General features: G+C 39.9%; 3 protein-coding genes and 5 non-coding genes across 11 annotated transcripts; 4 read left to right on the top strand and 4 right to left on the bottom strand.

The window, feature by feature from the left end:
• Nucleotides 1-3,888: 3,888 nt before the first annotated feature.
• PRKDC (protein kinase, DNA-activated, catalytic subunit) lies at nucleotides 3,889-85,808 on the bottom strand. Of its 3 annotated transcripts, XM_040070746.2 has the most exons (86): nucleotides 85,652-85,808; nucleotides 85,130-85,206; nucleotides 84,943-85,035; nucleotides 84,231-84,305; nucleotides 82,821-82,929; nucleotides 81,573-81,685; nucleotides 80,807-80,906; nucleotides 80,214-80,269; nucleotides 80,093-80,123; nucleotides 78,928-79,085; nucleotides 78,575-78,721; nucleotides 76,127-76,291; nucleotides 75,132-75,300; nucleotides 74,042-74,091; nucleotides 72,733-72,870; nucleotides 72,281-72,430; nucleotides 71,724-71,839; nucleotides 70,882-71,041; nucleotides 69,698-69,784; nucleotides 69,222-69,341; nucleotides 68,693-68,852; nucleotides 68,172-68,278; nucleotides 66,266-66,356; nucleotides 64,859-65,022; nucleotides 64,061-64,213; nucleotides 62,734-62,841; nucleotides 61,762-61,988; nucleotides 61,262-61,356; nucleotides 60,213-60,312; nucleotides 59,165-59,298; nucleotides 58,408-58,662; nucleotides 57,193-57,416; nucleotides 56,324-56,532; nucleotides 56,069-56,201; nucleotides 54,869-55,027; nucleotides 54,509-54,712; nucleotides 52,920-53,105; nucleotides 51,857-51,961; nucleotides 50,706-50,873; nucleotides 50,291-50,418; nucleotides 49,119-49,326; nucleotides 47,933-48,111; nucleotides 46,709-46,877; nucleotides 46,122-46,187; nucleotides 45,613-45,685; nucleotides 45,256-45,404; nucleotides 43,958-44,095; nucleotides 43,644-43,763; nucleotides 42,612-42,755; nucleotides 42,234-42,385; nucleotides 41,549-41,680; nucleotides 41,009-41,120; nucleotides 39,520-39,644; nucleotides 39,272-39,421; nucleotides 38,702-38,875; nucleotides 37,763-37,861; nucleotides 36,869-37,079; nucleotides 36,098-36,287; nucleotides 35,532-35,747; nucleotides 34,139-34,251; nucleotides 32,978-33,109; nucleotides 31,630-31,809; nucleotides 28,126-28,334; nucleotides 27,527-27,665; nucleotides 26,906-27,094; nucleotides 26,140-26,364; nucleotides 25,413-25,521; nucleotides 24,614-24,725; nucleotides 22,881-23,070; nucleotides 21,612-21,786; nucleotides 21,338-21,528; nucleotides 18,748-18,928; nucleotides 18,069-18,229; nucleotides 16,475-16,686; nucleotides 15,368-15,455; nucleotides 14,559-14,702; nucleotides 11,690-11,894; nucleotides 11,038-11,105; nucleotides 10,541-10,761; nucleotides 10,144-10,236; nucleotides 8,198-8,287; nucleotides 6,895-6,966; nucleotides 6,611-6,812; nucleotides 5,987-6,175; nucleotides 5,263-5,402; nucleotides 3,889-4,254 (listed from the first exon to the last, which is right to left on the bottom strand). In XM_040070746.2, exons 1-86 carry the CDS (start codon nucleotides 85,791-85,793, stop codon nucleotides 4,050-4,052), a joined length of 12,408 nt encoding a protein of 4,135 aa, XP_039926680.1. In that variant the 5' UTR covers nucleotides 85,794-85,808; the 3' UTR covers nucleotides 3,889-4,049. The 3 variants fall into 3 exon arrangements, with proteins under 3 accessions (XP_039926680.1, XP_058277703.1, XP_058277701.1); XM_058421720.1 differs by lacking the exons at nucleotides 81,573-81,685; nucleotides 84,943-85,035; nucleotides 85,130-85,206; nucleotides 85,652-85,808; XM_058421718.1 differs by lacking the exons at nucleotides 81,573-81,685; nucleotides 82,821-82,929; nucleotides 84,231-84,305; ... (1 more) ...; nucleotides 85,130-85,206; nucleotides 85,652-85,808 and adding an exon at nucleotides 81,207-81,309.
• A 1,061-nt stretch (nucleotides 85,809-86,869) lies between these two features.
• Nucleotides 86,870-97,118, top strand: MCM4 (minichromosome maintenance complex component 4). The gene is made up of 17 exons (XM_040084153.2): nucleotides 86,870-86,916; nucleotides 87,044-87,144; nucleotides 87,266-87,424; nucleotides 88,134-88,297; nucleotides 88,383-88,481; nucleotides 88,618-88,713; nucleotides 88,802-88,897; nucleotides 89,313-89,451; nucleotides 89,886-90,106; nucleotides 90,622-90,742; nucleotides 92,130-92,389; nucleotides 93,316-93,681; nucleotides 93,856-93,983; nucleotides 94,993-95,200; nucleotides 95,710-95,938; nucleotides 96,057-96,190; nucleotides 96,556-97,118. The coding sequence occupies exons 2-17, from the start codon at nucleotides 87,075-87,077 to the stop codon at nucleotides 96,646-96,648; spliced, it is 2,583 nt and encodes an 860-aa protein (XP_039940087.1). The 5' UTR covers nucleotides 86,870-86,916; nucleotides 87,044-87,074; the 3' UTR covers nucleotides 96,649-97,118.
• A 2,384-nt stretch (nucleotides 97,119-99,502) lies between these two features.
• TRNAA-AGC (transfer RNA alanine (anticodon AGC)) lies at nucleotides 99,503-99,575 on the bottom strand. Its single transcript has one exon. It is a non-coding gene; the product is annotated as a tRNA-Ala (tRNA).
• A 2,681-nt stretch (nucleotides 99,576-102,256) lies between these two features.
• Nucleotides 102,257-102,329, top strand: TRNAA-AGC (transfer RNA alanine (anticodon AGC)). The gene has a single exon. It is a non-coding gene; the product is annotated as a tRNA-Ala (tRNA).
• Nucleotides 102,330-103,039: 710 nt separating this feature from the next.
• On the bottom strand, nucleotides 103,040-103,112 carry TRNAA-AGC (transfer RNA alanine (anticodon AGC)). Its single transcript has one exon. It is a non-coding gene; the product is annotated as a tRNA-Ala (tRNA).
• A 9,018-nt stretch (nucleotides 103,113-112,130) lies between these two features.
• TRNAA-AGC (transfer RNA alanine (anticodon AGC)) lies at nucleotides 112,131-112,203 on the top strand. The gene has a single exon. It is a non-coding gene; the product is annotated as a tRNA-Ala (tRNA).
• Nucleotides 112,204-117,307: 5,104 nt separating this feature from the next.
• On the top strand, nucleotides 117,308-144,851 carry UBE2V2 (ubiquitin conjugating enzyme E2 V2). 2 transcript variants are annotated; one of them, XM_040059689.2, is made up of 4 exons: nucleotides 117,308-117,425; nucleotides 133,577-133,722; nucleotides 137,077-137,202; nucleotides 142,748-144,851. In XM_040059689.2, the coding sequence occupies exons 1-4, from the start codon at nucleotides 117,410-117,412 to the stop codon at nucleotides 142,892-142,894; spliced, it is 435 nt and encodes a 144-aa protein (XP_039915623.1). In that variant the 5' UTR covers nucleotides 117,308-117,409; the 3' UTR covers nucleotides 142,895-144,851. The 2 variants fall into 2 exon arrangements, with proteins under 2 accessions (XP_039915623.1, XP_058275950.1); XM_058419967.1 differs by lacking the exon at nucleotides 137,077-137,202.
• A 32,375-nt stretch (nucleotides 144,852-177,226) lies between these two features.
• TRNAA-AGC (transfer RNA alanine (anticodon AGC)) lies at nucleotides 177,227-177,299 on the bottom strand. The gene has a single exon. It is a non-coding gene; the product is annotated as a tRNA-Ala (tRNA).
• Between the last annotated feature and the right edge of the window lie 66,494 nt (nucleotides 177,300-243,793).

Genomic DNA, 243,793 nt, shown 5'->3' with positions numbered 1-243,793 from the left:
TCCCCAGAACCTTCTCTTCCCAGGCTGAACAACCTCTCAGCCTTCCTTCACTGGAGAACTGCTTCAGCACTCTGATCATTTCTGTGGGCCAAAAAACTTCCCAACCCTTCTGCAACAAGAAAATACCCCTCTAAACACTCTATTCCAGACACATCCTCGTTTGACATAAGGTGTGGTGGCTCTTTGGTAGTTACGTTCCAAGACCAGTGGCACCATTTGGTGCTGTGGGTGTCTGCCAGGGTGTGAGCTTTCTGTGTAGGTGCCATTTCTTACAGGCAGCTTAACTTAAAAATGAAATTTTTAAAGCCCATGTAATTTCCAAATGAGGCACAGTATTAATAAAGTGACTCGGCAGATCCTCAGCCTTGGGGATAAAAAAGCTTTAAAGCAGAGGTAATAAATCCTTATCCTTGATTTTGAAAAAGATTAATTTTGGTGAGACGTGTCCCTATGTATAGATGCTTAACTTTTGGAAGCGGCTGGCCAAACCCCTAAGTGTGCAACCAGAAGAGCTGTAGGAAATTCCTTGTTCCATGTCTGAATACGAGCCAAATTCATTGTTTTTGTGGAAAGCTCATAGGCTCCTTCCTGTGCCCAAATGTGTGCTGGTGCTGTATCACCTCTCAACCACAGAGACCTCAAGATAACATTTAAACTGGGGGGCAGTGGTGGGGACGAAGGGGGAAAATCCTGAGCACAAGAAGCAGCCTGCAGGAACCTCTCTATCAGCTGGGAAAGGAGACAGCAGGCGGCAGTTCCAGAGTCTTCCTCTGGATTCAGCAGTACTGTTATTCTTAGCTAGAGGGGGAAATTATAAGATTGGCAGGGATGGTAAGGATTAGTTTAAACACCACATCATTCTATACTCTAAGAAAAACCTAGTGAGAATATATGCTAATGTTTTACATAACGTTTTAGATACAGCTAATGGATTTCTAGATATAGTGCCCATCCATCAGGTTATTTAATCTGAGAAGGAAATACTCTGCTGTACTTGTGAATACTTCCCAAGTTTCGCTTTGCATCATGAGACCGGATGCAGCCTCTGACTCTGATCTTCACATCATCTTAACTCTTTTCTGGGATCCAAATCATCCCACCCTGTAAAGCACCGAGCACAGCCATGTGAGGTTTGCATTGTGTCAGTACTTTTCCCTGCTGCCTCCCAGGCTGGCTGCAGCCTTTCCCTTTAGCTGCTGCATCTCAGTGAGAGCAGCAGGGCCTGGGGACAGCAGCTGCCATTTACACGTGGTGGGTTATTTCCAGGACCATTCAGCCTCGTGGTGAAAGCTCCCTAAAGAAAGTTAGGGGAAACCCACTCGCTCTGCACAAGACGTGTCTCTGCGTCGAAGACCCAGCAGCCTCGTGCCTTGTGCCTCAGCCGACACATGAGCTCGGCAAACACATGACTAGTAAGGGCTGACGTAGCTGAGGCTTCCCACTACTGCGCCTGTTCTAGGGCCAAAATGGAGCTTTTAACCACTGGAATTGTCATGAACACGTTCTCGGCCCGTGTCACGTTTGCCTGTCTCACAGGCTCTCCCCCCCAGCCAGGGCCGCTCGCCACGGGCCTCAGGGAGCAGAGAGCACCGAGGGGTGACCAGCAGCCGCCTCCCCCAGGAAGGGCCGGGCTGCACTCCAACTCCCCTTCCCAGGGGCCAGGGAGGGAGGCCTGCTGTGCACAAACATCTGCTGTTGCTGAGGGTATCACAAGCCCTACCAGAAGAGCCTCGTTAAAGTATAAACCTAAACTTTGTCCTCTGCAGCGCAGGTCAAAGTACTCAATAACTATCTGAGGTATGTGCCAGAAGTGCCATTAAACACCTCGTACGGCCAGCCACTTAATTTCTAAATGTCCCCTGCCTTTTCATGTTGCCTTTTTTATTGTGCTTTAAACTTTCTTATATTTGCAGAGTGACAGCATGGAAGCCAGGGTACCTCACCTGACCAAGTTTTAGTCATAAGATCGAAGTCCTAATTGTTAGCAGAGATCAAAAGAACAAAACACCGTGACATCTTACTCAAGTGTATACAAAAACAGACTGTATGCAACGCTTTTATTAGAGAAACCCCACCTTACCGTCCAGTGTCATCTCAATAAATGGGTTAATGTGGAAGCTTTTTGTGATTAAAGTGCACTAAATTAACTTTTGAAATGAAGTATACAGCTGAAAGTTTATTTTTATTTTTAAATGTTTCCTCTACAAAAATAAACCCGAACAATATTTTTAATTAATAAAGTGATAAAAATGTTTGGAATTTCTTGATTCATAACACTATCGACACAAACCATTGAGTATGTTCATTAAAAAGAAAGGTAACAAATAATAATTGTTGCTGGGAAGTATTTGAAACAGAAAAGCTCCCTCCCCGTTCTTTAGGCCTCAGCAATCTTCCTCATCGTGAGTATTTCATGGAGTTGTATCCAGAAGGCAGATTTCTCTACTCTCCAGCTGACATTCATTTGAGACTGGTGCCAGCAGCAGACGTGGCCCTCAGCGAGACCAGAACTGCCCCAATTACCGCAGAGGCAGGAGAGAAATCTTGTAGGCAGCGAAAGGACAAAGATTATGTTTTATTACACCCTTTATGATAATTATTAAAGGCCTCAGTGAAATCTGTATCTTACAGTAAATCTGGCTAATGAGCAACAGTAGCGTTTGAGAGAACTCCTGCCCTCACTGCAGTTCAACCTCAGCGGGGAGCTCAGCCCCACAGAGCTGCTCCTCGATCCCCCCGAGAGAACTGGAAAGTCAGAAGGCTCCGGGGCTGAGATCAGGACAGGTAACAGGTTAAAGCAAAAGCTGCACACACAAGCGAAGCAGAACAAGGAATTCATTCACTGCTTCCCATGGGCAGGCTGGTGGTCAGCCCCCCAGGAAAGCTGGATGACAAATACCATGGCTCTGAGCATCTGCCCCTCCTTGTCCCTCTTCCCCCAGCTCTCCATGCTGAGCATGACAGCCTATGGTGAGCGAGAGCCCTTGGGTCAGCTGGAGTCAGCTGTCCTGGCTGGGCACGCCTGGACTCCTCACACTGAAGCAGAAGAGGCCTTGTCTCTGTGCAAGCCCTGCACAGCAATAATGGAACATCCCTGTGTTATCACCAGTTTCCAGCACAAATCACAAACCACAGCCCCATTCCAGCTGCCCTGAAGAAAACGAACTCAATCCCAGCCAAAGCCAGCACACCTGAGAACTGCCTGCTGGAGATGAAGAGTCACATCTGGCACAGCCTCCACAGTTTGGCATAAGCAAATTCCAAAGTGCAGTACACATTCCTGTGCTGTGCTGCAGTTATGGCAAGAACCTTACTGTGCTCAGCTCTGTGGGCAGTGACTACTGGCTTGGGCCAAACTATAATTTGGAAATAACACTGTGAGCAGTGCAGACTTCCAAAGGACAAAGATAACAGTGTATAACCTCTAATTGCTAAAAACAGTCTCTTCATTACTGTCCCATTATCCAGTAATGAAAAAGCTGTTCAGATACTTTAGGTGTTATCTGGAGCTAAGAGCTGTTTTCTGTTTAATTTCACCATGTGGTCCACTGATACTACCGACACGAAAATCTTCAAGTTTTAGCTACAAATAATATGTGGCTGCAGTTAGTTTCAAGTTGACTATCATCAAGGTCTCTGCAAAAGAAAAGCACAGACTCACTACATCACTACCCTCATGCCCACAAAGTTTGTGGGCTATGAATTTGTGCTTTCCACTGAGGGATCTCAGTGCTTTTCAAATAAATCTTTAAGCTCTACAGCCTCTCCAGTTGTTTCTACATTGATTTTACACAAAGACAATAAAGCTGCTTTGTTACAGAACCACACACAAGAAAAATAATTAAAAAAAAAAAACAACAACAAAAAAAAACAAAACAGTTTGTATACAGCTTTAATACAAACAGTTTATTTTCTCTATTGGTCAAGTTAACCGGTGATAAAAATAGTTAAGAGTTTTTTTTCCTTTTTGGCCTTAAACTTCTGATCTGGTTGCAGCTGTGTTTCAGGGTAAAGGTCCCCTGGCAGACAGGGTTGCAGAAGGCAGTTCCTCACATCCAGGGCTCCCATCCTTCCCAGACTCTGCCAAGAATATTGGGGTCTGTCGCTTGATCGATGAGACATCTCACTTGGGTCTCCTCTGAAAGTCCATCCTCTGGCTCTTTGGCTCTGATATCGTGATTAGAGTTACCACGAGCCACAGCTGCAAAATCTTTATAAGCAGGCGACTTCTCATGGCCCAGGCGCAGCTCATCGCTGAAATTGAGAACACCAAAATAAGCTCTTACTAAAAGAAATAAGCAAAAAAATCTGAGGTGGATTTTTAAATACAGAACAGCACTTGAAAAATAAAGCTTGAATTGAGATCAAGATGTGGAGGCTGCTCAAGAGCTGCAGAAGGCTTGGCCAGTGAAGACTGGCAGTTTCAGGGGTCCTTTAACTGGTGGGTATTTACCTTGTCAAAGGTCTCTAGCTGAAAGAAGGATGCAGCAGTTCACATCCAAGCTGTTGATCTCTTTACCTGCTCTCCTGATTTGTGCCTATAACAAGTATTTTGCTGCCTTTTCCAGTTCAGCCTTGACCGCAGAAGGGACTCCTCCCAAGTCCTGCACTTTTCAAAATTTGTATGGTTTTAAAACAGGCTTGCTTTCTTTGCTTTTCTGTCTTTCCCCTGATTAATCCAAAATGCCTTTTTAAGAGAGGATGGAAGGGATTAATTGTACTTTTAACTGAACTTAAAAGACATTCTGGCTTGAGCCAGACTTGACTATACTGACATAAATAACCTGAGAATGCCACCAGATTTGAATCTGATGTTTCTCTTACACAGCTTTCCTCCATGCCTCCTCTACAGCTGGTACATTTCAAGTAATTCCCCATCAGGAGCACATATTAATTTAAATATTATCCCTACCCTAAAAGCAGTGGAGACAAACATAAAGAACAGTAGGACAGAGGAGCATGAGATTAAGCAGCCTGACAGGGAGGGGAGGCATGTGCTGCCAGGAGCAGTAAAACTGCTCAGAAGGCCTGAGCTGGAGCAGGAAAACTCACAGGGAGATATCTGGTGTTTTGGCTGGCAGGGTGATTCACAGAGCTTGTACGTGGACCAAAATGATTCTGACAGAAGGTTTGCTGAAATTTTGCCCTGTCTGTCTCTTCTCTTTTCCTAGCAGCCATTCTATCCAAAGGGAGGAAAATCTGACACAGGAGCTTTCCAAAGCCCTTAGTGGAGCAGTTAAAAGCAAAAGAAGAGCATCTTACCAAGTGATTATTGCTGGATTGGCACCTGTAAGCTTTCTTCTGACATAGCTGACCCTTTGCAAAGGGTACCAGTTTACTTCAGATGTGTCTATTTCCTTAATCCATGTGCCTCCTTTTTTTAACTGTCTTTGTTCAAAGTTCTAAGGAGAAAACGTATTTGTCTTATTTAATCATAAATCACACACTTGTAAAGGGCTTCTAAGCCACAGACCATAGCAAGTCAAGCCAGTATCTTAACTGCAGATGCAGAGGAGGACAAAACAGTGAGATAATATCTAACTTGCCTATGACTTTAATTTACAACTGAAGTTACTGAAGTGCAACTAGTTTCAGATTTTTTTTCTTTGTAACTCTTAGTATGATAAATACAGTGCTGTTATGCAAATCTAAGAGGTTGACTGCAAAAAGTTGAAAATATTTGTGCTGGTGCCATAAGTGGCATAACGTGATCAAGAGTTATCCACGTCTTTAGGATTATCATGAAAGATAAAGAACAGGACACTGATAACACAGACATATGCTACTATATTTTGTGCATCAATATAGAATTCTGTCATTTTAAATACTTTTAAGTTCAGTTTCTCTGAGAACTTAATAAAACAAAGAAGAATAAATGGAGTACTGAGAGTGAGCCTCAAGGAATACTTCCTTTTTCATCAGTTTTATTCTTATTACACTTTAAGAATTTTCACATGAAGAAAAATCAAAGAGGACAAACCCCCACCTTCCAGTCCAAAGAAGGCTCTTTTACAAACACATCCATGGTGCTGATGAGGAGGTCTGGATCTGAACGATAAGCCCTCAGGGCATGCACCATCACGCTGTAAATGAGTCCCCATTCTTTTACTGGCATCATCAGATTAACGAACTGGCGAGTCAGCCGAAAGGGCATCAGCTCCGGCACACTCAAAAACTAGCCAAAGGGGAAGGACAGTCAAAAGAAAACAAGAAGTAAGAAGTCTTGGAACCGAGTGATTAGATGGGAATATTTTATTCTTTTTAAGCCTTGAAACCCTCTTTGTCACTCCAGTGAAAATAACGTGCAGAAGTAGAACTGTACCAAGTTGTGACATCAAAGCTCTAGTCATGAGTATTCAGTGAAAGTGGCTGAAACCACGGCTGATCTATGTAAAACACCATCACACTGACTCTGTGGAGTTCTATAGCTCACTGCTTGTCTGAGAATATCTGGACTCATATTTTATTCGACTGACCAGAAATAACTGGTAAAGATTATTTTGCACCAGAACAATGGCAACTGAGGAGCATCAAATCTAGTACTGAGAGCACACACGTAATCGTGCATAACAAATGCGAAAGCTGTGACAAATTAACTGAAAACAAATACCTGTGTGGCTGCACCAAAAGCGTATCCAAAATCTATTCCCACCATGCCACCTGTCTCCTTGTTAATCATGAAGTTGGACAGATGCCGGTCTCCGATCCCAAGTATCCAGTGGCTGATGCACATCAGCGCGTGTGAGCTGGCAAAATGGGAGCGCAGGGCCAGGAAGGCCTCGGGAGATGTGCTCATTTTCACAAAGGCTCGCCTTAACAAAACAGAATTCGCTTGTTGAGTGCAAAGAAACACCAACATTTGTTTCTCAGTGTGCAGCCATCAGCAGCACTCACCGCAGCAGGTCCTCTGGAACGCTGCTCTCCCTGCTTTTGAAGGATGTGACTGCTTCTGTACGGCTGGCATTTCTGCAAAGCAGGAAGAGAAATAAAGGTGGCTGCTGAAATAACAGCCTGATGGATGCTGAAAGTCAAGATCCGCTCATGACCGCAGCAGAGTGTGGGGCTTACTCCAGTGAACAGTACAGCAAGCCACAAAGGATTCATCCCCCAAATTTATTCTGATATTAGAAGTGCGCCATCCTCCCTCTTTCTCCCAACAGTTATTTCCAAGGAACTGACATTCCTAAATACAAAAGAGTATGTGGCTTTGTGTATTTTACTCCAAATTTAAGTCGATGGCTAAGTTTTAATAAAGCAATACAATCATGTTCTTTCTGGCTGGACAGTCTCTTCCAAGCAGAGGAATTAAGGCCTCAGTTCCGTCTCTCAGCAGCAGGCTGAGGCTATACTGACACTAGAAAGTAGTGCAGCAGAGGGGATGCAACAGAACTAAAGAACTGGGGCTGAGGGCACTCATGCCATGCAGATTTGGGGAAGAAGGCTTTGTCCTAGCCCATATCCAGCTCCGAATACTTGTGAGAGCTGAAATGTGCCAGGTGCTTTCCTTCCAGCCTACTTCCCTCTGAGAGGAGCAGAGTTGAGAAGTAGAGGACAGCCCTTTGATACAGCAGACTGAAGATGAGTGGGGGTGATTGGGAATTACTTCAAAAGCACATTCTGGATCTGAATACAAGTATTAATTCAGTTAAACGAGTCAAAGTGTTCCTTTAAAAAGCAAGACACTTGCTAATGCAGGTTATGAGCTTATAAGAAATGCTCTGGAAACTTCACTTCTCACCACCCACAGTGCTAGATCTAGGTAGGTGTGGAAATTCCTCTGAGAGGATGCTCAGGTCAGGACCTAAACCATCAAATATTCTTAAATTCTCAGTGAATCATGGTGATTTTCTCTGTCCAACTCCAGCAGATGCTTGGGCTCTGAGGCAGCCTACCTAACTGCATAATCAGGAACAAGACGCCTAGAAAATAAAGTTGAAGAGCAGCATCTGCTTCTAGACACTTTCTAAAGGAAGTGAGCAAGCTTCTGGAAGCATTCCTGTATTCTGGTAGGATTTTTGGCAAGAGGAATTTTGCAGAGCATCCCCAGGAAGACAAAGCAGTAAAATGAGCAAAAATCAGATCTAGTCATCATACTGTAATGCAGATCATACTTTTTTTTTCCTGGAATTTCTACATCTCTGTGTGTTTGCACGCTCTAGCTTCTATATGTCACATGCAATTCTCTTCTGAAACCTACCTGTACATAGCAAGGTATCGAGAGATGCCCTGTTCTTTCCCACCCATCCTGGACAGCCACTCAGAATAGGTAGCACGAGGTCCTCTTGGGCTAGGGACAAAAATGGAAGAAAAGCACTGATGATTTCCCTGTATGATCTGACTGCTCTCTGTTTGATTATCCACAGGCTGTGTGCTGCTCTGACCCATGAGATTTGTATGCAAAGGAAAAGTCAGGAAGCTACAGCCTAAATTAATTCTAGCCCTGCTATGGAAATGAAATTTATGCAGAGCATAGGCTGATCCATTCATCTCCTTCGCCCCAGCTTTGAACACACTTCAGTCATATCTGACAGAAGATTACACATCTCAAAGGTGTTAATTTGTCAATAGGTACTGTGAGTATCTCCAGAAGAAGGGTCCAAAATAATTTCTGTGGGGAGGCAAAGGTACTTCTGACAGTCTTGTAGCCTTTAAGAAGCATTATGTTGTTCACCACAGCACATGCTGCCCTTTGTCGTTCCAAATGGGCAGGGAATGCAGGGAGGCAGTTTGGTATCTCCTCAGTGTGCACAAGAAAGGAGGAATGGGTGCTTGAACTTGAGATATTCATCCATAAGAAGCCAGTATTCATCAGTCACACTGCTTATGAAATAATTTGATATTTTTCTGCCATCTTAACTAAATACATCAGATGTTAAACTTCTATTTCAGAGAGGCAGCAACTTCGCAGAACAGCCACCTTCTCTCTTCCTTCCAAAGCATGTTCTGAGATAGAGAATGCCATTTCCACTTAAGAAGCATTTATCAGTTATAGACTGTAGCCCATCACTTTGGGATAAAGAAAAAGGATTTCAAAAATCCAGAAAGTTGTTCCACCCCAACCCAAATTTTCCTTTGCGAGTGCTGTCACTTAACCATAGTTCAACATAAAATATCTTAATTGTCTTGATTGAATAACATATGGGAAAGGGCTTTTTTAAAAATAAATTATGATCTGCTTTTAGAAAGATGCTGATCTTCTACACTGAGCATATTATAAATTTCCTCCCCTCACAAGATGGTTCCATGTGAGTCTTCCTTCACTTTCCCACTCAGTGATTGAGATCAACATAATACCACTGCTGTTCACAACAGTGAATCAGACAGCAGTAATGCAGGAACTCCAGCAGTTCCTAAACTGCTCACAAATCAAATAACCTTAGAAATAAAGACTCTTTGGAGTCCAACCTGCACCATAAATGTTAACTAGTAAAAATAAATTATGACAACAACACTCAGACAAACCCAAACAGAGATTATGTAACTAAGAACCACATTTGTAAATTAAACCACATTTCTAAATTCCAGGACAGAACTAGGCTGAAATGCCAGAATAAAATCAATTTTACAAATATTCAACCTCCAATTACAATCACGAGAAAGCAGTATAATTTATTCAAACCCAGCATTTGTATCAAGTCAGAGGGAGTGCTCTGTTACAGTTGTGTTCTGTGCATCTGCTGCCAATTTCCATCCCCCATCACTGACTCACTGCTGAACCCAGGTTCTGAAAGCTCCGTCTCTACTCCCTTCCCCTGCCCCCCACTGACCTAAGTCCATTTCCTGCCTGATCAAATCAAGAGATCAAAATCCTCTGCTTGTAAAATCAATCTGCTGATAAGGAAATGGTGATGATAATGACGTCACACGTGATTATAATTATAAGCTTCTTGTTTAAACAAGCTGGGTGGAGGATATTCTAGCTACAATGGCACTCATTAAACAAACGGTTGCCAATTACTAATTTGGGTCAGGAAGCACAAACTGCCTCCTTGCTTATAAGTGCTTTTTTTTTATTCTTTAATTAAAAAAAAAAAAAAAAAAAAAAAAAAAAGGAAAAAGAAAATCCTGCCACAAGACTGTCAGTTATCCAAAAACCGGTTAGTAGTGGTCTCTGCTAAAGCAGAGAGCTAAACTAAGCATCACCTGTAATAGCTGGTATCTTCCTCTTCAGACATGCTATTTTTAAGGAATTCTTTTAAGGTACACGTATTTTCCAGCCACTTGATGAGTCCCAGTCTAGAACAAAGTAAGTCAGAGATAACGAGTAGCTCAGAGCTGAACTTTACAGGAACAGCAGAAATGGGAAGCATTTCTAGTGTCTGTTAAAAGAAGGTTAAAAGCTACCAATTTAAATATACTCTGAAAAACAGTTTCCAGACAAAGCAACTTCAATGTTTAAAAGCAAAAGGAAAAAAATAAATTAAGCCAAGGCACAAAACACTCTCAATCTGAATCTGGCACACAAAATTCTCACTTTCCAACATCCCAAAAGTACTACACGTTAACATAAGGATTTCCATCCCTTCAAGATAACGCCTACCTTGTTGTCATGGGGATGACCTGGTAAGTTTTTAACTGCATATTTCTTTGGCTACAAGTAGCATCTTGGGAAAGGATAATGTTCATTACATCAAACAGCTGCTCAATGCGTTGGTCTTGTCGCAGGTCTTCACCACCTTTGACAAGAAAAGGATACTCCCGCTCATCGCTGCCTTGGATTGTTATACGTTTTGGCTTCCTCAAGGATTCCATCACACTTATCTTGGAAAAAGACAGGAAAAAGGAAAAAACATTTGTGACAGAAGACTTGGTCTTACAGAATCATCACTGAAATTAAGCATACGTGTCATTCCTAGATGACATAATCAAGTTATTCAATTATAACAGAAAAAAAAAAAAAAGCCCATTTGCAGCCCTTCCTTTGTATGCTGCAAGACGTGTAAACAAGCAATGATCCTGCTACTACCAAACTCTTTAAATGGTACATGGACACAGATTTATACCACACAGGATTTTGACTCAATCTTGAAAACATACCCGTTCATCAAATCCAGAGATTTTTGCGTGGTACTCTGGTAGCGGTTTCCCTTTTCCGTCATACTGACCTGAAGTGGTAGCAGAAAAAAAAATATTAGTACATAGCCTGGTGTTATTTTAAAGTGTGTTTAACACCACAACACATATCCAAATGTTTTGTCAAATTGGTAGAATGACAACTATGAAGAAAATACTTTTAAATGTGTAAAAAAGATCCAACGTACACATAGTATGATTTTATCTGTGAATTACTGATACCCTTTCCTTGTTTAGCTGTTAGAATCGAGCTCTTGATGGTTTCAGAAGACACAACTTTTTTTGAACTAGATTTAAACAGGCATTAGATTTATATATCAGATTTCCTGCAGTCAGACCTTTAGAAAATTACAGATCAGATTTCCTAGAGTCAGGCCTTTAGAAAAATACTAAATTCTTAGGTAAGAGATACAAGCTTAGATACAATTTTAAAAAAACAGGACTACAGCTCAAGAACGGATTTAACAGATAATGGGTGAACAGAAATATTTCAAGTAAGGCCAGATAAGGCCTAAGGCCAGAAAGAAGGCCGTAATATATAGCCAATACAAGAAATAAATCGAGAGCAACTTTCTTGTAAGGGACAATTCACTATCGACATTGAAGGGGAACTTACCAGGAACCTCCAGTTCGTTCCTCAAGAACTCAGCTTTGAATTCACTCATCCATGGTGAACATTCTTTGAGGTTCCCAGGTTCTTTATGTGTTTTGCTCATTTTTGTGTGGAGAGAAGTTGCAATCACATTGAAGTCGCTAATCTTCATATCCAACAGTTCTGAACCACCTCTGCCAAAATGATGATCCAGCTCCTTCCCAAAAGCCTAACAATCATTTATAGAAAGGAATCCTGTTTACACAGTGCTAGAAAATACCCAAGAGCACCAAAAGGGTTCCTTCCTATCTATACACACGGTTTGTTTAGATATTAGGAAGAAATTCTTAATATAGACCAGAACAGGTTGCCCAGAGAAGCTGTGGATGCCCCATCCCTGGGGCCAGGCTGGACGGGGCCCGGAGCAGCCTGGTCTAGTTGGAGGTGTCGTCCCTGCCCATGGCAGGGTGTTGGAACCAGATGATCTTTAAGGTCCCTTCCAACCCAAATCATTCTGTGACTCCATGAAATGTTTTACATGTTTTATTTACTACTGGATTTATTATTCATGGATTTATTACTGCCTAGCAATAATTTTAGACATAAAATGTATAAACCCATATTTTAAAGTATTTTAAATATCCTGATAGATAAAGAAAAATAGCAAATTTTGGATTTGGATCCATTGAATGAAGGAAGTTAACTATCTATAAATAGTTAACTGAATTGACTTCCTGTGTTCGTAATTCAAGGTTTTAGAAAAACCAAATGTTCCTTCTTAGACTAGGTATTATAGGCTTTTAAAGATTTTTTTTTTTTTTTTTAATGCCTGACCATTTTTCTACCAATCTGTGAATATGAAACTATTTCACTGTAGTAAATGAAAATACAAAAAAAATTATCCTTTTGAGGAGACTGCTACAGTCAACAACATCTTTATCACTAAATCTATTTCCAGATTATGAGCTTGAAGTACTCCACATAGTAAAGCAATTTTGTGTGTCAGTCAAGAGAGACAACTTGTCCTTCAGCAAGGACACTAGAAATGATACAGTTATTCTCACAGCACACTTTGTTTCTTCATAATAATGCATCATGAAAGCAAAGAATTCAGTCTTCAGAGGGGAACAACCCTGATATCCCTCTCCAGCATCTCCCCTGTTCTTCTCTGTACCTCTAATACTGCACGTTTCAGTGTTTTAAAGAGCCATGGATTTTTCTTGTGTGTGTGGGCACACAAATAATCCAAACAACGTTTGTGCTTATGCCTGCTGTGTCCCTTGATGTGCACGTACCCTGTATAGCTGCTCCCCTCTCCCTACCCCCACCCCTGACACCGGCACATCCTGCACATTCTTATCCCCCACTCTTGAGTTTAAAGTCATTATCATCAAAGACCCATCTTATCTCACAGCAACACATTCACAAGGCTAGTGTGCCCCTAAACTCCCAATTACCCTTTCTGCTTCATTATCACCTCACCTCCTCCCGACTCCACCTTCCTCTCATCCTCCACCTTTCCACTCATGGGGAAGGAATCTCCCTACAGACACCCAGGTTAGTTTATCTAATGCTAATGTGACACAAGGACGGCCACAATGGGAGAGAGCTGGATGCACCCCGCCCTGGCCACGGGGCTATGCACATACAGTACAAGCACACAGTCAGGACAGCTCCTTCAACCAGGAGTATCACTTTCCTGGCCTCAGCAATTTGCAGCTCCGGGATTCCTGGACCCGAGCACGAATTTGTATGTAAAAGCTCCCAAAGCATTGCCCCCTCGCTGTGCTGTTGCCTGCTTGCTACTTGAACCCATGAAAGCACCTAATACCCTGCAGCAGGAGTTCAGCACCTAAGTGTGCACTGAATGAGGAAAAGCTTCGCACTTGTTTGAACCTGCCACTTCCACGGAGCATTTACTCCACGTTTGGCACTCCTGATAGAACCATAGAATTGCTAGGGTTGGAAAAGACCTTGAAGTTCACCAAGTCCATTCGTGCCATGCCTGCTATGCTAAGAGCTTTATTGTATCCGGCATCACTGCATCTTTTCCAACTGGAGGAGCGCTGAAGTTGCTTGTGCAGTGGTTACTCTGTACCTCTGATTATTCTTACCACTTTGAACCTCATCCAATTTTACTATGCTGAGAATCCTGCAGACGAGGACTATAATGCTCAAGAAGCAAGAGTCAGAGAAGGCTTCTATACCAATGTACAAATCCATGTTTAGTTCTCTATTCTTAATAACGATGAACATTCACTTTTCTTTCCTGACTGACCTTGAGTTTTCACAGCTGCTGCTTTCAAAGAACGATCACAAATCAAGATTTTGTTCTTGAACTGCAACAGTCAGCTAAAAATACGCAGAATTCCTATATGATACTAGGGTAATTACATTTTCTTGCCACGCGGCATTTCATTTTCTACGCTGATTTTCACCACTTTGGAATTCAATCAGTTTTGTAAAGCGTTTTCCTTAATTCTTCATAGTTGTAACTTTTGTATGAGTAACTTCGTATCGGCAGCAAATTTAAGCAGTATAATACAGCAAAACTCCCTAAGGTGCTCATAAATTCTAGGCAGTAGGGAACAGAAAACAAGGCCAGATTCCCACAGAAGATTAGAGGCTCAGGTCCTAAGAACCTGGCAACATGCAGGACAGGAGAGGTAGAAGCTGTGTAAGACAGAACATTTATCCCTGCAGGGCAGCTAGAAGTGGAAGGTGAACTATATTAAGTCCATGGCTTCTAGCAAAGAAATCCCAGTCCTGTACTCCTGACTAGATCAAGTCTCATCAAGTCCTGAAGCACCTGTAACAGCTGTTTCCCTCTTTTGACTTTCTACTGCCTTCTAGAAAAGCCAGGATGCCAACACTACTCAGTAACCATATATACCTGAATAAACTTTTTCCTCATCAATCCAAGGCCAGGAGCCTCCAAATTCCCCAACTTCTTGTACATTTCTTCATACATTTCCTTAAGCTTCTTTTTGTTTCTCTGAGGTTTTGACAATTCGTTTCTGACATCCTCAGCCCAATCCTGCAAAGAGAAGAAAACACATGAGTACTGAGAAAAGATTTATTGACCCTTGCTCTTCAAATTGCACCGGGATCACTGCATTTACTAACAGTCAAACTATTACGTGTCTTTTGACAAAAAAAAAGAGAACGGAAAAGACGACAGAAATATTTTCCTTTCATTCTGTGTCTTGATAAAATGTTTCTACTTTATTATGATGATTATGTTTAGTACCATAGTGTTTAGTGCTAAGAAAGCCTCTCTGGGGCCAGGAGTGGTGCCAAACACGGGACAAGAATCCTTTGGACAAACAAGGGATGCCCAGCAGGGAAAGAGCATAAGAACATGTAGTTGAACACAAGTAGTCCAAAATTATAAAGATGGCCACAAATGATAATTCTATAAGGGTTTCAGAATGATTAAGGAAGACAGAGCATGGGGCATGGCACAGATCTGGAAGGGGAAAGCTGAAAAGGGCGGGAGCAGAACATCCAGCTGGCACAAGGGAGGGAGTCCATCACTAGTGAAAGCTGCTGACAGCATCCCGACATCATCATCATCATGAGTTGGTGCTGGGTTGAACCACTTCCGGTGGCTGTGGTGTCAACTGAACTGTGTCAGGCTCCACCCAGCACTTGCTCAGAGGGAGAGGAATGAAGGGGAAGGGGGATAAAAATACACTTTACCTTGAAAATCATTACAGGATTAGAGAGCTGCTCCAGGGAGTGAACAAAATCTTGAACTATTCCTCCTCTACCCAACTTGTTCTTGATCCTTTAAAAGAAGAGAAAAATGCATCACTATGCAACAGGAACTACCATCACCACCTCGCCTGCAGACAGGCAATGATCTAGACTGTCTGCTATATACAAGAATCTGGTAAAATAATTCAGGTGTAAGTAGGCAAGACTCCCTTGGAATTCCCTCTCAGGCTGCATGACTGGCATATATGTTGACTAAACACGCCACACAACTCCCATTTTTTAAATTATATGTCCCACTATGAAAATGGGAACTTGGTGTGTGTGTGGAAAGCATGATTGAAACAGACACAGGCACTGACCAGACCATGCGCCCTGTCATGACAGTTACTGAAGGGTGATACTGTCTGCGATTGTGTTTTTTATTTTATGCAAAAATTTATACAGCAAACATATCAAATTTGAGAAAAAGGCAAAAAGACACCCAAAATTTTAAGAGCGGTTCTACAGCACTGTGTGATAGAAACTGGTTTTTGCTTGGGGATTAACTCAAGTGTTACTGCATGCCAAAAGGGACAAGGGAAGGCTTGTAAGAGAAGCAGCACGTTGCACACTGAAGAAGCAGAGAACACCATAGCCAAGAGCTGTCATTCCCAAGATAACATGCATCCATTTCACTGCCCTCTCTGAAGTCTGGTATGAGCATCTATGCTACTTAAACATAGCTGCTTCCTCTTGGCATTAGAAAGATGATAAATGTTCAATACCACAGAATTACAAAGAAAAAGGGGTTGCCCCTCTGTGGTCTTTTTATTTTATCTTGGGAAAACTTCTAACTTGCACCAGCCTGGGGACTATATGTACCCAACACTTCATAAAGTTTCATGCCACCAACTGACATGACAGAGTGTGTCTGACACTGACAGAGCTGATGTATTGCATTTCTCTGTGCCTTTAAACAAAAAGTCAAGACCAGCCTCTACTATTTCTCACGCTCACTAAAGAAAAGGGTTTGTATAGGAAAAATAAATGGATCTGTCCACTCCTGAATAAAAAAAACATACAAAAGAGCTACTACAATTGCAAATTCACCTTTCTACAAACTCCTTGTTCTTGCAGCCAGCTGCAGTATCTTTGAAGCAGTAACTTTCACTGCTGATCATGAAAGGGTAGATGAGTGCCTGGGGATAGGTATTTGCAATCTCTTCAACAGTATGTTGTACAGCTACTGCTTCATCCTTGTCCAGTAGTGCCATCATCTGGCTAATCCAACCAATGAACTGCCAACAGGGAACCGAAGAAAGCTGCAAAAAACCAGACACTGGTTTAATCTTTGGTCCTCTTCAAAAATACCAAACAAAAAAAGCAAAAAACCAAAACTGCTCCGTGGTGCAGCCTGACAGAGAAACATGAAAAGGAAACAGAGAATGTCAACTAGGTGTGCAAAACATCCCCCAGTGAAGCACAGATTTAATTATTATTATCACTTCTACTACCACCACCACTGCTGCTTAATAGCTTTTCCATTATAAAGATTTGCAGCCTGTTGATCAATATGAGGCTTTAGACTCAAACTTGCGGCTTTTGTCTCTGGATGAAGTACAATAATTTTTGATCACCACATACAAACAACTCGAAAATCTGAATGAATTCAGTTCCAACACCATTGGGATGAAGTCTTGATTTGCGTAAAAAATGCCAGGAAGGAGAAAACTGAAACTTCTACCACAGTTTTGTCCTTTGTTCATCTTTAAGCGTTTCTAATAGAATTTAAGATCAGATTGTCAGCATTTATTTCACAGAAAGACAGAGGATTGGTGAACACAGAGCCCTGGTGAACTCCATTTCTGGGTGAGATCTGTCAGCTGGTGTCAGGTTCTGTTTGAACTACTGGTGTTTCTCCGCAGCCACGCCTTGTGCACCTCAGCCATTTCTGCTATTTTCTCAATTCCTTGGGATAGCTAACCCGAGTTGCTGCCTCACTTGAGTTCCTTCTCTGAAAGGGTCTGTTGCTCTGGGAGCAGCAGCACAATGACATGGGGTTGAAAAGGCAGGCGGGCCAAGGCAGGAACAGGCATGAGTCACAGAGAAGGTCTCAGCTTATCTGTCCCATGGCAGCAGGGAAGGCTCCTGGTATCCTGCCATGCAACGGCAATGGAAAGACAGGTTGTAAAAGGAAGGAAGGAAGGAAGTGGGAAATACAAAGGAATACAAAGCTGTTGTAACCTCTGAAGTGAAGGACAGGGAAAGGTGGGAGACATGGAATGAGTCTGGAAAAGCTGCTGGCTTCCTGCATACAGGAAACTCAGTTTACAGTAATAAGGTGCATTCCTCACCCTAATACTAACCACCTTTGTCAGCCCATTTAGATTGTTCCGAAGGAAAAAAAAAAAAAAAAAAAAAAAAAGACAAAGCATACCACAGTTGTTCTCCAGCAGCTCTCAAACAAACATTTGGAATCAGAATAATGATAAAAAGTTAAATTTCTAAGGAAAAAAAAATTGTCCACATGAATTAGATCCAGTAAGTTACAGAAAAGACAAGGAACAATGATGGGATAAAATTTATCTGATTTCCCTGAAGCAAAACTTACCAGTCTAACCTCTCAATGCATCCAACCTCCACCCCCACCTATAAAATTTGATTTACAGCAACATTTGCTGCCAGAAAAATTGAAGCAACTAACCTCTCGTGTCACTAGACCCAATGTCTCTGCTGGATATCTTTCAATTATTTGGAGCAGTCTAGGAAATCTCAGCCTGGCCTCTCTGGAATTCAGTTTTAAAGCTTTTATCATTTTCTCCACCACAATAGCTGGGAACTGCTGCAGATCCACAGTGTTAATTTCTGCCAAGAGACATTAAACAAGAATTATCAGAAACACCATCACTTGTTCCATGTCTTTGATCATCTGAAACATTCATCTTTACAATTTGGTACTCTTTTATTTCAAGTGTAGTTTGTATTTTTACTTTGTTCTCCTTCCCATCTGTTTGAACTGCACACATCTGCAACACATGTACTTGGGGACTGTAAGGATTAGCTTTATCAGGAAGCTGCATCACTGCTGGTATCTTGCCTGTTTTAAATACAAGGCTGCTGTGGTCTGGGAAGGAACAAGGGAAGCATCTGCTGGATATGATATATTCCTCACAAGTAAGAGTGAGACTACAAGTGATCTACTAGTACCAAAGCTTGCAGCAACACTGGAGGTGAAAAAAGGCGTACAAGTAATGCTGAACTGGAGGTCAAACCACTCCATTTAAATTCAAGCTGCGCTGCCCATGGACATCTCCTGGGTACAGCAAAAGCTCACGGGTCACAGATTAATACACCTCACAAGCTTAGGAGAAATCCTGACTAACCAAGAGAGCCTTCCTCTTCCCTGCGCAGATACTGGTCACAGAAGCTGATCAAAGTCATATATGCATCGACTACTCCCACCATGTCCACATGGTCCATGGAGTAGGACTGCACCTCCTCTTCAGACTTCCTCACAGCACAGCTGAAACACTGAAAAGCCTTCTTGTTCAGACCTGCCAGCACCTGAAATTCAACCACAAGAGGAAAAAAACCCCACGCATTAGCAAGTAGCATTGAACAATCCTGTCTGAAACTGGAGCTTTGTAGCAAGTCTTGAGTAGATAAAACTTTAACTCTTTTAAGATGCTCTGAGCAGCTGATATAAAGGAAAAAAACTGGGATGTTATTTCTCACAGTGATTTCCAGAACTTTATTTCCCACAATTTTCAATGGAAATACATAAACTTAAATTAGTCTTTGGACATGTTAAGTGGAATTTTCATCACTGCAAAAAATTTAACGTTACTGGAGCTTTTGGAAAAGTTAACAGAAAATATAATAAAACTTTCAGGGTTTTTTCCTATTAAGACATATCTACAACATCTGCTTAATTTACACTGATGCCTTTTTCCCTATTATAAATATAGTAATATTCATCATTCATTTCTAATGTAGCTCATGCAAAGGGTGACTTGACAGGATTCTTTACAGAATCACAGAAGCATGAAGATTGAAAGAGACCTTCAAGATCATCTGTCCAATTGCCAACCCAGCACCACCACAATTACCCCTAAAACACATCCAAAAGTGCCACATCCAGATGCCTCCTGAACACTTCCAGAGATGGTGACTCCACCACTGCCCTGGACAACTTATTCCCATGGCTGACCACTCTTTCATTAAAAAACAAAAATAAATTCTAATATCCAATGTGAACCTAACTGGCACAACTTAAGGCCATTTCATCTCACCCTCTCACTGGGGACATGGCAGAAGAGACCAACCCTCACCTCACCACAATCTCCTCTCAGGGGGTTGTAGAGAGCAGTAAGGTTTTCCCTGAGCCTCCTTTTCTCCAGGCTAAAAAAATCCCAGTTCCCTCAGCTGCTCCTTACAAGACTTGTGCTCCACACCCTTCCCCAACTGTACACGGCCCTTCTCTGAACATGCTCCAGCCTCTCAATGTTTTTCTTGTAGTGAAGGGCCCAGAACTGAACACAGGATTCGAGGTGCAGCCTCACCACTGCCAAGCACAGCAGGACAATCACTTCCCTGGCCCTTCTGGCCATACTAAATGCTGTAATTGAAGTTAAATAGTCAGGCAGGTAGAAGGAGACAACCAGGGTCAGAGTGCTGCTTACTACTAAGCTAAAGTAAGGCTAAGCTTCCTAATCTTACAGAAATCCCTGGTATGGCAATCTTACTCATCTGACACAGAAGAACTTTTATGCTCACCCTTTAGATTGCCCAAAGAAGAATGCTCTTAAGAATTAGCTAATAAATGAAGCTCAAGCTTTTGCTTAAGTTTCTACACACCTGAAAATCTGAAACCTTTTTTTTCAGGAATTTCTTCTTGTTCTGCTTTACTTTTGACAACCATAAAACACAAACTAAGGACATTTTTTTAATACTAATGTGTTTCATATTCCCTGAAGCGGTCCTGCAAGAAAGATGGAAGGGGACTTTTTACAAGAGCGTGTAGTGACAGGACAAGGAGCAATTGCTTCAAACTGAAAGAGAGTAGGTTTAGATTGGCTACCAGGGGAAAGCTCTTCGCTGTGAAGGTGGTGAGCCACTGGAACAGGTTGCCCAGAGAAGCTGTGAACACCCCATTCCCTGGATGTGCTCAAGGCCAGGCTGGATGGAGCTCTGAGCAACCTGGTCTAGTGGATGGAGCCCTTGCCAATGGCAAGGGGATTGAAACTAGATGATCTTTAAGGTCCTTTTCAACCCAAACCATTCTATGATTCCATACGTAAGGGTCTTCATGGTGTCTTTAGAAATCAGTAGAAATAAGCCAGCAGTGGTACTTCAAATTCTTAATCCATTTGACAGACAAGAAATCAAAGCCACAGCATGCGGGACAACCGACAGCAAATATAATTTTAGCTGCAGCACAGTCTAGTACTGTGTTCTTCAAATGCACACCTACCCAAAATAGGCAAAGACGACCTGTACGTGCTCTGCCTTAAAAATCCTTCTTTATCACATTAAAAATCACTTACACAAAGTAAGTGTATCTCTTTATCAAAGAGAATAGTCTGGGAGCATGAAGTGGGTCACAAATGCCCAGCTGAAATCAAGGATTTCAGGATCCCAAGCCTTGTCTGGCTACTGTGCATGCAGATGCTGTGACTATGTCTTCCCCCTCCTCTCAAAATGTATGTACAGAGAAACACAAGAACATTCTCCTATTTAGAAAGGTTAGAGTGATGCAGAACTCCAGGAGAGCAGAACCTGGAAGAAACAGCAACCACAGCCTTTTTTTCTCCCCCTTTCTTTCTCCAGCTGGCATTGCTAGACAAATCACTGCTAATAGCAGACAGGTTTCACACGCTCTGGATCTATCCGTAGCCATCACTACCTACTGATGTAGTAATTTGTAGTAATAATCACAGTGAAATTACTAAAAGATCTTCCCCTCTCATTTACCTTTTTAGGGTTCTCAAGGCTTTCTCCCGATATTAGTGATATCTTTCCAGCCTTTTCTTTCTCAATTTGCTCAAGACATCTTGGATCCTGACTAAGAGCATTGGCCATGATGTGATACGTAGTACCCAAAAGAAGATTCTGGTTTCGGAAGGCCATTACATTCTTGCTGAGATAGTCAGATTTGGTATCTTCTGTTGGAATTCAAAAACAAAAGCTAGTAACTGGACAACAAAGCAACTTTGTAAAATAAAGAAGGCGAAGCAAAGGCTGTTACCAAGCAGGGAGATGGTTTTCAACACCGAGAGCATGCGTTCAGGACAGCTCAGGTTGCGGCTGCTACTGTGAGTGAAGCGGCAGTAGGCGTAATTCCACCTCACCAGCCAGTCCTCCCTCGTTCTGGCTTCTTTGCGCAAGTCTTTCAGGAGCTTCTTGGCCACCGCAAAGCTGCTCTGTATTCAGATGGAGAGAATTTTCAGACCATGTATCTGAAGAGGAACTAAAACCTGCCCACAACCAAATTAGGTGTGAGAAGATATAAGTAACCCAGGTAAAGTTACAGTAAGGCAAAGAGGTGTTCGCTGCTTGCCAGGTCTCATATTCAGAACCATATTTGTGCTAATGGAGAAGTCTGAATAGCAAAAGAGAAGAACAGGGGTTTAAACACCGAGAAAATAATTCCAGCTGCATGAAGCATTTAACTGCTCTGTAGTACAAACACATAAGGGAAACACAACTTGATTTAAGATATCATTAAGAACATCTCTTACGTTTGTGTTTCGATGAGAAGTTTCATGGAAGTAACATTAAAGGAAATCTTATTTTTCACTTACTCCTTCAAGAGTGTATAGTCTACAAAGCAGTAAGGTTATATTTGCTTATCAGATTGCTTAAAATAAACTCTTGTTAATGCCTGCAGATTTCTGCAGCATCTCAGAAGATGAGAGACCTTGTAATTATTCATCTTGTCTCAAGCTTGAAGCACCAAAGGCCCATCATCAAAAAGGCTGTTTCAGTCATTTCAACATCCAGATTCAACCCAAAATTTCTAAGTCACTTAACTTGAGTTGTTAGTGTTAACTAACAACAGTAATGAAAACTGTGAATGAAAAGAAATTCAGCATTGTTGATTGAAATAAATTATACTAACTCAATCAGAATTCATTTTTTTCTTGTACAGAACAGATTATTTGTAAATAAGAAGCATAATGCTTGATTGTAAGAATCCCTTCCATTAAAGACTGAAACATTTCAGATACTTTATCTGCCCTTTAGAGTGTCCAAAACCATGTGCGGATCAAAGGGGACTTCAGGCACATTTCCAGTAATGACAAATTAGCAACAACTTTGTAATTAACATTTATCCTTTTGTTTTCTTTCATTGTGGAATTGACTTTCTTGAGCTTTCAAAAATATCCTGAACAGCAGGGTCAAAAAGAGACAAGGTTTGCCCTGGCAAAAGGGTACCAAAGACCACCTAAAAGGCATTTTACTTTTTTTTTTCCTATGTATTTTCTCAGCAGAAGCTATCAGACGGTATATTCACCTGTTTCCTGGCACTTTCTATCATCTTCATTTTCATATTAAATTTGCAGCTTTTAATCATTGAGTGAATGTTTTCACTCTGTTGATCCACCTCCATTTGGTCACCAGCACTGTATTCTCCATCCACCTCCATACTGTCATTGGCCTGATCAGAGGGAAGCTTCTCCTGCAGTTTGTCAAGGAAGAAACACCTGCACAACAACAACAGGGGTAGAGATCATCTGGTATACATTGCAGGAAATGAATGTTCAAAAGTGTTGATCTGCCTAACAGTAAACACAGCTAAAAAAATGTGAAACTACAGCTATCACCTTTTGCCAGGCTAAACACAGGCCTCAGAGCCTGGACACTCCCAACTGGGGTCAGGCTGACCCTGAGAGCATGCAGGATCTTGAACTGACCAGATTAGTATTAGAAAATGTTCATTATAGAGTGGGATTTTTTGTTAGTTAGTTCCTTTGTGCAAGCTCCAGTCCCTAAATTCACCAAGCCATAACTTGCATTCCAGCTTCACAAACAGGAGCCTCAATTACTTAGTGTGAGTGCCAGGCTGTATTTTAGGTCAACCTGCTATTCAAATGTTTATCACATCAACACATGCCAACATCAAAATCTGTGTTGCAGAATAGATCAGCAAGCACACTCACCTTTTGAAAGGGAATTGCCATGAAGTGCTAAATCCTGTCACTCCACAACTAGTGCGATCTAATTTAATAGCACATCTCATTATGTAGGCTGTTACTCAAAGCAGAGGACAGCACTACACTCTGAAGTGGTACTTGGCACATCCTTTGTTACTAATTTAAGATGAGACAAAGGTTTTCTAAAAACACGTGAAGTGTTTAAAACCCTGACAACCCTTCAAGCCATAAATGTTTTGAGACGTTTTTCAAAAGTAAGCCATGCCATGTGTTCTGCCTAATATTGAACTGCAATAAGGTCTTCGTTTTCCTGACACCAAGAGATAACAAAATAAATCACAGAGCACAGTATGCGTCAGCAGAGCTACTGAAGAATTTATCACACAGTAACAGAGGACTAACCAAGATTTTCACTGCAACAATGAATTGGGATGAAGACTGACACCATGGCAAGGACAGACAACTTTCAAATTTCAAAAAGCATTGCAGTTCCTTCAGAGCTAATCCAAAGGAGTCTCCAGAGAGCCTTTGTTCTTTCTAGCAACAGTTGCACAACACAAGTCTCCAATTAAAGCAGTGGTCATTACCTTTCCCATAAACAGGTGAAGCACTGAGAGTGACAGGGCTGGGTTTGATTTGTATGCTACCTCATTTTGGAACTGCCTACAAAGCAGGCAAGTATTTTTATTTGTAATTGATTGGCCTTTTGGGTGGTGTTTCATTGAGCTAAACGCAGCTAATCTACTCAATTACAAGCGAATATGTTGAAGGACTGCTGAAATGGGCCAGCTTACAACAGTGCATATAGTCACTGATGCAAGAAAACGCCTAAACTAACATCTATGTTTCCCTATCAAAATACAATTTATTCCCTGGCCATTTCTCAGCCTCCTTTTGCTCCTCACCACAAATTAGTCACACAAACTCCCCAGTTACGTTAAGAAAGCTACTACCAGAGTTAAAAAAGAATGGAAAAAGAAGTCATACATTGGATCAAGCCCTTCCCATACAAAAACAAGCACCATTTCAAAAAGCTCTTCCTGGAACTCAACGGGCAGACAAAACTTAAGCTAACCCAAGAATGCAATTTTACCGATTTGTGATGATATCATCCCAGATGTTCATAGGATCCATTTTAGCATCTGGATATCTGCTTGTCCAAGTTCTGAGAAGTCTCTTAAGGGAAGCTTCTGAAGCTAAGTTACCTAGAAATCAATTAAGAGCTTTTTAAATGCATCTGAAGCCAAACAGCATGAAAAGAGGCTAAACAAAATATAGTCTAACTAACATTCAAACCAGAAAACCGCAATTAAGCAACCCACTTGCACTTCTGGGCTTGCACTAAAAACCCTGCTCAGTGATCATATTACTTTTGTTTATTGCTGAAGCACAGGGGATTCCATAAGGACATCTGTGTCAACTGCCACTGGGGATCACCACCAGGTAGTTTCCTTTCCATATATGAATGTGCTGGAATATAGTGGAACTGTTAACTAAATTTAATATCCGATTTGGTTTATGCACATAATGTGCACTTCAGGCCTACATCAGTAGGCGCAACTTATATACCACATCCATTTTTTCATCTCTGCTAATTGCTATTTGCTACCCAAAGTTACTCCAGCAAAAAAGCTTAGTTTAAAACTTTAACTGACACTTTCGAAAGAGATGCTTAACTCCTATCACAACAGTTATGCTAACTGAACTTTGCAATAGAACACCAAGTTATGTTCAATCCTATCTTACAAAACTGTAATAGGTCTTACTGTCAAGAAGACAGTAAGAAGTAATTGGGGACTTAGGCTTCTTCAAACAGCAGTTTAGAAATTCAAAGTTCAGGAAACCATAATTACTGAATACAGAAGGAAAATTGCTTGAGAAAAAAAAATTACTTCTTTTGGTCATGAAATTGATGAAATCCTGTATTTCTGTCAAAGCTTGTACAGACTGCAGTTTGGTCATTCGACTTTGATACAACAAGGAATCAATACTGGAGTAGCTCTGAAAAGAAAGGGAGAGAATCAAAGACAGAATTTAAAGCATGGTTCTGTTCGGTGCTCTACAAATTATGGATCTAATGCTGCTGTATATTATGCTTTAGAACCCAACCTCTTACAAGTAATTTAATAGCTGATAATCAAAGAGCATCTCTGCTTTGGACAAGCACAGAGGCATATTCTAGCTGCAATTCCTATCCTAGGTTTTAGCAAAGTCCTACAGTCTAATCAAAACTTGATAACAGATGGAATTTGTAACTTCTCAATGCAATACTCATTGCAAGCTTGTTCTGGGGACAGGAGGCGCCTGAAGAGATGAACAAAATAAAATTTTTATTGTCTGCACAAACAATTACTCTGAAAAATGTGTAAAAGATTAAACCAGTAAAACAAAACAAACTAAAACAGGAGGATGCACTCTACTGGCTCACTTACTTTTCATCATTGCAAGCAGTGAATTTAAAAGAAGTTTTGTCACGTGACATGGAAGGCACCTAAATTTAATTACATTTGAGTGAGTGTTTCTCTTGAGAGTATAATCTAGCAGCAGTAATAGCAACAGCAGTTTCATTGTTCCAGTTTACACAAAAAAACCGTAACAGAGATTAGAAGACATTATTACCTGCATGAAGATCTGCATGCCATTGCTAATGTAATATTTGGCTCTGTCAAAATCATCTTGCAGGATGTACAGGAGACTAAGTTCTTGGCTGTAGTGCATTTCTATAATGGCTTTCTTCTGTTCTGTCTTCATTGCCTCATCAATAAAGGTTAGCAAACTCTGGTCATTCTCCCCGCTGAGCAGTAACTTCAATTTACTGCGTATTATATAGGGCAGATACGTCTCCTACAAAGTGAGAACATAGTTTTTATTTCTAGGAATGGAATATTAGATGATTAAAATTTTGGTTATCAGTGGCAAATCAAATAAATATAAAAACATTTTGATTTTTTTTAAGAGGTATTTTTCCTTTAGACAAGTTCCTATTTTGTAACAAATCACAGCAGCCTTTTCCTATAGCTCAAGAAGTTGTTAGTAAATTCTATCAGTTTCAAAATCCATGGTTTGGTGACTCTTAAAATAGGAAACAAATACAAGTGAGAAAAGCAACAAAAAAAGACTTGTAAAAGGAAGGAGGAGATGGTAAAGCTGGTCCTATGGGATCTGCCATAGATTTGAGGTAAAAATTAAACATCAAAAAGAATAAGCAGAAGTAATAGTTTAATTTTTTTTTTTTTTAATATCAGACTCTCCACTAATTTCCATAATAAAGTAACCCAAACAATGTATTTAATTTTCACCCATAACCTCAATACTGTAGAATAACCCTGCAGATGTAACTGCCTCTGTGCCTCTGTGCAGTATCAATGAAATAATTTCTAAAAACCTGAAAAAATGGATCATTCCACGTTTTGCTTAGGTCTGGAGGCTTTCCACTATCAATATTAACAGTAGCACAATACTCCAGAGACTTCCACATTGTGAAGTGGTCATAGCATTCCAGAGATGCAAGTTCCCAGAAGTCCTTCTCTGCCTCTGTTGGCTCTCCATCTTGCCAGTCTTCTTGGGAAAGTGCCTAGGGAATGAATTTGGAGGGGAGAATAGTGCCAGATTCCAGCCAAGAACCTGTTTCAATTCTAAGTCACCAGCAGCTTAACTGTAATTCATTGTCTCATAAAAATATCTATCCATTTACCAGAGTGTGACAGCAACATTAAATGCAGAAAATTCAAGCTTGGCAGTGTTAATACATAAATTAATTTCAGGTAGCTGTCTTCAGTAAACCTGCATATTTGAAGAGTGAAAGTTTTAAAAGAAGGTTAGAGATCTGTCTGCATTTTTACCCACTGCAACTCATGCCATGAACACATGCAGTTTGCTTGCTTGGGGTTGCAGTGTGCCCATGAGTTTTTACTTGTCTGCCTAGATAATTTCACTTTTTTTCTAATTTGATTAGTTTTAAGTCATGAGAGATTTATGAAACAAAAATATCTTGCTGCAATTTTACCTTATCATAATACTGAGCTGCTTCAGCATAATCGTTCCTTGCTTCTGCCAACAAAGCTTTCTGTGTAATTTCCTTAGTCCCAATCTTACCACTGAAAATTCCACGAAGGGCATCATAATCCCCAAGGGATCTGTAGAGCCTAGTAAAATTGAAAAGAGAAATCTTTTAAATAGCTCAGTGATGAGTATCAATGCAAACAGAAGCTATCAAAAAAAAAAAAAAAAAAAAAATCATCAATGAGCAATAATACTACCAGTTTGAAATAGTAAATGTTCAGAAAGCATTTCTTATGTAAGATCAGAAATAAATACTTAACTACATAAACTTCAACTTGTAGGGCAATAGCTGAACTATGGAAAAGCTGCAATTGAAAAGCTAAGAACAAGATGTTTTTCAGCAGTCTGACAGCATCATAACAGCGCACAGTTTTAAAGCCTAACTGCTCTCACTGACATTATTAAATGAGAAGAAATCAAAAACATATCTGATTCTAAAAGACAGAAGGACTAAAAAAAAAAAAAAATCCCACAAGCCATAAAAGCAGAGCTCTTCACCAGGCAAACCTAAGTGGGAGTAAATTGTCTCAAACAAGAATTTACTTAGCAAGTTCAATCCATCTGATCACATCTGGGGGCAGCTCTGTCCTCCCACGCATCCTTTTGGACGGGGGCTCCTCCGCAGGGGTCAGAGCCATCAGGGCACGCTCCAGGAGGAGGATGCCCACAGGCTGCTGCAAGCTTGCAAGGCAGCTCATGCTCACATTAGCTGAGTCCAGTTCCAGTAGTTCCCTGTGTTGGTAACTCATTTCCTGTAAAATAAAACAAGTGTCTACTTGGTGTAAAACTACACAGATCACTTATTTGGTATCCTTTTTCTTATAGTCCAAGCTTTGGAAATAAGCCATTAGACCTCCAGAAGTTCCCAACTTGGAGAAATCTGGAATCTTTTCCTTCTATGCTGTTGCTCTTTGGACAGAGAACAGTACAGAGTAGCCCCATATACTTTGGCTCCAGGATGTGGGACAACACTCTGGACAGAATCACAAGGGAAGTGGGCGAGAGGCAGATGGACACATTGACAGCCTGAACTTTTCCTTCTGTTTTTTTGGCAGGATTTTGCCTGCTACACAGCAGCTGTGCTTCACTTAGCCTATTCAGTGGTGCATTCCTGCCATAAGCCAAAGGCACAATTTACCATGAAGTCTTCTCTGAGCTGGAGGCTTTCTATCCACACACTCAGCTAGTTTTAGCACATCACAGCTTCCTGTTAGATTCCTCCAGTACTGCACTCATCTACTCCTGCCTGATTTAAAGACATGACAATATTTCTCTTTATCATATTTAACATTAGTCCAACGACAGAATAATCCCTTCTTCAGGATCAAACATTCTTGTTTAGTTGATTTTTTTTCTAAATACTTAAATCACTATTCTACATACAGGTAAATAAATTGAGAAAGCAGCATGTTTATTAAATCCAGCGTTAGGTTTTTCCTTTGTTTTCTTTTCCATTAAGGAAAAATCGCAATAGTATTTTAAATAAACAGGAGAAAAAATTCACAGCATGGAAGAGATGCAGTATAGCTTTCATTACAAGAAAAAGCACCATGTTTTAGAACAAAAATTAAAATTAGATTTTTGCAACACAGCATGTTCAAGAATATTACGTGGAAAGAAACCACTGTTTGGAAATTGCAGCAGGAGACTGAGAACAAGTAACACTTCTTTGATAAATGACAGTCAGCACAAAAACTACAGAAGAGGCACCTGGCATAAGCAAACTCATGACACACTTTGTAGAGTTAGGACTCTCACACTAATACATTTGTGCTTAATAAAGAAAGAGAAAAAAATCCAAAGCCTCTTGTAGCTCCCTGAGTTATAGACCAGGTAGATCCCTACAGACCAGGTAGATCCCAGTGAGGGGTTAGCATATATATTTCAACTACTATTAAGGCAATTTCAATTAGCTGCACACATGCCCCAGGACACATTCCTTGACTGCCAGCTTTTAGGGGTTACATCAGGAACACAGTGACAACTGCACAATCTAAAACCTTAAGAACAACTTTGCTAAAGTCAGACCAAAAGCCCTTTCTCAATAAGAAGTGCAAGAACTGTGCATATGTAAGGGTATGTGCCAAGAATGAATATCCTCCCAAACTTAAAATTTACAGACATCATCTCACATCAAAGGAGGTATCTTTCTATTTGGTGCATTTTGGTGACTATGTGATCACTTATCTTCTCAAAGCAGAGGGAACGTTCCCTGCTCCATATGCAACAAGCACTGTCTACTTGCACCGTATGTTCAAAGATTAGGGAGAATGGCATCCAAGCTGGCCTGGCAGCTGAAATATTTCTAAGGCAATTATATGTTCTTCAGAGGCCAAACATCTATTTGGAGGCTATGTAAATTCTGTCATGGAGTTAACCTCTTTTAGTATTTCAGCTGGTTCCTAATCTGCCCCGAAAGTGAATCCCAGAGCTTCATAGTCAATTTTGACATTATATGCATAGACAAAACCAGCTCTTGTAACCCACCAAGTTACTCTCCTGACAGGACGTGAACCTGTGGAAGATTAAAAAGTCAAACAACCAGAAGGAAACAGCAGTAAAGTAGGAACCCTTTCTGAAATCAGCTAGTATTTATTATGCTGTAAGTAGACAGGAAAGAAAAGCTGCACTTCCAAATGGCCAAGCCACTAGGACATTCTTTGTGAGCCAAATGAAAGCTTTGACACTGCTGTGCTCTTGCTCACACTCTCCCAGCCTGCTCTCTTGATCAATGTGAAGTCAATTCCCTACTAGGAAAAAACTTCCCCTCACTGCTTGCAGGCTGTTTGGACTTCAAGATACTGTACTTCTGTTACTGATCAGGATGGCAAGGAAATGCTCTTATTACAGAGTCTGTATTTTTGATGAAATTGAACTCACCTACTTCTCAAGTCTTCCTTTTATGTCTATTCAGGAAAAAAAAAGTAGCCTAATGCAACAGTGTTATTAGCAGGGTCTAGACAGCATAATTCAACACAAATAATACCATCAAGACAGTGAACCAACAAACGCAGTGTCAAGAGGGAATATTAACAGATAGCTATTGTGAGAGGCTGGCTCAAAAAATATGAAGACAGCCCAGAAAAAAATCCCCATAGTATTTGACCTTTCATGCAGCTGCACAGAAAAAAGTAAACAAGAAGCTACATTTTCTCAGATGCGTAATTACAAATACTAAGAAGCAAAAGTTTCTATGTGTTTACAAAGCTAGTCCAAACTAGATGGTTCTCCCGTATTTGGAATGACACCTACTGTCACAGAGTATTTAAATTTCCATAAAAAAAAATAAACCATTAGCTGCCACTGAAAAAAGGTTCTTTTGAGAGCTAGGAATCAGACACAACATCAATACCGTTGATAAGAATCATTAAATACAGTGACAATGGGTATGTAACAGGTGCTGGGACAAGGGTTTTTTTATCTCCCTGAAAACTGGGTTAAAAGATGAAATTCACAATCTGTTCCAGGTCAGTATATTATCACAACAGAAAGGCTCATGTTTCCTTTCCGGGAAACAACTGTGGTTCACCCACTCATCCTCTGGTGAGCTCTTCCTTCATGACTGAAAATCCCCAGACAACTAGTTCAGGCGACTAATTTGAAATAAATAAACAAGAGAGGCTAACAACAAATGGTCTGACAGCTACTGATATCCTCAAGACATCAAAGAATTCCTCAGTAAGCACTTCCCAGAAACAGGAAGATAAGCACAACACCCACATAACCCTTTCAATTGTTCTCAATTCCCACTTCAATTGAAACATCTTTCATTTGTAATCAAATCCCTTCTTGTTACTGATGCAATTAAAACATTAAAAGGTGACTCAAACTCTAGAGATCAGAAATCTTAGAAACCTTGAAAAATCAATTCAGAGGTATGAACTACCTTGTTTACCTTAAGCACCACTTGAAATACCCATTTGGTTAACAATTATCCTTCCTCTGTCTAAATTTCAGTGACAGCATTCGACCTTCATTACCACTGGGTTTATCACACACTCAGACAGAGACATTATATCCAGTTTCATGCCATATATCAGGATTTACCTGGATGCATGCAATGAACGGTGGAAAGTATGACAGGCTCATACTGAGGAAATTATTGAAGTCATTCAGCAGTTTCTGGACAATGGAGTTTTTCTCAGAAGGGTTTTTAGATTTTTTTACCTCATGAAAAATTCCACTAAACAAACTGCTGAAAAGTTGCTTGGCAAATGTTGGATCTTTCTGTAAATTACAACAAAAACAGTAAGGTCACTGAATTTTATTGTGACACAATAGATTAGTAAATAAAACTAAAAGATATGACCCACCCTGTACCTAACTCCTAGACACACTTTGGGAGTGGACAATTCAGTCTGACATGCATCTCACCTGTGGAGGGAATTACTGTATTACCCATTCAAATCCCATTTTAATTCTTCTACTTAAAGAAACTCCAAGGCAATGCAAGTTTTCAGGCCAGAGCGTTAGTGGAGAAGGTGGAATTTGCAATTTTCACATACTCACAACTCCCATTACAGGAACCAGACACCCCATATCATGTGAAGGACACCACAGTCCATGAAGTGAGTTTCAGAAAAAAAGAAGACATCAATGTGTGAGGAGACCTGGTCCTAAAAATTGAGGCAGCTAACAGAGAGACAGATTGTCTGTACAGACAGACATTTTCATCTGAGATTTAAAGGCATTTTTTCAATCCAGAAAGACATTTGTGTGTGTAACATAATGCTATGCATCTTGGTCAATCATGGGTCTGGAATTCAGTCTAAACTCTTTGTCTAATGCTACTGTGAATATGCTACTTGCGTCCTTTACAGAGAGATAAGGGACAATCAAAAGTAATGAAATACAAAGGTAATCAGGAAGACTGTGACTTCCCAAAGACTGTAAAATGGGATTCAGTCTACTGTTCAGTTCAGTCTACAGTTTCTACCGCTGTCATGTAGGAAAAGGAATATTAGATCAGCTTTACTGAGCAGTCTGAGTCCAGTCTGAGTCACAGTAAGTTAATTTGTATTTTAACAAGTCTATTACAGACATGTAACAGAAGAGAAATGGCTGTTTTGTTACTGAACAGTGCGATGCCCTTTGCAATAATGTCTGCAGAGACCACCATCTGTTTCCCAAGCAAAGGAACCTGCAGGAAATGGACAACAGTTGATGTATCCAGTCCTCAACTGCTCAGGTGAGGCAAGCAACAAAGCCTCTTCTCTGAACACTGCACCACCACAGGGGTAGGAGAAACACTCCCTTGAAACAGCGTCTTTAAATGTGTATCACAGCGGTTGACTGCAAAACCACAAATCAATTTTCAAAGTGGTTGCCCAGCTACATGACACTTTCCCTGCAGGACCCGAAAACTTCACAAACGACCTTTGAAAAGCAGACAGACCTGGGCAAGGCCCTGCAGAGGAGCAATGAGACTGCAGTATTCAATCTGGATGTCAGGAAGGTCTCCCACTCGGTAACTTCTGTACAAAGTGACCTGGGCATCATACTTCATCTTCAGGTCAGATTTTATCTCCTGAAATGCATTAATCATGTTAAAAAATAGTTAGGGGATGGCCTCAAGATATGCCAGGAGAGGTTTAAATTAGATATGACGAAAAATTTTTCACTGAGTAAGTAAGTGGTCAGGCATTGGAACCAAGCCTCCCACAGAAGTGGAGGAAGCACCATCACTGGAGGTGTTTAAAAGACTGGGCATTTTGTTGGTTGTATTTTGGACTGCCATACAGAATGTATTTACAGGTTCTCTCTCGTAGGGTGGGAGGAAATGGTAGTTTTAGCCTGCAAGTAAACATATAAATGGGCTAAAATAGGTGTTTGTGTGGCTCTTCTAGACATAAGTTCTGTTTACACAATTGTCTGCATCTGCAGAGTATTACAGGAGTGTCTCAAACTGGTAGCTCTCGGTCTTGGGTTCCTTCACTCTTGGAACTAAATGCTATCATTTTTTGACGATAATGTATGTTATTTTTAGTAACAGGAACTTGTGAAAAACTGCTACAGAGCTTAAAACCACTTAGATTTATTGTAAGTGCATAACACAACCAGGAAACCCACAAAGTAGTAAGTTTCTGGCCTTGATAAACACTCAGCAAATGATTATTACTGACATTCCTTCAGGTTAAAAGTTCAAACCAGTTCTGGTTAGTCCATCAGCTGCACCACATTTTGAGTTCACCTTCAGACACTGGATAATGCTCTCTAACTACTTCTGCAGTGTATTGCAGCTCTAAGGCTCCTAGTTTCCAGAATGACAACTGTAAAGGGCTTCCCAATAGCTGTTAGGGATTCCCATCACATAAAATCACTCCATGCACTTGAAGCTGATTGGGAGTTTTATCATCCAGCTCTTTCCTTGCCCATGCTAAGTAACATCATTTAGCTTCAAGGCCTTAAATTTCCAAATTAAACCTTCTAAAGCTCTTAAAGTAGCAACCAGTACCTCACATCTATCTTTTCTTCACAAAGGTACTACAAGAGATGAAGTACAAGACTTCAAACGGCATTGAGACTAAAAGATTGAAATCCATTTGGATTGACAAACCTTTTCTCTTTTCTGTTCAGCCAGACTTTTTCTGGCATAAATCAGACTGAGTTTGTCTTGGTCCTTCAAGAAACGTCTCCGCAGTCTTAGAATCTCTGCTCGTTCTTCCATACCTAGGGAACACATGATCATGTCCACAGCTTTTCCTTTCAGATTTAAGGCCAAAGCATCATATTAAAACAAACATCATACTTCTATTTACTAGTTTACCAGCTAGTCTCCTAAATTTCCTAACAAGCAACTCAATGCAACGCCTTTCAACAAGCTAGCCACTGAAAACAAATTAAATTGCTCTTAGGAGAAGAGGTAATAAGCATTTATATAGAGACTTCAAGTGCATAGATGAGGTATAAAGATCAAACCATTGCACAGGGAAAGACACTAAAACTCATGAACAAATATGCCCCATATGCCAGATTTATTTTAAGCTCTCAAAGACATGTATGGCATTTGCACTATATTCCAGAAAGTATATAACTCTCTAAATAAAAGAGGTGCTAAAAGATATTCAAATATCGTGGAGTAAGAATATTGTACTGTATTTTTCAAGGTATGATTACAGAATTGCCACTGGATCAACTCCTGCTCAGGATAGCCACAAGGAAAGGCCACTTAACTGACTGTCAGTTCAGTCCATTTCCTGGAAAAGGAGAGGGAGCAAGCAAAAACATACCACTCCAGCAAGTATTATCCTGGGTAGAAGACCAGGGACTAATTAAAAGGTAGACTGAACTATTTCTGTAGTTACTGCGTGAACTACAGTCCATTATTCACAACTGCCCTGAAACACCTCTCAGGTATTGAAAAGGCTCAGCTCTATGCATGAACTCCTAACGTCATCCTTTTGGTCAAAATTTTAATGACAAAATAGACAAGGGTTAAAAAAGAAGAATCCTAGGTCACTTCAGTGCAGTACTGATATTTTTCAGTTATTGACTGGGTGGAAGAAGGGACACTCTCAGAAAAAAGCAAGGATTTCTAATGACAGATTGCAAAATGTTGGAGATCATGTCAGCACAGCTGAAATGCTTTAAAAAATATGTTTAAAGAGATCTCTTCTTTAAAGAGTTACATTTAAAACAGAAGGGTCAGAACCGTCTGATATTTATGCCGTGATTCTCTTAGGGAGAGGCAGGAATGCAGAGATTACACTGACTGGTTTCTCAACCAGTCACTTCTTTCAGTGAGCAACATATAATTTTACAATTCCTAGCACAATCCTAGCTTTTTGGCACATGTTATGTATCATCACACACTCCTGGAAACAAAATCTCCCAAGGTGAACTTGAGTTGCACTGTCTCAGAGACAATGGACTGCCAGCCAAGTACCTGGCAAGGATGGTTTATAGAAGTGCACTAATCACATAGAAATTGCACAGTAGAGCTTCCAGACCTTTAGTTTTGCTGTCCACTTCATCTCCAGGCAAACCCAACCGTTTTTTCCCAAAATCCGGCCCCACTGATTTAAAGGTTGCTTGTTTAAATTTCTCACTCCGTTTGCTAACCAACAGCATGGATGAAGACAAGGATTCAGAGGATGAAGGAACTGCATACTCTGCCAACGTGTCAATGCTACTTCCAGTTAGCCAATTAAAAGAACTTCTACCACCTGTAACAAGAAATCGCCAAAAAGCTGTACCATACTCAGATATAAGTAAAGTGAAAACATCTATGAGGCAGGTATTTTTTCTCTCCCAAAAATATAATTTCCTAGTATTTAAGAGCAGAACAGATTTCAAGCTGCTAGGTAAGACAGTATTTCTTTTTCATTAAGCAAAACATAATATATGTAGGAAACAAATAAAAATGTGATTTTTTTTTCCTCATACCACACACAAAAAAAAAGCCCTTGAAAACAAAATACCAAACATATTTACACTTTTACATTAAAAAAAAATCATATGCAACAGAAATGACATCATTCCTACAGCAAAAAAGAACATTTCAGAATGGACTTACCGCCATGCTGTGTAGGTGTAAATTCATATTGCCTTTGGGTAGCCCTCACTCGCCCACCGACTGACCCAGAAGGAGAAAGGGACCTTTCCTGTGACAAATTCCTGTGGATACTTGGAGAAGCCTGAGTCTCCACAAACATTGGTGTGAGCACAGTACTTCGGTAACGCCAGCTGGAATCAACTACGAAGTCCTGTGAATAAAGAAAGATTTTAATTAGAACAATAAAGATGGAGGCTTTCTGCATTTCTTCCTTGGGCAGGACAGCAGAAATTACAGTTCAGAAATCGAAACACCCTCCCAGGTATAGGGGCAGAACTTGACTATATATAAAAAAGCCCCCAACAAACTATAAGCATGTAGAAGTTCTCCACAGCTCAGTAAAAAAAGATCACTAATTTAAGACTGGTCAGCTGAGGAATGATTTACAACTCTTGCACTAGTACTCCTGTTTCTTGACAGTATTTCTCCAGTTGATGGTGCTTCTCTCCGCTACCCTCTTTTTTAGTATTTCAGTACTCTACAAATCAGCTATATCTGGTATATTATTTTAATTAAATATATATTTTTTAAAAGAAAGTACAATTACTGTCCCCACAAAACCACCAAACTTCTGATACTGTGCACAACTCGTAACTGCTGCACCTGTTAACTCTGGGGCACAAAACACTTAGAAAAAATTCCTTCATTATGCCATTCCTTTCTAAGTTGTAACTACATTAAGGAACAGAATTTGTCACACAGTTGCACACAGCACAACGCAGTACAATTCACCTGAAATTTGCATTCAGACAGTGGATGCTCAAATATTTTTCTGGAATAATCTGGGCTCTTGCTAGTCATTTCAAGCAGGAAATTTGTGATTAGACTCAAGTACTGTGTTTCGATCTTGGTGGAATATAAAGAACTTAACAATGACAGCATGCGGTCAAGAGTATTTGTGGGCAACCTTGTCTCATGACTCCAAAAATTCCTAACAATTAATCTGTAAAGGCAAAGAATAAAGTTATTCTTGGTTATTTTCAAACAGAACATACTTCCCCCCATCCCCTCCTAAAAAAGCCAAGTTAAAAAGGGAAAAAAACCCACCAGCATAAATCTCCAAACCAATAAGCTGTTAAGGCTTTAAACTAACACTTTCATGCCATTAATCTTCCATTAAATTACACCAAATTCCTCATTCATCCACCATGTTCTGTGCTTCATATAAAAGGTTTACTCTGAAAAAATTATTTCTGTCAAGTTTTTTCCTCTTGAGAAGTGCTATGGATGGAGAAGCACCAAGATCTCCTCTTTTATCTTTTGCTTCACCAAAAGCAATTGTAAAAATCCAACATTAATCTACTGTAGTGTGTTTGTGTATAGCAGGGTCCTCCTTGTTCAACAACTCCAGAACATTAACACAGAATTAGCTTTAACATCAGGAAACAACCTCCCCACAGCTTAGAAGCTCTGTTTAGGTGCTTCACTTACACTTGGTGTAACACCATGGGACATGATTTTATAAATTAACTTACTGGAAGAAAAGGAAATGGTATTATCTCTGTGTTACCCTTTTATATTGAAATAATTAAAAAAACTCGAAGGATCAACTCTTTTTCTGTAAACAAAGTAAGAGAAATGGAGGTATTTTTATTTTAGATAGTTATCACAATATGCTTTACTCACTGCAGTTCAGCATTCTCATCAATCAGTCCTTGAAGAAGCATTTCTTTCGTCACTTGGAGTATCTCCTGAGAATCATCATCTGCTTGACTTTCTGGATCACTGATGGTAGGAGAAAAATATCTCTTAATGACTATCTCAATCAATCCATAGCAAAATAAGAGGATGAGGATGGTGGGACAAAAAGGAGGAGTATGCCCTCTGATAAAAATATCAGCTTGGCATGACAACATAACATGAGGTATTCCTCGCCAAAAAAATGGCTTGTATCTCCACTACTTATGAGAGAAAATATCTAATATGCTAATTAATATGTTAAGTATTTATTATGAAGTTTGCAAGGTTGAATCTGAAAAAACCGGCAAAGAATACTTTTCACAAGTGATGCTGCAGTAAAAATTGACTGTATTTTTCTTCGCAGTAACTGTCCATTCAGAATTATCTTGGGAAAAAGCACATAAAATCCAACTAAGTTGGATAATTCAACAGCAATCCACTTGTCAAACTGAGTGTGTGCCAATTCCCTATTCGAAGGGGTCAAAAAGAAAGACCATCTTTATACTACCAGATTGAAGAAATCCAAATTATGCCCATGTGCCCTAATGTATCTTCCACCTAAAAGCAAATGTCTTTATTGTATAATTTACACTAATTACAAATTCCAGCGACAAGTAAAAAAGCTGAAGCATCAAAGTTAAGACTTCTTATGCCATCCTACTGTGGCGATGCAACATTGTAGTTCTGGTCCAAGTATCTATCCCTTACTGGAAATGATAAAATCGTCACCAATGGCCAGAGCCAGTTAGGTAAATCACAAACTCTATTCTTCTGACAACTGGAAAAATCCCTGACCGAGGGACATGAAGTTGGAAGCCTCTTATGAACACTTTCATTCTGCCTGTGACAAACCACTGAAAGACAACATCTGCAGTGAACACACACCTGTAATTATCATAAATCCACATCAGGATATCATACATGCGCTGTCGGCATATCACAGAAGGGTGAGAAATGAACCCGGTCACTGCAGGCAGAAGTTCTTTAAGTTCTAGCGGTTTTAATTTAGACAGCATCTTGTACACTATATCCAAACAAACCCTTTGTCTTTCATCATCCCTAAAAGAAGAAAAAAAGGTTACATGGCTTTTCTCATCACTGCTACACACAGAACCAAAAGATCAGTTTCCGTTTTAGCAACAATACTTGGTTTTGCATAGAGGGCTTTAGGTAAATACTTACCTAAAGCGGTCTAAGACTAATCTAAACTAATACAAACTACAGAAATTGACATCCCACTGGTGTTTCACCCAAAGGCTATTTTAGGGGTTTTTGTTCATTTTTCAAAATGAATTAACCATCTTAACTCCCAGATTACATTAGCTCAAATTAGAGGAAAAATGACCAAAAAGTGAAGGTCAATTATAAATGCTTCTGAATATAAAATGCTGTGGGCAGCAAAGAAAAAGTTATCAAGAAACTTGAACTATCCATCATAATTACCGAACTACTTACCTATGATTCATGATCTGGATAAAGTCTTTGCTCTTTAACTGCAAGTGAAGATCAGGAACTTCTTCAGCCCGGCACATTACTACTTCCAGACAAAAGGTTTTCATCACACCATGAAGTTTGGGTATCAGAAAGAATACTGCATTCATAAACCTTAATATAACCAGAAGCCCACCAAAATAAAAAGAAGCAAAGTTATTCTCTTATTCCTCCAGATTTACAGTCAACATACCACATAAATCATGACATACCTGTCAGCAAGAGGTGGAAAATTTTTAACAACTTTATTCAAGCACTGAATAAACTTATCGTGTTGCGTGTTCTGATGATGCTTTAATTGTTTTATAACACAATCATAAACTGGATCTTCAAGTATCTGAAAATGAGAACGACAGTAAGACAAGGATACCCACAAAAGTCATAACCACCTTAATGAAACATGGTTTTGCTGCTATACTGTTTGATTTTTGTGCATTTCACTAGGCAAGATCCAGTCAACTCATCTTAACCTTTATGGTGCTTCATGGGTCCTGTACTGCTCTGCCTGGCTAAAACACATGACTGCTGCTTAAAAAATATATATTTGTGAGTTTCCTTTGATTGATTTGGAACCAGCACCTTAATTTTGTAGTACAAGTTGCTTAGCGTGCTTATATAAATAAGGAGCAGCTTCTCATCCAGTATGGAAGATTTCCAACCAATGAATGCAAAAAATTAGACATTTTTAGTAAAAAGGTGAAAAACAGCCACCAAACTGTAACTCACATCAAAGGAATAAGCATTGTTCAGGGTAAAATTTACACCATCTTTGCTCATTTATTCAAAATACTGCTCATAATGGAACTTGAAAGACTTAACGAAGATTTATGAAATCAGCTCTACAAACTATGAAAGAATAACCAGAATGCAATTAAGTCAGGAAAGAAGCAAGGATAAGAAGGAGAGAAGGAAGAATAACTCACAAGGTCAGGCTAATACTCCACTTAGCCAACAACGTGGTATTTTTGTCTCGAATAGCAGTTACAGAATTATATTTTGGGGGAACACATGATCCTGGCTGCATTTTGTCCTCTTTTTCTCTTGTACAACCCAACATACATTTGCCATTAGATTAAGGATCTTTGAGTGTACATTGCTGTCTTATTTAGAGGCTGTCCATGACATTATTTGCTCATGAATTCACCTAACTTCCATTTGAACCTGCTGATCTGCTTACCCCTAGAACCTCTTCTGGTACCAAACTCCAGAAGTTCCCAAACTATTGTGTAAAGAATCACTTCTATCATGTCTCAAACTCACTTCTGTGATCATCAAGCACAATCCCTCAGTTCTAGCACTCTAGGATTTGGTGAGTAACAGTTTTGCATTCACATTATCCACTACCTATAAAATAACTGGATTCAGATACAGTTATTCAAAAGGTAGTTCCAAACTTCCCAGCTTGCTTTTCTTTTCCTCTTAAAACCCCCCCAACTTTAAAACATATAGTGCTAGTTTTGCTGGCTGGAAAAAGCTGAACAAAGCCTCAGACAGAGATCATTCACTGTCAGCTCCACAACAGCAAGGCAAAAATTCTGCACTTAGTCAGCCCTCAAATTCTTTTCCTGTTGAGTCAGTAGTTTAAATCTTTGATTATCGATCTGTTAGGTAAAGACTGCTGAGTTTTAAATACATTCATTTTTGGATCTGAATTGAGTAGTCATATAAAAGATGAATATAAAATTAAGACAGTTCACTTACATTTTCTCTCTCGGCAATGTATTGAAGAGCAAGTCCCAAAACTTCTGCTGCAGCTGCATAAACTTCTCTATACTTTAGTAAGCTCATGTTACTGGTCAAAGCTTGAAAATACCTAGCACAAAAGATAGAACTGCTGCAAGACACAACTCCAGCACACAAATTTAAACTGAAGCAAAAAATTTATCTGAGTAATAGCATAATAGTGAGTGCTTTCAGAAGAGCTGAATACAGTACATGCATTCTCCATTTGCAGTGTCTCAAATCTCTGCTTTAGCAATTCCTGACTCTATGAATTTCCACAAAACTGTAACCCTGGGACCCACTGTAAAAAAGCATGCAACCTTCTAGATATTTTCCAAAATAAATGTGGTCTGCAATTTGTAGCTAGAAAAGTATTACATCTGACAGATGATAGCAAAGGGATGATGGGACAAAAGATTCCAAAGAACAAATTCCTATACTTCCTGCTGACAAAATAAGCTTGCTCTCTTTGGCTTAAGATTTTTTTGAAGACCATTCACAAAAAACTGCATTTCTCACCTGACACGATCTATTTCACACTTTGGGTCAAAGGGTGGCAAACTGTTAGCAAGAACAATTCCCAGGAGCTGAATTCCCACTGAATTATCCTTTGTTTCAGGGTCTCCACTAGAAAACTTTTCAAATATTAAACTGTCGGATAAAAACACAGAAGCAATGATATGCATGAAAACCCCAAAACAGACGCACCGTAAATCTCTCACTGTCCTTGTACACAGGGATGCATACACACATGTACAACACATCAAAGGGATATTGTCAGAAAGCAGTAGATATTTAGCTTCAGTGAAGAAGTCTGCAAAGAAACCCACACCAAAACAACTGAAAAGAGATTGTAAGCCCACACAAATGCTTGACATGTTCACAAGCATGGCAGATAGCACAGGTCTTAATGAGAGTGTACCAATTATTCAGTGATAATATTCAAAACTCCAAATAAGAAATGTCTTTGCAGAGAATACTCCTGCTTTTGTTGCTGTGGCTAACATGTTTTCTCATCTCTCTCTCCTTGTTGTTTTTCAAATTAATTTACAATCTTTGGGGAGATTGGTTCTGAAGTCCTAGTGTTCACTGTAGGGACAAAAAGTTTACTATTGCAGCTGAATTTACCTTCCTATGTCCTTTGATACCTTTCACTTACAGTTTTGAAATATTGATAAAAAAAAGCAATTGTCCAAATGTCTACCTGTAAGGTATGGAGAGACAGTTTTTCCAGCACTCTATAACTGTCTTTATGATTTCCAGATTGTGTCTGAACACAGCTCTTTTTGGGTGAAATGCATTCTTCATCAAGAATTCAAGCAATCTGTTAGCCAAAATCTCATCCTTAATATTCCCCTACAAAAACCAGGACCAAAAATAAATATGATGACTCCAAGAAGACATATATTATTTTATGAAAACAAGTAAGTAAACAAGTTATGTTTGAAGTTAATATGTAAAAGAATTGTAAAATGTAAAAGTGGACTGATGTATAAAATTATTTAAGAGCACAAAAAACCCCTCAGTTATTCTTCACCAAACAGTCACAATAACAATAAAAATGAATTTCATATTTCCTTACTTTGGGAGTGGCTACACTTGTCCAGGAAAGGATTGTAACTACTATTTCCACTACCATGTAATGAATCCCTTCACCTCCATTATTTCCAGAAACAACAAGTTGCAGCAGTGGACCAAGCCAGTGCTTCGCATAAGGCCGGAATACCTATGGAGAATCAATGATAGACTACAAATTACCCAACTATTTAGCAACCTGTTGTTCAATAAGCATTACTGGCAAGACTGCTAAACCAACTTCTTCAGCACTTTGTTAAACCCCTGAGGGAACAACCATAAAAATTTTAAAAGAAAAAGTATCCATAACTACATTTCTCACTTTTGTTTAGAACCCTTTAGCCACAGAAAGTGAATTATTTCACTAGAGCTCAGAAAGTATGGCTCTCACATAGAAAATCTGTCTGTAAAGGACTGGAAAGCATATGCCACTCACCTTTCCATTTCAGACAGCTTTACTAAGAAAGTAGCATTAAATGGATATAAAGGTTCTTGAATTAATTCCGAAATTCGGCATTTTTGGATTTGAAATATTTCAGGCATAACCATTATACCTTAAAATCATTGTATGAAGTAGGTTGAGAATGTTTTACCCAAGAATGAGAGTTAGAAAACGTTGCTTCTCAAGCAAACGCCCGTTATGCAATCTTAGTATCTTTCTGCAACAAGAACACCATTTAGCTCCGAGTGTTCCTATGACTCATCTGTGTCCACTAATGACACATTGTGTATTTGCTCCTGTGAAGATGGAAAGCACAACCAGCCCCACCTCTTGCTTAGCATCAATGAGTACGTTACTTGTGGTTTCAGAAGATACGTGCTGTGGACACCCTCTACTTAGAGAAGTGGAATATGGGAGAAAAAGTATTAATAATGCATTCAAAATACTTGCACTATCTGGAATTTTGGGCCATAAATGCACTCCCTTTTATTGCAGTGAACTACTCAATATGAATGCCCCAAAGAGCTAAGCTGACAAAATATTTTTCCCTGTAACTTTAAGTTACACATTTGATACTATGAATAAAGAATTACTCACATCCTCAGTATTAACAATAAGTTTTGCTATGAAGAGGCGAATATTTAATGGTACTGATGGGTTTCCTAATTTGCCATGAAGAAATTTCATCCAAAGAGGAAGATCTACTGGAACTGTCCCCTGAAATTTAGAAGAGATGAACAAAAATCAAATCACTTTTTGCACCCACCAGGCTTACCAAGCCAAAAAGCTCAAACCACACAGGTTTCACTATAATATAGCAAAGAAAATTAATAAGTGAAGGGATTCAATCATGACTCTCTTTTCTTGGTCACATTAATGGAAAAATGCCAAACATTTTAGTTAATACTGGCCTCCTCCACTTTGGGTGTGATCTGGTTCCTCTGCATATGTTTAATCAGAGTGGTCATAGAAGCCATACATTCGTGTTGGTTGAATTCATCCATTTCCAGCTCCATCTCATCATTTAAAACCTTGTATTCTGTGGGCTCCTAAAAAATAAAAAAAAGCATTACTAAGGTTAATAACAACACTATTTTCTTTTAAATCCCAATCATGCCATGAGTCATTCTGATCTTATCAGTGCTTAGATTTGACTACACACTCAGTGTGTGCATACATCAAATGTGTTGTTCAAAGAGATGACTCCCAAATGCATGCACCAGATCTGCACATTCTTTTCTTTTTGTGCCAACAGATGCCAACTTTATGTTACTCTGACTTTAGTATCTGACAGGACAGGTGTGGCAAATGCTGAAAGCAGGAAAAGCTAAGCTGAACCTCAAAGAAATTATCTCATTTCATAGCTCAAACAATTCATTAATGCCTCTATTTTTTGTTTCACACTGAGCAGCATCTGCAGCAGCTCTCTTTTGCTGCACAGAGCAAATCACAAAAGAAAATTGTTTAGTCAGAAATTACATTACTAGGCAAACTAGAAGTGTACTTTCTATCTTGCTTAACTTCCTTGCAGCTAAAACAGCTCCCTGCTCCAACACACAGAAACAGTTTATCTTCACCAATGTTAACAGTTATTTTGACAGATTGTGTCTTCGGTGTCTATGATACTTTTATGAGCTTTCTGTTTCATAGCAGGTATCTATTCTATCAGCATTAGGGCTGGTGAGACACCTTTTGACTGCAGAAGGAACACAACTTCAAGTTTCTGCTGAAAGAACAGCATTTAATATCTCCCAAGAGCAACAGTTAAATACAAGGTGCCACAACAGGAAAAACAAAAATAATTATTTATTCTATCCAATTGATATAGCCAGTTCTGTCACAGACCAAAAGAAGAGGGAAATGAGGAAACCAGGTGCCTAACAGCAAAACATAACCATCAGAGGATGTGCCTGAGTGCAGTCACAAGACATCTTTTTACAACTCAGGCTGGACTTCACTCACACTACTCACTTTTAGAAACCCAAGAGGGCATTGTTTTTCTTCAACTGTAGATAGGGGAGAGAGGAAAAAAGAAAAGTGACAGAAACAAGCTCAAGTCCCCTCCCTCATCTTCTGGAGGAACCCATTCTCAGTCAGGTAGAACAGATATAGAAGACTAGAAATTTCTCTTTCCCAACCCCAATAAATGTATGCAATCCTCAAAAGCATAAAACTTTTCTTTCCCACAGCACGTAAGTCATGAAATTACCTTTCTCCTGAAACGAGTGATGCTAGCTGTGACATCTTGGGAGCTATAAGAAAAACCTTGGACTCCAGTAGAAAAATCAAACTGACTCATTTCCTCACTCAAACTGCTATCCGTCATGTATGATGAAGAAGCTAAATACTTGGGTTCATCTAGACAGGAAAGAACAGTCCATTAATCAAGGTAATCACAAGAAACAAGCCTTTATTGCCCACTAAAACTTGAGGGTAGGTGGGAATTGATTGTTAGATTAAATATATTGAAGGCTTTTATTTGTTCCTATTACTGTAGAAGCTAGTGAAGAACACATCAAGAAACACTGTATCGCATTTTTTTCATCACCATAAATGACTTTCATACCCTGGCTGCTATTCCCTGCATCCCTGGCCTCCTTCCTAATCGCAATGTATCGCTTCTTCCTTTCCAGAGGCACCTAAATGGTAAGAAATACAGTTCTAATTACTAAATTTTTAAAAAATAGTTAATAAATTTTTAAAAAATCACAGATTATTCACACTTATTTATTCACATAGATACTAAACAAATTATTAAAACCATTTGACATGAATGGAAATCTCATGTTGTAAATGATTCTTATTAATGCTACAGAAAAACAACTGAATTTTTTATTCCTACAGCTGTTCACTATCTAAGTAAGTACACTAAAAAGTTTGTTAAAAATTACGTGCATTACAGATCTGTTCTAAATTTCACGTCTGTATTTCTCTCAGAAAAATGTATTTTAAATCATTAGAGGAATACTCAATTTTTTGTATCCTCTTTCTCCATTTGTGAGAATTTATCTGGTCTTCAGTAACTACACTGTTCAAGTCATACCCTTTTTTTACTTAGAAACAAATTTCACTCACCTCAATTTCAATAGGAAATGTGTACTGACGCTTCAGGTCTATCAGATTTTCAAAAATCAGCAAGTTCTGCAAACCAAAGCATGTTTGGAAATAGAAAAAATACAATGCTATGTACAGTACCAATTGCTTTGAATGTATTTTATTTCTTCTTTAAAAAAATTTAACAGATCAATGTACAACATAGAAAGTGTGGCACATTTTCTCTTCTGCATCAGTACTCTGAAAAGAACTTTGATACTTAACTACATAAGAATTCACAGCACAGAATGTGCTCTGTAAAAAGGTCTCTCTTATTCAAGTATATTCCAATCACTTGACAAGCTAAACAATAGGGGCTATTTCCTCCTATTTTAGAAAATTGACTGGGAGTGGAAGGATAACAGTATCACGGCTTCACCCACTCCCAAGCAGTTAGTAAAACTTTCATCAGCTACCACTCCTTCTATTGCCTCACTGGCTAGTTTGATAGTATAATTGCATGTCATTCAGGTTTCATTCTTTGATTTATTGCCATCAGGTAAAATCACTGTGTCTCATGCTCTAACAGCAAGAGTCTCAGGCTTCTAGCAGCAATAAAAGCTTCTCACCTTTTCTGATTTTTCTGAAAAAAGAAAGCCTTGATAAAATTTACTTTCAGTGAAGACACAGCTGATGACAGCAATAGCACAATTATATGCTGCACAGTGATACTGTCTCCTCTTCTCCAGCAGCTGACTCTCTCCTGCCATGTTTTCTGTAAATGCATCATAGCATGACCTTAAATACAAACAGGCAAGAAAACACCATCAAAAGTCTTTTATTAAGCAGTACTAGAAGGGTTCCAATCAGAGACCAGTGAATCAACAGAATTTCAAGGAAGCAGTATCAGATTAAACCACCTCAGACTCGTTCAAGTGTCCTGCAGGTAAATGGAGCCAAAATGGAACCACTCAGCAATGACAAAGAAAACTTCTCCAAATATTTACACAAGAGTCCTTAATGTCAGAAATGTGATGACAGGTAATGTTCAGATAAGATGAATATTTGTTTTGATGCTTACATAAATTTCTCTCATGGTCCTTTGCCAATAAATTATGAATGGACATGCATGCTAAGGTATTTTACGGATTAGCTGAAGAAAATAGTTTAGATGTGATTTTTAAAGGTCTTTGGCACAAAGCCAATTATAGATCTGCAAATTATAGGCAAGAAATTCCTTGAAGCCTTCACAGGACATAGTATTGCAAAGCAAAAATCAAAACAAAACAAACTGCAATTCAGGCATCTTATTATTTTCTCTGAATATTAAACAAACCAAACAATACTAATTAACACATATATTCAGTATTTCTCTTTTGTCCCCCTTTGCAGTGATGATCAAGCCAACTACTCCTACTGGGTGTGCTTCTGTATTATGAAATGTAAATGAAAATCCATCCCATCTTCTCATCAATCATATAAATACCAATTTTGCAATACAGAGATTCCACATAGAAGTGTGAGTATGCTGAAACTGAAGTTGTGAAAACACAAATTAAAGGCCAAGAAACATACTGAAAAGGTAAAATAAATGTACAAGCTTAACAAATTTTAAAAAAAAGTTCAAAAGCAGGAGGCAAAGGTTATCCTAACACAGAACTGTAGTTTACACTACAGATAATTCAATCAATGCAAACTCAATATTGTGTGTTTTTTTTTAAATCAAAAGCCATGGAAGAGATTATATTTACCTTTGAACAAACCCATCTTTTCATATGGTCTACTTAAAAAAAGCATATCTGGTCAAAACCTAATGAGAAATATAAAGTAAATGAAATAAACAATGATCTTACTTTACTAGTGTCTTGGTAAGTTCATTTCCTTCAACACTCATGGAGCCACGGTAAGCTTGGTTAATTTTAGAGTCCTTGGAGTAAACATCCTCTTTTGGAAGACGCACATACATCACCTCTAGCAGCTTGTAATACCCCATTTTCTTGGTGACTTGTGTATCAAAAGTATATTCCTGGGACTAGAAACAAATAAGCAGAATCTCAGAAAGAAAATTTCCTGACTCTTGTCCTTTCTAAATAGTTCCACAGTTACTTGAAATATCTTAAGACAGCCTTCAGCTTACTTCTACCTTCTAAAACAGAGAAAAGAGTTGACGATAATAAAAGACAGACAGATTCTGAGTTCCTGTGTAGTACAGTTATTAAAACTGTGTCAACCCATGCTCGTCTGGTCAGCTCTCTTAACTACAACTGACCTATATCATGATAAGGATACTGGAGGAAAATAGGCAGAGTACCAGCTGTTACCACCAAGTGATAGCTCAGCCTCATGACACATGAAAGCAAAACACACACCTGTCATCATCCTTGGTGTCATTCATGAGTTTCTTCATGCACCTCATTTTGGTGCCAACACTTAAAGCAACAGGAACATGGTGTGGGTAACTCTACACAGATCTTTGTTTTAGCATTTTGTTTCTATAACTATTACTAAACTTTGGTGATTTCAGCATTTTGTTTGTCCTGCTGCCTGTGAACACCTGCACCAGCAAAACCATGGGACTGAAGAACTACAGCAGGAGCAGAGAACTCCACTGGCAACAAGATCTTGTAACTATGCTCTTGAATTGGAAGACAGGCTGTAAACAGAGAAAGGAAGATCTGTGCTTCAAATCCCTTGCTGAAGAACCTTTGCAGTACTTACAGGTCTATTTCTTTCTCTAGAAGTAATGTACCTAATTTCAGAGCTCCCATTCCAACTTCAATTTTTATACACAGCAGATATGCAAGCATGCATTAACTCCAAAGGAACAGTGTGTTGGGGACTAAGGAAAAGTTTACCTGTAATAATCACATTATATAACTGGCACACACTTCTGTTCCAGGATATACAAAACTAGAAATCAAACTGTTTTTATCAGTGTTTCATTCAAAGTTAAGCAAAATGTACACACCAATATCAACGTTTTCTTAGGCCTTCCCTAAACCTAAATTAAATAAAGAAAAAAAAGAAGCAAATTCATACCTTTGTAAACCTGGAATTAAGTGTATCCATAGCCTCTACTATAATCTTTCCAAAGAATACTCTCAGTGCATCCAAGCTGCAGTGCCACAAGAGAGTGAGGAGGGACCGATCCACAAAAGCTTGGCGAGCAGTATTGGAAAGAAGTTCTTCACTTCGGAACATTTTGTGAACAGTGTCCAACAGTATCACCTGTTTGTCAGTGGTGCTCCTAAACAAGATGAAAACTTTTACCAGACTTATGTCTCACATCCTTCGGACATTTAAATTTTTAATTGACTGCATTCATGCCCTCTTGGGTTAGCCTACAAGGCATGCAAGATCTGGGCTGAACTTGGCTGAAAGTATTATGCAGCTCCCAAAAAAGCCCACCTCACCTTCTTAGTTTGCAAGAGATGGCAAACTTGTTTGTGTATTTTTAATAATTTAATCCTAAAGCAAACATTAACTTTCTCAGTTCCTTTTTACTGAACCTAAAAAGAAATTATCTGGTGTATGGGAGAGATGTAGGCAAACCAAAAAAGAGCTTTGGCTATCAAGTGTTCCACTACTAGATGATCTCCTACTCTGAATAATTTCATAAAAGCTAAAATTTCAAAAATGGGATATGGTCATAAGGTAAATTACTTTGTCCACGAAATTACATGCTGCACAATATTCACTACTCAACAGCCCATCAAAAATTGGAATGTTGGTTTTGGAAGAGATACTGAATACCTCTTCTGTGGACAGAGCATGTTTGAGCCTACAATTTACCACCCTGGAATTATTCAATTAAATAAGGGCATTGTTGTATTTTCAAAGGGGTTGAGCAAATTAATTCACTGCCAATTTAAGTACTATCAACTTAAGTGATCATGTGGTTATACAGGGATAGCAAATATATAACACACAAGTACTATTGTCAACTGGATTCTCTCAGAACAAGCTTATTTACAGAAGGCTTTCCAAATTTGCACAGGCACTAGAAGTATAATCTGGAAACAGATATCACTTGTTCACATTTTGAAAATACTTTGAAAATGTAAAGACAGCCAAAATCTGAATAAAAACTATTACATAAAACTTTATAGTGCAAATAATCACTGTTATAAGGACAATAAAATGCAAAAAGCACATTTGGTTCAGCAAAAATTCAGTAAGAACAAGCAAAAAATCCAGTGAACTAAACCCACCTTCTGGAAATTCTTTTGAAGCTGGCTTGAAATAAGTCCTCCATTAAATGTCTGTGATCCCTACAGAGGATTTCTGTCATCAGTTGCAACAACATTGGACTCTGAGACAATTCTAATGCATCTAAAAACTGAAGAAGAAACAACACATAACAGGAAAAGCCACACTGGATCAAATCACTTCAATCTAATGATGTAATTACTTTTTAATACTGATCAGAAGCAGATGCACAGAAGTGTGTGCTTATTTAATGTGCTTCTGTAGATAAAATTTCTGGATAAAGATATAACCCAGAAACACAAAAGCTGATCTCATGTGAATGAAGAATCCCTCCCTTTAATTCCAGATCCCGTGAAACACTGTTTCCAGACAGAGTTCACTTTGGCTTCTAATTATGTATTCATTAAAAATACTGACCTTCTTAGTGCAGTCTACGTAGTTATTGTGCTTCAAGGTTCCTTTGGGAAACTCATCAGACCTCATGGGAAAATTGAAAGCTACAAATTTATCCAGAGCATTCTTAAGGTCATTAAGCTTTTCTCCTGTCAAATTAGTGAAGAACGGGAGAATTATCACTGTTTGGCCCTGAAGAAAAAAACACAAACAAACATAAAAAATAAACAGAGTTTCACACTAAAAAAATAAGTTATTCCCTAACTATGAAGCCAGCTGAATAGGACCACAAAACTGCAGCAGTGGCTGTTCTTACTGATTCAATGGCTCAGTGTACTAATAAAAATATGTTATGTAGCTGCTCTTCCTTCCAGCTGCTTGATCAGAAAACAGCTTTTAACACTCATGTCACTGCTGAGTGAGAGTTAAAGCTAATTAATATCTCATGGCTGACATAGCTATGAATAATATCTCACTGTTCTTTTAAGCAAGCATTCATTCTCACACAAGTCACTGATTTAATGGATCACCTCGTAGCTAAAGCAAAATCCCAAACTTTATTTTGAACACATAGCAAAGTACAATGCTCTGCCTAATTAAAGGCGGGCTGGCTGAGACGCAGCTACACAGAACTTTCATAAGTACAAATTTTTTTATTATTCTAGTCCAACCAGCATCTCCTTTAACTCCCATTTTCAGTCTGCAGTACTTTATCTCCCTCTCCTGACCAAGCTGCATATAGCAGATACTCCATTAGTACCGGTCTCACTCTTGCAGTCATGGATGCTAAAATCATGACAAATATTCATAACTGGACCGGTAGGAAATGCCACTTTGTGTTAAAAGCCTGATGAGCTGTCATTTCTCAAATGAACACTTGGGAGTTCAAGACAACTTGCAGCTGATGCTATTTTTTTTTCCTAACAATTACACTCCTTTCTTCTGAGCATGGAAAAAAAAAAAAAAAAGAGCACCTTAAACCAAATCATGGCATCTGTGATAATACCTTCTGTCTGAAGAACGAAAAGGACAATTTAAAAGTTTTAGGATGTTGAACAGAAGAATAAAATCCCAGAAGTCCGTTATAAAAATTATGACAAACAACAGAGAATTCCATGAACAACTAACATTCTAATCTGGGGAGAGTAGGGTAGCTGTTGAAGTGAGCAATTTACCTTAAGATTTAAGCCTAAATTCTGATCAGTAAGTAGACTGGTGTAGGTATTAAAAACAGCTGTAAATGCTTCATGATTTGTATTGAAGGAAACTGAGGAGTCTATCTGGAAAGACAGAAGAAATTTAAAAAAAATAGTTAGAGTTTTTTTTAAACTAGTTAAAGAGATTTATATTAAAGAATAATAAAAGGTCTTTGAGCTATAGCATTATTTATTTGAAAAAAATATAATGAATCAACAGAAAACACATACAGAGTGATCTTGGTTTTAAAAGAAGAACAATAAAAGCACCTACACAGTACAAACAAAATCATAATGTTGGGTATTTTTCAATTCAAAAAAGTATTAATCTCCTTTGGAAAGCCAAATTTCCTACTGGCCATTTCAGTGCCAGCTAATACAGTTCACATTCTGTGTCCTAAGACATACTTTTTAAACAATTCAAGTTTAAAATAATTAATTATAAAGAATAAAAATTATGCTCAACAGTTGATCTTTAAGTATATTTGTGTACAACTACTTTTTACAAGTTCCTACAAAAGTCCCAAAAGGATAAGTAAATAATTATGTTTTCAAACTAGAGGAAAAAAAAACCCAAAACAACAGACCAAAATCTCAATGTCACAAAAATGAAGTGTTTAAAGTAAAGACAATTCTGCAGTTTGTTGGCATGGATAGAACTCCTCCACTGTGACTTTCTGGATGCCAGCATGACAAAGAATGTTACCAGAGGCTACTCAGAGGTCACCCTCTGTACTTGTACCAGTTCTCCAAAAGGAAAACAGGCAGGTAAAACAGAGAACAACCAAAAAAAAAAAAAAAAAGAAAAAGAAAAAAAAAAAAAGAGGTAGGAGGAGGAAGAGCAATATGTAATAATTTCCACCTGCCTCAAATTCTTCTGTACTTTGCTAATAAAAACACCCGGATTCAAACACTGTCCAACTTTTTCCTTTTTTTTTTCCCCAGATATAAAACATTTTGACTTGAACAGCATTTCTTGAAAACACAATGTAGCTCCTACAGAACTAGAAAGGTCACCTGAATTTTATAAAGCACTGCATACCTGCAGAACCTTTGTCAGCAGGGTCAAGACTGTCATTTTGCTCTCAGCAGATGAGCCTTTGGCCCACCAGCCGTCCAGTTTCTCCCAGTTCCTCAGTACAGCTGTCACCAGTTTTGCTCCTTGCTGCTTGCGCACGGCACGGTCCCTAAAGCTCTGATCTAACATGCCATTCAAAATGCTCCCAACCTGGAAGGAAGAGCGACAGGTAAGATTCTTGCACCCCAAATGAAAGGATGAAAGGATCACTTCAGTGGTATGGGGCAGTCATAAACACAAAGCAATGCTGGATTTGAATTTCAAAGGGATGCAGAAGAAAGGTCTCTGCAGGCAATTAAAAACACGCCCTTCTCAAAAAAAAAAAAAAAAAGACATCTCTCCAATTTACTTGTCTTTCAGAGTACAATGCAGCACTTAGTTCCAATGCCTTCTGTGTATATATGGCAAATAAATGATAATCCAGAACAAAGATCAATACTTGAGAATTTTAGTTAGTGTGAAGTTGAAAAATTGCACACATGCTAACTTATTCACATCCATTTTGAAAAGAAAAAGAATTCTTGCATAGCAGGTATGAACTAAGTATGCTTGAATTCTCTTCTGTTCAAAAATGAGTAGTCACTATCATCTATCAGATACACTTAAAAGGATTAATGTATTGCAGCGTGCTTGGCACAGGAAACACTAGATAATCATCATCAGATTCCTCTATAGTCCATATATTCCATACACATTCCTCTATAGTCTAATTAATTAAACTATTTTTGGTATCACTAAAAATGATGCTGCAAGTCTTTTAAAATACTACTTGGATGCAGCATATCTAAGCATAACATTCTGGATTATAAAAGAGCCAATTATTTTTAAAGGATGAGTCTATTTTGTTGAGCATCTTTTTATTCAAAAGGAATAAATTGTCAGAAGCACTGAAGGAAGACTTCTCAGTTCTAAGTTTCCTTCATGGCACTGAGTTCTTTAAGTGCTGTAGACAAACAGAAAGAAGTCTGCTGAGCCAAACAAGCAGTCCTGAGACTGAGTACATGACAAAGCATCCTGTACTTATTTCAGCTCAGGAGGGATGTGCCTGTGTATGTTTCTCTTTTTAGTACTGTGATCTAGCTCTACCCTAGTCCTGTGGACTAAATGCCCATTAGAAGTTGGAGTTTGTTTTTCAGTTTAGTTTTATCCAAAGCAAATCCAAAGCACATGCTCTGGGACCATTCTGCAATGAAAAGAAAAGCATAGTAAATGGGTCCCTTCTTGGAAAGGACGTTTTTGATCTGAAGTACTATGCAAAGACATGCTGAAATACATAGATTTCAGGATAGCTAATAGGTAAGCACTTTCCACTCAGTTTGATCTGAGATCACAAAGTAATGTCAGGCTGCCAGAGATCAAGACGGTAGCACCAGTAGCTCAAGACAAAAAAAACCCCTGAAACTCAAACAAAAAACTATCAATGCACTGCTGTCTGAAATTCAACCCAACGCACTTTTTACCCTACTATATAATCCACCTCTAAAAACAATGCTAAAATTGTTACTTCAAATATTCCATTTTGACTCTGTCCTTTTCAAGACGAAGTCCAATACCATTTGAGGGTTGCTGACAGATGATTCCATAAGACGGACTACAATCACATCCATGTTTTTCAGTAGCTGTTGATTGATGGTTTCTGAGAACAGGCTGTAGAAATACTGTCCATGAAAGAAATTAACCAGGTGGTTCTGGGATTCTCCTGACAGTGGCACAGATAACACTACTGTGTTCAACAGCAGACTTACTAGCTCCTCACACTGAAAATCAAGGTATAAAGACAAGAGTTATTTCAAGGACATCACATTTTACTTAGAAATTTCTTAGAAAAGCACGATTCTTTTTTTTCAAGCTCCCATCCTGAACTTTTTTCTTTTGTTTATTTTAAGGATTGTAACTGGAAAACCACCTCCTACCTGCTCATCAATAGCAAAGGCCAGCTGCAGAAGACTATCAGCTAATCGCTTACTGCTGATGTCTAAGGATGGAAGAGAGATCCTTTCACCCCCAGGTGCAATGCCTTTATAAACAACTGAAAGAAGCTTGGAGCCAATTGTGAAATGAGACCCTTCATCCTATGGAAACCAACAAAGAAGTGACAGTCAATAAAAGGTGAAAAAAGGCTTCCAATCCATCCGTACAATTAATTAGAACTCTTGAACTCCAGATAATCTCCTTAAAAAGCAATGCAAATATACCATGACAAAACACCTTTCTAACTCATGGATGTGATTTTAAATAAGACAACCCTATTGTGTACAAAGTTCAGAACAAACTAAAAGTAACTTGAAAATGTTCCAAATATTCTGATCCTCCTCCACCTTTTTCAGTTTACTTGACTGCAGAAGTAAAATGAACCGCTAACTCAGGATGAGTGGGACAGAAAAGGTATATCCTGCAGCTCCTTGATTATCAATTAACTGCAACCACAGGTCTAGATTTTGTTGATATAGAGAATGGATAGCACATAGAAAATAAGTATTTTCTTACTTGTTAGCTTTGCTCAGCCTTATTACAGCCTTAATCACAAATTATCAGTCTTTGTGGCTGTTGCATAACCTGTACCTTTAACTGCCCAAAGTAGAGATTTACTACAATCAGAAACTTAGTGGAAGGAATTTGAGTAATATAGTCTACATCCTCATACTTCAGAGGTCTCTATCCTGTTTACCTGCAACTCAGACCCACTATATTGCTTCTGATCAGCCAGGAAATATTCCTTTTCTAATTTTCCTCATCACTTTGAATGGTCTCTGTGCAAAAGTTGTTAAAAAATGCCTCTTTTATAGGATAGTTAATCATGATTTTTTGAACTTTCAGTCCTGCACAGCTCACTTAAAGGAAGTTAGAGAATCTATATTCTGATTTCCAGTGTCTGCAGCCAACCAGAGGAAGATTAACATAATTACAAAGGTTGCTCAAGCCTCAGTATTGTGCTACTCAGATTTGTAGAATAACATTTATTTTTGATCCCATTCAACACTAGCTCTTCACTCTTGATCTCATTTTAAACAACTTCATCTGATCTCGTCTCTGTTTTTATCTGAGTGTTTCACACAGGAAAAGCTCTTTACAATGCACAAATGTTCACTATTATTTTCTGTATTAACAATTACCTGATCATGAAGAACAGAATGAAGTAGGCCAGATTTCTGGAGCTGTTTGCAGGCAGAAAGGACGGCATTAAACCTAACTTGATCCAAACGTGCCTCTGAATTAAACAGATCAGCAGAACAAAGGTCCTCAAGGCTAGAGAGGAAAGAGAAGCAATATCGTTACATTAGTGCATCCATAGGCAACATTATATACGCTCCATTTCTCATGGTGAGGGTTTGTTCTGGACTCATGCTTACCAGAAAGCCTCTACTTACCTCTGCAGCGTGATTCTTTTTTTTATGCACAGTTTCAAAGATTCCTGATAGGGAGATTTCATCAGAGCTTTCATGAGTCTTACTGAGATATCTGGGAGGTTTTTCATGACTTGCACATCAGCTGTGTTAAAGCCTACATGTGATGGATCACACACCATCATCACCACAAGCTCTATAAAGCTTGCATTTAGCAGCTCCTTCTCAAGCAGCTAGAAAGAAAAAAAGTAAACATAAAAACTTGAAAAATTCATTCAGATTTCTCTATTTAATTCTTCATAACTTTCCATTAATCCTATCTCAGATGAAACCAAAACATGAAACCATAACTATTCTTGCTAATTTTCTCTACTGAAATGTCTGACTTTCAATCATTTATGCTAATGCACAGAAATCAGGCATCTATAAACACAGACATAGGATATATGCTATCCCAGCAAACTGCAAGTTGGATCTTCTAAAGCACATAAGCCTGTTTCAGTCTTGATTACACACCTGTAAATCCTAATGTACATCTCTGTACACACTAACAGAGATTTGCTGATGAGACAGAGTAAATTAAACTTGGCAGTGTAAATTTCCTAAGAGACTCATAAGTATTGTAGTTTATATAGTTAAATATGGCTTATATTGACCAATAGAGAAACAAAGACAGAAAGGCAAACAGAGAAATCTGAATAACTATACTGAATTCAAGAAAGGCAGATTGTGTCAATCCTTTCTGCCTTTTAAGCAGCTACCGCCTCCACACATTTAACGCTATCAGGAATCACACAGGAAATACTCACTACAAGTACTCCATATACAGAACACGTATATTTAACTACATATAAAATTTGTGTCTTTTATCCACTGCAGATTTCAGAGCCTACCTTCCAGAAATCCTGCTGGCACATTTCCAGGATGACGGTGACAAACTCCATGATCCGGACTATAATGGTACACTTGCTGTAGTTGTACATGTCCCTTTCCTGAGGGCTGAACATGCTGCCTTTTGAACTGCAATCAAAGCACTGCTCTGCTGCGTGGACATCATGCAAAGCAATAGTGCCAAGGAAGAACTGCACAGCTTCCAAGAAGGAACTTTCATTTACACCTAAAAAGAATTACACTGAGTTGAAATGATACAGCAGCTCTCAAAAAAATATTATGTTTCATGCTTGGAAGAAAACAGTCGAACTGAGATGACAAACAGAAAGAGGCACACCTCACACCAATGTTTCCTGAAAGCTCTATGCCAGTTCCAAATATTGCCATTCTGGGCAACAGACTAGCAGGACAGCATTGCACTTGGTGATCACTCCAGAAACTGACCACTACAAGCACCTATTAACAATGATGATGATTTACACTTATGTAGTAAAATGCATAAAAATTATAAATCCCTAGTTTTGAATGACTTAGCCCTATGCTAGCTGCATCAAACAAAGATCTTACAGTATTGCTCTAAACCAAGACAGATGTAACACTGACACATAGATCACTTGTACAAGACTATGAAACTGTACAATTGCAAAACAAAAGCATTTTGTTTAGGTTTGCAAAAACCTTTCGGGAGACCCAGTGGCTACACAAGGTGTTATTATTTTACCTGACCAAAATTCAAACACAGCTTTTGGATCCCATGCAGTTGATGCATTAGGAACTGAAGAAAGGTAACATGCACTGGTCTTGAAGTGAAAAGATGCCTCCTTTCATTGTTTTCTGACTGCTTCCTCCAGACATTAATAAAGAGCAGGTAAAAAGCTTCAGAAGGATTTCAACAAAAATATGAAAAAAAACCCTACTGCTTTTCTGTGCAGTGGGAAATGGGCTGTACAGAATAATTTCTGAAGATGAGAAAGTAAAAGAAGTTGCTGATAAGTGGATGACTCAGAAATGCAAAGATTTCTAGGGCTAAAAGAAAACATTCTAAGATACACAGTACTTCACAAAAAAACCCCCATCCCATTACAACTGTCATTGGAAAACTTTGGGAGAGTTTTTAAGATCATCTATTCTACATTAAATTCCAAGTTAAGAACTCATCTTGGGTGGGCTTTGTGTAACACACATGAATGAACCTAATGCAACAGTTAATCACTCACCCAGTACTTCATAAGGTTTGATCACCTGCAGCTCAAAGAACGTATTGTAGCAATCCAGCGCTGCTAAGAACATGTCCATCCACTGCATGACAGCCTGTAAACTGAAGGGTTCCTGCATGCCACGGAGAGTTGGCTGAGACAAGATCCCAGATGGAGTTTTGGCATCAGTGCCACCTCCTTCAAATTTGTTAATGAGGAAAGAAACATCTTTGTTTTTTAGTGTATCAGCCAGCCAAGAAGATGGAGACTTGTTTCCTGACAGAAATAGAAACAGAAATATAAATTTTCTAGGAAAAGCACATCTCAAACTAGCAAGGAACTAAAGGCAAATGAACTAACAACTCTGTGATTTAAACCGAGTCCTCTAGCAGAGAGGGTATTGGTTCTGGTTTAGCTTTGGTCACATTCCTAAAATTCCCAAATTTCTCTTCCTTCCATAAGGAAGAGGCCAATTTTCAAGACATTCACAGATCCTCACCAACAAATTCACTTTTTTTTAACTGGATACACAACAGCAGTTTTGGGCCTGGAAGTAAGTCTGCAATAAAAGCCTCTTCTATGCCCAAAAACATCACTCAAACCCTGAGGTTCTCACAGTACCCAACTTGCAACGTAAGCAACACAACTCAGTTTCTATTTAACAACATTGAAGGAACAGATATTTACTTGTAATTACTATCCTGCATAGAAAACACAGAGGGAAGGCATGCACAGAATAAAGAAAGCAAAGATAATAGTGCACTGTGACTTAAAATACCTGGCAATAAAGGAACAAATTCATAGAAGAGTTCCATGGCTTTATGTCGGCACTCTGTCTGAGGTCGCCCACACTGCACTAAGAGCCACATGACAACGTCCTGAAGACACACGGATTTAGCAGCTGGGAATCCCCTGCACAAAAAACATTAGGGATTAACAGTCATCTTGACATCTACCAAGAAGCAATAGTTTTTCAGTTGAAAAAAAAATCAAAATGTTCCATGAACACTATGAATGCCTTTTATCTATCTAACTACAACCCATCTGCACTACAAGAAAGAGCTCTTCCCTTCTTCAGTTCTTCACTGCTTTCCCTTCTCATTCTACTTAGGATCTCCAAGGCACAGTCCTTGTGGAAAACAATTTTAAATGCAGAAGCAGGTATTTTCCCTTCTCTTTGTAAACTTGAAAAGAAAAATGGAGATTAAAGTGTAAATAAGCCTGCAAAGTTTTTCTCCATCCTCATAACTATCCAGTCTCATAACTTATCAAATGCCACACCAGTGACCCAAATCTAAACTCCACTTGCCGTTTTCTTTAAGATCACATGATAATTTGGGTAAAAAGGGGAACTAAGGTCCAACTTCCTTATCAAATCAGGGTCAGCTAGGTGACTCAGAGCTTCATCCATCCTGATACTGAATACATTTTTGCTTCTTTTACATTTTTCCTTCCCTTCTTTAATTGCTGATCATCCTGTTGCAGCTTGTCCCGCTTCTGGTGACATTTAACAACAGTAAGAAAGGCTTTGGAGGCGTTTCCTCCGAGTGTTTTGTAGCACCAATGCTGATGTTATTATACACACTGTTGTGAAGGAAACATGCTCTTCTCTTCTGGTTAATCAAGTTCACCACGCTGGAATAAAGAATCATGTTCCTCTCATATTATGTCCAGTGTTTTCCCACCCGTGGTTCAACAGACACATCAGGAAGCCTGTACCAGCCATTGTCATTGGATGAACTCCTTATTCAGAATCCCAAGCACTCAATGGAGCTACTGATCATGTTTATTGAAATGCAATATGGAAATAAATGCAAATAGCTGACCGTGGTACCCGCCGCTTTGCTTCCTTGTTCAGAGAAGGTGCTTTATGCTTGATTATGCGCTTCAGGTGATCAACAGCATCACAGCACTGCTGGGCAGTACCTGTTGGAGAGAGAGAAGTGACAGCTCTACAAAAATGCCTGCAATTTGATTGAGATAGCCCTGTAGACATGGAGCAAGAGACTTACACAGATGATAATGCCTACCAGCTCCACTACTCTGTGCTTCTGCAGCAAATTTTTCAAAGGTGCAGAACAAAATTGCAAAACACCAGACAGGCCAGCTTGGCCTGAGCCAAGCCTGAGGCTTTGGTATAAAACTGTGCATTCTACTTTCTGTGATCATGATTAAGAGAAACTGTAAAATTTTCCCATGTGAGTAATTCTTCTGGGGACACTTCTATCAGATCCTGAACTTTTCCCCTGAAAGAAATTAAGTTTTGTTACGCCAATGTTTGGCTTTATGTTCTAATTACTATTAATCGATGAAAGAGCATGGAAAAAAAGAAGAGGGAAAAAGTAGGTTTACTGAAGAATCATTAGCACTGTGAAAGAGGTCACAGATTCTTCACATAACTACATACTGTTGTAAAGAATGACAGGACAATGATGAAAAGCTATCACAAAATAGTGGAACTATTCCATAGAATATATCAAAATTACAATTTTTGGAGCATTCACTTGTTATAAAGGAATAGATTGATTCTCATCAAGCTACATTTTTTTGTACCAGCTAACTGCAAAACCACAACTCAAATCTGAAGCACCACTAGCCTTTTTAATGTTATTATGAATCTGTAAATCATGAAAACATGAAAAGGTTCTTTCTCCTGGACTCAAAATATTCCACCTTTATACACTGCAAGGAGTTGATTCAAAGAGTTCTTAACTAGATATCAAATGACCTCTCTACTGATAATGAAAAATAACTCTTCCTTTGTTGCAAAAGTAAGCAAATGTACTTTTCTTACAGTTACAGGTTTTCTTTTTTAACCCAAAATTCAACAAAGTAATTTTTTTCTTCATTCCACAGTTAATTAACTATAGCTCACCTAATGACTTCTCATCTGTATGGGCTAAAGCCAGGCTTTCCAGGAAAACAATTAGTGCTTCAAATACGAATTGCTCCACCAGAGAATTTTCTTCCCTTTAAAAAAAGAGGAAAAAAAAATCTCATGAGAAACATGAGTAGGAGAAGCACTAAATGTAAAATCCTAATTAAACCCCACCAAATTAAATATTATAGAGATAGACTACAAAAAAATGTTTGCACAAAAAAAGGACATTTATACCAGTTAAAAAAACACCAGTGAAATATGCTAAGCATCCTGAAAAGGCATAAACTTGTGATGAAAAATTATTTTTACATATTTTACACAGACAGAAAGCCCAAACAACACAATTATTATTAAAAATATGCTGAGTAACTGAATTTTACAGCTATCATATACATTAATAGAATGAGTGACAGTGGATGACTATTTCAGCTGTACAATTAACTCATTGAACCTCTAGGCCAAGTTACTTACTGTTCCCTGCTCTGCTTGCTCACCTAAATTCCCTGTAGATACTGTTAAAAGCAAGGGCTGCACCCAGCCTCTTGAAAGCACTGGGGTGAAGAGCAAGACTGTACAACCGTTTAAAAAGAGACTTGGTGTTTGCTGGGCTTTCCTCCTGCTGCCTCGGTGTTGTCTGCTTGATAGACCATTTCAAAAATTCTCGTATGCACTGACCACAGAAATCTCTCAAAGTGCTGTCAACTGGATCCACTATGCCACTCTGAAATTACAAGAATAAGAAAAACCCCCACCATTTCCCCCGTGCAGTATTACAGCAGCTTATCTGCACTGCATTATTTACAAATTAAAAAAACCGTACTCCCAGTTTACCAGAAATAAACAAAGTTGCTACCGTCCAAGGGAAGGGCAAAACTTTCAGACAGTGCTGAATTACAGCTCAAAGACCTGGATTTCTACTCCTGTCTCAGCTATCTTGTCTAGGTTGCTTCATTTTCTGATGGGTGTGTTTCCACTGTGTAAGAAGTGGTGTGACAACACTGACTTTCATTTTAAAAAAGTGTACTCCAATCCTCTGGACCTACCTTGCCTCCAACCACTTCTGTTCAGGGCAAAAGCTAGTTTTAAATACAAAAGTTTGGACCTGGTGAAGGCAAAGATACTGAGAGAAAAATTAAGCAAACAACAAAGGCACTCAAGGGGGATGAATGGTGAATGTGCCTCAGTTGCTCCTAGCTCATACTGATGATAAGGAGTGTTTTGTTTATCTCAAGATGATATATTTTGAGAATGCCAAAGTAAAAGAAATCCATCATCAAAATCTCAGTTAATAAATATGAAATGGTTATTAGAAAATAAATTAAAAAACCCAACCATTTTCTTTCTTTCAAATAATTAAGGGGCCATTCGATCTGTTCATGTTCCTGGTTGCTTCAGCAGTAAAATGATGCTAGTTAAAAATAAACTCATATGCCATAGAGAAAAGAGACGAAAGACTTATGACTTACCAGGATAGCTTCCAGGAATGCCACTGTATCTTGACTCTCAAATTTTTTGTTGCTGGTAAACCAGTGAATGAGTTGCATGACTAAAGGCTCATACAACTGTCTTGCTACCTGAAAACAGCAAAGACTAACTATGTTTCTAGGATTAATATATTCCTATGCTACTTCACTATTAATAGGTAAGAATAGAAACCAGTACTCTGAAAAAGAGTCTACAAAATGAATAACCAATTTCGCACTACATTCCAATATCAAGGATCAAAACCCCCAGACAATTAAAATGGGTTAGATACTTCCTATTCAGCTCATCTCAGTGACCTCCAAGCTTACTTTCAGTAATGTCCTTTGAGACAAAGAACATTGCATGCCACAGACTGATCTGCCAGTACACAGTAAGGGAAACAGGGATGTTTGTTTCTTAATCCATATTTAGATCTAAAAATCTATCTTTACCATTAACCTAACTTCCTGGATTTCAACAATTCTACCTGTAAATAACCTGATTGAATACTGTCATACTATAGCATGAAGGGAAAAAACACTAAATACACTTATTGATGCATATACACATACTTCAAATTCAGTGCCTGTGGCTTGGACCAATCCAGACGTCGCTTACCTATGGTTTATGTTCAGCCACATGCCAGCAAAAGAGGTTTCACCTAAACTGGTAACACAGCTTCCTGTCTATTTTAACAGAACATAAAATCCCTTTGATCTAAAAATAGATATGGATGCCAGGGTCCAAAGAGCAGTCCCAAAAGGCACAAAACCCTGTAATTTCAATGAACCTATGTGTCTGTTCTGTTTTGTGCAAAGGAGAAACATCAAGTTCGAATGTTTGAATGAAATATATCATCTGTAAGTATCAAAGAGGCAGTTATAAATTCTCTTCCAAACATTTTTCCTATGATTGCAGCTTTGCACACAGTCAGTATCAAAATAATCAACCTCACCTCCCATTAACTTCTTACTGAAAGACTACAGAAGTTAAATATGGTGATAAAGAGGGTTACTGCCACAACCTCCCTGAGTGAATCATGAAACTTGAATCTCTTGTATACTCTTCTGAGGTACTCTGAACTACACTGCATTATACAAGTATTTGAAACCAGTATTTGAAAAGGTTTTGACCCCACTCCCAAAATCCACGTGATCCGTCCCTAGAATAGAATTTCAGCCTACAAAATACTCTCCATTTGGGAAAAAAAACAAAAAAAAACCCAAACAAACTGACATGTTAGGAAAACTTCTAAATAAAACTATTCATTAATTCCCACACTTAAAGGTATCTGAACCAGCTAAAATTCGTATAAATAAATCAGCTTACCTGGTCTATGTCACAAGCAAGACGAAGCAGTACTGGAAATATTCGCTTATATAAATGGTACATAGGGGGGGGACCCTGACGTCCTTCTGGCATCTGAGAGGCCTTCCCCAACATGTATGTGACTATGCCATGCAGCAGCTCACATGCTGCAACCTGAAATTTAGAATTCCCTTTCGTTATGCATCTACTACTTTCACAGAGAAGGCGAAACTGTGGGCAGGAGAGAATGAGTCACATGAAAGGGTGTACTTGAGAAATCACACCTATGCTAAATCACCGTTCCAGGAACAGATCATGGCCATGGAAATAATTTACACACATTCTAACTGGCCTTTTTCCTAATGTTTTAGTCTCTGTCATGGGCAGTCAGCTGGAGAAAGTTCATCAACAGATTAAGTCACCCATAGTGTTTTCAAGGATACTTCCAGTCTGGACTCTCTTTGGGTATCAACATCCCAATCCAGCACAGCACCAAAATATTTGCTCATGTGTTCTGCTGGACTGAGCCCACAGGTTCAGAGGCTGGGCATGAGAAGAAGGCCAAACAATACTAGTTTAAAAAGATCCATTAGTTTAAAATATTCATTTTTATGTTATATCAAGCAGAATACTGTCTGACAGAGCCTACAGCAACTTCTGCTCTTTAGCTTCTTAACACTCAGAATAGTGTAAAGGGCACCAAAGAAGCACATTGCTACCTATGAATTAATTAAAACAGGTCTGTAGTAATAAGGAAGACATTTTATGCAATTTTATCAGCTAGTCTAAAACAAGATATAGAAAAAAAAAAATCAATACTTTTGTTTGCCTGTCACTTGCAGAAAGAGCCAGTTCAGTCACATGAGGCAAAAATAAGTCCAAGTAGATGACAGGCTTCATATCAGCAAATGGTACTGCAAAGCTCAGGCGCTTCTCAGTATCCCAGGATACACATTTCTTCATCATCTCTTCTGCAGAGGTAGCTGATGCATTTGGAAGATGAAAACAAGATTAATACAATATACATAGAGCAAGTATTTACTTAGTGCAGTCAAAAAAATCTGTACCCTTCCAACTTCAGTTAGACTGCTATGCAATGTAAATGCTTGTAAATTACTGAAAAAATAGTAGCCAAGGTTTCAGGGTGAGCGTTGCAGCAGTCTCCAGTTTCAATACAGGTTAGGTTTGGAGACAAATAAATCCAGAAGACATTGAATCACATTTGATTTAAAATACTTCTGTATGACATCCAATACAATGCATTTGTCTTCTAATGTTACAGACGATTCTTGAAGGTCAATCAGACAACAAGATCCAACATACTGACTCCTGCAATTGCACAGAAAATGACTACATTTACAGCCATTTATAGCTATCTCCTCCATGGAAAAATGGCATACTTACTCCTTTCTCTCCCTTTATTCCTGTATTTGTAAATTTGTTTAACAAAATCTGACCACACTTTGTATTTAATTTCCAGAGAATAAGGCTACTTCCCCCCAGTATTTTTGAGTAAATAACTGAGAAGTACTTGGCAGAAAGTATTGATTGTAAAGGTAGGTAAAACAAACATAAGCATGCAAAGAAAGGGAAAAAATGCATAATACTACATTAATTTTTAGATTAACTGAATTTTGTGCTGAATTTATCCCTTGAATTTCATGGTCAGGTACTTACACTGTTGTTTTCCGTTTTTATTAGACTGTATGATATGTAATATTTAAATGATAAAGCTTGTTCACAGACTGAACAGAGAAAGGCAGAATATGTTGCCTTTTTTTTTGAAGAGCACTCAAATGGAACTCTACTACCCACACATACTAAAGGCATGATGCACCTTAAACTCACAAGTGAAAAAGTAAGCTTGCTGAGATTTGCAGGACTCATGACTGCAGTTCTTAGTACTGAGAACTGTAGTAGAAGTACTACGGAGCAACTGGGGCAAAGTTTTAAAATGCCTCTGCAGCCAGAGGGTGAAGGGTGGAATAAATAAAACCATATACTCATATGCATAGTTTTTTGCTTTCAACTGTAGTTTCCTAAACACTTTCCCTAGTCCATATTGGTGAATACTTTTGCTCTACTAAACTCCAGAACTGAATAAAAGTACTTTTGTTTAAAGAGAACAATAAAAAACAGGTATATGAAAGTGATGTTGAGAATTTATGAAATCTACTTTCAAGAGGGGCAGCAGAGGCACATAAGTATTTTCAACAGGACACTCACCTGTAACTAAATTATGGTTAATCTGCCCTCCCAAAGATCCAAGAAGCCGTGCCACTCTAGTCCTTACTGCTTCCAAGGAGGGACTATTATCCTAAATAATTCAACAGATCAATATTAGTGAAAGAACAGTTACTTCTATATAGAAGCAATTTGGTTTACAGAATAAATGAAGTTCTTATGGCTCTTATTAAATACAGATGAAGAAGGCAAAATGAAACCACGAGGAGAAGAATTGCATCAAACAAGAGAAGAGCTTTGGTTTACTAAACAAAAGAGAGCAAGATTGGAAAGCATTTTCATTGCATTTTGTTAGCTTTCAATTACCATTTCTCAAGTAAAATTTTATCATCACAGATAACACATATCTACAAAATGACAGAACAGTGTAAAAACCAGAAACAAATCTGAAGAAAAATTGCTCTTTTCATTTAATTGCAGAATTTCAACTTTAAACCCTGTACCTATACAGAATCACAGTATCATTTAGATGAGAGAAGACCTCTAAAGTCATCAAGTTCAACCACTAACCCAGCGCTGCCACGCTCATCACTAAACCACGCCCTCAAGTGCCCCACCCACACATTTTTGAACACTTCAGGGATGGTGATTCTACCTGTGTAGCCTGTTCCAATGCTTGACAACCTTTTTCATGACGATATTTTTCCAAATATCCAATCTAAACCGCCTCTGGCACAACCTGAGGCCACCTGCTCTTGTCCTGCCACTTGTTACCTGGGAGACTGACCCTCACCTGGCTACAACTGCCTTTCAGATAGTTGTAAAGAGCAGTAAGGTCTCCCCTGAGCCTCCTTTCTCCAGATTAAACAGCGCTTCTCTCAGGAAACTGATTTTCAGAAGCAGCCTGTATGGGACATAAAATTAACTCACTTTGTTTCACAGAATCACAAAATGATCAAGGGTGGAAGGGGCTGCTGGTGGTCATCTGGTCCAATGTCCCTACTCAAGCAGGGTCATCCCAGAGCACAGGCACAGGATTGCATCCAGACAGTTCTGGAATATCTCCAGTGAGGGAGACTCCATAACTTCCCTGAGAAATCCGTCCCAGTGCTCAGTCACTGCACAGTAAGGAAGTTCTTCCTCATATTAGATGGAACTTCCTGAGCATCAGTTTCTGCCCATCTTGTCCTATTGCTTGGCACCACCAAGAAGAGCCTGGCCCCATCCTCTTGCCACCCTCCCTTCAGATACTGATAGATATTGATGAGGTCTCCTTTCAGTCTTCACTTCTCCAGGTTAAGCAGGCTGAGAACCCTTAGCCTTTCTTCATATGAGATGCTCCAGTCCTCTAATCATCTTTGTAGCTCTCCACTGGACTCACTCCAGGAGCATCATGTTTAAAGACAAACAGGTTGGAAAGTGCTATATATAGGAGTAACTAATAATGTCACACTTAAAAGGAGGTTTATTCCAAGTTAGTTTGTGTACTGGAATATACAAATAGAGCTATACTTACATTTGAGAGGCCACTGGACAAAGTAATGCATACGTTGGCCTCTACAGACTGTAAGCCTATCCACAAGACAATTAAAAATGCCTCAAACATTGACAAAACTGTATTGCATACTGCAAAGCTGCTAAGCTGGGACCTGATTTTGGGTGTTGGGGTTAAATTTTTGTTGCCATAATGTATCAATCTAGCAGTGATACTGACAGGATTTCTTCAGTCCCCCTTCCCTGCTTAATTCCCATCCTCACCCTCGAATATGACAGCTTTCCATGTAACAGCTTCTTGAGCCACACTGTAGAATGGAATTCATTAAACTCATCTAAGGTAGAACTAGCCCTCATTAAAAAAAAAAAAAAAAAAGTATGCATGCAAGAAAGGAAAAGAAACAGTGGGAAGAAAGGATTAACATTTAACTCTAAAAAGAAAGAGGGTTCTTACCCCTGAAAATGTCTTTGCTTTTCTTATACGCTGTATCACAACTTTATTACGTCCTTTCTGGGCTGCTTGAGAAAGTTTCCTTACTTCCCAGTTATTCTGGGATTCAACTGATGAACAAAAAAACCACAGTATATCAACACCAGTTTATTGTACCATCATCTCGTGCAACTACTCATAGTTTCATTTAAAAAAACCCACTTGTTTTGCCTATTTTTATTTTAAAAATGTGTCAATTATTCTTTCATTTAATATCTTTATTAAGGAAAATAAATCTCTTTGTAAAACTAAGCTAATTTAAGCAAAAAAAAAGGCGCTATCCCACAGAAGCAATAAATAAAATGGCAACAATTACTGATTGTTCAGCAGAAGCAAGCAAATCCTAGTTTAAGGAAAAAGTGCAAAGGAAGGTATGTTATTCCAAACACAGAAAGTGCACAATATAAATAAAAGGTATGGCATGTCCACATCTTTATAAGAAAATTATTTTCCTCCTCCTTAAGCAATTTTTTGCTCATATGTACCTGTAGATGTAGAGCTTTTCAAATACCCATCAAGAAGAGGCAGGACATCCTTGTAATAGGGTTGCATCATATGTCTGGGGATGTGAGCTGACCAGTCTTCCAAAGCATCCAGGCCCAGATCAGCCATTGGGGTACAGCTAAGGCCCAGCTTAAATGTATTCTAAGTGTCAAAGACAAAACTGTCAGCCTTTCACATTTATTAACTAGTGTTACTTAATGGTAAAGGAGACAAATGTAAAAGCATGTGGTGTACATCTCCCTTTGCAATAACTTTTCTCTCTTTAGCATCTCACTCAAGATCAGCACAGGAGATATGTTTATATGGTAACACAGGCACTAAGAAAGTCTACTTGGTGCAAAAGCAAATTCCAACAATTTACTTTTTATCCAAAGAGTCAAGTCATTTGTATTCTATCTTCCTGAAGACAGTAGAGAGCTTAATAGTTACCTTAAAACTGACTTTGCTATAGAATGTTCATACATGTCTTAGGGAAATAAAACCTGTTAGCTGCACATCACTTTGACTCACCTGCAGTGCAGGAATATATGCTTTGATATCAAGCATGATGATGTCATGTGGTAAAGAGAGCAAAAAAATCAGACAAGATGCCAACAACTCATCTTTATACTGCTTCATTTTTGCTGCAACCTAAAATTCAGATAAATAAATCGAGAACATAAACCTTTTGAAATCTTGACTTAACTGTACCAATATCCATGTAAAATAAACAAGCCAAAACTAACACTGGAATTTCATTTACCTGCAGACATTTACCAGAAGTATTTATACTGTTATTTCTCAGTTGTATATCAACTGGTGAACAATATATCTCTTCTGACATTAAGTAAAAAACAGACAAAAAAAGATCTTAAAACTCCACTACGTTGCACAGCTCAAAAAGCAAGAATACTTCTATTGCACATGTAAGATTCCTCAGAAGATAAAATTTTGATTGAATTACTTATGTTTATATACAGACTAAGCTAGTGAGCAAAATTCCTTACCTCTTTTCCAAACTTTACAAACAGTGCAAAGCAAGAGCTTCTTTCTGGGTCTTCAGGACATCTTCTGAGGCTCCTTGGACTGATACCCTACCAAACAGAAACCACAATTCAGTGCTATTAAAAAGCACATAGAACATATATGAACCACAAGTTCAACTCAGAATACATACATCATACTGTCCAATACGAAACTGGGGTCAGTGAAAACTTGAAATGTATATTTGATCTTTCAAAGGTTAGAAATCAACATAAATATGGTTCACTGAGGGTCAACTTTTTGGAATATATTAAATATTGTGCAAATAAACAAGAGATATGTGACTGCAAAGTAACTTTTCAATAGTTTAGTTTTCTCTGCCCATGCAACAAACCATAAAAACCCAAACTTCCCTAACAGCAGATGTCCAGGTGACAAGAATGCTGGTGTAATAAAACAATTTACAACAGTGTTTACAGTAGAAGCATCTACACCAATGAGTTTCCAAATGTGCTTCACTTGGTGCCATCAGCAGCAGTGGCAGGGACAGCTCTGGGCTCTGTGTTGGGCTACACACCCACGTGTTTTAGCCCATACCACATACCACAAACAGTGCATCCACAAATAGGGCATTATAATCCCTGTGGAAATCACCAAGTGGAATAAGAGTATACTCCAGAAGTGGAGTAATTAACCCATACATGACCCTGCTCTTATGGCTAGATTGTTTCTATATAAAATATCTTTTATATCACCTGCACTGCATGGGTACCTCCCATCTCTCTGTTCACCCAGCTGAGGATTTTGGAAAGAGAACTGGAACAGGCTGCCCAAGGGAGGCCATGAACTCTCCCTCCCTGAAGGCATTCCAAACCCACCTCGATGAGTTCCTGTGTCACCTCCTCTAGGTGACACTACCCTGGCAGAGGGGTTGGACTGGATGATTTCCAGAGGTCCCTTCCACCCCTAATAATTTGGAGATTCTGTGATTACACATGGATGGTGTCTCTTCAGAAACTGGGCTTGTAGTATAAATTTTGACTTTTAATGTGATTCTAATTACGGAGCTGTAGGAAGCTATGAACATTTGAAACAACGCAGTAACAGTTTCAACAAACTGTTTTTCATAGGGAATAAAATACTGTACATAAAGAATGGCACAGCCATCAATATAACATGCTACCCTCCATTGGGTAAAAGATCTCACCTCAAAGTATTTTATCCTCTTGGCAATTTTCATTGTAACTGAGAGCAGCTTGTAGAATCCACTAATAAGAGGCAATCTCGTTGAATGTGTAACAAGCTCATACCCAAAGGAATATACCCAAGGGTGAAAGTACTCCACATGTTTCTCTGGAAGTATCTCTCTAAAACCAGCGCACAGAAAACATAGGAGGAAAAGAAAAGGAAAAAAAGTAATCAAATACAATATTTTATTTCTTAAAACCTTTAATCTCAGTACAAGACAGAAATATTGCTGTAACAGAGCAGCTCCAAGGACAGATGGAGAATAAATGCATGCTGCCTTCTGAATTAAGCACAGGAAGATTTTAATTTTGTTTTAGAGGCCATTTATCCCTTATTATATCTCATTATTGAATTTATACAAACACACATCTTCAAATATATTTCATTGCTGGACCTCCACAGGCTACTAATGTTGTACCTTTCACTTAATGCCCCTTACTAGTCTATGAAGACTGTATCTCTGGTCTCTTAAGTATTTGGGATACACGGTCAGGATAATACTAGAAGTTACAACATATAATGAAAGACAATTACACCCCAATAATGAAAGTGAATGCTAATGAATGTATCTCATACTCTTTTAAAACATCTGAGCTGATGAGCGTGTATGTGTTTACCTATGGCCCAGGTGTCTGAAAAACCCTTCCCATTTCCCTCCTAATCATCTTGTGCATTTTAAACTATGATCGGTCAAACTAACTCAAAAACTAGCACCTTAACACAATTCACCTCAAACCTCCTCCAACCACTTTGTGACTTTCAAATTACATTACATTACAAAAAAAAAAAAAAAATCAATACCTGCAGAATTCCACGAGATTTATAAAAGCAATAAAATCTATTGGCTTCGTCGGCTGAAGGTTTGAAGCAGGGTCAGAGGAAGGCCCAACCAAAGCACTGTCACCTGCATTTTCACCCTGAAAATAAATATTGAACACAGAACACTGGATCTGTGACAACACAGAAAGCCTTTACACTTTTCTTTGGCCACAATAACAGCCTTTTTCTAGCCATACTCTGACAGACAAAGTACTAACAGCTGACAGATCACTAACTGAAAAGGAAAATAAGATATCTGCTTCTAAGGAGAAAGCCAGTCGAAAAATGAAAAACAGTAGATTCCAGAGCAGAAAAGTCTAAAGTAACAGATTCTGTGAACTTCTATTGATTCTGATGTTTCCATCTCCTAACACTGCAATGCAACATTCAGAAATATTAAGTAAAACATTTTATCTAGGATAAATGTTATTTGAAGGACATTAAAGGTTGCTATCTAGGCATAATGAAAACAAAACAAGGGATATGATTTTGGTTCCCCTACAACAGCAGAAGTTAATGGACAGGTCCTCAGGTCTCACCTGTTCACTAACATCCAGTTTCTGAACAGTCAGGTCCAATTTCTCAATAATCTTCAACACAGATTTTATAAATTCATCATACAGGATGCGACTCAAGGACTGCAACTGTGCATTTTCAGCAAGAAAGTTTGCATCTTCAAAAACGCATTCCTTCGTAGGACAAAAATGTTCATGTTTCAAAACACAAATAAAAATTATTTATTTAATTTACAAACTAACATTTAAATGATACAGAGAATCCAGTTTTAGACATTTCTCAGCTATGAAAGCATAAATTAATCCCTGTTTAATTAATTTATCAGCCATAAAATCCAACCAAAACCAGAAAACAGTCCTTCTATAGCATGACATTTAGAAAAAGTCCAAAGTTAGAAAAGCAGCGATAAGACAAGACTCAGGATTGAGTTTCATTTTCTGTTTCATTTTGTATTTCCATATTAACTATGCTTTACCTTCATTGTGTCACAGCTCAGTAGACTTCTAAAGAGGTACAGATAGTCCTTATAAGTTGGTACTTTCGATCTTCGTGTCCCAACTTCTCCAGCTTCATAGGCCTCTTCCGATCCAGAAGTTTCTTTTTCAAAAATATCCTGAAGGGACACAATCTTAGTCAGACACATTCCCCTGGTGGTTTGACCTAGGCACATGGCAGGTGCCCACCAGGCCATTCTACCACTCTCTCCTCCTCACCAGGAAGGGGAAAGGGAAAACAAGATGGAAAAAACTCATGGGGCAAGATAAAAGCAGTTTAGTAGCAAAGGATGACAAAAGATTTATTCTCTACTTCCCATCAGCAGGCAATGTCCAGCTACTTCCTTGGAAGCGGGGTTTTGGTACATGGAGCAGAAGTCCCAGAAGACAGACACCTTAACCAATGCCACCCATCTCCTCCTTTCTGCCAGCTTTTATTGCTGACCAGACACCATATGGCATGGAATGTCCCTTTGGTCAGTTTGGGTCAGCTGTCCTGGCTCTGTCCCCTCCCAAGAGCTTGTCCCCCCAGCCTATTGGTGAGGGGAAAATGTTGGAGAGCCAGCCTTGATGCCATGCCAGAGCTGCTCGGCAGTAGTCAAAATACTGCTGTGCTATCGACACATTTCCAGTTATAAATACAAGCACAGCTCCGTGAGTGCTGCCATGGGAAAAATGAACTCCATCTCATTCAAATCCCAGTACAACTGTCGTTGGAACTACCTGATCCATGCAACACAATGTAACATTACTGCTGCAGGCAGCAATGTGAAATGTTTAGCTTTCTCTATCAATCTGCAAAGGGCACAAAATAACCACCTCCTTTCAGAAAAAAATCCCCAAAACCTCTAAGGTTGTTTTCTTAGTGCTTAGTTATTAGGGAAATTCTGTAGCTGTTCTGCAGCACAGGATTAAAAAGCTTTAATAGCCTTGCTTAAAACAAGCACTCAGTAATGTTTAAAATGTCCAAAATTTAACCTGGAAGAAAGCTGGATGACTTTAATTACAGCCTACTTTACTACAGACAACCTGACCAAACAGATGCCTATTTCCTGTCTTTTTCTTTATTCAGCACAAGAGGCACATCCATACTGTGCTGAGCAGAGGGGACGAGAGACTAAGAACAAACGAGCCAATACCTAATAACGCTAATGGACTAATAACAAAATTAGTACTATTTTTGCTTCTTTGGGCCTTCCCTTGTTTACTGGGTTAGGCTGTCAAGAATTGGAAAGGAATGTATGCTCTAGGAATCTAAATGAAATAAATACGTTTAAACAGTTATTTTACCTTCGAAAATGTGATTGGCTTGGAGAAAATTCTGATTAATCCCTGATGCACTGAAACAAACAAAAACCAAATTTGCCTGAATAGATTTAAAAAGCATGGCATTCCTATCACTCATTACATTAACAATGAAACAAATCAGTTTCCTATATTCTGTTATGGTAAGGGAGAGGCAAAAGAACACTGATTTTTTCCTTTAAGGACAAAATAGCTCAAATCAGAGCCCTGACTCTAGGCTGTTCCACAGGTAACCAGTACTGAACTTACTTCTTACTACTTTTCCTCAGTACTGCTTTAACTTTTTCCTGATTATGAATGACAACCAAGGCATCACCCATAAAGCCCTTACTGAAATGGCAACAACCTCCAATGATTTTCATGGACTTGGGATCTACATGGTACATGGGTGTATCACTTCCCAACTCAAGAACATGGGAAACAATGAAAATGCCCCAGCAATAGAGAAAAGCCACTATAAATAGTTGAAAGAAATCAAAAACAATTTCTGAAAATTACTGAAAAGAAACACCAGCATGATTGAGACTACTAGAAGTCAGTTATCAGGGCTGACACATTCAGTATTACATTCACAGAACTATACCTGACTAACTTAATATTTGGAATTTTACTATTTAAAATTCCCAGAGCATGACAAAAAATTGCATTTCTAATAGATAACACCCACTTTATTTTCTGTGCTATTTTGTAGGGGTAACTGAAATGACCTTAAATAGATTTTTGTACACTTTTCCATGAAATCCCTTTCTTCCCCTAATTCCTCATAGCAGGAATGCAAGTCTTGTCACAAACATGTATTCTCCCGTAAATCATATCCACTTTATTACCTAAAACGATTGTTAAATGCATTCCTGAAGTTATTAACCCTCTGAAGTTAATTTTAATATTGAAAAGTATCACCATGAAAAAGATCAATCTCCATTATTAGAGGACAAGACAAGTGTCATTTTTGATCCTGAATGGCTATTTCACATTTATCTCCTAGAATCAGTAGCAATTTATGGGGGAAAAAAAACAACCAGAAGAAAAAAAAAATATCCCAAAAACTCCAATGAAGTTAATACCACAGACTCACCCACAGTGCTAATAAAGCTCCAGAGAACCGGACCTTTTCCTGACAGAGACAGAAACACCTTTATTATAGATCTGCAACAGACTGGCTGCATTTTTTCACTGTACTGTGGAAAGCTGTTGATCTGCAGCACAACTAGATGTTCAAGAACTGGAGTGTATATCTCAGGAATCTAGAATTAAAAAACCCCAAAACATCCATTATGCAAAGTTCATTAAAGTATTTCAGTATGTTATTTTGTTACAAGAGCTTGCATCATGATCTGCTCTGAGAACAAGAAGAGACTTAGCAAGTGAATTCACCTTAGACATACATAAACCCCAAAGAAAGAAACAAAAAGCAACAACAGCAACAACAAAATCCTCCCCAAATAAAACTGAACAAACAGATAAAGAAAGTTTCCTGGATCACATTATGGAAAGTAGCTCCTGAACAGATTAGTGCTTCAGTGAATCGAGTTTCAAGCTTACTAGAAAAGTACCAATTTAATTAAACAGTAACAGCGTTATAATCTGTTTATCTATAACTACCTGAATACAAAATGTAGGCCCCAATCTTACATCACAGCTCCAGGTAAGATCCAGAAAGCCCTCATTTAAACAGAGAGCATAACATCTTAGCAGAATCAAAGTATCATGTCAAAGAACATGCTAAGTATCGGTACCAAAAGACAAAACAACAGCAGAGTGGTACGCACACAGAAAGGTTATGGCTACATCCAAATAAAGAACATAAATAAAAACATATTCACATTTGCCTATCATGGTTTTTATTTCAATGTACTGTAGCATTTTATTTAGCATATTCAATGCATTTTCTTTATTCAAATAAAATCCATTAGAGCATTCTCCTGATAGTCTTCCCATCCCCTAGGGGCTAGATGCCATCACATTTCAGTTAAATAAACACCTTTTACCTTGGGTAAGTTCACAGCTATTACCTCCATGCATCTGCAACTGCATAAAAGAACTGTCTCATACTTTAAATAGTCCACTTACTGTATCTATATGGAATATCACACTTGCAATGGACTGAAGGAAACTTGGTAGCTGATACAGATGGTCATCCATTGTTTCTGCTTCTATGAGGAACATTTGCTTACAACGCTGAAGGAGCTCCACATACATGCTGTCCACATCCTCAGAATGTATAGCTTTACAGGGCTTACAGAGAGAAAATAAAAACCTGGTTTGACAATTTTGTAGAGCTGAGCAAATAAATGCATGCTGTAGCACTAAAACCCAGCCACATCTTCACCAAATCATAACAGGAGTAATATTTGAAGTTTTCCCAGGAACTCAATACATCTGAATAAGCTAACTTCAAGTACGCACTACATGTATGAGAAACAAAGTATCTGACATGGACTATAATAATAGTTCACTAATGCAGTGTAATTTACTGTAAAAGTACTTGAATCTTCAGTGACGTGAATTCATATTCAGCCTGAAAAACATGGGAGTTTGGCTGTAAATATCTTAAATATGGCATTATGGATGCTTAGATTCACATATATTTTGAATTAGCTGCATTAAAATAGTAAGTGGCTTACCTAATATAGCTTAACTGGTTATCACTGACAGGTTACTCCTATTAAACACTTAACCGAGCAGTTCAAATTCTGAACTTTCATTGTTATAGGTCCCGTACAAACAGAACCTATAAAGAATATTCCTAAACTAAAGAACAAGTGGAAAGTATCCCAAAGAGTAACAGAGGGTTTGTAACAAAGCTTACAAATTTCTATAGAATGATTTGTAAATCACAGCATGAACTAGGTCAAAAAACAGTCTTTGTGGACAGGAACAAGGTCACAAGAACTAGGAATATAAAGAATATTCCTAAACTAAAGAACAAGTGGAAAGTATCCCAAAGAGTAACAGAGGGTTTGTAACAAAGCTTACAAATTTCTATAGAATGATTTGTAAATCACAGCATGAACTAGGTCAAAAAACAGTCTTTGTGGACAGGAACAAGGTCACAAGAACTGTGGTAGGGAACCGACCATGGAAAAGAACTGCTTTATGTAACAGTGAAATACGGCTGTTAGCCCATAAGTTGAATCTAGTCTGTCTAAAACCATGCTGACAAAATGAAGACTATCCATTTATTCCTTGCAGAGCTTCAAGTATTATTTTAAGATTATTTTAGCAATTATAGAAATATTCTGCCTTGAAATTGAACCAAGCATGAACACAAGTTCAGTACTACAGTCATGACTTGCAGCAGCACCAAGACTATACTTCCTCACAACACAGTCCCTGATGCTTGGCCAAAATTTAACCTAAACACAGTAACAGCTATTAGTGTGTCTTAACGTATTACAGATTTGTAGGTACTGAAGCATTAAATTTGTTAAAATTTGCAGTACTATCCTATCTCTGTATTTACATTATGCAATTTTAAGTTCTTGCATTCTGTAACAGATGTTTTTAATAGGGCTCTTTCAACACAGTAATTGGAAATACTTCATTTTTTCTGGAACCAACACCTTGAACTCAGTTCCTTTCTACCTCGTATCACAGAAGAGGAAGACTAGATTTGAACAAAGCACGTGAAAAGTTCTACAAACAAATGTACTCTATTCAGAATATCTTCTGAGTATATTGGTATTCTGAGAATACCAAAAAGAGGATTCAGCTAGTAAACAGCAATTCAATCACAATTCCTAAATTTCTCTAAATAATCCTGGAGATCATCTAATCAAATTTTTGCTTTGGGAGACAAAAAACCCCCCGGTCTAGAATTTTATTATATAAAAGCTGTGGTACCACCATCAAGCACAGAGACTGCAAATACATGAATACCACCCCTTCTTTATTGAACAATAACTTTATTGTTATATCCCCATGTTAACTGACTGCTGACAGAAATGTAAGTTTGCTCCTAACGGTGCTTCCTGACAAACATACCTGCCATCCACATTGGTATGTAAACATGCTTTTGTTTGCTGTTTCTTGTATTTTACTTTGTGGTTGTTTCACAAATCACCTCCTACTGTCCTGCAATCAGCAGTGCCTTCTAGCTGTTTGAGTGAGCTCTGTAAGAATCTCTGAACTACTTTAAGAGTGAAACCTGGATTCTACCATTTAAACGAAGAGAGATAACAAGGTATTGCCTGTACCTAAGCAATTAAACACATCCTGAAGGTTTGTGACAACTGTATAAGAAGCTCTTGTTTTTCCATTTCAGAACTTGTGCAGAAGAAAAATCTACAACTACAACCCCACGCTGCAAGACCTCCCACTAGATTCAGTACACGATTTTAACATTTTCATCCAAAAGGTATTTTACAGTGTAATTACTTAAGTCCAACACTTAGCCCAGAAACAGGAGCATTCCCTATTAAAAGAGCTGTATAAAATTGTAAAATGCATGGTATATGATTCCTAGTTTTACATGCTTTTTAGCAAGCTCCTCCAGCAGAATAAATTCTTTCCACATACTGCTGCGAAAAGCCCATATCCGCGAATGGCGATGGACAACTCTTTGCTGCTCGAATCCACCCTCCTGATAATCCCATAGAACTGCTCCAGGAAGAACTGCAACTTGCTCTTGTGTAGCACTGCATCTTTAGCCACCATTAAGGAAATCTGTAAAACAGATATAAACATTCCAGCACTTCACAAAACAAATTACAGCAAATCTTAGAAGGCACCTAGCTTGTAATACAAAGTACCTCAAACTAAATAATTTTTCATTAAATAGATTCATTGATCTTTCAAGCACCAAATATTCACACTACTTCAAGAAATTTAATTTTGCTTTAGACTTGGAGATCCCAGTGAAGTTACCACACCTGCTTGAGGAATGAATCTAGCGCAGAATAACTGGCTTTCTTCAACTCCTGATGCGTGTGGCCACACCATTTGCACATCACTTCATAGAGGGACACATAGTTGTCCAGGAGCAAGGCTCCAAACTGAGCAGAGTGCCAGCTGAACAACTGTAACCCAGCTGCAATTTAAAAACAATTCTCATTGAAAACAGACTTACATCACATTTTACACAACCAGCCCAGACTGTGACAGTCCACATTAGGACTTTATACCCACCATGACTGGAGGGTATAAAACGTATTTCTCCAGCTTCTACTGATACTCTACAGTTATCAGTACCCAAACATTAAGAACTTAAGCATAAAAACAACTTTCCAAAATCCTCTTTTTAAATGTACACCATTATGGAATGCACAGGTGTGTTCTGATGTAATTTATATTAATATTGAAAAAGAAAGGGACCTCAGTGGTTATAAATAAAAATACTTGATTGCACAATTCAGAAGGATCTGGTTTCTGTTGCCAGGACATATGCACAAGACCCCACCTCTGCCAAACTGTGATGCAGACAAATAAAGAATTCAGATTATAGGTAATCTCACTATCCCAAATATAAGCATAAATGAAATTTCAAGTTCCTTAATTAATTAACTGGGGAGAGGACAGACTACCTTTAAAGAGGGGTTTACCCCTCACAGTTACCATGGGCCTAATACTCAAACCTTGCATTTCTGCAATTTCTGCACATGCCACTCACATTTCATAGGCCAATTTCTAATCTTCTGATTTTTTTCCCCCATTCTTTCTCTCCTTCTTCCAGTGAAATTTCTCTCTCTCTCTCTTTTTTTTTTTTTTGTTTTTAAACTCAGGCCACTATCACCTCTTTTCTCCTCATTAGCCACACTCCCCTTATTTCTACCATTTCTTTCTCACATTACAGTTTTGTACTACTCCAGAGGGGCAAATGGCATCAAGTATAGTGCTGCTATTTGTAAGCTGACTAGACCTTGACTAAGTTTAACCAAACACATGTTAAACTCCATATCTGAAGTACAGCAGCTTTCCCCCTGGCCAGCTTAGAAGATTAGAGACTAGAGACATCTGAACACATCCAGTAAAGAATAAACAATTCCAGACAAAAGACAGTCTCCACCTCAGCATAAATGGGAATAGTTTACATCTTACCTAGAGGTACTGCGTATCGTTTCTGATCAACCTGTAATATCAGAAAAGGTTTGTCACTGTGATTTACTCGTCACCAGGGCTAACTGGTTTATGCAGAACAATTAACATGCAGGAGATTTACCTGTGGGTTGATTGCCTTCATTGCAAAATCAAAAATCTCCTTTGCAGTCTGAGGATCTGTGAAACAATCCAATAGTGAGTATGTCACTACTGACATACAGTAGGCAGAGTGAAGACTATAAGGTATTTTTATCTAAGCTTGGTATGAAGAAGTGATATTGGAAAGCCTTATACGTCTCATTTTAAGAGACAGAGACCTTTTTTCCTGAAATACTCTTAAATTTGAAAAAAAAAATGTACATCTATTAGCTGATTTTCTGAAAAGCCATGTTTAAGCAGACTTTTAAGAGAAACACATCTCCATGCAAACTGCACTTCAGCTTCAATGGAAGCTGCCCAATATGTGGTCAGAAAACAGCACTTCAAAGATTTACATACAGAAAAATGCTGATGAAGCCACTTCACACAAAGACAGATTACAAGGACTGTGTGACTGTGCATTTTGCATAAACCATCTACTAACAGGCAAATTTTAATTCTGAGTTTACACACGGAAATGGTGCTACTTTTTGGCTATGTAACAACTAAATGTACAACTGTCTGTAAAACTCCATCAAAATGTGTCACTGCCTTTCACATAGAAAAAGAACATACCTTCATCCACAGACTTGGTGAAGTTGTACATGAGTGCAGCCAGCCCCCTCAGACATCCTGCTACAAGAGGTAGCTTGGGTCCTCTTATAGCAGATGTCATCTGAAAAATAAAATACCCTCAAGGTAAGATACATTTACACCAAGGCTTCCCAGTTCCTAGAAGTGTAGGGAAATAACTTATTTCATCTTAAGAGTTCTATCAGCACCCAACTCTACAAAACAACTCTGCAGAAACATCTTTACTTCTATATGTCACACCTTTTGGAGGGAAGCACAAGAGATAATTTGAAAAGCACGGAAGTATTCCACCAAGACCAAAACTTAGATAAAATACACTAATGTCTCAAAAGTACTTAGAAAATCAGAATATATCAAAGTTCATCAGAAATGTGATGCTTACCTCACATGCAAGAACTTTGCAGCCAGTATAGAACAAATCAGAAACTACCAGTGCATGACAAGGTAACATTTCTTGGGAAATGACCATCACAAGCCATCTTTCTGCACAGTGTATTGGTTAATTTGCTGTTATTGATGGCCTTGAATTTTCACTTTGAAAGCTTCTCAGAGCCAGAGAACACAACTTCAACAGTCCTTCAGGAAGCATTTATGATTGTCCAGTTCAACCCCTACAGATTATTCCAGCTACAATAGTATTCCAACAGCCAGTGCTATACACTTCAAAGGAAATAAAAAACCAAAACCAAACCAATGCAAAAAAAACCGAAGCAACTAACAAAAGAATTGAAAGAAATTCCAATCATACCTGTGTTCTAAGCTCTCCCAAATAAGCTCGGAATAGTTTTTCAGAGTTGTTAATCATCTCACTAGGCTGGACTTCTCCCAAAACTCCCAAAAGCTCATAAATCTTTTCCAATACTAGAAAGTAATTTTTAATATTGTTAAATCTTAATTACTGAAATAATTGCTTCGACATTCCCAAGGCAATTCCTATTAACCTGCAACCCGGAGAAGATCATCCCTGACAGTATAATTTCTGATTAAAGTGTGGAGCAAATATCTTTATATATGTACACACACATATATATACTTAGTGATATACTACAATGTGAGATGCATCATCCTCTCACACCAGTAAGTTAAAACACATTTACTATTTCTAAACAGCACTCAGAAAACTAATTTAAAGGCCACATGCACTGAGGAAGCACTTGTTAAGGCAAACAGCTAGCAGAAATTTCTAGGCTTCAGAGTGAAGAATTCTATGCAGGCACAACCAGTTTTATGAGGGGTAGTCCTGTAAAGCCAAGATTTCAGCAGTAACTAGCCATAATGATCAAACTGGAGCTCACAGTAATATGCCATAAATAACATAACCAGGCAAGGCAGAACTGATGAGCTCACATTAGAGGTGACCAAGGCAGGAACTATCACACTAAAACTGCAGCTTTGAGGACAACACTAGCCAGGGTTAGAATAAGATTACAAAGGGCTTTATAATCATAGAATCATTTAGGTTGGAACAGACCTTTAAGGTCATCAAGTTCAACCATTTACCCAACACTGCCAAGTCCCACCACTGAACCACGTCCCCAGGTGCCACATTTACGCATCTTTTAAACGTGTCCAGCATGGTGACTCCATCACTTCCCCAGAAGCCTGCTCCAACGACTGACAGCCCTTTCTGTGAAGCAACTGTTCCTAATATCCAATCTAAACCTCCCCTGGTGCAACTTGAAGTCATTTCCTCTTATCTTGTCACTTGTTACCTGGGAGAAGAGACCAACCCCCACCTGGCTACAGCCTCCTTTCAGGAGGTAGAGTGGTGAGGTTGCCCCTGAGCCTCCTTTTCTCCTAACACTCCCAGCTCCCTCAGCTCCTCCTCACAGGACTTGTGCTCCAGACCCTTCCCCATCTCTGCTGCCCTTTTCTGGACTCACTCCAGCCCCTCAATGTCCTTCCTGGGTGGGGCCCAGAACTGCACAGAGGATTCGAGGTGCAGCCTCACCAGTGCTGAGTACAGGCGGAAAATCAAAGAAAAGCTAAGGCCTACCTGTATCAGGAATTTTACTTTTTGTAGCAAGCTCCCCATAAAATTTGTTAAATATCTCTCTAACTTTCATTTCTTCCATCAGACAGGAACGTTGTAAACTGTGAAGCAACTAAGATGGAGTAAAAAAAAAAAAGAAAAAAAAAAAAGAAAAAAAAAGAGAAAAAAGAAAAAAAAAAGAAAAATATTTAGATCAATACCCCAATACTACTTTGTCCAAAAAAACCCCACAGTTCATATATGTAAGTTCAGTTTAAGTACGCAAGTATGCTATTCAATGAAAGAGATCTAAGGTGACTCGTACAAAGAAGAGTAATGGTATGCAATCTACCTTATCTACTATCCTCCTATATATGCAAAAATACAAAATTTACAACTTTTAATTTATAGTATACATATTATATATAGGTCAACTACATGAAACCCACATGATAGGATTTATACATACGTATATATAAACTTCACAGAGCACAGGCTTAGCAAGTCTGCAGTAGCTTTTATCATACTGTATTTCTCTCCCTACTGGTATAAAGCCAATCCAATTCACAGAGCTGACTCAGGATAACTCAGAAGGGAGTTTTGTTTCTCATAAACAAATCTAAGTAGGCACAAAAGCATTTACAAAAGATGGGTCTAAATACATTCAAAGGAACTACTGTCTCACACAGCAATTAAATTTCTAGGAAAAAACTCCTTCACCTCCACACTTTTGAAATATTTTATACTATAATAGTATATATAATACATGCTATTTTAAATCAAGAATGCAATTGATCAGAAAAATTTCTCCTTAAATAACCATAATAAACTGAGAGAGAGATCTACAACTGCCCCCAAAACAACTGTGTCTTGCTCTTAACAGATGAAGGAACAACATGCCCACATCTAAGCAACCTACTGGAGAATATCGAAGACAATCTGTTGTTAAAAAGTTTTATTTTAACATCTAAATACTAGCTGTCACTGTTCTTTTGCTACTGCAGACTCCCAACTTCCTTGCGAGGGGAACAGGAGCGGCAGACACTGTTCTCTTCTCTTTGGTGCCCAGTGACAGGACCCAAGGGAATGGCCTTGAAGCTATGTCAGGGGAAGCTTAGGTTGGATATCAGAAAACAATTCTCCACCCAAAGGGTGGCTAGGCACTGGAAGAAGCTCCCCAGGGAAGTGGTCACAGCACCACACCTCACAATGGCTCAGGAAATGTTTGGACAATGCTCTCAGGCATGTGGTGTAACTTTTGGGGATGGTGCTCTGCAGGGCCAGGAGTTGGACTCAATGATCCTTGTGAATCCCTTCCAACTCAGCTTATTCTGTGACTCTGATATTCTGCATGATATTGTGTAACTATAGTAATACAGTAGATTTCCTACTACTTTTCTAGAAACAAGAAAGATTTATAAACCGCATTTTTACCTTAATCAGAAGTTCCAGTGCTGCAATTCTACATTTTGCTGCTTTCTCTTTTGTATAGACACTAAGACAAGTTTGCTGCACAACAAAGAAAATTAAGGTAACAATACTTGTAAGTAAAGATGGAAATTCAAAGATAGCATATTCTTCTACCTCTTTAAAGTATCTGCTGCTTACAAGCTTAAGGTTTTTTAAAGAATAAAACAATGTCTAGTCCTGGCAATGGCCTCACTGACAATACTGCAGCACTGTCTGACATAATAACAAACACCAACTTGAGCAAAGAAATTGCAGTTTCTGCAGTAAAAGGCACACAGAGCAAGTTTTCTATCTCAGTGCTATCAGTCCATAAAATAAGTACCTACCAATTTATGATCAGAAATCATAATTTTTTTTTTATTTTTTAACTAAAAAATAAAAACTACTATTTCCCGTGAAAAGAATTAATTTTCAGAACCAATACCTACGATGGTCTATAAAGAAAAGTTAATAAAATTAAGTCCACAGCTGGACAAACAATTCCACACTGCTCTGTGGTATGAATTACAGTTTACGTCAAATTAAAATTATTTCAGCTCTAACAAGAACACTAGAGATGGGCAAAGCTGACTGGGAGAGGCAAAGTATAGGTATGAATGTTATGACACGACACCCACCAGACTTGTTTCAACTATCTGGCAAAAACACTTTTAGGAAATAATTTTCATTTACCTACCTTAATACTACAGGCATAAGGATGAATTTTGTCACCAACTTTTTCCATAAATACACAAAGAAACTTCAACGCTTCCTCCCTGCAATCTCGAAACTGAAAAGTAAAAAAAAAAAAAAAAAAAAGGGAGTGTGTAACATGCTGTGCATACAGCACTACCTTCACACTACTTTCAGGTTTACCAACTTACCTCCTCGATGGTGAGGGATTTGTGGATAAAGACGAGTAAGCCATGATCCTGGGAAAACACCAGGGACAGGTGCAGCGCTGCAGGGAGGCAAAGGAACCATCGGGGGAGTTGGCTTCGCGCACACCACCCAGCCCATCCCCTGGTGCAAAAGGGTGACCCGACGCCTTGGGCACCAGAAAAACCACAACAAATTGCGGGCGCTACTGACCGCCCCCACGGCCTCGGGGCCCGGGCCTGAGCCCGCGCCCTCGCTCCGGAGCCTGCCCCTGCTCAGGCCCGGGGGAAAGCCAACCCAGGGGCAGCTCAGCACAGAGGGGCCCGCACCGAAGTGCTTTTACCCCGGTGAATGGTCGTCTGGGGCAGGAGACCCCCCTCCCTCGGAATCACCGGTGACACAGCGCGGAGCGCAGCACGGAGGGAGGGCCCACGGAAGCACCGGCCCGGTGCGTGTGTCCCGCCGGCACCGAGCGCTCCCCGGGCCCCGCTCAGCTCCCCCCGCCGGGCCCGGGCCCGCGGGCGCACCCTGCTCGCCGCTGGACGCGCTGGCCACGCAGGTCTCGGCCAGGCTGCGGAGCAGGCTGTATCCGTGCAGAGCGCTGCCGGAGGCATCGCCGGGCTGCAGGCAGCGGTGCAGCTGGAGCAGGCACTGCTGCACCCCAGCCATGCTGCCCCGGCCCCCCGGGAACGGAGGCGAGGAAGCGGGCGGGAAGGGCCCGCCTTCCGCCGCGTCCAACGCCAGCCGGGGGGACGCGGGCTGCTCAGCTCGGGCAGGAGAAGCGCTCCGCCAGACCATTCCCAGCGGAATAGGGCCGGCGGCAGGGAAGAGCGTTTCGGGCGCTTTTACGTCTCTTGTGGCAGGATGGGCTCACGACATGCACACACAGAATGGCAGAATGCATCAGGTTGGAAAGGACCACAGTGGGCCATCTGCTCCAACCTCCCCGCTTAAGCAGGCACACGGCACAGGGTTGCATCCAGACAATGCTTCAGTATCTCTCGTGAGAGATTCCACACCCTCTCTGGGCAAACTGTTCCAGTGCTCGGTCACTGCACAGTGAAGTTCTTCCTCACATTCAGGTGGAATTTCCTGCGCTTTAGTTTCTGTCTCTTGCCTCTTGTTCTATTGTTTGGCACCACCGAGAAGAGCCTGGCCCCATCCTCTTGGCACCGTCACTATAAATATTGATAGACGTTGACGAGGTTCCCTCTCAGTCGTCTCTTCTCGAGACTGTACAGCCCCAGCTTCCTCAGCCTTTCCTCATCAGAGAGATACTCCAGCCCCTTAATCATCTTTATTGCCCTTGGCTGGACACGCTCCAGGAGCTCCACGCTTCTGTCGTACCAAGCAGCCCAGAACTTGGCAGTAATGCTGTACACTGCCAGTTCCTCCCCTCCTCAGAGAATGGGCTGCTCCAACCTCCCCACGCCTTCCGGCAGCCCTAGTTTTGCCGCGAAATTCGGTAAGGTGCGGGCGGCTCCACGCTGGGTTTAGGGGGGCAGGCTATGTGCCATTACTGAGGACAGCCTCTGTATTGTACCACAAATAGTAACCCGCATTATAATTCTTTCTCTATTGTAGCAGGTCGAGCGGGGCACGACGGTCACTTCAGCGCTCCAGAGGATTCATCGCCTCCCTCCTTTCCCTCTCTGTTCCGCATCCCCCCTTTCTGCCTTCGTTGGGCGCTCCCGTTACGATCGCGCCTCGCCATTGGCCAGAAAGCCCGGGAGGGCGCGCGCACGCCGCTGGCTTTGGCGCGGAGTGTGGCGGGGTTAGCCGTGCTGCACAGGTGGGTGAGGGCGGCGGGCGGGGGTCGCGGCTGCCGAGGGGAGGAAAGGGACGGGGACCCGCCGCTCAGGGCTCGGCCGGTGGCGGGGCGCCCGCCGCGCTCATTTTCGCCGAACCCCTACCCCCAGGTAGGACCGCCGCTGGAGCCGCAGCAGCGCCATGTCGTCGCCAGCCTCCACTCCCAGCCGCCGACGGGGCAAGCGCGGCCGTGGCAGCAACCCCTCGACTCGTAAGTGCTGCGGAGGGAAGAGGTGGGCCCCCGCCCCGGGGGTGTTCTCTCCGTCCCTGCCTCTGTCCGCCTGGTCTGGCGGCCTGGCTACGGTAACGCCGGCTCCGCTTGTGTCTTGCAGCACAAGATGCTCGCTCTCCTCCTTCCCAGAAGCGTCGGACAGACGACTCCACCTCCACCGGGGACTTGCAGCCTATGCCCACGTCCCCGCCCGCCGAGGTGCAGAGCCCCGGCGCCGCCGATGCGCTGTTCTCCAGCCCGCCGCAGTTCCGGCACTCCGGTACGCTGGGGCGGGGGCGGCTCCGTGGCCGCTTGGGCTCTGGGCACGCAGCCCGGGGGGGCGGACTGCACTGCCCGGGACCGAGCCAGCGTCGGGCCCGATCCGGCTGAAAAATGCTGGAGGAAAAAAATAAGCGTTGTCTCAACGTTTCTCATTTGAATTTAGTATCGTGAACTCTGCAGTCAGTGTCTGGGGTGCAGATCTCTACCGCAGCTTCCAGTTAGCATGGGAATATGTATCAGGGAATACACATTAGTTTTCAAAATTTATTTATAGAAAGAATAATGAAACTGCTAACACAAAAGGAACTAGGTTGTCTGCCACAGAAAGCCTTTCTTGCTTTTATGTATAGGATTCTTTTTCGAGTAGCTCTTAATTGTGTCACTTGCTCTGCCACCCTCAAAATACTAACAAAAGTGTTTCATCTAAAATTCTGCATGTTTTTATGCTTGAACTCCAGTGTAGTTTTAAAATGCAGTACTGCTGTAAAGTTCTGGGGAAGTTTTATTCGAACTTGGGATCTTTGAGAAGAGTTGTTAACAAAAGTTCTAGGAAGATTGGGAACATTTATTGTGTGACGAAACACTGGGCTTGACTGATACTACTCATGACAGTTGAAGGAATGATGAGACAAATGCAGAGGCTGAATTTTAGTCTGCTCTAGATGTAAAATATCTCAATAATCAACACAAAACACTTCCTTTTATAGCCATTCCTCTTGACTTTGACATCAGTTCACCTCTGACTTACGGCACACCCAGCTCCAGGGTGGAGGGTACCCCACGAAGTGGTGTACGAGGAACTCCAGTCAGGCAGAGGCCGGATCTTGGATCTGTCCGTAAAGCCAGACAAGTGGATTTACACTCGGATGGGGTAGGTGGATGTCTCACCTCTTGTATCTGTAAACTTCTTTTTAAACATATAAATATTTGTATATGCTCAATTTGTTTCCATGCAGCTGGCTGAAGATATAGTAGCAACTGAGCAATCTCTTGGACAAAGGCTTGTTATCTGGGGAACTGATGTTAATGTGGCCTCATGCAAAGAAAAATTCCAGGTGAGTTTTGTTTCTTCCTTTTTTTAATGAAAAGCTAGTTTGATTTAAACAAATATTAGTTGAATCTGATACAAAGGAGGTTTTTGTACTGCTACATTCTGCTCATTTTTTCCTTTCTTTTACCTCTAACATTCAGAGATTTCTCCAGCGCTTCATCGATCCACTGGATAAAGAGGACGAAGACATTGGCCTGGATCTTAACGAGCCACGCTATATGCAACGACTTCAAGAGGTACTTGTAATGCAGTAATTTGTAATTTAGCTTTTCTATTTTCAGTCTTGCATGCCATTGAGCTAAAACTTTCCTAACTCCCTTGCAGATTAATATGGTTGGGGAACCATTCCTGAATGTAAATTGTGACCATCTAAGATCATTTGATGAAAACCTCTACAGGCAACTGATCTGCTATCCTCAGGTGAAGTAGTGCACTTGTTTTCTGGCGTTCAGGTGGCTCTTTGATAGTTCTGGGTTTTAAAATGCTTGTTTAAATGCAGTGCATACTGTGTGTGTTCAGTGCAATCTCAGTGGCTGCTTTATTTTACTGAATATAAAATGTCTTGTTCCATAGTAGGTGATCACAGAAACAGTGAGTACCTCGTGCATGGGGAATTAGCTGGTGAATTGCAGTGTCCAGAGTTTTGCACTTCCACCCCTAAGCAATACTTAAGTGACTGAATAAATTTGATCCAAACAGCAGGTTTTGTGTTACATAGGACAGTGTTCAAATGGTGTAACTTTTTAGTCATTACTGGCTGATCAGCAGCACATCATATGCTTTATGCATAGTTTCTTCATTCTATGACATAACTTGTAAGCTGTTTCTAATACAGGAAGTTATCCCAACATTTGACATGGCTGCCAATGAGATCTTTTTTGATCGTTACCCCGATTCAATACTAGAGCATCAAATTCAAGTAAGGCCATATAATGCACTGAAGACCAGGAATATGAGAAATCTAAACCCTGAAGGTAAACTTTTGGCTTACCATGTTATATAAGAATCATAAAGATTGTCATAAACTTTGTGAATGCTAAATAGGATTACATTAAGACTGTATAAAACTGTACTTGTGGTCCATCCAGGTCAATGTCTTCCATTCATTCTGTTTCAAAAGCAAATGCTTTAGAGCCAAAATGCAGAATAATCTATCCATAAGGGAAATCTTTCCTATCATCAACTACTCATATTCTTAGCTCTGCAAGTGCAAAGGATTCTTTCTTTTGTATACATACTTCTGTAAATTAGAATGTTTGTATTACGCATTTATGATTTTTTTTTGCATAAACAAAATAGTAGTAACCTGTCTGTCTACCTTCTGCCTAAAAACTATTGTAAGGTGAAATTTTGAAGGTTTAAATTTTAAGAGTATGAGGTTGTGACATGAGTCTCTGTATTTTTGTAGACATTGATCAACTCATCACCATCAGTGGCATGGTCATCAGAAGTTCCCAGTTAATTCCTGAGATGCAGGAAGCATTCTTTAGATGTCAGGTTTGCGCTTTCACCACCAGAGTGGAAATCGACCGTGGCAGGATTGCTGAACCATCAGTGTGCAAGAACTGTAACACAACGCACAGCATGGCACTGATTCACAACAGATCCATGTTCTCTGACAAACAGATGGTATGTTGGCTTAGGTGGTGGCTAGAATGAAAGAGTGGCTTGTTTTTGCTCCCCCACCCTCTAAAATCATCCAGAGCTTTAGTTATGTATCTTGAGATTGAATACTTTGAAAAGAAAAAGTGGTTTGGAACATGGAAATGGGTGAAACAAGTTAGTGAAACAGTAAGTCTACTTTGGAGAAGAAATGCATTAGGAGGATGAAATGAAGTATGTACACCTCTTAATGTTTTTGTATGTAAACCCCTTTATATACAGTATGTCCACTTCTGTCTAGACTAGGTGAGCCTTGTTTGTAGCAGTATTTTTTCATGCCAGTAGCAATCAGCAGAATTCTCATTTTCGTAATCTCTTTAAATCAGTAATCAGTTTTGCTGTTTGGGTGGGGATGTTTTGTTCCTGAGTAATGTTCCTGATTCAAAATGATGCTGAAGACTGTTAATTAAAAATCCCGTTGTATGCTTTGTGGAAAAGCTCTGCTTTTTTTGCAACTGAAACCTAAGTGGTGTTTTTGCTAGATCAAACTGCAGGAGTCTCCTGAAGATATGCCAGCTGGACAGACCCCGCATACAGTGGCACTCTTTGCTCACAATGACCTTGTTGATAAAGTTCAGCCCGGTGACAGAGTTAATGTCACAGGTAAAATTTGGTTTGAGTGTTTCCATTTTTCTTTTTCATTAATCTTAACTGTGTGTGAAGGGACCTGATGGGATGTACTTCCAAGTGCTGAGGGAGCTGGACGCTTTCTTTGCAAAGCCACTCAGTTATATTTGAAAAGTCACGGTGACTGGCTAAAATGCAAGGAAAAAAAGCCAATGGCACTCCCTACAGTGAGGAGGAGACCTGGGGAACTGCAGGCCAGTCAGCTTCATGTTGAGCTCTGGGAATGGTGATAGAGCAAATAATCCTGGAAACGTTTTCTGATTGTGACATTGTTTTATACCTTCAGGAAACTTGCAGACAAAAACAAAACTGGAAGGAATTAGTGCTTGATAAAACATGGCTGCAGTGCCAGCATTCTCCTGAGCTGTATTAGGAGTGTTGCCAGCAGGTTGGGGGAGCACTGGCTCCCATTGTGGGGTCTCCCAGGGCAAGGGAGACATGAACATACAGGAGTGAATTCAGCAAAGGGCTATGACAGTAACAGAAGCCTTGGTCGTATGCAGGAAGGCTGAGAAAGCTGTGACTGCTCAGTCTGGAGAGCAGAAGGCTTGGGGGAATCTTAGCAGCATGTTTAGAAATACCTGATTTGGTGTGGGTGGAGGGGTGGTAATGTCAAGAAGACAAAGCCAGACTCTGCTTAATGATGCCTAGTGGCACATAGAGGGCACAAACTGAAATACAGGCAATTCCAGTTGAATAAGAACTTTTTTACCGTTAGTGTGGTTGAGCCTCATCACAGGCTGACTGGCAAGGCCCTGTGCAGTCTTTGATCTTAGAGATACTCAAAACCTGATGAGACACAGCCCTTTAGCAAACAGTGGACTCCAGTTTGACCCCACGATTGGACTAGACATCCCCAGGCTGTCTGATCTTGATTCCTTAATTCTAAAGCTGTAACTGAAGAAGACACGGTATCTTAAATAGTGTCTGCAGTCAGAAGAGTGATAAACGTAAAGTCTTGTAATACTGTAGCAACATACTATAAACCACTTTGCTTTCAAACAACTGCTGTAAAAAACCCCAAACTGTTTGAAATGCATTAGAAAGCTGTTATTAAACTTGGCACTTAAAAAGAGGAGGAAAGGCTGGGAATTTCAAAAGCATCAAGCCTTAGTTTTTTTTTCAAAAATGCTTTCATTGTTGAGAACACCTCTGGCACGAATAAAAAACATGTACGTCTATCTGCAAAAATGGGTCTAGGTGACTTAAATATGGCTTCTACATGACTTAGTGAGAAATAAGGTGACAAAGCATTTAGGCTGTTTAGAAAAGTTCTAGTCTTCCTGGGAACTTGTAATATTTTTAGGGTTTGAAATTAGCGTGTTTCTCCCTATCTAATGCTGTGACTGAAATTTGTATTTAGGTATCTACAGGGCAGTCCCCATTCGAGTTAATCCCCGGGTCAGCAGTGTAAACTCCGTGTATAAGACCCACATTGACGTCATACACTATCGCAAGACAGACTCCAAACGCCTGCACTGTGTTGATGAGGAAACTGAGCAAAAGAGGTTTACAGAGGAACGTGTGGAAATGCTCAAAGAGCTTTCTAAAAAAGCAGACATTTATGAGAGGCTTGCTTTAGCATTGGCTCCAAGTATCTATGAGCATGAAGATATCAAAAAGGTGAAAAGTTCTGTATTTCTCTTTTAAGACATATATTTTTATGTGTGTATGTTTGTAGTTACTGTTTGTTGTTAATGTATCTTGAAACTTAAAAAGTCACAAAGCTGTTATCTTGAGCAGTCTTAAAATGTCATGGTCTTGTCAGGGTGGAGTTGGTTGTAAGTGTACCATAATTCTTTTTGTGCTATTAAGGAGTCTTAGTTAGAGGGAAGAGAACTGAAAAGGTAGGAAGGCAGCAGAACTGGCAAAACTTTGCAGGATGCATCTTGGACATTTCTTGGAAGTTCAGATTGCTGATGATCAAAGGTAAGTAAGTACCTGTAACATAGTAACTGCCTGCTGAGAAGAGGCATCCACAAGAGAAGAGTAGCTTCAAAGTGACATTTGGCTGACTCTGAATTATGGAGTATTGGAACATTTACTTGGATGTATCCAAGAAGGGACTGTTCCAATAAAGTGTCAACTGAGGTGCTAGAACATTGTGAAAACTGCAGTCAGTAAGCAGGTCTCAAGGTATTACTAGACATCGAACACTACTCTTCCAAGTATATTCCTTTGAGGGGTTTTTTTAATAGATTTATACATTATTATAGTCCACAGGTTCCTGAAAGTATAATTCAAAACCATACAATGATTTACTTATGAGATGGGAACACAGTATTAACAGTTCCTTTTGTTGTTACCTTTGCAACATGCTAATAAAGGGACATCAAGTTTAGGGGGATGGAAAACTGAGGAAAACTTCATCAAAGGGGATTCTTCAGGTTCCAACCAAAATCTGGTTACAAAGATGTACAAAATTTCTGTCTTTAATGCTTGAAACTCAGATGCATTGAGTTGTGTTAATTTTAGCAGTGTTTGTTTTTCAGATGTTTCGGTTGAACGGTTGGATTTGCTCTGTTACATCTGTATTTTCATTTCTATAGGGTATTCTGCTTCAGCTTTTTGGCGGATCAAGAAAGGATTTTACTCACACAGGAAGAGGCAATTTTCGTGCAGAGATCAACATTCTTCTCTGTGGTGATCCTGGTACTAGCAAATCCCAGCTGCTCCAGTATGTGTATAACCTGGTTCCTCGAGGCCAGTATACTTCTGGCAAAGGCTCAAGTGCAGTTGGTCTTACTGCATATGTGATGAAGGATCCAGAAACACGACAGCTGGTTCTTCAGACAGGAGCTCTAGTACTTAGTGACAATGGCATTTGCTGCATTGATGAGTTTGATAAAATGAATGAAAGCACAAGGTCAGTTCTGCATGAAGTAATGGAGCAACAGACACTCTCCATTGCAAAGGTAAATGAAATGGAAGTTATTCCTAGAGGCATTTGCTCTTGCTTTACTCAGGCTTTCACAGTGCAGTTTTTGGTTACAGAATCCATCTAATAACACTGGTGATCTTATGAAATTGGAGGGAAGTTTTGGTGGCACAGCTGCAGCTGGCTTCAGAAATGTTTTTCCTTTTGACAGGCTGGAATTATTTGCCAACTGAATGCTCGTGCATCTATCCTAGCAGCAGCTAATCCTATAGAATCACAGTGGAATCCGAAGAAGACTACAATTGAAAACATTCAGCTTCCTCATACGTTGCTGTCAAGGTACCGAACTGTGCTGCATGTGTTATTTTTAGGGGATGTTACACTTCCTCTTCTGAAAATTATTACATATAGTAGAATAGAACTACTGTGTTCTTCACAACCTAATGGAAAACTTTAATAGCACAGATTTTAAATGCTGTCCCCTAGTAAAGAGCTGTTCTGAAACTTAATGTATTGGTAACTTTAACAAAAATTCTGGATGATTTTCTTAGCTCCATAAAGCTTTTAAAGTGAAACACTGATGATCAGGGAACTTGGCAGCAGAGGTGGCAGCATCTTAAGATCTGTGCCTGTTTCATGCTGCTTTGTAAAATTTACCTGAGGAGGTAAGCAGTGCTGGTCAGTTATTTGGGCAACAGCTGAGAACACTTCTGGCTTAAATTTCAATTAAAAGCTCCTAGGTTTGAGCAGCATCTCAATTCCACCATTTATTGGATTTAAGCCTACAAAAATACATTACTGGCTGACTAAAAATGTATTATCCGTGTCTTCTTGCAGTTGAGACTAGCTAAATACATTGTTAATAGAATTACAAACCATTTTCTTCGGGGTTAAACTACAAGTGCTTTTTGAATTCTTTGTTATTTATTTACTTACGTTTTTGTGCTGTTGTATTTCAGGGCAGTATCTTTAGCAGCAAGTTCTGTGCATTTATTACGTGTGTGGCATTTTTTGTTTGTGGTAGTTGCAACTTTCTTTTGGCAGGGGATGTGTGGTGTGGGATTTTTAAGGAAACAAAACATGTCAGCCTTGAACATTGAATCTGAATTCTGCAAAATTTACCTTGCTTTCAAAATTTCAAGTCCATAGTGTGTAAGAAAATCCATCATGTTGTTCTGTACCTTGAGAATTCTAGAAAAACGTTCAGTGTAAGAAAGCAATTTCTACTGAGAGTAGGAATTAACAGTCTAGTAACTCCTACCTGTACTACTTACGTCAAATCCTTCTAAGCCAGGTACCTAAATGACAAGAAAGTATGCACACTAATACTGGATCATATCCCATTCAGATTTGACTTGATCTTCTTGATGTTGGATCCACGTGATGAAGCTTACGACAGACGCCTTGCTCGCCATTTGGTTTCACTGTACTACCAAAGTGAAGAAAATATGGAGGAGGAATACATGGATATGGCAGTACTGAGGGATTACATTGCATATGCTCGAAGCTATGTCAATCCCAGATTAGGTGAAGAAGCAAGTCAAGCCCTTATTGAGGTAAAGGAATTGCTGCTGAGACTGTTTAGAGTCTTTTCCTGACTTGTCAGAAGTGATGAAATTCCCTTGTAGGTACACTCTATCTACATAACAGCCTTCTGTAAGATCCTTAAGAAAAAAAAGGTCTCTAATGGAAAGAGGGGTCAAATGAGTCTTTCTGCATTCTAATGTTTAGCTTTCAGGTATGTTGGTTTGGTTCCATCACATAAAACACACTAAAATCTACCAAAGCAAAATGTGTCATCACAAACACAAGTACTGCAATATGAGACTAATCCAGATTCTAAAGTGATTCAAAACTCAATTCATTACCATGGCTTAATTGCTTTATAACGGACAAGAATTTTTTTGATGCGGTTATTCATCACTGCAGAAGAACCATGAAGGTGTGTGAGCAGAAATACAGTATTTGGGATCGCCTGCCAGAATTGCTTATATGAAGAGGGGGATGCAGGGGGCTGAAAAGGAATTAATATGCAGTGAAAATGTAAGGAGTGTCTCCCTTTCAGGCATATGTGGACATGAGGAAGATCGGCAGCGGCAAGGGAATGGTTTCCGCGTACCCCCGGCAGCTGGAGTCTCTGATCCGGCTGGCAGAGGCGCACGCCAAGGTGCGCTTCTCTGAGAAGGTGGAAATAATTGATGTGGAGGAAGCAAAACGCCTCCACCGGGAAGCGCTGAAACAATCTGCTACTGATCCAAGGACCGGAATTGTGGACATATCCATTCTCACGACAGGTTTGTGCTTCTGTAGCGTTAAAGCAGCGCTGCTGTCGGGATTTTGTGATTTTTAAGATGTAACTTAGCCTGTCGTCCTCAGCTGATTGCTAAAAGGTATTTTCTTTGCTTTTATAAGGAATGAGCGCAACAGCTCGCAAGCGGAAAGAGGAATTGGCTCAAGCCTTACGGAAGCTCATCCAATCAAAGGGTAAAACACCATCTTTGAAATACCAACAGCTTTTGGATGATCTCCGAGCACAGTCTGATACAGTAAGTTTACTGCTTTGTTTTTACATTTCCATTAGTTTTTAAAAGCTTTTTTTTTTCCCCCAAAAGAGCATTCTTGTCCTCAGATCACATTATGGAAGGAAATGGAAACATGAATGACTTGTTGGCATAACTAGAAAGCCAGCTCCGTTATGGACAGATGAGTTGAATCTGCTGTACCTTAGGTTTTTTTGCTTCTGTAATTAGCAAACTCAGCCTCAGGGTTCCAGGCCAGACTTCAACTTTCCTATAGAACAAATGAAAACTTCAGATAGAAATATTAGAAAATTGGTAGAAAGTATAGCATTTTTACTATGTTTGAAGTATTTTCCCCATCTTTATTTGATGTGCCCCTCTTCTTCTTCAAGGCTGTCACGAAGGAAATGTTTGAAGAAGCACTTCGTGCCTTGGCTGATGAGGACTTCCTGACTGTGACTGGAAAGACTGTGAGGCTGCTGTGAGCTACCCTGTGCCTGAGAGCCTGCTGTCACAACTTCTACTTTGCCTTTGTCAAGATAGTGTCAGTCTGCAAGATCTTTGAGATTTGGGACTATCACCTGCTATGACAGGCACTGCCTTTCCCTGCCAACCAGCCATCATGGCCTCACTTTGCCTTACTGTATTGCCACTGCAAGATTTGCACGGCTTGGGCTATCATTTGCTATGACAAGAGTAGTCATGATTAAGTGGCATCACTGTCATTTCAAGATACTATGAAAATCCTCATGTCAATAATGCTATTTACATTTTGGCTAAATGTAATTACTAATTTGGCAAGGGCTTTGTGGGTTTTTCTGAAGTTTTTTAGAGCGTGATAACAATATTGCCTGTATTTCCAATTGAATTGTAAAAATTCATCTTAAATGAGTTTTTAGTAACTGAAATTTTTACTGTTAGTGTTGCTGTAAGCTGAAATAAAATTATTTGACTTAATATTACTCTTTCACATTCATTTCAAGTACAAATTAGCATATCCTATGCTGAGCACTTTTCAGTCTAGAATTCTGCAATTATTTGGAAGCTCCTTTGTGAGAGCATGAAAAGCTTTTTTGGTTGGTTTGTTTGACCTGAGTGTATTATGGAAGTATTCTCAATGTAAAAAAGGTAGACAGATTCTACTTGAAACCGTATTTCTTTACTTCAATTTTAAGTATGTCTGGATAAATTAAGACACCTACCTTTGGTGTAATGACATATAATCATTGCTAAAAAACAAGGTCGTGTAGCTTGTTTACAATAATATTCCCAAGGGCCTGGTATGAGTGATTTTTTAATAGAAAAATACAATGCTACGTCGACCTTCCTCAGCTGTATAAAACAGCATGATAGCTTTATGTGGTCTTTTTTATTTAAGTGCAATGAACAGGTTAGAATCCTTGCATAACTGTTTCAGGCAAACTTGAAATTGGATGTTACTAAGAAATATTCCAAACTTTACTCTGCCTTCACTTCATGAAGAGGGAAAAAAAAATAATTCATCTATTTACTTACTTGAAGTGATCTTGGATTATACTGTGTCCATCCTAAAATAATTATGAGTCTTTCTCTAAATCAGACATTCCTGAGACAGATGTCTATGTTATCGTTGTCCACACTGCTTACAGTTGATGAGATTAAAAAATTGCATATCAAAGATCATGATCAGAAATAGTTTTTTATAAAACAGGTTTACCACAGGATCTTATGGGGAGAACTCAGTGGAAGCACATTGTGAACTGTGAAAAACTTTGCTGAAAATAAGTGCCTATACAGCAGCCATAAGGATGCCCTAGACTCTTCAGAACAATGGGATTTAGTATGACCATTCTAGGCATCTCCTGTCTACTGATCATACTGAAAGTAGTCACATTTGGGTATGCTGTGAATGTTCAGGTATGCCTGAGTGTTCAAAGGGAAGGTTAAGTTTTTGGCCTCCAGAGACACACCAAGAAATGGAATAATGATTTTTGCTGATACCACACATAATTTCTTCCTCATCAATGAACAGACTGAAGATGTGAGGAAATAACGCCTTTTTGCATGCTGTAAGATGCTCCAGTAACATTCAAGACACAACAAATTTAGCATAACTGGTGACCGAGATCTAAAAAGCTGCACTTGCTGTGCAGCTCCTGGAAGGGTCAGGGGAAAGTGCACCCTAATGAAACACTATGTCTGGAGAAGGACCAGAAGAAATTAATAAAATGTTGGAGGAAGTCAGTGAAGCACATGGTCAAGGTTATCTCTGAAGCTCCAACACAAGTGTGCTTTCAGATATGTTAGAGGCATCAGCCTCTTAAAAGCACCTCCGCAAAATCAAAGAGAGGTCTGAGGAGCTCAATTATAGCCTGCACACAGGCCATAGCTAAAAGACATGGATGCTGTAGTGTGCTTTCTGGGATACAGGCTTAGGAGGAAAGAGGTGACAGCTTTTAGCTGTAAACTTACATTGACTGATCCAGCTCATACTACAGCTTCATAAAGATCATTAATGAAATAACATCCTATGTATCTGGGCAGGGATCACAATGGACAGTTGGAGAAGACCAGCATTCCTAAACTAGCGGCTGTTGTCGAGCTGTATTTTAAGTTTGTGCTGAGATATATAGGTGTGATATATATGTGCTGAGCAGGGCTTGCGCAGAGCCAAGACCTTTTATGCTTCTCGTACTGCCATGTTGGCATGGGAGGCAGGGAGGAGACAGCCAGGACAGGTGACTCTACCAGACCAAAGGGATATTCCAGACCGTATGATAACATGCCCAGTATGTAATGTGGGGGGAAGGAGAAGGAAGAGGGGGACATCTGAAGTGATGTCATTTGTCTTCCCAAGTTATTACATGTGATGGGGCCCTGCTCTCCTGGGGATTGCTGGACACCTGCCTGCCCATGGGAAGCAGTGAATTAATTCTTTGTTTTGCTTTGCTTTTGTGCATGCTTTTTGCTTTTCCTATTAAACTGCATTTATTTCAACCACTGAGCTCTCCAACTTTTACACTTCTAATTGTCTCCCTCCTGCTGCGGGAGCGAGTAAGCAGCTTTGTGGGGCTTGGTGACTGGCTGGGGTTAAACCACGACATGTTTTTCATTAAGAATGGAAAAATGTCATACTGCAGAATTCTCTTCCTGCTTGCTCAATTTAACTTACACCGTCCAGGACATCAACTGTTACAACAGAGGATTCACCCATACAGTTATATAAGCCTGATTTAGGTAGTAAGGGCAGAGGAAGAAGGGGGAAAAAAAAAAGCCACCGATTAAAACAAAACTAGCATTTTACCGAAATATGAAACATTTTGTTTGGTAGTGTGGATCAATTCCTGTCTGGCAAAACACTGGAGAATGCGGGCATCGATCCCGCTACCTCTCGCATGCTAAGCGAGCGCTCTACCATTTGAGCTAATTCCCCCCCTCGGGGGAAGTCCGGTATCACAGAACTCTGGTCCTCTCCGAGCGGCTAAAAACCACAGCTCCACACGTGGAACGGCGTTTTCTCTCTCGCTATGGCTTCTCTGCTCACACACGAAAACACGTTGAACTTCGATTCCAAAATCATGCATTTGTGGTAGTTCATTCAGCATTTCCAAATCAAGAAGCAGGAAACAAGGCAAACTTGAACAGACCCATTTTCCAGCTGTGTATATGTAATAATAAAAAACAACCCGTTACTTGCCGTTCACGAAAGAAAGAGCGCCGTGACTCTTCGTTTCCTCGCTATGCGCGTCAGGGCTTTAATTAAGTTGGTTTTTTTTTAAAAACACTCGCGGTGAAGTATTTTTACTCCCGCGAGGAGCAAAATCACCAGTGGAGAATGCGGGCATCGATCCCGCTACCTCTCGCATGCTAAGCGAGCTCTCTACCATTTGAGCTAATTCCCCCCGTGCCCCACAGCGACATCCTGTAACTTTAGACTTCAACAGGTCTAAATACAAACCACGACTTCCACCTTTACTCTGCTTTTTCACCGCGGGGAGTGACTCCAGGGCAGCCATTCAGAACGTTTAACTACCGCCTGACCGGGAGGCGTCTATGGTTTTGCCCAAAAAACCCCTAACGTGATAAGGCAGAGTAATGTGATAAGGCACTTCACGCTAACATGTGCGACAAACTCGTGCCCTGCAGCCTCGCAGTGGCACCTGCCACACGCTAGATTTGTCCTTCTGCGCTCAGGGAAATCACATCACAGATGACATAGTGGAGCAGCTTCAGGATAATACAAAACACGCATTTGCCCCGATGTCCCCCCAGGAGACCATCTAGAAAGCAAAACTCAAGCCTGATTAAATTAACTTCTATCAGTTTCCATTAGTATTGACAAGAAGATTAATAGATCTGTGTTACGTGCAAGTATGCAGACACAAAGCCTTCAAAACTGAAACACCCTAAATTTTTCTTTAATGGAACTAAGAAGGTCAGGCTATTTTTCAGACATAGGTAAGGAAGTTTTCCCAATCGGGTTGAGAAATTAGAACATTTTACTTGCCATCTTACATGAAAACTTAGCAACACTCACAACAAATTCATGATCACAAAACAATGCTGTCAATTACATAAAATATATGTGTAGTTATTTAATAACTTTTAATAATTGAAGTTTTAATAATTGAAAACAGTGCAGAGATCGCTCCTCTCTCTTATCTGGCTTGGGCATTAAATAAACTGTTGTTCTGTGAGCCGAATGGGTGAAGCTTTAGGCCCCTTCAGCGGCAACAGAGTGAGATGTGGTGGTGAAAAGCAGGGAGAGGTAATCTGCCTTTTCATAATGACTCGAACTGCACAGGGTTGATAAAGAAAACTGTTCATTGAGCTGAACCTTGTGAAAACACGATATGGGAGAGATCCTGGCCAGGCGTGCAGGGGCCACCAGTGAGCCTAAGATACACAATGCCTGGGAGAAGGACTGAAAGTGCTTTTGCGTATTTGCTTTCTCCCTCAAGTCCACTCAAGTGAGGTAGGTAAAATCATCTCCAGTATAATGCAAGAAGTGTTAAGGATACTTTTTTTTTTTTTTTTTTTATTGTGCCGAGACTGAAGTTAGGCAGGAGAATATCTGAACTTTAAGAGAATGTTTAAAGCAACACTGTAGTTCCACCTGAAGTTCTCGACCTGAATCTGTAGTGTAACAAATCTGGAGTACTAACTTACCTAGGACAAGTTGTAACTTGCTGATGCTCAGTTTTGAATTTTATTTTGACTGGTTGCTGCCATCCAGCGCTGCCTAAATCCTTCAGAGAAAACCACTAGTACATGTATTGTTGGATTACTGCACACACTTTCGTTTACTAGCAGGACTCACTCCTCTGCATTTAAACGGAGCATATAAATGTATCCACTCTCTCTGTAAACTACATTTTCGTTCTTGAAATCCAGAAAGCATTCTTTGATTTAACAGCCTGTGAATGGAGGTTTAGCAATACAATAGATGTTTAGCAATGTGTTTCCCACTGCCAAGTCAGCTAGTATGGACTACAGGTGAATTTTTCTATTTAAGAAATGTGCTTAGTAACCCCATATATTTAAGATGCAATACTATTTGGAAAGAATTATCAAAGGCAATAAATAAAGGTAGAAATACAAATAATTTCTAAAATAGAACATAAAAATACATGGATGAATTTTTCCTCTACAGAAACAAAACATGAACTTTTAAACCACTGTATTTATCATTTATGTATGTTTAATTAGAAAATAAAGTTGGAAAAGGAACTAATGACTTGAAAAAAAAAAAGAGAGGAAAAATCCCACTGTGCTTGAATGACTTCTAAGAGTAGTCCTTCTAGATTTACAAGCCTTTTTGTATTGGCACTGTAAGAGATGTAAAAGAATGAGTTCTCTCTCCTTGAATAAACACTAGAGGATGCACAGCTCAGGGAAATGAGGCTTGTACAACTTGTTTTATCCAAGGAACACAGCAGAAAATGCTCTTCATACGTCAAGTGCGTAGCCTGGCTTTTCAGCCACCGGGTTTTCCATGTAAATTCAGACATGACTCCGTGTTGTTAGACAGAACAACTCTACACAGCAATTGCGGCCGGAGCGGCCACGCGGGGATCCAGCAGGAGTGCAGCCGCTCCGCAGCGCCCGCGCCAAGGGGAATTAGCTCAAATGGTAGAGCGCTCGCTTAGCATGCGAGAGGTAGCGGGATCGATGCCCGCATTCTCCAGCCTTTTGATCGGCTGTAGCGCCACGGTGGGAAAAGCTTTTCTTCCATGAGCTGTCCGGGGTTTGAGGCAGAGAATACACAGCAGGTAATAACAGACCACCTCGCGCGGCAAATAAAAGGGAAGAAGAAATGTTAATTGTGAAGATTACGCTCGTGCACTTGCCTCTGAGAAACAATTTCTTCACAAACCCACCTAAACTAACGCTGTTTCTGTGATACAGAAAAAAAAGCCCAAAACAAAACAAAGAAACAAGCCACTTCCGTCCCTTACCACGGCACCGAATGTGAGCATTTATGATTACATTTTAACGCGAAAAGTTACTGAAATTGTCCCTGCGAAGATGTAAAAGTCTGTAGTCTATATAAATAATCAGCTCATCACGGAATTAGTGTCTCTCCAGCTACCTTGCACCCGCTGTAGGATTGGGCAGGGCACGCTTGATCCTAACATGAGTTTCAAGTTACGCTCGGTCTCTCACAACATCATTTAATGTCTCCTTCTAGCCATGAGAAGAAAATAATTTGCACTTGAAAAAAAAAAACCAAACCCCAAAACCAAAAAAAACCCCACCACAACACCTCAGCTCTGATCATCGTTAAAAACTTAGATACCTCATACTCTACAAACGCGTCTCCAAACTGATTCACTTTAACCCTGACGAAACCGCTCCAGGAGAACGCATCTGAATCCGAAACAGCAGCAAAAACGCTGGAGAATGCGGGCATCGATCCCGCTACCTCTCGCATGCTAAGCGAGCGCTCTACCATTTGAGCTAATTCCCCCCGCCATTTCCCCGCCCCCTGCACTGACAATTCCTGCTTCCGCTTCCCTCCCTGGCGGACTCGCTGCACAACGTGCCGAAACGCGACCCGCCGCCCCCAACACGAACCAAACCTCCTCCCTCAACTCCCGGTAGCTGGGCGGTCCGAGCCCTTCTAATCCTCGCCGAAGCCACGGGAAGGCAATAACAGCGCACAGCACTCCAGTGAAACGCAGAAGCAATTAGGTCTTCCTGCAAGCGCACTGCTTTTGACAGCCGTAGTGCGAATTGTGCCTAATATGGTATCTGGACTTCTCGAGGCAACAGCAGGCGCTTTGTTCAGCGGAGATGCATCTGGACAACATCCGGGCTTGTGTTTCCAGGCAGTTGCAGATTTATGTTCACACCAAACAATTACTACTGCTTAAGAGAAATCTGGATGCATTTAAATACTGTATTTTTTTCTAAAACAGATTTTTCCTATTTGTAATCCCTAGGTGGAAGACAATCGGCCAAATGACTTTACCCTTCTCCACATTTTACAATCTAAAATATATATGTCTGCATAGGTAGAGTTCTTCCAGTTCTTTCTTCCTCTTGTGGCAATACAGGCTGGGTTCACGTTATAAAAAAGGGGTAAAAAAAGCACCCATGGAACAAGGGTTCTTGGAAACAATAAAAAAAGCACCAAATGGAATACTGGGAAACAAAGTAATAGTTCACAACATTCACTTAAATCTCTCAGGCATTTTTAAGTTGTGATGCTATCACCAGATATACAAGCAAAAAGACAAATACGTGTAAAAATAAAAAATTTACAACTAAAATGTAAAAAATACAAATTTTTACTATAATGAAACAGCAGTGAAAATTCATTTTAGTGGTTTCACAAACAGCAAGAGAGAGTTGTGAATTTTTATTACATTTATAATATTAAACAATCTGCCTTTCTGAAAAAGAAAAAAAGGAGTGTCTGAAATGAAATTTATTAAATAACTACACAAACAGCTCTTGATTTCCCCAGGATGCTTTAAGACACATGAATCACACTGACATATAAATATCTTTCAGATCTCTCCTCTTCAACGACTTAGTGATTTTAGAAAACAAAATAACAAAATTTCAGTCTTTGGTCTAGCCCTGAAGCTGTATACCCAAAAACCCCATGCAGATTCTTCCCTTATCAAAATTCCAGTGTCTTGCCACCTACCTCCTCACTCTGATTGAAACAGCTGAGTTTGCCAAAAAAATTATTCTCCCTCTCCTATTTAATCCATGTGGAAAGAGGCATCTGAAATTAATTTGCAGGAGGTCATTAAGTCTTTACTGCTGGAATTATGCTGCAGATACCACTGACATTTAAGCAACTGGCTGACTGAAAGCTCCATAGGTCAGTGTGCCTGGCAAAGTAAGGAAGCTTGCTACTCCTTCCATTCTGGGATGTTTCACATTTTTCTTAGTATTCCTTCTGAACAAAACCCATTTAGGTCTCAAAAACACCTATGCTGTAAAACAGACAAGCAAGCAAACAGAACCCCTCTAGCTGTGTCTGTATCAGGCTTGTAAGAACAAAGCCCGGACGAGACCAGGGTTTCATCATGCCAGATTTTGAAAGGTACAGCACATCTACTTGGTTTAGTTAAGGGAATCTCTAAGCAGGCTTACAACTGCACGCAAACGGAAACTTTCAATTTGTGACTCGTCTTAAGGCTTTAACACTACAGGTAGGGTAAAATTTACTTAAGATCAAGCAAAACTCAGAATGAAGTATAAATTAAGGAGGGACAAAATGAGTAAGGCCAGCTATAGTATATTCAGTTCATTCCGTTAAATGGCCTGACCTTGAAGTTGATAGATATAGCATTAAAATGGAACAAGTATGTCTCCAGTTCTATATCCAGTATTTATTCCATACATAAAGCATTGAAGGAAAAGCTGTATTTGAAGCATTGAAGGATGTGTGTTTTGGACCTCAGAGACAATTTTACTGAAAAGCAGTATCAAAATATGGAATTGGACAGCAAAATTCACACCACCCTCTGGAGAGGAAAAACCCACTAACAAAAACCCCAAACTCCAACAGACAGCATCCCACCAAATCCACTGTAAATCACATAAAAAGCAACACAGGAGCCATGCCATGAGTCAGAAGAAACCTCCCAGACTCTGTTTCTGTTTGTAATGGCCACAATGAGACTAACACTCAATTTGTTGATGAAGAGGTTATTGCTTGTTCATAAAATTTTGCCTCTATTTAGCCATTATTCATTGAGTCTGACCCAAAGCACAAGACATAAACATGCTAAAGAAATCCCAAAACATAAGAACCAACCAAAAAGAAAAACAAAACGGAACTATAATAAACCCTAGAAAGATTTGCTACTTTTAATAGTTATTTGCTACTGCAGTTACCACCTTTAAGGAAAATCAGTACGGTCCATCTAGGAGGTTATGCACCAGTACAAAATTCTGTAACACTGGTCAAAGAATCAGCTTAGTCAGGCATCCTAAGTAACTTCAGTTACCACTGCCAGTCACAACAGAAACTTGCAAAAGCCAGAATAATTCATGTTAAATATACTGCTTTTGTAAGAGGTATGACGCCAAAATGTTTTTTCTTTTGTATATATTTATCAGATTAGCATTTAGGTTAACACTGTGCTCTCTGTACACTAGTAAGATGATGATCTCAGAGATTATCATTTTATGCTACTCTCTGTCATCTCCTGGGGACCAATACAAAAATCACCCTCCTTATTTCAACCTGCAAAATCTCTAACTATCAGAGAGTTGAAAAAACAAGAAAACATACAACTTACCATTGTCTTTCTCTAAAAGGATCCATGGATTTTAGATTTCCACCTAGGTTATCATATGGATTCCAGATTGGCAAAGATTTCATTCTGTTTTCAGACGGAGAAACCGGAAGTCATACATTAACATGATTATGCATGTTTTTTCCTAGGAAGATGGCTAGACTCACATCATCACTTACTCCCAATTTTTCTGGAAGACCTTGTATCTCTACTAACTGGCTGAGCATTTAAAGAAGTTTCAACATCATGCTACATGTACAATGGTCTCCTTTAAATAAATGGGATGACAATACAGAAAAACTGTTTTACCAATTTCACATACAAAACAATCCGTTTAATAGCTAATAGCAATAAACAAGGTTGTTACAAAAGTAGTGAAATTGACTATGCCTGAATCCCAGTGAATCTGCAGCTTTTGACTTCTAAATCACCACTGTAAGAATCTACATTTTCACTACATTCCCTGTAATTCCACATAGCAGAGAATGTGGGCTAGCTATGCCTAGGCCACATGGCTAATCAGCTACCATTAAACAGCACATACAAGATTTTTCCTCATGTTCATTTAGTGTCTTTTCCAAGCCATGGATTTCCACAGAATAGTAAACAATTTCTTTATATTTTTGATTTTTATCCACCTTTCACTTTTTGTGCCAAAGTTAACAGGAGTGAGAATGAAGATTTTTCATAGCTTAGAAGACTTCAGAAGATTCAGACCCCTATATCCTATGGCTTTTGCTAAGGAACAGAAGTATGTACTCACTAAATGAAATTTTTTTCCAGAATAATAGAGTGGTTTTAAAAACAATAACCTCACCTAAATAAATAAACCAACCATTTATAAAAAGCCCGAAGGAACTGGTTATATGGAATGAACTGAAAAATGTATTTGGCTGCAAGGTTCCAAGACTAAGACACACAAAACTCACTGAAGTTCAGTGTATGTTTAACATCTGATTACTTAGGTCCATATGAATATCTGAGAGCTTTCCTTTTTTTTTTTTTTTTTTTAATTTTTTTTATTTATACACCACCATGATATACAGTAATTTTAAACTAGAACAGGGAAACCAGACTTATTAGAAGAGCTGCATTCACCGATGAAGCCACCTGCTTACAGTGCATTGAAAACACCACAACCATTCTGAATTAAGACCACCAAGAAGTTTACGACAGTACCCACTTCAACAAGCTTTTCAACCCAAGTTATCCTCTGATTTGCGTCTTCCACCTCTCTCCTGAGCTCAATGTTTCACGTTAAGCGAACTCTGGAGCAGCAGTATCAGAAGTAAAGAAAACAACTAATGCAGTATAGGATTAGTGTGGTTGTAGGTGTTGAGAAAATTGAAGGAGGGCTGGAGCCTGAGTCATGGCAGAGCAGCACAGGAGTAGGAAGCACTGAATAGGAACCCCACAAGAATCCACAAAACCACCCACTCTGCTATGGAGTCACACTGCCCACTGCACCTCCTCCTTCAAACAAGCACCCCCATCACTCCAAAACTAAATTTTGTGAGACCCACGAAGACAACCACCACAACCAGAAAGCCCCTGGCTAAAAGGCTGTACACAAACCTCCTCCACCTACTTTGTCTTTCAGTGGTCTCAGCCCAGACTCGCTCCAGGTGACAAAGCAGACACAGCTCCCCGGCCTGCCCATTCCCACCTTCCCGGCCTCTCAGGACTGGGTCTCTGCTCCGCCCTTCCCAGGCACTAAGCGTGCCCTGCCCTGTGCTAGAACCTTCTGTGGAGGCGTGTGTTTCCACCCACCCCAATGGCAACTCTGTCCCCCAGGGCAGCTGCTGCCCTCCTTTTATTCCTTTATAGATGGAGCGGTGAACAGGCGGTGCTGGGTGGTTTGTCATCGTGTGAATGGGGAAGCGCTGTTGGCCGTGTCTCGTCCTGACGCATGAGGCAGCTGTCGGGATGGCAGTAAGTGTTCTAAAGAAAAGCCACCAACCTGCCTGTTGGTCAGCTCTTCTGTGCCCCTGAAGCTGCCTTCTCTACCACCATGGGGAAAAGGTAATGCTGGAAAGAGCAGATTTTTATCCTAATTTTCCCAGTGCAATGGCTGTAAGTAGCAGGAATATCAGCTGTGTACACCTTTAAATGGACCTAAATATTTTTTTCGTAACGTAAATTATGATTAGCTTTATGCTCATGCGTTTTCCTAGGCATTGCTTTGGGGCTGGAGGTTGAAAAACAATTTTAAAAAATGTACATTGATATGTGTTTAAGGAGGACAGAATTTCCATTTTCAAACTACATTCCTGGTAGTTTCTAAGAGTTGAGAACGTGACTTCTGAATAATTTGGGTATGCAATATATATTTTTCTGTCACTTTCTGGGGTTTTGTTAATTTGTTTTTAAGGAGATTATAGAACATTAGGGTTATTTGCAACTGTAAAAGCTATTCCCATCTTGCAAACTATCTCAGGTTCTGCACCTTTGACACCAAATATCAGGTTAACTGTTAGCAAGAAAATAGTTTTAGCAGTAAATGGTAAAACTCACCTTTGGTTTATCCAGTCAGCAGTCTGGGTGAAACTGTAGGCTAAGCTCTGTTAAGCTCCAGTTCACACTCTTCTTCAGTTCCTTGGAGTCTCTGAACATTTGGCAATAACCCATCTCCTGTGTGTTTATAACCTTGCTATTTCTGTGTATTGCTAGATATTTTTCCTGAAAAAAGTAAAATAAGGAAAAAACAGAAATTCATTGTTATCTTTCAGTAAGAGCTGAGCTATTTTTATGTAACTCTTGAGTTCTTTTGCTAAATGTTGTTTGTAAAATTACAGTTACTTCAACAATTTACAAATTAATAAAAGGCTATGAAAAAATGTTAGTAGTGTTGGACAACTTGAAATGAGATCAGCGGAGAATCTTGAGTTGTCTACCAGTCCTTCAGGATCACAGCAGCATTTGAATTGTTAGCAGCTGTCTCTAAACAACTTCTTGTGAAGACAGCTTTATTTTCTCTGAAGATAAAGACAAAAATAAAGTGATTTTTTTTTTTTTTTTTTTTTTTTAAATCCAAAGACTTGACCAGGAAATTACTCAGGAATGCCTGGTCTAAATATGTTCCTTGTCATCACTGCTAAATAATGCGATAATGAGTGTTGGTTAGCTAACTCACTCTAAATTCCTAGAGATGATGAACAAAGCAGGTGCTTTTAGGCCCTGAGGAGCTTCCAAGGTGGTTCATGCTGCATAAATAAGATCATGTGAAAAAAATGTTTCTTACTTCAGCTGAATTTTGTATCTCAGTTTTCCACGTAGTGTGTTCAATAGAAAACCCGATGAAGTGCCTGTACACGTTCTAGCAGCTACCATAGAAAACTGAATTATCTGCGTTGCAGAGATCTCTCCTTACTTCACAAGTGTTACATCATTTTTATACTGCTTTTAATTTTTTTAACATTCTACAAATACTGAAAAACTATACGCATTCAATCACCCTCTCCTCCCCTTCAAAAATCTTGGGTTTAACTCTGACAGGACTAGCTTTAGTATTTTAAAAAAAGTCAGATATAGCTTTAACATACAGCTGGCCATAAATCCAAGAGCAACTTTATACCTGGTTCTTACTCTCATTTTTACCATTAGCACTCTTAGAACTGACAGCTATATTTTTTCTGAGTACCATTATTCTTTCTTCCCCTTTCTTATTGTGGTTGGCATTGTCAAAAAATTATAGCAAATCTGAATTATAGCAATGCTGAAGCTTGTTAAGCATGAAGTGAATACTGCCATACGGAGTGAAGACAGTGGCTTAGTTTCAGTTATTCCTAATCTGTTTTATCTCCTGCCAAAGAATCCAGCTCCAGGAGCAACTGGATGTTCATGTGCAGTATCTCCAAGCCATTCATCACACGTCAGGGCTAAGGTACATAAAATGATTCAGCATCACCAAAAGCCAGTAAATGATATAAAAACAAGACAGGCTGGTTAGAAACCAGTCAGGTGGTGATTTTACCTCCACTCATGCTCCGATTTGATTTCTTCTTGGACTGGCTCAAACTTGATGGATGAGTAATTTCTCCCATCTGTGGAGTGAGAAATGTGGCCTGGCTTAGTAAGGAGCCATCGTCTGGTTTAGTGCTGACACAGCGCAGGAACAATCTCCTCTGTAAATGAAGATGTTCAAGCAACAGTCAGAAAGTCACTGGGTGGCAGATTATGGGCTATATAATTTGTATGTGCAAGAGAATAGAGAGTTTATGGAGAAGAGCAGAAGTGAGCACTGTAGGTGGAGTTTGTAAATTCCCCAGCTCTCTAGCTTGGTATATCACTTTATGTTTCAAAGAGATAACTGAGAGGCCTCCGTGGTTAAAATAAGTAGGGGAAAGATGTAAAGTGGAGCTCAGCCTCTTTGGTTCGGTTCAGCTCAAAAAACCCAGATTGATCAAGTTACGTGTATGTGAAAGTTGTTACAGGTATGTTCACATTATTTTTGTATCAGAAATTTTGTGGCCAGCAGGACCAGGGCTGTGATTGTCACCCTGTATTCGGCACTGGTGAGGCCACCTCGAGTCCTGTTTTCCGTTCTGGGTCCCTCACTTCAAGAATGGACATTGAGGTGCTGGGGTGTGTCCAGAGGAGCACAGCAGAGCTGGTGAAGTCTGGAGCATATGTCCTATTGAGGAGCGGCTGAGGGAGCTGCAGTTGTTCATCATGGAGAAAAGGAGGCTCAGGGGAGACCTCATCACTCTCCACAACCACCTGAAAGGAGGCTGTAGCCAGATGCGGGTTGGCTTCTTCTCCCACGCATCTCGGGACAGGACAAGATGACACAGTCTAAGATACACCAGGAGGAGTTTAGTTTGGACATCGTAAAGAATTTCTTCATAGAAGGAGTGATTAGACATTGGAATGGGCTGCCCGGGGAGGTGGTGGAGTCACTGTCCCTGGGGGCGTTTAAGGAAAGACTGGATGTGGCACTCAATACCGTGGTCTAGTTAACGTGGTGCTGCTCTTCAGGCAGAAGTTAAACTCGGTGATCTCTGAGGTCTTTTCCAACCTAATCGATCCTGTGCTTCTGTGAAGCAGAAGCGAGGAGGCTGGGAGAAGGAGGGGATGGAAGAGCACGGAGCAGGTGGCAGGGGACTTCGGAACGCCAAAGGAAAGGGGTTTGTGGAAGCAGCAGAGGGCTGTTCCTGGGAAGCAGGGAAGCAAACGCGAGGAGCCGAGGCCCAGGGGCGGGTCGGTGAGGGAGCGCAGCTGCAGGGGCCGTGGCGGGGGCTCCGGGGCCGAGCGCGGATCGGGCGCTGCGGCCGGGGCGCCGCTGCTCCCCGGCGGGACGGGGGCCGAGCCCCGGGGGCTTGGGTGCTGCTTTTGGAGAACCGAGCTCCTGGGGGCTGTGGGTGCACTTCTGGGGGAAGAGGGGGTAAGGAGCGGCCTCCAGGGGCTGTGGGTGCAGCTGGGGGGGGCGGACATCATCATGTTCCCTGCCTACGATGTAAGCTTTATGCCGCGTGTCAAGACACGTAAGCACCGGTGCGTTCATTTTTCAAAAAAAGTCAGTGTTTTAAGGCTGTTTAAAGTAATGTATTAATTATAGGCAAGTGCATTTGGTGAGGTAATAAATAAGAAAAATACAAATCTGCTTTACTTTCACTTTACTCTCTCAGAGTTGCCAGACACCTTCCAAAAGGAGGTATGTATGCATATATACATGTGTATATGACAGGATGTGTGCATATATATATATGGACACACAAATAGTGTTAAGTTTTGACTATAAGACCGTTTCATTTAAGCATATAGCTTTTTTTTCCCCCTTCATTAAATGTTTTCTGAATTAGTCTTTAAATGTGCATGCCCTGAAAATTGGAAAGAACATGTGTTTCCTTGTTAAATTTGGAACAGTTGTTCAATTAAAGTAGGGCTTTTTCTGCTTTTTTTTTTTTTTTTTTTTTTTTTTTCCCCCCTAAAAACACACATTCGGTTTCTTTTAAGTAATTCGATCTTTTGGAGAGCTTCTTGTTTGAAACCAGCTGAGTAACAAAGACTAGTGTTTTAAAAGGATGAATAAGATTATTCTGGGAGTGTACATGCTCAAAAACGTGTCCCATCATTGCAGCTGTGGGCTGCAGTCAGTTGTTGGTGAGTGGAAAGAATGACCCAGCAAGAAACAATCAATAATTTATAATGAAACATAGTTGTGTTGTGAGTTTTTTAAAGTTTAAAGCGTGTATATCGAAGTTTTGAAAGCATTTTTTTCAGGTGGGGAATTAGCTCAAATGGTAGAGCGCTCGCTTAGCATGCGAGAGGTAGCGGGATCGATGCCCGCATTCTCCAGTGTTTTCAGTCTGGATGGCATTACAGACAACGCGGCAGCATTTGAAATTATTTTCCTATTCACACTCAATTTTCCTGTGTAATGGTGTACAGAAATGTGAAAGAACTGTAAATTTTTGAAAAGCATATTGACTTAAATATTTCTATTTTTAAATTTCAATTTATTTTCAGTTCTCATTCTGTTCAAAAGAACAAAATCAGATGTTTGTACTTTTGCACAGAGGAAATAAAAAATAGTCTTTGCACGTAATAATAAAATTTAATGACATCTTAATGCAATCAAAAATGACATGTAAAATTTATTGAAAAAAGGAAATTAAGAATTTTTTGATTGGCCCTTAAGTATTTGGTAATGATTTTGTTCATTAGTTAACTTTATATTTAATATTATAGTTTAGTGTATAGTTAACAAAATTTTGTATTCGTGCTTTGAGTAAGACTCATTATTTCTGCTCTATTTTGGTTGTATAGGCTGTTTATTGAAAAGAGTGGGCTAGAACATTTCTATAGTTCTTTTGCACCTGGTAGCAAGATTGTTCCTTTTGCATGTGAATTTTCACATCTCTTAAATACCTTTTTTTATTATTAATTCTAATTTTATTTTCTTACTTGCTCATTCAGGTATTTAACTGCTTGTACTTCCAATTTGAGATAGCATGAGGAAACAAGCAGACTGTGCTTCTTACACGTGCAGTGAATTTGTGCAGTTAGGATCTTGGGAGTGCACATATTAAAACAAACAAATGGGAAATAAAAGTTATTAAATTAGGCTTCATGCTAAGGGAGGAGGAGAAACACTGCTGCATGGATGTACAAGTAACACCTGTGATGAAGTGAGATCTTCCCGTTAGAAGGAACAGAGTCAGAAGGAACAAGAAAGGAATTAACTTCTAGATGGAATGGGGTAGAAATTGCATTTGCTTATGTCTCTTGTATACTCTAAGTACTGGAGAGAAAAGAGGAATTGTGACTGTGAGGCTGCTTGATGCTTCTTAAAATTAAGTCTCACGGAGAGAAAAGTATTACGGTCTTGTCATGAGTCCCTTTTGGACTCAGGTAATAATTTAAATGTCTCTTTGCTTGGAATGAGATTCTTCACTAGTCTTCTGTGTGATTATTATTGCTTCTGTGTTTTCTGTGTTTTTGCTACTGCCTAATACCTGACATTTTCTGTGCTTTTAAAGGGAATGAGTTATATTGCTCTTCTTAGCTGATCAAATGCAAGTTGTGCACTAATGGAATGAGGGAATTTGGTGGGGCTCTGTTCAGGTGCAGTCTGCAATCATTCAAAAACCTGAAAGCTCTCAGGACTAATGACTTTTCATTACATTTATGCCCAGCTTCCTACATTGGGGCACTTTTGTCTACTAGGGCTTGTAAACACTGGAAAAGCTTACTTCTAATTCTTTTGGTGTAAATATGAATAGAAGTAAGAGTTTTTTGCTCATTCCATGTGGTGTTTTATGTCCTTATTTTTTAGGCAAACTATCCTGTGAAGAATTGATGGGATTGAGAGACACAAGGGTCCTGGTTCTCAAAAGAACTACTACTTCTTAATGGGTAAGTAGTTCCCAGAGCCACGTGTCAAAGGAGTGACCACTTTGGATCTGTCTGTGCTTTCTCAGTCAGAAATTGCATAGAAATATTCTATGTAAAGAACCATGAGGGAATTTATTTTTATTTGATTTTTATTATTCTTATTGCTATTACCACTCATACTTTACACTACAGTCCTCGGTAATACACTACAGTAATAAAATGCTTAAATCAGTTACACAAGGTAGTTGTTCATTCTGAAGAATAATTTGTATGCACTGAACTTGCTGGAAGATGTTGCTATGTTTTTGTTCGTTGTATTCTGCAAATAGGAAATAATCATTCCTTAGTTGTATTTTATCAATGCCTGGTTCCAGATATTACTTAGAAAACCTTTCAGGCTGAGATGGGGACCATTGTATGGCAACTCTGGAGACAGTGTTGTACAACATGAGGGCCATTTGTGGAATCTGCACTCAAAAATCTCAACTCTGTGAAACTCTTCTTTTAAATAAAATTATTTCACAACATGATTGTAGAACATTTGTTTTTGAGCTGAGCACACTGCATTTCTGACTTTTCTCTTGATGAGTACTGTGTGATATTTGACAATAAAGTTTATGAAAGGTTTGTGTGGGTGTTTTTTCTTGTTTTTGTGGGTTTTTTGTGTGGTTTTTTTTTTTTTTTTTTTTTCCTGAAATGACTACCAATACCCTATTTTGACCAAGTAGTAAGCAGAAGTTGTATTTTGAACTCTTTTTGAAGAGAGTGAGAGGTGAGTTCACTACCATGTGTAAGCACTTAGAATCCTAGAACCATAGAATGGTTTGTGTTGGACAGGACCTTAAAATCATCTGGTTACGACCCATCTACCATGGGCAGGGACACATTCTTCTAAAGGAGGTTGCTCTGAGCACCATTCAGCCTAGCTTGGAACACTGTCACAGTTTCTCTAGGCAACCTGTTCCACTGCTTTACCACCCTCACAGTAAAGAATTTCTTACTAATATCTAACCTAAACCTACCCTGTCTCAGTTTTAAGGTTGTACCCCTTGTGCTATCACAGCATGCCCTTGTGAAAAGTCACTCTCCAGCTTTCTTCTATGCCCTCTTTAGGTACTGGGAAGCTGCTTTTTCTGGGGCCACCTCTCCTGTAGGCTGAATAACCCCAACTCTCTCAGGCTGTTTGAAAGGAAAGGAAGTTACATCTTTAAAATGTGTTCAGCTTCCAGTTATCAGGTATTTTTCCTTTCAAATTCAATGTTGAAAAAAAATTACATTTTTTTTCCCAGTAAACTTTGCTCATATAAGAAGAGTGAAATAAAGTAGTTTTTAGAGTGATACAGCAGAGGTTTCCTCACCTAGGCCAGAGACCTTGTGCCTTTTTTCCATTTTGGCCTATGTTTTATTTGCTGTGGTTGCAATTAGTATTGCAGTAATTTGTTGCTGCTAAATGTAAGCCTTGACATCTAGTGGGTGGGTCTGGACACAGATGGACTGTGGAGACTGCTGTGTGCTTTCAGAGACTCATGGAATACAAGTGGGCTTTGCTTTGGTGAGCCTATGGCTCTATTTCTGTCAAATCTCATGACAATACAGGTGTGCTGTTCATTGTTAGCACAGAATCACCTAAAAAAGAAGGATTCATCTTAAAAAAAAAAATAAAAATGCACAGACATTGTGTGGCCATTGTGCCTCTTTCTGACCTTGGAGCTGAGCAGGTTTTATTTTAGTGCAAGTAGGAGCACAGCCTGTTTGCATTATGGATGGACCACAGTGGACAAGGCTTGTGTAGTGGTCTCTAATAGCCCTCCTGCACCTGCTCTTGATTCCAAAATATAAGAAAGGGACAAGTTTTGGTTTTTTTTTTTTCTGTTCAAGACCACAATATTTTCTACAGTGATGGTATAATAGGGGAGAACTTTTCAAAATATTCTGACTTTTTTTTCAGTAGTACTACTTCCATGAAAATAGTGAAATAGGCTACACAAGAGAATCCCTACAATCAGCTTGTTTTGACAACAGAAAGCTCCACAGATCATTGAAATGCTGCTTAAGGAACAGTTTCACAGTACTGGAAAAGCTTCTAATTCTTTTGGTGTAAATATTGAAACTCCTACTTATTTCTGTTGTTACAAAAATCTGGTCAAAACTAGTAACTTGATAAAATAGAAATTAATGGAAGAACTAAAAATTTATCATTTTTATGTATGCAGAGATAGCAAACCCAGTATTGGGCTAAAATGAACAAAGGACAAATGCAGGGAGGCAGAGCATTTTATGTGTGAGGGTGGGGATGGTGCTGTGCAAGGCCAGGAGTTGGACTGCGTGGTTCTTGTGGTTCCCTTCCAACTCAACATATTCTGTGATCTGAGTCCTCGCTGGGGAAGATGTTTCAGGTTAGCTGGAAGAAAAACGTCTTGCATCCTTGCTCTTTCTGATCCCTACCAGAAGTCTGTGAATGAGTTTAACTCTCTCTTTATAAGCTGTAAAGGAAAAAAATGAGTGTTATTTATAAAACAGGATGCCCAGAACAGCATGTGGGTGTCGTTGCTGGTTAGTGAGGTGTGTGTATGTGGCAGTCTTTTTTGTCAGGGATGGCTGCATGTCCTACGGGGAATCTCTCATGGCAGTGACCCTGGCACAGGTTTTGGGATGTGTCTGTCCCCTTTCAGGCGTGTTTGCCTGCAGGTTGCTTTGACGTGTGTTTCCCTCCTGTCCACATGAATGCCTGCAGGGCCCTTTTGGATTGTTCCTGAGCTTGCTGCCCTTCACCAGCACTCTGCAAGGGCAGCTGCCTTCTCCCTCCTGCCTATGGGTCGTCAACACCGTGTAGCTTGTGGTTCCCAGGTATGATGGGGAAAGTGCTACCGCAGCGGCCGCCTTCAGCTGAGCTCGGCATTGGCTCCCGGGGAAGGGCATGAAACCTGAGTTTTGTAATTGGCTTCTGCAGGTGAAGAAACATTTGGCATCTTGGCTAGACATTTGTGGAATCAATTTTCCACAGTTCTTATGCTACTGAATGTCAGATATTCCAGCCTTTGAAAATGTCACATCATTCTGAGGAGCTGACTCTAATTAACACCTCTTTGATATATTTCTGGCATTTCTGTGGCTTTTGCATTTTTATCTGTAGTCCTTCCTTTTCTGCCTTTTCACTTTAAAACTTTTTTCCCTCCAAAGACCCTTCTGAATCTAAGTGTCTTGTTTGAAGCCAAGCTGCAACAACAACAACAACAAAAAATCAAGTGAAGCTTCACCGCTGTGATCATCACCGGAGGTTGGGGTGCGGACTGAGCGGGGTTGACAGGGCAGGGATGCAGCCACGGGAATTTGCTTTCCAGGTGTAGTAGTCCGCACGAAAGCAGACGTCGCGGGTGCCTGGAGAGAGACGCGAATGGACAGGGGCTGGCGAGAAGAGATACAAAGGGAGGAGAGCAGGCCTGGGGAGCTCGCTGCCGAGGGCTCCCGGGGGAGCGCGCCCGGGCCGGCTGCCGGCACGGCGGTGCGCCTCGGGGCCCGGCCCCGCCCCCGGCCCCGGCCCCGCCCCGCGCCGCGCGCTCCAGGGATGCGCCTCGTCCTTCCTGGCGGGAAGTGACGGAGCCGCTCCAAGGGGAAGTGACGCGCGTGGCGTGCGGGCCCGGAGCGGTGTGGGGGGGGCTCGGACAAGATGGCCGGATCCACAGGTCTGTGAGGGGGGGGGGGCCTCGGTGGGCCCGGGAGAGCGGGAGAGCGGCGCGCTGGGCTCGTGCCGGGGAGGCGCCTCCGCAAGGGCCCGGGGCGGGTCTCCGTTCTCCGGGATGGGGGGGGCGAGCTGCCTCCGACGGGAGAGACCCGAGTGGGGAGGAGTTGTCTTCTGACAGGGGAGAAAGGGAAGCTGCAGGGGCGCCGGGACAGGTTATCACAGAATCCCGGGTTCACTTAGGTTGGGAGAGACCTCTGAGATCATCGAGTCCAACCAATGACCGAACACCACCTTGTCAGTTAGACCAGAGCACCGAGTGCCACGTCCAGTCTTTCCTGAAGCACCTCCAGGGACGGTGACTCCACCACCTCCCTGGGCAGTCCCTTGCAATGTCTCATGTGAAGAAATTTCTCCTAATTCACTTATGGCCCGGGCCCGATCCCTTCCGTCCGTGGGGCAGCGACATCCTTGTGAGAGCCCGGCCTGGGGGTGCGTGATGGGAGCCAGGGCTCCGAGGGCCGGGGGAGGGAAGAACTGGCCTGCCAAGAGGCAACAATGGGTGGATAGATGCTGTTGTACGTGAGGGAGGGAGGAGATGTTGTTAGCTTGGTAAAAATGCGGCAGGAAGGAAAGATTTGTTCTGAAGGTGTGTCCCCGTATACCACTGGGTGAACGTAGAAGATGTGGTATAGTGGTATATAAAATAAAGGATTGTCTGTGTCCTCTTTTTTTTCGGGAGAGAAGGGCTTAGGCCTGTGTTGTGTTTTGGGACAAAGATGCTTCACTTCAGTGGTTACTGTAGTGTAGTGGGAAGAAGGAGTGGAGCTCTCTTCCTTATGGCATCCGTTGGAGCTCAAGGGTCTCTCTCATAGGCAAATTTAAGGGCAGGTAGCTGCCAGTCATCCCAGGAAGCCAGTCTCGCTAACCAGCACACCATGTGCGGAGCTTTGGTGTGGCAGAACATGGTGGAAAATGGCAAAGAAGGGGGCAAGAATACTGCTTCAAGTGCTGAATTAGAAGCACAGTTACACTGTCTCCATTTCATTTCATGAGAGACCCTTCTCTCAGTGCTGAAACCTGAAGTCTTCAGGGGCTTGTTTCCACTTCTCTCACCCCCTGAGACTTTTTAAGTGGGATTGATGGACCTCAGGATAGGGGAATAAATTAACTTCAGCGCCTAGTCTAGGGTGAATGTTGGCACTAATTTATTTCTGCTGCCAGTCCACTGGATCACTGTGGTATTGGGACTATGACAAAACGTAAGAAACATCTGTATATTTAACCTGGTCTTGGTACCTTGCTGTTGATTCTGTGAGGAGAGCTTGGGCAGGTTTTGGGGTTTTTTTAGAGGAAGGAGATGAAGTTGCAATAAACTGAGCTGTGAATGTAGCTTTTGCAATTATGTGGAAGAGCAGTCCAAAAAGATAGCTATTGCCTATGATAAACGGAGCTAGAATGGATACATTCAGAGAAATCCAAGTGTTTACTCATCTGGGAATTACTGCATTTCATTTAGTTAGGATTCTTTTTTACTTTTTTCCCTGTTATCTGAAAGAGTTTTATTACGGAGCAATACTTTCAGACTTTAGCTTTGCCTCCTGTAATACAGTAGGAGGCAAAGCTGGTTTAGGTTGTGTATTGAGTACTGGCATTTGGCATTCAACCTGGCTAGTGTGGAATATCAGTTAACTAAAAATTTTTGTAGTGAAAAAAGCTATTTTCTTCCTACTTCAGCCTTATAAGAAGAAATAGTTTTTGACTGAACTTGAATAGTTTCACTGCCCATAAGTGTTCTTTGCAGTCTTACAAGAGTTATTTTAAAATCTCTTATATCTCTTATAGTTACTCAAGGGGGTTGTTTTTGACTCACACCAGCCACACTTAAAGTTCATAAAAAGCAGGAGATGTAGGAAACCCTTAATATGTGTGACTGCTCCAAACAATGGGCCAGTACTGCATGTATGCCTTATTGGAGAAATTAAATGAAACTGATTAGTTGTAGTAAAATGCAGCAAGCAGGCTGAATCATCAACAAAACTCCTGGGAAAATTAGTCAGGGCTTCTAAAACAACATATTCTTGTGGAGAAAATACTGTGACTTTTTATTGGTACACACATGGGGTGAGGGGTGGAGGTTGTTTGTTTTGTTCTTTCCACATAGTATGCAAAAATTCAGACTTCACCCAGAACTGCTCTTGCCAGGAAGCTGTGTTATAATCATTTGTGGTAGAGGGAGGAGAATGATTTGCTGTTAACTTTGTTATAGACTTAAGATTTAAATCTGCTTAGCTCTATGACTTTATTCTGCTCTTGCTATAAAGTTCAACTCCCTCATTATTAATTTCAGGGAAAAAAAAGAAAAAAGAAAAAAAAAATTGATTGCATGAAGTCCAGGAATGAAATTCTAGCCCCAAGGAAGTCAACAGCAAAACTTACTAAGGTCAACTGTCTTACTTTTATCCCAGAAATTCTTTTCCTGGGCTTCATAATTATATGAGCAGTCATGTAACAAATGATGTGCATTTAACAGCAGAGAATTTAATATGAAAATAGCTGTTCTTTAATGTGTGCCAAATAAATTCTATCTTACCTGCTTCCTAAAATCACCTGTAATGAGTAAATTTTACATACTGCATGTGCTAGAACTGGATATTTGTAAGCTGCAGTTTGATCTGATACTGCACCTCCTTCTGCTTGAAGCTGGATTTAGGTTATTTGTGTGGGTACTGCTGGAGGTCTAGGGTTAAACAAGTCAAATTTTTAGAGAAGAGAACATCTATATATAATAGATAGTCATCTTTTGTGTTGCTTAGCTGGCGATTCATTCTGTTAATCTGTTTGAAAAGACATAGTAGAAGATGTAAATACACACAGTTTCAAGTTAAAAGAAATAATTCAATAAGGCATACCATTTAAACATCTCTTGTCTGCCTTGAAAAAAAGAAGCAGATAAAAACCATCATTATGAGGAGTTACTTCAGGAATTAACTTCTGCATTTTGATAATTTCAGTTTCACTTACTACCTTATACATAAGGTTATACATATATCTCTAAAATGTGAATGTTCCCTAAAGGCGGTGATGGTGTCACTAAGTGGTTAGAATTTATGTGGAAAAATAGAAGAATTAAGGCAGCAGTGTCAAATATGGTGCTGTAACTATGGGCTGCTAAAGCTTTTCCCTCCTTCCTTTTCAACTGAGGGCTTCAGTAGCTTGGGGGAGGGTGGATAGGGTTGAGTTAATGAAAATTTCCCTTGGTTTGCTCAACCTGGGTATTCAGGGAAGAAAAATTGACTGAGCTACAGTAAAAATTATATGAGATCCTGATTTACTTCTAGTAAGTAGTCTTGAGCAACCTTTTTTGAAAGTGTATTTGAAGGCATCTGGCTAGATCCCTGTGAAATATTTTTTTCTGTAAAATCCATACTCTTGATTTCCAGTTATTCTCCTCTATAAGGATGAAACAGCTTCATTGTGTAACTTAAGATGCCCATGCAAAAATGTCCTTCCCTTTGATTTTGTAGATGCTTGATTCTGTGAGTAGAAACGGCATGATGCATGTCAGTGCCTTTTCTTCATAACTTCTTTTTTTTACTTCTATTTGCAAACATTTGGTGGTTGTTGAAGCAATTCTAAGCATGCATGATTACAGCAGTAAGGAAGATGGTATTGAAAGTGAAGGGTTGGAAGTGTTCTTGAGTGCATTCTAGACTCCCTGAGATGGGAAGCAAGGACTCAATGTGCTATTCCAATGGTTGGGGCTTTTGTTGTTGTTGCTTTTGATTTAATTTGCTTTGAAAATTGGGGGTTTTTTCTTCCTCTCTTAAAATCCTCAATTGCAAGATACTCTGTAATGTGAGATATTTTGCAATACTTTCTCTTAAATGCCTTGAAACTCTTTTCTTCATTCCAAATGAAGCTGATGTCTGTCTGTTCTGTGCTTAGTGGGGTAAGGATTTATATCCTTTGTGGTAAGAGCCATTCAGAAGAGTAATAAGGGGATATATTCATAAGTGGGATGTAGAAGCAACGATTTAAAGACGTTTTTCTGTGTGATATAATTTGAACTTTGTGTCTAGAAAACTCTGCACAGGTGGGCTTCTCTTTTCCTTTGACCTATTGAATGTTCGGTACCTTCCTTTTTTTTTCTCTGTGTCGAGGAAATAGTTGTCTGTTTTCAATCCACTGTGTTTTACCTTGAAGGGTGTGTTACTCCCTTCCATTTTCTCTTATGCCTCCACCACATTGTTCATTTATCCAGAACTGGTCCAAGAAGTCAGTTTAAGAGCTTTTAAGAAATTTACAGGCCTCAAAGTTTATTCTGTGGGTTTACAGTGTTAGCTCTGTAAGTGCAGGCTTATTGAAGCTACAAGTAATCAAACAAAACAAAAGAAGTAAAATACTGTGTTCTGTGAGGCAGCAAGTACTCTGTGTGGAGCGTTTTTCCATCCTGTCCTATGCACAAGGAATTGCAACTGTGATTGTTCTGCCTGCTTAAAAACATCTTGACAAACCACAAATTATTTCAGCTTGGTTGAGAAAAGTTTAGATTACAAACGACTTTTAAACTATATATAGACCATCAGTTCTTTCCAACTTTGGGGCATATATAGGCAAGATGCTCTGTTTCTTCTCAGAGCTTTGCCTGTATCATTTTCCTGTCTTTGTTCCTGGTGTTTTATAACTCTGTCTTTAAATACAAACCTACTTATGTCTTTCTGTCACAGTAGCTGTGTATGTTCTCGCAGCAAAGCAACTTACTCTGCAATAGAAAAGTGGCCTACTTTGTAATCTTCTATTTGTTTAAGAGCTTGTCTGAAATTCAGGGATGTTGTCAGATAAAGTATTGAAGCCCACTATCTAAACTATTCTATACAATCCTGGAAAATTTTAGCCTGGTTAAGGTACAACATAGTTTCAAGAAGATAATGCCTTTCAGCAGTTGGAGGCAGATGGTCCATACTATAAACCTGAGCATGCATGAGAAGGCTTCTCATGTAAGAATTTGATTTCCAAGTCTTAGGGGTAGTTGGTGGAATTGAATTACATATGTATTTGTTAGTGTTTGTGTTTTGCCTTATGGAAGATTTTTCCAGAGGCAGTGTTAAATACATGCTGTGAAACTGTTCAGCCTCTTTTTGTTAACAGACCTCTCCTCTCTCTTGTCCCTACTCTTTTTATCTACTATTCTCTCTTCTATCTGTTATCTTTTATTGTTATCTGCACTATTAACTGTTTTTATCTACAGTGTAGCTCATATTTCATCTTGGCTGAAACTTAATGTAAAGTACTGCATCAGCTCCAGCTATTCCTGTTAGGTTTTGTTGCCTTGTCTCAGTTGTGTTGTGGGAACCTCAGCACAGACCATGGAAAGACAAGAAAGAGCTGTGGGGAAAGCATTCAAAGTAGCCTTGGTTTAAGTATTTGGAAGGGTTTTACTGTATGCTGTCCTGCCCAAAGAATGTTTTTCTTTGTATTTGTCATTTGGAATACACTAATGAGATATAATTCAAACAATATTTTGAATTGAATCAGTGCAGAAACTTATGACTGTGAAGCTGTCAGACTGGTTCTGAATAACATGAGCTTCTGGTTTACAGCCTTTTAAAAAATGTGTGATGATTTAAGTCTGTGACTCTAAACCATTTCTAGTTAGCATTTTGGAAGGAGTAGAATCTTCAACACTTAGAACTTACAACCTTTATTTCAGAAGGATGAGATGCTTCAACTAGATTTTAAAAATAGTCAGAAAAATTATAGATTCAGTATGCTCTTTCTAAAAATTCTTACATTACATGTATTTAACAGCATAAAGAAAATAAATAACCTCCCTCCATTGTATTTGTGACTATTCATAATCTGGATGGTTAAGTGTGTTTGCAATTTGCTTGAGTAAATCAAAACATTTTTCCCAATACATGTAAAAGGAGTGTCCTTTATTCAGTTTATTTGCAGTAAAATGTTCAGTTTTATTCGTATAACTTAGAACTTTTCCAGAGAAGGAATTGTAAATTTTCTTCTCACTGAAATGAAATGTGTGATCATGTAAATATTAAATAATTTGAACTTTTGAGTACCACAGCATATAGAAAATAGGGTGAAGTATGACTCAAAAATAATGTACGAAATTTTTTTACTAAATACGTGATGATTGGTGCACTTGCTGATTATATCCATAAGTGTATGCTTTCGTGTATAGCTGAATAACATTACTTGTTTTACATAGATAAAGGATCTTTATGTTTTGGACTGTGGATGGGTGCTGAGTCATGGTGGAAAAGAACCTTCATGCAAATGTTAGAGCAACTGTTTGCTAATCAGTGACTTGAAACCCGTTTAAGACAGCTTTACAGCTTTGCTAGACTAAATCCTTGATGCTACTCATGTTATCTGGGTCACACATTGCACTCTTAACTTCTAAATCAGACCCTGGGAAAGCTGTTTCGTGACGAGATACTGGGTTCGGCTGGGTTCTCGTCATCTCCTGCTCCTCCTTGTCCATTTATTTGGGGGGCGGGGTGGGGAAAAGTTCCAATGTCATTGTAATTTAAAAGGTTACTTAAAAAGTATGTGTTTCAAATAATTTTTTCTCTCTGTCAGCACAAAATCAGGTTTAAAACGAAACTTTCAAAAACGAGCCATTTTAACTTTCATTAATTTTTTCTGCTGTTATTTAGCTTTATGCTTTTAATAACGGGATAATTTGTACTAAACCAGTTTGGGGGTTAGTTTTTAATTTCTGAGGGTAGAAATTGGAAAGATTTCTTTTCCTGGTAAAGTCTTGATTCCTTAGACTATTAAATCACAGTTAATATTGCTTTTTGGTGGTTTTTGAAATGTCAGATATCTTTTTCTAACTCCTGTTTGCTGGCTTCCTGCCTTATATTGTTTCATACAAAACTGAAATAGTAATTCTCAATTTGCTAAGCGTCACAACGTGTCAGTTTTTATAATCTATCATTTCTTACACTAAAACATATGGGAAGGTGGTTGAATTATTTAATAGCTCATGTGTTTCATTCAGTGGTTGCCTGTAAAGAGTTAAGTTTTAAACCCCGTAGTCAGCTCGTGCCTTTCAACCCTTCACCAAACAGCCCGGATGTCAATTGATGAGTTATTTAGTGACTTAACTGTTTAGTACCTGTATGGTTTTTCTTATAGTGTGAGACACCACGGGTCATGCAGTGTCTTGCTAGTGCAGACCTAACAGTGGTCTTGTTTATAACAGCAAGAACAAAATGCACTTAGATATAATATAGACCGATAAAGAAATGCCACTTACATTGGTGCAAATTTGTAAAATTGCTTTTTAGCAATTTATATCAATTTTCGTTTGGGATTGCAGTCCAGTTTTGTGGGGTTTATACTATAGTTTTCTGTTGTTGTGGTAACTTTTATAAAAAGTTTATTTGGATGAGATATTTTAATTACTCAAAACGTTTGTGGGAATTTGTGAAGGTTGGGGGGTTTTTTTGCCTTCTTCCCCCCCCCCCCCCCTTGTTTTTGCTTAGGGCTTGCTTATGCCTTCTCTATTATGTAGTCTTATCAACATTTGTATCTGTAGTGAAGCAAGCTTCTTCATTAGTGCAATTTTTGTGAGCACCATTAGTCATTCCATGCCAGCAGCAGTACTCAAGATGGTCGTGTTTGCATGAAAGTGTAAAGACAGAGTGATGTTGTTGCTTCCTCCATAACAAAGCTGAGTTCAGCTGGAGTTGCTCTCAGGTCTGGACTATATTCTCTGTGTGCACATATCCAATCTTGACTACTCTGTACTTCTTCTCACTGATGTGCATATGACTCTTGCTCTTTTTTTTTACGGTGTTTGTTGTTGTGGTTTTATTTTTTTTACTGTTGTACCTTGTGCAACCTTAGGATGTGTAGGGTATTGTTCTGTAACAAATCAGGGAAGTGGAAAGGACATACGGAAGTTGGGCTGCAGGAGTTGTGGAATGGAGGTTTTCAGTGAGGCATGAACCTTGGTAAGGAAATATGGTGGAGAATGGGAAAAACTTCATGGAATTTTTGAGATTGGCTCCTCCACGGGTGCTGGTCCGAGGCTGGAGCAGCTCTGATGAATTGGGTAGTTAATGGCAGCTGCTCCTCTGAGAAAGGTGCATAAGGGGAAAGGAGTGGCAGTGGGGAGCAGGTAAGGAGGGTAAAGAGGGGTGGCTGTGAGCATGGTTAGAAGTGAATAAAAACTAAACAGATATGATGTGTTTCCCTGGGGGATACTGACTATCACAGGAAGAGTTGTGTCCACAGGGCTGCCTTCAGTAAATAATCCAATGGATTATGGAACAGAATTGATAGAAATCAAAGTTACTAGAAGGAGTTGACTCACTTCCTTTTGGTTACTCAGGAGGCAAGGTAAAAGAAGGGACTACTTAGGTGATGTCTTGGTAATGTAGCTATTTGTTTTGCCAATAATTTCTGACACTTTAAAATGTAATTGATAAAACTTCAAATTGTACAAACTTTTCCCTGAGAAGTTTTGTATTTGGAATGTGCACTCTGCTGGGGAGCTCAAGTTTGAGGTCTTGTCATTCTTAGTGTGAAACCATCAGCAACTGAAACACACTGAATAAATTGATGTTGCTTTTGCAGTTTTGATTTGCTGAGATCTCTTACTGCAGCATCAAGATTTGTGTTTTAAACCATTTTAATGTGCTTGTAAACCGGAACATTTAATGTGTCTGTCAATCCAGCTATTAATGGCTAGCTTTCCAGAAATTAATTTCTTCCCACCGTAGTGAAACTAAAGCTAGCACTGAAAATGTCATTCTGTGTAGAATTTATAATTTTCAGTTATTATCACTAGTAGATAGTTGATAGTTTCTTAACGTTACGAGTATGCATATGAAATGGAAAGCCAGGTGAAAAAAACCTGCTTCTGTAAATCTATCTTGTCTTTATTGTTTCAGGGTTTTTTTTAACTAATGTTAGTGCCCTGCCCTAAAGAAATGAATACCTCTGTACCTGTCCAGCCCTTTTCCATTCCAACAAAATCTGAATGCTGAGTTGCAGTAAATGACTGAGACTTCTGCTGTATTGACAGTTTCTCACTAGCTGCCATATTTAGAATGTTTATGGCTGCAGCTGGATTCAAATATAAAGGAATTTCCTATGATAGTTATTTTCATGTAGCCTAACTTAAGTTCTGGACTGTGCCTATTAAGATACTAGCAAATGTAGGATTTCACTTAGGTGAAATAAATACACATTTTTCGCTACTATAATTCTGAAAACAAGTATAACTTTACTTAGCTTTAACCAAAAATTAGGTTTTAAGATAAACGATTATAGCTTTCACACTGCTGTGGCTCTTTATTGTCTCATGCTGGGAAATGTTTCTCAGCAAATGACATATCTTTATATGAAAAAAACCAAAACCCAAAACCTGATGAAATGCATACTTTACCTTCAGTGTGGTCCCTAGAATTGCACCTCTTCCTTGAAGTCTTCCAACCTGTGTGCTTTCAACATATTTAATTTCAAATATGAAAGAAAAAGAGGTTTACCAGTTACAGGGCTCCTACATAGTGTTTTTTTATATAAATATTCATATATATATGGTTTTAGTCCTGCAAAGAAGTACAATAACCCATTTACTTCTTAACACTTTATACCTGTTCATTATTGTAGCTAAACTGGCTCTGAATTACAGTGAGAACTGAACAGAGTGAATAAACGGCCTTTTGCTCTGTAGTGTTCATTAGTGTTCATCTGCTTACTTGGGCTGTGGAATCTTACCTTCTACTGATCTCTTATTAATTCTTCAAGTTAATTGTCTTGTTCCTTTTGGAATGAATAATTTCTTCCTATGTGGAAATGAATTTTTACCTGATTTTCTTCTTGAGCCTGTATTCCTAGAAAATTTCCACGGGTAAGCATAGTTAGCTCTGCAAAATCATTAAGGCTAACCTAAACTGGTGTTGCTTACAGCTCTGTGAGGTGCATACTTGATTAGTACCTTATTCCTCGTCCTGACCAATGTGCATGGGCCACCTATTGCTGCTAAACACCTTGGTTTCACCATTTAAGTTAACATAGTATAGGACTGTCCCAATTTAAACACAAAACTGTCAATGCAGATTTTCCTGTTGCTCGAATTTTGTTGCTTTGGGACATACTGGCTGGAGGAAAGTAGGGAAAAATAGCGGGGAGTAAATGCAGGCAGTGGAGTTCAATTGTAGACAAAACTGTCCTGTCCAGCTTGGTTGTTGTAGTAATAGGCAAGTTAGTGGAAATATTTTGGGGTTTTGGAGCCTGGTTACTGTGATCAACCTCAGATAGCTGCAATATTGTTACGGTATACCTGGTAATACTTCCTGTTAGGTTTCCTGATACTAAGGCTTTTCTTGTGTGTAGAATATTTACTAGGCTAAAGAGTACTTGTTGTGAGCAGGCTAACTGGCAAACAAGAATACACATCAAGTTTACAAAAAAAGAGTTATTTTCAGAGGAATATCTTCTGCAGCCAGAATAGAATATATTATTATTTCATATGCTCTGACCCTCTTTCCTCTCTCTCCCCTTAATTTTTTTGTTGTTTGTTTGTTTTGTTTTTAACATATTGGCCATTTCAGGGCCTATTTAAGGTTTTGATTATTTTATGTTTTTTTTGTGGGTGTGTGAACTGTTGTTATTAGTACAGGATTTCAGGTTTTTACTTCATTTTGTCCAGAGCTAGATGAATTGCTCAGAGACTGAAAGGAACAAGATGTTCTCTCTGTGTTTTTCTTTGTATTTTTTTTCTTCCTCTCCCTGCCCCAGGAGAAAGTGTATTATGGCTTGAAATTTGCAAGACTGATCTCCTTCCCCCCTTTGCTTGTCCTTAGGAGATACTACTTTGCTGCAAGCCTGAAGCTGATAAATGGGGTTTGAGAGGTTTTCCTCTTTGTTACTGAGCTGAACATACTTTTCAATTTCTGTTTTGCTGGAAGTCAGAGGGCAAGAGATAACTCATATATTCAAAATGGTTCATACTACAGACTTCCTGACATAGCTGTCTCAGTCAGGAAGAATAGCATCCCTGACAGTATCTGACTGTGTTAATGTAGGATTTTTTGATAGGACTTGTTCTTGTGTGCATATTAGGATTTGTTTCTAGAGCTGTCTTTTGGAGTGTTGGTAGTATGGGTGTGCTGGTTTAACTCTTGTAAAATGGTCCTGGTACTGACCTAACTTTCAGGAGTGACTGAAGTCAAGAACTGAGGGAGATTTTAAGAGAAACCGAATGTTGGTATGGATATTGTTGTGAACAGTTATTCTAAAACACACAGTTTTGGGTCTAAGAGAAAACCTCACACTTTTGACTCTGAGCCAATCTATTAAAAATGTGGGTTGTGGTTCAGTTTTGTAATCTTCAGGTTACAAGAGCAGAGCATAGGTTATCCCACTCTTGCCTGTTACACAGCAAAGAATCATTTGGTATGTGAAGAGCTTGGACTGTCAACTCTGTTTGCAGGAGTGTGTCCATGTGAATTGTTTAAAAATGTGATTTAATGTATCCAGTGAACTCTGTCAGATCTGACATAAGTGCAACTTCATGTTCTGTCTTGATGCTGCTGATTAAATCACTGTATCACTGAGTGATCTGACATTGCCAGCTGTGGAACTCTCTACAGCAAGAACAGGTCCATCCAGGCAATTCTCATTTGTTACTCTAGTGAAAGTTGATGGTGCTACTAATGGACACTGAAGATTCCTTTTTATTTTCTTTCCTGATTTTTTTTTTTTTTTTCTTCAGGTTCTGCAGATTCTGGATAAAAGCATAGCTATAACTTTTTCCTGACTTGTCGTATGTGGTAGTGTGTTTTTTATTTCTGTTAACTTGGTGATACAGAATGTAATGTCTGAGGTAGCTCCATATATGTGAAAGTAGACCCTCATGCTTAAATTATGGGCTTCGTTTACTGAGTCTTCTTTTATTCTCTTCTAATTCCAGGGTATTAAATTCATCAATAATTTCACTGATTTCTGTAGTCCAGTTTCACGATTACATTTTTAAATTAAAAACTATTGGTATATGGAAGCATGAATGATGTTTTGTTTGTTTAAGTGAAATATATGTAGTTCAGCTGTTTGTGAGAATTTGATCAAAGTTGTTTGGCAGTTCCTGTGACAGTTTTTGGGTAGGGGTGACAGGAGGCTATTTGTCAGTAAAATCCACAGTGAGGTGATCTTTGCAGATAAAGTCAAGAGAGGTTGGGTGGGGAGTGTTGCTTTTGCTTTTTGTTTTCTTAATCTGGATGAACCCATCTACGATTGCACATGCAGAGCTCTAGTCCATCATTGCAAAGAGCTGTGCTGGATGCAGTGTTATACTGAGCTGTAAATCAGAGTCTGCTGAGGGCATTTACCATGCCTATAGCTCTGCCAGTATTAAAATCGACAGCTTTAATCCCCTTCACTTGGAAGTATGAGGTTTTAGCTGAGTAGTGCCTGTTACAGAGAGTAAAACAAACCTATCTGTGCCTGTCTGAAGCTGCTTAGTGGTCCCATCTCCCCAGTGGCTTTGGGGAGAACACCTGAGGTCTGGTAGACAGCTGAATAATGGTGCTGATTTCTGTAATTTCATACTGCTAATGAGCTGCAATTGAGAACAGAAAAATGTTGTTTCATTGTCCAAAATCTGTAAATGAAATAATCATTCTTACTCAAATTCAATCAGGAATATTTCAAAGTTTTTTGTAAATATTTGATGAATTGCATTGTCCAGATTAGAGATAAAACTGCAATTTATATATGGACTATTAACATGCAGTTTAGAGTGTGCCTTCTGAAATACATGAAATAGCAAGAAGAAGAATTTTTTTTTACTTTCTATTTATACTAGGAGCAAACTTAATTTCCAGAAAATCCAGACCATCCTTGACTGGACTTTTAGAAGTTCTTGTTTTTTACTGAGAAGATGGCATGATCTTGTACATGTGTTCCATTCTTCAAGCTAGGTAAATTTGTTTTGTGTGAAGGTTATAGCATGATCAAAGCAAGCATGTTGAGTGCACTCCTGCACAAGGGCAGGAGTGGATGCTCAAGATAGTATTTAATTCCAGTTAACTTTGCTTGAAGTTTCTAAGTCTGTAATTATAAATGATAGTAAGGGGTTTTTGTTGTTGTTGTTAGGTTGTTTGTTTTTTTAAAATCCACTGTGTTAATATTAAAGCTATTCTGTGTCACTTGTCAGACAATAATAGTTTTCTATTAAAACATTTAGTAATTGCTTCAATTAAAGTTTGAAGTATTGATGATAAAACATGAATCATATATGCCAGGAACATAAAAGCAGTTTAGTGGGGTTTTGAGGGGGAGAGTTTTGTTATTGACAGGGTTTTGTATGTGTGTGTTGGGTGTTTTGTTGCGGTTATTCTTTTTTTATCACAAGGTGTTTTTACTCATTTTTAACTTCAGAACAATGTTTTGCTACTTAGTTCTGGCAGTGATACGAATTTTAGTGTGGGGAGCCTGGCACTTGCTCTCAGATGTTTTTGTCTCTTTTCAGAGCAGATCTAAATTATTTTCTGGAGATGTTCTGGAGGTTTCCCAAGTTCTTCACTGCTCTCCTTGGGCAGTTAAGGGAACCAGTGAACACAGATAATATGGATGGAAAAAGTGTGGTGAACACAGGTCAGTTCATCATAAGGGGTTGTTATTTTCTAGTAGGTGTCATCTCCTACAGTTTAAGGTGTTGGGTACAATTTGGTGATACAGCTGAGTCAGTGGAGTGGCTTTTTGTCACAGAAAGCTCCTTTATCCTCACACCCATGGTTTTGCAAAGGAAAGTGCTGAGAGACAGCAGCAGTCAGCTCTGTCATTTGTTGTTCTTTTTTTCTGAGTCAATTCAGTTGATTAACTGGTTGGATTTGATTTTTGCCTGAAGGAAAAACAGCTTTTTTGCTGAATTAGTGTGACAATTTGGCTAATAGAGGAGCTTGGTTAGTGCAAGAGCAACAGAATTCTGGGAGAAGGCATGGAACATCAGGACAATGAGCAGTTGGGTCATCTCAGCTGTGCTGAAAAGTGATAGCGCATAATCAGAAATGAACTTATATCCTGTTAGGTACCATTTTTTATGTTCTTTTTAAAGAGCTAAACTGTGACTCAGAAGTTCCGCAGTCAGAGCAGGAGTTCTGAGAAACGGTGGAATTAAGCTACTGGGGAAGCCTAAAGTAATGTGTGAATGCTAAAGTACATGGGGTTCGTGGGGGGAGGTTGTTGTGGGTTTTTTAAATTTGAGGCTGTACATACCAATTGGAATCTGTTCAGTCATGTGATGCCGAGTAGAAGTTTGTCATTCTGGTTTGGCAGACTCAAGTCCAGAACACGTATGAATATGAAGTAAAAACTTTGTGGTTGAAGTGTGATTGCCAGTTCTCACCTCTAGCTGGAATTAGATCTGTAAATGTACAGACTTAATGTTTATCACAAATCAGAATGGGACCAGAGGAATGGGAAAATGCATTTCAGTGTAGGTTTTTAAAAGGCTCTATGTAAAAAAATTGAGGTGTGATCTGCTTCTTGATGTGCTCTGCTGTTGCTTTCAGTACGTTTGCTGGCTGGGCTGGTTTGTTAAGCTATGAGAAGGCTGGCCAAAAATGTGTAACTTTCTGCTCACTTAGGAAGCTGAAGTAGCTCAGTATGGGCTCAGATGAGTGGCAGTACCAAGGCAGGGCGGAAGGTGAGGTCACACATGAATGACTTAATTTCCTTCCACTGTCCTGATACTATACCCGTAATGCTTTTCCTTGCGAATTTGGACAACTTGGAGACAATAGTCTCTGCAGATTTTTGGAAGCCTCTCCCTAGCCTGTGTTACTAAAAAAAAGCTTTAAATGCTGGTTAAGAGAAGGTATAGTTCTGCAAGATAAGCTGTTTGAAGAGGTGCTAAAAAGTATGTGTATCTATGCTGGTCCATATATCTACATTTATTATCTGACTAAATAATAATATATTAAAATTCTTTGTTTCTTGCATAGCGACTGCTTGGAGTACAGGCTAGGGTGATGTAAAACCTGGAATCACAGTGATAAGCAAACAATGCTTAGTGATACACGAAACGGCTTTCTTTGACCTTCATCTATTTCAAACTTGCTAATAACATCATGTGTACCCAGTCTTTAGTTTTATGGAGTACCTGGATTATTACTGTACAGTAAAGACTCTCTAGTGAAAATAATGGATAATACTATAGTTGTAAGAAGGTATAAGAAAAAATAAGTAACTATAAGCAGCTATAAATAAGTGGAACTTTTATAGTATTATTAATACATCATTGTGCATATTTTATTTGAAAATAAAAGCAGTCCATGACTGCATGCACAAATATTAATTAACTTTCTTCCCTCAGTGCTGAAGTACCATTGGAGCTTCGATGCTGTAAAGCAATTAAGCATCCAGTTGTTTAATATCCATCAATATCTGCCTTTTTTCCTGAATAATAATGAAAATCCTGTAATTACTTTGATTAGTGACTGTTAGTTGGTGCTCTCTAAAGGCACTTAATCTTTGTATTCTGTTGTGAGTATGTCTTTATTTCTCTTTAAGAATTTAATCAGTGCTTCTGTGCTTATTTTTCCTCTCCTCTGGCAAGTGGCATTGTTAATCACTAGATTAAAAAAGACTTGATTTTCAATTTGTTTTCAGATATTCGTCTTTTGTTGTTTTTTTTTTAAAGCAAGTGAAATCAAGTGACAATATTTCAGTCTTACAGTTGACATTTATTAGGATAATCTGTGCTAAATGTTATATTCTTTAATTATGTTGCGGAGTAAATTTGCCATATTGATTTTATGTGGATTCTGGTTGATTGGAACTTGACAGACAGTCAATTGATTTTGAAATGTGCTGGGTCTAAACAGTATTGTGCATGGGAAAGAGAATCTGAACTGAGCCGTCTTAGACTAAAGAGAGCTCTCCTATTTTCTATTTTATGGCTTGTGTTGGTACTACGTGGTGGTAATTAACTTCCAGTGAAGCAGTTAGTTGCTTCAAAGCAATTAGAGTGCTAAATAAATTTGTGCAGGCAATATTTGTTTGACTTGGAAAATATATTCAGCAGTTGCCAGTGTATAACATATAAAAGCAACGAGGTTGTTTACCTTTTCCTTAATGTGGGCAGTATTAATTACATTATTCCATTTTCTCTAGTTAAAGTACCTCGTAATTTTCGCTTGTTGGAAGAACTTGAAGAAGGGCAGAAGGGAGTAGGTGATGGTACAGTAAGCTGGGGCCTTGAAGATGATGAAGATATGACACTCACCAGATGGACAGGAATGATTATTGGGCCACCAAGGGTAAGTGTGATGAAATAAAACTTTTTTTTTTTTAGGTTTTTAGGCAGTACAAAATGCAAAAAGGTGTTACTGTTTTACAGTGTAAAGGAATTAGTTAAAATTCAATGTATGAAATTTTAGTAATAGCGTATAATTGCTCACTTTCTGGCATGTAAGTGTTTCAGGCTAGCCTCCCCTGTTTCTGCAGCTGTCTGTAAAAGCCAGTTGCGATTTGAGACCTATTTCACTGAGTTACGAGTATATTCATTCTGTATTTCCACTGTTAACTGAACATAAGTGTACACTGATAGTACAATAAACAGGTCCTTCCCCGTTTTGTCATACGTGCCTGGTAATTTCAGTTTTGTGGTAAATTGGCAATATATTTTTAACTTCCATAAGTTTTATCAAATAGTCTTCCAGTATAGCAGTATTTCAGTTGAATCATACCTAAAGACTAGCAGCTCTTAATTACCTCTAATCCTTCTGACCTTTGAAATTCTGTAGAATGTCATTTAGACTGATACAACTTGCAAGAGAAGTAAACACCTCTTGTGTGTATCAGCCACGTCAGGTACGAGTGGAGACATCTTCACTTGACTTACTGCACATTTTCTCATAAGTTACTATATGATGCAAAAGATCAGTGTGTAAACTGAGACCTTTAAATTAGTATATCTAAGTAGCCTTAAGTTAGCACATGTCTTTCACTGCTGGAATGAGAACTATCTTGTATGTCGCTTGATGTTGCAGGGCTTATGGAATGAACTGTCCAAGACAGAGATCAGAACTCTGCCTCAGTGAAAACAATGTCTTCCAAAGTAGCAGAATTCCAGAGACAGAGTCAGTGTAATTCAAGTTCCTTTTGGAAGTCCGTTGCCACTTGGAGTAGGCTGCTTTGAACACCTGAATGACTTTGCTGAGCTCCTAAGATTTGGGTGCAGTTGGGAGAGGGCAGGTTTAAAATATAATCATAATGACTGTATGCTTTGGATATTAGCTTCTGTGGAGTCAGCGCTGGAGTACATTTTGAAGAAAGCTTGTAGTCTGATGTGTTGGGATAAAAGCTTGAAAATTTGACCTAGCTATCATAGGGCATCCCTGGCCCTCCATAAGCCCTCCAGAACTGCGTGTGACTGCTTTCTTGTTCATCCTAAGGCAGACTACTACGCATCTTTGAAAAGAGATTATGATGTGTATAATACTGTTACATAAGGCCCCATGTGTTTAAAAAAAAAAAAAAAAATATATATATATATATATTCAACCAGGCTTGGGATACACTTTTAGTCCTCTTCAATTTGTGGTTCTGTGATTTTATTTTCTTTATGATAAAGAATACATGCAAATAACATATCTTGTGCCATTTCAGGTACATGCAGCCTTGCAGATAGAATGACTTGCAATATTGTAGTGACTGTAGAAAGTGGAAGCCACCAGCTCCCTAACCAGTGACAGCACCTTGAGAAGAATTGCGTATTTAGTTTTAGGGTCTGTAGAAGATGAGTGTTTTTTGGAATTGACTGAGTTAAGTGGATGGTGCAGTTAGGCACAACATGGAGAAAGTTGCTAATATTGTCCATGAAGTTCTTCTCATATGTGGCTTCTCTACAGTTGTGCAAAAAAAAGCCTTTTTTTTTTTTTTTTCTTGCTTCATTTTGAAAGGTGACCCAACAGCAAGAGAGGAGGGTAAGATTTGTTTTGGATTAATGGAAACATTTTTCTGACTTCCAGAAAGTGGGATTTTAGGGTTTTTTTGGGAAGCTGGCCAGGGATGCCTGGCTTGCAGTAAAACAATGACTTGATAAATTGAGCAAAATTGAGAAGCCACCTGGATAGGAATAAAGGAATGAGAATGAGTGCTGTTCTTGGGATTTTCCAGAGTTGTGAGGAGAGTTATATACGTTTTGGCCTATTTTCACTATAACTGACAGCATATCTCTCTGGGGAAGTAAATTGTTTTGGCGGAATGAATAATGAGAATATTAGTTACAGTGTTTTCTTGTCGTGGTACCAGCTCTGTTACCTGTAGCAGGACAGGATGACTTTTTTTTCTGGCCTTTAGCTTTTAATCATAGAATCAGAATGTTAAGGGTTGGAAGGGACCTTAAAGATCATCTTGTCCCAATGCCCCCTGCCATGGGCAGGGACACCTCCCACTAGACCAGGTTGCTCAAGACCTCATCTAATCTGGCCTTGAACACTTGAAGCATCCACAACCTCCCTGGGCAACCTTGTCCAGTGCCTAATTTACACTCGCAGTAATAGGAAAGAATAATAGAAAACCTTTTGTTCTGTGTTGTTTCATTCTGACCCTCTTGCCATTCAGTCTCTGTGCCTGCTTAAAAATAATGGTACATAGTTAGGGTGCTTCAGTAGTCCTGTTTTCACTCTGCATTTTAATTACCCATAGATTAGACTGTTGTTTGACAACTTGGCTCTGTGGTTGGTACTTCTGCTTGGAGAGTGACAGCTGACTGATGCAGAACAGGTTAAAGATGCTGTTTCTGGAAAGTTGAGAGGCATGTAATTGTTATTGGTTTTTTTGTTCATGTTGGCTATATCTGTTGTGCCAGTGCAAAGGCAGGTGTAGAAAGGGAGTTCATCTTCCTTTTAGAGCACAGAGGCATGTGCATGTGAGCAGCAAAGCACTGATCCTTGGCATGGCCTATTTGACAAGATAAAAAAAAATAGAACCATATCTAATTCTAATGTGGCTTTCTCAAAGTATACTTGCACTTAGAATTATCTGTTCCATGGTCACTTTGGAATGACATCTGCAAACTAGCAGTCGCTTTACTGTCCAAGCTCATAAATCCTCCAGCAAACCAAGTAATTCTCAGCTGCAGAAATTTCAGATATTTTCTGTAGTGTTAACAACTTCCAGAGCATGTTTGTTTTGCCAGTTATATTTTTATTTTGTTTTTGGTTGTATCTTAACTGTTGGGTTATTAACACCTCTGTCTTTCTCCATTTCCAATTTTTTTACAGTGTTAGGTATTTTATGAAAGGGGAAGGTGGTAATTTTCCTAAAGCTAATTGATGTCTCTTAGTCCTGTACTATGCCACTGTTGTTTTCAGGATGCAGGTGGATGGAAAGGATGAGAGCAAATGTGAATTAAAAACAGAATTGTATTAAAACCTGTGTGTGTTGTCAATAAGCAGTGCAATTTATGCATAATCATGAAATAATCAATATAACCAAAACAGTGAAAATCAGTCAGTAATCCAAGACCTTCAGTTGGTACACATATTAACAAATTTGTATTTGTTTCGTATTTCTTGATTGTTATTCCTCTTGCCTTTGCTCTGTTTAAAAAAACCCCAATATTTACCTTTCAGTAAAATGCATTAGTCTGTCTTTTTGCTTTCTAGACAAACTATGAAAACAGAATATACAGTCTGAAAGTAGAGTGTGGACCTAAATACCCAGAAGCACCTCCTACAGTTAGATTTGTAACTAAAATTAATATGAATGGAATAAATAATTCCAATGGAATGGTAAGTTGAAATGGTAAGATCAACCATGTTGTTAATTTATACTAAAATATATTTCTGTGAAAATCAGGTGAGGTATATGCATGTTGGACAGAGCTTTTGTACTTAATTTTTGTAATATAAACACAGATTTAAATTGAATTGGTTGTGTACCACTTCAAATCTTTGTGGATTTTGTGGCTTACCAGTGAGACAGTTGTTTGTTTTAAATGAAGATGAAGGTTTTATCTTTGAACAGGAAACAATAAGTGTTTAAGCTGTGTGTAGGTATTTCCCTCATAATACTCTTATAAAAGGGGATTAGTTTCATATTGTAGCAAGAATATTACAAACTCTCTCTGATGTTTCCACTAATTAAAAATGCAGGTTATTCCTGGTGAGACTCCTACTGAATGTATTAACTCAGCTGTAATGGACTGGTGTATTTATACTCCTGTTTCCTTTATACTGGATTTATTAAAATCCAAGGTGATTCTGAACTTTGGTCTTAATACCTTTTGATGTAGCTGGTTATCGCATGCATTTTAAAGATCAATTTGTTTTAAGTTGCTTTCACTGATCCTGCAGTTAGGGTGGGATGAGTTCACAGACATAAGCTGTGGCAGCAGCTCAAGCAAGTTTGTTACTCACCAGGTACTCAAATACTGTGTGCAAGGGAGGTGGCCCTGTGCTGAAGCAGAGGAGGTGTGAGCTGGCTTGCATTTTCAGTGGTGTATGCTTGTATCAGCAGGAAGCAATCACATTTTTGTGTATATTTGTCCTTAGTGAAGGCAGAGTGATTGGGTTAAGGGAATACCTAAAGGTGTGTTGGCATCTTCGGATTTTAAATAATTTGTAAGATTTAAAAGGAAGATGCATTTCTGTAATTAACAGTACTGAACTGTGAAGCTCAAGTGTCTCATTGACTGTAGCAGGGGAAGAGGTTCTCAGGGGATCTTTTGAGCTGTTGCAGGTTGTAGAGCAGTGTTCTGTTTGGTCATCCAAAGCTAGTGCACTAATGCTTCAGAAATAATCTAAAATTGCTCTGAAAATACTTTTATGTAGCTAACAATCTTGCTCTACCTGAAGCTCCTGTTGCAAATTGCTATCTGCAAATTGGCTCATGCTCTTAATCACAACTGTGGCTTGTTGTCTGAGGGTGTGTGTTTATTGAGAAGTCGTGAGAAGCAAAAGTACTGCTTATAGTACGTTTGGAAGATGATTTTCATGCCTCTCCCTAGTACCATAGGAACATGTATGTATTGTGATCCAGTGAAGAAGTATGCTCTCATGGCTTCATCTCTGCATACCTCAGGGTCTAGGTGTTGGTTTTCAGAAGCATGACCTTAGACTAGCAGAGCCTGAAGGCTCATGTTTACTGAAGCCAGTAAGTTGGAGCTTTTGTTATGAAAAGTCTATGCTCAGGTTGCTGAGGAGCAGGGCGACTACTGTGACAGGAAATCTGCCGTTTTAAAAACACTGGTCAAATTGTGTCTTTGCTGCAGAAAAATTGATTTTAATAAGTTAATATCCTTACATCAAACCATCGTTAGATAAACCTGTGTATCTTATGAAGTATTTGCTATGCAAATGCACAGCTTCTTTTTTTAAATGGCTTTAAATAGGAATAAATAGTATTTTTAATGAAAAGAATTTTCTTAAGTAATCAATTTAAAACACATTTATTATGTAATTTTTACTGTCCATTGTCCCAGTGTCTTGCATTTTATCTTATTTTGTCTTTGTGGTCATTAGAGAAACCCTTCAGCATCCTGTAGCAGTTAATACTGCTGCTTCCTGATAGTTCCTTCATGTTTCTTCCAAGTTGTTCTCCTACTTTCTGGTCACCTTTCGTTTAATAGATCCTAAGTGGTTTGCTGCATTCTTTGAATTAATGGCAGGCTTTCATCTGCAGACTTCCTCTACTGTCTGCGCTTCTGCAGGCGCCCTGGGTTTTGACGTGTGGCCAGCTTTTGGTCACATTGCTTATAGATGTCAGGAAGAAGTTGTGACTTGCCAAAAGGAGACCTGAGACAAAGAGCAGCTGAAATTGTTCTATCTTAGCAGATTTTACTCAAAACATTTGTAATGTTGTTCAGGTAGGCTTGTGTGCCAATTAACACCTGTGGAAAAGTAGGGCCCACACTGGGAGTTTAGAGGGTAGTAATTTCTGTTGAGTTAGAGTCTGAGTGGTGGATGGGGAAGATGGGTAAGAGCACTTACTAGGGATCTAAGGAAACTATTCTCATACTGCCCTGTGGGCAGTGGTTCTCAACTTTATTGACTTGAAAATTCTTTTACACTTAGCATGAAAAGGGCATGTGTCATGAATTTATCAGTACTGACAGGTACAACTTTATTGACTTTCTTTTGATTATTCTGTGAGAGAGGAGTTTGTAAGTAACTTTTCTGGCAGCAGTATATCTTCGGGAATCACTTTTTAGTAAATTTACTGCAGGAATGGAGAGAACTAGTTCAGGAATACTAGTTTTATCTCAGAAGACTTAGGTGTTCTGAGGCACCCTGTTAAATTGTCTTTTCTTATCTGCAAGTTAGTTTTTTGTGGGTGTTTTCTTTTTAATTTACCTACAGAGCTGCTGTATCTCTACAGAATTAGATTACTAAGGTCAAAAAAACTAGTTCAAGTACTTGTATACAGCTGGACAAAATGTTTTTATGTGCTAATGGCATCACTGTTGTAAAACTGGCTTTTCATTCCTATAGCTACAGGGTCTATTCCGTTGGAGACTTATGTATCCCATATTGATAAAACACAGGTTGCATTCTAATGTGCTGTTTGTTTTCTCATTTTTTTTTGAGGTTGTCTGATTTTTGCACCTGTGGTAGTGCTCCTCAGCAGTCTATCTTGCAGGATTTGCAATCACTTCTGTTCATTTAGATACTATTTACAGCTGGAAATACTTGTTTCCTTTTAAATCCCTTGGGACTCTCAGCTGTAAATCTATAAGCTGTCCAGTTTTTGCTTTGAGTATGTTTGCTGTAGACATTTGCTATTTGTTGAAGTTACTTGAAACATTATAAACACTGAATACTTTGCATCACTGTGTAAAAGAAATGGTTTTATTTTCAACTGTTTAGAAAAAAAGAATACATTTTATATATTGCTTCTCTTACTATTGTTCAAGGTTCCACAGTGGTGTACCCTCCCAATAAAATAGTCTAAATAAAATAGTCTTCAGATTGCAGTTTGCAGTTTTACTAGCTTTTATGTGACCTTGAAATGTCTCCATTTGTGTTCCAGGGTGTGCATTTGAATATTAGTTAATGCTTTTGTGTGATTTAAACATGGTTTGTGTCACTCTCTTAAATGTCTTATCATTGTTCTTGATAAAGTGAGTTTATTATGCACTGACTTGGAAATCAATTCTGTAGGACAGTAAACAGAGCCAAAATCTTTACTGCAAGATGTTATGAAAGAAGTTGGTGACTTGCAGAAAAGAGACTTGAGATAAACAAGCAACAAAAATGTCATGTTGCAGTAGTCTTTAGTCAGAAAACATTCATAGCAATGTTAAAGCAGAGTTTGCAATCTGTGAGGTTTTTTGTTGCAAATTCCCAGCAAAAAAGAAAAGCAGGAGGAGCTTACCCTTAAGTGATCAGCTCTCATATTCCAGTCTTTGTAGAACTGCATTATTTGAACAGCAGTGGTGACTGGCTGCTGTGTGCTGTAATTGAGGCAAACATCCAGACCTGAGGGAGCCGACAAAGGCCAAAATAAGGAGCAGCAAGGAGAAGAAAGATGGTGTGAAAGCAGAATTTCCAGACTGAAGATAGACACTCATTTCTGTAGTCCCAGAACAGCTTCCTTTCCAGCCATTTTGCCTCTTATTGACCACGTTAACCCAAACCTTCCTTTAAAAAAGTAGTAATAGTACAGGAATTACATTGATGATTTCACCAGCGCTAACTTTCAAAACCTTTCTGTATTAGCTTATATACACCTGTATTTTAAACTGGCATGATGTTACTGCATAATAGAGCTTTTCTTTTGATGCTGTTTCTCTTTTTTTTTTTTTTTATCAAATGTTTGCAATAATTATTAAGTAATCTGACTGCCATTCGTACTGTCACTTGATGATACACTATTGTTGGCAGTTCTGCTGACTTTAAGGGGTTCCCAACCCTGAGCAGAGCACTGTGTGAAAAGAAAGGCTTTTAAGTGCTGAGCTGTAAATAAGGTCAAGGATCCTGCTTAGGGGTTTCTTTCTAAGGTGGTGTTTTAAACTGGGTGGGTTCTGTCAGTTCAGTTCAGGAAATATTTCTCTGTACATAGTTTACCTGAGCTGACAGGCAGTAGCACTGCTAAATAAACAAGAAAGTAAACAGAAGTTTCTTAGGATAGTATTGCTGCCCAGGCCAACATGTTGTTAAACCTTGGCCTCAGTTTCCTCCTACAAAAAGGTTTAGTCTCATCTGGTTTTCTGAAAATAGACAGCTTCAAATAATCTAGAAATAAAATATCTGTGTTAACATTCTTATTTCTGATTCCAGGTATTTTTTTCTTTCAGCTTGCCCTAATTAAGATGGGATAAGAAACTTCTTGATGTTTTATGCTGCCTAAATCATAAAACAGTGGCTTCCAGCATTCTTGTAGGCATGTGGGCTGCAATTCTACCAAAGGAATCCAGTAGCATGCAGTAGCCCTCTTCCTGCCCCAGGGCCTGCTTTGCTGTTGCACAGCTGTAGGTCCCTCTGTGTTCTTAAGTTCCTCCATGCAGGGGCTGGGACTTAACCTGCTGCCAAAACAATTCCCAGGATGACTTTCAATTGCTGACTTTTCCTGTGGAAACCTCCCCGTTATAATATAATTGTGTAAATTGTCCCACAGGTTTTATAAACGCATAGGAGAAGTCCCACGTCCTTTCCTTTCAGTTCATATTCCACTTGGTAAGTGATGTACAGTAAGATGACTTACTGTGAGAAGGATGCAAAGAGCTAAGAAATGTCCAAGCATTACAAATCAGTTATTTCAGTATTTCAAGACATTTCTTAGTATGTGTAGTGGATCTAGATGTATCAGAAGCACTGTGTTATATCAATGTGAAAGAAATCACTAACAATACTTGTAGCAAAGAAATAATAAGGGAAATGGTCCTTTAGAAAGGTATTCTATGGACTCTTTTGTGGCAGGTTCTTTTAAAGATCTGAAGAACACCCAGGTACATATATTAGCATAGTGAAGGTGATTACTTGTTTCTTTTTTAGGGGTAATTTGAAAAAAACCTATAAATTTTGCGAGATAGCATCTCCAGTTTTACAGTGAACAGTTTGCTGATGTCTTCCTCCCCTCCTCCTTTCCTTCTCACTAATATAAGTAGCAGCACAGATGGAAGGGTCCACCTGCATGGATTTTATTGCAGAATCTGTATCTGTGTGTAAGTATTTGATTGTTTTCATTGAAATATTTTAGAAACACAGGGACTTTATGCCACAGAGAAGGTGTCAGGGAATGCTTAGACCGCTTCTGAGAGCAATTAGGTCGATTAACAGTTACTTATGTAGAGATTTGTGTTCCATCATAAATGAGATTTCTCTCTTCTTTTTCCAGGTGGATGCACGGAGCATACCAGTGTTAGCAAAATGGCAAAATTCATATAGCATTAAAGTTGTACTTCAAGAGCTAAGACGTCTAATGATGTCCAAAGAAAATATGAAGCTTCCACAACCTCCAGAGGGACAAACTTACAATAATTAATTTTAGCTGATTCTCAAACTTCTGTCTTAAAACAACAACCTTCTACTCATGTAATGTCTTGATTAAATCTCACAATGCAAACACCCACACATTAAAGAATTTCAGCTGGTATACATGACCTGGACATTTGTAAGAATATATATAATATATGTATGCCCAATATGTTTTCAGGCACTATGGGAGAAAAAGGCAGCACAATTTTTTTTTTCTCTTACTGAGGCACTGTCATTTAAGCATAAGCCTGAAATAGCCTATAATTGGAATTCAGGTTTTACAAGATGAAAGCATGACAGAAAGTGTCATATTGCTGTGGAATAATATATGTTACTGAAAATAATTTCTGGAGAGGCAAAATATAAATGGCATGCTTTATCCATCTTGCTTAGTAAAAGAGCTGCAGTTAAATTTGTTTTAAGGTAGCAGGTACAGTGAATACCGTTGCTCATCTTGTTTAATTTTGCAAGGGTGTGGGTGCCGACTACTAGTAGTGTCACAAAGTATGTTCAGGATTGTTTTGATACCTGTATTTATAAAATGGGGGGATTAATTTCTGTTAAGCAGCTCCTGTGTTACATGTATTGGACATGGCAAATATTTGTTTACAGTCTTTGTTCTAATAAACCATGCATTTAAGTTTTAGTGAAACAAAGGAAATGTATGGATATGTGATTGAGATTAAAGTTAGTCTTAAAATGTAAATAAAATGTGGAAAGTGTCTGAGGCTGTGCCATTTCTATAATAATCATGTAATATATGTACAGTAACTGGCAGAAGTAGTGGAAAGCCGAACGTAATATTGCTGCTGGTGTTACATGCACCTTTTGTTCTTATCACTTTTGTATGCTTAGTTTATTTGAGAGGTCAAGATATTCCATATGTTGCAAGGGAGTAAGTTCTGTCATCTGTAGTATCACTTCTTTCGACAAACTTGCACTCTCTGTGTGTATATATAAATATATTTAAAAAAACCCCAAACACTGAACCAACCCCAAAATAAAAACAAACAAAACCCCCTTGCCTATCCATCTTCCATTTAGTTCCCTTCCACGTTCCTTCGAGAAATAAACATAACTTTCACTTTGCTTACTAGACCTCTAAGCAGTTTTCAGATCACATTGCTGAAGTCTGTCCTACTTCTCAGTCTGTTGTCCTGCTTTCTTGCATCTTTTCCTCTTTTATGTTGCTTGCCTTTTTTTCTTGTCTGTTCCGCTTTTGCCTCTTCTGAAACACACAAAAAAGAAACTTTGGGAAGCTTTACTAAAAATCACACTTGTGCTACAGATCATATTTCCATCTGCTTAATGTGAATTGTTTGCTGTGATGCCACTGTGTCCTTAGCTAGAAGCCTTCTGCCTTTCCTGCAGTCCTTAGTGTCTGTTTTTTCAATGTATTCTGTCTGGTGGGAACACTGGTTTTATTCATTACTGTTTTTTATAAGCAAGTAGTTAATGCTATTCTTTTGTTTATTATGCCTTCTTTCCCTGCCGCTCACCTTGGAGAATGCAAACCTTTATTCATTTTGGTGAGAATATGTAACATTGGGAGTGAGTCAGCTGTTTGCATTCAAAGTTTTATTTAGTGGTTCTTTTGAAAAAGCGGATATAATCAAAAGCCATCAACAGCTAGGTAACTTTCTTTGATAAGCCTTTGCCTGTTTCTGATGTAAACAATGAAAAGCAATAAACTAGGTATTTTTTTTTTTTAATGGAAAGGTTTGATTGATATTTGTCAATTTATGCTTTTTAGACAAATTGGGCACTTCCAGAATTGGTGGATTTATAGCTGCCAGCTACCTCGTGTCTGTATTTATATAACATATCATTTGTGATAGTTTGGCTGAAGTGCATTGCAACTTTTTTTTTTCCTTATTTTAATTTCAATTATTTTGACACCATTAAACCTTCTTTCTTACACTAACACTGCTAATCTATATTTAATCAATTAAAATAATGGAACTGTACAGTTCTGAGATGTGAATTTTTGGGAAGACTACAACATAAACTATTAAGAGAATCCTTGTAGACTAATATTTGGTTGGTAACATAATTTAAGAGACTGGCTTATTCACCGAGCATCAAGAAGAGCCTGTTGCTCATATGGTTGTGCGTGGTGCAAGGTGATCCTGTAATAGTCTGTCCATTTGTGTCGGTGAGAATCTGCATCCAGTACCAGCTCTAAACAGGTACATTGTGCAGAAGGAAAAATTTCTTCTGGAGGGAGTTGAGCTGATCTCTGACACTGAAGTATGTAATACATGGATGACTATAAAAATATTCCTGCACTGATCTTGAGTGTGTTGGTTTTCCATTTTGCTCACACTGGGACAAGTCTGAAATGTAATTAATTATGAAATTTTAAAATGTCTTCAACTACTGCATAAAGTTCAGAGCCTCCTCAAAACTCTTCTACTACTTGAAGATTTTGAAGCATTGTGTTTACTCTTCTCCAGAAAAGTTATGTTTTACAAGTGTCTGTGTCTGATCAGTGTTTACTTCAAATCTCCTTTCTCATATTATTATGATTTCCTTAGGTAGCCCACTTAGATGACAGAATTTTAATTTTCCTCTCACGAGTGTGTAATTTGTGCTACATTCTTTAGGAATTCAAGATTTGAATTTGCCGTTGTTACCAAATGTGAGGGTTTTTTTCTTTTCAAACCCATATTTGAATGTCTTGCAAAGCGGAGCACCATTTGAAGCAGTTGAGTGAGGGACAAAGCAGAAAAGCTCTAAATACATAATTCTTTTTGTGTTGGTGGTCACTGGCTGGGATTTAAATTGGCTTTGTATTCTGAAGCATTGCCAAAGTTCTTGTGTTTTGGTTGTTTGAGGCAGGGATACATTTTCTATGAAACAAAGAAAAAAAAGCCAAAGATGGTATGATTCATACTTTGTTAAACCTTAAGATACAATGAGCAAGCCTATGGAAATAGCCACATTACAAATGATGTGCCTTACTCACAGATAATAAAGTACAGGAAATGTTGCAAGGTATGAATTTATCAATGGCCTTGATTGCTCTCCTCTTCCTGAACCCAAGCTGCGAATACTTTTCACCAAGCAAGACAGAGTCAGCAGTGCATCCCTCAACTATTACCAAATGCATAATGCACATTCCTCCTAAATGTTTGTTACTGTATAGGGGATGCCTAAAGAAAATTCTAGTGCATATTATGACAGTTGAGCACCTATAATGGTAACAACAGTATAATTTAGACAAGTGTTTGTGTTTTACATGGTTACTTACATGGTGAGTTTGTAGCTATTTAGTAGCTTTTGGGACAATAGCTTGAGGTCTAAAAATATTTGTTACACTTCTCTTGTGCTCTCTTTTGATGCAGAAGGCACACTTAATAGGCTACCAGATAACTGTCCTGTGGCAGAGGCAGGATGTTTGACTACTACTTGCTTTAATTCTGGCCTCTAGTTTTTGAAAATTTAGCCAGATTGCCCTGGTGTGGCTAATTTCAACTGCTAGAGGAGGAGCAAACTGGTACTAAGCAAGTCTGAATATGTGTTACTGTACCAAAGAAAGATGACTTAAAACTCCTGTTGATCTTTTATGTGAGTAAAATTCCAGATAGATCTGAAGCAGTGGGACAAAATATGTTTCTTGTCAATGTTTCTAAATAATATGTTCAGAACTCTTGTGAAGCTTAAAGATTTATGAGTTGGGGAGGTATTGGAGGAACATGACTGTCTGTAGTCATTAATGATAATAAATTTAAAAAAAAAAGCTTTAAAACTTGTTAATCCATCTGTTGAAACAATTCTGGGAGATTTTTTTTCTGTTTCTTGTTCTGCTGGTTGCCTTATTCCCTGAATCAATGTGCTGTACGTTTTCTGAACATTTTCTGTACATTGAAGACCTGACTGATCATGGGCTAAAGTATAAAAATAACATACTTGATGCTTTAAAAAGGTCCCCACAAAATAACTTCTTACATTTCCATAGTGTTATTATCATAGTAGTCATAGTGTTTTATAAATTTGTTGGCTTTTTTTTTTTTTTTTTTAACTAAATGGATGTATACTTTCAGCCCAGTTTGTAAAGAGCTGTAAGTTTATGTACAGTCAGTTCTGTTCTTTAAAATTCACATAAACCAACTGTCAAGTAGCATTTCCATATTCAGGCAATTCTATAAAGTTTTTTAGTTTTTACAATTTTAAAATAGTGATAAATATTTAAAAAATATTTATATAAGCAACAAACTGTATAAATGGATAACTTAATGGAAGATGTTGAGATAATGCACACATAACCAGTCTTTTGGATCACTTGATAAAATTTGTGTTTTCTATACTAATTTATGACTTTTCACCATTTCTTAACAGCAGCATCCCAACCTTCTGCTTTTAATATAAGCAGTATGGATTAAATGTAAACACGGTTTTACAATCTGTAATTTATAAACTATGTAGTTTGGGGTAGAAAACCCCATACTCTATATTTGTTGAAATAGAAGTTGTGAAGGAATGGCCGTGCAGTCATACTGTGAAGGTTTTCCTAAGCTGGTTGGTGCTTGCTCCCCCTCTGCTCTCTGCTGATTGTTACAGATGTGTAGGTATGCTGATTTAACACATTGGCTGATTCAATTTTAATATTACTATTATTATTATATCCTGTTGTTATTTTAAGTATGTGGGAATTACAAGGGAAAGGGGGGAAAGTTTGATTTCCCTCTGCAATTTCTGCTAAAAATTATCAAGAAAAGAAGAAACCTGTTAAAGGTAAACACATCTCTTACTGACTTGACTTGAAAATAGCACATGAAGAATTTTCTGTATTTTTCCAATTGTAATAGAAATAAGAGCTGTTTCAATTAGGATGAGAGCAGTTCAAACAGTACAGCTGTGAAGTTGTCATGAAGATATTGAAGTGGGTGTTTATAGCAGATCTTCCAGCATCATGAAAATTGGGTTAATACGGAAGTGAGGGTTCAGCTTCACAGAATGGCTTTGGGAAATGATGTAGCATTTGAAACTCCTTAAAGTCAGCTTCACAGGACTTACGCCAATTCTCTTAATCTCTTTCACTTTTTAAAGATAGAATATTCCTGCGTAGCATTGATAAAACATTGTGGTGAAGTACAGCAGGTTGAGATGACTTTGCTTCTCTTAAGTTTTGGCAGAACTTGCCACAATGAGGAGCTGTGTAAACCAAAAGCATGGAAGTGTGTGGTGGTGGCAGCTGGCTCTTTAGTTTCCACATCCATCTGAGTGGTTGGCGATCAGCAGTTTTGGGTTTAAATGTGTGCATGTAGTTAAGAGAGTCAGTGCTATTCTGAGAAAAGTCTGTACTGAAAGCGCTGCTTTTGTAATGGTATCAGGCAAATTGCCAACAACCCTGACCTTTTCTGGTCGACAGATTCCTCCAGTGTTTGTTGTTTGTGCGACTGCAGTTTTGGGAGAGAACATTATTTCCCATTTCTGGGAGGTATGTTGCACTTAGAACTCTGGGACTGTCTGCTTCTGAGAAATCTAAAATAACTCCTTGCCATAACATCACAATTTGAGGATTTGTGGAGATGGTTGTAGTAATCTTGGGTTGTGTTTTCTGAAGCAATTTCCTGTCATATGTACATTTTTTTTCTCTCTGAAGACTTGCAGATTAAATCTACTGTATCATATAATACTACTAACCTGTTGCACTCTGTGAGATTTATTACAGCGTTATCAGAAAATATTTCAACATCTATGTCCTTCAAGTCAGCATCATATGTATGAGTCATTGCATTTATAGGAAAATTCTCATGCCAAGTTAGTACTATACGTTCATTCCTGAAATGCTGTAACTCTGAAATACTGAAATAATACGAAATGAAAGTTGATAGCCGTGACATTTCTAGTTAACAATGCCTTTATATCTCTGTTCAATGACTGTGATAATGATTTGCTTCCTTGAGCTGTCATTCCGATTGCACATTAAACACTCATTATTTGAAGTCTTTGAGTGTCACCTCAATTAGCCGTGAAATGGGTTTTGATCTTTGGAGTGGGATGCTGTGAACAGAGTACTGCTTCGGAAGCTCTTCGTTCTACCACCCTGCTTTCAATCTGTTGAAAAATACATTCTGAACTGCTTGTGTTCCTTAGAGTAGAAATGATTTCTTCTGGAATTTCAAAGCCAGTTCACTTTTACCTTCAGATTTGTTTGGAATTGATGTGTTAATCATGCAGTGTTAACAGCATTAATTTGCAGTCTCTAATCCTTTATTGTACTTTTGTGATTGTATGATCCTATAATATCTGTATGATTCTAGTGTCGAAACTGAAGCCAACAAGAATGGTGCACTGCTTTACTTGACAGATTGACAGATCACATGTGCTGCACTAAATGAGCCTGTGGCTGAAGACAGAAGGGCAGTGGAGAGGGAAGAAATTCTTATCATTTAAGTACATACAACTCCTGACAGCGTTCAAAAAGTACGTGGTTCTCTGTCTACTTAAAACTGAGATGCCAACTAAATATTTGCCTGGTTTTTTACATCCTTGCCACTAGAGAGTTAAAATTACATTATAGAGCTGTCTAGATAGCAGGGTGACCAGTAACTTGTGCTCAAGTAGGAGGGGTTCAGTACAACCATAGCAAGAATTAGAGTTCTGCAGTAGGTGCTTTTGTGTGTAATAGCTGGAATCTGATTTATGTCTGTACTGTTTAAAGACAAGTGGCAAAATGTTGTAGTATTAAATTCATGCTGTATCTCTACTGCCGTTTGGTGGATAGTTCTTATTTGCTCTGGCTTCTAATTTAGCAACTCTTACTTTGTATTTTCATAGTATTACTTGGGGTTATTCCATCCTGGTCTTTTAAGGGATAAAGAAAACGTGATACCTGCATGCACATACTCTTAGACTTACAGAGCATTTAGGCAAATAAAACTGTGTTGTTCCTTCTTCTCAGTTGTTTGGGAGAGGAGTTAAGAGGAGCTAGCCCAAAACTTTTTTTTGAATGGCCAGCTGCTGCTATGTGGTAGCTGCATTTCTACTGTACCACACAGTTTGCCTGTCACCCAGATCACCAACTAACAGTGGTCCAATCCTTGCTGGTCTTTCTAGTTTCAAGGGAGCTACTTTCCAGGTCCTAATTGGAGGTAGCCTGGCTCAGCCTATTTATGTTTACCAAGGAAGAGTGGGCTGTGCCAGTGTCTGCTCACCCTCCTTACTTGGCCATCGCCCTTTTGCGAAGAGTCCCATGGCCTGCGTGGAAGCTGCTTGGGAGGGGAACAAGTTCTGTTGCTCCCAAGTGCAGTCTTGGCAGCTTAAAAGCAGGGGTTCTTCCCACATTGGCCTTTCAAAACTTTTCCTAACTGAGTAGAACTCAATTTATAACTTGTCTCCTCAAAGCATTTACGCAAAGAAGTGTGTAGGTAGCTTATCCTTCTTTCCCGCCTTGTCTCCAAAGCAGCCGTTTCCAGTTAGGGAACACCAATTAGGGAACAGCCACTTAGGCTGTGCTGAGGTAAGAACACTTTTAAGTCAGGTAGCATGCCTTGCATAAGTCAGAAATTAGTGAAAAGCCTGGGAACTGGTTGCAGCAGGGATTCTTTGGTCTCCCTGCATAGGTGGCGACGTTTTATCTTCCAATATTGAGAAAGTATTTTTTTATTATTGGCTCTGAATTTTCTTTATCCATGGCAAAACTTGAGTTTTGGAAGCTCTTAAATAAGCAGAAAGATCCTTGGAGATAAAAATATTGCAGAAAGCAGGACAATCCTTACGCAAACTTCACAGAACTAAAAAAATATATTCTGAAATACTTTTCAAAAGAAAGATGAAGACTCATGTTCTGCACTAAGAGGTGTTAGTGTATGTAACAGTGACAGCCAAAATGCATCGGTTTTGGGTCAAATTCTTACAGGCTAATTAAGCAGTACGTATTCTTAGGAGAGGAATGTCTGGTGCAGAACCTTTTACAACCCCAGTCTGCCTTTGCGTTCATGTCTTTCAGTCTTCCAAGTTTCATCGTAAATGAATGAAGCTCTATGTGTGTATGTGTTTTGTAAGGCCTTGTGTGTCCTCTGGAGAGTTGTCTCCTCTCCTGCAGTGTTTTCCTGGGCTCTGTGCCAGGGTCCCAGGCCCCCCTGTCCAGGTCCCAGATCCCTCTGCCCAGGTCTCTGACCTTCCAGAGCAACCAAAGGAATGCCCTGGACTCTGACAAGTCATGGTGTAAGAAACTGGACTTAGGCCATTGCTATATCCTGACATGGAAGTACCCCCTGCCCTGGGCAGTATTTCCTTCATGACTGTGTGTTGTTACATATGAGAAGTGTGAGTAGTGGGCTGCAAGGAAACTTCCAGCGTTGCAAAGCTATAGGTCCAGAAGACTTTATTTTGGGTAATTTGCATGTGGCTTGTATAAAGAACTTCTCTCTTGCCCTTTAGTACTCACTGAATCACAACCAGGAACTATTTATGTTTCTTCATTGCCTGGAAAAGAGGCGGGTTTGGGGTGACCCGGTTCTGCCTTCCAGTACCTGAAGGGAGCCTACAAGAAAGATGGAGAGAGACTATTTACAAGGGCATGTAGTGACAGGACAAAGGGGAATGGCTTCAGATTGCCAGAGGGTAGGTTTAGGTTGGATATTAGGAAGAAATTTTTCATTATGTGGGTGGTAAGGCACTGGAACAGGTTGCCCGGAGAAGTTGTAGATGCCCCATCTGTGGAAGTGCTCAAGGCCAGGCCAGGTTGGATGGGGCTGTAAGCAACCTGGTCGAGTGGAAGGTGTCCCTGTCCAACGCAGAGGGGTTGGCTCTAGATGATCTTTTAGGTCCCTTCCAACCCAAACCATTCTATGGTTCTACAATTATTTGAGATGAGACCTTGCCGAATTGGTCCAAATTCCAGTTGGTGGAAAGCAGCAGAAATCCTTTTGTATTCTTTTTTTGGTTACCAAAATCACACCTTGGAGGTGGCAAACACACAGCATATTGCTGATTCTGATTTACAGAAAACGTTTGACATGCATTGAGTCTTTTTCTCCTCTCCGAGCTGCCAACTTGCAAACTGCCTTGGGTAAAGGATCCAAGCTGTGGTACCTTTGGCAGAGAGAACACCTGCTAGCCCATGAAAGTCTGGATTATTTGCCTTCACACAAAAAGGTTTATAAGAAGCGGCGACAAAAGAAAACATGCAGGTAAACTTACCTTAAATAGTGTTGTCTCTAAAACCATGTGTAATTTGGACGCTCCAGGGAGATGCCTGATAGCAGAAGGAATTAAGAAAATTTTGAATATAGAAGGAAATAGTTTGAATGTGGAAAGGGGCCAAGGGATTAAAAGCATTTTTTGTAAGTGCTTATTGTCATTGCTCTTCACAACTTACTGAATATGCAGAAAAGAATTGAATTATTAACTTCTCAATGTATACAACTTAAAAGGAAGAGATTTTGCAGAAGTTTGGGCAAATGTTCTCTTACTGAGACTTCTTGAAATGAATTATAATTAATTTTTAAATTACAATTAATTTTTTAAACTACTATTAAAAATAATTAATTTTTTTTGTCTTGATATAATCTGCAGGAACCATGGTGTTTGAATCTCAGTAGGCCTGCTCTATTCCTAGGTGGTACTCAAAATAAGTCTGTCATTACTGGTGCACAGTTATTATTAGAAGTGTAAGTTTAGGAAAGAGAGAAACTGGAGGTAAAATTTTGCACATTTACATGATGTATCAAAGGATACAGGGATTACTTTGAACTGTGCTCAGAGTGCTCTACCAAATGTTTAATTATTGGGTCATATAATTGATTTTGATATGACATCAAGCATTCGACATCAGAGACTAGACTGCATTGGTACTTATATATTAAAAAAACCAAATCCAAAACCAAAAAATCCAACTGTATTCCTTACCTAAATGAAAATGCCTTTCACCTGAAGGTAAATCTTCGTGGAGTGTACACTTTTAAGAGATACTGGCAAGAGGAATCAATTGTTCAGGCAGTGACAAGTAATAATCAAAATGCTCTAAAAATGGAATATGTGTCTTTGTGAGAGGCAACATGGCAAATAATTGTGTTATGGTCTGAGAGGTAACAGTGTCTTCCTGTTTCTAGAAAAGAGCAGGATCGATGGCTGCTGATAGAGCTAATCAGAGCAGCAGTGGGGGTGCTGGGGTTTTTGATTCATCAGATAATTAAGTCTCTTATCCAATTGAAATGGAACCTGGTGGAAAATTACCTGCCAGTGAGCGAGAGAGAGTCAGAGTGACATTTTCTGTGTTAGTTATTAGGAAATGCACAGCGTCAAGTTTTAACTTCCTGAAGGTGCTGCCTTGAGGAGATGAGTGTGAAGATCAGATCCCCGTGTGGTCCTTGTGTGCACACATGTTGGTGTCCTTTGCTACAACTTGGCCTATAGTACAGTATAATATCTGATTTTGTTCTTGTTATGGGACTGATGAAAGCAGTCTGTAATATACTGTGCCTTTCCTCCTTGTGTGGCAGAGGCATGTGCTGCTTTCGGTCTGGGTGATGTCCGAGGGAAGGGATTAACTTTTGTTAAGGTACTTAGTGAGTGTGGACTTGGTATCAGACGTACTATTTCACTCTGTGTCTGGGTCAGCTATATTTTCAGTAATAGATTGTTGTGGAAATATTATTTTGTCCTTGATGGCTATCATTACCTCTGTGATAATTGGAATGGTGGTGGTGAAAATCACTGGATGGATAAAACCAATGGAAGTGTTAAGGCATCTCTGACCCTGACTGTGTGCTTTTCCTCACCTGTAGAACGAAGCAGATGGTAAAATTTTCACGTGGCTTGTGATATCTATAGTAGATGGTATAACTATAGAAGAGTTTCTTGTGAAAAGGGGTCCCCAGGCAGGGTCAGGAATCCTGGCAGCTGGTGCTGGGGGGAGCCTGTAAAACCATCAATCACGGCATGCAGCCAGCAGCACTTTGTGCAGGAGGAGGCCAGGCTCTGGGCTGGCAGTGTTTTTGTGCTCAACAGCAGTGGCAGGGAGCTGCCAGAGGTTGTCCCCAGCAGTCGATGGAGAAATTACCCCTGACCCCGACTCAGCAGAGGCCATGGCCTGGAGCAAGCTGCTGAGGAGGGTGCAGCTCTGCAGATTTGGGGCTGGGGATCTCTCACTGGGGCTGGAGCAAGACAGATGTGCTCCTTGTCTGCACGGATGTGGTGGGATAGCTGTCACCGCTTTAGCACTGCAGTGGCTGGATAGAGGCTCTTTAGGAAGGCCACACCATAGTTACAAGTGGGAATGGTTGGAGCTCTGCTCTGGGAGAGACAAGAGTCAGCTGAGAGCTTGCAGAGCAGTGATAGAGGGCACACCAACACGTGGGGTGGTGTTGTGGATGTCTGCTGTAAACTGTGAGAAACTAGACAAAGCTGTCTTCACATATTTGGAAGAAGTCTTGTGGTTACTGGCCCAGATCCTTGTGGGAGTCTAGCCAAACATCCCAATACATGCTGGAAGAACAACACATCAGGGCACAAACAATCCACAAGGTTTCCAGAGTGCTTTGATAACAACTTCCTGATAAAGTGATCAAGAAGCAGATGAGGAAACATACTCTGCTGGACCTTGTACTTGCAGAGAAGGAAAGACAGATCAGGGATGTGAGGGTTGAGGGCAGCAGTAACCATGAGATTGGGGCGTACGGGATCCTGAGATGAGGGGGAAAAGGTGAAGGACTGGACTTTAGCAGAACATTTTGGTCTGATTTGCATGGAAGAATCCCGGAGGAGATCATCCTGGAGAGAACTGGGGTCCAAGAGGGCTGATCGGTTTTCATCCACGGTGAGGAGCCGTCCATTCCAATGAGCAAATCAAGCAAAATCAAGCACGGATTTACAGTGCACAACTTTCTACAATGACATGAATGGAACAGTGGCTGTTCTTTATTTCAGCTTTAGCAAGGCTTTCATCACTGCCTCCCATAACAGTCTCATAGACAAACTAATGGTGTATGGATTAGATATTTGAACAATGAAATGGATTTATCTGGCAGAACTGCTGGGATCAAAGCATTATGATCAGTGGCACGAATTCCAGCCAGAGACTGGTCCTCAAGGGTATACCCCAGGGATCAGTCCTGGGGTCAAATACTGTTGGATATTTTCACTAATGACCTAGATGATAGGATAATGTTTTGGTGCACCCTCAGCAAACTTGCAGACAGAAGTAAAAATGAAAGGAGGCACCATGTGATAGACCACTTCTGAGGCCAAGAGCCTCCTGGGCTGCATTCAGACTGTTATCAGCAGGCTGAGGGAAATGATCCTTCTCCTCTTTTCAGCACTGGTGAGGCCACATCTGGAGTACTGGGCCTAGTTTTGGGCTCTCTGGCGCAATGGAGACATGGATGTGTCCTCCAGTATTCTGTAGACTCAAGATAATGGAATAATACTGCCAGCTGCTGAAGGACGGGTCTCAATCACTTCACAGAAATGTGAGGGAAGAGTTATTCTGGAGAACAGATGGAAGCTGAACATATCAGAGGAAATATTAAAAAAAATGAACAACTTTAGGTTTTCCATGAGGAAAGCATATATAATCCTCTTGGAATATTATTTCCCCTTTTTTATATACAAACTATGTGTATGTTTATAAAATATATAAACAGTGGATAAATACACATGCAAATGTGTATATATGCATTTGTATGTATATACAAGCATGTGTGTATATATGCACACTAAAGTATAAGTAAATAATACATAGAAAGAAACTACACTTTGACTCCAGGTCATCACAACAACTGTTACACACACTCTTGGTCCTGTTCTGTTTTAAAATCTGTCCTATTGTATTATTAATACAGAAGGGCAGGAGTTAACCTCTGACAAACATATCATCCCTGCCCTGGAAGATCTTCCCATCTGAATACCTCCTTCAGCTGCAGATGAGCAAAGCTCTTGTTTTGTGCACTTTGCTGTTTGGCCGTGCTGCACGATGCGTTTACAAAACACTTGATGGGCCATGCTGCTGGGAAGGCTGTAACTCTGTGACCTCAGAAACGCCAGGGATGTGCTTGACCTGCACCCACAGCGTGTCACAGCTGAGCCCTGCGGAAGGCAGCAAAGTGTGTGGGAGTTGAGGAAGTCTGGAGACAGCACGCATGTGGTCAGCCCAAACACAAACAAACAAACAAACCCAAAACCTGGGGTGAACAAAACTTGTTTTGAATGTAAGAATGTATGAGAGATGTCCTTCTGGCTAAAATAAATCAGGAAACAGCTTGCTCACTTATATTCTGTCTACTAATAATAGCTGCAACTTCATTAAGGTAATTACTGATCTAGGACTTTGAAGGCTCCATTCAAGTAAAATGCCTGAAGACATCAGAGAGTGTGTTTTTGTGTTTAATCTTAAGGTACTTGAACCCTGCTTCTGATCTGAAAAGGGCCTTGAGGAGCAACAACATTTCCTTTATAGTGTTTTTAGAGATGGGCAGGAAGTCCTGGAAAAAGCCCCATGATTTGACTCTCGAAGTCATAATTCACCTTACGCTTATTCACTTCCTTCCTTCTGAGGACCCTGCATTGCTTGTTTTGGTTTTTCCCTATCATATATCTTCTCCCTGCAGAAATTTGTAGTACAAAAGATGACCGAAAAGCAGGACCTGGTCTCTGGGTACTGATGACCTGGCTGTGAGTGCTTCTCTCTGGGCTGGTGATTCTGTCTCCGGATTCTGCACTGGCAAGTGTCAGGTCTCCTGTGCAACAAGTCAATAACACTGTGATAAACCAAATCTCTTCCTCTTCCATATACTTGTTTCAGTATTTTATTAAAAAAAAAAAAAAAAAAAAAAAAAAGGCGCCTCAATTATACAACGCCATTGGAGAGGTCTTTCTTGGCCTTCAGCCTAAACCTCAATTCCACCACCCGTAACTTGTATTAAAAGTGTCTGGGGTGAAATCAGTGGTGGTGGAGATGCAATTTACACTTAGCATGTGGTGTTTATAAAATAAATACAAGTGGCAGCTGGTATAACTCATGAAAACTCAGTGTTTGGAAGGGACCTAAGCCAAAGACCATCAGTCCATATAAAAGTTCCTGTTGGTTTTAGATTGATCATTTAGCTGTGCTATGTGGGTATTGCATGTGGCCCAGGTTAGTACTTTATGAGGCACCAAAGCTAAAACATTGAGCCTTTCTGTCATTTACTGTCCTGCTGTGTTCAGTTTAATTATAGACAGGCAATTAACAGCATAGGTGAGAGAAAAAGTGAATATTTTACTAGACTTACCCCCAAATCCACCAACAGTAGGAAAAGGGAGTTTGCTGTTATGCATACAATAACCAAGCAGGTTTAAGCTTTCTAAAGACTCTACTGACTGGACAAATCACAGAGGCGCACGTGTACACCTTCCTCCATAGACAGCCTGTACAAGGACTAATGGGCTTCAGGCATCAGGATGGAGGCTGAAGCTTGGGATGGGCCCTTGTCAATTGCTTTCCTCTCTCATTAGCTCCAGTATGTGTATCCCAACACTGTCAGGAGCTCGAAATTTTGTGCATTGCCAGAATGGCATCTGAAGATGGGCATCTGTGTTGTCTGCTAATTCTGGGAAGGTTTGTTTGTGAACAGAGCAAGGTGAGGGTCACACTGAAAAGTTGTCCATAGACACATCTAACACATCAACATCTAATAATTGTTGACTCTGTTTCTTTTTTTTCCCCCTTTGCAGTTCTTTTGCCAGCAGCTTTGCCGTCTGGCTTGCCAGAAATCATTGGGTATTTTGAATGGCACTTCTATTCAACATCATTTTAGCATCAAGATGTTTTTAGGGACATTTGTCTCATGCATGCTGTCTGTAGCCTACAGGTGTCTCTGTGAGCCAGAAGGTCCCATGATCCATTTGGGGTGAGAAATAGCAATTCTCAATGTTAAAGCTACCAGGCTGAGGGTATGGCTTTGCAACATCTGGCTTAGTAGCGACACTGGCTTAGAAAATACCCTGCACTAGGAGCTCTTTTCACCTGTGCTGTTCCCCATCCCTTCTTAGCACAACTGCTCATGCCATGCAGTGAAGGAAAGGACATTTAAAACACACATTTGCTGTGTGTTTTAAGTACTGGCTCGGTTCCCTAGTACTATTCCCTGAGTGATGCTCAGCAAGCAGTTATCTGGATAACTGCAGTCAGTTTTGTTTCTGAAGCCACCTGCCACACAGCCATGGCCTGCTGGCTGCTTTACGTCTCGTGTGACTGCTTTTACCTGTGTGAAGTCTGTATGAAAATAAAGCCAGGGTCAAGTGGCTTCACACAACTGGGACAGTGATTGCAGAGCCACCTGCAGAAGTGCCCTAAGTAGCTGTGCAAGGCACAGACTGATGGGGTCTGTGTTTCCAGCTTGGGAACACCAGTGCCAGCTGAGGGCAGCCACAGGAACCAGGTGCTGCTCTGCAGGTGTCAGATTGTAAGCTGGGTTGGAGCTGCTTGTTTTTCATGCAGTACTGTTACCCTGTGTTTCTAGGTGGGGAAAAGTGGAGTTTGTGGTTTTTCTGAAGATAAAGTTTTTGTGCCACCTTCTTGTGTACAAAGGAAGAGAATCCCCATCACCCTGCTGTTGTCCTTGGCATTGTGATGGGGATGGAGGAGCTTTGCCTGGTCCTCCTGTGTAGGTCAGAGAGGATCTTAAAATTTATTGTGTTGCAATACAATCAAACTTGGTAATTGTGGGCCAGATTTTGGGTTTGTTTGTTTTGGAAAGTGACATAATTTCCTTTATTAATCATTCAGAGGAGAATCCTGCTGCACTTTATCATCTGTCTGGAGGCATATCTTGAATAGAGATGGTAAAACTGGTCTCTGCTGAAAGGATATAGAGATTGTTTGTTGGCTGTTTTGTTGTTTAATTTCTGATCCTTTTTGGGGTTGGAAAGTATTCATCCTTGAGGTTTGTTCTCCCCTCTTCACCACCCTGACCAAATGTGTTCCTCCCCACCAACCATTCACATTTTCTGTTGCTCTGTGGGTTTATATTTATTTATTTATTTGCACAGAGGTGCAGCATCCTAGGGGATGACTCAGATGCTCAAAAATAGGAGCACATGGTTAGTTGGAGGTGGCCACAAAACTCCTAGACAATGCTTCCCAAGGGTTAGTTCTCCCTTTTGGTTTCTTTTGTTTTCTTTGCGTTCAGACATTTGTCTCCAGGAGCGCAGAGACTGCAGCTGTGATTTTTTTTTTTTTTCCTTCGTGCTGTGTTGGTAATAGTGATTTGTGAGCCAAAGAGTTGAATCATATTTCCATGAATAAAGTCATCACAGTATCAACGTGATGCCTTTTCAAAACATAGGAATTAAGAGCTAGTTTAATTTAATTTAGTTGGAACCCTCCACCATTTTTATTAAACATAAACACAACGTGAGTTGCTAAAAGCCTCTGAGAGATTTATTAAGGCTCCTAATTTAAGTCTTGTAGAAAAGTCTTCCAAGATTATACAATGAATAGATTTTTCATTCCACTAAGGGTTTGGATTTTTTTTTTTTTTCCCATTTAAATGTAATTTGAAATGCTGCCTGGGAACACACTGTAATAATTTAAATCATCACACGTCTTCTGTTAGAAGTAGGGCTGTTCTGGCTGCTGTGGTTGTTAACCTGGGAACAGATGATTGAAATGATGGGCTCTAGTCTGATGTGTCACCACACTTGGACAGACATTAACATGCAATTCTTCAAAGGCATTTCATGGACTACTGTCATCTTTGCAAAAGAGACATTTAAATCTCTGAGTCAAGAACCTGATAGTCTTCAGCAGCTTCCTCCTTTATGTCAATAGGACTTTGCATATTTAAAAGACATGTTCAGCACTTTCCATGTTTAAATCTGCTGAAACCAGTCTGGCTTTGCTGCTGCTGCTAGGGCTCTGTCCTCCTCTGCCTTTGACTGATTTATGAATAATTTACCAAAGAGTGCTCTCAATTATACAACATCGCTTTTAGTGCTCTCCTGGGCTGTGGCCTGAGCCAGCTGCAGTGGGACACCACTGGCAGCCACCTCCCAATCTTCACCAGCTGAAAAGAACGTGATGGGCAGAGATGTGGAGCTCTGTGAGGGCCATCCCACTGCCTTCGATGCCCCAGCGGTGTCTGGTGGGTCACTGGTGAGCCCATTGCATCTGGAAGGGAGAGAGATGCTGCACCAGAAATCTTTCAGCATTCCTGCTGTTTGTCACTTTGGAATGGGGAAAAAGCCACCCACTCTAATTAGAAGAAAGTTGTTTATTAAACAGCTTTGAACTTGTTTAATTAAAAGAAAGTTCACAAGTTGTTTAATACATTAATACAGAAGACATTTTTCCATTGCTTTCTGGGTTATATAAGGAAGCAGAAAAAGCAGGATTTTTACACATGGACTTAATCCTTAAATTAATGATGCTGTCCCAGGAAAAAAAGAGATTATGGGGATTGCCCAGTGTTCACAGGGGGTCACTGCTTTATTTTTTGAGTTTTGAAAAAGTAAATAGTTTGTGACACTTTTTTAGTCTGGCTCTTCTCTGCTCACATCTCTGTGAGATAATGCTTGTAAACTCTCTCTTTTGAGCAGTTCTACTGAAATTAATCACATTAGTTTCCAGGAAAAGAAATTGCAACCATTTTATTACTTCTGGACAATATTTATTGTCATGTTAACATACAAAACCTTATTTGGTCTTTTAAAGAAAGGATTAAAAAAAAAAAAAAAAAAAAAAAAAAAAGAGTATCCTGTGTGTTAATTTCCTCAAAAAATAGAATTCAAATGAACAGTCACTTGTGAACTATCTGTAGCTTAAAAGTAAATCAAAAAGCATCAAAGGGAAGATATGGGATGTCCTTTACCTTTAGCATTTTAAGATCAGTCATGGAAATAAATCTGAGATGTGGTGGTTAAACAAAATATTACTCATGGCAAAAATCAGCAATTGTGGTAAGAAAAGTGGAGAAAATGTTTGGGTTTTTTTGTGCAGGATCCAGTTAATGAGAAAGGAGCCCTAGCTTGCAGTCAGGAACCATCTGGAGGAAGCAGGTTGTGTGGCGGTCCCCTTCACAGAGAGGGCTGTTCGTGAGCAGCAGAGACAAATGCCAGTCTGACTGAGACTTCTCTTCTTTACAAAGACCAGGATGACAAACTCCCACTCTCCTGGTACCTTCTGGTGCTGAATAAGCTCAAGAGATGTACCCACTCCAGGTTCAGTGACGGGCAGAGCAGTAACTCAGCAAGCATTAGGCTGTTGAAGGCACTTAAGGCATTCCTCCATCAGGGAGCTCTACTGGATGAGTTGGAAGGGTCCAGTTTCATTGTCGATACCACTGGTGGGGCATGTAGCATGTACAGCTGGCTGGAGCAAGAAGTTGGGAATGTCCAAGGAAAGCTTGCCCAGCTAGTGCTGAGGCATGCAGTACCTCGAGTTCCCTTCTGCTGGAAACAACGTCACTGGGAAAGTACCACATGTAAGTAAAAATCCATGCACAAAAGTGTCTTTAACATTTGTGAGTTGGGAAATCAGACATGAAGTTAATTGTGTGACTTCACTGGTAAGCTTTGTTAAGGGCTTTGACACCACCTCTTTAATTTTTTCCTTTACTTTTTCTCTATTATCCTCACTGCTACCTGTCCTTGTACTAATAAAACTTGTGAACATTACAGAGAAGTAAAAAGGGCCTCCAGATGTTTAGAGATGACTCTGATTTTTTTTTTTTTTTTTTGAGAATTTGCTGCTTGCTATTATTTAAAATGCTGAAGTGTTTTTCATACTCATTGACTTCAGCTGGTACCGAATGCTCAGCATGTCTACAAATTACCCCTGAGGTGTCAGCACATCCAGAGGATGCAAGTTTTATAAGCTTTTGAGTACTATTGATTAGTTCATTACATGTATCAGCATCAGTCCAGTAACCCCCGCAAAGGCTGGACTTGAGTCTATTTTTCTAAGACAGAATTCAAGCATAATTTTATTTCCTCCTTCTAAAGCCTTCCCTCTGTTTTGCACATTTTGGCCTCCCTTAAAAATGTAACATTTGTCTCATGCAGGATGTTGTTTTAATAGAACAAAATGGGTGTTTTGGAAAGGAAATAATGTTGTGTGTGGGAAAATATATAATATAAATGTCTAAGGAAGATTGCCCATTAATGCTTTTTGTATAATACTATAATTATTTTCCTCCCTATTTTTCCTCCTTATTTTTTGTCTTTACTTGGACTGGCTCACAGTGCAGATCTCTGCTATTTGAGCTCCTAGTGCTTCTTATAGCAATGGAGTTGCTCCTTGGGGTATATGGGTTCCAAGCCTTTACAGGCAGGGAGACAAGGCACATAACTCCATGTGGGTTTCTCAGCCATTTACAGACTGAGGCAGCATGTTGACCCTTCAGGCTCCAGGACTGCACTCTTATTCTGTAGTGATTCCCAAGCTGTCTTCCCATTTTTTCACTGCAGTATCTCACTCCTGTGTGTGCACTATTCCAGGGTGGGAAGTGGCACATCTGCCCGTTCTTGGGCTGTTTGGTGCTAGCTCAGCACCTCACTGTCACACGATACCCATGGTACCCAAACGGTGCTGAGGACTTTGTCAAGGCAAACATGTCTGAACTCACATCCTAGAGATGCAAGGCACTATAATAACCCCATAATATACCAGCAGGCTTTGAGAGGAAATTATGGTGGGTTTTGTTTCTCTTTTTTTACCCCTGTTACCACATTTTGCCTCTTCTACCTTCTCTCTCATTTTGTCTCTGCAGGCAGTTTCATTACAGCTGGTGCACGAGCACGCATAGCTTCGGCATTTTGTGCTGTTATCAGCAGACTCCTGTTCTTAGAAGAAGTGGGACATCAGGCTGGCCTGGCAAACCCGGTCCTGCTACTTGGTGGCCACTTTCACCAGGCATTTACTGTTCTGTTCTCTATGGGTTTGTTTACAGGGGTCATTTTGGGTTTTCTGAAGGAGAGAAAAGAGTTCTGTTATGGGTATGTACTGTGTTGGGAGGAAGTAGAAGCAGGGGTTTGGGCTTGTCTCTTTCAGTCTTTTTCCTGGAAGAGTATCAGGGAAGGGGGAAAGCTGGGATATAGACAATTATCAGATCAGTGAAGGCTTATAGAAGCCTTCACACTTTGCATCTGGAAATCACTTAAATACAACACAGATTGTTTTGTTCCAAATTATGGTGAACAGGCGAAACATCTACTGTTTGCTCATTAGCTACTCATAAGATAATTTTCTGTGCTGGTGCTGGATAGAAGAAGATACTTTGAAGTAAAGGAAAAAGCAGAGAAGCTCTTAAATATACTGTCCTCCCCTTCTGTAGCTGGCTCAAGGACTCTGTTGTTGCAGGCATTGCTGTTCTGTGCCCATCTTCCTTGGTGCTTACAGATTAAACATTTGAAAAGATGCAATTGCTGTTTGTTCCTAAGTAAAATGGAGGTGACCTTCAGGCTCAGCTGCCCTTGCTTTATTCCTTCCATCATGACACACACACTTTTACCTTACATTCACTTACATGTAGTTGCTTTTATTTTTATGTCTTTCATTCATTTTTATTGCTCATGATGGTGATTCAATTGTGATGTGCATGTATCAGGACCTTCACTTCTTCCAGCCTAAATACCCTTCTTTGTATTTGACTTGGAGATCAATTAGTGAGCTAGAAATAAACTCTGGGTATTCTGAATCCCAATCCACTTCTTGCTACTTTTTACTGTAGGTAATTTTTTCCTAAAATAATTGCCGAATCGCTTTCATTCATCTTTGAATTTCTTCTGGCTTGTATCCCTCTAGCACTGCAGAAACTAAAGATCAAGGCATTTTCCACATGTAGCTATACCTCAGTTGGGAAAGTGGGCAACGCTTCTTTCATGCACGCTCCCTGATACACTTGCTTTACCACAGGTTTAGCGGGCAAAAGTGGAGAAGACACTGGGTTTCCACCCAAATCCTTTTTGTGGACCAACCCATGGTACAGGTGCCTAAACAGCTGCAGGTACACACCAGGAAGATGAAAGTTTGTGGCAGAAAGGTGAGGCCATGTGGGCAGGGAAGAGGTCAAGCCTTCTGAAGCCAGAGTCATTGCTGAAACCAAAGTATTGTGTAATGAATGGCTGCATGCAGAGGGGAAAGTGGATTTGCTTCTGTTGCTATTTTACAATAAGCTTTGCTCTTTTAACACTCAGTTGAGGATGTTTTCTGAAAAGAGCAGTGGATTCTGTCTCCTATCTTCTCTTAGTGTTACTACAAGGAAAAGTTAGTTAAAATTATTAATAACATAACTTCTGTTGGGGTTCAATAAGTTTTCGGCTCTTAATGTGGTACAGGTAAGCAGAAATATTTTCCTTTCACTGAGCATGAGGCTCAGGGGAAATTTTGTTATTTGAAATAAACTGAGTTGAAAGCATGTGGGTTATGTTTCTCAAGAAACTCTTTGGTATTTTTCGTTTCATTCTACCTAGCATAATGTTATTGTACTCCGGAGCATGAGATTTTCAGGAAACTTCACTTTATTTTTACATAGACCATAGGATTAATTCTAAAGGTGAAACTTGCTCTGTAGGTACCTTTTTTTCTCGATGACTGGCCAAAGCTTGTGGTTTATATTACAACAAAAACAAAGTGTATACTGTGCCACCTTTCATTTCCAGCCTTGGAATACTCTCTTGACTTTACTGCCACACACATACAGTGTAACATGCATATTTTACTTGAAAGCAAATATCTCAGTATATCTTTTCCTTAGCAAGAATGGAGGTAAGGAGAAAAAAATCCAATAAAATCACATATGTCTATTTTTAGTTTTAGTGCAGGATTGGAATTAAGTAAAATGTAATGCAAGGTATTTGGATCCTGAAGTAAATAAACCAGATCTTTTTTTCTACTTCAAATTAAGCTTGTTCCCTCTGAATTCCAGCACTTTAAATATTTGATCTCTTTAAATCCTTTGGAAAAAGTTGGATATTGTTACAACTGTTGGTAAAAATAGCATTATTTGAAGTTTTGCTTAGCACACAGAGTACCTACGTTGGTGATTGTTGTAATCCTGGTTCTAAGGCATGATATACCTTAAGTTTGTCCCTACTCCCTGTGACTGTATGTGCAGGTGTTGAGCTTCTGGTTCCTGGGAATGGCTGCTGGGACTCTCCATCTTCCAGACCCAGCTTTTCTGTCTGCAGAACCCTGTGGACCAGCTCTTGACGCTTGGATGGATTTCGACCCTGGCATTTCTCTTTTCAGGAAATACCACCCATGTTCAGCATAGTCACCTGGTGAATTTGTTAAACTCTAGGTTGTTAGCAGCAAGAACAAGAATAAGATTAGGGGCAAGAAGAATAGGAAGGAGAAAAAAGAATTTGAACAATAAGAGGACCTCATGCTCAAGCAATTCAAGTCAAGCTTACAGCAGACAGTTTGTCCAATCCACTAATCCCAAGATTACACCAGTTTAGGGTTCTTTGCAAGCAGCTCTTGACATGTGACCTTCCTGCATCCTGGCAGATAGCTTTTTATACATTTTATGATATCTTACTTTGTTCAGATCCTAATCATGACAAAAAGCTGTGTAACTCTAAACCTGGGCTAGGGAAATAAAATCCTAACAGCTTTTAATAGGTTAACACTGACCTCTTGACCCACTTTGTTGCTTGGAAGATAAAATTAAAATGTGGTATTGCTTTCATCCTTGCTGCTTGTTGAGGAGTCAAGCAGAAAATTCAATTACTATTACAGCTGCCAGATTATGTTCTGTGCCTGTGATTTGTTGTTTTGTGAGTTGTTCTAGCTCAGCATGAATTTCCACAGTTTTACTTAAATAAATTTACTTATAAATTATCTCAATGCACATGGATGCAGATTGACACCTAAGAAATGAACATTCAGCAAAGCTCTGATTCAGCAAAGTCTTTTGAAGTGCTCATTAAAGCCATTATATCGTGTTATTTAGATGTAACCTGAAGTGCTGAGTGCCAGTGGTAAGTGCAGTACATCATAGTTTTCTGCTGTGTGTGCCAACACCAGTGTCTTCCTGCTTGGTTCCACTTCTGTGAGGTGTGCAAGAAGAGATCAGCTTTAAATGAATTAGCTGAGTTCTCTAAATCAAAAGGAAAGATTTATTTCCTCCATGGAAATTATTTTGAGGTATCAGGTTTTGTGAGAAAGGATGCAATAATTCATGTCACTCGCAGGATGATCAGAGCAGACTTTTCCTTTCTTTGACTCAGAGTAAGAACTTGCTGGACATGAAATCTTGGCCTTCATTCCAGTCATCCTCCTTGGAGTGTTTAGAGGTCTTTTAGGAGCTTTCTTTTTTTCCCGAAATTTAAAGATGAATCACTTACATAAGCACTTCTTTAATTCATTTCCAAAATAATCCCTTAGAAAAACAAGCAACCATTTGGAGACTGTGCTCTTTTTGTAAATAAATAATATGGTTCTCTTAATTATATAACATTTACAAAGGGTAGGTTAATGAGGGCAGGTCACAAACTGCTGAATGGAAAAGTGAATCTGACCTGCTGGTACTCAATAATGTGCAACAGAGTAAAGAAAACGTGGATTTTCAAAATGCATATATGTGTTTAACATTGGTAGGTATATAAAAATAGAGAAGATGTATTTTTCTTTGTTTGGTTTGATTTTTATGCTTGAAGTATTTTACCTGTAGAGTTGTGTACTCCCCATCACTGTAAGTGCTCAAGGCCAGGTTTGTCTAGTGGAAGGTGCCCCTGCTCATGGCAGGGGTATTGGAACTGGATGATCTTTCAGGTCCCTTTCAATTCAAACCATTCTATGACTAAATGTGAAGAAAGAAAATTTTCAGAATTTTCCACTGCACTTTTAGCAAATTGTGCAAATTTGAGATTCTCTGCAAGTTTCTTTAGTGAATACTTGAATACTACTTGTCATATGTTTTATTTCCATTAGTTTTGAGGAATTGTTTCTGAGGGGTTTTCCAGTCTTTTTAAGTGTTGAGATAACCTATCTTTAGGGACTCTGGTGCACACTGAAACCCCTTTCTTCTGCCCTCTTACAGGCAGACATGCCAGTATGTTTTATGTATGCCATATCTGTTTTTTTAAATATATATCCTGCTTTTTCTTCTCTCCCTGTTGGAGAGAGGATTGCTCCACTGAAGACCAGTGAGTTGGCTATAGAGATGCTCTCCTCCCACCAGCCCAGACATCCCTTCAGAAGCTTCCACTCTGAGCCAGCAAGAATGCATAAGTTTCAGGGAAAGGCAATCACCTTGACTTGCATTGACAGCCTGCATGATGCTGGGAGGAAAACAGTATTTTATATATGAGAGAGGAAACTTTTGGAGCTAAAAGTGCAAATAACTGTAGTTTGAGGCGCATGACCAAGTCTCTGCAAGCTCTCCACAGACTGGTACAGACGCATGTTTCCCAATGGTTTACGTCTCCACAGGATCAGAAAGAGTGCATTTCATCTAACTCTTGGAAGTTCTGTGAGTGCTCTGGCAGCCCACCACCTCCTCTGCTTGGTCCTGCTCTTGGTCAGAGCAGCAATCTGCTGTTGGGTTCTCTGTTGGCACATCAGAGGTGAAATCTGACCCGGGTAGGAGGAAGAGGAGGAGGAAGGATCCTGGAGAAAGAAAGGCCTTTGCTGGAGCATGCCTGTGCTGTTGGTGACAGCTGAATTTCAGCTCCTCTCAGTGGCAGGATGCTGGCATTTCTGTTGGCAGCTGTGTTTGCTCACCATCTACTGAGGGAACACACCCCGATGAGCCTCACTGCAAGCTTTTTGCTTCCAGATTTGAAAGGGTGAGTAAGGTCAGTGAGGGAAACAGGATTTCTCAGCTTTAGGGAGAGCCTTTCCCCTGCCCAGCCTTCCCACGTTGTGCTGCAGCTTTGCTCCCCTATCTCTCTACAGGTTTGTGGCTCTGTGCTGTTGAGCACTGCAATGAGATATCGTAACCAAAATCCAGTTTTCAATCTAGCAGGGTGAGGAGCGGAGTCCCACGTGTGACTCCCACTAGTCCTGTGGAAATGCCATGGTTTCCAAAGGACCTCTGCTTGCAAGAGGTTGGGTTTGTAACAATTTCTGTTATAACAACATGGAGCTGGAGTGCTATGTTTGACAGCAATTTCCCCTACCACTGGGAAGCCTTTGGCTTTCTCATGGTACATTACAGAAATCTTGCACAAACTGCTTAAGCACATAAAAAACACTGCTTATTATTCTCTGGAATAAAAAACCAAAACAAGCATCAACACAAGCCAGTAAGAGCCAGTACGTTAGAAAACACTATAGAATTAAAAGTAAGGATATCTATCAAAGATTTAGTGCCAGACATAAAGAAAACACTAAGAAAACTCCTCTAAGAGTTATTTTATGTTGTTTAATTTTATGTGTGCCTTGCTGACTCCAAAAGTTTGTGGAGTGGTTAGCACCTTGCAAGCTCATACCTGAAAATGGGAGAACAGCATGTGTTTTGTAGGGCTGTGGTGCTTACAGAGCTTTTCTGTATATATATTTTAGCCTTAATCCTGGTTTTTTTTTTTTTTTTTTTTTTTTTTTTTTTTTTTTTAAACTTTGTAGCATAAACTCTTATTCAGACTGTTTTTCCTTTTCTGTTAGCTCTAGAAGATCCTGTTCAGGTCACAGTCCTTATTTTATTATAACTTGGCAGAAAAAGGCAGGAAAGCAACTGTTTGATCTGAGAGAGAACCATGCATCTTTTTTTTTTTTTAATAAACTCCCATAATGAGGCAGCTGAAAGAAACTATGTCACAGTGACTTTAACCAAAAATAATCTTGTATAAACCAGATTGCATTTAAACTTGGAAAGAACCCATCACGGTATCTTCCACACCCACAACATAACCCAGAGTACCATTCCTTTGACTGGAATTGAATATCTAATCTTCAGCCCATAGATTAGACGAAGCTGTCTTCTGAGTGCCCTACTGCTCCTTGGCCTGCATTTGCTTCTCCTCAGTTCATCACCTTTCTCTCTGTGAGGAAATCACAATGTAGATAATGTTTTGCCAAGAATCTGGCAGAGCTATCTTTTTTTTTTTTTTTTTTTTTTTTTTTAATATCACATTGATTAATGCTTCTGTTCCAAAAGTTCAGTGTTTCCATGGGCAGAGTGGACAAATTAAGGATATATGCATATATACTTAATATATAAGCTGTCAAAACTTTAAAGAGCTACTTGAGAGTATTATTTTCCTTTCTACCTAGCTGTGAAGATAGGCTACTGCTTTAAATGTATAGCCACTGGTTTCAGGCTAGCTGTCCTTCTAGCTCTCTTTGGACTTAAGAGTTTTGGCAAAAAGTTGACCTGGGTTTGAACTGTCCCAGAGTCAAGTCTTCAAAAACAAAACCTGACCTAAGCTTTGTGAAGACTGAACTACTCCCGTTTTCATCTATCTGTTGTAGAAGTGTTCTGCCCATAAGTTTATAGTTTTTGAGATACAAGGGAACAAAGGCTTGAGATACAATTGTCTGACAACTCGTCACAACTGCACACAGCTGAATCTTGGCTTAAAGGTTTTCATAAATGTGCTATCTGAGCTGTTTAATAGCTATCCACAGAGGGGATAAAACCTTCTGCTCAGAAAATATATTATTACTCTGGTTGTGTGTTCCTGTAATTTTTCTCCAGACATCTACTGAAATATTTTCTAATTTTTTTTTTTTTGGGGGGGGGCGTATCTTCATTTGTACAGAAATATAAATTAATCTCAATTAAGATAAAACCCTGAACGTTAGTTTTAAATGAAATATAACTGTTACATTGAACTGTATTATGATGAAAATTAATGCAGCACTGAAATGCAGCGCAGTCATCTCATGTAAAAACTCCCTTTGCTTTTGGTGAATGCAAAGCAGCCAGTGAAAACCCCTTCAGCTGTGTTTCAAACATTTTCGGTTCCATTCATGTTTACTTCAAAATGGGTCTATGGAAAACTAGAAGGACCTGATAAAGTATCTTCAGCCATTTGGATTGCAGTGTCTGTCTCCATCATGTAGCATCTAATTAGCTTTAGACTTTATAGCTGTCTGTTACTGCTAGGATGTATAGGAACTTATAATTGTTGATTAACTGAGTATTAATCCTTTCATAACATCCTCATGAGAGAAGGGAAGCAATAAGTTTGCAAGTGAAAAACAAGTCTTTAACTGTTCATACTGTGCCTGAAGACCAGGCACTTCAAATTTGCATAAATGGGGAGAAATTCAAATTGAAACAGTGGACCCTTTCTGACACACAGCATAATTTTAAGTACCAATGGAAAAAACCTGAAAGAAAGACGCACAGATCCCGAGTGCCTGCAGTGCACAAGTGGCAGCCTGCAAAGAACTCGGTCTGGCTGCATCTGCACCATCTGCCACGGTGCAGGGTGTGGAGCATTCCATGTGCTCCAAATCTCCCTGGAGGTACCAGTGCTCTCTGCTGGCCACAGGGTTGGAGGCCAGTCACCGGGTTGCAACATCCCTGAAGTCAGATTAGGTGAATCTCAGCCTTACTCATTGCTTATGAGCAAATGTGGGATACACGGGTAGGACAAAGGGGCAATTTTCTTGTGGTAAGTGATGGCATTAGTGGGTTTAGGCATTTTCCTTTCTTTGTTTTGATCCGTCCTTACATCTCACGATGGACTGTTTACTTAATGCCTGCAGGTATGTATGACAACTATTACAGTATATTTACTGCATTTCTTTCCTTGCACGCTTGTCTTGAGTGTGAGAAATTGCCACATTAGAAACAACTCAGAAACATAAGTGGGGAGGATCACCATGAGCATATCTATGTGAATACAGTTATTAACCATTTCTTCCAGTTAGCTGTTACAAAGATTTCAGATGGAAAAAATTTAAAGGTGTGTCAGACCTGAGTATTTAAAATGAATTCATGTAGAGACAAAGGTCACACTTAATCTTTTAATCACTGAAATTTAATCACACTTAAACTTTTCCACTGAGAGGCATTTGCTGACATGTCAAAAAGGAGAAAGAAAGAAACAAAAGGGAGCTAAACATGTAAAAGCACATGAAACGTGGCTGTATGTACCACACAAGTTCTTCTTCAATTTGGAATCCTAATTCTGCTTTACAAAACGTAAGTAAAGGCCTTTTAGACAGGTATATAAGTCTATAGCACACAGGCTGGGCTTGAACTGGAAACTGATGAAAAATCTTGTTTTTTCTCAGCTCCACTTGGCTGAAGGACATGATTTGATCAGTCCTCTCTGTGGGGACACGAATAGGTAACCCAGCACAAACTGTAATCCAGGAATGTAAAATGGCAAGTGTTGTGTTAATAAACAGGCAGGGAATATGTGACTGAATGGTTTGGGATTCTGTGGTTAAACAGCTGAAGATATCCTTGAATCTGATACAGGCTTTGCAGTACAAGATATTTCTTAAGAAGTACATACAAGGAATCCAGAGGAAGTAGAAAAAGACTTGCTCAGACTGAGGTTAAATGGCCGCTTGATTTCACAGCCATTGCAAATGGCCACTGCCAACGTCTAGTTTTGCAAATTCATAAATTCGTAAAATGCATCTATTCCCCCTTCCACGTGGGAAGCATCATATACACATTGCATAAATCAAAATGAAAATACTGACTTGCTTGCCATTAGTGATTGGACTAATATAATGGTTTAGGAATGGTATTCCTCAATTTAGTACTCCCATTAAAAACCATGAGCTGCTCCTCTCCCCTCTCTGGTGAGAGAAAAAAGCAGAAATCACAGATTAAGATAAGAACAATTCACTGGAAATAGCACTGACATAAGGAAACAAACAGTAACGGCAACTATAGTAATAACAAAAATATACAGAGAGAAGGTGATTTACATGCTAAAGCCCATGACAATGAAAAACAATGGTGGACAGATCCTACGCCTTCAACGTTTACTTCACCTTGGAATAAAAAGAGCCCTTTTCCCCTGTCCCTGGCTTTTCAGATGTCCCTGATGTAAAATGGTATTCCACAAGGTCTTTGCCACACCCTGTCCCACTGATCTGGGCCAGAAGCAGGACAGTTTATTTAAGTCTATAGAAGGCACACATGCTTTCCTGTGCTTGCCAACAATTCTAGTCTCTTATTTGACTTGTAATACTTGATTCAGTATTGTTTGCTATAACATGTATTTATGTTTTCTTTATTAAAGCAGCCTTTGTCACTTAGTACCAGGACTTGGTATCAATGGCTATTTGAGCTGCTACAGGAAAAGCCTTTTCCCTCCTTCTGACTTTTTTTTTTTTTTTTCCCCTTTATTTTAAGGACTAAAAATAAAGGAAAATGTTATTTTTTAAAACAAAACTATTTTTTGCTGCTAAGGAAAAACATCTGAAACCATGATAATTTTTTTGTCTGTCTCTGAATCAAAAATAGCCAGGCTGATCCAACCTTGAGGCTGGACGGTCTTAGTGCCAATTTTTCATTTGGTGTGGCTACAAGTTATAAAGAGTACATCATGTTGAAACTGGATAGATCTGAAAGGAATTAAGTATCAAATTGTTCTGGACTTTGTAAGGTCATGCACATGCTGAAGGTAGTGATGATGTCTTTAATGAGCTTGTAATCAGACTAAATGTGGAAGTGTGTTTACTCTTCTCTTTTTCTTAGGAATTGAAAAAGGGAATAATGATTGCAGTTATAAGACTTTAGTTAGAATAATTTAAATTTGGTTCATCTCAGCGTACTGTGAGCTTATCAGTCAGTGCTCCAGAAGCAAATAAATATAATTACTCTTTTGAAATTCAACAAATTAGTAATAAGCACCCTTGCTACTTTAAGAGGTGCAATAAGAACCAAATAACAAATCAATTGTAAGATGCTGAATTTTGTCTTCTGTACTGATCCAACTCAGTCAAGTGTTTTGCTTTTAAACTGTGATAGTGAAAGAGTGCAGCTCTACAGCTCTGCATCATCTACAGATGGGGCTGTATGTGGCTATGCCAGCATGACAGCAGTTCCTTCTACCATAGCTTCTCCTCACACATTTACACTGAACAGTGCTTTCTGTAGTGTTTTGTAGCTCTTCCAGCAGGCATTCATATTCCTTGGAGAAGGAGGACTAAGAGGTCATGGGAAGGAAAGAGAAGGGGGTTAAGAAGGAATGGGTTACTTCTATCAGCAGGTCTGCAGGTCTCAGTACTGCACATGTATCCCTGCAGTGTGGCAGAGCAGTGCTCCTGTTGCCACCAGGGAGAAATCTGTCTCCACCAAACGCACTGATTTCAAACAGGAAGAGTTAGTGGTACAAAACCCTGTGTGTAAACAAGCCCTACACCTCCACTCTCTGTGCATTGCTCTTCTTGCATAAACATTTGCAGTTTAATTGTAAAAACCCACTTTCTTCTGTTGTTTCTCTCTGTTATTTTGGCATTGCTGCAAGCTTCAAATTGCTTCTTGGATGTGCTGGTTTTTTGAGTGTGCATTCCTTTACTGGTAGCAAAGACATATGTATAGAACTTGAAGCTTTGATAGAAGTGAGTTACACAATCATATGGCTTCAAAACCAGGGCAGAGTAATCAGGTTTTTCTTCTTTTATTGACCATAATGAATTTGGAATATATTCTTGTTTGAGAGGTTAGAGTAATGTAAAAAGCAAATACAAGATTGGGAAGTATCTTGTGTCCCTTTGGTTGCCAACCTGGGGTCTGGAAGAAATTTTCTTGCACTAGATGTTGGCTACATTTTAATTTTTCCTTGTAGTTATAAGCAGGGATCAGGTGGGTCAAATACCACAGATCTCCTGCTCTTTGTTCCAGGAACAGAGTTCATATTGTTGCTGTCTAAGTTGTGGCGATGTCCAAAACATGCCGGCTGCTTTCCAGACTGGAAGAAGGAAGTGGTACCTGCTTGGAGAGTTCAGTTGTTCCGGATGACAGAGATTGAGAAAGTGTCCAGGAATAGCAGAACTGTACAGAAAGGCTGGTTGTGGTCAGCATGATAACCGGCAGTCTAAGCAGCAAAATGTTGAAATAGCTGGTGCCAGTGTTTACCGAAGGAGAGCTTTAAAAACGCTTGGGACAGACGTCTTTGAGGTGTGGTTTGAGTATAGCCTGTGCTGCTGTGGAAGAGGAAACCTTTAAATCCTTCCAGCTCTCCAGTGCAAAGCTTTCTAATTGCAAATGCATCCTCAGCTCCAAGTGCTGGGCTTATCCACCGAAGTGCTCTTCAGGAATGATATATTCTTGGTCAGCTAATCCCCTTTGATAGAGTTACAATGTTGTGTGGGCAAAGCAGTCAAGGCCAGGCTATGCACTTTAATATTTTTTTTCCCCTTTTCTGTGTCTAGACCACATAGAGTAGTTCCTGGTTTTGGGAACTTGGGGTTTCAGCAGCCAGAAGTTTATGTAGAGGAATATAAGCATTAATAAACCAGATATATTAGTAGAATAAATAACAAACTGACCTAGTAAACTAGATTTATTATTTAACAACAGAACAACTTAATTGTGATCTATAAGAGAAAGTTGGCTCTTTGTGTAGATTGACACATTCAGTACAGGCAGCAAGGCAAGTTGTGCTCATCCATTTAATAAATTTCTTTTGTCTTGCTTTTAATATTTAAGCATAAATCCGTTCAAGAGGAAAATTTCGGAAACAAGCTGTTCATCAAGTGCATGGATTGGTCCATATGGAGTCATATTTATATTCTAATCAAGTCTTCAGTCTAAGGGGAGTTACGTGATTGATACTTAACAAGAAACTCAGCTTGAGGATATATTGAAGCATATTCACTCATAAAGCAGGTTTTCTTTAGAGTAATGTAATGTAATGCTCTCTCCTGATGTATCAGAACTAATTGAGACAAATACGCTGGGAAGATCCTGAGCTGCTTCCTCTGAAAGGAAGGGGGGAAGGAGTACTGCTCAAGTAGTCCAGTTGCCTTTCTTTGGCTTAAATTGCTGCAGTTTCTCCTTATTTAAATCAGAATTAACATCCCACAGACCAGACTGAAGAGAACATATATTCCTTGTTCTCCTGGAAGCACCCCAGATGCTGAAGCTGTCATGTAAACTCATTGCTTTTTAAAAATAAGGTTAAGGCGAATGAGAACTACTACAAACTGCATTTCTGTAAAAGGACTTTTTAATGTTTTGTATCTCTGCATATCTCTTCCTTCTCTTCCTATTGCAGACTATGTGCTTCCAGTTGAATGTGGGAAGCAAGGGTTCACATAGCTTTTTAAACATGGGACTCATGAAGAATCTGGATGCATATCCTTCTGCATTGCTTTGGTGTTTTATTTCATCCTTAGCTATTGAACAGCAGGTTCTGGGCTTGCCAGTGGCCTGGTTATTCCTATACTTCAGTTCTGGTTTCTGCTTCCTGTATGAAAGGCCTGAGTCAAGTAGCAACAATCTGGATTGTACGTTGAAACTTGGCAATAGCAAAGCACCAAGTGCTTGGAGGAAGCTGTATAGGTAGAACAGGATGGGTTGCTTGGAAAGAGATGCTAAAACTGGGGAAAAGAATGAAGAAATATCATCTGAGAATAGCTGTGGAAGGACCATAGCCAAAACTGTGGACTTTCCAAGTGCAGATCATTTGAATCCTCTGGGGATCCAGAAAGAGTCTTGGCTTCTGGCTCCATCTCTGTAACTGTAGGACTACGGGTTCAGATCCAGACTTTTCATCTGTTTCTTATGTATGTAATAGCCTGAACCTTAATCTTGGATGTAACACCCTGAACTTTAGAGAAAACTGCAGTTGGGTCTTTGTTGTAGTTTTTAGAAAGCTGTTGTGGACTAGAGCAACGTTCTTGGAGTAATGCTGAGAGGCTTAATGTTCAGCAAGCAAGGGGTCATGGCTGCAGAGTGCATAATGCCATTCAAAAATATTGAAAAAGTACAGAAAGAATTAGTTGCGTGTACAACCTCTTGCCTTCGCCCTACTCCTGTGTATTCACCCCCTGCCCTCCTCAAAATGTTGTCTAAATCAAATTTTAATATGCAGTGTTTGCTAAAAGATGGTGTACTCGGTTGAATAGATATAGACAGTTAAGTCTATCAGTCAGCACCCATGTTTTTGACACGATAATCTAATTTTTATAACCAGTCTAGAACTACATAGCATTTTAAAAACCATTCCAGAACTGCCTCCAGCAATCAAATAGATCAGTTGTATGAATAAATGGGAAAAAGCTGTGTAATGGTGCAAGATGATGCTCCTCTAATCATAGAATCATAGACTCATAGAATCATGGAATATCCTGAGGTGGAAGGGATCCACTAAGATCGTCAAAGTTCTCCTCCTGGCCCTGGCCAGGACACTCCAAGGATCATAGCATGCACCTGAGAGCTTTTCCATTTCCAAATGCTTCTTTGACTTTGTCTGGTTTGGTGCTCTGACCACTTCTCTGGGGAACCTGTTCCAGTGTCCAAACCCACTCTGTGTGAAAAACATTTTCCTGATATCCAACCTAAACCTCTCCTGTCACAGCTTCAGGCCATTCCCTCGGTATCAGGATTATGTGACAGATGGGACTCCTGAGAGATGTTTTAAAGCATGATTTATTGCTATTATCTTCATCAGTCTCAGAGAGGGTGAGAACATCTTCACATCATTCATTAGAGGTCACAAGATCTCTAGCTACAATGCCTCAAAGATTTATTAGTCAATAAACTACTGCCACAAAATTTGTTAGTGTTTTCACACTAATTGCTAATTATTTTGTTTTACATGTTTTGCAGCAGTGTGGATCTTCTTTACCAGTCATATAATGTCACACAAACCTACAGTACTACACCTTAAAACTTCTTACTACCTTTGTAACAAATTCTCTAGCCAAACTTTTATAGCAGAAAATTTTCCACAATCTAGCTTATCATGTTTCTACTTAAACTACAAATCCACATTCTTGCTTCTGGTCTCTAAATCTGAAAGCCTTTTCCAAGGTCTCAGATCAAATCATGTATTCATTTCTGTGTCTGGGCCTGCAGACCCCAAGGGTCCTGTCAGTGGTCAAACAGAGAAGACATCAGTGTCCATCCCTCATCTTCCCCTCAAAAGGATGTTTCAGACTGCAATGAGGTCTCCCCTCAGTCTCCTCTTCTCTAGTCTGAGTAGACCAAGTAACCTCAGCCACTCTTCATAAGGCTTCCTCTTCAGACCCTTCACCACCCTTGTAGCCCTCCTTTGGATGCTCTGTAAGAGCTTAATGCCTTTTTCATATTGTAGTGCCCAAAATTTCTCACAGCACTTGAGGTGAGGCTGAGGTGAGGCCACAGAGCAGAGCAGGACAATCTCCTCCCTTGCCTGATGTTGTGCCTGATGCCCCCCAGGACAGGGCTGGCCCTCCTGGCAGCCAGGCCACTGCTGGCTCATGTTCAATTTTCCACCAACCCCTGGGGCCCTTCCTGCAGTGCTGCTCTCCAGCCCCTTGTTCAGCAAAACGTGACGCTGGAGAATGCGGGCATCGATCCCGCTACCTCTCGCATGCTAAGCGAGCGCTCTACCATTTGAGCTAATTCCCCCTGTGCACAGTTAGAAATGACTATACAATACATATCATAAAAATAACTATTGTATGAATAATAATAATTATCCACAATTTCTGGGAAGTGAATGTACAAATCCTGTTCATTGTCTGACACTTGAGTCTGTACATCTAATTCCTTGCATATGGGATGGAATGTTGTGTATCACATCAGCAATAATGTGTAGTACCTGTGCTACACAGGTAGCTGTGATATGTTTTGGTTTAGCTTTTCGTTGTAGGTTGGTTTGAGGACTCTCGGGTTCTCTTCACGACTTCATTCCTGGTTAGTTTTGGCCAAGTCATTAGTACCTATTATTTACTCCTTTTTGCCCAATTATTATATGAGTGTAATATTTTACTTGCCAGGTTTATGGGGAGCATGCAGATTTAATTTTGGGAAATTATACAAGGCCGGAGTTCTAGAAGTGTGGCCCTTTAATCTGAAATATCCCAGTGTGTATTTCTGTGACCTATACTTCTGACTTTTGCTATAAGGTCAATTCTCATTGTGCTTGGAAGGACATGACGACAGACACGCTGTTTGTCCTTTTTCTTCAGAGTGTGCTAAATCTGGCAGCTGCATGCTTGTGATTGGCATTAAGTAAATGGTCATACTAAGGACGGTTGCTAGAGCTTTTGTGGGAAAGGAGTTTCTACAGACCCTAACAAAATTAATCTGGGGTGAAAAAACTGTTAAAGCATTTCCAGAAAACACCATCACTGGCAAAAAGGATTGCTCTTTTTCTTCTTGTATACAGGTACAGAAGAGCTTTGTGTGGCAGGATGATGGGATTGATCCTTGTTTCCTTTATTCAAATTAATGAATATGGAGTATGGATTTATGCAGGTCTCTGCTGCCATCGGAGCTGCCTCATTTTTCAGAGATGTTTTAAGACTCACTGTGATAATGGTAAATACGTTGAGTTTTCAAGTATTTTTGTGGCCAAGGCTGAGTTGAGCTTTTCCTGCTGCAGCTAAATAAAGCACTGGTACCCCATGCACATTGAACCAGAGCAAAATAAATTATTGGACTGCTTTTTTCTGCTTTGCCCAAAGAGGGTGTTGTGTTTTGTTTTGGTTTGGTTTGGTTTTATTTTGTTTAATCTGGGAACTTTTACTTGTGGATTGTAAGTTTGGAAGTTACGCTTTGACTGAAAAACCTGACTGTCACTTCCTATCTTTAATTTTTTTGATGTTACAGAAATGACAGTGGTTTACTGTCGCTCGTCTCTTTCGGAGCCGCTGGCTCCGTTTCGCCCAGGCTAGCTCGAGACTGCGCAAGACAGGAAAACTCCTCTGGGTCCTAAAAACCTGGGGAGCAGTGGAGGGGCTTTTTCCCCTTGTCACGAGAGAGAGATCATGTCTACTGGCACAGGAAAGAAGCCAGACATCATCTGTGGGTGAGTCCAAGGCCTTTCTTCAGGTCTTTATCCCGTCCGGTTCAGATGTCTGCCTCAGTTCCGCAGCTCTTGCCAAGTCCTGGCCCAGCCTCGTGGTCCGGGCTTATATCCAGGGGAGGGGGCTAAAGGAGGGGACAAACCAACACCCAGTGAGGGACAAGGTGGGAGTGGAACAGGGCTGGAGGGACATTCAAAGAAACCAATGGGAACATAAAGGGAGGAACCTCCTCGGCTCCTGCCCTATCATTTGATCTCCTTACCCAAACTCTCCAGAAGCTGGGTGGAACAGCCAAATGACAGACAGGGCCCACAGGAGGGGACTGGGAGACGTGTGGGAAGATTGACAGGGAAAAGGGCAAGGACAAACCTCAGGTTATAACATTTTCCAGGAGAACAGGGGAGTACAGAACAAACCATTATAACATAAAACCCAATATAAAATACGATATGAAAACAAATAACACACAGCAACAGTTAACAAAGAAGAAAAGGGATGTTTCTGCTGGGTTACAAAACAATTGTAGGTCACAGTGCTTGCCTTGTGAATTCATTTCTGTGGGGGATGAGGGCCTTGTACAATTCACCTTTTAATGCTGGGGTTGAGCACGGCCTCCTAGATGGAGTAAGTAAAGGATTTAGAGTATAGGCAAATAATCTAATGGGCAACTTCACAGCTCTCTCTGGTCAAGTTATGCCTCATAGATTTCAAAATTTTGGGATTCATTTGGAACACATTTCAGATTTCTGTTTCCCCCTCCTTTCGTAACAGAACATTTTGAGTCTGCACTACAATACTTTCCAGGCAAACTTCTGAAAGCTGAAGTATTTGCAAATAATATTCTTTTACTTAGAGAGGGTGTTCTTTGCTGATTGCAAATCCCCCTGATTGCAACACCTGGGGACAGTGAGTTGTAAGGCGCAGCTGAAATTCCGCTTAATCAACAGAGAAGTGAAGCTGAGGTCACAAGGGGGAAGTTTTCACCCTTCCACGGCAGGACATGCAAGGCCTGTGAGTGTTAGTGTGTGTGGAAATTTCACCCATGACTAAACCCAGACCTGGCTGCCCGACTGGTTTTGTCCAAAAGCATCTCACTGAAATCTTTGCAGATGTCAGAATTCACACGGAGTGACTAAGCCTGGATTTTCCCTCCTAGTGCGCTGTTGCGCAGTTATTGATAAAGGAGCTTGTTCATTTGCACTACACCAAGCTGGGTCCATATCAGAGATACATTGTGTAAATTCTGTAGGAAGCACTTTTTTTGTTTGTTTTTAAATGTTCTAGCTTGAAAGTTGTTGTGTGCGCAAAAAACCTTTTCTTTTGTGAAATAATAATTAGATTGATTATGGAAAAAGTCCTCCTGTGTCCTCTTGGTGCTTTAGCACTTACTTATCCATTAAGTAATTAAGTAAAAATGACCTCTGCTATTTCTGCTTCTGTTATTGCTGTAATGCACATTTTGGAAGTTACTGTGTGGATTGTTGGCCAACTACTAAGTCTGTAAGACCTGAAGGGGGGGAAAGTTGATGCCTGAACACTAGATGTAAGTTTTCTGAGAGCCTCAAATATGACTAAATGGAATGTATTCCAAATAGGCCTGGATTTTCTTGTAATGGCACAATATATTTTAATTTATCACTTGTAAACATTAATTTACAGTCTTTCTGCAAGTATAAATCCTTAGTGGTAAAAGCAGTTGATTGACATTTTCCTCAGCTCATGAGGCTGTGCTTTATCATAGAGAAATGAGAGGTGATTATATGCCAGAACACTTGCTGGTCTAAGATGCCAGGAGCTGCTTTTCAGCTCCAGTACAAAGAAAATTCCTACGTTTTCTTTTCTTCAGTTTCTCCCTACCTTCCCCACTACCTGTACTTGTTCTCAGTTTTCAAAGTGCCTCTGCACATGCGCATACAGCATATGCAAAACAATACCTGGAAACTCTTCAGAACTGTAGGGAACCGAGTTGAAAAGGCCCTAGAAAAATGACGAGGATTGCATTGCAGTGCGTTCTGAGTTCCCCTAGGTGTCATGTTCTAACCCTTCTGCGCCTCTGCACAGGCAGATTCTGTTTCAATTTATGTTCATCCAAGATAAATAGCTGCATTGCTTGAGGAAATATTAATTTTTGAGGAGAAAAAAGGTCTTGGACATGACAATGCAAACACATAATTAAAAGGTTGTGCCCTCAAACCATAAAATGCACATATTTTTCCTATATTGTCTGATGGGTTCAAAAAGAATTGGGAATGTTTGTTTTGGCTTTTCACAGCCATCCATTTGGAAACAGTTATGAATGTGGGACTTGTAGTGAACAGGTTTGTAAGATGCTGCTTTTTTTTCCCCCTCATGGCAGACCCCACAGGCATCTGCCCACCTCTTCTTTTTTGGCTGCCTGTTTCTACCCCCCATGCTGACACTTGACCCTCATCCTCAGCTTTTTGTGGCAAAGGGTAGATGTGGTGACATTTTTTTTGGCAAGTGCAAGGCATAGCCTTATGACTTGCCTTCCCACAGCCTTCTGTTTCCCATGTCTTTTCAAGTGTCATGTGTCCTGAGCTTGCAGGCCTCAGGGTGCTCTAGGCATGGATGAGGAGTAGCATCTTTCTACAGTGTGTTTGCTCTCCGGCTAATTCTGTTTTTTTAACATTCCTTTTATTTTTTACTTCTCAATAAAAATGTCTCACAAGTGCTAAAGAGAAAAGGTGGCTCTGGGCTAGCCTAGTATTAGTGTTTGTGTCCAGTACTGTTGATGTGCCTATGTGCAAGCTGAAAGAAGTTTCATTTGCACCGATTTGGATCCTTTGTCCTATGAATTGTTTTGCCTTCTGTTACACATGATATAAAGTAGCCCTGACTCTCACCCCTTTCTTGCTTATTCTGTTTAAACAGAATTAAAGCAGCATATCCCTTTATTGGCCGAATTTATTTCTCCAAGAAATCTCTTCTGATGGATATGGGAAATGCAATTAATTCTGAAAAGGTTAAGACACTAAACCCTTCCCTGAGTGTGAAACACTGGACTATCAGGCTTTTGACAGATGTAGACTAAAGGAGAAAAGAGACTATTTCTTAGGATTTGGAAGTGGAAATGCAATGTCGTTATATAAACCAGCGGGCGATCTCCTCAGGGGATTAACTCTCCCAAGAGAGACTGTCCCAGAGTCTCCTGCGAATGGTGGGTGTGGCTGCTGTGAATGAACGGGCTGTGCTAATGGGCATGATGTTGGTACTGAAATATGGCCATCTGATGGGGGTTCAGACCATTATGAAACGTGGCTTGTTAATGTCTGTCTGAGTCTGCAATATGGCAGAAATAAAAAGCTGTATGTAAAATCATCTGGTTCTTAAGACAGTAATGAAGGCTCGGAAATGAGGTTTGTTCATGCTTTCTGTTGTTTGATGCCGACCTTAAAACAGGCAGAGTGCTGTAAGTGACCTCTGTCCTGTAGTTAGGAAATTCGATATGTATTTGTTATATGCATTCCATTAGTAATGAAAATGAACTCTTTTTTTTTTTTTTTTCCCCATAATTTGAATACCTCACTTGTAATGTATACTTCTGACACGTTCCACAGTATTGCTACAGGTCATCTGGAGTAAGTGTGGTGAAATAGCTCTGACAGCACGTAGTAACAACTAAATCCTCACTTCTCCCCTCTCTGTGTATTCCTTCAGTACTTTTAATTGAGGTGAAATGTTCTTACCTGAAATTATAGGCAGGATGTGCTGCTGCAAATTCTGGGGTTACACTTCTCTGTTCCCCTGAGAGAGACTCTTGAGAAGCTTAAGTCCTTTCACAAGAAATTTAAGTGGGGCATTGTTTAACAGATGTGACATGAGGATACAGAACAGACAACCCTCCAATTCAGGTAACTAGAGGGAAATTATACCAAAATCAGAATGGTGATATATGATGTTAGAAAAATAAGCACAAAACTTCTAAAATACATGTCAAATCTGCCTGGTACCAGTGCAGGTTTTTTACCAGAGAGCTGCTCAGTGGTTATAGGACACAAGATGCTGCATTTGAACCCCTTTGCAGTGATGATGATGCAAGCAGGAAGGATATTTTTGAAAATGCTAACACAAATATAAATTCCAAGTCTTTCCTTCTTGAGTTGAGTAAGGTAATAGTGCATAGCTGATGTTTGAAGGCCAAACAGTGAAAACAATCTCTGGCTGCTAAAGATACCATCAGGAGGCCAAGACTCCTCATTGACTTAAATCAAATTTCTCTTGAGGGAGTCCAGATCTAATGGATGAGAGCTCTATTTTACAGGCAGAGATGGATAAATTGTACATTAACTGGGCAACGAAATAGTGATATGTATCAGGCTTGGCTTAAATGTGAATATTAATTGGGTGTAAGTTCTCAGGTTTCTTCTTGACAAATGGGATGCTAGAAAAGTCTGTATAGACTGTGCCTTTGAGCATCGTTGTGGGTCCCTTCCAACTCAGGATACTCTGTGATTCCTCATTATGTGAAACACTAGTGCCTGTTGGCCTTGAGCAGCCCTTACCTCCATTTGCGTGAGGGCTGTTTCTGCCACCTTGACCTCCTGTTTTTCCCCTCTTCCTGTCTGCTCCTTGAGCTGGAAAGTAAGGATAAAGCAGCTCACAGTATGAAATGGTTTGTCCTTCCCTGGCTTATACGTGTCTGCTGGTATTTGCTGTGTCGTGTAGGCAACAAGGAAAGCCTGCAAAGGGAGCTGGGTATTACTCCAGGAGGTGCTCTGGCAGAGCTGGCTGGACTTGGATGTGCAAAAAGTTTTCAGTGAAAACTGTTTTATGTGAGACTTGTTTACGCACTTGCTGCCTTAGAACTTGCTGTGGTAAGAGAAAGGCCAAGGTCAGGCTGGATGGGGCTCTGAGCAACCTGGTCTACTTGAAGGTGTCCCTGCCCATGGCAAAGGTTTTGGAACTGGATGATCTTTAAGACCCCTTCCAACCCAAACCATTCTATGAGTCTATGAAGGAAACAACAAAAATATTCTTTAAACAGCTGACTTTAGAGTCAGGTGCCTTTCTGTAATGTATACTTTCCACCTACTTTGTCTTAAGCTTTTTTTTTTTTTTTTTTTTTTTTTTTTTTTTTTTTTTTTTTGGTAAATTATTAAATGGTCAAAGTGAGGGCTGGCACAAAGCTGGGCTTCTGTACCAGTGCCCTTATGTTCCTGCAAATGGAGTAGCAGCTGACCCTGAAGTGAGGGGCTAAAGAGCTGTGGCACAGCTGTGCTGCAAGATTCAGAAAATGGAGACTATTGGATCTTGGTCCACGACAAGTTTCCAGGGCAGGTCTTACGGCATAAGTAATTACAGGAAGCAGGATATTTTTGCAAGATGTCAAATTAAATTATTTAATCGGTCCTTTTGGTCTTAAAAGAAACCAGTCTTGTTTTCAGCAGATGAAACATAGTGTTACATATGGCTAGCTGAAGAGAAGGGACTTCCCTTCCAAACTCATAGTGCCATCCAAAATGTGACCCTTCCCTTGATTAAGATTATAGTTTGCTGAGGTGTGAGGAGAAAAATTCTCTGAGAGCTGAATATGCTTTTGGCATACCAGAAAGCAAGAAAACAGGTTGATTTGAAATACATGGATTTCTTGTTCATGTGAAAGATCTTATGGTCAAGTAAGATTAATACGATCTTACGGTCAAATATAGTAACTCTGTGGTTGGAGTGGTGGCAAACACTGAAGTCTGCAAGAGCTTTTTTTTTCACGACCACCTGATTTAGAATGATTTCAAAAATTTGCTTCTCCTCTATTTTTGTCTGAAAATGAGGACTTCAGAGGTTTTCTTTACAAAAACCTTGTACATTTCATCAGAAAGGTGAACATCTGAATCCCCCCGCACCGCCCCCCCCAAAATAAAAAAAAACCAACAAACCTTGTCTTGCTACAAACTTTGTTGTCCCACGTTAACATTTTTCTTTAAGGAATGAAATATTTGCCATGAAACACCAAAGAACCTTTCTTGGTATGTTCTAGAAGGAGGTCCAATACATGGTGCATCGTGGGAGACATGGTTTAATCTGAGAGGCCAAGCCAAATCCTATTTTAAAATTCTCAAGAGATGACAATATAGCATTCCAGCTGAAAGCTTCTTGGGTTCTAACCTGAAAAATACTGCTCTATAGGGATGATAAACAATTTGTCAGGTCACTGGAACACTTGATAAATTATGTATGCTTGTAGGGAAAATGAAGTGAACCCCTTTTTTCTTTCTGGATGGTAGCCTTGTGAACCCAGCCCAAGGAGGTCAGAACAAGTCCCCTCTGATTCCTGCATTCATCATCTGTAAAGAAGAACTGCAACTATGGGACAGTTGGTTAGCCTGCAGGTAATTCCCAAACTAGAAGAGAATCCAGCTCTATCTCTAATAAAGCTGTGTCAGCTTTGGTACCAGGTTTTATCAGTAAAATAAACAGACACAACTGAATTGTATATGGATCCAATTGGCACTGAAAGTTCAGTTGTGCATCTGAAATATTGAAATTGAGATTGGATCTCTGTTTTATATACACACGTTGGAAATGAAGTTGTAATTTGAGAAGATAACATTTTTATATAGTCATTTTTCTGGCTCTAGTTATAAGTAGCTTAAAAAGTATTTTATAAATAAAGGAATTGCACATATTACAATGTGCAATGTTACATTTGGGACTTGTAACACAAACCTTAATGAAAGTTCACGAGAATTTAACATGCAGAGGTTATTTTTAATTCACAGTGTCTTATCTTTTTTCGGGTTTTTTTTGAATTACAAAATGCAATTGGGCCGTCTTAAGTACTAATTCTTTGCCAAATTTAATTTGTTTCCATATTAAAGGTATTTTCCAGTTACATTGACATGATAAGCATCTGAAACCATTAAATTTTGTTATATTTTTAACTTCATAATGCTGCCAATAATGTTTTTTACAAAATTTGAGAAAATTATTTATCTCTTGGACAAAAGCTACCACAATAAACATATCTTTTGTTGTTGTTGTTGTTTTTTTCCTGGCCCGAGGGGTTCATAATAATTTTGAATTAAACTCCCCATGTAACTGGGTGCTCTGATGAATGGGGGCTTGGGGCCAGAGGTCCCCATTTGATTATTGGATCTTGCTGAAACAGGAGCAAGTGTTTACACAGCACAGCAGCTGCTGGGCTGGACACGGTGTGCCAGGGGCATGGAGACTCCTACTGGAGGTCCTGAGAGAGGTAAATCCCTAAGGAAGGACCATGGTCCTCCCTTGGGCAGAGCACCACGTTTTGTTGCTACAGTTTCTACATGTCCTCGTTTTTTTTATGGAAGAGGAATAAGACTGGGCTCACGACACAGGTGGTGTTGGCAGTGAATGTGGGTGAAAGGTGTGCTGCTGTCGTGAACAAGACTGAATGGAGATGGGCATCAAGGGGAAGCCGTGAAATCCTGTGGGAAAGTAAAAGCATTGAGGAAAAGAGGGGCATAAATGGCATCCAGTAGGACCTGTCCTAATGACAGCTCTTCTCTCATTGTGAAATACAAAAGAGTGGTGATGGAAAACTTGAGTGTCTGATGGATGTGTCTCAGGCAAGCTTGCAGAGCCAGACCTGAGCTCTTTTCTTGTACTTCTAAAACAAAACCCCACTAATACCCCAAGCTGGTAGTGGCCAACCAGGTTGTTATCCACTGGTGAGTTGTGCATCAGCAGGTGATTTCTGCAGCTGCTGGTGCAATGTGTGAAACAGGAGTGCCTGACTTTAGAAAGGACGAAGTTGCACAGACTGTGGAGATAACTCGAGTTGTGTTGTCTGGTGCTTCAGATCATATAGCAAATGGTTGACATCAGGTCACTCTAGTTACACTGCTCCCATTTCACCCTGTTCCTCAGTTTGACTTGTTTAAAGAAAAGATAATTTATTTGGAAGGCTTGAGTCATACGCTTCCCTTTCTCCCACTAGTTTAGTGCAGTGTGTGCAATCCTCAGGAGGCAACAGATGAAGACAAGGGAGAACTGGCTGTAACAAATGACTGCATCCTCACCGCAACCTTTGGCAGCACAGACCTTGGGAGATTTCTGATTGTGCCTTCTTGTGACTTGATCAAGATGGAAGGGCGTGAAAGGGACACTGTGTTCCTGGAGCAGACATGGAGAGAGAATGAGAGGGAATATACTCTGTCAGGAGAGGCCTTGCTGTGTGAGAGTGCAGTAGAGGCTTATGACAGGTCATGCTGTGCTAGATAGGTTTAGATGAGAGAAGATTTTGACCCTTGTTTTAGAGTACACATGTGCACGCTCTGAATCAGGGAGCATTTTTTTGCGCTGCTGGCTAACAAGGCATGTGCTACAGAGTCCTTACCAAAAGGGCAAGAAGGCATATGTGCCCACCCAACAGGAAAGTTCAAATTGTCTCCTCCTTAGTTGCTTAAAAATAGTTCAAAATAGATGCCTTAAATGCTGTTACTCCAGCAGGATTACTCAATAGTGAATTTAGCTTTGGATTCCCTCCATGGCCACAGTCTTCATTTTAACTACTCAGGAAAGAATGCCACAAGGCTGCTTTTCCATCTGATTTTGGAGGGGAAAGGAAAATCTTTTGCAGAAGCTGGGACGAATGAGTAGTATTCAAGATTTTTCACATCATGTTAAAGAAGGCAGAGGAAGTGCATAATTATTTGGAAAATAATTTGGCAGAGTCAGTCTTCCCAGTGCTAGCTGTTTAATGCATCAGCCCGTCATGCTTAAACAGTTTAGGAATCACTTATGGTTTTTGATTAAACCTGAGATGGTTCGCAGAAGTTGTTTTGACAGGGCCTAGCTTTCTGTTACTGAGCTGCCTGATATTTTTTTCTAATGCAAAGATTAAACCCTAGTAAAACAATTTTTCAAAATCTTCAAGCCTGCAGATATTCCTAGCAGGGTAAGCATTTGCTCTCCTTCCACTGCCTGTTGTGAGGAGCCCGGTGTGTTCAAATGGTATGTCCGACACTTTTTCAGATTGCTACCTTTTTACAAAGAGGTGATGCAGAGTAGCGTGGTACAGTCTTATTCAAATTAATCCCAAAATAATTGGACTAACAATACGTAATCAGCAAACTGTTCAATACACTAGGTCCTACTATTTTCTGTTGAATTTACTCCAACTAGGGGAAGAGCACTGTGTGTTTTTTGGCAGTAGCTTTTCTGGAAAATGAAATAAGTGAAACTATTCTTGCAGAGAAGGGGATGGGGAATGGTTTCAGGACCTCAGATTTTGTAATGAACTTCTTTAAGAAACTGGCAGTGAATGAATACCTATGCTTGTTTAGACAACAGCATGATTTTGTAAGTTTTATGTTATTTGAGGTCTAATCTCCCACTGAAGTTAAAGCTGAAATGTGTTTCTCAGCCTGTGGTGTAGAGCGCTTATCAAAAAGCCTCGGTAAAAACCTTGTGTGGTCTGCAGTTGTCTGTAGTCAGGTGTGCCTTTCTTCTCCAGACTTTTCTAGACCTCAGGAGCTGGGGACATTAAGAATATGTCGGTTTTAGCTTCACTTAAATACAACAGAGATTCACTGCAGTTGTCTATTTTATTTTAGAAAATGCTCATGAATCATAATTAAAAACATTCTGCAATACTGTGAATTTAAAAAGTACCAGGTTGTTTAGCTGGGTTATTATACAGTACAGAGCTTGTTTTGAAAAGATTTAGTGTGTGAGCCTGCTGAATGTTTGGGCATATTCAGCAACACACATACACAATGCTGCTCTTTTTATTAATAGAAAGTTCACTCGACACAACACGCACCAGTGTTACCTTTCCGACGCAGATTTAGACGGCTTTGAAACCTCCTTTCAGGGTTTCATGTGTATGTAAGGTGAAGAGCAAGGTTACAGAAAAAATCACTGATAGATGTCTTTCCAGGGGATCTTGGCAAGAGTCGCTGCTATCACCAATACTGTTTCTGATATCACTTGCATCCATTGCCGCAACCTGTCAAAACAGGTGTATTTATAGGCCTTGAGGGACTGAAACAAGAAATCAAACATTTGCATTGCATTTTCCATCTAGTTCCCAAGGACTGACACTCAAAAGATTTTGATATGTTTCCAGGGATTACTTAGCTGTGCTGGCTATTTCTATGTTCTCTCTAGCAGTCAATGTCCCGCTTTTTTACTAGGTCTTAAAAAAAAAGTTCTCTCTTCTACCAATGAAATCATCAACAAAATGCTGTTTGGCTTCAGGAAAACTCATGAAAATATTTAAATTCACATCAGAGAAAACTAGGATGAGAGCTTACTTAACACTACAAATTAAGTTAAATTAAGAAGTGTAGTGCACCAGTGTGATTCATTAGAACTACTTTGCTTAAAAAGTATGTGCCTTGCACTGAGATATTTTTTCATGCTCTATCTTGGCAGCAGTTAAGCTCTAGGGTACTGGAGGCTGCCTACTTCTTGTAATGGCTTGGAATAGTTAATGGTGTTGAGTTCTGGAAGAGGAAGAATCCCACTAATTGTGCAATCCTCCTGGCACTAGGGTTTGGCAGGACGTCCTCACAGTGAACCTACGCTGGGTGTGCCGCCCTTTGTAGAGTGTGATGCACAGCTTCGTGTGCCTCAGGCTGCAAGAAATAATAATTTTCAGCAGGGTGAGGGAACTTTAGTGCATAACTTTTCAGGGCTAGCATGACAATTGTGACTTTTCAGGAGATTTATGTTTGCTGTACTGCAGCATCCCACTTTTCCAAAAATTTTTAGCGGTGATGGTGGTGAGTGATAAGGAGACAGTCAAGGGAGTTGAGTTAATGAATGCAGTCCTAACACTATAAAGGATCTCTTTAAAGGTGAAGTGCACAGGAAAGGAATATTTTTCACTTTGTTTTAAAGAGAGAGATTAATGCAAGTTCAGGAAGGGAGGATTCAGTTGTATCGATATGTGAAGAAGGTGCCTCTTTTGGCATAATCCCAGATGGAAATAGTGGATCATGATAACGGCATTTTAGTTCATAGTTTGTCAGGACATTATTAAGTGGCAATTAAAGTGACTCAAGTGTTCCAACACACAGGTTGCTGAGGGCCAGCAGATGATAAGATCAAGATTAAACAAATTGAAATGCAGATCTACATTGTCTCTGAAATGGTTGCGACAGTACAAGTAACTAAATCTTGTTTGATGTTACTTCCATGAACTCATATTCTGTGAATAGGGAATTGTAGTCTCCATCCATTCTTTACATCAAATGATTAACTTTCAGTCTTGTTCGTATTTGCTCCAAGGGAAGAATGATCAAAAGTTTTCTGCTGGCTACAAACCCTGCACCCCCTGGAAATGTTCTCTTGACTGTGAACAATATTTTCTTGGTGCCTTTTATAAATAGGAGCAAAAATTTCCAGTGAAGGAAGTTCTGGTTGTATGCGCGAGAACTGAAAGTTGCTTTCCAGGGGGAGTGTGTACTCTTCCACAAAATCTGGGAGAAGACTGGGAAACTGTGCCCAGAGGTAGTGTATTGTGCCAGCTTCTGCCTCGACTTCAAAATTATTTGATTTGGCTGGTAGTACTGAGACTTCATGTCCTTTCCCATCCACCCCCTTTTTAAACTTGCTCCCATATGTACTGCCTTGTACCTTTGTCCTGCAGCTACTTGTTTTCTTGATTCCAAGCCTTTTAGTTTAGTGTAACCTTGTGAAAAATGACAAAATTGTTTCTTCTGGGGTGTTTGCTTCTTCCAAGGATGATGATTTTTATGTTATCTGAAGGAAGAAGATTTTGCCTTTTCTTTGTTCAGTTGGCCAGACAGCTCTTCTGTTTGAATAAATCTTGAATAATTAATTAATTTTTTTTTTTTTTTAAAATTCTCTTTTGGATGGGCCCTCACTTCTGCATTTATCCTTGTAGGCTGCAAGTAGCAAGAGAGATCTCTGGCTAAGTAGAAGAAAGAAAACCGATTTGCACGATGTGGCTAGCTGATTTTTTTAAAAAAATTTTTTTTAAATTATTTTTAATATTATTGGAAATATCAAGGGTTTGGGGAATATTCACTGCATCAGCAACCTTGAGTCTAATGAGGTTGTTTGGACTCTGCTCTCTGAGCCAGAGTAAAATCTTTGAAATATGTTAGTCACAATTTAACTGAAAGTGGGGGTGGTTTTTAACAGTGAACTTTAAGTAAACTGCATCTTTTTGAATTTCCTGGGCAGCTGCATTTCTCTCTTTGATGTACTGTGCCTGGTGATGCTGTTAATGAAATGCATAATTATGTGTTATATAATAAAACAGAGCTAACATGAAGGTGCCTAATAGATTGTAACGATGTGGAGGCCTGAGAAACTAAAGACTATTAGAGGCTGTTGAAAAGTTCCTCTGGTGACAAAGATGATGTCTAAAGAGGTTTGAATAACTGTGCTGATAAATTAATTGTGGTCTCTTTGTGTGTAAATGACATTTTTCAGAATTTTGTATATAGAAAGATTATTGAAAAAAAAGATAGGTACAATTTACTAGGCTGCTGATGTATGAAGTGTCAGCGCTGAGTGCTTCCAGTGCCTATTAGAGCTGCTGGCTCTGCATAGATGGGTGCCCTAGGCAAAGACATTTTTGGCACAGCCTGTCTCACCCATGGGATCAAAAGGAACAACAACAAAAAAATCTGGCAATATTCACAGAGAGTGAATTTCATCCTAAAGAGCAGCCCCTAGAATGCAGTCTTGGAATGAATATTGATAAATGAAACATCACACTTTATGGCTGAAGAGCTGTAGGCGTTTTGTGACTGGCCCCAACTTCCCTCCCTCCTTTCTCTGCTTTTGTTACCTATATTTTCTCTCTCTCTCTCTGTAATAATCTGTATAACTTGTTCATTTCTGAGAATCTTTAGGAGCTGGTTTGTACCCATAGGAATTTTTAAAGGAGAGGGTCTATAAGCTTCCAGCCCTGGACCACATGGGCCCCTGATGGTGCTGGGCTGTGGCTGGGCTTGCTTGGCTGCTGCTCTGGGCTCACAACGGCCTGTCTGCTGGGAGAATTAGCATGCAGGGAGCTCCAGTATGGATTTATAGCCTGCTAGTTACTTGGCACTAATTCCCTTAGGTGGATGATTCTAGTACCGACTAAGAATGCTTTTGTGCATGTTAGCTTCAAGAGTGCTTTTGTGTGAGTCAGGCAAGCTCCTTTTTGAAGGTGAAATATGCTGTTTTTCTCTTCCCAAGCACCAAGGGTACCCAAATGGGCAGTTAGTGCAGAGTAGCTAATATGCAGTAAATTCACACCCAAGCTCACTGAGCATGAACTTCCTCATGCAGCCGAATCCTGAGGCTCTGCACTTCGTCTCTCTCAGCAGGGAGCAGATGGCCCTTCTCTAAACAGGGAATACCAATAAAACCTTATGAAGAGCACAGATATGTGTGCATGAAGATTTGTGCCTGCCCATGTGCTTATATGAGATGACTTGAATCTTGAGTTAACTTCTGCATCTGTGATTTTTGTTAAGATATCCTAAGGAGAACTTTGCTGCTGAATTGCCATCGTCCTTGTCATTAATACACTGGGGGGTTAGCTGCAGGTTTTGATGATTTCTTCCTTCGTCAGCACTAAGACAACATACTTTTTATTTTATGAAGGACTGCATCTTTTGTGTGTGAATCTTTCTTTGCTCCAATTCTCTTTCCCAGAATTGATTTGAACTCTCAATTAATGGTTTTCTCTAGGTCTCTAAGTACTTGGATGTGAAATCAAGTAAATTTTTAGATAAGACTTTGCTTTAGGCTGGGGTTCATAAATAAGTTGATCTATAACTGGTATACTACTTCACTTTATCTTAAGATCACATAATGGGTTAAATTTTCATGCAAATTTTTCTTGAAATTTTATAAATTATTTTATCTGTTTTTTATGCTTATACTTCAAGTATATAATTTATTTCTAAGTCATCTGTACATGTTCTTTTTGTTTTTGCTCCAATATTGCCTATATCCAAGAAAATTTTGTAGCACAGAAATTGCCTCCCCAATTTCCATCTATAAGAGAGTTCAGAACAGCTCCACCGGCACTATGGTGGCCAAAGTTTAAATTTACTTACATACAAAAGATATTGCTCAAAATGCTTTTAACACGTCTTTTTAAAAATTACCTCAGCCATCCTAGGCTGCCAAAGATAAACAGCATTTCTGCTCAACAGGGTTAACCCTTGGAGGAAATGAGGTCCAACACCGTGCAGAGGCACTTGCTCTGAGCAATCAGAGTGCTGGTGTCGAGAGAAGCCATCCTCCCTCCAGATCCCAGCACTCAGGAAGGCTGCAGGGCTGGGGAAAATCAGCACAAGCCTCAGGGTTCCTCAGTCACATATGTAAAATGCTGGCTGAATGTTTCTGACAATAGAGGAGGAGGGTCTGGGCCAGGACAGCTTGACTGTTCCTAACAGAGGATAGAAGGGTAGGAGGAAGGGATAAAATGAGATTAAAAACAAGAAGAGATGACTGAAGAGCCAGGCTCTGGTTCTTGCTGTTCAGAAGATATTCTGTCTAAGTTAAAACAATCACTTGAAACTATTTTTTAGAGTTTAAGTTTCAAGAGTTTTTATATTTAGAGTTTCAGAGTGCTTTTATAGTTTTTTATAGTAATTTTTACTGTTGGTTTTATTCCAAAAGAGTTTCCTGTAGCAAGATACTTAAAAAAAACCTTAAAAAGAATCCACAATAAAGGAATATCCATCTGTGTGAATGAGTTGAAGCAGATATGATGAAGCAATTCTTAAAATCCCACAGTTGCTGTTTTCCTTTCAACTGACATGTTCCTGTTTTTAAATAAAACAGTTGAATGCTAGGTTTAAAGAGAAATTCAAAGAATGCTGTGGTGTTATTGGAAATCTCTGGCCATGTCCAAGCAGAAAGGACAGTTGCATGACTCTGCTGTACATGGCTGACTATGCCATATGAGTCCCTTGTTGGGATATGCTGTAAATCATCCCGAATGTTATCTTTTGTAACCCAGAACAGAGACAGAAGGAGGGTGAAAATTTAAGTCTGGATAAATTTCCTACAGCTTATCATGCAGAAATGTGTTTACTGGCATTCTTTGAATGTAGATTTTTGGAGTACTTAACAGTCTCTAACTGATGAGGTCTATTAAAAGGCCATGTGCTGTAATTCACTTTGTCTGAATTTGAGAAAAGTTCCTGGGCAGAAGCCTCTTTGTCTTATGAGGAAAGGTTGCATATTTAGTCCCAGGGTAATTGCTGATGAATATCACTGTTTAATGGGATGCAATGATGGGGGAAATAGTGGGATGTGAAAGGAGATGGCACTTTTTTACTAAAAAGCCTCAGTAAGGTATTGTAAGGAGAATATTTCTGTGCAGTGGTTTTAACTATGAAAAATATTTTACTTCATTTTGAGTGTGAGACCCACTTCATTGTGGGTCTAAACAACACTAATTATGTTCACATTACTCTCTATTTTGTGTAGGAGGAGTCACTGTGAATCCTTTATTCAAAGGCAGTTGTACTGGCGTGCTTTAAGTCACTTCCACCACAGATGTTAGACATTTGCAGTAGCAGGTCAGGTGAACCTGCTCTACCTTTGGGCTTAGGTATAGTGGTTGTATGCAACCATGGAGGTAAAACCAATTATCTCGCGGGTAATAAAGTATTAAAACATACTACATACCTCACCACTCATCTGAACATACAGTCACTACAGAGGGAGAAAGGAAAAGTATACTCAGAAGAGGTGTTTTGGGTGAGATACCATAATTTGTGCACGATTTTCTAGAGCTCCATGCCAATTTATAGGTTTGTGATTGTGGGAACCATGCCTTGTACTGCCCAGCGTTGTTCTGCATGGTGACTGATCTTCCTGCTGCTTGGTCTCCTGAGCTGGACTTCTCTTGGAGAAGCTTCATCCCTTTTCTGGCACCCTTCAAGACAATGTTTGTACAAGGAGCTTGTTCTGTTAGGGAGCAGGAGTAAGGGAAAACAATTTTATATCTCCTGAGCTCTGCAAGAAAGAAAATATATTTGGATTTGTTTGCATTTTTAAATATTTGTCACAATGCCAAGCTATTTTAAGCAATCTGGCTGCTTCATCTGTACTTACTATCCTCTTCTACATCAGAATTATCACAAGCCACCTGAAATATGGGAATCAGATGTGAGTTCTAATGTAAGAGTCATGCTTCAAGCTGAGAGGGATGGGAGGGGGAACTGTCACTGCGTCAGCCAAGATTCTCTGTGGAAGTGTTGATTGATAACCTATACCTGGGAAAGGAGGGGATCACCCTTCCCCTTTTGATGGACTGAGTTGCTTTATATTCCCTTGTGAAAGAAGCAGGTAGTCCTGTGCAACCATTGCCTTCATCTCCAGGTATATGAAAAAATGCCAAGTCCTTTGTTCCATTTTTACCTTAGGTAGAGTTCACAAATGATATCCAGCCCTTCCCCCTGACAGTGCTGGCTGTCTTGCTGGCCAGGATGGTTGGTGACTTGCTCAACGTACCCCTGTAGGGTTCCCTCATGAAGCTGAAATGCATTCCCTACTTGGATGTGGAATCTTTTGTTCATTACAGGAGAAAATGGTGAGGTCTCTCATGTTGCTGATCTGTAGTTTTTCTGCATCATGTTTTTCACAGAGACTATGTGGGTTCTCTGAGACCTGGAGCTTAGAGAGAAAAAGGGGAAAATGGAGATCCTGATCCTGAACAAGGTCCCCATGGTGTCATGTGTTGTACGAAGAGAATGAAAACTCCCTTTCTCTTCAGACTTATGGTAGGATCTGAATTACCACAGCCACTGGAGTCCTGAGAGCAGTGTGTGCCCCATAATGCTCAGTTGGATGCTGTTTATTAGTGGTTCGATTGAGAATACAGCCGAGGTTTTCACAGACCATTGTCACTGTTTCTTGAGAGCAAAAGCTGTAGAGGAGAGGAACAACAACAGAGTGTGATGGAGTGTGGTTTGACTTCTGGATGACTGGTCTGGGCTTCCTGTATGTTGGGTACCATAAGATGTACACCTTCAGGTGGTGATTCCTGCCATCCAAGGACAGCAATTAAAAGGGGGTAAGAAGAATGGTTTTCTGGAATTTAAAGACTAAATTAATAGCTTGGAAAAAAGTTGCATCCTTTATTTTTTTTAAATTTACATGAATCCAACCTGTTCTGTGTGTCTTTCAGTGTACGAACCAGTATCCAAAGCTTCATTTTTTTCATGGCATTTATATGCCAGGTAATAAGTACCGTTTCCTCTTCTAAATGTAGGTGCTGGGTCTGTGTTTATCCAAGGCAGTGACAACTCTGTACTACTGTCTTCTATAAAATAATTAACAGAAATGCTGATTATTTGAGATGTTCACTAGGAATTAATTAGGTATCTATCCACAGCCAAAGCTATTTGCAGGACACTTCACTTTTTTCCCAGTATGGAGGTCTACTGGACAATCTTTTAGCTTCAAATGACCCTCTAGTAAAATAAGAAGTTGGTGACTCACTCTGTCCACATTTTCTTCCAAATGTAGACATGTCTGAAAGGTTTTAACAAGCACATTGAATGCTGGGTATAATCTAACTGTATTTATCATGAGAGGAAAATTTGCCAGCAATGCAGTAGGAGGAAATAAAAACAATCTGTGACATTATGGATGACTTCTATATGTACCACAGCAGATAAAACAGAGGGGAAGAAGCCATAAAGTTTCCCATGGTATTCCAATTAGATGACAACCCCATGGAAAGAATTATAACTGCTTTCCTGGTTCAGAGTGAGGTCCTATTCACTTGAAGGACATATATATATACATTTATATATATATAAAATTTCATTTTCCTCCCACTCCTTCTTTTTTTTCTCTCCAAGCACATTAAAAAAAGTTTATGGATAACCTGATCACAGACTATACCAATACTCTAAAGCAAAATACACAGCATCACAACTTGGTAAAGATTTTATAGCTAGACACTTTATAGACTGCCAAGTTTTAGCCTAAATCCTCAAGACATAGTCTGAATAGGCTGATATATATCTTAAATAGCAGATGTAGTTGCTAAGCTGCTCTCCATCATATCTAAAAAGTCATGACAGTCAGGTGAAGTCTTCAGTGACTGGAAAAAGGGAAACTTCATACTCTTTTTTAAGAAAGATAAAAAGGCAGACCCCAGCAACTACCATAGATGGTGGGATTGTAACGTCAACAAGTTTGTGGATGACGAAAAGCTCAGTAGTGCTGTTCATCTGCTTGAGGGAAAGGATGCCATCCTTATCTGGATGACAGCTATATCTAGTACAGGGCTGCTACAGTGCACTACGATTTCATTACCTTGTCTGTGCTGGTGCCAGAGATTGCCCCAGCACAGACAAGGTAATGACTGAGAGCAGCGCTGTGGACTTGGCGATATTGGTGACAAAAAATCAGATGTGAGCTGGCAATGTGTAATTGCAGCCCAGAAAGCCAGTTGTATCCTGGACTGCATGAAAAGAAGTGTGACCAGCAGGTTTACTCTGCTTTTCTGAGACCCCGCTGCTGCCTCCACTGAGGCGTAGCGACCTGGTTCAGGAACAACACGGCAGCCACAGCCAGGCTGCTCGGGCCACCAGCTCACAGACACCAGTGTGGTGGATGGCAAATGGCCTTTTATTAACTGATTACATGGGGTTATAAAACCTCTGTTTGCTACATCACTTCCGTCTGCTTACGTTACAAGTTACGTGTTGCTTACCTTATCAAGGACACTGACCAACTAAGAGTTGAGGGAGGGGTTCTGTCTGCCCGTACAGCGCGATATCTTCCGACCGCCTGTCCCTAATCTCCCACACCCCACCTAGCGCACACTGCATCCAGCTCTGGAACCCTCAGCACATGGATCTCTTGGAGCAGGTCCAGAGAAGGTCCACAAAAATGGTCAGGTGGCTGGTTCACCTCTCCTGTGGAGAAAGGCTGAAAGAGTTTCTGCCTGGAAATAAGAAGGCTCTGGGGACACCTTGTTGCAGCTTTTTAATACTTAAAGGGGCTTATAGGAAAGATGGAGAGAGAATTTTTATCTAAGCCTGTAGTGGTATGATAAGGGTCAACAGTTTAAAAGAGAATAGGTTTAGATTGGACATAAGGAAGACATCTATTATGATGATTCCCTCATCTCTGGCAGTGTCCAAGGCCAGGCTGGATGGAGCAACCTGGGCTAGTGGAAGGTGTCCCTGCTCATGGCAAGGGGTTGCACTGTATGATCTTTAAGGGCCCTTCTAGCCCAGACCATTAACCCCAGACCTTAATCATATATGATTCTATGTCCCTGGTCTCTCCAGCATACTTCTTGGATGCTCTGTTACCTTGCTATCCTCTCAAACAAATGAAGCTTCACCACTCAGCTGCCTTAGACCTCTGGGATTTGGACTGATCCTCAGCTCTCCTGTAGCTTGGGCATCCCAAACCCTGAATAGTGACTCAAGGGATTTCTGGTCTCCCTCTTAAAATACAAATAAAATAATTGAAACAAATTATGAGGCCTAACATGAAGTCTTTGTTAGAATTCCAAACCCTAGGTCTTGTTACTTCACCAAGCATGGGAAATACACAGATTAGGACAAGAGAGTAAAAAAAATAGTCTCTTTGCATGTTGAGTTACCTCTCTTTCCTCATTGCTTCTGAGCATCCTTGAAACTTTAGCAGAAGTTCTTGAGCAGAAATTCTACAGAAAGGTGTCTGGCAACGAACTTTTATTTCCCTGTGGTCCAAGGTTTCTCTTTTTTTTTTTTTTTTTATCTGACAGACCCTGCAGCTAACAAGATGCTGTGGGAGCCTGCCTATTTGCTTCTTTAGCCTTTTATCTCAGTGACCACACAGTTTATGTAAGGCTCTGCTGTTTTTAAGTTCCACTTATTTGCTACACTTTAGCAGTATTTTTGTCTTCAAATGCCTACACCCAGATGTCATTTTGCAGAGACTGTCCTCTTCCTCTGGTTGTGTCAGCTTGGTTGAGGGTTTGCTGCTCTGGGAAAGCGTGGGTGACAGAGTTGCGTTTGTGCCAGGTTCTGCACCTTCTTTGCTCAGTGTTTTTCTGCAAGATCACAAAATGTATAAACTGTGCATTGCTGGATTCCCCAAATCAAAACAGGGACAGGGGTCAGCTATGTAGGAACTGGTAGCTAGCATGTATTTATAAACAGGTGATAAATTATATTTGTATAGGCAGAGTAAAAGATGCAGATAACTAACAGCTTGCTTAAATGCCACATAAATTTGGATCCTTCTTCAGTGGAAACTGAAAAGCCTTTGATAAACAGCACCTGGTTGGTAGCAGAGAGGAAAAGTAACAGACTCAAGAGAACACATGATTTTAGGTCCTCAGCACTGGTACTGTCAAAGTGTGGATCTTCTCTTATTAACTCCTTCATTGGTGTTAAGGATGGTAAGACCTTCTGTGTTTGATCCACTTGTTGATTCCTCTTACAGGTCTGGATAACATCCCTAGGCAGAAAATACGCTACACACTGAATGGAGAAGCAAAACCAGCCCTTAGACAAACAAGGTGTGGGGCAGCATTAAGGTCCAGCTCCACCAAGGAGAGTGACTCCTAACTGTTGCAGAAGTCAGCAGGGACACTGAGAAGCTACATTATCTACACGCTGACTATGAAGACATCTCTGTAAATACTGCTATATACAAAACTGGTGGAAGTGAGACCTGGATCTTCAGTAGTATTTCACTGCCTAATTTGTATTTAGGCACTGTCATCTCTGGATGCTCTGCTTCCTATGGAGCAGGGAGGCTTAAGATTTGTTTTCTTAATACTCATTATATTTTTGGAACCTCATTGATCACCCTGCCTGTTTCATTCTGTGCTCTGGATGATAAGGCTCCAAACACAGCTGTATCTAGTACAGGGCTGCTACAGTGCACTACGATTTCCAACTACATTGCACACCACTGTAAACACCCCCCCTTATAAAATCTGGTTCACTGGAACACTCAAAGCTGCTGGCTGCCAGGGAATGTTCCTTAATGAGGGTAAGGAGTAGTTGAACACATCTATGACTTGGCAACCCTTCCTGCTTTTTATAAGCTACTATACACTTCAGAGAGAAAATATCTTACAGGCTACTTTTTAATGGGACAAGTTTACTTAAGAGCTGAGTGGAGTTGGTGCCAGTAGTTCTGTTTTGTTCTAGCTTAATATTAGCCTTGTCAAAGTTCTTATAGCGTCTCCTGGGTGTTTCTGTATTGCATACCATATAAAGCTGGTTTTGGGAGCCAAGAATTTTGGCTGGAATATGTATTATAGTGGTCTCATTATATTTTTCTGAAGTGTATCAAAGGTGGCCCTATATTAAAGATCCATGGAGCAAGGCTGATTTTTTTTCTTTCTCCCTCCTAGTTTTGCCTTAGCCCACACCACAGACATTGGATCCAGAATTTGAGCCAACCCAAGTTTGAGGGTTATTTGAGATCCAAGGTCTTGGTTTGACCTGTAATAAAATTTGGGTAATTAGTGACTTTTTTTTTAGATGATACCTTGGATTTTGAAAATCACCAGACTTTTGGGAGGGTGCTTTTGGTTTGGGCCTGCACTAGCAGCTACTACATGAAAAGATTCCTTTTTCATCTTGCTGACACAAGTATTCACTTAAACACAGCTTGCCAACGTGGTGCAACATGTGGTGGTGCATCCTGTCTTGCCTCTTTCAGAAGCTGTGTGTTTTATGACTGCTTGGTGCTTTCTTACTGACAGACATCATTAGGTTGTGGACTTGGCAAAGTTTTTCCATCAGAGGGCATCCAGCCCATCCTTTCTAGAGAATTTGCGGGGGAAGCTGAATCCTTTTCTGGCTGCACAAAGGAAAAAGGGAGCTGCTGTTACAAGGCCATGCTTTGTCTCGGGAGAATCCTGGCTACCGCAGAAAAGATGGAGAGAAGGTGTTGAGATGTAGGTGAGATTTGTTAAAATTACGTTTGGGCTCTAAGCCTATGTCAGGTTTAAGAAAACATGGCAAAGAACCATTTTTATTCCTTTTTTTAACCTATTCTCCTCTGCTGGGTTTTGAGTTTGGTGTGATCCCCTTACCCGAGAAGCAGCTGCATGAGCCATAAACAGTGGAATTGAACCCCTGACAAAAATGCCATGGCAGAACCAGGTGCTTCTTTATGTGCATGGAAGAGCAGCAGCTCAGCCTTGCCTTGGTTTCAGTGTGGTGCTGTTGGTGGTGCCCATGTGGGATGGGTGAAAGGATACATTGCTCCCTCCTGTACCTACAGCAGCTCTCCGTGGGACAGTCCAGCATGCCTCCCTTCACGATCCTCTTAACCTGGCCAGGGGCTGATGGCAGCTTGCTTCAATGTACACCAGCTTTCAGACTGTGCTTGCAACCAGGTTACCCAGAACTGCTTTGAAAAGCGACAAAACAAAGTGAAGGGTTGGTGCACATAAATCGGTGTGAACAAGGCTAATCTGAATATGAATGGAAGGCTGACTTCCAGCCGGGCAGTGTTACTGCTGTATATTAACCCAAATATTTGTTATGGAGGCGTGCTTTTCTGACAGGTGCTGGTAAACAAGGCTCCTTAGCTCTGTAGTTTTCAGGAGGCCTGATTTTCTCTATTTATAGGAGTTTCAGGAAAAAAACCCAAAAGTCAGTGACACTGAACGAGTTACAAAGATGAACTAAACGGGCCTTTTCAGCTTTAATCCTCAGAGAACAGAGACATTGTTTTCTACTGTTAAATTTCACCCCAAATTTCAAATTTTTCATGAGGCGATTCCAGTGTCCAAATCTATTAGGAAAAAAGTCACATGCAAACAGTTTAGTTGTATTGTTATGAATATTCAAAGGAGATAGGGAGAGGAAGGCTATATGTAGGGAAGCAGGACAAGTTCTGTTTTCAGGCCTGCTTCATTTTCTCATGTTGCTTTGGCCAAAACAATTAATTTTTCAATATTCTCAGTTACAGAGGGGAAAACAATGCCTCCATGCCTCATGTGGCTTTCAGCGTCTGTTGTCTTTGCCAAGTATTGTCAATTTCTTAAACAAAAGGCCTTATGTAAAGGAAAAATTTCTTCTGAACTCTAGAAGATGATTTTCTACCTGCTCTTATTTTGACTGTTTAATGAAGCTACTACCTAAAGGCATTACTTGAATCAAAACAATATTATTTATTTAGATTGGTGAAACCATAAAAAGAAGCCAAAGATTCCGGATTGCATTACTGTTTATTTTTAGAGCAGACTCTGAACAAATAAAACAAATGGCCTTTCCCATGCTAGAGTAAATACCAACAGATATAACCCTTCTTCCAATCTAAAATAAACCTTTCCCAATCTCAGCTGTTCCCTTTCCTAAAGTGTCCAGGATGATAGTTGGTGCTGTGCCCTCCAGGTTTGGAGTTTCAGGCTTCCACGGGGTGGTAGGTGAGGAGCAAATGTGGAGCTGGCTGAGGTCAGGGATCCTGGAGACCCTGCTGGCAGCACCCTCCTTTGATTGGAAGCACTGGAGGCTGAGTTATGGCACACTGTTGACCTACTGCCCTTGGAAGTGCACTGGTAGTTACTGCAGTCCTCCTAACCAAGGATATACAATAGAAGTTACGAATACACGGATAGCAAAGACGAGCCAACAATCTGTCGGATTGAAATCCTTGAAGGACCTCGTAAATACTTTAATGTTTACACAGGGCCTGTATATTTTCACTATTACCTTTCCATGAGCCCAAAATGTTTTACACTGGAATGTTTTCAGGCTTTAAGAAGTTATATTTTCTGATACATCTGAAAACTGCAGGCTCAGCTTCTCTATTGGCCCATTTTTTTCCTCATGAACAGTTAAAGCTGGATTCCTTTTCCCCCCAAATATGCAGAATGTAAATGGTGAGTTCTACCAAAATTATGTATTGATTATGATCACAGTGTGATAAGAAGAAAATGGTTTGAATTTATAAGGGAATTTTGTACCATAAATTGGCAAAAAGATGCATCTATAGTATTTGCCTCTATTATAATTAAGAAGTGATAAGAAAAATGGCTTTTCTGTAGAGAGATTTTCAAGAGAAAGAAACCTATAAGAAGTTTGAAAGGTTTGAGGCAGCTCTTTAAAACCTCAGGGTGGAAGTTTGGAGGCATGAAGACATAGATCAAGTATAGTGAATTTTGAAGCAGCTGACGTTTTCCTCTGGTTTCTGTCACAAGGCGCTTCTCTTTTCTGTCCAAAACAAGGTTCCTGTTAGAGTGTGAATGGGACTGTCATGAAGCTGGCACACCTGCTGCATGTATTAGACATGCAACGACAATGGATTGGTACTTAATATGAGGCTCTGGCTCTTGCTGTGAGGTCCATTGTGAATTTGCTGTAAGGTCCATAGTGAGTGTAACACAGATCCCTTTTGGCTCACAGACAAGCCTTCCTGCCTGATGTTGAGGGAGGGATAACAAATCCACAGTGACTTTTGGTGGTGTTTTCTGTTTCTGGGGAGTCCTGAGAAACCAAAAGAAGTGACTTCTGCACACTTTCTGCAGAAGGAAGGCGCTGAAGCAGCATCTGGAACTAATAACCTGTGTTTCACAGCTCACTGGTGGGCAGCAAGGGAGCCGCTCCGGCTCTGACAGGCCCTTACGTAAAACCTGCACACAGTGATTTTCAGCTGTGGGAAACTTGAAACAGCTTCTGCTGGCCCAGCGAGGAGGAGACTGCCTGACTCCCCTTTGGTTCACCTGGGACGACAGGCTCCCCGCAAGGGCATCACCGCAGCCTTCAGATGTGGTAGTACGCAGGTGGAGCATGCACATACACACACAGGAAAATCACATCCAGCCATCAAATGGGGTATTCCACTAATTGGAGAGTCTGTTCTGGTGTCTGGCCACCATTTGGCAGATACTGACAGTTTCCACTTAAAGCCAGCCAAGCTCACCAGAAAGCCAGCTGTGCGGCTGATCTCATGAAGATGTCATTGAGCAACCGTTTGAACTCTTTCAAGAAATGGTGGGTCTGATTTGAGGCGGGCTGGAATCCCCTGGGGGTCTTTGCTGGATGTGGGAATCCATTGACGTAATAGTTACACCTCAGTGTTCCTGAGTTGCATGTAAGGATATCATCTTCATTCTGGCACCGGGAACTCCTTCCAAGTTCACCTTAAGCTGAAATAGAGTCTCTTTGCTGTTCACATATATGTCACTTTTTCTGTTCCTCTGAGTGTTGCTACATCCTCATAAATATAGGTAGCTTGTCACGATGGTTGCCATGATGAACAGAGTTACTTATTTAAAAAGAAGAAACAGATGGCACAAACTACTTCAATGAATTTCAGCATGTTTGAGAAATGAAATACCATTTTTAGGAATATCAGTTTTGTGAAGGTGTCAAATGCTATTTCACACAATCGCAAGGGAGGTTTTTATTCACTACACTGTGACTACACAGAGTGACAGTAAAAATAAGGCAAAAAAAAAAAAAAAAAAAAAAGAGACACAGAGTGGAGTAGTTTTATGAAAAGCCATAAAGAGATGAGCATAGTTTTATTAGCTGCTGTCATTCAGTACACAGAGTTCTGACAGTAGGTGAATGGGACATGAAAGCCACATCAGACAGAAAAAGCCTGAGGAAGCTGAATCCTGTAGTTGGGGAGAAAGAAGGAAGGAGGAAGAGAAAGCAAGACACACACACAAAAATCTGTTCCCAGAACTCTAGAATTGTGGGTGCATATATCGACCACATTTCACTATAAATACACTGTCAGGTGCAGAGAGACAGCTATTTATTTCCTGGAAGAGCAGAAAGTAATACCAGCATCCAGGGTATTATTTTTAACACATTCTGCACTTAGAGTGGAGGGTCCTTGCTGTAAGTCATAACTGAGGAAAAAACATGTGCTGCACATGAATGGCATGTAGAAAGCAGGGGGGTTAGTTAAAGGAATCTTTTTTAAAATGGTGAAAGTTTGTAGAAATCTGTAGCTCAAAATATTTTTATGAAAAATTAATTATGGTTCCTATTGTGAAAGAGATATAAGAGGGATATATTTCTTTTAGAAAAGGGAATGCTGAAGTTTGAGGGGTTAAACGCCTTCCCCAAGGAAGCTGATTGTACAGCTGGAAAGAGAAGCGCTTTTGTTTGAAATTCTGGTTAAAAATGTCAAAGCCCTCCATTATCTTTAAAAATGTCAAAACCCTAAACTGGACTGGGAACAGGGTGTAATCTGTATCTCTAGGTAACCAATGCTGTGTTTTAATAACCTGACTACACTTTTCCTCTACAAAGTGTCTGATTCTCAGAGGGACTGAGAAATTTGAAATATTTGTCATTATTTTTTTTCCATCCGTGTTACTTTAGTTTACTTGTTTTGTAATCTATTAGACCTAAATCTTGATACCCATTTTGACTAAAACATCAGCTGATAATCAGTGCCTGATTATTAAAACATATACAGCTGTCACCGTTCATTCCCAAACATTTTAAAGCCAGAATTTTTAATATACTAGTCGGTGCTTTCTTGGACCAGCGAGAGTGGAAAAACTAAGGTGGCTGGTGGAGTACATGAGGGTGGAGGCCCTGAATGAAGCTTTTATAAAAACTGTCTCATAGGAGATTTCCTCTCTTCTTTCCAGTTTGGATTAGGTTTTTTTGGCATACTTTTGTAAGAAACTCATCATGTCTTTGCATTCAAACTGCAAAAGCTAGCTTAGTACTTTCTGAATTTCTCTTGGAAATTGCTCTGCAATGCTCCATCCAGAGAAGATGCATTTCCCTGTTTGTTTGGTTATAAGCAAGATCATGAGGCATTTATTTTAGCACTCAGTTTACTCACTACTCTCACTTCTCTCTCCTCCATTCCTATGGAAGCTTGTTTGAAATATTTCTTTGAATTTAGATAACTTGTACTGGTGTCATTTTGAGAAATTACTTTCTTTGCCTCTGATTGGTTATAATGCCAGGGCAGATGGATTTAACACAAACTTAACCCTTTTGTTTTTGGAAAAGATTTGTACAGGCTTAGATAGTAACTTGGAAAATAACAAGGATAATATTCAATCACTGCCATTCTTAATACAGTAATAATCAGTAATGTGTTCTAGGGTTAGCCCATTAGACATCGAGATAGCTAATCTGACACTGGATCCTTCTGTCTGTGTAGACTTACACACATTCCTATATGTTCTCTCTTGAGCTGGCTCTGCATTATGTGCAAGAATCCTTCTCTCTTGAACATTCAGCTGAGCAGCCTCGGCAGGAGGGTGTTTGCTCCTGGGCCCCTGAGAGCCTGGGTGCTGCATCAGCCCCTGTGTCTTGGAGATCCCAGGGGAGGGCTCATAATCCCCACAGCTGACGTGAAAACCCATTTTGGATTCTCTGAGGTTTTTACCAAAAGTGGGCTTTTACAGGTCATGTCTGCTGGATGCCACTTCTGTCTCAAAGGCCATGGTGCAGCACCTTGTGTTACACTTGCAGAGCTGGTGAGAGCAGATGTGTGCCAGACAGCTGCTTGTTGGAAATGTGACATTTCCACACCAGCAACTAATCACGTAGAGAAATGCCCAGTTCTGGACAGAAACACCAACTGAATTTAGATGCCTTCAGGTTTGAGTAGAAGCAGTGAGCAGGCACTGTCAATAGCTCTGAACATTTAGATGCCTGTACTCCCCTAGATACTGACATGGTTAATGAAGGCTTCTAATTATGATTTATAATTTGTTTTAGGACTTGAAGTGTGAAAACTTAGTCAAGAAGTATGACTTTTATGTTTTTACCTATGGTTTTGCATGTGGTGAGTAGAGGCTGTAGTGGTTAAGCTGCTGTTTGTATAGTTCAAGCACGTGAATCCACTTCCAAGATCCTTCACCTGTTTATCCCAAGGTCACATGCACATCCTAAATCATTTATTGTAGCTAAATGCCCTTGCATAAACATCTATAAAAAGTGGGTAGAAGCTACTAACTTAGTAGTATTTATACTGATGGTGCTGGTGGGAAAAAACTTCATAAGAATGAAGAAAAAAAAAAAAAAAAAAAAAGGTAAAGGAACAGAAAAGCAAACTCTTGGAAGAAATTCTCCAAACATTCAACATTTTCCCCGTCTTTCCCACCCCTCGTGCTCCTTGTCCCAAACCAAACACAAAGACCTTTTTATCTCCGGCCTTTGTTTCTTTTTTATTCTGCAATTTTTCAAGCATTAGAGAGATACAATTTACCAGCAGATTATGAGACCTTGTGGAAATCCATTTTTCTTTAGTGTACAGTAGTTGCTAGACATATATAACTTTCAAATCCTCTCTGGGAAATAAGTTACAGGGAGACATTCAGCTAACCCAAACAACACATTTCACAGTAAGTGCTGTTCTACCAAAAGGTCTTTAGACTGAATAGCTAAATGTCCCCTCATTTAAGGATATTGAGGGAGCCAGGACGTGGGGATGCTGGGAAGCTTGTTGTCTTAGTCAATGTAAATATTTGTAGATGTTCTGAAGGGAGTCTGGACACTGCAAAACTTCTGGCTCCTGAATGAACCATAAGGATTTCTCACTTCGTTCAGTGTTCAACTAAAATAGAGACAGCAAGCAGTCGTAGGCCTGGTCTGCCGTGCAAAGTTCCACTGAAGAGTGATTTTCATAGAGCTGATTAAACAAAAGCACACCAGTTGCATGCATGCACTTACATCAAAGGACACAGAGGTTTTATAGGTTTCATTTAACTTTAAATCAGCTTAAATGTGTCTATTTCGTGGGCTAGCACTGAGTAGAGCAAATCAATTTTAAATTTAATTAAAGTGGTGTTCTTTGCCAATGTAAAGAGATCTTACAGGCTTTTCTGTTTCCCTTTATTGACCTCAGTGGTATTCTATGAAGATGCTGAAAAACCTTTTTTTTTTTTTTTTTACAGAACTTATTTGCAAAACTACTGAATTCAGTCATCTGCACACGATTAACATTTTTGCAGTACATATGTACTATTCTGTTACACAGTGAGATGCATATTGGCATGCAATTTTTGGATAAGCTTTTTCATATTTTGTTTTCACCAAATGTCTTGTTGAAATGAAAATTGGTGGGCCTGTGACAAGTATGCAGAAATCTTTTTTATGATTTTTAGGCAAGGAAAAAAAGAATTTGTATTTAAATGTAAGCAATTTCCTGTGACGTTGTGAGTTTGTTCACAATGGGGTAACCTTAAAGGTGATAGATAGTAAGAAAGCTAATATAAATAAATAACCTGTATTTACAATGCAGTAGCAACTACAGGTCATCATAGCAGTGTGGCTTGTTCAATACTAGAATGAATACTCTGTTTTTCCAGCAAAATGAAAGGTATTAAAAAAAAGAGAACTTTCTAGTCTCAGAAAATGCATGAATAGCAGAGACGAGAACAGAATAACTTGCTAATGTTCATAACACAGGTAAGTAATTTAACATCCTCCAACCTCAGATGTTCCCCTTAGCTAATGAGCCCGTCCTCTTAATTGCTCAAACTTCTGACCATAGTCAGACAAAAAGCCACCACAAGTATTAAGCAACCCCCAAAACATCCTCCTGAGAACTATTTATACAAGATGCAGTGGTCAGTCAGGGCAGTAAAACAGTGGTTTACAAGAAGCACAAATAAAACCTAGGGCTGTCCTGAGCAGGATGGCCTGTGGCGAGTCAATGGGTAAACATTCTCAGCGCAGAAAGAAAAAAAGGGGAGAAACAGCCTGAAACAGATGAAGGCAAGACTGTGAATAAATCCAAGCAAGCAGCCTTGCCTGTGTTCTCATGCACCTTAATCCTTGTCATGTGTTTGAATTAGGATTATGCTTCTCTGCCACCCACCTTTTAAGTCCTTTTAATAATTTGAAGCTTACATAAAATATGGAATAAATCTATTTGAAGAAAAGTTCTCTTGTGCTGCAGGTTGTCTAAGGAAACCTCCATGTTATGATTAGATCTGTTATGGTTAGATCCTTAACAATTTATTTCAGTGGGAAAACTTCCATTGGGTTTAATAGCAACAGGATCTGAACTACATTTTCATGAATCATTTCAAGACAGTTTGCCATTCAGGGATATTGGCTTCTTACCAAAAGACTTTTTTAGTTAGATCATAAAGCAGATTGTCTTTATTTTATGGTTTATCCATTCCCATGGATGTGGTCTTGAAAGCAACCTGAAACTTGGATATCATAACTTTGGTGAAATAGTCGTAATACTTTAACACATTATGCTACTATAGTGAATTATGTTTTGGGAGAAAATGTTCTCACATGTCCTATAAAAGAAAAATTTACACTGGATCTATTTCTGTAGTGTGGCTACAGCTCTGTGTCTCTCTTTGAGGTAAATTTATTAAAGGAAGACATACCTACTTGATAAAATCCAAATGTAAGTACCCTGCATTATTCCATAAAAAGGCATTTTCAGCATGGTAAATTGAAATGTAATTGCATTGAAATTGCATTTTGAAACCAAAGCCTTTGTTGCATCCACACAAGGGTGGAGCAGCAGTGGCACTCACCAGCTGAGCAAAATGTCCTTTGGGAGGCATTTGGGCAAGCTCATGGTTGTGAAGGTTACCAAGGTTTTGACACTGTTTCGCACCATATTCTTGTATCCAATGTGCTCAGTCTAGAAGCTGAACAACCAGAAGGTAAAATACCTGGTGGGGTGGTTTGCCTTAGAGGCTGCTGATCAATGGGTCATGCACTGCCTGGAGGCCTAACAAGGGGAGCACTGCAGGGTCTATCACTAGAACTGACCTGCTTAACATTTCCATAAATGACTTGGAGGAGAGAGTGGAGTGTGCTTTCAACACAGTTGCAGGTGTTGACAAACTGAAATGGTCAGAGCTGGACCACTCATGCTGTGAGGCTGCATGACTGAGGCTTGTTCATCCTGGAGACAAGGTGGCTTTGGATGCCCCTAACAGCATGTTCCCTCCTCCTCGCCCCCGTAATTACTGGAGATCATTGAGGACATGGAGCCATGGTCTCCGCAATGGGGCATGGTGGACAAGGAAAAATGGCACAAGTTGAAATGAGATGTTCATAGTGGATATGAGGAAATACCTTCCCACCGTGAGGACAGTGGGATAGTGGCACAGGCTGCCTGAGGTGGTTGCATAGTCTTCATCCTTTGGAAGTCTTTAAGACCTGACAGGAGAAATACCCAAGCACACTGAGCTCATGGCTGAGTCCACCTTCAGCAGGAGGCTGGTCCAGAAAACTGCTGAGATCCCTTCTGACTTGAACAAGCCTTGATTCTTATGATCCTAGACGTGCAACTACGGTTTGGCTTGGTGTTTACCTGAGAAGCAATATATTGGTAAAGGCTTTCTTTAGCCAATTCTTTTTAAAGATGCCTTGGCCTTGTAACAGTCTTTCATAAAACAACTCTTTTGCTTGCTTGTTTCCTACACCCCCAAAGCAAAGTTATTCTTTACGCCAACAGACAGAAGACTCTATGAAAGAAACATCACTGATGATGAGCAGTGAATCAGCGCAGTCCTTAGTGTGTTCTTACCTCTGCAAAAGCTCACTGATGATAATGCAAGGTGTACAGTGGATGTAGGCCATACACACACTTCAAAATCCCAGACAAAACCAAGACCACAGAAGCATATAATGAGATTTCCCTCAAATTTTTACAAGTGGCTGATTTGAAAAAGCATCAGGATATTTCATGGGTTTCTGCAATAATGTGGAATATTTGCTTTCCATGCAACAGAGAAATACTGCAGTTGTGAAGACTGAAAATCTACACTCTGCTAAGAAATATACTAGAAATTGCTGAAATGAAACAGTATTCACATTACTCTTATTTAAAAACCATTTGGGGTTTGTACATAGTTCACGTGATTCAGGAAGTAGCTATTATCATTAATCATATTTTCACATTGTGTTCACTATGTAGGTCTAACGTATTTCTAGACAAAGCTAAAAGCAGGCAAATATAGATTTTTATCTGGCCTATAGAAATGGAATAGAGGCAGAGGATGAACAGTAATCTACTAATTTAGGAACAATGAAATTCCTTTGGTGGAGTGTTTTACTCAACAAGGAGCCACAGTGGCACAGTTCTGACAGCAGCTTGTCAGCATCTATGGTTCCCTTTGAGTTTCACCACTTGTACTTCATTAATTGGTAGCACTCAGTGAGGTTAAAAAGTCCATCTCTTGGGGATTTTAAAATTTTGTTTTCCATAGCTGATACTAAATTCTGCACCCAGCCACTTTGATTTGCAAGGTAAATTGCTGCTACTTTTAACTCAGAAAAAAAAAAAAAAAGCAGTTCAGAGAAGTTAATTTTTTCCATAAATTGGTGTTCTTGGTCCCTTGAAATGTAGCTCTGTAATAAGATGTTCCAGATTTTCATTGCCTGCAGTCTGTTTCATATAATTGGGTATGGGTATGACGTGTTTTGATGCACATAAGACTATTCTTTTTTGGGATTCATTTAAATACTTCCCAGTTTAGAAAAAGAAACTTGTCTCAGCTTTGTAGGTGCCATGTATGAAGTGCATTGTCTTCTCAGCTCATTTACTCTTAGGCAGGTGGTCATATAACAAATCATCAGAATAACTGGCTTGAAAAAACAACCTTGTGTCTGTCAGGAGGGAGGACAATAATTAATGACATATGGAAAGAGTTGCTTTTACCACAGGGATGAAAGGTACCATGGTAAAACAGGATGTGGGCAAATGTATGCTCCAGTTGTCTCTGCCTGTGGTTTGTGTCAGCCTGTGTCTGACCAGGAGGTTCTGGCTTATGGTGTGTCCAGATGATAGTCAGAACAATTAATAGGGTTTTTTTGAAAATAGAAACTATAAACCAAGCTTATATCTAGAGCAGTTCATTGATTTCACTTGTAAGATTCTCATCTACTATAATTCTATAGAAATTACTCTTAAATTTTGCAGAAAATAGCTTTGTTTTCCATTTTACCCAGCTGTCAGAAACAGTGGGTACACGTGTATGTTCATATTTCCTGAAACTTTGCCTAGAACCTGAAAATTGTTAGACAATACTGGAAGAATCTGTATATGATTTGTGAGCTATCTTTGAAAGGGCAATTTTTCTAGCTGCTACCACTGCAAAAAAAACCCCTATTGCAATGATAATTGTAAGCTTGAATTTCTCCAAAGTGCTTAACTTTAATCTATTCAATATCATCCAGAATTCCAGAGGATTTCAGCTCAGATTAAAGATCTTTTTTTAACATGAAAAGTCAGGCAAATTGAAAAATGGGTCTTACAGCATCCTGCTTAGGATGACCAAGTCATGCATATGGTAGAGTTTATCACGTATCTCACACAAAGCGAGGCAATGCTTGATAAGCACTTTTATTGGGTAATTACTTTTTTTTTTTTTTTTTTTTTTTTTTTTTTTTTTTACATTTGCAAATAAAGCAGATTGATTTCCATCTTGAAGTAATTTACTAACACATTATAAACTCGTCAGATGCTAACGTGGTGCAGTATGCCATTTCCTGTTTACTAAGTAATCCTTTGGCTGTCTGCTTTGCGTCTTTCAGGTTGAACCTGGAACTGTTCTCAGCCAGGGACGTCATGGAGCCTGGCGTCAGAGCCCTCCACCTGAAGGAAAACATTGCCTCCTTGGCTTGACTTCTTGCAAATACAAGCCACAGCTGATTCCCAGTGGTTTGCAGGCCCAAGCCAGAGCATGCAGAGGTGTTCCAGGGAGCTACTAAAAGGTAAAGATACTATCAAATTGATGTCATGCAATATTTTTGGCTATTTATCAGATTTTTTTTTTAATTTAATCATCTGTTTGTGAACATTATTTGGGATGGATATGAAACTTGTTCTTACTTTCTTTTGCATGAAAAGCAGGTGTCCTCTAAAGAAAGGACCCAGGTCCTTTCTAGCACAAGGTCATCCATTGCATCAGGAGTTTATGGAAACAGCAACTACGAAATCATCTTATGTGAACAGCAAAAAAAGGGAAAAATGCCCTTCAGAGCCTTAAAGGTTCACTGAAACAGTAATTTAAAAGGATTTGAATCCAGTTACTCATGACATTTCCCATGCCAATTCAAAGCTGGCCCACTCTTTCTCCACTTTTTTTTTTTTTTTCATTTTATTAGTGTATGCTTTTACAGGAAATTAGTTAACATAAATCATATTACAGACAAGATAAGCAACAAAGTCACTGGAAGGAACATGCTAGGGTAAACAAGAATCAGACTAAAGGAATCCTTGCCATATGGGGCACTCTCAAAAGGCATATAAAATCTCCTGATAAATGAAGTATTTGTGGTACTGTATTTCATATGACAGCAAGAGTGAATTCATCCTTTTAAGACGGGATATTAAGACTGTCCTTTGAGTGGTGGGTCATGAGTGGGAGAGGCAGTGACTTAATTTCCATTTGAATATTCCTAGAGGAAAGGAGAAGATGCATATGTGCCTCCTACTGCATTGGAGTTCACACAATAATAGCAAAACCCTATGAATTCTGCTTCCAACAATGATAAAACTGGACACATGTAATAAAAACACATGGCCAGTTTTGTTTTGTAATATTATATTTTTTCATAATTTTCATGGTTCCCTTTGTCCTGAATGGCTGTAGTATTCTACATCTTTTCTTGTACAGAGTTCCTTTTTTATCTACTTCTGTTTTACTGCCTTAACTGCATGGCAGCTGGAGCTACCTGTGAGCAAACAAGAATATAAGTATTTTTTTCTGTCAGTGTAGATGGAGGAACAAGTTATCTGTGCATCATTGGTGGAGATTTGATTAGGACTTCCCCACTGGCCTACTTTATAACAAATTTTCAAGGATGAATTACCAGCAGCGGAGTGAATATTTAATAAATACTGTGAACTTCCTTCAGTGACATGTGAAACAGTTTGTATAAACCTTTTAGGATGACAAATATCTGCTTGTAATGAGAACTGTACAGTGGGAATTGTTTGGGTTTCAGTGGCCTGCAGGAGTAATGACATCAATAAGTGCAGTATTGTATACTTGTGTATGATACATATACTAGTTTCCTCGCAGTGATGTTATCATAAACATAATACAAAATGTGCTAAGGCCCTGAAACCTAACTTTCTGAGTGATAGTCTCCAGTCTGGAGATATTATAGAGCATAAACTAGTGTGCTTTTTTAGTTCTCTGCTGTCCACAGCAATAAAACTAGAAAGCACGCTAACAACAGCTACCGCCATAGCTCCTTTGAAATTCACTTTACAGGACCAGACTGCTGCGGCATATGCAGAGTTCATGCAAATACTGTCGTGCTTTATAATGCAGAGCAAATTGGTTTTGGAGGAAGCAAAAAGGGGGAAAGGAAGGCTCCAAAGAGAGGTGCCTGTAGAGAAAAGCTGATGCTTCCTGAAAATTCTGGTAGGCTTGTGGTTTTCTCAGTCCTCAGAGCTCTTTCATGATACATTCTGTTGGAGCCTTTTTAAAGGGATGAAGGAAGAAGTTTGTTTCCCTGTCACTTTCAGCATAAACGAGCTGTTGTTAGACTGTTTTGAATAAAATCTAGATAATATTATAAATGGTTGACAAAGAAGAATCAAATAGTTTTTTTGGCTAGTTGGTACCTCACTCCAGTGAAACACATAGAGAGAGGTTGTCTGTGAGCAAGAATTGTGTTCGGGGGTGCTCTGGTAACACCCCTTCTTGCCCCAGTGTTGAGGACTTTCATGATGAACTCTGAGTGCCTTGTCCCAAGCAGGGACCACAGGTGACTTTGCTGTTCTGCTGTTCTCACCAACACTGGGACGGGAACACTCTGTAGTCATCCTCTGGAACAAATCCCCAGTAATGCAATGTGTCATGGAATTTGTATTCATGACCAGAAGCAGTTAGGGTTTAGGTTTTCCATCTTACTCATAAAATTACAGCTCTTGCAGCACGTAGCTCTTAAGACCAAGTTGAGAAATGCTGTGACCTTCTCAAAGAAGGGTGCTTTTTAACCTCTTACCCTATGAGAAGGAAATCCCATATGGACATGACATGACCGCAGCAGGAAAATGATAAGTTATTTACCCATCTCGTACATCAATAATGTTAAAGTGGAAGATATGTGGCTTGCCTGACATATCTTTAAAAGGTGGATTGGGGAAGAGGTAAAAAATAATTGCCATGATGTTTTTGTTGAGAGTTGCCTTGGATGTAATTATTGATTCTCAAATGTGGTTCTTGGGTTTTTTCCCCTCTGGAACAAAAATGCTGTTATTAGGTTAAAAAGAATGGAGTAACAAGCTAATGAAGGGAATGAAACAAACAATCTGCTAATCTTGCATGAAGGCAGTGGCAGCTCATAATTTTTTAATAAAGTTTCTCATTTATATGTTTTTTTGTACCATTTTTTTCTCATGAAATAAGCATAGACAAAACACTGTAAATCTGGACCAAATGTAAAAGTTATTCAGTACCTGGCCACACTTGGAAAATGTAGCAATGAGAGTCGCTGTACAGGGATGAATTGCTGTTGTGTTTCATAATACATATGAACGATTCTGACCCTTTGAAGGGAAAAGGTCAATGCCAGTTCTAACAAAAGCAAGGATGGTGGCCAAGCAATGCTGGCTGGAATTTGCATGGGCCTACAAATGCACCTTAGTGTTGGCCTGTAGCAAACATAAATATTCCAATTTAATTAAGGAAAAATACAGATGTGCCTCCCCCTCTCCCCCAGTCTTCCCGATCTGCCTAGTGGGGCTAGATTTTTCTCCTACCCTTTGTGATCTGGATGGTTACCCACTGGGGATCAAGATGAGATCACCAAACACGTTTTTCCATGGGTGACCTAAATCTGAAGCTGTTATCTTCCCCAGCTGAGCAAGCAGTAGAAAATAAAAACAAAAGCAACTACTAAAGAAAACTTCTTGGCTTTAAAATTGTTGAAGAGGAAGCAAGCCGTAGCTGAGAAGCGAGTTTCCAAAACAAAGATCTCCTTAGAGTAATACATTTGACACTTTGCCACAGTCAGAGCTCTGTGCATGCCTGGGAAACCCTTGTGGAGGAACGGTGTGGCTGGTGAACTTGGCGCCTTGATGGGGATGATTGGCTTACTGAGCGCAGCGCAGAGGGTTGAGGGCCTGGCTGGCCCCCTTCATTTCTCCCACAGTAGTGATGATACTTGCACATCAGAACAAAACAGGCTATTCTTTTGCACTGCAGCTGAAATGCCTCCCCTGTTGCCCCCCAGTGACTGCAGCTGAGCTGAGCTGTTATGAATGTGTTAGTCCTGAGCCCACTGAGAGCTATAACTGTCATGCCCTCAATGACATGCCCTCCTGGCTAGGTGGAATTCATTCTTCAGAGTGACCTGAGGATAGGACCACTGCCTTCCTTCCCAGGCCCTTTCTGCCAGAGAAACAGCATGAGGCTGTAAATGCATACTGAGGAGTTGTTGGGAGGTCCCTTGGCTCTCTTTTGTCTTGGCTGCTCTAGACTGTGGCTCCAGATCCTCCTCCAGTGGGAAAAGATAAGAGTTATGCTTCTGCCTAATTCCTCTGAGACCAAATCTGAAAAGAGAGTTATTTTTTTTTCATTTCCACATATGTTACAATGTTACTGGTACAGGGCCATTGTGGGGCAATGAAGTGGTTCTTCGACATGATGAAGAGATTAGACATATCATCACTTGTGTTTTGCTGCTCCATCTTCTTTGCCAGAGGTTACTTCATAATGTAAAGCACAGTAAAACCAGAAGACATGGAGAATTTGAGGAGAAAAGCTGTAGGTAATGAATTTCCGTTCCCTGTCTGTAGACACATCTGGGATATAACATGGAGGGTGATGATACTCCATGGTCAGCAGCAACACCTTTGCTGCCATGCTTTGCATCCTCTGATTGCTTCCCTCTACAGGCATGTGTAATAGAAGACGATGTGCCATTGTCATGTGCTCTCTACCTAGGTGCTTTTTTTTCCTGGAATGCTATTTATTCCTTGTTTTATGTAGGTTTCCTGCATGTTTGTGACTTAGGAATACCGTGTTCCTCCCAGGGACCGTTGTGGTGCTGGTGGCCTTTTTTGCCTTTGCCTTCACTTTTGCCAAGGAAAATTAGGGAGCAGCTTTTCTGTACTGCGGTTAAATCCTCCCGGTGTCCATTGAAGTAAAGCAGGTGCATGCTGATGTCTTGTTAGACCAGAATCTGTCCCCTCTGTGTCCTTTGAGGAAAAAAGCTGGAATGCTGCCCAGCAATCTTAATTTCTGCCTTGAACACAGCTGTGAGACAATTTTCCTGGAGAAACTACTAGGCTGACAAATACCACTGAGTAGCCTGTTTGGGAATTTTACCATAACAAATAAAGTATTTTGTTCACGCCTGAGGCTCTCAGATCTGTACCATACGTACCTCTCCTCCTGTCAGGCTGAGGGTTGGATTCCCTGTGTTTGCCTCTGTACTCTTACCTACACAGCTGTTAGCCATTACTCTGCATTCTGTTTGTCTATCTTTTAGCTGAAGGAATTTTTTTTTTTTGTTTGATTTAATTTGACTGGGATAAAGTAATTATGCAGAAACCACAATATCCCTGATGGTAAGCAGACTGTACAGAATATAACTGTCTAAGCAGAAATGGGAAAACTTGGTTTTATGCTACTTCTGTAGGGGATGTGGTATTTTTGGCATTGTGTCTGCATTTTGTGTGTATTTTTTCACCTAGGAAACCCCATCTCTTCCCACCCATCAAGTTTACTGAAATGTCAGCATTTGTGGTTGATTGAAATAGGTACTTTGAAGCCAAAAAGAAATTTAAATTTAATATTGAAGATACAGTTGTCAAAAATCCTTGTATTTTATCATGTTTGTTCAAACCGTTTTATCACAGTTGGATGCCCCATCTCTGGAAGCACTTCAGGCCAGGCTGGATGGGTCTTTGACTAGCTTGGTCTATGGGATATGTCCGTGCCTATGTGGAGTTGGAACTAGATTATCTTTAAGGTCCCTTGCAATCCAAACCATTCTATGGTTTTGTGATTGTATGTTATGGATATGCTACACAAGAGTGTATTGATGTGTGATCGCCTTACTCAAGTTTGTTTGATACAAATGAAGTGTTCATAGTACTTAATTTTCAGGACAAAGTTGGGCATCTAAGATCCTTTCAAAAGATAAAACATATCCAAAAGCTGTAGTCTTCACGTAGCTAAAATGTTACTTGAGGTTGGACTTGCAGAAACGCCTACTGACTGAAAACATGGCTTCCCATCCAAAGAAATTTCAAAAAGTCTAATGCCCTGGAAAACAGATTCCATCTATCTTAAAATAAAACCTAATTACCTCTGAAGGTCTTGTTCTGAAAGGTGAGTTAAAGCCTGCTGCTCTATGTAATCACACAAATGTGTTTTGTAAGCTTTCCTTAAAAATGTCCAGCTGGCCTGAGCCAAGCTGCACAGGCCTGCAGAGCACAGCATTGCCGCTGGGATGCTCCCAGAGAACCCAGCGGGACTCCAGTGCTCTTGTAGATCTGGATGTGGAAACTGACTTCAGTGGGGCTGGGAGCGCTGGCAAGAATGCTGAGAGTTACATCTTTCCACTTCAGAAACCCAAGGGAGATATTAAACATCCGCTTGATCAGCAGCAAACTCCCTGCTCCAATTCTCGCTCAAAGGATGTCATGTCTAATGGAGCTGAACCGCCAGAAAGCTGCACCTGAGTGAGGAGGATTTCTGCCTCAGATTAGACCCCGGTCCAGATCCAGAAGAACTGCCAGAGGAGGGAGCCAAACTTAATTTCTGTTGGAAATATTTATTTTGCTGCTGTTCTCTGCTGCGCTCCTGAACTTTCTGCTTCTTTTTGTGGTAGGAGGAAACCAGGTACAGAACAGTGTGTGCTCATGACCTACCTCTACTCAATGGTCCTGCTTTAGATTCCCTGCTTGTGAGGTGGTAAGGGAAGGGAGATACTCTGCTCTCCTCAATCAGAAGACATAGTAGAGCAGCTGTTCCCAGTAACAATAATGACACTATTGCTGAGACAAACATTTTCACAATGATGCATGGGAATGCTAAATCCAAACCACATTGTTTAGCTAATGCATGCTTTCACTCTGCTAAAGGGGAATGTCACATAACTGAAAGTAAATTGAAGAGATCAGAGTTTAGAAAATATGACAAAGTTGAAAACTTAAAGCTGTAATACACAGTAACATCCTTTAGCAGTGAAATCAATGATCCAAAGTGGTGTGTGTATGTGTATTTTATGGCAGTTTATTAGGTATGACTCCCCTCTGGCCAGTCCAGTGAACAGACACTGTTGTGAGCTAGGAATGCTTTCTGCCAAGCACTTCAGTGAAACTGAGTATAGCACATAGATCTCCTTTCCCACAGAACATATCAGGCATTGCAACATATCATAGATATGTCAGACTGTAGGTATGGTTTCTGGCATTTTTCTTTAATCTGCACTTCCAGCTGGGACTAATGAACCACTGCTCTCAAGGCGTGTGCGTGCACATGTGTTCAGAGAGTCCTTACACACTGTTTTAATAAGGTAATACTTTTATTTTCCTTAGCAATAGGAGAGGTACTTGCCTTCAGTAGTGATGTGGAGCTTAGAGGAAGGAAAGTTAAAGATGAATGCAGACCTGAAACATTTAATTAATAAATTAATTACTGAGCTAGTGATATCTACCTTAATATTGTGACAGCCTTGATGCTGGCACTTTCAAAATAGCTGATATGGGTTTGAATGATTGTTGGAGAGCTTTTTCCTTCTGGCACTGTTGTGGAGATATTGCTAAGTTTAGATCATAAGAATGCAAAGTTACTCAATCAAACACAGAAGTCTGCTAAGTTCATGAATAAATGGAGATAAAAATGGGGGTTTGTTTCTTACCAGAGGATCATGGTCAAATTCTCCCCTTCCTCTTCACTGTGCCTTTGCTGTAAGCTCTGGGCAATGGTGATTCTACCAGATCTGATCAAAGCTAGAAACACCTTTAGCAGTGGTTTGAAGGCTTCATCTGAACTCAGCAAGCAAAGAAGAAAAAAGGGGAGGGGAAGCACATTAAGGACTTGAAAACTATTTTAGGTGTGCAGACTAGGGAACTGACAGCAATATCTGATGGCAACACCAAAGTGCCTTTGTGATTAGTTGGTTTTCATGTTAGAGGGTAGAGTCTGTCAGCACATTTGATTATTTTTACTGTCCAGCCTCCTGCTTTTGAAGAGCTGCTCTAATTAATTTCAATGATACACTATACAGTAATCTTGCCTATTCAAATAAATGGAATTCAGTACTTTCAACAAAAGCCCTGGACATTACGATCCTCCCATGCATTGTCAGGATCCTGAGGCACTGTAGCTCATGAATAACACAGATGGAGGAAGGTTCATAGAGCCTGTGGTAGTGGTTTTATTTCATATCCGAAGTGCGAAAAGTTTCTTCCAAAGAACAACATTATATGATACTTTTAAAATAAGTAGGCCTATTTGGCCTTACAAATAATAGTGCAGGTGCTGTAGGACTTTGTGATGGAGCCCTTCGCAGGGAAAACCGGAGTGTTGCAGAGGCTGTGTGCTAACCCAAAAAGCCAAATTAAAAACGTATGCAGCCACACGGCAGCATGTGGGTGGCTTTTAGGCAAGTGCAGAGAGTTGTTAAATGTCGAAATCAAATATAGGCATGGGGAAAACTGGTGTGTGAATGGAAAGACTGATCACATACTTGTTCTGCTATTTAAGTGTGCAGTAGGCTCCTCTGAAACTGAAAGTCTGCCTGGTAGCAAGCCAGCTTGTAGGGAAATACAAACCTGATTTTATGTCTTCATATATTTCTAAAATCTAGCCTTTCTGCAGGTCTGTAAAATAAAGTTTGCATTTTCAATCTATTAACAGCTGCCTTTGCATTTTCATGTTGAGGCTGTGGACTTGCTGTCTGCTCATTCACCCTGATGAGGCTGCCTATAAAACCTTACAATTGGCAACTGAAGCAATGAGTATTAACTTCAAGACACAGCTGTGACATAGAAGAAATCTCTTCTTATTATTGTAGATTTGAAAACTGAGGTACAGAGATTAAATATTTGCTCTGTGTCCTTTGAAAAACTGTAGCATAGACAGAATTTGATCTTTGCTCTGGAAAACCTCAGCCTAGTACTTGATAGTGACCTTTTTATCATCTTTTAGGTAAAATGCCAAAAATCCATGCAACGCTCCTTTCTCATTTGAAGAATGGAATATTAAGTAAACAGTAATGATTTAGTCTGCCTAACCTGAAACAACCCTGTAACCCTGAGATCTTACTGTGTAAGATGAAGACTTGGTTGATTTAAAATGATTCCTGATATGTGATGACCTAGTCCTTGTCTACTGTCTAGCTCACTACATGCAGAATACACTCTTTTACAAGTTTAAAAAAGCACAACATTATTTGAAGTCAGGCAAATAACTGCATTTGATATTGGCCAAAACAACAGATAAAATCAGCTAAAAAAATTAAAAAAAAAAATTGAAAAAAAAAAGAGCGGGTAGTTTTTGGTGGATTAATGCAGGAGAAAGAAGCTTAAGGCTTTCTAAAGTAAACAAAAAATGATGCTTCATGTTCTTTAATCCTCCCTCCCCCCTTTGTCTCTTTGTGTAGCTATTTTATCCATTCAGTTTAGGAGAGTCCTGCTCTGAATGCTTTTGCCAGTTGCATCACCTTTTAATGTTCCTTCTGTTCATTTGCAGCTACTTTGGAGCTGCAGTTCCTTTTATGTCACTCACCCAATATTTAGAATTTGTAGTTTCCTCAGATAATTGGCCATCTTGACAAGAAGAGTGACACAATCAGCTGTCAGATACTTTTCATTCCTGACTTCCATGCCAAAACTGACATGTGGATATTGGGATAATAATGTGTTATCTTAATTAGGTGTATCTTCATGATATATGCTTTATAGCAGATAGAGCATATGAAACTACTGCAATGGCTTGCCAGAGTATCTTTGAAATGAGATTCCCTACATAAGGGTTTTCTTCCTTCTTAAATAAATAAAGAGTAAACGAACAATTGCAGAGTCCAACTCTGAATCCTAGCACTTCCTGTTAAACCTCACAAAATAGTGCAAGAAACATGTTTGGTCTGCTTTCTAAGGCTTGATGATGTGATAGAAAGGATGTTGTATGTAACATCAAAGAATGATGTTGTTATACCTCTGAAGCCTGACTTCTGGAAGTCCAAGTGAAATAATGTATGCTCATTTTTCTCCAGAATATGGCAGGTTTTAATAGGCTTGGATTCTTATCAGAAATGTTCCAATGATTTCCTTCATTGTGTTTGTGTGTGCTTTTTTCCGACTATCCAAATTTCTCTCACACTTTTCAAAGTTTTGTTAAGTGATTCCCTGCTGGGTTCAGTTAAGAGCGGTGCCGAGCAAACTGCAAGCTGCCAAAGCCAGCCAACAAACCACTGGTGATGAGCAAATGTTTCTGCTCTTTCAGCTCATGGTGGATGTTACTGTTTTCTTAATTCCAGCATCATGTTCAAGTGGAAAATGGTACAGTCTGGACTACAGACAGACCTGAGCAGTGTTTTGGACCTGAGCACAGAGTCTGGCTGAGGATCAGGGTGGATCATAACTTTCACGCTTGCTGTCTATATATGTTAGGATTAAAGTCTTGTGAGTATTCCTGGCCCAGTGATCATTCCTGAAGTAGGCTTCTGGAGCTGTCCATGATGATCTTGGAGCAGAATTTAGATCTGTGTATTTATGGCTCTTAGAATGATTATAGACTTTTTTTGGTGAAAGGCAGTAGAATGTGAACCTTTAGAGAGTCCTGCAGAACAAAGTGTCCAATGCACAAAAGGTAATTCATCGGGAATGACTGGATTAGTCTATACCCTCTGCTGCAGTGAACATATTCTGAATATATTGTGTTTTTCTCCATTTCCTCCTCCAAATGTAGTCTGAGTGGAATAGGTCTTGCCCGTTGTAGCATGCCTTTTTAGTGTGTTCTCATCACTGTCCTCAAAATCAATTCCATTAACTGTCTATGCTACATGTCCATATGCTGGCATGCATGTGGTAGGAGGGTTAGGGAAGATCAGTGACTTTCCCAGGAGGGGAGATGTGAGCCCAGGGCAAAATGTTTGCTCAGCCATTAGCTCTGCTGCAGTGTTGCACTCATGTTAGTAATCTGGAAGAGATTTTATTAAAACCTGAGCCAGTCAGATATTAAATTGAGACAAATAAAATTTCAATAGTTAGGAAGAATACCCAATTCTTTCTTTGTCCTGTGAATGGGATGTACTTTAAAGGTGGGAGCAGGTGACAGACTCCTAGTATTTCTGGCTGTGCCTCTAATTTCCTTTAGAACTGATATTCTTCCACAAGTTATACTCGCACAGACATACTTATTTATAAAAATCCATTTGAAAATCTTAGATGAGAGGCCAAAGCTATTGAAAAAATTGCAGATTTCAAGACTACATAGTGAAACAACAAACCATTTCAGGAGAAAGGGGTCTTCTCTCCAATGTTATCTAACAGGAGGTGGAGGTGATAGAATAGTTTTCTTCAAATGTGTGTTTCAGATCTGTACAAAAATGCAGAGGTAGATTCTCACAGAATGTCTTGCTTTAAGTGGTATTTCATAATAAAGGACTTGAACCTAGTTCTTCCATATCCAGTCTCTAGGATCTTTTGGATCAGGCAGGCATGTTTTCTTAGAATCATAGAGTCATAGAATCATTAAAATTGCTAAAGACCTCAGTGTAAGTCCTCTGGTGTGGAGTGCTAATAACACCTTGAAGCCGACTAATCTTTCCTAGGAGACATGTATGTTAAAACTAGTAAATCCCTTTAAAATGTTTTGGTTTAAATAAAACAATATTTTTGGATACAGAAATATTCAGTTGAAAAATTCCCATCTTATACTTGATGTTCCAGTCACAAAAGCCACATGGTATGTTGTTTATATTTTTCGGATGCCCTAATGAAGATTAGGTGTTTGCTCTCCTCTGAGTTCATCAAGCACATATTTTAGCAGTGTGTTGCACAACTTTGTACTACTGTATTAACTCCTAGCTCCTAGTCATAGTCACAGAATGTAATCACGATGTTAAGTATGCTACAAACCAAAAAGACTTGTGGTGGTCCCCAAGGTGTCTGTTACCAAAATATAAGTTAAAAGTTGAGAAGTGTATAGTATGAACAGAGTGTGTGTATGCTAGTGTGAGTGTAGCAAACAAATACTAAGATAAAAAATGATAATTTTAAGTATATTGCTTGTCAAGGCTTTAATGCAGAGGAAAGAAAGAAAAAGAAAGAAAGAAGGAAAGAAAGAAAGAAAGAAAAGAAAGAGAAAGAAAGAAAGAAAAAGAAAGAAAGAAGAAAGAAAGAGAAAGGTAATAAAGGTAAAATTCTGAAGAAAGATTTGGAATTATATAATAATTTATAAAAATATCCATTTTATCATTACTAAGTCAGCAATTATCTTAGAAGTCTTAATGAACTCTAGAGTGCAGTACTGGGAGCAGAGGTTTCACTGATGATTTAAAATACGACATAAATTTTGGGCGATCTTGTTTTAATGTTGCTGTTACTTAAGAAGGATGAGGGAAGCAACAACAATCTTCCTACTTTGTGTCTAGATAATTGTATTTGCTTATTACAGGTATTGTCTTGTTGGGTGCAAACTCGACAGTTCATGAGCTGGCCCTGCCAAGGACAAGGTCAAGGGGAGTTCAAGAAGAACATGTAGGACAGGTAATGCTTTTTAATCAAATATGCCAAACCTAAATCAGAAAACATCTGTGTGATGCTGCTACTGCTGATGGATGTTTAGGAAAGTCAAATGTGTGGTCAGCCCACTAAGACTTCAGAATAAGACAGTATCTCAAGTTGGAAGGGACCCATAAGGATTATCATGTCCAACTCCCTGTTCCTCACAGGACTATTTAAAACTGACCAATATGGCTAAGTGCATCTTCCAGATGTTCTTGAACTCTGCGATGACCACCTCCCTTGGGAGCCTGTTCCAGTGACCAACCACCTTCTCAGGGAATAATCCTCTCCTAACTCTCCTGATGCAGCTTCATTCCATTTCCTCCTGTCCTACTGCTGATCATCAGAGAGCAGATGAGCACCTCCTGCTCCGCTGTTGTCCTTGGGGATGTTGTAGACTACGATGCCTTCAGCCTCAGCCTTCTTTTCTCCAAGATGAACAGAACAAGCAGCCTCAACCACTGCCCTACGTCTTGTCCTTGAGGCCTTTTACTATATATTGATTGCTCTCCCTAGACACTGTTGGAGTCCAGGGCTTGTGGAAAATCCCTTGAACTGCCCTGGGGGGTCCGAGACCCTTGCTGGGACTCCAGGAAAGCATTGCCTTTGACCTTAGTCCATGGGAAAAACTTCCAACACTTAGATATGAATTAAAAGCAACAAAGATTTGAAATAAATAGTAGTTTAGTTTATCACAGGGTGAAAATTTGTAGTTTTGGGTTTTTAGTATGGAGATAGATGAGAGCAAGATGGAGGATTTTGGGCAGTGTCTCATCATCTTCTTCTTCTTCTTCTTCTACTCCATTTTCTGCTGTAATGGTCGCACAAAGACATTGGTAGAATGGGTTTGATGTAGAAATTGTGTGTTTAGAATAGATAGTGATTATTGGCACAAAACTGTAAATATAGTACATTTTAAGAGTTAATTGGACTACAAACCTTTAAAAGACCTTGGAATTCTTTGGCTGGCGTTCTTGCCAGCTGTGTTTTTCAGCGTGTTAAGCTTGGTGCTAGCGGTGCGTGGACCTTGAGATAAGAAACTGAATAAACGTCTCTAAAGACCAAAAAGCTGCAAGTTCCATTCATGTTTTAACCCTGGTACAGGACTTTGTGTGAGAGAAAATACTTAACTCTCACAGATACGCTGTAATAGTTTGATGTCTTTCTTATATCAAGGACCCAAACCTACACACAGTACTCGTGGTGTCATCATATCTCTGATGAGAAAGCACTGTGTACTTGCTGTTTAAAATTTGGCCAATATAGTGAATGTAGTCATCTGCTCTAACTTTGGGTTAAGCCTGTGCATGCTTCAGGAGAAGAAGTACCCTGAACTGGAGACAAGTGTTGAGTCCTTCTCCCCATCTCATCCACTCTCCTATGAGAAGATGACCTGTTTTCTTTCAGTTCTTTCCTTGTTAAATAAGCATGTTTGGGTGATTTAGGATGAGTACTCCATGAATGAAGGCATTATGTAATATATGTGGTGATCAGGTGCAATTTAAATTTCAGGATGACCAAAGACCTTACAGGGACTGATCTCATAAACTAGAATGCCACTCAGAGTCTGGAAGTTGTGCAAGACTGCTGGTAAAGAATTTTTTTTGCTCAGATAGGCCATTCCAGTCTTCTCTTTTTCAACTTCTCTATGGATAGCATAATTGTTATAATATTTAATTCAGCATGGGATAGCACCTCTCTGAATGATGAGTGTTTATAAAAGCTTTCAAACTTGAAAAGCATGTAGCATTCTTCCCCTTGACAGATGACCAAAGGATTTTTAGGAATAGTAAACATTAAGAGTAGTGGAAAAAAATTGTGAGTTGCTAAGGCAAGACTAGTAATGTACTTTTAGGAATTTATACAGGCCTAACTGGAAAGTTACCATGTATTACTGAAACTCGGTTTGCACATGGGAATGTGGCTGGCAAAATAACATTAAGAAGGAGCAGGGTGCCAGTATACATAGGTATTCCTATGGAAAATGTCTGAAGCTCAGCTGATGGCTGATACCAGCTTTGCTGCATTTTTCTGCACCATGCTATCATGTAATTACCACTTACTGTGTGAATTTTAACAGCACGAGAAACATCGCCCCTAAGCCAATACAACTGACATTACCCTAACAGCGATACAGTTACAGTAAAGGAAAATAAAAACTTGTAACTAAAGAGTGCTCTAATTTCAATGGCTAATTTAAGTCTTATTGGCAAAAGAATTTATAAAGTTTGGACAAGTTCTGCTGGTGTAGCTCTGCTAGATGTATTTTTGTTAGGAGTCAAACTGGTAATTTTTTGAACCTTTGGTTCTAATGTGCTGCCCAGAAGGAAAGAGAAATGAGTTCTTGACTTTTCCAGATAACAGTGGAGAAGCTGCCCAATCTGTCGCACCCAGCCATGCTGCTGAATCGCTACACTACAGATCCCTGGTATCAGCAACTCTTCATCAATCTGGTAAGACTGAAGCCAACTCTAAAAACAAACATTTCCTCCACGAACAATGTGTTTGTTATATTTTCTCATTTGTTTATGATGGCTGTGTCAGCCGCACTGATTTACATAAACACTGCCAATCCTGGGATGTTACATTCTCAACAAAAGTAGCTGAGTACAAACAGCATTCCGAAGTTTTAATTCATATTGTATAAACATAACAGATGTTGATAAAATGAGCCAAAAAGAAAATACAACAAAGGAGACCATTTCAAGGGGGTTTTTGATTAAAATACATTCCAGATTGACAAAATGATACAATGTTAATGGAATAGATCATTTAAATGTCATTATTTGGCTCCTATAGTCCTATAAAGCAAATATAAAGCAACGCTTTTGAGATTTAGACTCCATTACAGTACAGTGCCTATACATCAACTTATAAATAAAACTATATTTCTTTTCCCTTTCCTTTTTTTTTTTTTTTTTTTTTTTTTTTTTTTTTTTTTTTTTTTTAATCCCAGCTATGACATCCCCACATTTATTTTTCCTAAATATTGTACTAAAATACTGGGTCCAAAAGCAATAATAAGTTTGGTATATAGAATAAGGCCTAAAAAAATATATTATAAACAAAATGAATGCAGTTTCTGCCTCAGTGAACTTCCAGTCATTGAAACTGAGATGGGGGTCACTGAGAAATCCAGGTCAGAGACCTAGTTCAGTCAGGTTTTCTTTAAAAAGATATAAAATCTGCTCCTGTTTATTCATGAGTAAAGGTGATGAGAATTCATTTGAGATCCATCTGGTCTAAATCCCTTGCTTTGAGAATAGCAAGAATGAGAGAAAATTTACAAAACCCACAACACTCCTAATATGCATGAACTAGTTTAGTTTAAGAGTTTCCTTTTAATAGATGGGGAAACTGAGGTGGAGAGAGGACATATGGCTTTCCAAAGTTCAAGAGGAGGTCATACATGGAAGTAGAAGCCAGCTCAAGTTGAGGCCCAGTCCAGTGCTTGTGCCATTAGGCCACACAACTTTTATTATGGGAAACCTGTAGAACTCAATTACATTTCATACTGATACGATCCCTGAAGCAACAGAGTCTAGTATCCCTTTCAACAACTTGTTATTATCACTCATGAAAGCTCTGTTTCTGACATCCACATAAATATGCATTGATATCCACCCAACAATTTCCTGGGTGCAATGATTTCTGTTGGCAGTGATTTCCACAGCATAATTTCATGTGGTATAGAAAGAGGAAACCTCTTTAGTTTTAATTTGTTTTCCTCCTTATATCCTTGAATGCCTTGTCTGTTCTGTAAATGAGAGAGGGCGAAGAGATGTGCCCTTCTATGCAGTGCATTTATTTATGTTGTTTTATCATGTCTTTTCAATTTTCCTTTGTCTGGGGAAGCATACAATTGGGAAGCACAATACACCTTCTTTGACAGAACTGGCCAAGTCACAGGAATAATACTGTGGAATTATGGGAAAAAATAAAATTGGAGTGAACAACTACATGCTCTATAAAGACCAGCTTGATTGACAATAAAATGATCTTTAGCTCTGTTCCTATCAAGAAGCCATTCAAGCCCTCACAGTTTTCAGTCACCAGCGTTTAGTACTAGTAGGCCCTCTTCTCACACCCATGTGATTGTTTCTCTTCCTTGCAGCCTGTTTCTATGTGAATTGATTTTTATAAGCATGTACGACAAAATATTATAAAATGTCAAAAATGGCTGTGTAATGAGATAGCAGCAATAAAAAGTTTAAAACTTAACAAACATTGGGTCACTGACTATTTTCAAGTAAAATCTTAGACCAGAAAGGTCTGACTTAGAAAGTGGACCTCAGCTTTGCTTTTCCAGTCTGTGAAATTTGAGTACATTCCAGTTATAATAGTTTATTTAGATTGAACCTTATGGTATATAATAAAAATAAAGTCGTTCTTTTACTATGGTATTTCCTGATGTTTTAGGTATAATTGAGGATGTAGAACAGGGAGAGAATCTATGTTCTTATTGGATCCTGTAGAACCTGCAGAAGCAAGTGTTTGGGGTGATCAGCAGGAAGGACTTGATGCCTTTCCTGCTGGAGGAGCGGCTCAGGTTCCTGAGCAATCACCACAGAGCCTTCATGCCAGTGAGCAGCCCCTGGATTCAAGGCCATGCATGCCTTCTTAGGCTTTGTCACTTGTTTTGGAGCCCATGTTCTTCTTCAGGAAAACATAATCAGAGCTTTTCCTCTTGATTCCTTCCAGAGAAAACATGCTTAAAAGGTGTAGTATCTTGACATGAGAGATTGTAGCCCCAGAGCTGTGTCCCTTCAGCTGCTTGGTGACTGCAAAACTCATTGATTTAAATGCTTGTGAGAAAACATGAGAATTCACGTGCTTATGGAAGACACATAAAATGAGATGTGAAAGACGGATGTCAAGAATGCTTCTGTCATGGTGCATCTATGCCTCTTGAAAAATATAATCATCAGCAGCAGCTGTGTTGGCAAAGTCTTTCAGTGAAGACTGAACCTTCAGTCTCTGAGAATCTGCCTATTAAAAGGGAAAATGTTTTAGATTTCCTCCTATGATTTTGATATTTAATTTTGTTCTGTCAAATACCAGAGGGATTCCCACACATTTGGACATTAAAACCAAACATGTATGAAGGAATCCACCACTATTGATCTTATAATGAATACCGAGGAAAACTAGTAATAATTTATTGGCTATCAAAACTTGCCAAAATTCCTGAAAGTGAATTTCTGGTATTTGAATCATGCAGCTCTGACTCGCCTATAAATCAAAGATTTGTTGGATGTTCTCTAGTTTTCCCTTTGGGAGTTTTTCTTTATTATTAATAATGTTGTTTTTGTAGCACCACAGAGAATGCACAGCACTTTAAAACTGAAGAGTCCAGTCGATGCATATAACTGGCCCAGAAATGCTCAAAGTCACATGAGGCTCTTCAAATTGTCATTTAAAATATGGCCTGTGCAGGATGAGAAATACTCTGCAAATCATCCATCTAAGAGATATGGACATGGATGTTTATTTAGATCCTGCTACAGTTTGTAATCTTTTGCTCATTAGTATGCTAGCAGGGTCATTGTCATTCCTGAGCTAAGCCTCACCTACCTGGAAAACGTCAAATTCTTCTTGAAGGAATAAGGGTTTGTGTGATAGCAGAGCTATCTAGGAACCCCTGGCGATTTCCTCTTAAGGCAGTGAGAACCTCTTCTTTTGATAACCAAATCCACTCTTGGGAACATGGTGTGACCCTTGGGTATGGTGCTGTGCAGGGCCCGAAGTGGGGCTTGATGATCCTTGTGGGTCCCTTCCAAATGAGCTTATTCTGCGTTTGTTGTGGTTGTTTAGTTTAATTGTCAATGGACTGTTCTGTATCCCTCCATTTTCCCTTGAGTTAATGTTTTGCCTTCAAAGATGTATCTGTCCCCCCGAGTTGTCTGTCTCACCTAACCCTGCCCATATTTCCAGAACATTTCCTGCCAATCCTTGTTATCCCAACCCCCTGCCTGAAACTTCTCCCTGGAAAGTACCTAAAACACAAAGCCCTATTAGCCCACATGACCTATTCTCCTCCCATTGCTTCCCTCATTGGTGAATGTAAGGTAAAGCCCCACCTTATATTCCTCCCCTGTTCTTTCCCTATTCGTTAATAGATTGCACCCTCCCCTGAAATCTCCCATGTTTATAAGTCTTTGTGCACCCGTGAGTGGTGTCTTTTTGTCCCTGGCCCTCTTGGAGAATAAGTTCTTTGGAAATTTCCAGAAGACCTCCCTCTCATTCTTTGCCTCCAACCTGCACCATTTCAGATCTTAGTGCCATAGAGCAAGGGGCTTAAAGACTCATCTCTTGTCAGCCGCTCAAGAGGCATGTCCCACTCCTGGCATGGTGCTGGGGTAATGGTGGGCTAGCCGTGGGACTCCAGCACAATGTCACTGTGTAACTGTAATTCTGAAATCTCAGTAACCTTGCCATGAATTTGCATTTTTGGTTCAAAGCCCATTCCTGCTTTCCTTTTCTTTGATTTATTGAGTACACAGAGTATCACCTTTCTAAGACCTGAGTAATGTAATTTTTTTTTTTTTTTTTTTTTGCTTACCATGTCTGTGGCTAAATGACTCAGTACCAATTGTAGCTAGGGTGTAGTTTGCAGAGTATGAGAGCTTGAGATAGCCAGGATAACAGTAACTAGTTACACAACTTTGAACTGGTCACTTAAATACTTGGCATAACATTTACTCTGCCTTTGAATTTCTAACAGTGACGTGATTCCACCATAAGTATTGTGAAGAGTATATATGCAAAAGTTATTATAGGAATATAAACTATTTATAAGAATATTTTGGGCTGTCCTGTTGTAAAAATCATAGTGGGGTTGCCTTTTTTTTCCCTTTTGTGCAAGTGTAATTTCTAAGCAAGAGTTCACACAATTTACATTACTTTTACATCTCATAACTGTGTTGTGAACTGCATGGGGCACGGCATGCTGCATTTTCCCATACATTATTATGTATGTAATTTCATTTCTAGATTAAGGTTTCTTTGGTTGGTTGGTTTGGTTTGGTTTTTGTTTTGTGTTTTTGTAATGTGTATGTGTTTGTGAAGACACACAAAAAAGAATTCCTCCCAGGACTGAAAGGAGAGGCTTCTTTTTATTCCGGACTCCAGTGACAAACTCATCACAAATGATAATAGCCTAATACATACAGGAAAGTGAAAACAGATGAAATTGGTAGGAAGTTTTTCATTAATATGTCATTCTCGTGTTCTTTATATAGAATAGGTCCCTAAGGAATCACAGTAACAAGTAGTCACATCATTTGACTTATAGGCACAAGACACTTTATTCTTTTTGTCTGCTTTAGCGTATGGTAAATGTTCGGATATTTCTTCATATATTTTGAACTAAGGCTAGATAGAAGAAAGATGCTAGTTTATCAACTTTCACAATTTTTTAACCCAAGCTCAGTGACAAAGGGCTTCACAACAAAATTCAAGTGTTTGGCATTCTTTTGGCCTTTACTATGTATCCGTATCTTTCATCTCACTCTGCATTAAGATGTTTTCCTAACAATTCTTTCCCTCTTCAGCTGAAATGTGTTTTAAAGCACAGGTAGACTGAACTTTAGATCTAGGATTGAAGTACAGTTGTGCAAAATTCCCAATTCAATTAAGAAAATTTCCTTTACATTAGAAATACGAAACCATCGATGCATTACATATCCCTAAGAGTGAACATAAACTGTTGTGAGAAGTTTTTTCTAGCATGCAGTTTTAATGTATGGTTTTACAGGTATCCTGCAATGTCTATTATGTAACACTGGTCATGTTTTTTCCTGTCTTGTGATACTTTTATACTTTAGAGTTAATTGCCTAGTGTTTTTAAACTGCCTGGTTTATCAAACTGGATAACCTTTCAACATTGCTTCACCACTGATTCCTTCTTAAATTTTTAAAATGGGATTTTGTCCTTTAATCACATTTATTTGCTGACTATGAGCAGAAAAACCTAAAGGAGAGAAGACAGATGAAGAAATTCTTTGTGTCTACTTTATATAAAAATGATGATTTTAAGGATTCAGGGACTAATATTGCTAAAGGTACTGGTAAATACGATATGGTCTATCATTCCTCAAGGCTCAGATAGCCTTGAGCCAAAAATCTAAATGCTAATGGAAATGTAGCTGCTCTCTGCAAGAGTAGTGCCTGGGAAATCACTGATGAGGAAGTGCTGCAAAATGTTACTGTTGTCTCTGCTGCCCCATTTTACACAGCTTCAGCTAACAGAGCTGTCAGTGTACCTCTGGTGATCATGAAATCGCTTAATGAAATGAAGTGTAACCAGCTCTCTACTAAAACAGTGCTTAATTAAGTGTGACCATCAAGTGATGGGAACCATAGTAGTATACAAGGGAATGCTTGTTCATTTCTGAAAGGCCTATTAAAGTAAGAGGAAATATGTGATCAGCACAGTTGTCTGAATGTCTAACACGGTATGGCATGGGAATGCCAGCATCAGAGTTCAAACACATGAGGAGTTACAAACCAGAATTATTTACATGATGTGATTGTAATCAATGCCTAGACACTTCTGAGGAGCCAAAGCAATGAAATGGTTCACTGAATTGCAGTATCTCATTAAACTGGTGAATTTCGCTTGGCAGAGATCACAGATCATGGACTCAACATTCTACCACTGAGGCTACTCCTTACACCCTGACAGCAGAAATATGGGGAGGAATGACCAGCCTCTGCATATTCCATTTTGAAGGGTTACAGAAAGGAATTTGTATTTTTGTGCAGTTTATATTTGCAAAGACCTCTGTAGATGTGAAGTCCCACAGTTTCTGCTGTGGTGTTGCTATAATTGCCCCTTTTATCTATGCTGGAGCTGAGATGTGGGATATGAAGTAGTCTGCTGAGGATTGGAAAGTAACTCTGTGGCAGAGCTAAAAGAACTTGAGACTCCTGCCTCTTTTCTTACCAGTATTAATCTCTTTCTTGCGAAGTGAACCCAAAACCTAGCACTAAGAGAAGGCATGGCAAGCTGTGTGACTCCCATGTCCTCTCACATTCTGGCCACACAGAAGTGTTTCTAGTGTCATAGGGGCTGTCCCTGGTATACAGAGCAAAACCACTCACACCACAGGAAGTACTGTAAGGACTGCCCCTGTGGAGCAGGCACTGTAGGCCTGTGTTAAGTTCTCTCTCTCTCATTGACAATACATCCTGGAAGTGTCCCTAAGACATGCTGGGCCAACACAGCAAAGGATGGGACCACTGCTGAGCTGCTGCATTGCACATGCAGAAGGTATGGCTTTCTGTAAAAGCATGAAATGTAAAAAAATAAATAAACATGTCTTGATATCTCAGGTATGTATGTATATGTATAGATGTGAACATGTGCATGTACATATATGCAGGTAAGAAACCTAACCCATTTGTAACTATCATTTGTAATTCAGAAGACAGGTAAAGCACTGGATGAGGATACATATTTCCTTTGAGGGGAAGAAAAAAGAAAAAAAAAAAAAAGGCAGAGGAAGCAAATTACATGTATCTGGAGCTTCATTATCCTACAATTTTACAGGCTACTACCTATAGAAACCTTCTTAATCCTTAAGGGTTAAGCAGTAGGACAGAGATTAGTGTTGGTGCAACTTAAGGGCTGAGAGCAAGGCACAGAGATAAAAGAGACAGAATAAAGTGCCCAAAAGTGCAGTGTCTTGCAGGATATACAAATAAGAAGTATTGCTTTTCTCATATGGTAATCACAGCATAGAATATAAACATTGTTCACAAAAATGACATGACATTTTTTAATCAGCCTGGGCAGGTTGTGTCTCTGACAAGGATCTTTCTTGCATCTTGTCTTTAAGATGAAGAACATCTGAAAACATCAGCTCTTTGAATCTAAAAAGCTGAGTTTCACAAAATCACAGAAGAATTTACACTAGAAGGGCCCTCTGGGGGTCATCTAGTCCATCCCCCTGCTCCAAGGATGTCCAGCTAGATCAGATATCTCAGCAGCATGCCTATTCAAGCCTTTTACACCTGCAAAGATGGAAAACCCACATCCCCTACTCCAGTATTTGACCATCTTTATGGTAAAAAAAAATTCTTATAGTTTCCCATGCTACATCTTAAGTCCATTGCCTATCATTGGACATATGCAGGAGAATCTGGTTCTATCTGATCTGTAGCCTAAGGACAGGTAGTTTCCACAGTCAGGTCTTCTCTGAGCCTTGTCTTCTCCAAGCCTAACAGAATTACTTCTCTAAGCATCTCCTCATATGCCTGTGCTCCAGTCCCCTGACCAGTCTGGTGGCCTGCTGCTGGATTTCCTCCAGTATGTCAATGTTTTTGCTCTGCTGTGGAGACTTCTCTCTATCCCCAAACTGACTTGAGCAGAAGTCATGCTAATCCTTTATCGTTCAAGTTTTAGCATGTATTCTGCCAACAAAAAGATGATTTCTTTAGAAGATAAGCCAGAACATTCATTTTTTTAAAAGGAAGAAACTTGGGGACAATGGAAATGTAAGGGTTTTAACTCATCACTATTAAGCAATGTGTCCTTATGTTTTGGTCTTTTTCTTAGTCCACAATTTTCAGTGGCTTCCTACACTGAAAAGAAGCCTTCACAATCTCCTCTCAGCATCCTGGGAGGAGTATTTACATCAGCTTGGGCCCTTGGCTCTGATGTCTTCACTGCTTCTCAGAGCTCTCCTTTCTGCTTCTGCTGAAGGCTCCTACTCCTTGCGTGTTTCACCATGTCAAAATTTGTTCTTCACTCCAGAAACTTTTTCCCCGAAAAGTTGCTCAGCTGCTCTTGGAAAAGCACAATTTCCTCCTCCTTCCTGAAGATGCCCCCTGAGTACAGCCACATTGTTGTCTGCTGTCTCCTGAAAGGAACAAAATGTCTATTAGCACAGAATAGCTCCAAATGAAGAAATTAAAAATTATACACTCAACATGTTAGCAGAAACATCCACAACATTGTTATGAAAAGTTATTCATTAGGATCTGGCTGTGATTTTGGAAATTACTCAGGGTAGTTTTATTAACTCAGGATTAAAAACCGTAAGGTGCTGTGTGTGAGGCTTTGGGGATTGGACATATTTTTCCACGACTCTTTACATTTGTCAGCAAGAACATACAGCTCTTTTGACAGTAGGACTTGGGTGGGCCGATGGCTGCTGGATGCTGTAATAGGAGGCTGGAAGGACACAGAATGATAAACTTACTTGTCAACAGCCTTTCTGGCTTTCTTAGGACAGACTGAGCTTTGTACCTCTGCAACTTGTTTCCCATGTAGTCCCTGGTAATTTTTTTGGTATGGGTAAGTTGATTTGCTTGCTGCTGTTATTATGTCTGCCCAACATGGAACCCATCTCAGCCACAGAAGTTCATTTTGGATCTATTCTTCCCTGCTTTATTATGTTGCTTGCCTCAGCCAGAAAGTATTCTACTTAATTGTTTGCATGTTGGTGGCAACAGAGATGGAAGACCAAAGAAAATAAAGAAGAGATCCTCAGAAAATGTTGAAAATGGGGTCCATCCAGTGTGTGGCATGGAAAATAAGGCTGCAAGCACCACTAGGGAGATCTCCAGTTGGGTGACTGCAGCATTGCAAGCCAGAAGAGTTTACAGAGCACCGCAAGAGGAAGCAGACCTATGGCTCCATCTGCATTCGGTAAGGCCCCTGCTCTGAAAAGCAAGCTACTGGCAAATGTGGAGGCCAGATCAAGGCAATCTGCAGGGCCCCTTTTGGCCCCTGTGTCTGCATTTCCTTCATATGAGTCCAAATTATTGTGCAGGATTGGTGGTCACTAAAAGTTTCCCATTGTGTGGATATTGCTAATATAGGTGCATGGACCAGCCTGCTAAAACTATTTTTGCATACTGCAGGGTGGATGCCCTTAATGTTCATAGTTCATTTGTGGCTCTCTCTTCAGTATTCTGAGCACTTGCTCTTTATCTCTCATACAGCACCTTTTTATTACCTATTAGTTTTGTATTAGTTGCAATGCAGTTGTATTAGCAGCATTTTTCCACAATGAATTTCACTATTATTTTCTCTCCATATTTCTGCTCCCTTCTCTTCCTTTCCCTTCCCCTCTTGTTTTCTGTTGGACATTATTTCTTCACCCTTGCTGCTGACTGTTTTACATAACAATTCATTTATTTGCAGAAATTCAGGAAATTTTGCTTGCTTTACTTCACAGCCAGGATATTGGCATAGAAAATGAATCACTTCTTATCTCCCCTTGTTTTCCCTTGTTCCAAGGTAATTTTTCCAGACTAGTACAAAGCTTTGAGTGCTCCTGTTTTTCTTTTTAAAACAGGGCTCTGAATTGCCATTGCCTGGCACTTCAGGTATGGTCAGAGTGGTTGCATTTCTTGCTCATTCACAGGGTTCAGAATACATCTCATTAAGGCTACTAAAGGCAAGCTCACATTTTGCTGGGGGTGAGACGTACCCCAGCAAATGTCACCTTTTTTATTAGAGTTTTGTAGACTTGGATGAAGCTGAGTATAGCTGCATAAAAGGTCTCTGCAGAAATAAACAGAGCAGATCAGGGGCTAAGTGCAGTTTTCCCACGTGATTTATATATTTTAAGATTAGGCCTGGCATTTTGCAAAATGCTGTTTGAAGTTGTTAATTAGGTTTCCCTGAACAGACCAAAACAGACACAACTAATTGGCTGAGATTATAGCTATAAGATTGTGACTTCTCACAGTGAAATCTCTCAATGTATGTTCTCGTTTAGGTCTGTTCTTCTGTGTTTTTTTCGGAGGAGGCAGATAAAGACTGCACCGTATGACTGATATAGTGAGGAATACTTTGGGGAGGATCATCGCTATCTCAAATCTGCTCTTGTTAATGGGAGGTTGCTTTACTGCTTTACCTGTCTTCATTCTACTTGTATTTTTGACAGGAGGAGCACTACCAGGTGGCTTTTCTACTTTTTTATGAATAAAGCCCAACAGGAAGCCTTTTTACAGCATCAGTGCATCAATAAGTACAAAATAATTTAATCAAGTCTCATAGTCCATGCAGTTACTGGCAAGCCTGATTCATTTTATGAATAATTTTACTTGGATCCTAGTGAGAAAAATGTTCTTATTAACAGTATGAGCAACAAATTTCCAGACAAAAACATGGAGGAGGGAGAGTATGTATAGACACAGTCTGGGGGGGATGTGACTTCATCGCACTTCACACGATAAGAGGGTTCACTTCAGGAGCTGGTAACAGGACAGAGACTTGAAAGGCCAGGCTACAGGAAATGGGGATAGTGAGTCAGGAAATGGCAGCCTTCCCTCCGAGTCATCCTTGAACCACTGCCCTGGTGTGCTCAGAGTGGGAATTGGATTAGTAGAGATGCTGTTCCTTCAGAGGAGATTTCAAACTTGGGTTGTGACCATTTGATGTTGTCAAGTGTTACGTGCAGTTTCTCCTTAGGAGCATGGATTTCAGGTCCTGCATCTGCTCTGATCCCTAGGGTGGGTGGCTGCCTGTGCTCTGTAGCTGTCCCTCTCTGCAGTGGCAGATACTCCATGCCTTCTGCCTGGCCTTGTTCTCTGTCGAGATGCTGCGAGCCCCGCTGTGCACCTGCCTTGCTCCTTATCAAAGTCACTGCACGGCTGGTGACCCAGAGGTGGCTACCAGGGCTGCTAAATAGCTGTATTTTCGTGTTAAATGCACATTACTCTGTAACGCTTGATTGGCTTACCAGATGCAAAAGAGCTATCCGTTAGGGGGCCAGTGGCAGTATTTGGTGGTTGCAGGGGCGATCAATAGAAAAGTACGTGGGGTGAATTCCTTTGTCAATGTCTGTAAGTATCTCAACGGGGGGGGGGCAAGAGGATGGAGCCACAGGCTCTTCTCGGTAGTGCCAAGCAATAGGGTAAGAGGCAATGCGGCAGAAACTGAAGCACAGGAAGTTCCACCTGAATGTGAGGAAGAACCTCTTTACTGTGCAGTGACTGAGCACTGGAACAGATTTCCCAGAGAGGCTATGGAGTCTCCCTCACTGGAGATATTCCAGAACCATCTGGATGTAATTCTGTGCCACTATACTGTGTTCTAGGAAGACCCTGCGTGAACAGGGAGGTTGAAACAGATCTGGTCACTTCCAAGCCGATCCATTCTGTGATTCTGTGATTTCTGTGACTGAGCACGGAAGCAGCAGCAAAGCAGAGGCCGGCGGTCAGATCACGGCTAGGAACAGGCAGCTCAGCTGGAACGCGCGCCGTGCTCGCACCTCTTAATTCGCCGCCGTTAACGGACAGGACGGGGTTACGCTTCGTACCGAATTACGGCCCAGAGGAGCCCGAAGGCAGCCGGGGCTGGCGAGAGACCCCCGAGCGAAACGCGCCGACGGGGCGGAAAGGCGCCACCTGCTCCCGCCCCCCGCTCCCGGCAGACGCCCGCCCGCCGCCTCCCGGCGCCTGGGCCGCGGCCCCCGCCGGGCCCGGAGCTGCCGCCGGCCGCCCGCGGCGGCGCCGGGCGGGCCCCTCCGGCGGGGGCGGCAGCCGCAGCGCCGGCGGCCGCCGCAAGATGCCGCCCTGCCCAACGCCTTGGCGGCTGCCGCCGCGGGCCCTGCGCGGCCGCCCGCGGAGCGCCCTCCCCGCCGCCTGGGCCGGGCCCGGCCGCCGCCGTGCCGCCTTCCCGGGGCGCAGTGCACCGCGCCGCGCCGCCCCCCGCCGTTTTCCGGAGGAGGCGCCGCGTCCAGCTCCTCTCACAGAAGCTCAGAATTGTTAGGGTTGGAAGGGGCCTCTGGAGGGCGTCCAGTAGACCTACCCCCCCCGCCAAGGCAGTGTCCCCTAGAGCAGGTGACACAGGAAGGCGTCCAGGTGGCTTTTGAACGTCTCCAGAGAGGGAGACTCCATGACCTCCCTGAGCAGCTTCAGCTCCCTGACCTTCCAGTGCTCTGGCACCCTAAATGTGAAGAAGTTCACAGAATCACGGATTACACTGAGTTGGCAAGGACCCACAAGGACCATCGAGTCCAGCCCCTGTCCCGGCACAGCACCATCCCCAAGAGTCACACCATATACCTAAAAGTGTTGAGCAATCGCTTCTTGAACTCTGTCAGGCCGGTACTGTGACCACTTCCCTTAGGAGACTGTTCCAATGCCCGACAGTCTGTTGCAGCTTATGGTCATTGTTCGTCATCCTGTTGCTTACTGCACACCACCGAAAAGAGTCTGGCAGCATCCTCTTTGCATCTGCCTTTGAGATATTTATGTGCATTAATGACATCCCCTCTCAGTCTTCTCTGGACTGAACAGACAGCTCCCGATGGCCTCTCCTCATAAGAGAGACGCTCCAGACGCCCCATCGTCTTGGTGAAATGGTTCTGCTGGGCTACAGGCAGGTTGAGGTGGCTTCTAGTGAGGTTGGGTGAGGCCACTAAATTTAAGCACTCAGGACCCAGGCACTGGCCAGGATTCATCAGGCTTCTTCAGGGAGAGCAGAGCCATCAGCACTGGGGTTATCTTATGGTGACAGAGGGATAGGTGCCAGTACTTGAAACCTGAGCGTTCTGTTCATTACAGGTGATAATTTCAAATGATTTTTCTTCAAGACAAACCAAAACCAAACAGCAAGTAACTTGGATGTTGAATTTCAGTAGCAATTGTCTGTGTTGCCCTTTTGAACTTCATGTGTTTTGGTTTTTCCTCATTGAGCGTTCTCCTTAAAAGAACTAATACATTGACTGAATGGTTTTTGGGAGCAAAACCATCTGAAGAACACAGCCCTGTGCTTTAACGGCCGGCTGACTGTGTGCATTCATTGGGGAAAAAGTCGAGAGCAGTTAGACCACACTTCCAGACTGGCTCTCAAGGAGGCCAAGGCCACTGAGATTTTGGGATTATTAATATTTCAAAGCCAGTTTGAAATACAAAATTGTTTAGAGACTAAAGGAATGTAAACAATTGTCACATGTAGTTGTTGGGGATTTTTTATGAGAGAGGTTTGTATTACTTAAAAATTGCTTACAACTGCTAATTTAGCATCTGGGTGGAATGCTGTATTGTCTGGACTGCTGTATTTGCAATCAGAGCAGATAGCAGAAACACAAGCACTTCCTGCACAGCTTCTTGGCTGTGACCTGGACTGATCCCGTGAACAGCTAGTCAGGGTGAGCAGTACTGGACTTGGATGCTTTCTTCTGTTATTGCTGGTGTGTTAGCCTAGCAAAAGTGCTTGGCTGCTCTGCTGAACTTGCCACGTAGTTCCAGCTATACTGTAGACATCTGTCTGCCAACTGACTAAAGCCACAGTGTTCATTTTGTGTGGGCTACTGAACAGCTGTCAGGTGGGAACAACTTGGGTTATCATGTCTTACCCAATGTTCTAGATTCAAGAGGTTCTGAATGCCTATCCTTGCCTGACTTACCTGTTTTTTGACTAGATCCTTCTGAGCTGTATGTTTTCAGTCCCTTAGTAGGCCTTTAAATAATCCCCAAGAATGGGCTGGATGTCATCCTCCTACAGAGCTCAAGTAGATTACACAGGAATCACTATGGATCCACTCAGTTCTTCTATGCATCTCCTAACCAGCATCTAAGAGTCCCATCTCTTAGAGACTTCGTGATATTAGTTTTGACTGGATGCAACATTATGTCTGAAAACCATAAAACTACAAAAAGGATTTTTTCAGGATGATAGTACAAGCAACTATAGTGGCAAATGAGCTGACATCTCTGAGAATTTTATTCTATCAGCATGGACTTGTGTGTTGCTTTCAAGGGGACAGTAGAGTGTGATGGAAAATACCCGTGCAATGAAATACACTGTAGACTTTGAAGTGTTTGGTTTGGAAAAAGAGTGCCTTTCACAAATGTTAGTATGCATTTAGCACTCACTAGGCCTTCTGAAGTAAAATGAGAATTTAAAACATTTGATCCTGCAAATGAGACTGTCCATGTACATGAAGGAGCATAGAAATGTCCATTCTGAAGTTAGAGAAACAGCTTCATTGAAGAGATCCTCATACAGATGGTTAGCCTTCAGGACATGAAATTTGGGATTTATTTGGCTGAATATCCCGGCAGGCATTATTAACTTCTCTGTGACTCCTCCAGGCTGTCTGAACTTCTCAGATTGAAGAAAGGAAGCAATGAGCAGGTTAAAATATGTCAGAGCTTCCTGTCTTGCCTTGAACAGAAGGAGTTTAGAAAGACCTTTTTCATATTCTGCTGATCCAAGTTGAGTTTAGTGACTGGGCAAAAACAGGAGAGAAAATGCTGGTTGTGGGACGCCATTCTTGTCAAACCTGTTCAGCTTCCAAGGAAGGCTTACTTTGGCAGAATGTTAAGCCATGCTTTTTGGGCTGCTTTTTATTTGGGGAGGCTGGTGGGAAAGATGCTCCTCCCCAGGCACTGAACCATAAATATTTGGCTTTTATACAACCAAAATTCTTGTGAGTAGATGCGGAATATGTGACAAAACCCCCGAGCTTTTACCAAATCTGTGGAATTCATTTCAAGTTTGCCAGGTGTTTGGCTGTGAGACTGTGAGGTCCCATATTTAACAGCTCATACACTTTGGCAATAATATGTGAAGTGTTTCATTATCTTATACACTGCAGTTGGCACACATCAGTTTGCAGACAAAGAGCGATGGTTTATGATATTTGTGGATTCCACATGCAATTGTAGGCATGAAACAATGTGTGGTGTGTGATAAGACAAATATATAAGAGTGAAAGAGTTCACATAGCAAATATAAGATACTTTCAAGTATCTGATAACTAAAACCATTAAGTGCTAAGTAACATCAGTACTTTGATTTTTGTCTCCTTTTATAATTGCTTAGGATAAAAAACAAATAAGAGGCATGACTTCAGCTCACCCAAGCTGTTCAAGGAGTACCTGGGGCAGATGAAGAGCTGATTTTTTCTGCAGCCCTTTCTGCAAAATAGCCAGAGCTTTTTAGGATGTTCATCCTAAAGGCCGAATTTTTCACAAATTAAAGCTTAATTTAGGTGGACAAGCCTATGGGACCAACTGCTCACTATTCACCCTAGTTCCCAGTATCCAGTGAAGTATTTCAATCAGTATTGAAATAATTACTTGGAGATTCTGGTTGCAGTTTTATGGATTTTTTTCCCCTGTGGGATTTTCACTGTTTGCTGAGTTTTAATCTTTCTAGAAAGAAAAAAAAAAAGGAAAAAAGAAAAAAAAAAAACAAACAGCTTCAAACTTTAACTTACTTCTAAGTAAATCTTTGATTGAGCAAGTCTTTAATGTGTTGCTTTGCAGCGTAGCAGTGTATCTAAGTGTGCATTTCTTTATATATAATAAAAGTTGTGCTGAGGTAGGTTTAGGGATGAAAAGCGACTGCCTATTTACACCAGCAGCTCCCCGGGCATGGGAAACTTGTGTGTTGCAAGAGTGGCGACGTTTTCTGTGGCAGTGCTTGCAGCAGCCTGTGTGGTCTGCCCTGCTGGCTTTAGCAGCCCGTCTGAACTGGCAGGGGCCAGCAGCCCGGGAGACCTCGGTCCCTGGGTGAGCCCTCCACCAGCCCACCACGGAGTCACGGAGCTGCTCCCCAGCTGCAGAGAGCAGGGCAGCTCAGGGAGATCTGCTCTGTCTCACCAGTTGTGATGCAGAAAAGAATAATTCCGGGTATCCAGAAGAGTGAGGAGGAGAAAGTTTGACTATGAAAAGCAGAACAGGGAGCTTCCTGCTTTCATGTCTTCTTCAAGGACTTTGGCAAACTGGTGTGTTTTGTGGTGGTTCTGCTGCTGCTTAGGACCTCTGACAGATGCATTTTTTTTCGGAGAGCTAGTGAACATTTCCATGTGAACAAGAAAACATGTCATTTGTCTGATGCTTAATTTCAATATTTATATTATTCCCCTCCTTCTAAGAGGTGTCTTAGAAGTATGGAAGATGACTTAAATGAGATTTTTATTGTAATTTCAAGTGATTTTTCTGTGCTGTAAACACTGAAGGAAAAGCTCAAAGGCAGTCCCATCCTTTGTGGGACTGGAGTCTGTTATTGGTCATCTGACCAAGAAATGAGGACAGGATAACAGTAACATTATTTATATGTATCTAAATTAGAAGCAACTGTATGAAGCAACTATCAGCAACAGTATGAAGTTTAACAAAGACTAGTGATAGATTGTGCACCTGGAAGAAGGCAACTCTGGATGCACACACAGACTGAGGAATGAGATGCTAGAGAGTAGCACCGCAGAAAGGGACCTGGGGGTCCTGGTTGGTGGAAAGTTGAACATGAGCCAGCAGTGCCCTGGCAGCCAGGAGGGCCAACCCTGTCCTTGGGGCACATCAGGGACAGCATCACTGGCTGGGCAAGGGATGGGATTGTCCTGCTCTGCTCTGCACTGGGGTGGCCTCACCTCGAGTGCTGGAGGCAGTTTTGGGTGCCACAATGTGAGAAAAGATTTAAAGCTATTTGAGACATCAGAAGGAGGTCTGTGAAGGTGGTCAGGGGTCTGGAGGGGAAGCCATAGAAGGAGCAGCTGAGGTCACTTGGTCTGCTCAGCCTGGAGAAGA

This window comes from Hirundo rustica, chromosome 1 (assembly GCF_015227805.2).
Source record: "Hirundo rustica isolate bHirRus1 chromosome 1, bHirRus1.pri.v3, whole genome shotgun sequence".
Taxonomy (NCBI): Eukaryota; Metazoa; Chordata; class Aves; order Passeriformes; family Hirundinidae; genus Hirundo; species Hirundo rustica.
Note: the sequence above shows the minus strand (reverse complement) of the source record. Positions and strands in the feature narration are given on the sequence as shown.

Bases quoted from the DNA above. Each gene is read 5' to 3' on its own strand.
- UBE2V2 (XM_040059689.2), top strand. The intron at 133,723-137,076 runs GTAAGTGTGATG...TTTGCTTTCTAG, and splicing joins TGATTATTGGGCCACCAAGG to ACAAACTATGAAAACAGAAT. The intron at 137,203-142,747 runs GTAAGTTGAAAT...TTCTTTTTCCAG, and splicing joins TAAATAATTCCAATGGAATG to GTGGATGCACGGAGCATACC.
- MCM4 (XM_040084153.2), top strand. From the start codon at position 87,075: ATGTCGTCGCCAGCCTCCACTCCCAGCCGCCGACGGGGCAAGCGCGGC. The intron at 87,425-88,133 runs GTACGCTGGGGC...TTCCTTTTATAG, and splicing joins GCCGCAGTTCCGGCACTCCG to CCATTCCTCTTGACTTTGAC. The intron at 93,682-93,855 runs GTAAATGAAATG...TCCTTTTGACAG, and splicing joins AGACACTCTCCATTGCAAAG to GCTGGAATTATTTGCCAACT.
- PRKDC (XM_040070746.2), bottom strand. From the start codon at position 85,793: ATGGCTGGGGTGCAGCAGTGCCTGCTCCAGCTGCACCGCTGCCTGCAG. The intron at 71,840-72,280 runs GTGAGACCTGAG...ATTTATTTTCAG, and splicing joins AACTGGATGTTAGTGAACAG to GGTGAAAATGCAGGTGACAG. The intron at 14,703-15,367 runs GTAAAGTGTATT...TTCTCTTTGCAG, and splicing joins ATCCTGTAATGATTTTCAAG to GATTGGGCTGAGGATGTCAG.